The 288,358-nt window shown below is 38.0% G+C and overlaps 1 protein-coding gene and 1 long non-coding RNA gene across 14 annotated transcripts; both read left to right on the top strand.

Moving 5' to 3' along the window:
* The first annotated feature begins 48,552 nt into the window (after positions 1-48,552).
* Positions 48,553-151,504, top strand: STXBP5 (syntaxin binding protein 5). Of its 13 annotated transcripts, XM_039568501.1 has the most exons (30): positions 48,553-48,569; positions 48,935-49,317; positions 51,111-51,208; positions 76,891-76,972; positions 77,777-77,877; positions 90,081-90,215; positions 91,328-91,391; positions 93,742-93,825; positions 102,740-102,863; positions 103,918-103,996; positions 109,917-110,071; positions 111,101-111,173; positions 113,275-113,422; positions 113,636-113,703; positions 114,739-114,779; positions 115,654-115,874; positions 117,410-117,588; positions 119,376-119,501; positions 119,949-120,100; positions 121,580-121,663; positions 127,422-127,487; positions 130,825-130,884; positions 130,991-131,038; positions 137,920-137,970; positions 142,079-142,318; positions 143,754-144,123; positions 146,641-146,806; positions 147,555-147,666; positions 149,824-150,044; positions 150,737-151,504. In XM_039568501.1, the coding sequence occupies exons 2-30, from the start codon at positions 49,165-49,167 to the stop codon at positions 150,776-150,778; spliced, it is 3,543 nt and encodes a 1,180-aa protein (XP_039424435.1). In that variant the 5' UTR covers positions 48,553-48,569; positions 48,935-49,164; the 3' UTR covers positions 150,779-151,504. The 13 variants fall into 13 exon arrangements, with proteins under 13 accessions (XP_039424435.1, XP_039424436.1, XP_039424438.1 ...); XM_039568502.1 differs by lacking the exon at positions 48,553-48,569 and having other exon boundaries at positions 48,852-49,317; positions 127,425-127,487; XM_039568504.1 differs by lacking the exons at positions 48,553-48,569; positions 121,580-121,663 and having other exon boundaries at positions 48,852-49,317.
* A 6,674-nt stretch (positions 151,505-158,178) lies between these two features.
* LOC109145807 lies at positions 158,179-185,513 on the top strand. Its single transcript, XR_002047455.3, has 6 exons — positions 158,179-158,393; positions 161,140-161,210; positions 162,249-162,365; positions 166,524-166,614; positions 172,764-173,031; positions 174,662-185,513. It is a non-coding gene; the product is annotated as an uncharacterized LOC109145807 (long non-coding RNA).
* Positions 185,514-288,358: the final 102,845 nt, after the last annotated feature.

The raw sequence follows: 288,358 nt of genomic DNA, 5'->3' as shown, positions 1-288,358 counted from the left end.
TTGAGATTCCTGGCACCGTAAGTTGGCATTCAGAGGTCCAGCATCTAAAGACTGCAGGCTGCCTCTCTGCTTACGCACCACACCAAGCTCTGGCGCTGAACTCGCCTCAGCAAAGTGCTGTGTCCAGCTCAGGGAAATACGAGACTTCAGACATGCTGTTTCTTGCACTTTTCGTAACAGCAACCATTAAAAAAAAGTTTTAAAGCTCTCATTTAAAGAAACACAACCCAAACAGAGATTATGCAAACTCCAAGGTCATTGTTGATAGAAAGAAGATAAATTCCCTCCTCTTGAAGGTATATGCTTTTCTTATTAATATGTTGTACCAGGGTCATTTCTGAACCCTACTAGGAATAGGTCTGTGGGTGTCTTGCAAATACAGAAGGAAAGGATGCACCAGGGATGACTGGGGCCACCTGAATGCCAGCAACTCGTTCTAATTCATGCACACCTAGATGTACATCTAGACATTCTCATTACCCAGTGGCAAAAATTTCACCCTTTGAATCACTGAGGGGCTGTCATCACCTTCCACCAGCACTAGGAGGTGTTGAACACCTGACTGAAGGACACCATGTGAGCAAGGAAGAAATCGTGTAATCAAGGTGTTCCTTAAAAATAAAGTGTCCTAGTCCAATAGTTTCTGACTAAATATTTAAAGACAGTCTGTTTTTAAGGAAACATTAATACAATTTGTTGTTCTACTTCGCTGTCTTGGAAGTGAAATTAATAATCGAATATCCAAACGCTGTTCCATTAAGAAAAATGCATGTTTATACTCGACAAATTTGATTTGATAATTTACATTAATGTTGTAGCTTATTGACAGTTTAGTTAATGCCTCTTGCATCTTCTCTGCAATTATTTGACAACATTGCCTTATGACTTCCCCGAGCTGTCAAACACACTGAATCTAGATCTTCACATGAGCACGCATGAATGGTTCAGTAGCTTCTGTGCACATGAAAGCCAGAATGATGAAACACAGAAATAGAGTTAGAGGCATAAAAAACCAAACTCAATTACTCCACATAGTTTTCACTCTGTTGACTCTGGTAATTTTAATTGTTTTCAATCACAAACTAGACAAAGGTCAACATGAACGTGAATCATACTGTGTCATGTGGTTCTTGCAGACTTACAAACAGGTTTGTCAGCATTTCTGGCAAACAGCAGCTGCAGGATGATACCAAATGTTTTATGTCTAAAGCTCATTATTTTTTTCTTTGCTTTACAAAAATAGAAATCTGTGCATGCTTGTAAACAGGAAGCTCTGAACTTAAACTGTACATCACACTCAGATATCTTCTCTTGAAATGTCTCCTCAGGTAAGGCCACTAACATACTTGCGCTCATCCATTTAAATTACAGAACGAGGAAGTAGGTTAGTTACAAAGAAAATGGACCTATTCCTCATAACAGAATCAGTCTGCCTGGTGGTTTATTTGTAAATAAATGTATCGATAGGGAATGAGTGAAGACACACAGATGTATACAGGTTAGGAACAAAGATCTCTTTTGCTTTCTATGCCATTGCCCTCACTTTCAAAATACTCTGCCACTTCTAACTATAATGAAGATTTCATTTTCATAAATCCAATTTTCAGGACATAATCAAATGAATGAATGAATGAGATAGATTGAAAAAAGAGACATCAGATATGCTGTCTAAAATTAAAGTCCTGTTAGAAACTGCTTAGAAGGATAATCTCCCTGTGTCTTTAACTTTCTGTATTTGCTGATTACAGAAATTATTGTTTTAGTTGTTGACACATACAAGAGCTTGTCACACCTCACAATTTATAACCACTAGATTTTTTCCCTGTGGCATTGTTTGTACACAGTGTAGCCAGAATGACTAAAAGCTAATGTATGCTCTTCTAAAAGTTTTATTTGGGTTACAAATGTGTCTTAAGCCTGATGTGTTCAAAATCTATATGAACAAATAGATCAATGACACAGGATCCTAAATGATGAAATACCAGAAACTCTGCCAAGAGGCCAAGGGACTGTTCACTTTCTGGCTTGCTCAGGATAGAAGCAGGATGGTCTGGAGGCAGGGCAATGCAATAATTAAATGGGCATTGCCCAGCAGGAATGGACACAGCCATATTGGTTACTGTATGTCCTCCTAAGCTCCTGAAAAAATTTGCAAATAAAAAGATTGGCCAACTCTAAGCCGGTGATGACCCACTTCTGACTAGCAGACAGGAAACAGAATTCTTTCTTGTAGCCATGCCGACTTTCAAAGCTGGAAAAACAGGGGAAGATTGCCTCTTTCCCCCTGCCACTGCCAAAATGCCAAGAGTAATGACAATGTGCATCAGGGCCCAGGTTTTGCCAAGGTACCTTCTCTTCAGTGCTGTGGTGAAAATCTCAGCAAATCACAGAATACAGAAAATCACATGCAAAATAAAGGAATAACAATTCCTGTGCCGATCTTTGTGGACCCCAGGCGGAAATGTATTAATTTGCCTGTGCAGACTTTAGCAATGATTGATTTGGCACAATCTCAATGCTACATCTATGAAAGTCCCCTCAGGGTGTGGTGGGAAATGAGTGCAATATGCACTGTTGTCTTTTCAGTGTGTGACATCTGGGCAGTGTCCATCACCTCTGCCTCAGACTCTCATAGGCTTTAATGTAATTACTCTCTAGTGGTACTGTGAGGACATGTAGTGCTACTACTTTTATTTATTAGTGCAGGAAGTAATGTGTTGGAAGGCTAAGATCTACATATTTAAGTACTTATTTCCAATTAGCTCCTTTAAAAAAACCCCAAAACTATCAGAAGGATACAGGCATTTTTATAAACCCAAAGATTTTGTTGAAACAGTTTATCTTGGGGTACCACAAGTGCTAATGGGATCAGGGGAACTGAACCCTATTACATGCCCTATTTACAGATCTAGTCTAGTTGGTTATTTCCAGTATTCTCAGTATTTAATCTTGTAGGGAAATCTGTATTTAGTGTCAGAAGTAGAGATGCAAAGTTATTTACTGACTGTAAAGTCAGTACACCGCCTAGCCTGAGAGAATTTATACAAAGCTATTATTAACCTAGGTATGTAACTGCATTTTTTTATTAGTTTCTGTGCATGTGTGTCCTAGCATGTGCTTGTGTTACTTTACCTCTATCCACTTCAAAACATATGAACTGGAATAAAACTAACTTTGTGTTTGAATCAATCTTTAGTGCACAAGTGTAGCTCAATAGCAGAGAGGAAACTTTTTTTTTTTTAACATATGCAAAACCTGCTGTTAATCTGCTTGTCCTTGTGATACAAGGAACTCCACGAAGGTTTATTCATGGTTGACTGCTGTGCAAAAATGTTCATAAAGATGAATGGGAACATTTCACAGAAAACTGTAGTAGATTTTGGCTACTACAGTTTTTTTTCCCCTTCTAAGTTCCCTCTGATGTAGTTCATATTCTTACTTTTGCTTTCAGTGTTGCACATGAGACTGTTCAGGAAGGGTTACTTTATTATTGCTATAATTGTTTTTCATTTGGACTGCTCATGACTTGATCCAAATTCCTCAAAATCCACCAATAGTTTTCAATGAACCTTTACTGGCTAGAATTTGGAATGACAACTTCCCTTTTGTTCAGTGTGTTGTCCTGGGCACACCTGAATGGCTTTCTTCTGCTTTGCCAGACATCTTAATGTGTACTTTATTGTAAGAGCAATTGGCTACTAGGACAGCATCAGCCTTCAGTGTAATGAAAGACAATTTTTGTATAGGAAAGCAACACCATTTTCTTTCCTTGTCCATAAATTTTCAGATTAATTCAGTCTGCATCATGCTGCTCCAGACTACTCTGTAGTTCAGCCCAAGGCCTTTGCCAGATCATTGAAAAGATAGAAGCCATCTGTAAAATCTGTATCTCTACGCAAACTTCCTTAAGACTAAAGCCATTCAGATCTGAGGCTTTGATTTGCATGACACACTTCTGAGTATTGACATTTGGCTGTGTCAAAAAACACAAGTTAAGCCAGCCCAGATCTTTCCTCTCCACCTGTTTGTACAAAGCTGCCAAGCAGAAAAATTAAATGCTTATATTATTAAATAAAAAAGCCTGTTAAAACTCCTGGGCTGTTGAATTCTGCAGTTAGTTTTTATTTAATTGGTTCCATAAAAATGATTACTAGAATCTCTTATCAAAGCTGGGTCTCTGTTCAAGGATTTCGAGAAAACACCACCAAATCTGGCTTCTCTTTTGGGATACAGACTCACAGAACAGCAGAGGCTGGAGGACACGGCTGGAGCTCATCTAGTCCTGTCACTGCAGCTCTGTAATGGGGTCATGTCTAATGCAGATAAAGGTCTCCTGTACAGCCTTAAACAGTGGTTATGGTTATGGTTAGGGTTGGGTTAGAGTTAGGGTTATGTTTGTGTTAGGGTTGGGTTTGGGCTATGTTTGTGTTAGGTTTAGGGTTATGGTTAGGGTCAGGGTTAGGTTTGAGTTTGAGTTCAGGTGAGGGTTAGGGTTATGGTTAGGTTTAAGGCTGAGTTGGGGTTACGGTGAGGGTTAGTTTTAATGTTAGCTTTGCTTGGACCAAAAGCTTGGAAGCAGGGCTTATGTACCATCACTGCACAGCCCTTGAATTCTAGGTCAGAGCCCACTATTTTCTTCTATGTCTGAAACTGTGGGGCAGGCTGTGGCTCTACTTCTTTTCCTATTTTTATCCATTACATTGTTTTTTACACCTTCAGAAAGGGCAGAACACAAGAATAAATGGGCTGGCTGTTGGAAATGTAAGGAAGGAGAAGGAGGGAGGAGTGTAGTGACTCTGGCTTTGAATAGAGGAATCCAATTACACTCAGCAGATGGGGAAACTTCTCTGTTGATGTCTTGCAGCTTGAGGTGACACTGACCTCCCCTTCCCTCTTCTCTATCACACAGGGGAAGACAAATCTATCAGTTGATGGTTAAGTAGGCAACAGAACTGATCAAACACCTCCCAGTAGGTGCCAAACAGTAGGCACAGCTGTATGTGTATCGCTAGACTGCTTCCTCTGCAAAGGAAATCAAATGGCACTTGTGCCGTTCTGACTGGGCTGAAATTTCACATCTCGCTTTTGACTCTTTTTGATCTTCAATCTGTTGACTGCATTTCCCTCCAAAATAATGAGGAAACCTGCTGAGGAACCACAAAATACACAAGAGCTGGGGGGAGAGAACAGCACAGCCCCAGGCTCACTGTAATGGCTGTTTAATGGGACCTCGAGGGACATGTACTTTAAGTGGTTGGGGGACCCCTTAGAGTGTAAATTCTTGTTTCCCTTCGAGAAATGGCACTATATAACATTAAGAGAGTTATAGGAACTTACTGCTATGCTTCCTCAGTCATTACTTCACAGATGTTCATGCACCGAGCATCAAATCATGCTGCAAATCATGGGCATTGTGACAGAGAAGCAGATTTTGGCACAGTTTGTTGTTTGAAAAAGCCCTTTTCTGAAAGGCTGAAAGAAAATTCCTGCCACTGCTTTCTAAGAGGAGGTCCTTTTCCTTCAGCTGGCCTGGGTCTTTTTTTTAAATACTGCTTCTATTAAACCATCCCCATTCAAACCCCTTTTCTCCCTCCTTAGAGGTTAAGCTACATAGAACCTATAACACATTACAGTTTGTCTCAGAAATGTTAAACTCAATGTCTCGGTTCTCAAGATTTGGTGGCACAAAGCCAATGTAAATTCATTCCTGCAGTGGATTCCTCTTTGGCTTAAAAAGTAACAAATTCTGCTTAAAAACATAATACAAGGAGTGGTGTAACATTTGGAAGCAGGAGAGCCTGTGAAGAGGCAGCACTGCCCTCTGTATGACATTCATATACCTCAGTGGAAATGTGTTATATGCTGAAACTAATTTTCTTTGTGGGATTAGAAAGAAATGGATGGAGAAGCTGGAAGGAATTAGATTATTTTTTTGTGATAAGAAGAGGATCTTGGAAATAATAGTTGTCTCAGTGACTGAAAGGGAGAATGCGCAGGGACAAAGGTGGGGAGAAAGCTCTTGCAAGGGAACACATCTCAGGAATCACTGGTAGCATTTCACATAACAGCATAAGGGGGATGGAAACATTTTCTAAACCTGAAATAAAAAACTTAGCCCAGAAAAGAAACCAGCTGTTTGTGGTATACCCCCATTGTACTCCTCACTGGTACTGGTATCCTGAAAGCTGTCTAGTCCTGCCTTTTCTATGAGACATGCAAATCCTGGGGCCAAGCAGAATTTGGGTCTTACTTTTCCACTACAAGAACTTGACAGATATTTTGTTCTTCTCTTTCCATCCACTTTCTAGATATAATTTCAGAGCTATTTATCTATTCAGGATTAGCTCCTGTCTTCTGTTTGTAAATCAACATTGATCTTCATCTTCTCATTCTTTTAATTAATGCTTATTCACTGAGCAGTATATTCAGAGAAGTTTTACCAAAGACTGCTGCTGCATGGCAAATGAAGCTGGAGGGCAGTGGTGGGAAGGATTGGAAGCAAACTGGGGGACACATTTTATACATCTCCCCTATGCTATAAAAGACAGCACTGTAGACAATCTTAGAGAAAAGGAAAGAAAGAGTCAGAAATGGATAAATACTATCCCTAAGTATTCGAATGGCCAGAGCATATATAGGAGGGTACATTTATTTGCCCAGGACAGCTTAGCTACAGGCTATTTCCAGCAGTCCTTTTCCTTCTGGATGCACAGCTTTGATGCTGTCTACAAGGAGTGCCTGGAGAAAAAGTTGCTTATGTCAGGTTAGAAGAGGAAGGAAATAAGAGAGGAGGAGGGAGCGAAGGGAGCCTAGGCTCATCTGCACTCTGTAGCTGCCTCACTCTCTGCTCTCAACTCACAGTCACTGGTTCCTGATTTTCTGCCCCTTAAGAGATTTTTATTCATTTGGGTTGTCACCCATCCAGCAGTTGCCTTTCTATTCCTAGCAGTTGCCATCTACGGCCTCAGTAGCAGCATCCTACATCACCCTGTTGCCTGCATATCTTGCAAACCAGCAAACTCCTCCAGGGTGGCTCCTACCTTCCTGCTTTCACCATAAATCCCAAATATACAAGTCCCTAGTACCCTAGTCCCCCTCCCGGAGACTACTGACAGCCCCAACTGATGCCCCATCCTTGGCCTGGTGACAGGTAAGTGCTGAATATGGATGAAAAATCCAAGCTGCTTTATGTAGTCTGACACTGGATGTTGAAATACCTGAGAAATACTAAGTCTCAGCTTAATAAATTCAATTAAAGGAGACCTGTGCTTGTGAAACATGAACTCTGAGTGGGTCTCACCAGTGAGACATCTTTTGCTGGGCTGTGTCTCAGAAGACCTGGCCAGCCAGCTGCAAAAGCTCACTTTGAGATATAAAAGTGGATTTCCTGCTGAGGATCAGTAATAAATGCTGATCTATTAAGTTAATTTGGCCCAGGCTGAGATGTGACAGAGCAGTGCATTGAAAAATGGGTTTTGTGTTCTGGCAAAGGAGGAGGGAAACTCTGAGGGCAGAAAAGGGACTTTAGGCTGAGTCCCAGGATCTTGGGGCTTCCCACCAGAGTTTTGGGAGGCTGTTTGCTAATTTGCATATCAAGGGTCAAGGCAATGTACAGAAACTGAGTTCGTGTCCCAATCTGAGGTTAGTAAAGCACAAAGGGCATAGGTCAGCAGGACACAACGCTCCTGGGTAGGGGTAACAGCCTGCATTTTAGTACTGTCCCCCACAAACTTACTCACCAGAAATGAGACATAAAAGCCACAATTACAAGAAGGATGCAGTAACTCTGAAAAGGACTCAGGGCACTGATGAACTGAACATGTGGGCTTAGCATTCTTATATGGTCACTATAGTTCTGGGAGTAATAAAAGGGGAATGCTAAGGAGCACAGCTGACATTATGTATTCCTCATTTGCACAGGCACTGCTAGAATGCTTAGTCCAAATTTGGTGTTACGGATCAAACACTACACAGGTAAGTTGGAGAGATCAGAGCAATGAGGAACGTTCAGAAGCAGCTCCCGGAGACAGAGTGAAAGAACTCAATGTATTTAGCTTATAGAGATAAACAGTGACTTGGATACTGTCTATAAGTACAAGAATAAAGAACAGAAATGTGGTAATAAGGTCTCTGAAGTCTAGCAGACAAATGAATAACAAAGTCCTGAGTGGGTGATAAATCCAGATAAGTTCACGAACCTTCAAAAACAAAGTTGAAATTTTAGCACAAAAGATAATTAACAGTTAAACAAAATTTTGTATTTTGCAATGGATGCTCCATCACTGGAAAAAGTTTAGTCATTGTCAGGCATTTTTCTAATAATGGCTTCAGCGCAAGCAGAATTAATTCAGCCCCAGCTTCTGTTACAGATGAGGTCATGACGGGACGTTGATCAATTTTAACACCAGGATTAATGAACATGTATTCATCCATAGTCCCTGGGGTGCACAATTTTAACATCTGGGCTTAAAAGACCAAGATCCTCACCAATTCTACCCTAAAACTCCCAGACAACTCAGGGAGATGTTCTCTAGAGGAGCTTGAGCCATATTATCAGGTGATTTTAGGAAGGATAAAACATTACTCAGAAAACCAAATTTTCCTCAAAACCTCCGGAGGAGAAAAGATGGTGAGAGCTATTTAAGGCTCTTCTGCTGCCACATGTCACACGTTGTGACGCACTCTGTCAGTGTGGTTACACAACACCGCCACCTCCTCAGACACAGCCGCCTTCCCATGGAGGGCCTGTGCCCCCCTGCCACTCCCTGGCCCCCCACCATGCCAAAAGCAAAGGAATAAAACTCTGCTGTTATCTGTCAAACCCATCAATTGTGAAGCAATGATGCATTCCTCTCTTCCTACAGACTTCTCGCCTCTCTTTGGCATACAAACCCCTTGCTGTGATCAAAACGCAATTGCTATTTTATTTGTATTAATTATTTAGTGACATTTGATTTGGACTTCTATAGAAGTACCAGAGGATGCTGGCATTGCGTGTGAGAGAATCTATCCAGCAGTTGTTCCACCTGCTGGCACTGAAGTATGAAGCTATGGAGAGAAGGCAGATAAGCTGCACATCTAGTTTTGCATACAGCCGTTCTGCAGCCTCACACTCGTGAGCAGCCCAGGTGAATCACTGAGTCTGTTCATGCAAAAGCAAAGCTGGAGGGCCCTGAAGTGCTGTTTTGCGGTAGTATTTTGGTCAACATGAAAAACCATCAAAAATTGAATTACTACTATGATAGCTAGCAGAAACTAGATAGAAAAACATGTAAATAATTGAGCAGGAGTATTTTGGCTGGTTTTTGACTGAATGAAGAGCAATAAGCTTAAAATATGTACTGCTGTGGTTAGGATTTCTTTTTTAAAATGTTTCCAGGCTTTAGAGATAAGCATGTGTTTACATAATGAGCTATTGGCATGAATATGAATATATATATATATGTAACAAATAAGGCTACATAAGGTTACTAGGAATCTCAAGGGAAGGTTGCCCAATGCTTTCCAGAATAGGACTGTGCCTTGAAGCATTTATGGTTGTGCCACTTTTTTTTTTTTGCTTTAAACTATAATATTATAGTGTGGGTGTCTGATTTTGAATGAATTTTTAGTGGGAGGGCAAAATAAAGATCAACTATTTCTGACCTTGAGACTAAAGGAAAATACTGTGTTTTACCATTTTTAAAGTACATGTTCAACCATTTACTTAAGCAACTCAGAGAACCCTGTGGTTCTTTGATGAGGGTGCCAACTCAGGAGGAAAGGAGCTGTCCCTTGGGTAAACTCTGCCTAAATAGAAATTAAAAGCCTTTCAAAATGTGCATGTTCAACACACAATGAGGATTCCAGCTAAACACCCGCACCATTCTGTCGCACTGAGAATAATTCAGCTTGGGACTCTCAGGCAAAGGGATGTGCCTGCACTTGCTTTTTTTCTGGCATGCATGGCTCTGGCCTGAGCCATGAGAATACAGGAGCCATGGGAATACAAGGAACTGAAAGCAGCTGTCTCTGCTTTCATGTCCAGCCACTATGAAGATAAACAACGTGACCTGACCCATGTGCCTAGGAAGGGAGATCGAATGAATATTAAATCTAAATTTATAGGTGACCAGATCAAAGGCATCTTGAATTTAGGATGACTTTAACTGTAAGGACTAAGTTAAAGTTTCACAAGTGACATTAGTGGTAATGCTGAGTTTGCAAATTTAGCGTTCTTTGGAGGAAGGAAAAAACACTGAATTTGGAAAATTTATTTGCAACACAAGAGTCAAGCACTCTTTAAAATATCTTATCTTTATATTTTTACTTAAAATTTTTATCTTCTCTCTGCAAAACCAAAGGGAGAGGAATTCTCTAAAATTATTTTGATAATTCAAACCCATGAATGTCTTCCAAGGCAAGCTGTGTTTTCTTTCTAAAACAGCTTCACATAAAAATACCTCTTCCTTCTCCTTTACAAAATACAAGTACAGCAAGCTTTTCCAGAACCAAAGATCAAAAGTGGTACTCAGATCTGTGCCCTCTGGGATTAGTCATGTTTTCAGAAGCTGCTAAGAGCTTTCCACCCTTCCAAGCTGGCAGGAGCCCAAAACACACAGGAACCTGCTGCAAATTCCCAGTTTAAAACTGCCCAGGGCTGCTTCTGTTAGTATGTCTGAGAGCAGTACACCGATACTTTGCTTCAAATACAATTTTCTAATCTCTTAACTTCGCAGAGTCACAGAATGGTTGAGACTGGAATGGACTTCTGGAGGTCACCTGGTCCAACCCCTTCCTGCTCAAGCTTGTGTCACCTAGAGCCAGCTGCTCAGGACCGTGTCCAGATGGCTTTTTTGGTGTCTCTAGTGATGGAGACTTCACAACCTCACTGCTGACTGTGACAGTTCTCAGTCAACCTCACAGTGAAAAAGTGTTTCCTGATGTTCAGAGAACTGTATTTCAGTTCATATCCATTGTCCCTAGTACTATCACTGTTGAAAAGCACCTGGCTCCTCTTTGCATCCTTCCTTCAGGTATTTATGTGCTCCAGAAAGAACTTTCCAATCCTTCTCTTCTTTGGGCTAAACAGTCCCAGAGCTCTCAGCTTTTCCTCACATGTGAGATGCTTGAATCTCTTCATCATCTGCGTGGCTGTACATTGGACTTTCTCCAGTACGTCCATGTTTGTCTTGTACTGAAGAGACCAGAACTGGAAAGAGTGCTCCAGGTGTGGCCTCACCAGTGCTAAGTAGATGGGAAGTTTATTATTGCCACTTGCTGGCAATAATTTCTCCAGTGGAGGATACTCTTAGACTTCTTTCCTACAAGGGTGCATTGCTTGCTCATGTTCGACCTGGTGTTCCCCAGAACCCCTAGGTTGTTTTCTTCTAAGTTGCTTTCCAGCTGGTTTTCTTCCAGCATGGCGTGGTTCCTCCCCAGGTGCAGGACTTTGCATTTTTCCCTGTTGAATTTCATGAAGTTTCTGTTGGCTCACTTCTCCAGCCTGTCAAGGTTCCTCTGGATGGCGGGACAACCTGCCCAGTTTTGTGTCATCGACGAACTTTCTGAGGGTAAGCTGTCCCATCATCTAGGCCTCTGATGAAGATGTTAAACGTGATTGAACTTGGTATTGACCCCTGGGGTACATAAATAGTTACTGACCCCCAGTTAGAATTTGCACTTCCCTCTAAGCCTGGTCATTCAGTCAGTTTTCAGCTCACTGTTGTTCATCCAGCCCATGCATCAGCAGCTTGTCTACGAGGATCTTACAGGAAACAGTGTTAAATGCCTTACTGATGTCCAGGTATACAATATGCATGTTTTTTTCCCTCATCCACCAGGCCAGCCACTTCTTGATAGAAGTTTATCAATTTGGTCAATAATTACTTACCCTTGGTGAAGCCATGCTGACTACTGCTGCTGATTTTTCTGTCCTTAATATGCTTGGAAATGCTTTCCAAAATTAGCTGCTCCATTCTCTGTCAAGGGACTGAGGTGAGGCTGGCTGGCCTGTGGTTCCTTGGTTTCTCCTTCTCTCCCTTTTTGAAGATGGGGCTGACATTTTCTTTCCTTTAGTCTTCAGAAACTTCTCCTGGTCACCATAATTGATTATAGATTATTGCCTTGCAATGAACTCTGGCAGCCTCCTCAGTGTTCATGGGTGAATCCTGTGGATTTATGTGTATACAGATTGCTTAAGTATTCCCAGAACTGATCCTTTTCCACCAAGGGTACAAATTTCTTCCACCAGCTTTTCTCCCTGGTCTGTGGGATCTGGGCTTCCTGAAGGCCAGTCTTGCTAGTAATGACTAAAGCAAAGAAAGCATTCAGTACTTCGGCCTTTTCCTGAATCTTGCATAATCAGGTCCTCCATCTCATTGAGTAATGGGCCCACATTTTCTCGGGTCTTCCTTTTGTCACCTGCTTATAGAAGCCCTTCTTGTTGCCTTTCACATCCCTGGCCAGTTTTAATTCCATTTAACCTTCCTAACTTCATCATAAATAACCTTAGAGAATGGTGGAAACACTGACTTTTTGGCATTCTGGTATGAGTTTTAGTAGCACCATGGCCTGGCAACAGACTTTGTGAAAACAATTCTAAATATGGATATCCTGTTCTCACGGAAGAAATGTGAGCTTTTAATAGAAAAGGTCATGTCCATCCATATTTCACTGCATTATTTGAGAACTTTCTATATGGAAATGGGTTTTCTAGTATTTCAAAGAATTTCAGACAATAGGTACCTCTCTCACTTTTAGCAATATATCGTATTTAATTTTGGAAAGAATAGTATCTCCAATAATCTTTACGTGGTGAAGTGGAGGTGATGAATGGCCTTACAAGGCAACTCAGCAAGTGGGGCTTTTGCCCTTGGTTTTTTTTTCAAGAGAAAGCAAAATCAAGCTACAAGGATATGCTGCGAGCATTGTGTCATTCACACCATTTTGGCCATGGTTAGCACACAGAGAGCAAGGAGGTCCGGTTGAATCGTATTTTCTGACTCACACATTAATTACTTTGGAGTTTGTTTTGGCATTGGTGATATTTGCAATACCAGTCCAATAGTTTCATATTTATTGATGGCTGAAAACACCCTTTACATATTATCAGCAGATAAATAGAAAACTAGGTTAATAGCCAAATACTTAAGGTAAGTTTGGTTTTGGAGAGCCAAGTCATTTGCCACTTAAAAATTCTACAACTTTGTCTGCTGGAGGCTGTACATCAGCCTGCAGACTAAAGTATTCATAGATACAGGTGTTTGACATAGGAGATATGTTCTGACATACTTTGAAAAGGATTCAGTTCAGTAAATAGGTCAGGTTCAACTCAGCTGAAAAAGAGTCAAATCAAGCAAGATTTCCAAAATATTCTCTGTGTGCTTCTGACCAGCTCTACGACTATTTGCTTTCCCAGAAAAACTTTTTTCTTTGCTCTTCTCTAAAGTATCGATTTTATTGATTTAGGGATTTGTTCAGCCAGCCCTGTACATGTTGTTAGAGTGAGCAAGCAGGCTGGGATCTCTGGGACCCCGGAACCAATAAAAAGAAAGGTTTAGTTGATAAAGGGAGAGAAGTGTGAGATTCTTGGAGAGCATGTATCAGTGACACACCCCTAGTAACATTTAGCTTTTCTCAGTCCATTTTCTTACGCTTTAAGTTCTGAAGTCACTTGAAGGAATTAGAGTAGGAAGGGAAAGAGGTGGGGTGTGTCTATCTTTGACTATATTAAAGTGTACACCTCCCTGATTTGATCCTCTTTTCAAGATTTTTACTTGATGGAAGTCTGTGGAAGTTCACTTCTGCAGTAAAGCCAGCTGCACTCAGGACAGAAAAATTACTGTGGGGGTAAATTAGAACCCACGGAGAAGATACCATACATTGCCCTTAAGAATGTAACATCTGGGAATGCTGAGGTCCTCATTGCAATACTGTGGCATAAGCTAAAAAAATAAAGCATCTAATCAGTTAAGAAGCAATTAAGAAACAATGTTTAAACTGCCTGTGGTTAGAAGCACAAGCCAGCAAGGGGAAACTCCTGTATTTTTAAATAGTTCCTAAATTTTGGTGCAGTCCTTCTGCTAACTAAAGCGGATAGAAGCATCCTGTCAGAGTAAGGCATGAATTGTCCACCTATTTTAGCACCATTGGGATCTAGGGAGGTCATGGCCACCCTTCCACTTCATGACCAGAAATGAAGGGAAAGGACTGATAACTGTGTTTGCCATGGAGAGTCAGAGAGGACTGGGATCTGGTACTCTATCTTCACAATGATGAAGTAAAAGGAGGGAGAAAGGAAAAGTTCGTGTCAGTGCGAGGGCAAGTAGAAGGGGGAAGAGGACTGCTAAATGCAGCAACACATCCTGGCTGAACATCTCAGCAGGGGAAAAGGCAGCCTTCAAACCCTCCCTTAGCATTGCAAAGGCAGAAGATTACTGCAAATAGCCAAAGGGTAACTTATCTAAGAAACGCAGTCTATTACCCTTCTTGGGAATTGACATATCCACGGTGTCAGCCACTGCAAACTACACGAATGCTTTGTGGATCTCTGCAGATATTGCACAAATGTACAAAACCTGGCAATACAAACACATACATACAAAAAAAAAGAAATACACTTAAAAAAGCAAACTCATCATATTTAAAAATAAAAGTCATGTGGCTACACAAACTCACTGAGTGGAAAGATCTCATTATGTTCATATAAGATTTGCACTTCATAAAACTTCCTAAGATTATGTAACTTGAGAAAAAGACAAGAGTTAAATTCCCTTTTTGCTGAGTGTTGACATTTCTAAATTTTTTCCAACAGTTTCAATTTTCCTTGAGTTTTCAAGTTGTATTGAGAGTCCAATTAAACTGCTTGAGTGTAGCCATTTTCTCAAGTGTAGCCATTTTATTAGCTGTCAATCCCACACACCTGGGTAAGCAAGAGGGCAGAAAGCCCTCTTCCAGAAGGCATCCTACCTGGACACAGCTCCTGCTGTAAATTGCTCCATGAAGGAGCTTTTCTCTCCATTAACTGTAAGGGAAGCTGAGAAAGATAGGCTGGCTGTTCAGGTGAGTGGTTTCTAATATAGTGGGTATGGAGAAGAATGCAAATTATAAGAGAATATGGGGGAAGAATAGGCTTTTTTTCTGAAGGACAGGTAAATGGAAGAGTTTATTTTGGTATTTTTTCCCCACTGTCCTACCAGCTGACAAGCAAAATAGGAAATCTTACTAACAGTGATCCAACAAAGTATAATCTTGACTTTAACTAAGGGACTGTCTACTTTAAAGGAGTGCTTGAATAATTAAGAACATATTTCAGGGTTTGCTGAGTCATGGCCTGTGTTAATCATGAACTATGAAGCCATCAGAGTGGTATATTTGGAGTTTAGCTCTTCCTGACCTTATTTCCTCCACAGCACTGCTTGATGCACCTATTTAATACCATGAGGTGTATTACATCTGCATAATCACCTACAGTGGGATATGTTTATCGAGCTGTCCAGATTCAACTGTTTTCCTACTCAGTGCACAAATCTCGCCTGCTTTTCATCAAACATATCCAAAGTTACAACTCTTAAGATTTCACTCTTAAGTAGCAAGGACAGGGGCTTTATTAGGGTACTCAGAAATAGTATTTGTTCTGTGGTATTAAATCTCCAACTTTGGGAGCTGGGTTTTTTTCCAACCCAGAAAAAAATTATTTACTTAAAACCTGAAGCACAGCTGGGTAGGGCTCTTCCTTCAAATTACAGTGATTTACACTCAGAGAATTTATGTAAATCTTTGGAATTAAATTTTAAAAGTCCTACTCTGGAGAATCCATGTTGCTCTCATAGAATACACAATTATATTAAAAAAAAAAATTAATAAAACCTCACCAAACCACTTCTAAAACACATAAACCAATCCACAATAAATGGGACAAGTTTATTCCTTTCTAAAGGCTAAATCCTTGGCTTTTGCAAATGAGTACAAGATCCAAGTTTTCAGAATGTACCAGTTTATCCTAGCCAGCCAACTGTTTTCAAAATCTGAATGTCCTGAGCCATACATTTAATTTTAATGTATTTTGAGTAAGTAGTTAATTACCATGTTTCAAGCCTCAGCTTAGAGGATTGCTGGAAAACCTGCAAAAAGCACTTGCCAATTGTTGGGCTAGGGTAGTTAACATTAAATTAATGTAATGTTTCATGCCACATTAAGTAAAGCATTCATAAAACCAATGGAGCAGGTTTTGTTTTATATAGGAGCAAGGGAAATCTGTTCTGGAAATAATGCCATTCAGGAAGTACAAATATCTTCACCATTCATCTGCAGTCAATGAATCATTTTCAAAGGTCATAAGCCTTCTATATGGTTTCAGTGTTCTCCTCAGCCTCATTTCTCTCATTATTTTTATTTTTCTCTTTACCATCCCTGTCTTTTTATTTCTAAATGGATCTCCCCGGAGTTCCTTTCACCTTTCATTGATCTATAAATATATCTTCCTAGAGAACTGTACTTCTTTCTTCCTTTTCTTGGTGTTAATACATTGTGTATGTACAAGTGGAGGTGAGGTTTTCATTCGGCCAAAGAATAACTGCTATTCCTAGATACAACTAATTAATCAATTGGTTTGATCTATTGGTTATGATTATTGGTATCATATTTAATCAAATATAAGCTGATTACTTTTAAGTCCCAATATTATTCCTTTCATTATTAGCTTGCCAGTCAAATCTAACATTTTATGGGCAAAAAATACTTTATTTCTAATCAGCCACATTTCCGCTGTGACCACCTGGAACATGTGAACAGAACAAATATGCCCCTAGAGAAAGGAAGCCTTGTAAAGTGCTCTGTAGTCAGCTTCAAGAGACTAGATCTTTATTTAATCAGCCTCTTTATCACTCTTCCCAGAGGAAAATTATCCTAACTGCCTTTTGAGAACCTTTTTTCCAAGTATCAGAGGTCATCTCTTCTAAAGTCACAACTTCACCTGGGGTTTGCAGGATTGTAAAATCACTAGGGACCCTTCCTCAGTTTAATGCTCTTTATGTGTTCTGTGGCTTGTGAGTTCATGAAGCAATTAGTCAATGAAAAGCTGTTATGATTGATGTGTTCATTAAAATCTCTGTCATTAGGTCCTATCATTTCAATTTTTTTTTTCTCTGACTTTGCTCAAAAGGGAATGTTTTATAAAATTTGGCAAAATTCCACTTGGTTTTTCTAGAGTGAGCTCAGAGTATTAAAAATCATTTTCATTCATCAAATTCTTTATGTGCTTCTTTTCCAGGCAAGCAAAAAAAAAACCCTCAAAGAAACACAAAATTCGCTAATCAAAAACAAGTCAATCCTTACAGATGACTGTTTTAACTTGTTTTAAAAATTCCAAACTGTAAATGGGAGTATATCTCTTATATAAAAAAAAAAGAAAGAAAATAGTTGCGAGGCAGTAAACATATAATACCATAATGAAAACAATGCATACCAACAATGTGGATCCATGGCAAGAGAGCTCTGCTCAATGACACAACTATTCACCTGTGCGTGGTGTGTGTTATATACATCCAAACATGAATCCTTGCCACGTTTGACAGGAAAGCACAATCAATTAATCATAATTTGTTAACTCATTGCAAAGCCTCTGTTCAGCAGTGTCCAATCCATTTTACAAGAATAAGAAGTGGCACAAGCCAGCCATAGTAAGGTGGTAAGAGAAACTACTTGGATTTAAGTGTTCTCTTATCAGAAAGGTTTTTATGAGAAGCTGCTGATGCCTTGGAAAAATCTTTGAGAGTGTAAGTAGTGTCATGTTACATATAGCTTCTAAATCATATTCCAGATCTTGTAGGTAGGTATCACCAGATCACACAAGCAGGAGTAATCGTGTCACCAGTTAATCTGCCAATTATCTAATCCCGAATTTTGATGGGACTAGCAGGCTTACATTAAACCCCATTTTAATTATAGCTTCAACTGACTGTATGTGGAGAGGGATGAATGAGAAGGATGGAGAAATGGCTGGCTTACCATGCCTGATCTCAGTTCTAGGCATTGTATGTTCAAAAGAGGGAATTCCACTTGTGCCAGCTGGTATTCGGAATAATAATGATATTTTATGTTTGTTTTCAAGGGGAAGATCAATTTCTGTTGTTCCTACTTAAGGCCAGACAATCATAGTAAAGGCTAGAGAGGCTTGTGGAACTCTCTGATCCCCATTATTTTGGGGCTCTGCATTTGGTAACTGACAAACCCCTCCCTCCTGATCTTGCCCAGTAACTTGCAGGTCACCTTGGCATACAGGTCCCTCAGTTACCTTCAGGCTTGTAGCTACCCAGCAATAATGCACCCAGCTTTTATTCACAGTGAGGATCCTACAGATATGCAGACATAAAGCATAAAGGTTCCCATGAGAATCAGGGACATGCATAAGGACATATTTTAATGAAGGACTGAGACCTAGTAATACACCTATAAGGGTTTGGAGTTTGCCTTTATTTTTTTTTTTCTTTTAATGATGTGGGGAATTTTGTGGTTTCCTTTCCTTTATGTCACTGCAGTAAACATGAACTGTATCATGTTGTGATGATACAGGTTTATCTGGAGAATCTCCCATTTCCAGAATGAACCAATTAAAGATAAGCTGAATACATTGCAGTAATCTGTTCCTGTTTGTATAGTATTTTGGCTAATGTCAGAGAGTAATAAAGCCTGAAATAAAAAGGAGCAAATTAAAATTTCATAAAGCAGCTGTGTATTTCTAAAGTAGATGCGGGGAATTTGGGAATTTCAATGAATGCTTGCATCCAGTTGTGATTTGGAACCTGATTTCATTTCATAACTGTAAATCTAATTATGTTAGTGACCCTCCAGCCATAGTTCCTTGAATGATGGTCATGTTCTGTATGTGATTGGGAATATTAATTTACAAGGAGTTTATACGCAATAAGGGGTAGTTAGAAGACCAGTACTCACAATACTCTGATGATCATACAGAACTGCCACCTGAAACACCAAGCCTGAAAAATCATAGCAGTTTGTTGTATCTGCATGCTGTGAAACTGGTTAATCTATAGCCTTTTGATTTTCTTAAGAATGCATGGTGAGGAATGGTATGTCCATCTTAAGGCTATGTTGATTACAGTAGACGTGAAAGAGTGGTTTTCAAAGCTGGTGCAACTATGTACATTAGGAAACTGGAATAAGCAGCCCAAAATATTGAAATGAAAATGCAATACTTTACAGATTGTCCTGAGATGACCCAACACACAAGTGGAGCCATTATGTTTTATCCTCTCATATGTAACATTTAGATAAAAAATTATGACCTTGATTTTTCTTCTCTTTTGTGTTTCCTCTTGCACTTGTAGATGAGAGTTGGAAGGTGCTCTTGTGTGAGACCTACAGTGCTGAATATTAAGTAGTTTTATCTAAAAATATTGGTGAAGTAAAGGTCTTTCAGACAAATTATTAATAGTCTACTTTGGTTTAAATGAAGGAAGTAATCTCACTATCTGTCACATAAAAATTCCTTTACTGAAGTAAGAGATACCATGATTCAGAGAGGCAAAATAGCTCCATTATTATTAGACAGTCATTTATATTTCAAAGTAAATAAGATATACATAGCGGTGACAGTACGTAATGCTTGCCTTCTTTGCAGACGCATGCTTGTGTCTGCAAAGAAAGCAATTATGTTGCAACAAGTGAATACATTATTACAGAAAGAAATATGAAAGTAAGAAGAGTGTATCTGTAAAAAACCAGAAATTTTCCAAAGTTCAATCATTAGACTTCTTCTGCTTCAGTGTATTTCCAACAATACATTACTAATCAATGGAAATCTTCATTAATTTAAGCCAAAACAAATGGTAAAACATACTAAAAATAAAATGGAAAACTATATAAAAGATATACTAACAACATCCTGTAATTAGACTCATTCCAGCTGCTGGACTTCTTGTTTGGTTGGTTTTTTTCACAGAAAAATGCAGGAAAAGGAGTTACTTTCCAAAATTTTGCAGAGGCCAGAAGCTAGGGGGGGGAAAGAAGTAATGTAATATGTAATAAATGTAATGAACCAAAATTTTAAAGCTTTTCAGGGTGAGGGTGGAGAGGCCTCTGAGCAGCCTGATCTAGCTGAATATGTCCCTGATCATTGCAGGGGAGTTGGACTAGAAGTCCTGTAAAGGTTCCTTCTAACCCAGACTATTCCATGATTGAACACTATGTTGCACTGAAATTCCTGGGAATCCTATTTTTGTCCTGTTAATCAGTCTCTGAGTATTTTTCAAACAGTTGCAAGTTTTCAGGTTTACTTCAGAGAGCTATTGCTAAGTTTAATGTTCTTTTATTGTGAATAACAACACTTACCTCCTGCCAAACTCTCCATAGCAATCTGTTGGCATTTTGCTTTATTCTTCTCCATGCAAAACCTCGTCCATTTATTTTATTTGAGAGTGCAGCCTAACTTCAATACACATCATGCTGCAGAAAGTTAACTCCTCCAAAAATTATTATTTCTCTTAGATAGGCTTTTTCTGTGTTCTTCCATCTGCTTCCCATATTTATGTCCTATATACATCTAAGCCATTTTGTATACTGCTAGCAATGTCTAAACCTTGGTTATACAAATTAGTGACTCCAAGTCACAGGAACTGAAGTCAGCACTGCTTGAAACATCATGTTTTCACATCATTAGCACACCTTTACTTTGCAGGTGACTCATTAAAATTTCAGGTAGCAAAATAATTCTGTTACCCAGTTCATATAGCTTGATCAAAATTTTCATACCTTTTGCTCTGTTCTCCTGATCAACTCTACCTTCTTTTGAATAAAATTTATTTACTTACGTGGAGCTACATCTTATACTGAGTTTTTCCCTGTGTGCTTTGTTGCAATGCAAACATCAAAAAATGCCATAGAAATAAGTATAATGCAATCTACATCTGATTTTAAAAGCATATCCTTGTTCATAACTTGTAGTTACCTGAGTCTGGAGTAATTTTATGGGAATGATGCACAATTGCCTACTCTGCTGGCTTTTATACCTTGGCTGTCAGACAGAAGTCTGTGTGCAGCGCACCTTGGATCTGCTCCCATATCACCATGTTCCTAAACAGTATCCAGCATTACTGAGCAATTGGACTGTGTACACCCTTGGTAAACAGAAAGAATCAATTGTAGGTAACAGTATTACTTCCTTGATTCCTGCAAAAAAACCTAAAACCAAACCACTTTCTCCTCTTTTTTTTAAGATTCAGAATTATTACACTTGGATTTGGTTTATTGCAATAAACATTTTCAGCAAAGGGCAAATAATTTTGTTGAGAGGTGTTTTTCCATCTTGCCAAGTTTTTTTGTCAGTTCTTATCTGAAAATGCACAGAAATGCTCCCCCAGCCCCTGGCTCTTTAGCATATTAACCATAAAGCATCACAGCATGCCATGCTAGTGAAGAAAAAATTACTTTTACCAAGTGCAGGGTTCTGTTTCTGAAAGTCTATAACTCAAGAAAATTGAAACTGCTTTTCACTCAATTTCAGCTTCTAACATCTTTCCATTACAGTTGTACAGATGTTCAAAATAACACCAGTGTTTTTGTTGTTTTTTTTATGAGAAATGTGTCTGTTTTCCCATGCTCACACTCTGAAGTAAATTTCTGACCAAACCTATTAAAAATTCCTTTTGAGTAGAAACCAAACGAGTAATACTCCAACCAAAAGTAGATTTTTTTTTCTGAGTTTGAGAATAATTGAACAAAAGGAAAATAATTCTGTTCTCTCAATCAAAGGTTTAGTTTGCAGTATGATCAAATAACAGGCTAGTGTGATAAAATGAGATTACCTGAGGTATGTGCTCACTGGAAAAAGAGGTAGAATTAAATGTAAGTTTTTATCAAAGTATGATTGTAACCCAGTGTTAAAAGTTGCTAAAACTCTTGTCAGGGAGTGTTACGCATCCTGCAGATATCTGCACAAAACATTCCAAAAGTTGCAGTACCTGCCTACTCAAAACCTATCTGCAAACACTGTGAAATTCATAAAAGCACAAAAATTTTCCTTTAGTTTTTGTGAAATGTTTAACAAGGCAAAATTAATTTGATAAGTACCGAGAAGTATTTTATTTTCAAACACATATTTGTGTTTGAAACTCCCTTTTGCGGGTTATAGAGGAGGTGAAAGTTGAGAAATGATAGCTGAAGAATGTACTGACTCTAGTGGTGCTAAATAGGAACTTTCGTGCTGGTCTTTCCTTTGGCAAATTCATAAATCACCTGAAACAAGGTCTACATCAAAGTCTAACAATTTTAAAAAGAATTCAAATTAAAATAATTCTACATGAACTTCCATCCAGAGAGCACAAATATATTTCTCAACACGCAGGTTGTACATATGTACACACATGCCTTTAGCAGACCCACACTTACTCTGAAGTGTTAGGAACTTTATGGCAAAGTAAAGTTGGTGTTCAAGATTTTAAGGAAACAGACACCAATGTTAAAAACAAAAAAACCCCCAAACTAAATATCCCAGACCCAAACCCCTCTAATCTTCGTAGATACGGCTTTTGTGCTTTCAGATGATGATGAAGGATTTTGAAAATTTCTAGTCCCACTCATACTACACTACCAGGTAGCAGAGACTGGATCGTGTCCAAATGGTGACTAATGGAATATTTCTGCTCCAAATTCAGACTGGGTTAGGGTTGGTACACTGTGAGCTTGCCAAATTTAGCTTTTTGTGGCATCAGAACCTGTGACTAGCTTCACCAGCCTTTGAGTACTTCCACACTGACTGTGCAGATTCATGTATAGAAGAATCAGTTAAGGCTGAGTAAGTATGATATCCATACAGAGAAAACTCTTGAAAGCAAGAAAATGTCAGGTTATGGAACTCCTCTTTAAGGCACCTCAGTGCCCACACAACACATTTCCACTGGCATGAGTAGACTTCACACCTCCCCACAGAACTTCCTTCTGCCTCCCAAATATAAGGGATCCCATCCAGCTCATTAATTTCACACTATAGAACCCCCACACTAAGCCTGGCTCAACACTGAGTATTTCATAAAGTTAGTAAGGTCAAAATGATGTGAATGTGTGAGATTTTGAAATAAAGAGGAGATGGGGGTGTTCAAATTTTATTTGTGCTTCAAATTTGTAGTTCAGAGCTGTCCAACTGACAACAACTTTTTCAATTTTTCTTTTTTAAATAGAATAACATGCAGGATCTATTTCTAATTCTATATTTCAGACTACCAGCTTGGAGTAAATGTTCTGCATTCATGTAACAGGTGACATAGCAGAACAGTTGGTCTAAAGTTTAAATGAGGATAGTAGTAACTGGGGAATTATTAGGCTAAGAATATGAATCGAAACATGATGGATAAACACAATGGAAGATTTTTAAATGGGATAAAGATGCTACTTGGTTTCTGCTGAGTTACTTTTGAAATTATGTGCTGCCTAATGAGAAAAAACTTTTAGCATCATTTGATAAGGCAGCCAATTCCTGTGTCTTTCATACACTATTCTGTAGTATTACTACCTTTTCTTATTGGTGCTACCTGATATCTACATATAAAGCAATACTTTATAAAAGCACATGCTCACATATATTCTGCCTAGAGTAGGTAGCTCACATTAATTTTGAATGAAAATGAGAAATAAAGCAAGCAGTAATGAAATTTTAATCACAGTCCCCTGAATATCTCTGTTGTTTTGGAGGCAAGCTGGTTCCTTAGACTCATATTAGCAAAGCTATTTAGGATCTTCTGCATACAGAGAGGCACCAGGAATGACTACAGGTTTACAGAATCACTCAGAGACACTTTTGCAAACCCCTCTCGCTTCAATAGCTTTGAAATTCTGGTTGCTTCTTTTTTCCTGAATTGTGGCAACATCTTTAGTTGATAAAGGTGGAAGGGTCAAAGCCAAAGTCCTAGTTAGGACTGTCTTTTAAAAGAATTTTTTTAAAGTATCTTTAATTTTTAATTGTTTGCTTGCCTGACCACTAACTGCTTGGGAAATAGTTTCCATATTATATATCTAATTTCAACATCAGCTGCCATTTGTTAGAGCTCAGGTATTCTGGGCCAATCCCTACCAAGCCAGATGTATCTGGTAAGACAGAAGAGTTGTGAAGGCATGATTCCAAAGGCATCTATAGCAGTTCCATGCCACTTCAGTAATCCTTAGTAGTAGGAAAGTCTTGAACTCCTGATAAAATGAGAGTGTTTATTTTTCCTTCAGTGATTGGAGCCATGCAAATGCTACTCAAAATTGAGTTTTCTTACCATATTTAATGTGATGTTTATAAGTCTAAGGAAGCAATAGCTAAGAAAATTAATGTTGACGTCTGGTATTAATTCCTCTTCCGAGGAAGTCCTATGCAACATCCATGCTGCTATTGACATAGTTTTTTAAGATTTGATAAATATGGTGAGTCAAGCCTGTTTGTTCACCACCGGTATGACTGGGACAATTTTAAGGAGTGCCTGTTTAAACAAGTATACCACACCCTCCATATCAAGGGGAAAGCTCAGCTCCATTGGGGTTAAGCCCTTGAATGTTTTAATGATAATGCTCTTTGTTCCAAAGTACTAAGACTTTCTGTTTTGCTCAAAACAATGTCTTGGTGTCATAGTAGCTGAAATATACGCTGGACTATTCCATCATCATAGAGGCACCCATTAACATCAATTCAAACATCTCTGTGTCATGTTTCATTGTCAGTTGTCTCATCTCTGAAATTCTCACCTAGCTAAAAACTACTTTTGTAGCTGCTGAGACTTCTACTAAAATAAGTGTACCAAAAATGGATAAACAATCATTATTACCACAAAATTAGTTTGGAGAAAGCCACAGTTGATTTTTGATATTACAGTGTTAGAGTGCTTAAATCTTCATATTCTACTGTTGGTGTTTACTGATGCTTCTTGCTTACAGTCTGTGATCTTTATAGCCTCAAATGCTAAAGGAGATGAAAATAGTTATTATTTGGAGAGTGCCAGAGACATACAAAGATATCAGGGAAGTTGTACCTTTTAGCATTTGTGTATCTGGTGTATTGTGCTTACCCTGTTTGCCCACAGATATGAGCATCAACAACAAATGACTTGTTCCCTTATCTGCAATACAGCAGTGACTTTCTGGAACTCTATAGCTTTATCATGATTCTCGTAGTGTCTGGTGTTTCTCTAAAATTTAATCCTCTGGTATTACTAAATAATATGTGCAACTCTTCTTATTTTACAAACAAAGGTATACCTGACCCTTGCATTTGAAAAAAAACCCCAAACCCAAACCAACCACTTCTCTAACAATGTCAAAAGCATACTTCAAGGTTCAGAACATGGCCTGTGAGTACAAGCAATCAAGTTTATCCTCATCCATTTACAAGGATGTAGGGAAAGCTGATGTGTTAGAACCCTGTTTATCAAAATACTAAAGCACAGGATTAGCATTAAGCACAGTGACACATACTCTTGAGTGCTTCAGTTTAGGCCCGTGTTTTTTTGATTTGATCAACATTAGTGCATTCATTTTGTGAATGGACGCTTACTTTAAAATACAAAAAAAATTAATGAAGCAAATATTACTACAGAATCCCACTTTGCCACTCACTTGAAAGAGAACAAGTTCATGGGGTTAGTATCTGTTTTGGAAAAAAGATAGAGTAACTAGCACACTGAACAGCTGCTTCTGACAACAGGGAAGCCACTTAGGCAATTTATATTTGCAATGCTGTTTACATGCGGGAATAATACTCCAGAGCACAGTATGTGAGCTAAGGAAAGCAAACATACACCCAATTTGTAAACTTTTAATATGCTTGTTTTACCATAAAAATAGACTTGTAATTAGTTCCCAGGAGTTTTGGTACAATGAGATCAAGTCTAATTTCATACAAGATGAACGGAAGTTTGTTGCTTCAGCTGAGACTTAGGCAAGCATGCCAAGACCAATAAAATGAATGGGAGTCTTCCTACATGTTTAAATGTCTTTACCTCAGAATAAATAGCATGAAATTGAGAGTGACTGACAACCCTGACACAGATATAGAGCTGACCAGAGGATTTTTTTGTCCTGTCCTCAGTATCTGAGGTTGCTGTATTCACATAAGCATACATTTTTTACCAGCTAAACAAGACAGGATGTTTAACTGTTCTGAGAGAGAGAAGCAAAGAAACAAGCCCTAAAATGTAACAAAGCTCTTGATCAAGAAAAGCGTTATGGTATAAAATGTCCTTTGATTTCAGTCTTACTGGATCTAGACTAAAGATCCAGTTTTGTAAAAATTTATTCATGACATAATGAATTACAGTCATCCCCACATGACTGCTAATATAAACAAAATACCAAAAAAAAGTGGGCTTGCAAAATAAGTTCCAAATCACAACACAGTGTGGTGAGGCTCTGCACACATAAATTACATTTAAATATTTTAAGCAATTTTAACAACTGAAAAATGACTGAAAAACAGAAACTTCAGTCTCCATGAGCATATTTGGTATAAGAAAATAAAATGTCTGTGTGCAAGAACTTGAAGCTTTTTCTGGCTTAGGCATTAAAGAGAGTTTTGGGTTTTTTTCCTTTAATGTTTAATTTAGATGATCAGCACAGATGTTTCAGAGCTAAATTGTCTTTTTTTGTTGGCAGTATAGGCATGGTCCCATTACATCCTTCTCCCTCTCATCAACAGCTTTAGAGATTCAGATGCAGTTTTGAGTAACATGAAGAAAAGCATGAAGGTTTTTTTAATTTTGTGATATTCTTAATGAACTCCTAGAAGATGCTGCATGCCCAAGACTGCTTCAGCAAATTCCCTTGGGAAAATATTCCAATGTGACCTTTGTATGTATCGATAACATATTCAAAATATGAGAGAAGTATATTTCAAAATACCTGATTCCTATTTCTGCAACGTCTGATACAAAATCTTTGATGACCTTTTCTACTCCCAAAAAATATCATACAAATTTTCTCTGTGAGTTGCTTTCAGTTTCTCTGTGCAAAGTAATTAAATTATTATCAGTTCTATAATGTGTCCCTCTCTTCCTATTGCTTTCCTTTTAATGAATTATTTTGGTGTATATTGCTATTCCTTAATCTGGCTTTCAAATTAATGGCATGGATGTAAGCTCTTGAACTAAGGAGTTCTGTTTGTTACTTTTCCTCCTCTGGTAATGGACCCCTCCTATAGAGGGGGCATAGAGGGAAAAGGATTTCCTAAACGTGACTAGAACATTTTTATAGCAAGGTCTCTAGCCCTATCATCTCTGTCTAGTTGGTGGTGTTTAATTTCAGAATGGATGGGTTCTTTCTTTCTTGTTATTTGGTTGGTGAGAAGAGAATGTCTTGTACTAGTTTAATCAAGAAAGATTATTATGTAACATCTGTCAGATTGACTTGTACCATATGGGCCCTGGGCCATCTTCTGTAAGAGAACTTACAGAGACATCTCAAAATGTCTGTGAAAATAGAACATATTTTTAGAATATCCTACTCTCCTATCCACTCTCCTACACTGCCAAATGAACCTGTCAAAAGCGCATCTTGATTTCTTCAGCTCCTACAACTCATGCTTGTTTGCAGTAATGATATTTATTGACGAAAAGTGGGTGGTAGAGGTTTTTTGTACCTGCTTTTGCAGATGTGAAATTAACAGTATGGAAGGATTTTCAGGGTTTTTTGTTGGTTTGTTGTTTTTGGGGTTTTTTTGGTGGGGGGAGGTTTTCTAAAAGTTCTGAAGCAAACTCTATTTCAATTTCACACATGAGGAGGAAAGATAAAAGGGACCAAGTAGTGAGAACAAAAGAGGAAAACAAAAAGCAACAAAATAAATGAAAACATTTACACAATCCAGTATTATTGTTAGGATCCAAACACAAAGATTACACATACTTGACCCTATTCCTGGTCCAAAATTAGATTTTCAGTAGCAATAAGAAATAAAATTTTGAAATAATAATGCTCCGTTCGGGGGTGGCAAAATGCTATCTTGGCATGGAGCTACTAGAGCTGGTTTGAGAAGAGTGAGGGAAGGAAATAAGCAGTAGGAGTGCAATTTCTCTGTCAGGGTTAAAGGGTCTTCAAGGGGGCAGAGGGGACTGGAAGAAGAGGATTTGAGAAATATGGGAGAACATCTAATGGCTCAGTATGTGGATTTCGGACTCTATATGTTTTATTTACCTGGCTAGTGGTCTTTGAAGGATAGTGCACTCGAATCTCCTGTTGCTGAACAGACAGGTGTTCTATCTAGTTCCTAAGAAGAAAGTAATCAAGCAGTCAGCTGCTAAAGTCATGGCTGCTAGGATATGGAAGATAATGAAGAAGCCCAGGCACAATTAAGAACAAGCATAAATGAGGTTATAAAGAAAAGGAAAGTAAAGGTCCAGAAATCATTCTAAAAGTGAACATTTTCATTAGACTAACAGTAACGTGGGTCTTTCATTAAGTGAGGTGTTGATGGAAGATTGCTTTGTCTGGATGTATGCACTCACACCTTTCTATTGTGAGGGCATCAGTGTGAGCTGGGAAAGCATCATTCACATCTTGTAAAGGAAGCTGTATCAGTGGTCCACAAAAATGTGTCTTGTGCTATTCCTGCTGTCATCTGGTCATCCTGCAGATACCTATCAACTCTGGAAACCTACATTCATCTAGGACTAGACTTTTAAAGACAGTAAGGGCAGGATTGTAGATACTTACCCAGCACCGTGCATGTCCTGGCGTAAAGAGCCGCTGCTCAGTCATTAGTTACCCTCCCAGCTACCTGGAGTGGAGCTGCAGTGCACAAAGAGAGGAGTGCATGCGTGTCTGAACTCTGCCAAATGAGCTGGCATGACAGTGTGGTGCAGCACATGTGCCAGCACACTGCAGGCTTCAGGAAGCAGCCTGCCAGTGAAAGGAAGCCAATGGGCATGAACTAATAAGCTTTACATGTCAGCAAGTCCAATGAGTTTGGGATGACACTGCGCTGATATGACTACAGTGTGGACCATGCTCCTTTTTGCACTATGGATGTATCATTTTTCTCCATCCACTGGCATCTGCTTCCACCTAACATCCCAGCTGTTTAGAGCCTGAGTTCATGTCACAGCCCTGAAGATGCTAAAGGATTTTAAACTGGTAGAGAGAGAATCTCATAGCATTTTTCAGGGCATACCTGATACCTGTGGTAATTCACATACCCTTTTATTTTGGCACAAAATCTCCTTCTGAGGCCTTACACTAGGCACAAACAAGACGGCTGTCCAGTGCCATGTAGCTCTGAGTAGGAATATGGAAAGTGCCATTAATAACAGATGTACCAACACTCACTCCAAGAATGCATGTCTTGATAGATGGACGCTGAAAGGGCGGGGGGAGGGAGGGAGGGAGGGAAGACTGTAGTCTTGGGAAGTGCAACTGGGAGTTGTTTAGGATTATGATGTTTACTGCCTCTTTGCTTACTGTTCCTCTCCATGTAGCTGCCCAGGTAATCCAGCCTGTTTAAGGCAAAGTCAGCTTTAGGGACTAGAAATACTTGCATTGTGTTTCATCAGTTCTTACCCAAGAACCAGTAACTAACAGTTGAGCAACTTTTTGAATTGTGTCCTAATGTGACAGACCATGTTTGTTTGAGAGCTATGCCCTCAAAGACTGGCCTTAAATCACTGGAACTTAGCACTGAAATGCAGTGAGGGAGAAACATTCACAATTCTGGCAGCACTCTCACCTGAGAGGCTGCGATAAAAAGTTGAAGGGTGCCCCCTGCAACTTCCAGGAAAGGTCTTTCCTTGCTTGTAGGAGCGCTTACTGCCATCTTCTAGAGCAAATACTGAGGAGCCATGTGATTAAGTGCTTGCCATCAGGAAGCAAATTCAAGTAAGAGTTTATGCAGCTGAGGCTACCAGAACACTCTGGGCAGAAGCAGCAGCAAAAGACCATTGACTCAGTGAAAGAATGGAGAGTTAGTTTAACATGCTACTGCATCAAAGCTGTAATTGCCTGAAAGCAAACCTTCACTTAGCCTATGCTAAATACATGTTTGGCTGCAAACAACACTGGCATGACCCCCAAATTACTGAGTAAGCTGATAATATTTTAAGATGCTTTTGGAAGTGGTCCTGCTGCAGCTGCCAGAGGGTAGAAGGGCAGCATGGCTCCCATCAAAACACAGCTGAGAGGCACAGTTAGGACAGTGAGACTGTGAGATGCTGCATGCAAGGCAAGAGGGATCCAACTGCTGGTCACAGGCTACTAAGGGCTCAGAGACACCACCCAAACTTACCCCAGCACAACAGCTTACCCTGCTATAACTCTTCCCACATTTGATCTTCACGCACGTACTTTTTGGTAAAAATTCTCTTCAACTTTTTTCTTTGGGGCTAAGGGACTACACTTTTGTTTGTCATTGTTCTGTCTTTGATGTATAACCTACCCTCTCTGAGGAAATGAGATTTATGCATTCTGCATGTGTCTTAGCTTTCAGGAAATGTACATAATGTAGATTTTTAGATTTGAGATCGATACGGAAGTGCAGATGGATTAATGTGTAATACATGTAATTCAACCATGGCTCCTGACTTGGCAAATTAGGCAAGTAATCCATCCTGTGCACAGCATGGAGCATGCTACTTGCTAAAATCTATCAAAAATCAGGCACCTTAGTGGACAGGTGTTATTTTATAGAAGACAAGCAGTCTTCTGTAAAATCACCAAAAAATCTGATCCCTGCTTCCTGTCATTCAAAAAACATGTGTGGTAGTGCAGGCAGTGATTTCTAAGGTGTGTTTTTTAAAAGCACTTAAGATATGCAGAGCTGGTGTAACAGGTTGCACACAGGCAAGAGCATAACATGCCCAAGCTTCCACTGTAGATGGTCTTGGCCATTACCCAGTGCAACAGTAGATAACAGGTACTGCTGATAGGAAATGTGCTGTCAGTAGGGAGCATTTCAGAGGGTCTAATGTCAATTTTGCATTGATCTTCAGAGAAAGAAAAGAGATTGGTAGGAGATCTACGCTGCTGAGATGCAGATAAGAAATGGTATCACAATGCTAACATGCAACATGTGCTCAGGATAACATATGCTGCTTCTTAGCAGAGATTTGTAGCTTGGATACAATGCCATCCTAATATGGCCATGTGATTGCCAGAGAACTTGGAGTACAGGCAAAAGTCATTCGAGTATGTCTATACCTGCTGTGTAGCCACACAGGCAAGAATGCATCTCAAGTTACTTTATAAATTTTTGTTGCAGTTAAATGGCATTTTGGTGCATCTGCATTGTTTCATTAAAGACAAAGACAGCATCTGCTTTGAACATAGCAGGAAGAATGTATTGTTGGCTACTCTGAAAACCTGATAGAAGCTTTTGAAGCCTGTTGTTGCCTTTGAGGTAGAATTCCAAAAAGCAGGTTATTGACTGTTAGGCAATTACAAGGCTTTGATTTACTTTCACAGGGAAGAAGATTTGAATACAAATATAAATATTGCCAAAGCAGATTGCATAAATGGCAGACTGCTTATATAACTCTGTATATGTGTCATAGGCAAGCGTTTACAGAAATTCAGCAAGTTTCCTTCATTAAGTACAGATTAATTCTTGCTGATCTCTGGCTTCAGCTGCTTCACATCCAACTGAAAATGAGTCTGCGAAAATGCATATTTTCTCATGTCAGTTTGAAAGCTTCTGAACCATTGATCAAACAAATTTGGAAGATCTTGAAACACCCAGCAAAGGGAAAACAATCACGTGTATTTCTTGAGCATAAATTGGCAGGAGGGAAAGGTCATTCTATTGACAGGCTGCAAACAAAGGGCACTTCTTTTCCTGGCAGCTGCAAACTAAAGTCATCGTTCCCTGAGAAGTATAATATTTGTGAGCTCAAAATGCATTACAACAGTGGGAAAAAGTCAAGAAATGGCTCAGCCTGTCCAGGACAAAGAAGATGTACCCTGTGTCTATTGTCCCTGCTTTTCCTGCTTCAACATCTCCCAAGAGAATGGTGCAGTGCCTGCTAAGTAAAATTAAGAGAAGAAAAACACCATTGAGCAGCCAAATACCTTTAATCTGTTGGCTACCAGTGTGTAACCTTCTTGGTAACCAACCACTTAGGATAAGAATAGGAGGCTACCAACAAAATGTTGGTATTCTGAAATAATGGTATTTGCAAATAAGACATAACTTTGAGAAATGGAGCTCATGACACATATTACAGCTATTGTTGTAGGCTAAAGCCCTGATGGATGCCAACACTCTATCCACTGGTATTTTGGCTATTTTCCATACAGACATGTGCGCAAAAAAAATTATGACCTCTTAAAATTTGTTTAAGGCAAACAACTTATTAGTTTTATCCTGACAATGGGTTTGGTGCCTAAAATGTGTCTATCAAAGGCATAAAATGCTGAATGATGTCTTTGGGATTTTTATTAGGCTTGGCAGTGGCCTGTGGTAAGATTGTGTCTATATTTACTGAGATCATCCTGGCTTTTATGTTACATAAGTTTAAAAAATATTTGCTATGCAGTAGCATTAAAAGATAATTATTGTGAAAGATTGGCTTTTGCTATTTTAGAGGTAAATATAAGCATGTTTGCATTCTTTCTCCTAAGTGGAACAGACATTGAAATTTCTTGTTTTTCAACAGCCTAGTATTAACACTTACTTGCTAGGTTCAGATTTTGGTATCTCTTTTCTACTGTATTATTTATTGTGGGCCACCACTTCAGCTGTGTTCTCTGCTTTTAGTCAGCTACATCACATCAATTTTTGTACAATATACATTTTATTTCTTACCTTTGTCACAGCTCCAATAACACAATGGGGAAATGAACCAGATTTTACACTGCCGATAATCAAAACACTTATTCCATTTTCCTTATGTACTGTGTGATTCAAACAGTGTAATTAGAGGCAAACCAACTATTTCTGTTATACTTAGGGTACCAAGGGGGTCGTCCATTATCATGATATGTGAGTCAATAAAACACGAGTCTTGGTTTTCACATTTCCAAAGTAGTATTGGTTTTGCAGCCAATTAGGAAAGTATTTTTTATCTAGAAATCTGGCAAATTTTTGTAAAAAAAAAAAAAGCACAGATGGTCAATAGACATGGAATTCTAATTTTCAGAACAGAATCAACAAAGATGAACACAAGCCTTGAAAATGCAATATTAAATAAAAACAAGTCATTTATTATATGAATATCAAGAGGCATTAGTTTTGTAAAGTTCACATTATCTTTTTTAAAAGTGCATTTTCCTAATATCTTATGTAAGGAAAGGAAGTTTTATTAGGCAAAAAAGTTTCTTTTTTGTATTATTCTCAACTGCAGATAAGTGAAGTACGATTTCTAGCACAGAGACTGCAACAATTACCACACCAGTCTCTTGGTATATTTAGGAAAGTAAAACACAGATTTGGGAGGCTGTTCACCCCTCAGAATTTACTCATTTCCTTACCACTTGCAAGATCAAACCGGGGAAACTCTAAAGACTAATGAGAAAGGCGGCTGTAAATTTGGTACTACCCATAAGACTTCTGAGATTCTTTCACTGGGCCGGATATTAAAGACTCAGTCCAAGTTAAAGTTAATACATCATTTGTCACACAGAGAATTTCTATTAAAAATTTCAGACCTACATCCTTATGCACCATCTCACCATCATTAAGTATGTTCTTCATGGCTGACTAAAGTTAGCAAAGACACACTAACAATCAGAGAGATATTACTGCTGAGAATTGTTAATGCCTCCTTTCATACTGACCATGCTCAAGCATGCAATAGTTCTATCTTCCTCCCAGCTCCCTTTGGATACCAACAGGTTCACAAATCATTGTCCTGACTGGTACCTGTTCCCTTCAGAGCAATATCTCAAGTGGTGTTAGGAGGCTACGTACAGACACATATAGAGACTTCTTTTCATTTTATCTTAATCAGACTGTACAGTCTAACAGAATATTAGGCTGGGTGAACATCTTCTCACAGCAAGCGTCAGAACTAATTGTCCTGACTTTTTGGGTCTTCGCACCATTGACTGTAATGCATGTCTTGCCTATACAGGTGTATTTCAGGGATTTCACTTTGATAGGGGATTCCAGGTGGCTAGACAATTGTTTTGTTCTTTGAACTCTCCCCAGGAGAACTGGCTGTACTCTCTTTTGACCCTTCTCATTTGATGTGTTGCACAAAAAACTGAAGGGGATTCCTACTTTCATAGTGAGTTTAAGCTCTTCAATGCTTTTTCTTTAAACACAAATTCTCACTTTTTCATTCCTTTGCCAGATCTGAGAGCAAGGGACTGTTCAGTCCACAGGAGAAGTTTGGTGGTAGAAAGACATTTGGGGGAGTAAATATTTTTTTCAGTCCTGTCCTTTGGCAGCACATTAGCTTTTATCTAAGCACTGAGTTTTACTTAGGGTAAGGAAGGAGTTGCTTTTAAGATGTTCATGTTGAGTGTGACTGAAGCCCTGGGCAACCCTGAACTGCTCCAGGGCAATTGTTCAGTGACAGCTGCAGACTTCAGTCAACACATCTATCAGAAAACAAGTTTTCTATCTCTCTGATTAGGGATTTTATAGTTTGTGCCACTCTAGTATCTGAAACATGATGGAGTAACTCCTGATTTTTATCTGTGTTGAATTCAGTCATATCCAGTGGCAGGAATTTCTTATGTGAGTTATCCTACCGTTGGAAGTGCTCACTCTCAAATCTCAACACAGTGGAAAAACTCACATGTGCTGTTAAAATTATGGACCTGAATGGTCATGTTAAGCCTATAATACAGTAAAGGATATTTAAAGAACTATATGTGCATTTAGTGGTCTGTAAACAGCTTTTTGAGTTAAAAGTGCACATCCCTCATAATTCCCTTCAATCCTGAAACACTGCAAATATTTCACAGAAGCAGCCATTTCTTTGTACACACTCAAAATTTCCTAAAGATGTCTAGGCATTAGTGCTGCTTGAATTTCAAGTGTCTTCCAGGATTCTTGTCCAAATATTCGTAAGTTTTTAAAGGTCAGATACTGTACTCAATAGATGTAAGTTCAACATGGTTTCTCAACCACATATAAACAATTCGGGAATTTTTCTAATTTATATGGCTTTGAAAGTGATTAATTGTCCCATTAATATTGTTTAGAGGATGGGAAATGCTTGTTGCAAAATACGAAGGGAAATTTCGTAAGTCAGGAAATTGCTAACAATAAAGAAATCTTGATAGTTACAAATATTGTAAACAGAAAGAAACTCAGACAAAAGTAAAAAAGCTATGACAAAAATAAATAAATGTGGTCCATATAATTGGTCGAAAATAATTAAATCAGTGGTCCATATAATCTTGTGTCTGGCAGCAGACAATACTGGGGACAGGAAGGTAGAAAAAACCTCCAAAATGAAGAAATGCAACTGATCCTTCTGTAGAAGCAATTCCTTCCTTACTCCAGCAAAATTATGATTAATTTGGTCATGAGTGACTATATGCAAAGTTTTTCAAAGCTGTCAGATAATTATCAGTGGATGTTCTTATAAATCATCCAAACATCTTCAAAAATCTTTCACAGCTCTTGACTGATCAATATTTTTTCCATTAAATTACACCGCTTCATTTGGTGTAGTACAAGAGATATAACCTGTTGGCAATTTTTAATTTATTAGCTCTTAATTCAATATTTTCCATTTTTTTATTTTTCCATTTTTATACCAAGTATATTGTAGGCACATCCCCTTCTCATAAGACCTCTTAACCTTCTCTTTTTCATTATTATTTGTGTGTAACTCATACCTCCTTTTTGTATTTGTCTCTTTCCTTAGTGATGTAGACTTACTCTAGGATTCTCCTGAACAAGTCAGACTCTCCTTAGCTATTTTCATTTCACAGTAATGTTTAGAATGATAAAGTTCACTCTCAATCCAGTCTGTATCAGTATTTTTTAGAAATTTAGAAATATATTCCATTGGTTTGCTATTACCAAGCATAGCTTCTCCCTGAGCTTTCTACAGGCATGATGCTGGTAATTTAAAACATGAAAATAAATCTACCTATTTTCATCTGAAATTTTCCCACTGTATATATTAATTTACAAGCATTTTATTTTGCTGGTCATATGGCTCTTTTTAGTTTTGTGAAGCCTTCTGAGTAGTCCTCTCACCTAGATGCCATAAACTCTCTTTTCAAGATCATGAATAAATATATGTAAATACATCTATTAATCATATGTTGGAATATTTTGTTAGCATTATTATTGGTTTGAAGTTACTACTTATATCTGAGTGGTTTTTTTAGCTTTCATTTTTTTGTCTTTTACACAGGTCCACTCAATTACTCTTTTTTACAAAATAGCTGATCAGATGGACATTATGAAAGCCTAAAAAAAACAAACCAAGTTTTCTTTTATTTTGACAATCTACATTGCACTAAATTATTCCAGACAGTAAAGCTGGGGAGGGTTATTCATTTTATTTTTAGAGGGGTTTTTCTCTGTTAAAGATAAATTCTTCACCTTGAGGCTGTTCTCAGCATAAGGTCAAGAAAGCAAATGTTTAACCTCAGACATGTAAAATAGTTCTTATGTGTACAAAGATACTTCAGAAAGAAACAGTGCTCTTTTTTTCTTTCAAAAATATCTCCTCTGGTGTTTAAGTTTTCCGTGTATAAGGTATATCAATTCAGATTCAGTATTTTAATTTCTATTAGTAGGGGGTTTTTTGTTGGTTTTTTTTTGTTGTTTTGTTTTGTTTGTTTTGGTTTTGTTTGGGGTTTTTTTTTTCTTGCTGCAGTGTGTACTCTATGTTGGGAAGGAAAAGAAGTTCATACGCTATGAGAAAAGTGATAATTATATATAACACAAACCACAATTCCCCTCATTTTTCCCCCTTTTTAAGCCTAGCTTAGGTCACATGAAATGAATAGGACTTCTAACCTAGAGCAATAAAAGGAAGAGTTGAAGGGGGTATAAGTGTTGAATAAAACAGGTCTAAGTGAAAAGCGCATTAAAATACAGGGCAGCAGAGGGTTACACAGTCCTTGGCATAGTTCTCTCTCATGTAGTACTGGGCAGCTGAGGTCTGCTGAAGTACTCACAATTCCACATTCAAACAGGAAGGAGCTGAAAGAAGGGACTACCAAAATATCTTCAGTTTTGGGATGTGCTTCTCTGGTGATCTGCTGGGTCTGGAAGTCACTGACCTCCAGATCCCACTATTTTTTACCCACTTGCATACTTTGTATTTTCCAAGAGAAATACCCATCTTGTTCTGACTGGAGAGAGTGGGGTATCCAAATCCTGTTTAAAGTTGTATGTTTATTACACAGACACTACACAATGCTCATAATTACTTTAGAAACTAAATATTAGGTAGTGGTAGATTACGATCATTTTCAAAATGTACAAAAAGCAAAGCAAAATCTTGCTTTCACTTATTCATACTCTTCTTTTAATTTGTTTAGTTTTGATATTTTTCAGCATGAAAATACATGAGCATAATTTGTTCCTATTAAATTATAGAATGTTTTACTTCTAACATAAATTTCACTGCTTGAACTTTCCTATGGTTTTTGGGTAGCAAGAGTTCTGTGGGGAAAATCTGTTTAAACAGCGTTGCTGTTTGCCTATTTACTTACTCTATTTATGTTCACAGAAGAAAAATTTCTCTCTGCTTTCACCCTAATGAAAGCTTTTTCTTTACTATTTAAACAAAGTTCTATTTCTTCACTAAATTAAATTTACAGTTTTCATGAAATATGTATCATCACAAATATTATCATTTTCTGCTTGAAGTGTAAGGCATATTTCTTTAATCATACCTTCTTGTGTACAAAAATACAGTAGTGCATATACTCTCCACCTCAAAGAAAACTACCAAAGGGAAGAATTACACTGCTCACATAATTATCTGTAGAGACTGAGAGAAACATATGAGAGTTACAGTGCTGAATGCAGAACTGGATAGCAGTAACAAGAACCTACGCAGATCATAATAGGGAGATAAACTTCTTAATCGCTTACTTAGCTCAAAGACACCATGCTTTCAAAAGTGTGAGGAACAAAGCATTATTCTTCAGCATTATGTGAACAGTTCCATATACAGGGGGCTTTAAGGCAATGTTTGTTAATGCTTGTATATTCCATTTCAGCAGAGCTGAAGTTATATTATGATAAAACCCTAATACGCTTTTTTTTTTTTTTTTGGGAAGACACCTTTTCAATACATCTGTCAACACCTGAAAGCTGCAAAGTCACAGGCATTAAGAATCCATCTGTTAGATATATACTTTACTAAATTTATGCTTACACAGGAATAATTCTTTGAAAATACTATTCAATGGCCTAAATTTTTGATTCTAAAAAACTGTGTTTACTGTGGGATCAGCAAGACAGACAAAAGTATTTCAAAGCACTTACTGAAAGATAGAGCAGCCTCATGAATCTTCTAAGTACGTGGTGGCCTCTGGTATGTGGTGGCTCTAGGGGATTCCTGAAACTCGGTGTATACAGGAGTGCCTCCAAACCTGAATGGCATATCCAGGAGGAAGGCAGAAGACATGAATATATAAACTGATATATGGAGAATATATCAGCAAAATGTAAATATACAGCAACAAAATAACTCACTGACATTTGATGTAATGGTTATTTATGGAATACATCTTCATCTAGAAGTCCAGCGAAAACAAATTTTTCTGAAGATAAAGATATTCATGACATAGAAAAACATTTCCATGGGATATTACTTAAGACTGCTCTTCAGATATGAATTGCTACTCTAGATGTAGGCATAAAAATGCCAGAGCCCTGGGGCCACTCCCAGCCCTGACTGTCCCTGCCAGCCCCCAGAGCTCCCCATGACACAGGACCCCATGTCAGCACCTGGAGTCATCAACTCCTGCCCCAGAAATGCTGCAGCAAGGCTGTGGGGTATACCCAGCCCCCGCCCTGGAGGGACATCTGCTGGGATAAGGAGAGTGCCTCACCTCCCAGCAGAACTCCCCTGGAAAGGGAGCCACTTTGCAGTTATGGCGAGAAGAAGACAGACCCAGAATCCTCTGGGAGACCCTGTGCAGATCCTTTGTAACGCATTGGCCTTTACCCTCTGGCACCCACCCCCTGTATCCCTATAAAGCTAGCCCTCTGCCCCTGCGAGGGCAGAGAGATGCTCGTCCCTGGCTCCCTTCGCCGGGCTAATAAAGCTGCCTCGTGTGGAACAGCTACAGGGGCCTTTCGTCTCTCTCCCTGGTCTGGCTTGGAGGCTGCCCTGCAGAGCTGAGCTGGAATCATGAGCTGACCATCACTAAAGAGCTGACAGCTTCTGCACGGGCCCTCCTGGCCAGCAGCTGAGGGAAGACACCAGGCCTCGGGAAGGCGATCTCTTTTGGGACCATCTCTCGGGACCGGTCACAGCTTCCTTGGTCAGAGCTACTGACCCCTCACCAGCTGCCATACAAGGCCATTCTCCAGCTTGCCATGGCCCTGCCCAGCCACGGGCCTGTGTCCCAGCCCAGCCTTGGCACATCCCCATGGAGGTTCCTGGTGCCAGGGTCTGGGGCTGCCCCAGGGCCTCATGGCTGCCTGCTCCTGGCTGGTGGGTGTCTCACACCCTGGCTTCCAGGCTCTATTCCAATGGACTCCCATAAGCAGCCACTAATGACCCACAGTGCCACCAGCCCTCACACAGTGCCCTGACTATATATTAAACCATCTTTACAATGAAATCTTCATGGCCCAGAGTTAGTGCAGTTCAGTATTTATTATCACAGAAAAACACTGAATGGCTTGGGTTGGAAGGGAATTCAAAGATCATGTAGTTCCAACCCATTTGTCATGGAAAGACACCTTCCACTAGACCAGGTTGCTCAAAGCCCTGACCAACCTGTCATTAGATACAGGGATGGAGAATGGATAGGGATATTAGTTAGGCTGGAGTGTTTTTCAAAAGCTTAGCTGCCATTTTTGCCTTAAAACCATCAGAATGTAAGTAAGGGCCATTCAGGCTCCACAAGGAGCTGTGTGCTGAGGAGAAGGACTGAGGGAGTGGGGCTGGCCATGGAGAGGGAAAACAGATCTACACTTCCTAGCTGGGAGGCAGAGCTGTGGGTAAGCTCAGGCTGTGCCAGCAGCCTCTGTGATTCCTCCAGACACACCTCAGCATTGTTCCAGGGAAGCTACTTGCTCTCTGTGTAAGGGCAGATGCAAATCTAATGCAAATTAAACAGCTCCTACTGCAGATTGTAATTTAGGCGTAGCTGCACGCAGCAGTAAAAACTGTACCACAGACTTGCACAACTAAAGCAGCACAGCTCGCCTTGCATGTGTATCTCAATTTCCAGTTGCTAAAATGAAGGCAATCTCTTTTTTCCCATTGACCTGTCTGTCTTGGCTAAGTAGGGGGGGCCTCTGTGCCAAGTTTTTCTCCCACTGTTACTCAGGAAACATCTTTTCAAACTGAGCATCTATATGGTAATGGTCTACAAAATACAGGTATAATTAATAAATGTTGGCTATTCCTAATTGATGCTGGAACCAGTCTTAACTGGAGAGCTACAGCAGAAGGGATGCTGACTCACAGGGAGATTTGAAGGAGCAGATATTAATGACTTCTTACACACCTTGCCTGAAGTAAAACTGAAAACCGTGATAATGCATCAAGTTGCTGAACCCAATCCCAGCAACAGGTCTGAATTTTGGTCACGACAATGCCATGCCCTATAGTGCTTGCTGAGCTGATCTAGTTAAAGCTCACAGTTTCCTCTAGACTTTAATTCAATCACCTTCTACATGTCAAAGTTCAATTGCCTCAATTAGGACTTCAAAAAGTCTTAGATTAAGTCACCAGTTGGACCTAAAGCCAACTCAAGACGCTCACTGACTAGTGTCTTGGGACAGACTCTAAAAAAATTTAAAGAATGGGAGAAATGAGAATTATCAGGATCATTAACTTTAATATATTGGAATCTGTCCTGCATACTCTATGCTTCTCCTACCCATTTGCCTTGTTACCCATTTACTTTCTCTGAAACAATTATTTGCCTTGTTAATTTCAGATTATTATGTTGTTCTTAAATTGGAGCACACCAGTGTTTTCTTTGAAATGTCTCATCTGTCCTTGCATTTCACCTCCTGTCTCACTAGTTGGGAGGGAGGGGGGAAGATGCACAAAGAGGTACTGTTTGCTGTGTTTAGAATGACGTTAAGAGCATGCTAGAATGCATGTTAGAATGCTCATACTTTTATGGTAAATATTTTAATTGTCTTGATATCTGAAATTTTCTCACAGGATGGAGCTAATAACAAAATTTAAATATATACGTGGTGGTGTTATACTGAAGAAGGGTCTGCGTTCACAGAAAAATGATAACATGGATGAAAGTAACTGTATTAAAAAAACAAAAGCCTAAAATTAAATGAAGTATCAATGCATTTCAGATCTTTTAGCTTCAACATCTTTAAAGGGATTGTCTGCTTGCTTGCATGCTTAGCCTTATGGTTTATGTAATTCACCACTTTTAATATAAAGCAAGAAGAAAAAACACCAGTGAAATAGCAGCCATGTTTAACAAAGGCCTAATGTTTTGGTAGTCTAAATGAGTACTTGTCTAAATTGTTAAACTACTGTACAACAGACCTTCCAACTAATGCATTGTAATGACACTAAAAAAAAATGTAATTTTTTTTTTCTTGTGGTGGACAACCACTTTAAATACTGATGACAGATCCTGTCTGAAATGCTACACTTCACACAAAATACCATATATAAACAGATCACTATATTTGAAAGACATTGCACCACTATAATTCTGTTTTCAGAATGGATAAATTGGTTCTTTCCATCATATTTTAGCTTTAATTCATTTAGTACAAAAAGAACCTTCCTCACTTGGCAGACACTCATACTTCATCTTTATTTGGCTATTTTATAAACCTTTTGTTGCTTTCACTTCTAATATTTTTCTGTCTTTTAATGGAGACAGATTGCATTTCATATTTACTTCACACAGGACATAAAGTAGCACTGTAATAAGCAGCATTTGTATTATACTTGACTGAAAACTATAAAATGTGTATGATAAATCCATATGAAACATTATTCAGTAAAGTATTGGCCCATATTTTTCCAGATGGATAATAACCTTAAGTTGTTAAAAACCTCTTCTGACTAGCATTGTATGTCTGAGGTTTCAATACCCTTAGGCCTGCTATTAATGTAAAACCAAGAAAATAGAAATGCAGCACATGGGTTGTGAAATTTTAATTTTATTTTAGAATAAAGCAAAAAAACAGAGGTTACAGAATCTCCATCTTGGGAGGTATGCAAAAATTAGACATGACTGTGAGCAACATGCTCTGACTTCGAAGTTGGATCTGATTTATGTTTTGAGTAGACCATTGATCCAGATGAGCACCAGAGATCCCTTCTTGCCTCTGTTATTCTGTGCTAATATGATTTTGCATTAGTATGTCTCAAATATCCATCAGAATAGATGGAATTACAGAAGCAATACAATAAAAGGCAAGTAATGATGCAAGTTATGTACCGGTAATGAGCATGTCATTCTGTCAGTGGAGCAAACACTGATGTAGCTCAATCTTATACATACTGTTAAGAAGGTGCCTGGATTGAAGGAAACATCAGGTTAATTACATGTTGAAGTCATGGCACAGATCATATTAAAATTAGAGATTCCTCAGTATCATTTTTTGTAATTTTGCTTTGGCATCTAAAGAACAATTACAACGCATTAAGCAAACTTAAATGTTGACTATATATATTTATCTTCCTGTAAATCTTTACCATCCACTAACAGTACCTGAGTAATGACTTTCCTAAAAACAGAGAGACTGAAGCCCCTTCAGTTTGAGATAAGTATTATGAAATCAACTCATATACAAAAAAAGTATCCATAAAAGCTATAATTAGTAAGAAATGGAATAAGTTGACAAAGGATCAGATCCAAAGTATGACAGATATGAATTTTTCGAGCCTAAGTACAACACTGAACTTCAAAACTACTCATTCTGTGGCTGCCATAGACCCGGTGGTGCTTATTTGTGACAAGAAAATGAGAAATTTAATTCAGATACCTCAGTTTCCACCTAATGAGTAGACACAACATAGAGAAAAATGTCCTGGAAGAAAATCTATCCTCTATTTTACATATCAGGGTTTTTTTCCACAAAGAAAGTAGGTGACAGAAGGAGAAGGTCTCTGCAGCTTACAGGATATCTGCTTGGAAGGTATCAAGAACCTGAACTGTGAACTCTGCTCCTAGGACTGTTTATGCACTATACCCTACAAAATCATGAAATCGTGAATAAAAAATAAGAAATACTGCCACCAAAACTGTTTTGATTGCACAAAAGAATAACTTGAAGGGTATAGGACAACTGAGGAAGCTGTTGTAAGCAAAAGCATGAGGCAGGAGAGCAGAGTAGATGTTTGGGTTGAAACACCTTTATTCTAAACACAAGTAAAATGTGACACGAAAAGAAGAAAAAAATCAACAGACTACATGAACCAAGTGAACTGTGCATTTTTAGTATAACATAAGAATAAAATTAATTAAGTGCCTGCACTGGCCAAACAAGATTTGGATAAGCAGAAAAATAAATTATTGCTTCCGATACTGATAAAAAGAAAGGATTGGCTGGAGCCAAATCAGTCAGTCTATGCTGCTAGAATGATCTAGCTTTACGAACTAAAAACATGGCTGAAAATAATGAAAGTAAATTTGAAGACAAAAAAAAAGTAGTGTTAGCATCCCTCTTAAATATTTCCTTCATTTCAAGAGCTTCTATTTCATGAAAAAGGATGGACGCTTAAGCACAACCTTTTTTGAATGGTCTGTGTGTCATTGACTGAGAATAATATCTAAATTGGTCAAAAGATAAGTAATACATATATTTTCATTAGATGCAGTAAATTTTAGTGTACAGTTTAATAGCTGGCACTGCCTTTGTCTGGTCCAGGATGACAGTGGTGGGACAAAGGTGCAAACAAGCATGTGAGATACTGAGGGGAATGCTGCACAACCTCTTTCTCAAGTCTCATGTCTCCACCGTGCAGTGCTGCTGTCATTCCTCCCTTTTGCCTTATGTACTCTCCCTTGCTCCTGCATTGCAGCTGTTCCCCTCTTGTCGCATAGCACTGGTAGTGGCCAGCAGTCAGAGACCCACAGTACTCAACTGGCAACAATTCCTTGAACTCTCCCAAGACAGCCATGCCTTTCTTCTGCCATGCTATAGCTCCACACAACAGCTACACGGGCACTTGTATATCATTTGCTATACTGGTTGTGTAGGTCAGTGCTGCAGAGCCCTGTCAATTCATACTTCCATAACCAATGTATGCACCTGACGTTATATTTGCCGACCCCAGCTGAACGCGCAGGGATGTTGGTGCAGCCTCTGCAGCAGCAGGATATGCCCTCTCTGTCATGTATGTCCATACAGCCTGATGACATCCATTTGTAACTTATCCATTTGTAACTTAGGAGTTCTAGTCATGCTGTTCCATAGGTCTCTTATTACAGATGCCCCATGATCTGAGTGCCTGCCAAAGACCACATAGGCTTCCAGATGCAGAAACTCATCATATCAGCGTAGGCATGGTCAATCAGGATGTTTCTGAAATGGGTGAATTTGCAAACAGTAGACAGTTCACCTCCAGTTGTGGTTATGGCAAGCACTAGCATAGCTTTTTTCCAGGAGCTGACCAGCTAATTGACACATGCTCTTAATTTCTGTCTTATTTATGGCTTATTCAAACCAAGCTGCAGAAATATCATAATACTCACCTGTAGCTGGAAGTCCTCCTCAGGATTTGTCACCAGTGCAGATTATTGTGGGGGAAAAAAAATCACAGATGTTTATTTGGCAACAGCTCTAAGTCGAGAAAGCTTGAGCAATTTCCCAGCAGGCAGGAAAGATTCCAAAACTTACTTGGAGCTGTGGTTACACTGCCCTCTCCAATACATTTCAGTAGAACAACCTGAATAAGATTAGTCCAGAAATGTTTCCAAGCTTCTTTCTATTTATGGCGAGGAAATGTTTGGCTAAGGCTCAGTCGATCCTGACTGCAGTGTGAGTGACTAAGCACCATTAAGAAGTTCTCAGGAAAGCTAAGCATGCTTCTTAGACTTCAAAGTCTGGATTGACTGACTTTCAAGGGCTTTAGTGCCGTTAGAGGCCAAGCAGGGATCTTGAGGTCACTTCTGATGGTCCATGTCTCACATACGCTGAGTATTGCAATAATTACTATGGTGGGCAAATCTCCTGCAGCCTTCTCTGGATACAACCAGTAAAACTTTTGGGGCTTATGTACAAACTAATGGCAAATACCATGTGTGGACCTTTCACTTCATTACCTACCCACTGCTCTTGATTATTCCAATAAATCTTAGAGTACATTATAACTGGGTGAGCTTTTACTCATTCTGGCTCATGTGAGACTACAATCATTCTCTTTCTTCTTCAAGGTAACACTGGTGATACATCACCCCACAAAAATAAATAAACAAACAAACAAACCCTTCAAAAACCAACCAAGAAGGCTTATAAGCACAGTGATAACTGCACCCTGCAGTTATCTGTGAAGTTATTGGGATTATCTTGAGGCAAAAGACCCAACAAGTCTGACCTACACCAGTTAATGGTCTGTGGAATTGCACTGGTATGTAGGACAACACTTCATGCCCCATTGTCTCAGATACCTACTAGGAACAGTGTCTTTATGTGGCGTCTGTGGAATACCAATCAAGAAATGAGCAGGTGGTCCTCTCTCTCCTTTTCTAGAAGCATTAGATGACAAGATCAGTACGAAAGGCAGGCAAAGAAAACCAAAGCCATGTGGATTCATTTCATGTTGGGGATTTCCACGGCACTGCTGGGGCCTAAGAAACTTGTGGATATTTAACACTGGCTCTGTCCCAGCTGCACTCTGTCATAGTTGAGTACAACAATGTTGCAAACTAGTTGTGTCTGATTGCCTCTTGCCCAGCTGTGCAAGATACTTAGACTTTGGACTGGGGTATAAAACACTGGGAAGTGATTTCTGACATCAGAGGCCAGAAGGTCTGAGTGGGCACCATGAAGGAGGTTAAGAAGAATGGTCTTGTTTGTAAAACAGGGTGTGGTTATTGTGTAAGAGCTGGAGGGCCCAAAGAAGCTCTCAAATACAGCAGCTAAATCCTGAGAGAAAACGTGGATATTCATTGAACTATAATATTAAAAGGCCTATTACTGTTCCCACCGATGTCCCAGTGAACCCAATGAATTTTTTCACTAATTTGCTGGATAAGATTATTTAAAACATTTTTACAGGAAGAGCTGAAGTCCCAGAGAGCACTGATTCTTTGAATGGCATCAACCTGAAAGTGTGAGGGAAAAGAACTACTGTCAGCTCGATCTAGTGTACATTGTATCACTCGCATCAATGGTTGCATGTATTGATACAATGTTGCAACAATGAATGAGGTCCTCCTCTTAGGTGCTAATGTAAACAGAAGATCAAATCCAATCTTTCCTCTAAAAATGTACAGTCAAATTAAAGAATGCATTCATAGGCTAAGTACATAGAAAGTAAGAAAAAGAGACTGTAGAATGCAAAAAGAGAGCTTTTAATGTCCTTTAATTCGTCACCCAGTTTTGAGGGGGTTGTTGCTGTGATTAATATTCCTATATATAGTCAGGTTAGTTGTGCTATCCAAGTTGTATCTAGGAGTGTTTGCAGAGCCTGGCCTAAAACATACTGAACAGGGGGACTCAAAGGGACTATAACTTACATTCTTTTAGTTATACATGTACTGTCTTTACCTTCAACAGTTTATATTTACCATTCAAACACGGCCAAGTTCTACAAGTTTTCTTCCTGGTTCAGTGTGTTATAATAAGCATGTGTGAATAGATGCAAAAAAACCCCATTACTTTTGCAACTTATACACAGTTAGCTAAAGTATGTTACAGATAATTAAAGACGTGCTGAAATTGCACATATTTATCTCTTAAAATTAAGTTGATTTTTACATCAGATATTTACTGAACCTTATTTAAGTCTACTGCTTTCTTTTTCCCAGGACTTTTGTCATCTCTGGAAGTATTCTTTCACATTTTACCAAGATGATTTCAGGAAATGTCCAACAGTAGTAGTAACACGAAGGAACAGCTCTGTAAGTTCACTTCGCAAGACTATGTGAACTGTCTTGGTTTCTTTCAAATGCCTGTACATCATATACCTGCTGGCAATAAAGCTGTAAATTAACAAGGGCTTACAGGTCTAAGAAGAGTTTTTGGACTTTTTACTTCTGAGGTTATGATGATGGCTGCACTCCACTGCATTCCAATTACACTCATCCCTCAGTGCAGTACGACACTGCACACTGTGCTAACACAGCATGCCTGGCCATCGGGCTGGAAATACTACCTGAAAGGACCATTTTTCAGTGTGCAGAGCCTTCTACTGCTAAGGCACTCATGCTGTGGCTAGGAGATGTGAGCCAGCATCGTGGTTTACATCTCTGCAAGTTTTCCCTCCAAAAGTGATGATTGAACAGTTAATTTTAGCTGAAAAAAAGTTCAATAAAGAGTCAAAAATAATTATGACCTTCATAAATAAAGCAGCGTGACTGAGATGAGTAATATCTACTGCCTGACTACTGACTAGATACTCCCAAACTACAAGCTAGCTAGTAAAAGAAAAATAAAAGCATATACAGAACACTGTACAAGAGGGGCTATCAGAACGAAACGTTTTAACTCTGTGCCACCTGTTTAAATTGGTTTTGCAACCATAAGAATGAATGGAAGCACCTCCGTAACCCCGGCGCTCGCCTTGCGACGCCAGGGCTGGCCGTGACTCCGCGGGGCGGTGCTGGGCAGCTCGGCCGCAGCCCTCAGTCCGGCCGCACCGCGAGCACTCCCAGGCCGGGGCCGCAGCGCCAGCACGGCGCTCGGGGTGAGTGGTACGGGGGGATCGCACCCCTTCGCACCCCTCCTCTGGCCTCTCCCACCGCCCCGCCGCGGAAGAACCGCCGGCGCTGCTCCGGCCGCGGCCCGCACCGGCCCCGCCGCCCGGGACGAGGCGCAGCCGCGGGGGGATCTCCCGCGGGAAACCACGCGGGAGCCCGGCTCCGCCGCAGCCATCGAGCGCCTCCAGCGCCGCGCCGGCGGCAGGGACAGCGCTGCCCGCGGCAGTCTCCGGCCGCCGCCACCTGTTACCTGCTGCCGCCTCCGCCCTGCCGGAGGCCAGCACTCGGCCCCGGCCGCCCCGCCCGCCGCCCCGGCCCCCGCACGGCGCGGCGGGGCGGGGGAGCCGGCTCCGCCACATCCGGGTGCCGCCGCTCTCAGCGCGCATGAGCGGCCGCTCCGCCGCTGCCGGGCCGGGCGCCGCGGTATCGCTGCCGCTCCTCCTCCTCCTCCCCGGGGCGCTGCGCTCCGCGTTGTCAGGCAAGGGGGAGCGACTGAGAGGCGGGGGAGGCGCCTTCCACGGCAGGAGGAGGAGGAGGAGGAGGAGGAGGAGGAGGATGGTTGTGGGGGCGGGCGGCGGCAGGCGCTGGCAGCAGCCGGGAGAAGCCCCGCTGGTGACTGGCTGGCGGCACACGCAGCTCTGGGGAGGAGGCGGAGGGTGCTGAGCCGAGCCGAGCCGCGGGGCGGGCGGCTGCTGCTGCCGCGGGGGGAGAGGCTGCGGCGGCGGCGGGAGGGCAGCGGCACACGCGCACACACACGCGCGCACGCACGCGGACACGGGTGACAGCGCGGTTGCCACGATGTGAGGGGGCTGTGCGGGGGCTCGGAGGCTCCGCGGAGAGGAGAGGCGAGGCAGCCCGCACAACCCCGGCGGCGGGAGGGGCGGCCGGGGCGGGGCCGGCTGGGCTCGGGGCGAACCGCGTTCCCCGGCGGGCAGGGCGCGGGGCGGCCGCGGGCGGCGAGCGTGGGACCGGCGGTGGCGGCGCTTGGTGTGTTGACCGGCTCCTGTTTGCTTGGCTCCAGTCTCCGTCTCTGAGCCCGCGGGCCCCGATGAGAAGAGCCCCTGCGCTGCCGGACTGACGCCTCGCCGCCCTCCCCGCGGACGAGGAGGAGCGCGGCGCCCCCGACCGCGGGCCGCCCCTGCACCGCCCTCCCCGGCGGGGGCTCGTCTGCCGCCTGCGGGGCGGGCGGCGCGGCGGTGACAGCGCGGTGGCGGCGAGGCCGGGAGAGCGGGAGCGCCGCCGCCGAGGACCATGAGGAAATTTAACATCAGGAAGGTGCTGGACGGCCTGACGGCGGTCTCTGCCGTTGCCTCGGCGTCGTCCGCCGCGCAGCAGCAGGCGGCGGGGAACCGGGAGACCGAAATCCAGGAGACGCTCCAGTCCGAGCACTTCCAGCTCTGCAAGGTGAATGAATGCTGCAGCCCCGAGCCGCCGGGCGGCTGGGGAAGGGGGCGCGCCGTCGCGATGGGCGCTGCGGGCTTTGCTCCTCCGTACCGACCTCACCGAGCCTGCCCGCCGCTCCTGTTTACTTGTTTGGATTGATTATTTCGGGGGGCGAAGACGGGAAGGAAGTAGGTGTAGCTGTTCAGGTCTTGCTGGATTTCTCTAGTCATCTTTCGTGGAGAGTTTCAGGGTTTGTCGTTTTCTAGGCTCTTTCGTTCGAGTAATATTGACAGTGTTCACGAAGGCTTCGTAGAAAGAGTTGGATGGATGGGAGAAGGAGTGATACTTAGCTGTAGCGCAGATCTGATTATCGCGGCGTTTGAGTAGAAGCCTCTGCCAGTGGGCCCGAAGGACAGGGAATCTGTCCCTCTGCATTATTTGGAAATCAGTTATCCTTTTTCTTTACAACTGGAGAAGGCTGTCGATGTTTGTGGTGGTTTCACTGCAGTGTGTTGCCAAGTTGCTGATGCTGCTATTGCAAATCCTATCTAGAAACAAAGTTCCCGTTTATTTATTTGCCTGTGTGTGATACGATAACTGCAGTTTGTGTCTGCACGCTTCAGAAAATGATGCAGCGAATTAACCACCAGCTGTATCAAGAGGAATAAAAGCTGATTGGAATATCAATACTCATTTTTATCTATGCAGTGCACCCATGGCCTAGCTTGACATGGATGAGCTTGTTTGTGGTTTCTCCTCGTTTTTTTTTCTGGTATTGCAGGTATTCCTGCTGCTTTCATGAGTTGGTCACGAATGTTGTGGAGAAGAGCGGAGCTGTTCCCTGTTAGACTTTATTCACTTGTGAAATACAGAGAGTTGTGGGGTATGCCTGTAACTTCAGTGAAGTACAAGGAGTATATCAGAAGTTTGCTGTGCCTTTATGAGGTTCTGAAATACCTCTGCCTTAAACTAAAGGCTTAGAAATAGAAAAGCTGGCATTTGTATGGCTTATGATGTGTGTGTTTATAGTGGAAGTAAGAGTAAGTGACACTTGTATTACATTCTCAGTTCTGATTAATTGCAGCCTGAGAAGTTTAATGGAGTCATTGCTTGGTCAATTACCAAATTAGTCTTTGCCAACCAAAAAAGCTGAATGTGCCAATAGCTCCATATTAAGAAAGAATCTCGTGGCTGAGGGGTTTTGTTTTTGTTCAATGGGGTATTTTTTGGTTTTGTCAATTCTGGGGCTGCATGTTCTCTTTGAGGGAAGCAGAGGGTGAGAGATTGGTTCTGTCAAGCTCAACTTGCTATTTTTTTTTTCCTTTACTGAGCTGAGAGAGGTTGGGTCTGTTGAATTGAAATTGTAGTGATTCTCACAGAGGCAAGTCTAGTAGCTTGTAATAGTTCTGCTGACAAGTCTGGCTTTGTTGCCAAACTTGGTAGGAACATCTCAGATTTTAATAGTGTCTTTGTTAGAGCTGAAAAAAAGATTACTCGGAATGCGGTAGATGAAAAAATGAAATGCTGAGTTGATACAGTCTTTATACAGAAGAAATGTAAGATTCAAATTAAGTTTCAGTAAGTCTGACTGTCACTTGATGCTCGAAGATGAATGAGTAATTATGACTAAAAAAGTCTTTTGTAATTGGTTCGTGTGAGGCAGGTGGTTTTCTCAGTCTGTGATTAAATTGCTTTGTAGTTCCTTTTTAAATTGTGATTAACATTGAATCCTGTTCTCTAACACACAGTCTTGATTCTGTTTATTTTTGGTATCCTGCTTGACCCATTGTTACTGCGCTGCTCTGACTTGTTAGACTGTACGCCATGGTTTCCCCTATCAGCCTTCAGCCTTGGCATTTGATCCGGTTCAGAAAATACTGGCCATTGGGACTCAGACTGGAGCACTAAGGCTGTATCCTTTTGTATTCTGAAGTGGATTTAGTGCACCTCACACAAGTGTTGTCTTGATTCAGCTGCTGGAGCCATTGAGAAGTCTTGGTGGGAACCAGGTATGCTGGAGGGGAGAAAAAAAGTAAGGTGTCTTTGGTGTTGGTGGGTGTCTTGGCTGTTCTGGTACTTTGTGTCAGTTCAAGTTCTGTTAATGATGTGAGGCGTGGCTGCTCAGTCCCCATTATCTCAAGTTAATAGATAAATTTTGTAGAGGTTTATTAGTGTGCTGACAATTTACAGCAGCTGACTGCAAATCTAAAAAGAGATGTGGGCTGAGCTCTGTTTTGTTGTTCTCCTCTATCCACTGGGATTGAAAGATTTTGTGCTGCTTGGTGAGGTGTTGGGTTTTTTTTGGTGGGGTTTTTGGTTGGGTTTTTTTTTGGGTGGTGGGCTTATTTTTGTTGGGCTTGTTCTTAAGATAAACTTTGTAATGCTTTAGTGACCTGCTACTAATTGTGTGTTGCCAAATGATGGTTTCAAGTGAGGGAAGTAAAAGCTACAGGAATTGTATCTTGATAAAAGCTTCCAAGTGACTGAGATAAGCAGAATGAATTTGTGAAGTAAAGCACTAGTAACCCTGCTTCTTTTTGTTCACTAGAAAGTGAACTACCCATATGTTCATAGCCATATGGTATCACAGCCATATGGTATATCCAAGTCATGTAATAACATGTGTTTAAACTTTTATTTTTAAAAGATGTCCTGTAGATTCTTTAATCCACTCTGCTGTTGCCTGAACCTTTACTTGTCACCGTAAGAGAATGAATTGAATTCTTTGTTGTCCTGAAATTGACTGAATTCTAAACATTATGGGGAAGGCTTAGGCCATCTTGTTAGAAATATTGACTTAATCCTCTTTAAACTGTAGGTGAATCTAATAATTTCCTTTGGTGTTTATATCAGTCTTCAAATAGACCTTTTTTGTTTCTTTCTGGTATATCACTACCTGTCTATAAGGTTAATTGCCATAAGAGGGTTGACTTTTAAAAGTTGAAAAACTAGAACTGAAAAACTGGATTGCATTATCACCCCTATTCCTCATGCTCTAAGTTAAGAAATCTTGAAAGTTCATAATAGCAGTGTTCTTAATGCCATATTTGAAACTATACTTTAATGTCATAAATTTTCTTTTTGAAGAGGTCATAGAGTTGACTTAAATGAAGAGTGAACTGTGTGTGGGTGGTGTTAATTGCTCTCATACTGGTGGAATGGATGACAAAGCAAAAAGAGACACAGAAGTAAGAACTTGGTTTGGAGGAAAAGGAAAGATCAAAATGTAACTGTTTAGAGCTTACCTGTAATTTTGGGCAACATGATGTTGCAGTTTGGATAATGATGACTCCACAAAACCTGTTTGTGGGCGCTTATCCATGGCTACACACACCTGTGAAATCTTGGAGGGTGAATTGCCTTCTAAATAATTGAAAGAAGTATTGCAAGATTGTTTGGGAGGAAAGTGTTACTGTGAGAAAATTAGAGAAAATGTGTTTTCTAACGGAAGGGAAGAAGTTTCATGCAGGGGCTGAAATGTTAGTGCTCCTCCAATTTGATGAAGATCAATATGCTTCTTAGTACTTTGATACAGCTCTTGATTCTTGGAAGAACTGGTTAAAAGCCCTCAGCCTCAGCTGATGGGGCACCCTTGTAAGCAGACAACACTGCGGAATTTACATTTCCTGTGATTACCTACTTCTTGTAGGAGGAATCCTCTTTGTGATGGAGGAATGCAGGCAGAGGGAATAGACTCAGACCTATTCCCAATGTAAAAGCAGCCTCTTTCTTTCTGCTGGTTTGAAAAGCCCTCATTGGATAAGAGTGGGGCTTGCAAGAAGTGCTTATTTCATTCTATTGCTTAAAGATAGACCCAACCCTCAGGACGCTTTCTTTGCTCGCTAAGGTTTTTATGAGTAATAAATGATGTGCATGGGTTCATTAAAGTGGGAGCCACGTACTCTTTAAAGCTGCAAAAGTGTTTTTATTGAAATGAGGTATGGACTAGAAAGACTGAGTGTCAGTAAAGTGTTACTCATTGAGAAATCATAAAAGTGCGATAGAAGTCAATCCTTATTTTCTGCTGTGTTCATGTTGTGAGAGTATAGAAGTAAAGGAATGATAATGTTTCTTTCGTTGCTTTCCAGCAAATGGGAGCTGGGTATTAGTGTTTTCTTTGTGTCTTCAAGTATAGGTACATCTTTTTAAGCTTTCTATTGCAAGTAAGTAATCTGAGGAACTGGGAAACAAGTTTGGGGCTTTTTTGGAAAGAGTATTAAAGATAAAATATTCTTAAAACAAGGAGTGAGAACCTCTTTGAGATTTCATTAATATGAGGAAAATAATGTTACAGTCCTGTTTTGGCTTTGGGCTATTTATCAGCTAACCTCTTTACAGAGGTTCTCTGTATTTGGTCAGTCTTCAAATTGGGTATTTTAAATTCAGAGCTAGTATTGATCAGAACAGGTTAATGTGAGGAGGAGTTTTCTAAATCACACTGTTATCTCATTCTTCTTTATGAGGACTCTGTAACCACTACTGGAAGAACAGAGAGAGTTCTCTGTACACAAGTAGTAAATGTTTGTAGTAGTGTTAAAGTGATGTGTAAAAATAGAACTTAAGCTTTTTCTGAAGAACCAAAATCTGTGGATACAAATATACTGCCAGTTCACTGACTTTGTCTTTCTTTGTCTCTAATAGATAAAGATACTAAATATCAACATTGTGTTGAATTCTCTAAATCCACAAAGTAGTTGTAAAAATGGAAGTACCTGAATTATAGGTGTCATGTTGTGCTGATTAGATTAGAAGTAGAATTGCTACTCTGTTAATATTTTTTGCCTCTAGGCTTGATGGGTGTAGTTGGTAAGATAGTGTGCCAGAGGGACAACTTTGCCATTCTATTCCCACAAGCAGCAGTTGGTTCTAGATCCTGCAGTTTTAAGAGGGAGAGAAGTCCATAAAAATACTAGGAAGAGACTGCTTTTAGTGTAAAATTTGCACCTTATGAGTAATGAAAGTTAGTTTGGGATTATTCACTGGCTTAACTTGAGCAGTATATCCCTTGTATTAATTTTAAAAAGCTTGATTAGTTACTAAGAAACATTTCTAACTCTTATTTAGCTAGGAGATTTAAAACCTAGTATTTTTGAGGCAGACAGATCCTTAATTAGAGAAGTATCCCCCCTCCGCCCCCCTCCCCCCCCCCCCCCCCCCCTTCCAGAAAGGAATATTTTTAGCAGTTAATAACAAAGCCTTGTTCTGTTCTCAGCTATGAACAACAGCTTGGTTACTTTACGGTGTATGAGGAAAAGTAACAAAGTGAGTAGCTTAGTAGAAACCTTGAGCAGCCTGCTGATGTGACACTAGGATCTGTTGAAAACAGTTAAGCTGTTGGATTCTGTTTTCTTTGTTACAAGGGAAATTGAGGGATGAGGTACACACAAGGGCAGAATCACTCTGCTGAGTGACATAAAATCTCAGATGATTTCTTACAAGTAGTGGCACTCACCTGGAGATGCTGGTCCAGTTGTTCGTCTGATTTTGTGGTTCTGATTGGAGGATAATTGTTCCAGCAGTTTGAGGTGTGTGAGTCTTGGCTGGTGGCCTGCCTCTTGTCTGGCAATTCTGCCTCAGGCTCCCCCTCCTCTGTGCTGGACTTTTGTGGATGTGATCCCCCCCCAGGGAGCAATTGTGCTCACTATTGATTTCCAACTACAATGGTCAGCGTTAGCTGCTGGTGGCCTCATTTGTCACTGCAGGTCAGTATCTTTAGTTTTCTCCATACTTGAAGAGATTTAGCTGCTCTTACCAGTGTGGCTTTCACTTCTTGATCTGCTGTTGCAACGTGTGAGATACCAAGTAGTTAAAAATCCATCTATGCTTTGCTTCTTTTCTGCACATACCTGAACCATTACGGTAGGACATGTAGTCCTTGGTCTTTAGCGAGTTTTGTGCATAGTTGGCCGTACTTTGTTTACCCAGCAGATATTAAAACCTTCTAAGGAGTTAGAGTGTAGTTTATCTGCTCAAGGTTTAACTTGGTGTAATCAGTTAGACTTTACCCCATGATGTCCTGACAGTGCTCACTGTCATAAGTAATAGCCCTGCTTCTGTGCTCTTCATTCCTTTTGCTCTTCTTCCTAGAAGTCCCTCTGGAAGCCTAATGTGATCTGAACAGGGTGGTGTGTAAACTCAGAAGAGGCTAGAGAAAGATGAAATGGACTCTTTCAGGATTTTTTTTTTTGCCTTTAGGATGGTGTTTCCTCAGAAGTTTTAAGTTCAGGGCCCTGTACAATTAATAGTAATAGTCTGCTGAGCTTTTTTGTTTGCTTTTATAAGGTAGAATAAACTTCGAAGCTAAAGCAGAAATATTGAAGGAATTCTTCTGCTCCCTGCTATTTAACTGTTCCATCTTAAACAAGTTTCTTCATTTTTCTGCACTTTAATTTCTCTGTAGCAGGACTAGGACAATACATCAAATTAGATGTTTTGTGATTGTCTCCCAACACGAATACAATATCTACTGGTGCTTCAAGCCTTAAAAATACACATTTGCAGCATGAAGTTCAGCCTCTCTCTTGATAAAGGGAGTTCTATAAAGGAAGACCATTTTCTGTAGAAATTCTTGAGAATGAAAGGGATACCTGTAGAGTTGAAGTGTTGTACCTTCCACACAGACCAAATTGTGCTTCTGACTCTTTATTCCCAAGCAGAATAGGTTATTTAATTAAAGTTTGGCTTTTTTTGTTTCCCACTTGCAAACCAAGTTCACAGAAGGAGAAAAATTAGATTGTTCATCATTCTGTCATTAAAAATCTGAAGATTCCAATCATTCTGAATGTCAGTATCTGTTAATTTCCCCACAGCCTTTTCAGCACTAAAAGATGAGTTATGCAAACAAACGGCTGAAGTTCTTATGTCTTTGGGGTGTATAAAGCTTGTTTTCTGTGATTTCCATTCTCCAGCCTTTTTGAGAACTCCCTTTTTTTGAAATCGGAATAGCTCAAAAGCCTGGGTGTGTGGTTCCATGCAGTCAGTTTCTGATAAAGTGCTTGTTGCAGCATCCGGATAGCTTTGCCGTTGATGCATACTACAAAATTCAGGCAATTTGGTAAATTCTCTGAAGCTCTAACAAAATACCATTTCCAAGTTGTGATGTGATTATATCCATTAAAGTTACTTCTCCTTTGGGTTGTTCAGACTTTGCAAGGTGGTCTGACTGATTTTTTTCCTTATAGAAATATCAGCTTGAGATATTTGTATTTTGGGTTTTTTGCTTTGTGGGTATTTTTTTATTGAAGTAGTTCTATACTTGCTCTTTCTTCTCTGTAGTAGCTCTACATTGGCAGTAGGACAGTGGCTGGAGTTGTTTATAGTATGCAAAGATTTCAGTTTTCCAAATAGAGCATCCAACTGAAGTTGGCACATCTTCAAGTGGGATGCTGGACCAGATGAACTTGGGTGATCTTTTGTGACCTAAATTACTCTGTAATTCTGTTGATTCTCTGAATACACCAAATTTGAACTGAACTACTCTTTTGTGGGTGGTGAGGGTCTTTTGGCATTTGTACGCTGAAGAAAGTGGTCTCAACCTTTGTCAGTAGTGTTCTAGTCTTTGAACAAATATGTCTGTTTTGGGAAGAGTACTTTGGTAAAGCTATTAGAAGTATTGCAGTAGTGTCATGTCAGAGAGACACTGTGATTATTTATTAATAATAAATATTTATTGTCTACCTTGCCACCCAATTCACATAGAGTAGCTTAAACAAAAAAAACTTCTTTGCTTAAAGCACATGTTAATCTTGTCACATTTCTGTTTCTTTTAACACTACTGCATTTCTTGTCATATCATCCAGCACTTTGTTCACATGGCTGTCGTTATCTCAGTGAAGAATTCCCATCCTCTCAATGAAGAAAATCAGCTAGTTTTGGGTATTGTGAAATGAAACGGGGCCAGAATGGCATGGTGAGGCATCTCTTAAAAGTGCATGGAATTAAAACAACTAACTCCTACACAGAGAAAGCTTTGACTCAATTCTTCATAATAAATAAGATGGTGTTCTTTTTAAATCTGTGGTTTTACTTGTTGGGAAACTTAGTGTGCTGATTTTGGCCGGAGTAAAGTTAGTTTTCTTTACAGTAGCTGGTGTGAGGCTGTGTTTTGGATTTGTGCTGGAAACAGTCTTGATAATACAGGGGTGTTTTCCTTATTGCTGAGCAGGGTTTATACAGAGCCAAGGTCTTTTCTGCCTCTCACTCCACCGCACCAATGAGCAGGCTGGGTGTGCACAAGGAGTTGGGAGGGGACACAACCCAAGACAGCTGATCCAAGGGATATTCTATACCATATGGTGTCATGCTCAGGATCTAAAGCTGGAAGAAAAAGGAGGAAAGGGAGGGTGTTTGAAGTGGTGGCGTTAGTCTTTCCAAGTCACTGTTACATGTGATGGAGCCCTGCTTTCCTGGAGGTGGCTCCTGCTCACCCACGGGAAACAGTGAATGAGTTCCTTGTTTTGCCTTGCTTGTGTATGTGGTGGCTTTTGCTTTACCCATTAAATATTCTTCATCTCAAACCATTATTTTTTCTCTCTTTCCCAATTTTTCTCCCCTTTCTCTCATGAGAGGGAGTGAGCAAGTGTCTGTGTGGAGCCTGGTTGCCAGATGGGGTTAAACACAATCCTTTATGAAACCCAGTGTGCAGCTCAAAGGATTTGAGATAATGACAGGTTTGCCTGGAATGTGCTAGATTGAATTTATAGCTGTAATTGCTGATTAGCTATTAATTGGCAGGTGCTTGTCAGGAGCCTTGCTTGCCTGACTGTACATTAGTCTAGTGCTCGTTAGTGGCTGGTTTTTGCTCTCGCTGCTGCTGTGCTGCTTTATCACCTCACTGTGCTGTGCCTGGGAACATTGTGATAACAGCAGTGGCGATGTGCCGGGGCTGGCAGGTGGCCAGGGACTCATTGCGTGTCTGTGCTGCTGCCTGGGCTGGCTGGGACTCTGCTGTGAGCTTCAGTCAAAGGGACCCGACCTGTGGGTGAGTCCACGTGGGAGTAGGCAGATCTCGAAGCGGCTGTGGCTGTGGTTACGTCAGTGCAGCAGCAGGAACACCTCTGGAGGGACTGAGGCCCAGGGATAAGTCTGTTGCAGCAGGTAGATACTGAAGCATCAGTGGCTGTGGATAAATCCATGCTGGAGCACCTGATAGCGTGTGGCCATGGATAATCTCACAACAGAGCAGGTATTCCCCATGAAGGACTGCAACCATGGGTAAGGCTATGATGGAGCAGGTTTATCTCTGAAGGGGCTGTGGCTAAGGCCACACTGGAGCAACTGTGACTGTGGGGAAACAGCAGGTCTGTCATTGGAAGTGTTACTGAATATACTTTAATTCTACTAATGCAACTTTTAGTAGTAATTACTTTTGTTCAGAAATATCTGAAGTATAATGGTATTGAAACTCATACTGTAATTTACAAAAATGAACTTTACAATGAAAACTTCCCTCTAGGTATTTTACTGACAGAGCAGAAACTTAATGGATACAGCCTTGCAGCTTCAAACTTGCTGGGTCTTGGTGAGACTGGGGAAGGAAATATTTGGAAAGCGTGCAAAGTTTGTAAGGCTGCAGCACTAGCATAGTTTGTTTCCTTGTACCACTTTGCTATTTGTGAAACACTGAGGTGGTATGTGGATTGTGTGATCTGATGAGGTTAGGCTAAACTGTAACAGGAAGTTGGATAGCTGGGGCCCAGTTTAGGCTTTCTGACTTGTGGCACACTGCTCAATTCACTAGGACCTTAATTTGACATTTTAGTAGATTTGTTCTTTCTTGATAGCTTTGGAAGGGCTTTTAGAACTGAAGTAGCATTATTGCTGCAGGAGATGACATGAGCAGTTTTAGTAAAGTCACATCTGGAAAAGTAGAAGCAGCTTAAGATTTGAGATGTGATAAAGAAAGCTTGAAGGCACAAATCAGGGTTGCAAACTCTTCCTAACAAAACTCTGACAGAAATTTTGTAACTGCATTAGATTTCTAAGTGTCCAGGTCCCTTTGTTGTACAAAGGTTTCAAAAGGCAAAGGTAAGTGTTCTTACACAATAACTTTAGGGTGACTAGAAGTTGGCTTATCTATTCAGTGAAAAACAGAATAAAACTTGCAAATTATTACATTCGATATGAAGATAAACAGAACTGCAGGACATGGATTTTGGGAACAGTTCACTTTGTCCTTGATCTTAGCTATCTGGTAGTGGTTTTACAGTTTGAAAAATATTGGAGTTCTTAATAGTTTTGAGAGAGTTTATACTGCTTGGGCCTTCCCTTTTCCTCTTGCTGCTCTCAATGTGCCTATCTTGAAGTGTACCATCAAATTGATCATAGTTTTTCTGAAAAATGTGGATTCTTAATCCTGCAAAGTACATCTCATTAAGTAGACAAGACTTTGCTTTCCCAGCAGTCTAATTCTTTGACCCGTAGTGATGTATTTGTTTGCCAGCCTCAGGAATAGGTTTGTGTTACTTTTGAGGCAAAACCACATTGCTTACCCACTGGCAGTGTGCTGTCTGCCAGCAGCTTTTGGAGTTACGTTATTTTGCTGACCCACAAGTTTCAATTGTGGTATTGTAATTGGTACTTGAATGCCAGTCAAGTGTAGCCTTGTAGTATTCGTGATAACTTAGTGACTCTGTTCATGTCAACGCTTCCATCATAGGCACTTGATCATTGTACAGCTTACATGTTTATCAAAGGAAGCACTAAGTTACTACCACTGTTGACTTTCAGTGCAAATACAGATGAAGGTCTAATGACAGAATTTAAATCGCTGTCAGTGATATTTGTATCACTGAATTTAGACATATTAAAATAATGAAGGTCTTGGAAACAGCTGAAATAGAAATGTTTCAGAAGAGAGGACTGGTAGAGTGGTATAATGCCTTATTTAGTAAATTTCTAAAATATTTAACAGTTCTGTCAGCCTCTGAGGACTCATACTGGATCCTGATTCCTTGTGATTTTTGCAATGAGTTTATGAAATTGCATTTTCTATAGCTATTTAGTTCTGGCACATTGATATTCAGTTTAAGACTGACACAAATGAGAACCATTTTGTCTTCCACTTAAAAATCTCTCCTTTTAAGAAATTCTGAAACTGGTGTTGTGTTGAGATATGCACAACTTGATGACATCCTTGGTCTGTGTATTACTTATTTTAACTTAATCACTTTGTGCAATGATTCAGTGTATTTTGAATCCCTGAGCTTTGCTTAAACAAAAAATGTAGTTATTGATAGTACTTGTATTGAGGCAACTGTATCAATTGCTGGATTAAGATTGATTTTAATACTGTATTAGTAAAAATTCTGTATTGAATATCAGGAGTAGGTCCTGCATAGTCTTCTGTCCACAGTAGTTCTAATCTTATAGATTTTTACTTGACAGATTTGAGATTTTTATTTGCTTTCAATTACTTAGAGATTTTTCTTTGCCTTGAATTCTATTTTGAGTGTCAAGAACAGTGAAAGTAGGTGAAACTTGAAATGTGTGTCTGCTATATTTCTGTAGTATAGAAAACAAAGTGCATTTAAGGAATGCTATGTTCACAGAATCAGAGAATGGGTAAAGCTGGATGTGACCACTGGAGGTCATCTAGTGCATCCCCCCCCCGCTCAAACAGGCCCTGCTAGAGCACATGGCTCAGGATTGTGTCCAGATGGCTTTGTTAAAACATAAAACCAGAAGTTTTTGTAGTAACAATGATGAGGATCTTGTAATACTTGAAAAAGGGCAGTCTGAATAGTTGCAGCTTGCCAAATCAATTATTTGATTGTGGTTGTACAGAGAGAAGTTTATAGCTTGATAGAAATAATTCAAGGCTACTTTATTTGCCCACTTTGCTAAATGTCTGGGATTTTGTTTCATAAACACCTTAAAAGGTAGTAACAAAACCTGATTTATATTTGGGAAACCTGAAGCTTAATTTTCTTCTAGGATTGACATAATTTAGTAGCAGTGGCCACTGCTTCCATGTTCTCAGTAAGTCTTAGCCTGTCCCACCCAAACCACAGTGTTCTTACAAGCAGTCCTGATGGAGAGAAGAGCTTAGGTTCTCCACCAAGAGGGCTATAGATCAAACTCATCCTTTTATGAGGTGTATCTCACAGATTCTCCAAGAATTAATTGTCATCTCCTGCTTCTGTATTCTTGCGTAAACTCCACAGGAGTTTAACTTTGAAACTTTGTAAGCCAGGGAACTAAAGAAAGGATGCGGATCTGAAGGAAACAAGACCTTTGTACTTTTGCTTAGAGAGCTATTATTTTATTTTGTGTGATTTGTATTATTTCAAGCAGAGGTTTGTATTGTGTAGCCTCTTGAAGCTGGTGCCTGGCTTGTACTCTGTATGTGTACAATTAACATTATTAGATTTTTGGTTCACATAATGATGATAAATTTAACACTTCAAGAGTAGCCAACTAAAGAGGTAATCCAGCTGGTGTCCAGGGTTTTTGATAACAGTTTCTTCTAATAGGCCCTCCCTTGTTCCCAACTAGTAATAATAATTTGTAGTCAGTAGCAGCAGATGGACAAAACCTATTTGCATTTTCCAACTTGCTCATTAGGGAAAAAGAATACTAATTTTTTCATGATCACTTGATGTTCAATTGATAGTATTAGCATGCCTTAGTTTTTTAGCATATGCCCTATCCAGTCATACTAACTTGTTAAGCAGAGCAGATGTTCATCTTCACAGTTGAAAAACATTCTTAACTGGACTTCATAATGTTGATGTTAGAGGTACAGTTACTAAGCTTTAGTGATGCTTATTAATGTGGAGAATGGGCTGCAAAACAATAACTTGCCTGGCATTCCCTTTTATATGTGTTCCAAACCTGTATAGTAAACTGATACAGTAAGATTACCTCCACAGCCACCCCTAAATGTCAGATAAAAAGGAAGCTCACAAAAGGAAAAATAGCTGGCATGGTGAATATCACCCTCCTTCTTTAAAAGAACAAGATGGGAAATATAACATTTTAGAAAGAAGTCCTGGTAAATTACTAACCTGGAAAGAGAGATGTCAGGTAGCCTGCCTCTTAAAAGCACATATTTTAGAGGAGATGCAGCAGCAGTTAACTTTTATAATACTGTTTCTTTTCTTCCCTGAGTAGCAAAGGAGAAAAACTACTTTGGAACTCTGGCAGTTTAAAAAAATTTTTTTCCCCATATGAATACTCTGCCAATAATTTCCAGATCAAATAAATGCTGTTCTGGTTTTTTTTTAAAAAAAAAAAAAAGGTAGGGAGGAAGTGGCATTTTCCAAATGAACTTTATTGACTTTGATGATCTGTTCTTTCTGCTGGCAATTCCCAGTGAGAGAAGCAGCACATCAGATAATGCTAACAGTGATGCTTGGTTTAAAATATTTAGAAACTGCAGTTTTATATCACAGCATATAACCAGAAGCGCTTCTTCATTTCAACTCAGTACTTCATATTGTTATCATTTTTGGACACAACTTACAATTTTCTTAGTTTTTCTGGTTTGTTAGCAAGGAAACATCTTTGCTACTAAAGCAAAAATTGAGATGCCTGGACAGTTGATGAAAATGTATTTACGGTATGGTAAAAAGTAAAATGCCAAGACTGCTGAAGTGGTGTAGTGGTGAGTTTATCAAGGAAGCTGTTGTGCAAACAGGAGTGTGATGATCACACTGCCATCTGATAATATTCTCTGCCTTCTCTCTTTTGACTGCAGCGGAAGTTACTCTTGCAATGCAAACAGAGTGCTGGGCAAGTTCAGAAAGCAATGCCCTTGAGTAAGTTTTGAAGGAGAAATGCTACTCTGTGCCATTCTGCAGTGGTGACAGTGTGCTACCAGAGTAATTGTAACCAATTTGATGAAGAAGGTACTACTAATGCTAGCTGTTTTAATCTGTGACAGACTGGCATTTCTCGGAGTACAATCTCACTTGTAGAAAAGCTCATACAAAAAGACTACCCTTGCAAAATATTTCTGAAATTATATGTCAAACTTGAATTAAGCAGACTTTGATTACAATACAGGTAAAATATTTAAAAGCATAGTTTGAAAGCTTTATCCACATAGTTCATTCTACAAAAATGCCAACCTTAAAGTTTCAGAATACCTGTCTTTATTTGCTATAGTACAGACAACACCTGTAAATTATACAACTGTAGTTAATTTGGGGGAAGTTCACCCCTGATGAAATTAAACTCAGTTGTGGATACTTGTTGTTAGTGTTGTGTTCATGTTTTAATGGAGAATCTGTGAAGATGATCAGTCTAAGTGCATTCTGTAGAAGTGATACTGAACTGCTATATAATTTTCAGCTCCTAACAAGAACTTCTAAACATATTTTGTAGTCTGAAGTATCTTAGTAGCCCAGTGTTGCTCACAGCTATTATTTGGTATATTAGATCTCTGGCTGTCTTATTATTTTAATGACTACTAATAAATGCCATTCAATGTACTAATTTTCTCAAAGTTTGACTGGAATACATGTATCAGTCTATCACAGTGGTTTTTAGTACAATAGGTTTCATCCTGCATTTTTGCAACAGGCCACTAATTAATGCTCCTTTTTTCAGTTTTATTCGAGGAAATTATATAAAGATATTGTTTCTTTTATAGTTGCTGTTTTGTCTTATTAGAAATTGTTGTGTAATAAAAGTAATTTCTACTTTTCTTTTGAAATCTCATCTTTAAATTTTTCAGCATCTCTTTGTGACTGGTTTCTCAGAAAATAATTCTTAAAAAATACTATCTTAGTTTTTCAGGTGTGATTTATAGTATAGTGCTTTTTCTAGCAGAGTTCATTGTAGCTCTTGTCCGTTAATAGTTTCCAGGAACGTAACTCTCTGAGGTCTCTGGTGATCTGGGATGAATGACTTAACTCTTTCCTCTTTCTTCTCTGCTTCAAGAGGATCATTCCTACAAGTTTGTGCATGTATGTGGTTTGTGAGGAGGGGTAAGGCTTGATTGTGTTGAAATGTTTTTGTCCTGGCTGAGGTTTTATTACCAGTTCTCTGCAGACTCACCAAGTTTAGAGTTGAGCAGACTGAATATGTGAGGGAAAAATAAATAGTAATTAGACTTCAGGTGCAATGCTTAGTGTATTGATCAGGAACTTTTATCGTCCTTTGTTGCAAAAGAAGTAAGGATGCTTTGCAGGCAAAACACTTTCAGATTTGTAATGCTTTGAAGAACTAAAGTGAATCTCCATGCAGTTAGCCAGAAAAGGTTCCTTAGCTTTTTCTCTTAATACATATGTTACTTGAATTTTGTTCTGGTGGAATTCTTTACCATCAAGAAGTCTAATGCTTTTCTTGATTTTTACTTTTTTTTCAAATTCACACAGAGCTATTGGCCACTGTAAATATACAATGAGGTTATTTGTTCCTGTTTCAGTGCCATTCTGCTATGCTAACATTTGAAAGAAGAAATAAACTTTGAACAGTACCTTTTAAAGGTGATATTTATTTTCTTCAAACTTTTCTAGTGAAATCTTAGAAACAGTAGTTTTCCCCCATGGTTTTTTTTTTCCCCTTTCAAATGTTTGAGGAGCACCACTGGTGACTTGTCTGACACATATCAGCTCAGATGTTTACTATTCCAGCTTGTATTTGAGCCTCGTGTGGTTTTTATGCCTCACCATGCAGAGCATACATAAAACTTCTACAGGTTACAGCTTCTAGTGAGTTGTCGTAGCTGACTGACAATTACATCTGTTTTCCTCTTGGATTTTTGATGGAAGATGTTACAGAAGTGAACTTCCAAAACTAATTAATTCCATTTTCTCTATTGCTGAGTAGAAAAAGCTATCTGACACTCAAAACATTAAAGCAAATATTTAATCAAAAACATTAAACACTGGATTGCACTGCATAAATGCAGCTTCTGACTCAAAGCAGGTCTGAATTGATGGGACTACAATGCCACATTAATTTTAATGATCTGGATTTGGTGCTTAGAAACTGTCTTGAGGTTGGATGAAGAGTCCTGTTCCAGACAATGCTTTTCTTTTGTCTGAGCCCTTGGTATTTTCATGTTATGCCATTTCTGAAGTGCACTTTTTCACAGCTGGAAACTTCCATAGAGAAGGTAGGAAACCCTGTCTATTTGACATCTGTAGCTTCAAGCTTTAACATTAAAACCTCAGTAAAGCTTTGGACTATGGTGATAGTCTGCCTCAAACAGCAAGTGATTTTTTTTTTTTTCCTTTAAATTTTCTCTTTGGGGTAGTACTGTGACCAGTGGCGGTGATCAAGGTTACTTTTTTGTAATATACATAATTGCTAGGTTTTATCTTTTAACTAAACAGCAGCCATTTCACTTTCTTCTAAGCAGTTCTTGTGTAAATAAGTTGCTGAAGATTCCAGTGCGAACCAAACCACTTAAAAAAAGTTCCAACTTCCTTAGTTTTGTAATTTAACAACAGTCACTTTGAAGGTAATAGTTTTGGGGAATCTGGCTGTATTTTTCTTCAAGCATATCTTTGTGCAGACTTGCTCTTTACATTGCCTTCTCTTTACCATGGTGAAAAAAGTGAGAAGAGCAGTGGAAATGGGAATGTGTTCTCTTGGCATTTGGGGAACAGGGTGGTAGTGAAGGAGATGGAAGTGCTATGTGGGAAGGAAAACTTCTACTGTTTCTTCAGCCTTTCCTTTACTCTGCAGGAAGCGTACATAAACGCTCAAGTTTCTTTACAAACCCAACCCCCTGAACCTTTCCTTGCTCCTAATAAATCAGAGATCTAACTATTAACTTTCAGTGCTTGTATTTTTCTTAAGACTGTCTTACTCATGCAGAAATGTTGGTAGATATTTCTGTTAAGGTACATGATTGTGGAAGAAACTTGAGAGTTCTGAGCAACATAAACAGCCCTCTGGGGGTTTGAAGGTCCTTGAAACAACAATTTGCTGTGTATGGCACTTCTTCATGTTCCCTTGGAACTGGAACAGTTTCAGTTATGTGAAGTGAGTTGTAATATATGGATATCTGTTATTTTGGATACTTTTGTCTAGAGGAAAGACAGATGTTTTCACTGTGATACTTGCTACTGTATGACTCAATCTTGTAGTACTATTACATGTGTTGTAACTCTTGAAATGCTTCCTGTGACTAAACAGAGCCTGTATTTTAGGATGTTGAGGTAATGCTTTGGATGGGATATGGGCCTAATCTGGATTTTCCCCCCTCTTTCCAGCTTCCTTTATCCCCTCTTTTCAGCTTCATATTTTCATAAAATTTATGGCAAAGTATTATCTGAAGACTTCTTGTCTTCAGTCAAAGTTGATTGAAATAGCTCTTCAGAGTCAGATTATTTGTTTGTTCTGCTAGTAAACCAAACATTCTTGTAACAGCAGGGCAGATGAGCACTGCCTGAATTACCAAACATCACTTGGAATCTGACAGGCACTGAAAGTAAGGAGAATAAGAGATGGGGAAATTCTCTAAAGTATCAGGAAAAAAAAATTGCTGAGACTACAGTTGCAAGGTAATACTTCCTTCCGTCTCATAAAGTACGTGCTAGGGAAAACTGCAAGGAAGATGTACAGAAGTACCTTGGACTGTGCTTTTTCTGTTGATGATCTGTTTTCCATCTTGTTGTAGTCTTAAACTGGGCTGTGGGTACTTGGAAATTTCATAACACTGAATTATTCCCTTCCCAGTGCTAAGAAAAACCCTTGGGTTTCTGACACCCACAGCTTGTACAAAACAGTAGCTTAGTATTTATACCCCTGTGGGAACTCTTTAGCACTGTGCATTTCTTGGGGCTAAGGAAAGGACCCATCTGAAGTCCTCAAGTACACTGAGAAAGAGAGCAAACTACAGGATCTAATGTGGCACCTGCAACAAATTTTAAGAGAAGAGTTAAGATGGAATGGGTAGTGTTATTTTTAAGGCTATGCTTTACAACTTAATAATATTGAAGACACATGTTTTAATGCAAATTTTTAAAATCCACCAATTTAGTTTTTGTTAGTAGCCACTATTCTTTTTACACTTAAAAAATTAAGCTGAATAATGGAAAACATTTACAATTGAGGTTGAGGTAGTGCATTAACTTTTACAAATAAATTACCATCATGCATTTGAGGAGATGTGAATTAAGGTTGAATAAGCAACTTCTAGGGACAATGTCAACCTTTTAATAGTCCATGTCAAGTTGGATTTCTGGTAAACACAAACCATAAAAATACTACTTTATGCAATGCTGGTATGCAACCATTTTTGCGGTGTGAAGTGGAGCTCTATGTAATAGCAGAAATGCCTGGACAAAATAACTAAAATTGCAGGCATTTCCACAAAACAGTAATTTCTTTTAATGTTTTGGCATGTATTTTTCCATGTCCTGTGAAAAGCACCAAAAAATGCAGAGCACTCTAATGAGTGGGCATTGGTTTTGCATATTTAAAATAAAGAGTTCTAGCTCCATGGTACCCCTTGTTTATGCGAGGACCTAGTTTCCTCTCTTGATTTTTGTGGAATAGTGCCATCTACTGAATTGTTGGTATTGTACCTTGGTTTTTCATTTGTGGTGGTAATTTTGAGCAAACCTATAAAATGGTCACTACTGTTTTGATAGTAGTGAAATAGTAAGTTTCTCAGTCCTTTGGTGATATGCAAAACTAAAAATTATGCTGTAGTGGAACATTGAGGAGGCTTAAGAAAGTGAAAAACACTGTCTTAGTGTTACAAAATACTTAAAGTAGCAATTAAAGTATAGCTGTTGATTGCTTACACTTGAGGCTAATTTTAACAATTTTTTAGTGTCATTTTGAATGAGAATATTTAAGAAGTCTCTCCTTCTGTTTTGAGCAGACAAGGGAAACTTTTTCCCAAGACCCATTTATTCCATTATGTTTGAATTACTAGGGTTTAGACACTGCTAAAAAGCAATAGCAGCTTTTTGTGATGCTGTGCCTTTGAACATCACGTGGGGTATTTAGAAGATCTTTCAGCTTGCAACTGCTATGGATCTGGGGACAGATTGTCATACCAAGTTGATATAGACAGAAGAGGTAAACTTGTACCTGCCACCTGGATCTGGGATCTAAGTTTCTCCTTCTTGCCTGATACCATGGAAGTGTTGGTACTTCTAATCCGTGACCTGCTTAGCACTCCGACAAGTGACTTTGCTGGTAACTACTTCAAAAAGCTGTGTAAGCAGAAACATGGTATACCTGCATCACTGTATTGATAAAACTTCCAATGATTAAACTTCCTTCAGAAGGATGTTTGGAAGAGGAAGTTATTTCTGTTGTTAGCACGATGCAAAATGGTGTGAGAAACAGAAGGGTAGATTTAAGCCTCATCCACAAGTCAAGTGTTAAAAGACTGGGTCCAAAGGAAGGAGCTGATACCGGTACTGAGAGAGAAACTACAGCAAAGTCTGGGGGAGAAGTTCATACACATGACCAACTTTTATTTTAATTTGAGATCTTCTTTAAGACCTCTTCCTATGCCTAAGTCACCTGCTTTTTCTGCTGCCTTTATCAAACCAAGTGAGTAAGTTGAGTGGTAAGTTGAATAGCAAAGGATGGGGCAACACCTGGCTTGAGGTAGAAAAGGATTTAAATGGGATTAGTAATTAATTTGAGAAATCAGGCATTGGTGCCAAAAGGAAAGTTGTGACAATAACCATAAATGTCTGCTGAGTGATAACAGAAGGGGGACACACAAGATGAGGTAGCTTACATAAGTTAGAACAGTACCTGTGGTCTTATTCTATATAACCCCATAATGGTGTAAAGGGTTAATGAGGTACAAGTAAAATTGGCTCAGGAGACTACACTCACTGCTATGAAGTTTGTGAGGAGGGGATTGGAGAATAGGCTTGTGTGTGAACAAAGCTGAGACGGAATGACTGGTGATTATAGTTAGTCTTATGTCACTTCTATCCAGTGGTTGGTGACTTGGTAATAACTGAAGAGAACTTGCTTGTCAGACAAGAGTTAAGGAGAAGTATTTTAGATTATGCTGTGAATGAAGAGTGATTTCTGGACCTAGCAAAACACTTTACAGTCAGAAATAGGTGTTGACAGACAATAATTGATTGGGTAAGGATTGGCCATGTTCTTAGTAAATGTTAAATTGTCCTTTTATTAGATAATATCCATGGTTATTTATGCTTTCATAAGCTGAATTAAATAAGTATATAAATTCACTTAGCATCTAGTTCTAGAACATTACACTCGTTAATGCTGCTCTTGGCAATGTCTGTACATCTGGACTCTGGGAAGAGACATCATTCTTATTCCAAGTGTACATCAGTTCTAGGAGCATAGAATGCCTCTGCCTTTATTCTTGGCCAAGAAGCTATGCATGTAAAGAGGAAAAGCCTGGTTAATTATTAATATTGTGATCTAGTATGTTGAAGTTTGACTTGGAAACTAAACTGGATTAAATGGATAACAGGTGAGTAGGATTTGGAAGCATGCAACAGACAGCTAAGGTTTTTACCTCTGTATTTTGATGAAGTTCTTCAAAAATACATAATTATCTCCTGAATTTACTCTTATGTATGCAGTCTTTGGAAAAACTTTACTGAATTAGGAGCTGCCACCCATTTCACTGCATCTTGTGTAGTCATAGGAACCAGTATTTGTAAGTTTCTTACCCTTGTGTTCTACTCTTCTCCTTCTCTTCCATCCTGCCCAGAAAAAGTAGTGGGTTAGTCACCTTCTTTGCATTGTTAGTGCTGAAATACAGGTCTAAGACTAAAGGAGTACAACCTGTATCAGAATGCAAAGTCAGTAAAATCAAGGAAAGCCTGTAGCCTTTTTAGGTTTTTTTCTTGTTTGGTCTAAATTGATGTTTTTACCTCTTCATTTAATGGCATGCTTTGCCATCTGTAAATTGTGCATATAGAAACTTATCATTAAAACCAATTTTGCTTCTTGTTTAATTTTAAGTCATTGGGGTTTTTTAATCTTGTGTGCATTTGTACTGCTCAATTACATCTTGTTCCAATGAACGATTGCCTCTCACTGACAGCTCTGAGAAAATCTACCAAATACAGCCTTTACAGAAAAGTTGCTGGCACTTTCCATAGCTATTTGGGAAATGCTGTATTTGTGCATATTTATGTAAGCAAGATTGAAGCTTAAGAAGTGCTTTGATCCCTATCTGTTGTTGTTAAAAATGGATTGTATTTAAGTTACTGCTCCCTACCTGTTCACTATCAGCTTACATGCAAACTAGTTCAGGCATTGTTTAATTTTAAAATATAAAACTCATGCAAATTGAGGCAAAAAAAGGTGGTTTTGTGCTTTAAAATAGCTACAACTACCTTTATACAAAAACCAGTGAACAAACTTTAGCTGAGATCTATAGACTTTGGTATTTTTCAAAACAGAGCTCCTTTTTACTCTATCAGTCTGAGATTTTTTTTTTTTTTTGCAAGTTGACATTGAATCATTTGGCTTCTGGTGTTTAAAGGAGCTGAGCATTTTTCTATAAACAGAGTAAATACTTAAGGAAGCTGCTCTGCACTAATTTAGAAATGAACATTACTGGTAGCTCATTTGGAATTTGAGAAATTGAGCTTCCAGCCAGTTGTTTAATCACCACTTGACTGGAAGTTCTAAAGCTGCAATAGCAAACAGCAGTAGTAGTTTGCTATACCCTGTTAAACTACTGTGATATTTGTAATAGGATCTAACATCACTTTTTAAAATGTTGTGCCTGTTACCGGCCTCCCTCCTTACACTCCCCTGTCACCAAAAGGACAAATTATATTTTATCTTGTTTGGTAGTACATGGATGTGAAAGGTCAAAGTGTATTTTCTAGACAGTATTTGACTGTAGTATTTTCTGAATTTTTGAATAACTGTCTCTTGCTAAATAACTGTGTCTTGACAGATTGTTCTTTGAGATGGTTGCTGTAGATTATGTATGCGAAAGTAATAGTACTCATTAGATTTGATGAGATACAGTGGTGCATTTTTTTTTTTTTTAATGATTTGGGGTCTGATTAAGTGGAAAACTGCTACACATACATGACTATAGTAAAATATGCAGGTATATTATGCAGTCCTGGAGAACTGTATGCTATGGACTGGTATACATAAGCATACATCGAGTCATCTACTGGTTTTAGGGTTTTGTATGCAATTCAAATCAGTGGTTTGTGTCTTTCTCTAGCCAATAATCCTCTTTTTTGGTCAAAACTGTCAAATGTTTAAGTACTGTTAGGTGTTACAGCTACAGTTTTGAGAAGTATCTAGGAATGAATATTAAAAGCTGCTACAGTTTCAGATTTGTCTTAAAACTCTTGAGCTATTGTAACAGTGGCAATTCTGATACCTGGTCTGTCTTTGCTGTACTATCAAGACTTTTTATAACAGTGTAATAAAAAAAAGATGCCAATACCTGTGTGGTGATAGTTTGGAAAATAATTTAAATTATAAATGTCTTTGTATACCTCAGGGTATACAGCCTGCTGAGCTGAAAGACAGGGACAGGAGCAGAATTAGACCCCCTGTAATCCAGGAAGAAGCAGTTAGTGACCTGCTGAGCCATTTAGGCACTCATAAATCTGTGGGACCAGATGGGATTCATCCACGTGTACTGAGGGAGCTGGTGGAAGAGCTCACAAAGCTGCTCTCCATCATTTATCATTAGTCCTGGCTACCCAGGGAGGTTGACTGGAGGTTGGCCAACATGGCATCCATCCACAAGAAGGGCAGGAAGCAGGATCTGGGAAACTACAGGCCTGTCAGCCTGACCTTGGTGTCCAGGAAGGTTATGGAACAAGTTGTCTTGAGTGTGATCGCATGGCGCTTACAGGAGAGCCAAGGGTTCAGGCCCAGCCAGCATGGGTTTAGGAAACCAGGTGACCTACCTTGTGCACGAGGGGCAAGGCTGGGGATGTTGTCTACCTGGACTTTAGTAAAGCCTTTGACTCTGTTTCCCACAGCATTCTTCTGGAGAAACTGACTGCTCATGGGTTGGACAAGTATACTCTTTGCTGGGTTAAAATGGCCAGATCAGAGGGTGGTGGTGAATGGTGTTGTATCCAGTTGGTGTTTGGTCACAGGTGGTGTTCCCCAGGGCTCAGTGTTGGGGCCAGTTCTGTTTAATATCTTTACTGATGATCTGGATGAGGGGATCAAGTGCACCCTGAGTAAGTTCACAGATGACACGAAGCTGGATGGGAATGTTGATTTGGTGGAGGGTAGAAAGGCTCTGCAGACAGATCTGGACAGGTTAGATCAATGTGGTGAGGCCAGTGCTATGAGGTTCAATGAGGCCGAGTGCCAGGGCCTGCACTTCAATCACAGCAGCCCTGTGCAACACTGAAGTCTTGGGGAAAAGTGTCTGGAAAGCTGCCCAATAGAAAATGACCTGGGGGTGCTTTTTGACAGCTGACTGAACTTGAACTAGCTGTGCCCAGGTGGCCAGGAAGGCCAGTGGCATCCTGGCCTGTATCAGCAATAGTGTGGCCAGCAGGACCAGGGCAGTGATTGTCCCCCTGTACCCAGCACTGGTGAGGTCACACCTCGAGTGCTGTGTCCAGTTCTGGGCCCCTCACTACAAGGGCATTGATGTGCTGGAGCATGTCCAGAAAAGGGCAAGAGAGCTGGTGAAGGGTCTGGAGCACAAGTCTTGTTAGGAATGGCTGAGGTAGCTGGTAGTGGTTAGCCTGGAGAAATGGAGGCTCGGGGGAGACCTTACCACTCTCTACAACTGCCTGAAAGGAGGGTGTTGCCAGGTGGGGATTGGCCTCTTCTCCTGACAGGACAAGTGAACGTAGTCTCAAGCTGTGCCAGGGGAGGTTTAGGTTGGATATCAGGAAAAATTTCATCGTGGGAAAGGTTGTTAAACATTGGAATGGACTGCCCAGAGAGGTGGTCGAGTCACCATCCCTGGAGGTGTTCAGGAAAAGACTGGAAGTGGCACTTAGTGCCGTAGTCTAGTTGATAAGGTGGTGATTGGTGAAAGGCTGGACTTGATGAACTTAGAGGTCTTTTTCAATCTAAATGATTCTGTGATTTTGGACAACTGCCTTATGCTGAGGGTTGAACTGATAACTATAGATTTTGCAACTGTTTTCTATGTCAGAGGCATCAAGGTGAAGAATGCCCCAGTACTCCATAGGTCTACTCAGAGTAACTAAAGAATTAAAAAAAAAAAAAAGACTGGTCTTCTCTGACTTTCATAAATATTCTGGAATTAATTTTTCAGACATGATTTCTAAGGGCAGATGCGAACTGAGTTGCTGCTATGTAGCTAAGCTATAAATAATAGTAATAACTTTAAAAAAGAGTATTTTGCAGAGACAACTTGCATATTGCTAACTGAAATGCCTAAAGTGTAAGCTTAAGTCTGAAGCTTGTTTGAAAAAATATCTTTTGGGAATGTTGCCTTTCTCATAAATTAAAGTGAAATCAGTGTTATGGGATATGAATTCATGTGTTATGTGATACTAAATTAAGGTCATACTGTGATTTTCTTGTGTATTACCTGCACTTCTAGCAGTTATGAAAATGAACACTGATGTTAGGACATGAGCATGTTATCTCTTTCTTCTCTCAGGCACAGCTGTTGTCTCTTGTTTTCTTAAAAAATATCCTTGAAGACAATGAAATACTAGTGTTTTCCAGGGTTAATTTCCAAAAGGCAGTGGGGAACATGGAAGCAATATTCAAAGGTACAGCTGAGAAGCTATTAATTTATCCAATTTGTTAATAATTGGAATAGGGAATGAAGCAGGGATAGTAGAATGAACTGCTTGGAATTGAAGGAGCAGGGATGGGTCTTTGATTAGAAAACTGCTCAGAGCAGACTATTTCCTCTAAAGCTGCCCTAGGTCTTTGGCAGAGTTTTTCCTGTCTACCAAATTAAAATGCTTTGCTCATCTTGTCATTATTCATTATAATTTTTGCCTGTTTTGGGAACAACTATGTAGTAGATGATCACTGCTTAGTACAGGGAGCTCTCTTGCCTAAAGCACACATACACAAGTATAGCAGATTTGGGCAAACTGCATTTCCTGGGCTGCTGCCTGTTTTGTGTGGTTGAGAAATGCTTCACATGTACTGAAATGGGCATGTATTATCCTTCCACAGTCAGGCTTTGTGACGTGCTTTTTCAATTCAGCATACCCTGCAAAACTGGGAGGCTTTGCATGGCTTTAGAAAAGAAGATTAATGCTGGTTAGGAGGATGATATTAATTTGAGATGAGAAGAATAATTTTAGCTACTAGGTGAAAAAGTGAAGATGCCATAATCCTTGAGTAAAGAAACTAAATAAGACTAACTGCAAGGACAATTTTTTTTTTTTTTTAAATGACAGCAAGCACTACAGAAGAGGCCAAACTATTTTCACATCTGGATGGGAGTTTCCACTAATTTGTTAAAGAGGGATTTGCTTTGAATATGTAAAACTTGTGTGATCTTACTCCTAGTGCTGGAAAATGTGGAAGAATTTTTTGTTTAAGGAAACATTGAAATATTCTTAATAATGAAATTTTTACTGACTAGTTATAACAGTGCTTCCAGAAATATTAGCATCAGAAGTGCTTGCAGAAAGCATCTGAGGAATATAATTTGAAGGCAGAAGTAACTCGAGCAGTCTATGGACTTATGTTTTTCTGGGTCATATTCCTCTTATTTTGAGGCAAGGTAGCTGTAGAGTCTCAATTCCAAATCAACTCTGGATTTATGAGCAAGGTTTGCATTTAATTATGTTGGAAAATGATGTTCAGGGGAGGGCCTGGGAAAATCTTTTATTAGAACACTACCTGTGTCAGTGCAGATAAACAAGTTTTATTCCTATATTTTGTTAATTCAATTCCTGTAAGCATCTGAATCTCACATTTGGAAATTGTTTTTGTCTACTTCTGCAAATAATTATTAATTCAAGTGAATGCAGATGCATGAGGAAGGCCGAAGGCCATCGGCTCTGAAACTTGTTATTCCTTGTGGGTTTTTTCAATCTGGCAATTTGTGTAATCAATCCATAGTTAATATAAGAGCAATGATTTTACATTAAAAGTATTCTGAGTTGGTGTAGGAAGGTATCATTTATGGGGACAACACCCCCTCTACTCTTTTTTTTTTTTTTTTTTTTTTTTTTTTTAAGATATAAACTGTGACTGGAATACAGATGAGTTCTTTGTAAAAAAACATATTGATAAGAATGTAAGAATGTAAAATAAAAGCAAAAAAACAGGTGAGGCTATCTGACTCTTTAAGTCCTTACATGGCAGAACAAAATTAAATTACTTACTCTGTTGGGGGAAGAAAGCTGGTATTAAGTTTGGGGGAATATTCAACATCTGTTTAGTGTATATCTCACCACTTAGCTGGATGTTATGCAGATTCATTAGTCTAGAAGAATGTGATTCAAGTTCTAAAGTTAAAATATTGCAGTGTGTTGAAGCAGACTTCTCCCTGCTGTTTTTCTACTTACATTTTATTTCACCAGCTTAGAGGCTGAGCAGGAGATGTGTCTGGGTTTTGATTTGCATGCAGCCTAGTAGTCTTTTCGGCCTTCCAACTGCCTGTAGCATGAATGCACATGTTTTTTAAGAATGCACATTTTATCCACTTTGGTTTTTTTCAGCAATTTCTCAGTAAATGGAAAGCTTGCAGAATGGGTGAGAATTACACTGTTTTATTAATTTTTAGCATATACTGAGAGGAAAAAGTTGTACATACATTCCCTGTTTTGTATACAGCTTTGGAATCATTTCCTTTCTTCCAAAAACTAAGGTGCTTCTTTAAAACAAGAAGTGTTCAGCCCTGACAAATTATAGTCCAGAAACTCTGGGCATACAGTGATGATGAAATATTGACCAGTTTGCTTAATTCCTCTGTTGTTTCTGCTCGATCTCCTAGATGTTGGAGAACTTAATTTTGTATCAGAAGCAGGTGCATAACCACATATAAAATACAGAATGTTTGCAACTAATAAATGAGTTATGTATGGAGAACTGAAAGAATCTGTTTTGCTGCTGCTTCTATCAATATTCATTATGGAAGGATAGGACTAATTTACATATGAGAGTGAAAATGAGCAAGCTTTTGTTATCTCATAGCTGGTGTGAATCCAGGAAGTCTTCATACAGAGATCCTGGAAATTTACATTATACATAATTTTCCATTGACTCCTCCATATTTTGACTACTGATCTTCTCATCTCTGTCACAGCAGATTTTTTTTAATATGCCTTATATTATTCAGCTCTTTTTACCTTAAGTAATGTTTAAATGGTGAGAAAGATCCTTTGGCATTTGAAAAATGCAATAATTTTTTTATGATGTTTATTTAGATTAACTTCCTTTTATTGTAGTTCTTATATTTAATATTGTTAAAATAACTTCTTCAACATTCTTCAAGTTGTCCATGATGAAGAATCCCTTAAATCACTGTAAGTTAAGCAGTTATACATAATTTTTATATTTCATAGTAGGTCTTTCAAATTTTGTGTTACTTTGTGGCATTTATAAACTACTGTTTTGGTAACAGCTCTGTGTGATTAGATATGTTGAGTGCACTAGCTAGAAGCAGGATCTTAGCCTGTGTGAATGTGGTATTAGTGAAAGTGAAAATGTTGGTTATGCTGTGTGTTTTGTTTGTTACATGCAACAATTATTCCTTAATGGTGCCAATTCCAGCTTTGGTCGGCCAGGAGTTGAATGCTACTGTCAACATGACAGTGGAGCTGCAGTAATCCAACTTCAGTTCCTGATTAATGAGGTTAGTAAAATAATTTATGTGTAATTCAGAGAAGGTATGGAGCATATTTTCTTTAATTTTTCATTAAGCAAGCATTAAAATTAGCTAATATAAGTGATGTAGCATGAATAGCAAACAGTAATAATAATTATAAATAAATTAACTTTTTTAGTTTTGGAAAATGCTTGACTAACTGCTGAGAATGTCTTTGTCTCTAGAGTACTCTTTTGTTATAAGCAAGAACTAGGAATATCATTTTGTGTCCTTGAACATTGCAAGTTATCTTTGCAAGTGGTGAAGTACTTTTCCAATAGTACTACCAGTTTCAGTAGGTACTTAGTTTTATTTTGATAGAGTTACAGTCTTAGACATGAACTGAATAATGCTGCCTCAGTTTCAGATGTGTTTTGCTAGGGATGTAGCAGCTGAGATCTGACAGCAGTGCTGTTCTTGAGCTAGCTAGAGACAGGTTTTTAGAGGGACCTCACTAGCTTTCTCAGCACATAGATATTAGTAGCTCAGTTCATTGCTTGATTTGTCTACAGGGATGGACATGAGGAAACTGATGAGCACACACTGGAAAAAGCTTCTTCCCCACCACCTCTCAGTATAGCACTGAAACAAATATGAGTGAGCTGAACAACGTGTGATCACATCAGTTGTCTCATTCCTGCTACTTAGAACTTACCTGTGCTATGGTGTTGATGCACATGCTTACTCATTTTTTTCCTCCTGGTAATAAAGATGTAGTATATTTCCACTGTGATGATACACTGTTCCTAGGGTTATGAAAACAAGTTGACTAAAACATTTTCTTTCTCATAGGGAGCTCTTGTGAGTGCCTTGGCTGATGACACCTTACACCTGTGGAACTTGCGCCAGAAGAGACCTGCTATACTTCATTCACTCAAATTTAACCGGGAACGGTAGGGACTGGGTTATTATTGCACTGCCCCTTAGCATCGCAGTACGTGCTATTGTAAGATCAGATTTTATTAATGAAGTCCAGGTTGTAACTTGGTACATAATTGAAACTGGGCTTACACTGGGTTTGAATTTCAATCTGTTAGGGCCTTAAATAGTTGTGAATAGACACACTACTGACCTAAACTGAGATGTGTTTTCTATCACTTTATGTATTGCATTGCTGAACATCAATTTTCATCTTAAAAAAGTGGCGGGATAAAATACTTTGAATATATGTCTTCAGAGGAATTTTGGAACAAAAGGAAGTGTATGCACCAACAAGACAGGAGAACTAATTCAGTTTTTTTTACCTGGAATTTTTTCTCCATTAATGGCAAAGCAGAATTCTGTAGTGTTAGAGCTCTTGTTCATATCAGAGTAGCTGAAAACAGCTTGGGTTTTGACTAAAAATTTTTATACTCAAGTAATAGAATTGTAAGCAAGCTAAAGAGGTATTTCAAATTAAATTTCTGAAAGTCAGTTGACTAAATTTCTGAAAAAGATGGACTTTTTTTTTAAAAGCAAGTATTTCTTCTTTTCCAGTATATGTAAAGTCTCAGCTGGAATTCTGTGTTTGCTTTTGAACAGTATGCATTAGCGATGGACTGCTTGAGGAGCTCAAAGAATGCTAGCAAGAGCACAGAAAAATCTGTGACTTTTATCCCTTTTGAATAGGGCAGGAGGTAATAAATTTTAAGTAATGGGTAGCAACAGACGAAGTTAAATACTTATGTAATACCTTCTAATGTAGTGTCATGTAAAGTGCTAAACAAACTGTTGGGTGGGTTAAATGGTAACCTTGTAGTTTTAAAGAGCAGGTTATGAACAAATTCATTAGGACCAACATGAATGCAGACTACCGGGTTTTTGTGTATAGAGGATTCTAAGTACCTTTTGAAATTATTTCTATAATCACCATGCATAAAATCTGACCAGGGCCTGTAGAAATAGGACAAGGGGTAATGACTTTAAAGTGAAAGAGAGTAGATTTAGATTGGGTATTGAAAGAAATTCTTCGCTGTGAGGGTGGTGAGACACTGTAACTGCTTGCCCAGAGAGGCAGTGGATGCCTCATCCCTGGAAGTGTTCAAGAATAGGTTGGATGGGGCTTTGATCAACTATCTACTGAAAGATATCCCTGCCCACAGCAGGTGAGTTGGACTAGGTGATCTTTAAAGACCCCCTTCAGGCCCAGAAAGTTCTGTGATTCTGAACTGTTTTATGGAAAACAGAAAGCTTTGTTAGCTGAGGCAAATTCTCAACCCCAGAGGACTGATAGTGTTCCTTTATACAGCATAAAAGTCAAATGGAGAGAAATGCAGTTTATAACCCCTAGTTTAATGAGGGTTATCAAAGTGTAGGAGATACAGTAGTATGTCCAAACTGAATTTCCTACCTCTCCCTTCCTTTTTTTTAGTGACTTTTCTCTTGTAGTGTCTACTTAAGTGTCAGTGTAAAATTAGGGTTTGTATCCTGAAATCACACTTAAACGTGGGCTTCTAACTAATGCTTTAAAACAGGTATCTGAGGAGGTGATTCTGATTGTGTGCAAATCTGTTGTAAGCTGGCTTAGAGTTTTAGATGTATGGGTATCTTTGGTTAAGCAAAGTGAAAGTTTTAAACTGTCCTTTTTCTGTCAATGTGATGATGTCAGTAGCAAAACCTGTCACAGGGAGTTGAGTGTGGGTAGAAAGGGGCTCGGTCACTGATGTTGCTTTAGTGGCTGAATTAGTTACTAATCCTGTCTTGCTAAGGTAGGTAATGAGAGCACCATAGTTACCATGAGTGGCGTAAGCACAGCTTGGGACAAGGGCTTATTCTTCCAGCAATTTTAATTTTAAAATATCTATTGTGAGAACATATAAAAGTAGCCAGAATGCTTAAGATTCCCAGATATGTACATTGTCATAGCCACTTATGTTGTGCTGGATGACTGTTAACTGTTTTCAAATATTCTGTTTTCTTTTGACTAGTTTATAAAATAACATGTAATTTAATTATCAGGTAAATATTTTGATTTGAACTCAAACCGCAAAAAATTCACTGTTGAATAATTCTAAGTAGGGGCCTTTATACACTCAGTTCTTAGTAATTCATTATGCCTAGTATGTTCAATATGCTGTATGAATCTGAAGTAAATGGGCTTTTCTTAGGTCGATTTTATGGTGTATATTAACAACTAAGTTTATTGAGGAGAGTGTTTATGAATAAAATTGGGTCTTCTCTGTGACAACTCACCCTTAAGGGAAAGGAAGTACCTAAGATTCAGAAGTGCTCATTGGTGGAAAGGAATGTCAAAAGTCAGAGGGTCCACAAACAATCAAAGTTTTATTGATAAATTACACACTTGGTATGGAAATGGGCATATTAGTCCCTGGCCTACTATGTAACCACATGGCAGTGGATTTTGGATAAAGGGGTAGGGTGAAAGGGAAGAGGGGAAATAAAGGGGGAGAGATGAGATAAAAAAAGAGTGAAAGAAAAAAAGAAAAGAGAAATTAAAGAGGGGGATGAATTAAAGGAAAAGAGAAAAAGAGGGGGAAAAGAGAAGTAAAGAAAGGAGAAAAGAAGGATGCTGAAATGACAACTACTGATCTTTTTTTATCTAGCTGATGGAATGTCAGTCCTGGTTTCAGCATTGATCCAGCTGCCTTGGTCTGGCTGATGAGATGTCCAGGATCCTGGGGACATTGCCCAGGCTTGGGGGAGTACCTTTGTATGGGCAGGTTTCTCCACCTCACAGATAGGTTTCTTGCTTTCTATGTAAATTAGTTATGTACAGTCCATTCTTTCAGGCCTTTCTGGAAATGAGTCAGAGGGCTTTGGGGGTCTTTGGTGGTTCTAATCCCATCTTATTGCCGCGTCCACTTCCTACCACTCATTCCTGCACTTGCATTATACTGTGTTGTGTTTTTTCTAAAGGAAAAGTGCTTCTCTTATCTCCACCTGACCCCCCTTCTCCAGCCGAAACTTGCTCTTTCTCATAGTGTGTTAATACCAATAGTCCTTGGTTTTACCAACAATTCTTCTGTGTTAGTAATAACAGTCCTTGGCTGGCTCCACAGCCATCTGGTTATCTGTGTTTGAGACGTACACATTAGCCCCTTCTGGGAATCGAGAGTTCAAAAGGATCTCACTGTGGACTGCTGCTTATAGGCTTGTTAGACAGTGGACTTTAATAGACGTTAGCCTCTTATAATCAGGAGCTCAAAAGGGTCTCACTTTGGACCACTGTTTAGAGGATATGAAGAGAGTGGGCTTTAGTTGTAGTAATTTTCCATCCTGGCCAATTTGAATTGGTAACTTTCTTGGAGTGTTCAACAACAAAAATATTATTCCACTTGGGTTGCTGTTCAGACAAGAAAAATAAATTTCCAAGGCTGTTTTTTAAAAATAAAGTGTTCATTAGACACCTGTTAGTTCCTGGGGACAGACAGTGTTCCTGATAAGCTCAAGGGGAGCTTAGTCCAAATGCAGTTCATCAAGGCCAGGGCATAATGAGCATTTCTCAGATCAGAGAAGTGAGTGTCCTGGGTGGCAGAGGGGTACAGCACCACAACCCATACCATAACTAAAGTCAGCTTCTCTCAGCCTCTACGTTCTCAAGTCACAAGCATGAAGATGTTATAAACCTAATTAATAAAAATTTTAAAGTACTTTTTATTGTGGGATTAAGATCTGTTCATAAGGATAACTAACTTACCAAACTGGATTTATTTAAAGTATTTTGTATACTACAACACAGCCTTATAACTGCCTTCTCTAATGATAATTTGTCAGTTTGTGAAGGGAGATTAGATATCTTGGAATTCTTACTATATGACTGAAGCCATGAATCTAGTGGCTTCAGTATTTGCTCTAGGATTTTGTTGAGGCTAATGTTTAAAATTATATAACTGATTGGATTTACCTGGAAGTGTGTTGGGATGGAAGAAAAGCAGTATTTGTGTCCTGTTTAACAGGAGTTGAACTTTAATATGTCACAGGCAAATTTTTATTCAGATTTTGTTTCTAAATAACAATGTCCTATGTAAGGTTTAGATTTGAACTAAAAAGTTTTCTTTAGCATAGAAAGCTGACTGTAGCAGTTAGCTACCCAGATGAAAGGATTTTCTTAGTCTCGAAAACTATTCTTTAACCGTGTTTAAAAAAATTAATTAAAAAAGCAAGTGATAAGGCTATGACTTCATTAATGAATTCTGTAGTCTTCTGGCACAGCCTTTTAACAGCTCTGGCTAATTCCCTTCTTTTAGTCATGTGGAAGAATGACTGCCCCATGTCTAACAACTCGATTTCTAGATTTCGTATTTGTTTATCCTGTTGGTAATTGAATTTGGCTACCTCACTTTCAGGTGTTTTAAACATCTTAAGATACAAACCACAGAGCTAGCTTGTCTATAAATGCTTGTGTCGTGTGTTTAAGTATTTTGTAAACTTACCTGAAAATTTGAGTTTTAAATCTGTAAAGAATTTCAGAAAGCACTCTTTAGTATATGACAGGAAAGTGATGTGAATTCTTGCTTTTCTACTCATGACTTTTAAGAACAGGGAGTGGTGAGAAAGAGCTGATTCCTTTTAATGTAATTCTATGCCATTACGGGCTATGTTCTGCTTCGTGGAAAATGTCTTTGGGTAACTTGCATCATCTTAGATTTGAGCAACACATTTCTTTAAAAGCAGTGGCCAAGAGTCCTGAAATATGCTGCTTTCTGTTGAATCATTAAATTAGTTGAGAATCTGTAGATAACAACCTGACCTTTAATGGATTTATAGCTCCTGACTGCCTTTTGTAACAGTGATGGTTAGTAATTTGAAGCAAGTCTTCTGAAGTGTGAGGTTTTAGATACATAACAAATCAGTTAGCTGAAGTTACTGACAGATGTCAAAAGCTCAGTGCAAAACAAGCTAGTTCAAGTTTTCTAGCCTTTTGTTTGCTGCATTCATGGGGGTTTTGCAGCTGCTTTATGTTCTAGTTACCAAAGCAGAGTTAGGAGATAGTAAACCAATGTCATGCTTGGCCACTGTTACTTGACTGTGAGAAGCGGTGTGTAGGGGCCGGGACAAAAATACGTAATGATGGTGAGCAATTGCTTGTGTGACTTGTCATGCAAATTAAAAGTGTCTAAATACTACCTCTTTTCAGAATGCACAATTCAGTGTGTGAACTTAGTATCTCATACTTCTCTAAGGTGTCTTCAGTGGATCACTATCTAGTTCCTTTGTCATCTACATATCTATGTAAAAGTATCTTAAACACAAGATTGTTGTGTGTTAACAAGTAATGCAAGATTCATGTCAAGTTTGCTTTAACTCAGTAATAAATATAAATGTCACACGAGGCTAGCTCTGAAATATGTGTAGTTAACACATCTTATTAGAGTAAATATTGAAAGCATGTTGTGAGATACATAGATAGATAGATACCTAATCTGGCTTTAGTTTCCTGCTATGCAGGAACTGTTAAACTTGGTGCTGATCTAAGGTGTGAAAGGTCAAACGTATCACTAACCACAGACTTTCACAGATCCTGTTTGAGAGGGTGGAGGGACAAAGTAACTTGATTTAAAAAAAAAAAAAGAAAAAGGAACATAGGATTACAAATTTGAGACCCCTTTGCCAGCCAAAGCAAACCAACTTTGTATACAAGTATGAAAAGTTTCTTTCATTATCCAAGACTTACATCCTTCCTGAGCTGACATTCCCTGTTCTAATGCCAAAAGAAAGTTTGTCTTTATGGTAAGTCACAAAGCAAGAATGGTATAAAACCAGAACTGAGTGTTTCGTGTGAGTGCTCTGCATATCGATCTCTGAATGCCTTGATAGCAGTTCAATTTTTAATATGTCAACTATATCAGCTTCTGTGCTGTGGGATTTAAATAGTTTTCTACAACATGAAATTGCATAATTCAGAGTTACAAAATTATGCAAAAAATATCTTTGGCTTTGTATCCTGCTGTAAACAGCAACTTTAGCATTGTGTTTGGAACACTGTCTACAGAGAGTGGAAGATCCCACTTGTGTTTACTTATTAATAAGAATTTAAACTTGTCTTGGCATGTATGTTGCCCTGTTAGTTACTGTAACTTTGTACTCAGCCTGTGCCTTAGCCAAAGTGGGAGTTTTCTTTCACCTTGAATTTATAAACTGACCAATTCTGCCACTTTGTGGATGGCAGAAGGACATACAGGTTGTCTTGCCTGTGAGAGCAGGTGATGATAGACATTGTTTATGTGGTTTTGGTTCATTTTTCACACATAACTTAAGTTTTTGGTTTGGGGTTTGTTCTTGTTTGGGTTTTGGGTTTTTTTTTTCTCCCACTTTTTAAAGTGACTTTCTTCAGAGTGAGAGGAAATAATCACTGGGTCTGCTTGCCATGATGGTGTCATGTAAAACCTTTTACCTAGTGAGCTTAAAATTTTAACTCAGTGGTGATTCACTGGGGGATGTAATTAGAAGGAGTTTGATCCTGTTTCAAGAAATTAGCAGAAGAAAATTAACTTACTGACTGTCTGGATTTGCCATATATGTGAATGTTTCTTTCACAAGGGTAAAATTCCTTTGAAAAATGTTTCCTTGAGGCCATGCACGCATGCAGAGTTCCACATGTCAGTGTGGTTGATGGAACTGCAGTTGCATCAGTTGCCTTCTGCTGCCTTTAGCACTGAGGCAGAACCAAAATGCTGAGTCCTGTCACTCAGAAATTTCAAATTTCTGAGAAATGGGTTTTGAATTGCCTCAGTTGCTCTGTTAGCTGGTTCTTTCACACTGACTTTCACAGTGATATGAGGCATAGAATGGCCAACTGCCACTTTCTTGGGCAGAATTTGACCTCTGGTCTTTAAGTTCTGCCTCGATGACAGACTTCTCCCTCAGTGATAGGAATAATTTTTCTGTCTCCTGTGGGAGAGCTACGTCTCTGATATGGCCTTTTTTTTTTTTCCTTCAGTTAGAATTTGTGGCTTCCCATGTACCTTTTGAGGCAACTGATTTGAAAACCAAGAGAATTTTTCAGTATTGAAAGAATTTACACAGAACACCCAGGAAATCTGAAGCTTTCTTACCACTGGTGAAATACCCCGCACTATGTATTTGTGAACTCCTCTGGGGGTGTCTGACATGCCAATGGTCTGGTTACTTTTTGTGTCATCCCAAGGTACTTGAGTATCTTGCTCTGACACATGCTTACTCCGTTGTGACACCACTGGTGGCTACCACTACTCAGATACTGAACGTCGGTGCTTCTCAGCTGCCTTAAGAGGCAGCCATTCAAGTCAATATATTTGGGGAAGCACCATTTGGAGTGCTGTTATGGGATATAAATGGAATTGAAGTACCTGGTTCTGTTCCTGTGATGTACTGCATTTACCTACATGTTCTTTTGGTGGGACATTTTTGGGATGCATTGAAGAGGATTTCTTCCTCTGCATATGGCTTCTGGTCTTTGAGGCCTTTTTTGTACATGTAGATGTTTTAAGCCTATTGAAGTTATCAGATGTGGAAAAAGACCCTTTTGCAACAGTCAGGCAGTATCCAAGCCACCGCTTGTTTCCATCAGTATGTCATTTTGACACTGGCTTTTGACTTTTTAAGCCTGTGGAAGACTTTGACAAGAGTGCATGGATGTGGAGTCTACACTAACATCAGAATTAAACTTCTCAGCTTCTGAATTTTACATGATGCTATCTCATACGTGAAAGGTTGAGGATAAAGGTGTGCAGAATTCAGCTTTGATAGCTTAATCTTTTGCTTTTATTTTTTTGATGCAATAATGATCTGAGCGGCTTGTGTACTTACAGTAACTGCAGACCTATAATGATAGCCTGAAGCACGAGAAATATTTTAGTGATTTAACAATAAAACCTGTTATCAGTGTTTGTCATGCTTCAAAGCATTTGTCATTGTGCTTTGTTAAAGCAGTGAAAAATTCTGAAGAATATATAATGCTTCATAATGCAGTAGACTAGGAAAAGGTAAAGATTAATTTGGAAGGATTTCTGCTGTCATAATAATACAGTCAAGTTAACAGCCTGCCAGTTTTCCTTAATATTTTCTCTTAAAAAACTAATTCTTTTACTTACGTATTAATTTAATAAGTTGTCTTCTTAAATATTACTGTAATTAAATTCCTGTAGGGAGTATTATCACTTGCTATATTAATAGTTTTGATATATGTGTTGAAACAGCAGCAATTAAGATTTTTTTGATAGCTTTGATAGATTATAAGAAAAGATACATGCTCTGCAGTTAAGAAAGGGAATCCTTTCAGCAGGTTTACAAACCACTTACTGAAGATTCACTTGTCATTGCTAAGACTCTCCCATAAGCAATATCCTAAATTATATTTTAGTTAGTGTAAGAACAGTAAATATTTTATCATTGTTTTCCCTTGCGGGTGTGTCACTTGCTTTTCTGTATATAATTTTTTTTTCTTGAACTATTGGTGGTTCAACTCTTACAAATTCATTTTGCAAGAAAGAAAAATCTGGGGTTTTTTTGGTTTTTTTTGGGGGGTGGGAAAGGAGTAACTTTGCAAATATGTATGCGATGAAGAGGAAGATTTTGTGCTTACAGTAAATTACAGATGCAGGAGAATTTAAAACTACCCTAACTGCTTTGGGGTTGTGTAACAGTACCTCATTTTAGTGATGATGTTAGTTTGTACTGTAGATTCCACATTGAAAAAATAAATCTCCTTAAAGCATTTTTTTTTTTTTTCTATAAAGGGATCTTTCTCTTTGTGAAGATACGGGAAAGTGAAATATTTGAAATGACATGCTGTGCCCAGTATTGGTTTATGCTAAAAGTTTGGTCTGTTTCACAAAATGTACTACACTTAGTGAGGGAGCTGAAATTGCCTTGGAGACAACATGAGGAATCTGTTGTGCCATGAAAGAACTGCCTGCAAAAGCCTGCTTTCTGTGACTGCTGGCTCAGACAATCCCAGGCTGTCTCTTTAGACTCACAAAACGGGACTACTTTAAATCATAGATGCTTCTATTTTAATATTTTTTGGGCAGAATGGCTTGCTACAGGAGAAAAGTGTGGTAGTCTGCTTTTGACTGCTACATTGTTTTCAGGCAGTTGGGGTTTATGTGCAAGAAATACTAGTACAAAATTTTTTCATCTGTAGTTGGGAACAAATTCTGTGTTCCCAACAATTGATTACATTTTCCACTTTATTGATTATATTTCCCAACAATGGATTATATATCCATTTGTGGGTAGGGAGAGAGGGGGAAGAGTGCTCGAGTGTTAGGAATGGCTAGAGCATTATATGGCCAATTCTGCTTCTGTTGATCCTAAAATACATTATGGATGAAGTATATTCTAATCTCGTGGCATAAAGATAGGTTTCTGAAAGAAAAATCTGCATTTTTCAGAAAAAAAAAACAAAGCTGTCTGTGGCCAAGTGTCAAATAAGCAAGTATTGCATCACTACCAAGACTCTAACCCTTTGTTTCCATCCTCCAAAAGGAGTTTGAATCCCTTCAATCATCAGTCCAATTCTTAGCAGAGCAAACAAGGCAACTGACCATTTGGATGGTCATAGCTTCACTGATTTTTAGTTTTTAAGAGGGCTGTAACACTTCTAAAGTTGTTTAAAATATACATAGTTTAAGGTGAAACCTTAATGGGGGAGGAGAGAAGCTCCTCATGAAGTGCATGAACTTTAATGTTGGAAATATTATTCTGTAAATTGTTAAAATAAATACAGTTATGTGAAATGAGTCATCCAGTCAAAATATAGTTGAGTTTCTGAAAATTGGAAGATGTAGTTTTTGTATTAAGAAAACAAAAAAATAGTAAACATATTTTTTATTTGCAAATGGAGTAACATTTACTACATTCAGGGAGAAATGCTGGTTCTTACAGCAGGATCAGCATGCCATTCCTTTTGGATTTAACTAGTTCTGTGAAATAAAAGATCTAGAATATTTTTTAGTGTATAGAACAATCATACAAGACATTGTAGAAGAATGGTAAAATACTTCAAAGAATAAGGTTAAGAACTCTGTTATGTGCCTATACTTTGCAAGTTTGAAGTCTTTTCAACCTCCTGCCTTCAAGAGTTTGTAAATATTTTGTGAAGCTACTTGTTCTGTTCTTTTACTATTGTCATGGAATCACTTCACTGTTTGCTAACTCTTGACAAAATTAATCTCAGTTGCACAAAAGAGACAGTAAATTGAATATACCTGCATATTCAAGAAGAGTATCAAGAATATTGAGGAGCTGGGCACTTCTTTAAGTGTCACCCTTGTGCTAAAGTAGTCAAAGCTGAAGTCCCAACTTTTATTTTTGCCCACTTTAAATAATGTGAAATAGATTGGTTTTCATAACAAATGTGTTGGACAATTGTAATTAACAATATTAACTTGCTAATCAAGACAAGCCTACAACCCTGCTACTGATTATTTTTTCTGGCTGCTAGGCCATGATTTTGGATCCAACTGATCTGGTTGCCAGCTGCTTTTGGCATGTGGAGTGCTGGCACAAAAAGCTGCTGTGGAGTTGCAGAGTGCTGAAGGTTTATGTTTATGCTGTATCTTTATACACAGTAACTGCCTGCCTAGGAGGAATGTGTACCAATGTACGTGATTTAGCTTCCATTAAAATATTTTTTTTCAAGGATGTTGGGAAAACACAAGTCTTCAACCTGTGGTGTTTGCAGATTAGTGTGCTTAGAGTTAAATGTGTTACAACCTCTGTAAGTTCAATGAGTTGGAAGAGCATTTTAAGTCATGTGTATAGTATTTTTCTCCTGTCAAACATCAATGAAAAAAGTTAGTTCAGCCTTTTGGCATAAATATTCAAGGACAAGAAATTGAGTTGGAAAAAAGATAGATGAAATATTTGCTTGAGCAAAGTGCGTTTCCTAATTAGGAAGAAATAAGTGAAAAAGACCCCAAAATAGTACACTTCTGAATCCAGGTAGTATCACTACAGAGGCCTTAACTTTTGAAACCAGCAGTGCAAATTAACATCTCTTCAGCCACAGCAATTTCTCCCTTGGGTGCTTTTTCCTTTCAGCTCAAGTTGGTGTGCATATAGAGCATATAATGCAAAGGATCTAAAGCTGTTCTTTGCATAAATACTTAACAGGCTTGTGAAGTGATGCATGGATTTGGCAATAAGCAACCCAACTGGGAGAAAACAAGAACAAAAAAATTTGTAAAGCTAAGGATTAGAGCTGGCAGAACAAATTCTTGTTGTACAATTGTTTTACCTTATCGCTGAAGCATTTCTGAAACCCCAAGTTTGATAGCTAAGTAATTTGGCAATTTCTTTCGATGTTAGACCCTGTCAGATTAAAATGGTGTAGAGTTTCCAGAAAGTTTCTAGACTCCAATTTTGAGTTAGCATTCTGTCAGTTTGCACAGACGTTACTTCCTTATCTTGAAGAAATAGTCAACAATAATCAGGACCCAAGGGGGGCAGAAATAATCAGGTTTTCAAACGCTACTATTTGTGCTGGAGCTACCATCAAAGAGGAGTCCTCTGCTGGTACATACAGGTGTTAGCTGTTGAGTCTTCTAGCAGAAGAAAAAACTATAAGGCAGAATATTAAAACATGACAGAAGTAAAGTAACAGCCTGAAATTTAAACTACTTTTAAAATGACTTTTATAATTCTTTAGGATTGTTCTAAGGTTTGCTCTTTAGGGGTTAATTTGGATTACATGTAAACTTACTTTTCTTGAGTTTTATCTTTTGTCTTTGTCTTCTTACCTGAAACCAGCTTTATCTGCATATGGTAACTTCTAAAATCCTTTGCTTTTTAAACTGGAAGGTAGAATGATTCCAAAGGGAGATTTATAGACTACAGGAGTATTGTATTTTAAGTTTGACGTGACAGGAACCTTGATCAAATACATTCAATATGGTAATTTTTAAAGGTGACTGTAATTTTTTTTTTTTTAATTGGATGATTTATGAGTTTTAGAATACCTTGCTTTCTATTTTTTTGTTTAGGCTGAGGTTCTACATTATGTTTTCATATCTTACTTTGGTCATGTACTGGCTTTTCTACTTTACCTCAAACTTGTCATATATCTTCTTGTTTGACTATTGCCTTATTTCTACCTTTTGGCAGCATAGACCTTGCAGTGCAGGATATCAAAAAGACATTTCTTTAATTTCTTTTTGGTGGCTTTCTCTTTCAGGATAACATTTTGTCATCTGCCTTTCCAAAGCAAATGGCTATATGTGGGCACCGAAAGAGGAAACATTCACATTGTCAATGTGGAATCATTTACTCTCTCAGGCTATGTCATCATGTGGAATAAAGCCATTGAACTGTGAGTTTAACCAAGTGTTGTCTTGGGAGGGGAGGGAACAGGAGTGTCCCAGATGTTGTTAACATCAGTTGCAGGAATATCGTTGTCTAGAGTGGCCTCCATATTTATCTTACTGCACTGCATACACTGTCAAAGTACATGGTGATGTAAATACTTTTTATTTTCATGAATGTGAAGTGCTGATGTTAATATGTTTCTGCCTATTAGCAGTATTTTGTCATAGTTCTTGGGATAGACATGGAAATAGACAAAATAGACAATATAGAAATAGATGTAAAAGTCACTGTGTGTGGGGAAAAAATAGAAGAAAAAATAATATACATTAAAATATGGTGTGGCTGGTACTTGGACAGACATGTCACTTCTACAGTTTGGGATTAAAGACCAAAGTGTAAAGATAGGTATTTTTTAAGAGGGCTGATGTATTCTAAATTGAAAATGACTTTCTGAAATGCAAATTTAAATAAGTCTATTCCAAGAGCAAAATACATTTTATAGCTATTGTAATTTCTTCTCCTTTTTTTAATGTTAAAATTGGATGTACAAATATAACGGTTTGTAGGGGAAAAGATGTAGTTGTGTGCTTCTCTTCCTGTGCTGGTGTTTTGTTCCCAGTACATCTACTTTCAAAAATACACGGAGTCCATCACTTGCCAAAGGGTGCTGCAGCAAACACAGCTCTTTAACAGAAGATTCTTCCATCTTCTTCAATATCAAGAAGTCAACATAAAATGTTAATTCTGTGTTATTGTAACAATGGCTGTCTTGAGCAGTTTATTAATAATGGCAAAGCCTGTTTTCCAGTGTAAAAGTCAACATTTTATCCAACAGTGTCAATTTTGTAACAACAGGTGTTAAGATAAAATTTTTAAAGCTAATGGTAATTTTTTTGTTGATAGGCAGTAAATAAGTCGTTCCTTAAGACAGAAACTAAGTGTCTACATAGACACAGCATTTATGGGCTTGAAGATAAAAGTAACTCCATTTTGAAATGTCACAACTTGCTTGCATGGAGTCTGTATCTGCAGAATCTGTATTACTTCCAATCATTTTGTGATGCCGTTTAGGGCAGGGAAACATTTTTTTTTTTAATTGAAGTATTTCTGTTTTAGGTCATCCAAATCTCACCCAGGACCTGTTGTCCACATTAGTGACAATCCAATGGATGAAGGAAAGGTAGGATATGTTTAAAGACTCTTCAATACGTTATTTTCAAAGCAAGGCTTTTTAAAAGTATAGATACCACTCCTATTTAAGGAAGGATTAAGTATATGAGGGCAACAAAGGTTTTAGGCCCTGAAAGTAATACAAGGCAAGGTACAGACATGACTGTAGGGCACATTACTGGAATAATTCATCTTGTAATCGGAAACATTTGAAAACACAGATGAAAATCCTTAGCTGCAAAACTTCTGGAAATAAAAGCAAAGAATTTTACTTACAGTGATAAAAATTAAGATGTTACAAAAAAAACGCCTGTCATAACTAGAGTGCTGAAAGTGTGATGGAAATTAATTATCATGCTCTTTTTCATGCTCTTGGATGTTATACAAATAAACATTTTAAAGTTGTGAAACAGCATATTTTTATAGAATACCATGTACTTTGTCTTTAGATTAACTAATCTGAGACAGGAGTTTTGTGGAATTTGACATCTAACTCATATTCACATTTTAGGCAATTTATTATAATCACTAGGTGCTGTGTGCTAATGAAACTGGCCTACATAACAACAAGATATTTCAGAAAAGTGAACCAAAATATGTGAGAAAGATCTATGTATTAGACTTGCCTTTTCATTCTTATGAGATAGTATTAACAATCATAATACATCTGTTCATCTTGACAGAAGGTTTTACAGTACATGTTCTTGAAGCCCTTGCAAGACAAGAGTCTTTGTCCTGTGACATACCATTTTGCTTACTTTGCTTACTAGTGTTCTGCATATGCAAGAGAAATATTTTTTGTCTACTTTTTGCTTTTCATGTCAGTAGTAGATTAAATTGTAGAGGGAATGATCCTGTTGTCTTAGCAGTGGTTTGAAAGTTTTAGCTAGTTATCAGCTTGTATCCTGAACACCTGAGGTTTCAGTCCAGCAGAAAATTTAATGAGTAGAGGTTTTTTCATTAGTGTGAAGCTCACTGCAGTAAGTGCATAGCTAGTGTGTTTCTCTGTAGAATTAGGTTTGAATCACATTGCAGGCTTATGGACTCTAGAATATGAAGTTGTTGATTTTCATAAAACACAAATGATCAATTTATTTCGATGTATTCCACCCCACATCTAATTATTGTCAATAAAGTTTAAAAATTACTGGTTTTATTGATCAGGCTATTAATCATTGTTTTGAAATCCGACCTTACATTTTCTTATTTCTCATAAGAAAAACATTGCTGGAAAAAACCAGTTGCAAAAACTCCCTGTGTACTCACTTTTAAAATTTGTTCATGCTTTTAGCTTTCTAATCATAGTGGTTTTTCTAAGGTTTTAAGTAAACCTAGAAAAATTATAATATATGGCATATGATAGGCAAGATAATTTAAAATAATAGTATACATAATGTTAATGGGAAAAATTGAATATTTATTTTTACTAGATCAAACATATCTAATATTTATGGTATTTTAGTGCTGTATAGCACTGAAAGAGATTAAATATTTTCTTTGTAAGCTTGTAGGAGATCTGTTGTTTTTGTACTGGAAACAACTGGACATGCTGGAAAGACTGTCCAGGCAAAACCTCTAGGTGTGGCAATAGATTGTTACTACTGCCTTATGTTGGCCTTGGGGTTTGGTTTTTTTCCATTACGAGAAGTAGCACTTAAGATAGGAGAGCAAAACACTTGGATACTCAACAGTGTGTTAGACCAAGTACTAAGAGCAATTTGAGTCTTCATTCCCTGCAGAAAAGGTTTCATCTTGCTTCTTGCAAAAAGATTATTTGGGAAATTACCTAGTTTAATTTATCTAGCTTTCCTCCTATGAACAAATAATGTTTCTGGTGTTCCTTCAGCCAGTTATCTCAATTGTGATTAACATCTGGAGAAAGCTCATAGTACATAATTTCTTTATAGACGATGAGCTCTTACTGAGAACTTCAGGTGGGATATTCTGTTCTTCCAGCAAATTTAAGAAGAATTAATTCCAGTGAGGATAATGCCCAATAAAGTTTTCTTTTTCAACATCCCTCATTTTCACTCAGGATGGAATATACATAGCAAGGTTTAATGTTGGTCTTTCTGGAACTCAAAACAATTTCCAAGGAATCTTCAGAAGGATGCTTTCATTTTTTTCTGATTTTGCATGAATGTCCATTATATTTTCTGGAACGTAAGGAGAATAAGTACGAAGTAAACTTTTCTAACACTGAGGCCTTCACCTCTTTAATTTTTGTTTTTTGTAACTACTTGCAGTTACTACATATAGTATTATGCTGCATATCTTTTGGGACAAGAACTTCAGGCGTTGCAAATGATACCATTTTGCTTTTCCTTATAAAGAATTAATGCATCTTCTTATTAATGCAGCTTCTGATTGGCTTTGAATCTGGAACGGTGGTATTATGGGACCTGAAGTCAAAGAAGGCAGATTACAGATATACACATGATGAGGTAATATTTTTCATCTGCATTGCTTTGAGGATATAATTCACTACTGTAATAGTGATTTTTATTATTTTTTAATCTCCTGCTTCTGTGACCAGTGGATCAATAAGTAGGTCTCTTTGAAATTGCTAGTACTGGAAATCGTCTCTAAAAGAGCAGTAAGGCTTGGATAATAAACTTCAGATCAAATAACTTCACTGAGTTTAAGTTTGTAAAGTAATGAATGGTGGCATGGATTGGATTTCTTTACTAAGGTTTTAGATCTTTGTTAAGGGCTTACATTGAAACAAGATGGTTTAGCAATTTCTGTAATTTGGAATCTCCCACATATTCTCAGAACTGTGAGAGGAAAGGGCAGGGGAAGAAACCACTAAATACAAAGTCTCACTACCACATTTCTGTAAACACTTTTTCTCTGTAGAATAAGATCAAGATCAATTCTTTGGAATAAGACTGGGGGAGGTTTAAAAAAACAATAGCATTAAGTGGCATTCATTTCTTTAAAACTTGATTCTCGAGAGAAAAGACTTTTTGAAAGACTGAGATTTAAGAAAAATCATTTGGCATAATATGCAAGTTGATGTATTTCATTTAAAATAATATAAAATTGGTCTTGATTACATTTTGTTGGTTGTAAAATGACTTTTCATTGTTTGGTACCAGCTTTAGGGGTTTTTTTTGGGGGGGAGGGGGGCGTGGTTGTTGGGTTTTTTTGGTGGCAGTTCTGCCTCAGTACTTGTACTTGTGTGTATACTACCAATCAAGAGTTTGCTTGGTGGGGGAGTTTCTGAAGTAGTCTAAGCCTTAGATCATCAGAAATGTCCATATAACTCCCAAAGTATGTTATCCAAAGAACAATTTTTCTCACTTCCATTTTCATTGCATGAACTTAATTAATTCCCTTTGTAATTTTTTTTCGTAAATTTACTTGTGTCTTCCTCATGTTTTTCTTCCTATACCTCTTACTCGTCGTGCTCTTCTCTTAACTTTTTTAACCATTCTATTTTATCTTTGTTTTATAAAACAGAAGCACAGAAGCATAGTATGTATGAAGATGTGGGCACACTGGATTTATCATGTGGAATAATTATCTTTGGACTTGTTTTCTTTTTCCCTTGATCTTGATATTGGATTAGCCTTTTGATGCTCCAAGCATAAAGCAGATGCTTCCTTGGAACAACCCACTATAAAACTAGAGACTCATTCTTCAGGTGTTACTTGTCTGGTCAAAGTCCTGACATTTAGGCATCATTTTACATTGACATAGTTGGACAGTAAAAATTTAAGTCTTTCTGCAGTTTTTCACTGAAATCATGATTTTTACTTCGAATGTAGTTTGGTACTGTCAGTAGACTCTACCACCTTAATGTTGTTGTTCTAGTTTTCCAAGTTGCTTATGGGCAAACTCAGCAGTATAGATCCCTGAGGGTTTCTACCTTAGCTTCATCCATGAACTAATCAATTGGTGCCATCCTGTCTTTATTCCACATTGTGTTACTTCATTAACCAGTTATTTATTTGTTCAAAAGTATTTAGTCTGTTTAGTTTTAGCTTCCTTTGAGATACGCTGTTGAAGGACTTTGAAAATTGTGTAGACAGCTTAAGTGGCATTTCCGTGAGCCACATGCCTGGTACCATTCTTGGAGGTTTGTTGGCTACTTCTCTCTGGTATGTTATACTCATCCATATGTCAGTTAACTCTGTTCTTTATTAAAATTTTATTGCAGTTTCTAGAAACTCAGCTAAGGCAGACACCGTGCTGCTTATTCTGTTTTGGTTTTTTTTTTTATTTGGTTGGTTTTTTTGGTTTTTTTTTTGTGGTCCATTTATTTAAAAATTGACTAAATATCTGTCTCAATACTTTTTGGAACCAATTCTGACTTGAGAGGCTACAGAGATCAGTGAATAGTTCAGATGTTATATCTTTGATTTTTTTTAGGATTTAGAAATGAATGCATCTAGGCATTCAGTTTGGGTTTTTTGGTTGCAGAAGAGATAATGAAATACCTCAGGTCAGACCCTTGGCAAAGAAATGTGCTTATCATAACTTGGGAATGGTTAGGAAGGAAAGAGAAAAAAAATTATCATCTGGTAATGTCGTGGTTTCCTTGCTCACGAGGGTGTGCACACAGAAGACTCAGAGAGGAACAGTGGAACAGTGCCTTATCTCAGGAGATCTCCTCTGTCTCTGGTTAGTGTGATGGAGGGCAAATAAAGTTCTTTGCCATTTTGTTTCCTGCTGACTGCATAAATTTGGATATTTCTGTGCACAGAATCTTTCTAGCTAGTTTCTTGTTGACTTCCTGGTTTCCTGGCATTGTCAGAGAGCTTTTTATGCACTGAGTGTAAGGGCTGTATTCCATCATGAACATGTGTGCCAACCTACCTTTAAGGGACAGGAAGCATCTAATGTCACAGTATGCTTCACCTCTTCCCTCACGGAGAGTAATGCATGCAGCATTCTGCCCGGTAGCAGGAGCAGGATTTTAAGCCTCAGGATTTATACCATTGGTTCTCTGCTTGTTCTTGATGAGAGCTCTTCTGAGTGTGGAGTTGACAACCAGTAAAAAGAGAGCTACTTAGTCCAATCTTGTCACACTTGCCATCTTAGAGGGTGGCTAGGCTTCCTCAGGCATCATGAGCAGGGTGGCCAGGACACTGATACCATAAAGAATGTTTACTAGAAACTTTGCCATTGGATTGGTTTCCTCCTCTCTCATCACTTTGCAGCTGATGTTCTTCTTAAAGCATGTAACTTGAAGGTCTGTGCAATCTATCACCATCATTTGATGCAACTTTCTTAACTCAAAACTTCGGATGTGTGCAGGGATCCAAATGTCATCCTTTGCTCCTTAGCAGAGGAAGATCATAATGAGGGTTAAAATCCCTGTGTGTCCAGAGGTTTGTAGAAAGGTACCTGTATTTCCTGAGGGAAGAAGTTGAATCCAATTATATGGTTTTGTAGCTTCCTGCTTGGTTTCATTTCAAACGGCCTGACCTTTAGGAGGCTTTCTTGAAGCAAATTCCCATGTTGTGGTAGGGCAGTCTCATTTGTTGCCTGAAAGCCAGGTTAATGGAACACTGTCCACACTTTCTTCTGTCTGAACATGTGTGCCTTCCCAGCATCCTGGTCTAATAGCTGCAGCACTAGGACACTCATTCCAAGGACAGGAGCAGGTATGCAACATTAGCCGTGGCTGGGGGCGCAGCTCTAGGTCATGATTAGGGTTACTGCTGATTGCTGGCATGTTCTTCCCTCCATAACATCCTAGTTACAGGAAAATTCAGAGAATTTAGTTCTAATTTGTACTTGATCTTTCTATATTATGAATTAAATCCTGAACTTAAAGTAGTGTATATTTTTTATTATAACAGTAATACTTTGAATATTTAGAATTAGTTAGAATAATGCACAAATGTAACATTCTTTTTCAGAGAATTTGGAGGAAATTATTTGTACATAGTGAAACTGCAGCTATGAATTAACTTTTGTTTAGAATATTTCTTTAAAATCCTTTACTCAAAACATCCTTTTTGTCTTAGGCAGGCTCAATGAAAAAGTAAGACTAAATTCCTTTTTCACCATTCTTAAGCCTTTTATATGCAGACACAGGGGATTTAAGGAAAGTAAGCTGTGCATTTGTTATGTGAAATACAGTTTATATTGCAGTCGTTTCCCAACTCATATGTTCATGAAAGAAATAAAACAAATTTCTCAACTATTAGTTTTTTCCTAAAAAACCCCCCAAATCCCTCAACCGTAACTTCTGAAAACTAAAGCTTATTTTATAATCAAGTCTCTTCTTCAAGTAATATTTTGTTTGTTCTGATGTCAAGTAAGCTTTTCTATAATGCATTATAGATCACTATTTTTAGACTCAGTGTTCTGGTACATGGTTGACTGTAAGAGATTATTTTAGAGCATTAAAAACATGTCAAAGTAGCTTGTGGAATTAGGAGGACAGGGGAAAGAGAAACAACCCTGGTATGTGACTCGCCAGAAACCAAAGTGTGTCAGCATATTTCATTTCGTTGAAACAATTTTCATGATGTATTGTCATTTAAGTCTCAGTAGCTACATTTTTTTTTGTTTGTTTTCTTTCTTTTGCAGCATTCTTTCCCCTTCCTTAGGTTGTTGACAAGTACCTTAGCATAGGTACTTGCAAGTTTTAAAATACTTTCTTTTTATATTTTGGTGAACCTGTAGAAAAGGAGTCGGTGTCATCATCCATTCACGTTTAAGTGAAATGCTGCCCATGTCCATGGAAACTAAGGGACTGTCATAATAAGACTGTGAAATCTGGATAGGATGTGGTAAATAACCAATCTGGTTTGCAGAATAACTAATCATGGACTTTGCCAGTCATGCACAGTGTATTTCAAGCTCAATTAATGTCACAAGAGAGTAAAGGATCTTTGAGAAATCCAAAGAATTGTGAAAGGACTTATCAATGTCTCTGGTGCATTCCATATTTGCAGTGGTCTAAATTTGGTGTTAGAAAACAGGATTAGAAAAATTCTCTTGAAAACAGGGTGGAGTGCTTAAATTAATAACTTTTGTATTTTCATTATGTGAAATTCGTCATGTACTGTTCTGGTTTTCGCTGGAATAGGTTTAATTTTCTTTCTAGTAGCTGGCACAGTGCTGTGTGTTTAGATTCACTATGAATAACTTTGATAACACACTGATGTTTTAGTTGAGCTGAGTAGTTCTTTTTATTCGGTTATTAAACTGTTCTTATCTCAACCCATGAGCTATACATTTTTTTCTGATTCTCCCCCACATCCTGCTGGTGAGTGAGCAGCTGTGTGGTGCCTGGCTGCTGGCTGGGGTTAAACCATGACAGATGAGAAGAGTGGTCTCAAACTGTTCCGAATATCATATGCGTGTAATCAGCTGTAGGGCTAAAATGAGCCCATAGGAATTTAAAAGAATGGGATTTTTTGTATCCGTATTTAATAAATTGAAAGAGCTAAATTCTCTTGGTGGAAAAATACCATCAAAACTTGAGTCTTTATTGGTGAACTTGTCTCTTAAATTGTAAGGCTGCATTTAAATTATTAATTTTTGTACCTCTTAAAGGAACCAAGAGCTAATAGTAATTTCTAGGGATATTGACAACTTACAGCAGCAGTAAAATAAAATTTCATACAATATTTTTAAATATGCATTAATATCTTGAAAATCTAGTGATCTACTTAAGGTATTTCTGTAGGAGACTTGCATATAAATGCTTTTAATTTTGTTCCTCAGACTTTTTTTATTTGTGATTACATTTTACAGTCCTAAGTAAGTCTCCCTCAGTTAACTGCTGCAGTTGCTGCAAGAATGTTTCCTTCTTAAAATAAGATATATTCACCTTTTTTGCAGGCAGCACAGCAGTAATTTTTCCACATGGGATAATCTTCCTGGAACAGATGGTGAATTGATTTTGCGTTTGTGTACAGCCTGTCTCCACATAAAACTCAGGGATAGTTTCTACAGTTTCTGATAAAGTTTTGGCATATGTGCCAGAACAGAACTATTGTGCTGTTATTCAAAAAAGTAAGATTCAATTCCCCACCCCCTCAGAAAATACATAACTATCTCAAAGTTTTGAAACAAACTTCCTTAGAATCCAGAACAGGTACCTTAAATTTGAATTAAAGTGAAGGTGGTAGTAGGAATACATCCAATAAGAAACCTTTAGTTGTAATTAATTGAATATAAAAATTTATCTAGACAAAGTTGGTTGCTTTCTTATTTGTTCTCTCTGTGTAAGTTCCTGTGAAGTTTCCCTGTATTTGGTTTGTGTTTGTAGATGGAAGGACTCAGAATGGTAGTGAGGTCAGGACTTGGTTTACCTGTGCAGACGACTCTACTTAAGGATACAAATGCCCTGTGCCTTAAATATAGCAACAATCCTCTGTGACACTTGGGTATGATTTTGTTATAAGGGGTTACTTTCTGGTCCCATATGACCAGCAAATATTTGAGAGACAGTTAAATCTGCACCAGCTGATATAAGCATTCTGCTGTATTATGGTACCAAAAAGAAAACAGGAAGTTGTAATCATGGTGAGAATTAAGATTAAAACTGAGAGTTTTATTCTGCATCAGTAAGTTTTGTGTAAAATATTGGAATAAAAATGTATTACTCCTAGGGGCTCTTTAGTGTCTTACAAGATTTGCACAGATTTGCAGTCTTAGTGGATTCTGCTTGATTTTTCTCTTTTATGCTGTCCTTCAAATTCCAGCACTAATATTAACCCTGGAAAAAATGTCAACATTTTCTGCTGTTGTGTATTGAGATGATTTTTCAGATATCAGGGGTTTTTTTGGTGACTGAGACTGTTTCTAGTAAACTAGTGCTATCAGCTAACTAGTACTACTTAAGGTTATTGTACTTTTTCCATTATAATTGTCTTGTCATTAGGTCATCTTGTTGTGTACCTCGAGATAGTGCTGGAGCTGCTTACAGAGTTGGTTTTATTTTTTAAGCTCACAAGAATTTCTGAATAGTGTGATAGCAAAGGATAAAAGTTTACCATACCCAGCTCACAGGTTTGCTGGATTATTTAAAAAAACATAAATCATGTATTTTAGTTACATTTTAAGAAATACTTAGCTGCACTACTAAATATAACAAGACAGTCTAGAGAGGCTAAAACTAGACAGTAAATACCACAAAGCCAAAAGGCTCATTGTTCTCTTTCAGAGTTTTTTTTTCATCCCTCCATGTTCCCTCCAGAAAGTGAGAGCAGTCATCCTTTTCCTTTGTGCTCAGATCTTTTTAAGGGTTAGTGCTGTTTCAACAGTAATAGGTTGTTGCATTTCCCTCCTCTTGACTTTTTTTTTAAGAAAAGGAAGTGATCATTTCTCGTATTTATTCTTCCTTCCTTCTATAAAACTTGCTTTCTTATTGGTTCTTAAGGTCTATTGCTACATAAATATGGATCAAACTATTCTATTTACATTATTCGCTGCCTACTCTTGTCAGGGTTAGACTTCTTATGGGAGATTATGTAAAATGTACTGATTATATTGTATTGCTAAGCATGCTGTAGACATTTATTTTCTTAGTGACAAGAGCTTATTAAAATGCATCTTTCTCTTTACTAGTAGAGTCTGCACTCTCAAGCTTGTTGATTCCTTGCTTTATTTGGTATAATGTTGGTATATAAAAACAAATTTTCAGTATTTATGCAAAATTTCTTTTACAATATCATTTGTTACTAAATAGAAATTTATTTGACAGAATGAGCAGGACTATTTCACTTGGACACTAGGAGACATCACGTGAGGCATGTAGGTTTCTGGGCTACATGTGTAGATGTGATATTGGTACACAGAATCTAACAAATTCTGTAGTGATTCCACAATACCTGGGGAACAATATTAAATTGAAATTAATAGAAGACTGGATATATGTAAACTACAGATTAATTTTGGCATAAATGCCAAAATTAATCTGTAGTTTACATATATCCAGTCTTCTATTAATTTAAATTGGATACATTATTATCAGAGACTCTAGGCTGATGTAGTATAGCCGTTTTCGTCTGTTGTTTAAGCTCTGGATTCTCCCAATCAGTTTGCTGGAACTTGTCTTGTCTCTTTGTATAACTTCATGAAATGTGAAAACCTGATCTGTGTATAGTCAGTTTGAGCAAAGCTTGCTTGGATCTGTCTTGAGATGTGCTCTTCACCCAGTGGTTACTGCTTAAGCTTTCAGTGCTGGTTACAATTCTCTACTGCTCACACCACCAGGTTTCCTCACAGAGGAAATCCCTAGGTCCCTGAAGAGCTGGAGTGAGTGTAAGCCCTGCTTACAGACAGAATCACTGCTGAGGGTATCCACTCAAAAGATGATATTGTGGAGCCCATTAGCTTTCACTTATACAGCACCTGCTTTTCTAGTTTACCCAGAGTAATGCCTTTATAACAAAATCTACCTTTTCAGTAATACCGAAGTTCCATGTTTCTTGCAGTTAATAGTTCCTTTTGCACGTTCTGGGTAGTAGAGAAATACTTTGAGGTTTCATTGTTTACTGATATTTTCATGCTATAACTAAAATGCCCTTGAATATCACCTAATGGTTTTGAAATGTCTCCAAGTACTAATAGAGATGCTGGAAACAGAAATGGCACCAATCTTTTCCTGCTAGTTCATATTTTTGCCTTATTTTTATTCTTTGTATCATTTACTTTCCTCTTGCCTTAAGGCAGCAACTAGATTTTATTTATTTAGCTGTTTTCTGCAGATTTCATGTTGCATGGTATAATCGTTCCATTCCTAATTTTGAGAGTATAGAGATGATTTTGTATTTATGGAAAGATTTACTAGTAGATTCCTACGCTTTCCTGAACTTCAAAGCTGCCATTGCAATATTAGAGCATCCAGGCCAATACTTTCCTTTCATCATCATCATTTCAAAAAAGGCTTATTACTTCAATTCTTGTTTTATGGAAGTTTTGAGCCAATGCTTGCCTCTTGTGCACATCCACATAGACATCTCAAAATGATATGCAATACTTGAACTTAATAATCTCATCCCATGTTTTTTTGTATGGACAGTATGTTTTTTCCCAATAGTGAAAAGTTTTGGTTAGAAAAGCTTAAATAAGTGCTTGCAGTTATTATCTTCATGCTACCTTTCATGGAAAAACACATCAATACTATGCTGAAGAGGATGGATTCCCCCCCTTCCCCCTAAACATGTCATTACAGTGAAGTACTTTTGATGGATAAGGTGTATCTGGAAGTACTACTTACATACAGAAAACTTGCCATGGGTAAATTTGGACATAATAAGATAGGTATTATTGAATTAGTAACTTCTCTAATTGGCTTCTGCTGTTTAATGTCACTGAGGAAGGTATAAGAATAAAATGATAAGAAGATGCATGACTTGAGCTGTTCTGCTTTTTCTTGCATAGGCTATCCACTCCGTGGCTTGGCATCATGAAGGAAAACAATTCATTTGTAGTCACTCAGATGGTACCTTGACCATATGGAATGTAAAATCTCCTACCAAACCATTCCAGACAATCACTCCACATGGTAAGATGAAAATGGATACTCACTGCACTTGACAGCTCTTAAAACATAGAGAACTTGTTTTTAATAGAAATGTGGTTTGCAAAAAAAACCAAGTATTAAAAGTGCACTTTCAGTGCAGTAAAAAACTTTGTCATACCAGTTTCTCATAGATTTCACTTGAAAAAGAAAAATCTTTATGAAGTAAGAAGCCAAATTAGCGCAGCTTTCTCTAAATCTGTAAACTTTAAGCTTGCCTTTCACACAATGGCACTGATCTCAAAGTTAACTAATGCATATTTTGTAGGGCTTGCTTTTCTCTTGACATTACAATCCCATGTATTGTTTAAAATGCATATAAGCAAGCACTTGTTTATGTATAAATGTGTAGGTTACCACATAAATTCTCAGAAAGGTTTGTAGCAGAGGAAGACAAGCATCTGATAAGATGCTCCCACTTCTGAGAGGTCTTGCATTAATGTTAATCTAGGAAATTAACATTACATGTTGTTCTTCTGTGAAATATGCTGCTGCTCTTCGAATAAGTTCTGCACAAATGCCAGGCTTACATGGTGTTCATGTCTCTATGTCATGTCTTAGCAACTTACTTTAGGTCCTTAAGTGAGGATGTATCAGTGAGGATAATTGAACAGTTGAGGGAGAGCGGGCTTTTCATGCTCAATTGAAGTCTTAGCCCTGAAGGGTAATAGTCAGGATAAACCTCACTTTATTTGTAAGCTGACCAATTTTAATTGCAAAAGGGTAGACACAACATAAATTTTAAATCTCCTAGTGCTGCTTAAAACAGCACTTTAGGGGAGGATTATATGTTTGAAAACAAATATTCTATAGCAGTTGGGTTTAGAGTTGTTTTTTTCCTAAACATTCTAAGCTGGTGTGTTGAGAGCTTTAACAAATTTTTAATTATATTATTCCAAGGCATACTCTATAACTGTCAAAGTTGTTGAATATATGTTTGCGTGAATGTTGTACTTCACAAGGTGCACACAGTGAATTTCATTACTTGCCATAATGTTATGGAACTGCAAGATTAACACAGGAAAATCATTTACTTTAGGAAAGCAGCTGAAGGATGGAAAGAAGCCAGAACCCTGCAAACCTATCCTTAAGGTGGAATATAAAACAACTAGAGCTGGGTAAGACTTGTTTTGGATGCAACATGAACTTATGTAATAGTGCAACATTCTGGGAATAGACTTTGTTTCCCAGTTGTTGGGACACATATTGTGATGGTACAGCTTTGTTTTAGTTTTGATAAATCAGAGGTTGATGAATAAACTACAAAAACTTGTATGAATGAATTACTGTATACAAACCAAAGATGCTGCTAATGCATTATCTACATGCTTCTTTCATGCTACTAAAAGTTGTGTGCATTTTTGCTCAATTTTTTGAGAGTTCTAAAGAAAAAAAAGGCTGATGAAGCATAGAAGACACCAAAACACAGACGTGATAAATTGAACTTCGACAAATAGTAGCCCAAATCGAATATTCTAAATTTTGAATACGTTCCTCCCCCCTAAAATGTTATTAACAGAAGTTTTTCTAGTAGAGCACAGTCATTTATGCAGTGAAATGTGCCTAATTATGCACATTGAGAATGTAACAAAGCAGTAATTGCAACAAGAGGCTCAGATGGAATTACAGTATCTAGAGTATCATGTTTTGTTACCAAGACTGCAATTAGGACTGATGGATTTCATGAACTGTGTGGAATTTCTTTTATTTGAGGTTCTAAAGTGATTTAAAGTGTTTGAGTAAAAAGTGCAATATAAAGATAAAATAGTCATGGAAATCTGTTCAGCTATTTGCAAAAGCTGATATTTTTTTCTTTTTTTTTTAATTTTTTGTTTTGTTTGTTTTCTTTTTTATTTGGGGGGGTTTGTGTACCATTTTCATTTGCTTTCCAGGCATTCAAATCTGTAGAAGATGGTTACTTAAATGATGCAATATAGTATGTGTTGATATACTCATAATATCACTGTTTTTAGGTATTTTTATTTTTTTGCTAAAAGTGAGGTAAGTAGAAACTTAAAACTGTGGCTAGTTCCCAGTTTCATAAAAAGCTATCATCATCTGAAAAGCCATGTTTTACTTGCAGAAGTGTACATCTGTCTGCATAATCCTTTCTCTGAAAGGATTACTGAAATATCAAAAGCTGATCTAAAGAGCGATAATCAAAAAATCTCAGCTTCAGCAAGTTACAATTTCTGCAATCAAAAGCCTTCAATTCTGAAGGAGAAGATTAGTTTGGAGCTTGTTCTGTGGCATTATAGTATTACAATGTGAAAACTAGTTGATTTTTCACACAGTTTAAAGAGGAGCTTCTTTTAGTGTAATTTCTAAGAATTCTTGGGGGTTCGGGAAGGCTACTTTTTCCTAGTGTTGGGCTTTTTTTGTTTTTTCTGTTGCACCTCTCATTTTCTGCTGTTTATCGAAACTGAGTATTTTGATACATTTCAATTTACTGCTCTCTCTAATGTTTTCTATCTTCAGTGCACCATTAAATCTACAATTATTGATAACTCTTCCTGAATCTTGAAATTAAGAGAGGTGAAAAAACTCCACGACAAATAAAGCCCCACCAGTCTGCACTGTGGTGGTGAAGCAGTGCACTGGAAATCTCCATTCATTTACTGCCATGGGTACTTGAGTTTACACTTCAATTTTCAGTTTCATTTGTAATCTTAAAAGAATTTCAAGGCAAGACAGAGCTACCTTTCAATACCTAAAATGTTGTTAGATTTTCTATTTACCATTTGGAATTGGCTAAGTAAGAACAAGATAAGATTTTAACTTTTATCTAAAGTGCTGTCATTTCTTATTCACGGTTTAATTTCTATAGCACAGAGAGTAATTTCTGGACAGGACAAAATTTTTCAGGCTACTGAAGCAATGTAAGAAATAAATAAACTTTTTTCTATAGCGGTTCACTATAGCGGTTCTTCAAAAACAGATTTAAAAAAACCCAGAGGAAAATAAAGCAAAAAAGCTGATATTGGAGAGATACTATTTAATGCATATTTAAGTTATATTTCAAGTCTTTATTATGAAAAAATGTTCACTATTTCCATACTTTATTTTGAACATCTCTCTATCATCTTTTTTTTGTTTCTCCGTTATCTATGTAGCGTGCACAAAAATCTAGGTTTGTTTCAGTATCTCCTCCAGTGGAAAACATTTCATTCATATGATCTTAACTGTTTTTTTCACTGCTTCTAATTCTAATAATCTGTTTTTGGAGAAAAGGGGTTCAGAACCACCCAAAAGGAAGGAACATAACTGATGGCAACCTATATTAAGGGCTACAGACACTATTATTTTTACTGTTAAAGCTCTTATTAATTCTTTCTCACTTTTTTTTCTGCATTATGTTTTCCATATTGTAAAACTGGGGTCAGGACAACAGGAGGACATGAGGCCTTTTCTGGGTTTTATGGGCTACCTATTTATTTTTCTAACTTTGTGGGGGTTTCTGTTGTTTATTGGTTTGGTTTTTAAGTTTACCGCAAATAGTGCAAAAAGTGAAGTATCCAGAGCCCAAGTAATTTACCCTACAACAAGGGTATGTCTGTAGCTTTATTTCTGGGAGAATATATATGGAAAGGTTACTATTGATTAATAAGTGGTGAAAAAGGTACATTCTTGGTATATTCCTTGTGCAAACTGGCATGATTTTGCAATCCCAGAGCATAATGTCATTGTACTGCAGCCATTTTTCATCTAAAATACTCTTTTTGTGAAGCACTGCATTTCAAAGGTAGCTTACTTTTTGATCTTTCTGAAATAGTTCCCATGTTGCCTGTTATGCATACTTTTTCTGCCTAAAGTGAATCCAGAAAAGCTCTTGAGCTTCCTAATGCCACTCCCTTCCCCTCCAGATTCAGTCCGTCCTGACGCCACTTTCCACCCCTGCAGGTTCAGTACCTTACAGTGTTTACTCTGGTTGATATTAGGATTATGGTAAAATTGCTCTTGTCTAATAGAAATTAGAGCTCAAAAGTCTCCATGTAAAACAAAATCCAGAAGGGTTTTGTCTTGGTAGCTGATGCAGGTGTCATTGACTGACTGAGCAGTGCCTCTTACCGAGATGGTTGTGTGTAATTGGGACCCAGAGGTTACATTAGTGATGGTGTCTCCCACTAAGTAAAAGTTTTTGATCTGTTCATTTAGTTTGAATAGTACTATTTTCTTGTGTGAGCTTGTTGGTTTAAAACCACACTTCTCAAAATGAATTTGTAGTTTTATCTTCACTACGACTTCAAGACTTCCAGAATTAAGGTAAACTACTTCTTGATGTCTTTTCCATCTTTATACTAGGATTAACTTCTCAACAGATTTACTCATGGTTTGAAAAATAAGCCAGATGGTACCAATGACCTGATTTCTGTATATACCATTCTCTCACACATCTGGATTGCCAGAAGCTAGCTCACATTTGACAGTTTACTTCTAAAATTGAACATCCTCCTGGGTTGTGAGCTACTCAACTCTCAATTGTATTATGTTTTCATATGTTGCAAGACCTAATCCTGTGTTTTCTGAATATTTTTTCAATGACCCTTTGCCCCCTTTTATAGTGAATTTCCCATAGTATTGTCCAAGTGATTTTACATATTTAACTGATGAGGAAATTCATGTAAGGGGCTTACTTGCAAACCTGCTGAAGCAGAACTGTTTCAAAGAATCTCTGTGTGAGCAGCTGCTAAAAATGCTACATAGCAATTCTCTAAGATCTGAACCCTGGTTTTTTTAAATGTCTTCCATTGTTTCAGGTAGGTAAAATGTAATTCCCAAAGTTGAATCAGTCTCATCTATTATGTAAAGTATAAATCTTTTAAATTACTTATTTCTAATAACGTTGATGTCCACTAACCTTTTAATATGTATCACAGTGGAAAGATAACACTTCAATTAGAAAATGCACAGCCTCATTCATGGTAAATCCATGGTTTCATGAAAATATGAAAAATTCATACACAAACTTGTAGTGGTCTTTCTGTCAGACTCAAGTCAGCTTTAATCTTTGATTCATTTGTGGAAAATCTGTGTGACAGATCAGTGTGCTCTATTCTTAGCTCTTCCATTCCTTGCTTCTAAAGGATACAGCCTCCAGCAAGTCTGCCCAAAGCAGTTTGATTACCTTGAGAAATAAAACCAGGAGAAACCGACATACAATTGTCACTGTGACATATGAAAATTAAAAACTGAAATGTGTTACTTTGTTATTGTCAGTTGATCTCAGTGAATCTGCAAATCTGGTAATTACTGCAAATTGTCCTGGCAGCATTATTGTTTAAAAAAACCTGATGATTTCTGTGGACAAAAAAATACTGCAATAAATCATTCCTATGCAATGAAACCACACCAGTATTTTTCTCTTCACCGACATCCTGAAAAATGTCAGACTAAATTTAAGTGTGTAACTTTCTGGAAATTACTTCATGAACCTGACCATAAAAGATTGTGTGAAGTTTCAATACGAAGAGCTAAGATTAAATGAAGGCTCGGAGAAAACTTAATCCTTTTCTAGAAATACACTCTGGGCTGCTGTGGGATGCAGGATATTGAATTTGATGGAGCCATGGCTTGATTTATGGCCATTTCTTTGAGGTCTCTTCCTCAGCCAGCCGTACTCTTTGAGCCTATCAAATCTTCAGTCACAGGTCTTCCTGGAAGATCAAGCAGGTTGTGAAATAATTGTAGAAGCTGGAAGCTTATCTCAGTCTGTTTTGTCTTCAATGCTACAAACATGGAGTACATTTCAGCCAAGTCTTAAACTCAGGAATTGCAGCATGTGCAGAAACCAAACCCTTAATATACAGTTTTCAAGAATTAAGGTATATCTAGTCTCACATTTGTGTTTCAAGTGCCAACTAGTGAAAGCCATTTAGACAGTGTGGAAAAGATGGTATTATAGGAAAGGATAAAAAAAAGGTTTCTTCAGCCTCCCTTTTTACAATATATCAGGGTGGGGTTTTTTTCCACAGGAAACTTTCTCCAGATACTGATATACTAGCTTCTTCAAAGGAAGATGCAAACGAAGGTTCGGATTTCCACTGAAAGTGAGCATAAAAGTAGATCAGAGGCAACTGATAGATGTGTCAAGTGCCTATTTTTCCTTCAGAAATATAATGTGAAATTTCAGGCAATAGTCAGTAATGAGTAACATTTATTTTTTGAGCTGTATACTTACAGTCAGTCTACTCTTTAAAAAGGATTATATCCTATTTCAAACATAAGCAATATTAAAATGAGTGACTCTTGAAAATCAGGAAATAAGAAAATACCTAGTAAAATGCATGCATTTACTTCATCTTGTTTTTCAATAAATGAAATGGTAAACTGTACATGATGTGCATATTGGAAATATATGGATGTATTTAAAAGTATGTTTCTGCAAAGGCTTTTTAAAAAAAATTCAAGGGAAGCCTCTAATCTCTTCTCACGACTAGAAGAAATATCTTTGCTTTGCTCTACTCAGCTATTTGATTTTGCACTGGGAGCAGTGTATGACAAAGTAGTTTCTTGACTTTTGTGCATGGTGGTAGGGGGGAAAATTAATAAAATGTCTAGAGTAAATGTGTGATGCTACTTAAAAGGTTTTATGTCTCTGAAGCTTATCAAACAATTGGTTGCATCTCCAAGGCAGTCATATTACTGTACAGCAAGTAAATGGGACTATTTCTTCCGGATTCTGCTGGACTGTTTTATGTTATGGATAAATGGAACTGTTGGCAAATCTGAATCTGCAGTTCCATAGAAAAGAAACAACTCTAAAGTTGTACAAATTTTTTTTAAAAAATCCCATCTTGCCAAGCAGTTACAAAGATTGGTTAAATAAACAAAAAGTTTGGAGGCGATGTCTGACTTAAACAAGAGTTAGAATAAGATTTGAAATACATACCCAAGCTGTATATTTCATGGAGAGCTGGTTTACATTTTTTTTTACTCCCTCTCTGCTTAATGATATCTCATTGAACTTTATCAAAAGGTTGCAAAACCTGCCCAGTCTTTTATCCTGACTTGATCCTAAATGCCTCTGCTTTATTCCAGGGAGCCTTTCATCATTCTCTCAGGAGGCTTGTCATATGACACTGTAGGAAGAAGACCCTGTTTAACAGTCATGCATGGGAAAAGTACTGCTGTGCTAGAAATGGATTATTCTATTGTTGACTTTCTAACCCTGTGTGAAACACCATATCCTAATGGTAGGCTCTGTAAAGATTTTTCTCAGTACCTTGTCTTATCATCTCTGGATTTTTATCCCATCAGAATATTCTTTACTATTGTCTTTCTGTTTTATCTCTGGGGATCAGACTGCAGCGGCAACATCTGTTATCCCTATTGTATGAAGTGTGGTTCACTTGCCAAAACCATAATAGAATAGTTTATAATAAGCCTATTTTGCTTCTAGAAAAAAGCCAATTACTCATAGCATGTTTTTTCTTTTTAATCCCAAAAGCATGTGCAGACAAAAAGCATTACAACTTTAAGCTGTAGTTACTGGAGCAGATGTGTTCATCTATGTATATTTGAGCACATAAGGCCTTTCCAGTCAATGCTAAACCATGAGGAGCAGTTCTGTATTATTTTTAACTTTTAGTGGCTTTATTCATTCCAATATTTACATGGATTTCATCAATAACCTATACTCTCCCCTCTGCAGCAGGGGATTTCTTATCATAGTTCAGGTAGTTATCTCACATGAATAGTATTATGTTGCTGATGATTCCAATGGTTTTGGCTGTCAACTTGCATCAGAGTATATAAAACTGCTTAGCTTGGAATTTGAGGTCTGGCTGAAAGAGGGCAATATAAGATTTGGAAACTTTTTCAGGTTTCTTATTTTACTGTCAAGTCAGCTCTCTTTTGAGCCATTTTGTAAGCAATTAAAACTTAAACCCTACTGAGTATGAGGAAAAGCAGTTTAGGGGTGGGAGGATGTTATGATTCAGAAATTGGCTCTGTCTCTCATATAACCTGCTTATACAAGTTACTCTGCATGTTCCTTTTTCTGCTATTTGAGCTGTTGAGAATTTTGAATAAAAGAACATGATTTTTCCCAACTTAACTTGGAGTATTCAGGAGTCTGCGTGTATATAATATCTTCAAAAACTGTAGCCCATCTGAGTGGCTTTCTAATCTCAACTGCCAGAGTGCAAGGACTGATTCCATTCTTGAGGCATACATGCCTGAGCTCCATTTACCAACAGGTAACTTTTTGTTGTTGTTTTCAGACTTTCAGGAACCATATGCTGTAGTTGTTCTCCTAGAAAAGGACTTAGTACTGATTGACCTTGCACAAAATGGGTAAGAATCTTCTGTAGTCCTTTTTAATCATTGGCTGCAGTGATCAGCCTATTGTTCTACTTTATAGTGTTTTAGTCTAACATAATATCTCAGAGCATAAAATTTTGAATATTAAATTTAAAATTTCTTCAGCTGAACTGACAATCTTGTTATATCAACTTTTTTCAAGTTAATGTGTAGTAGATGAGTAGAATATCATTGACTTTTTCCAGGTTTTATTGACTGACCAAAATGATTCATAGATCACTTCTGCTTTTTAAGTATCCCAGTTTATTTTGAAGTTGATTCCTTAATGTTATGAGGGGAGTTTGAAGTTTTGGGGAGCTTGCAGTTTTGAGGAAGGCAGCAGGGAGAAGAACTGATCAGATAAGCCAGGTAATTTGGCTGTTGTCATCACTTAAATATTTGCTGATATTACTGCCAGATAAATTGCTACCTTTAAGCATAAAGTGACTCCATACTGATGCAATAATATCATATATATAAAATTTGAATGATAACATCTGCTGTCTGGTTTATATCTGTGGGAAGAGGCTGCTCAAGAGGAGTATCCTATTGCAGTATTCACTAATAATATCTGACGAAAACATTGAGTCTCTTGTTTCTTTCTCCGTGGAACAGTCCATACACTGTTACTTGTGGTGATTAAAATTCTAGATGCTACGTATTTTTTTGTGAAGAGTTTTAACATTTGTATAGGCAGTATCAACTAACTGTTAAGGGATAAGGAGCAGAGGAACTAGGTAAGACCTTGGTACTGTTCCTGATTAAAAATCTCCAATGGTCAATGAAGAAAAATCCGTGTGAAAAACATCCTTCTAGGGCAAAATGAAAGCCTGGAATTATTTGTCCTCAAAGTCAGTGGTAACACCTTAGACAATGAAGATTCTATGGGATTTCAAAAAAGATCAAGTTTTGTCCAAATATCTCTGCAGCTACTGAGCAATTTCATTTAGCTTTTCCCAATGTTATATGGCCATATGCTGTATCCAAAACTGGTTTCTGATATACCAATAGCGTTAAGCTTCCAACCTTCATATTTAGTTTGCAGTGCCTGAAACTTTAAGTTATGTTAAAGCTTATTCTATTTCATACTAAAAAATCTTCAGCAGTTACGTTTTTAGTAGACTTACAATGGTCTTTGTTATGATTGACTTGCAAACTATTAATTGTTTCACACCTGAAAAAGAAACAAAATTAATACCAAAAAAGTCTACAGGCTTTCTTTTACCTTGTGTTCTCACAGGGATTTGTCATATTTTGTCAAAGTTAAGCCTCTTCTGCATGTAATTTTTAAAATATCTTTGTAGCTTTCCATATAACCCTGTATAAAGTTCCTGATATGCAGAATATTTTAAGCTGTTGTTGCTAATTTTTCCTTTAGATGGGTTGAGAAGCTGTGTCTTTTCACCTCTCAAAAAAGGGGAGGTAAAAAGTGCAAAACAACATATAGCACGCATTTCTCTGGAGATACATGTTCTTTGAACACAGATACATTTCCCTCTGTTAGTATTATTGACCTTTTCCTCGTTAAGCCTCTGTCACTTTTCTGATGGAGGTAGTGGTGGGGACCATATGTGTGTATGTTCTTCTAATTGGTGACTGAGTGTTGCTGTCTGTAATTTTCAGAAAGTGATCTTAGAGTTGCAAGTAGATTATGCAAAGTGCTGGATGATTTTCTGTTTTAGTACAGTGTGCTAATACAAAGTAAGATGGGAGTCTTCCTGTCTTTATCCCTGGAAGAATAGGCTGAAGAGTTAGAAATAAATTCATAGCTCCATGTTACTACAACTGGGTCTTCCACAGGCCACTAAATTAGTATGCTCTTAAAAATACGAAATCCAGGGAATAGTAGTGTTCTAGAAGTACTCTAAAAACTGTACAAACTTCAGATTCCGTCTAGAGTACTGCACTATCTTTATAGTGCACTAGATGAGCAGTAAAGTTGTGTAGTATATTTGTTCGTAGTCTATTTTGATATGCATTTATTTTTCTCTGTCCAAAAAGAATGCCAGTTTAGTCCTTAGTATTTTACTTGTGTTCTGCACTTCCAAAAAAAGTTTTCCCTGGATTAACAGTTATTATCTTTCTTCCTTTAAAGGTATCCTATATTTGAGAATCCCTATCCTTTGACTATACATGAGTCTCCGGTTACCTGCTGTGAATATTTTGCTGATTGTCCTGTGGATCTCATACCTGCCCTCTATTCAGTTGGTGCTCGACAGAAACGTCAGGGTTACAGTAAGAAGGTACAACATCTACTACACGTTTTTATTTTCAAATACTGAGAATCAGAAGCTCTAAATAACATGAGTGGCCGTACTAAGACCAAAGCTTCACCTGACTCATCCTGCCTTTGACAGTGGCTAATAGCAGGGGAGGATCTGCAGTAACTGTAGTAATTTGCCTTACCTTTGCACTGTATGATATTTTCTTCCTCAGTATATTTGTTAATCTTCCAGGAATGGCCTATTAGTGGAGGCAACTGGGGTTTGATCACTCAGAGCTATCCAGAGATAATTATTACAGGGTAAGTGATACCATAGTCTACTAATAACTTTCTTAGCTGATTAAGCAGAAGTGAGAATTGTTTGTTTCTCTTTTGGAACATTGTTTTGCATGAGTGGTTTGAGTGATTCATGAAATTATGATCACCAGACATGTCCTTGGCATAATCTCCTTGAAGTGCTACTGAGAAAGTAAAGCAGAATGTGGAAGGGAAGGTAGAAACAAAATGATAGCAGATGTTTTACAGGTATTATTATTATGATGTGATATTGTGATTACCTGTGCTTGCTATCAAAATATCTTGGATCAAAGTTACCTTTTATTCTTTAATTTTTGCAAAATAGCTGAGTACTGTTTTAAATAAGCATGGTAAGTCCATTGAGTAGTTACTGGGTTCAGTTCTCAAAGGGAAGCCAACTTTTTATCTCGAAAAGGACAAGCAAATACTTAAATCCGATCATTTTGAGACTGATCTTTCTAATACAACTGTAAGGAACATAAGTGAAATTTAATTTATAACTGTGCAGTGCATCACTGAAAGTGAGAGCCCTTTTAAAGTGTTTTTAGAACAGCCCATTAGCCATAATCAGGATTACTGTCACCTTGTACTACACATTGCAGAGACTTTGAGACAGTCCTGAAAAAATATAGTCATCTGATTCTCAAAATCAAGGCTAAATAAACAAGTTAGGTGACTCATTAACAGTGGGATACTGTATATTTAGGCATCTTCTTTATAAGTGTTGCTCCTAATATAGGACATCTTTTAAGAAACAGTGCACAGTAAGGTATGCTTCAGTATTTAAAATGGCAAATTAACTTAGTACAGTGGGATCATCAGGGAGTTAGGCTCCAAATGTTTTTCTAGTCTCTTCTGTCCAAAGTATTTGGAGCACATATTGGTAAAATACTGGCTTTTAATAAATTGTGAAAATCAAGTGTCACTAAGAATACTAATAAAAATAGAATGTTAACTGTATACTTTCCCATCAGTAACAGAGGTCTAGCACTCCAACTAATCATTTTATCATCTCGGGTTTTTTTTAATGTTTCATAGGCATGCTGATGGATCAATCAAGTTTTGGGATGCGTCAGCAAGTAAGTGTTTTCAGTTGAGATTTTTCCTGTGCTGTTTTAGATTTTTCATCTTTAGTTAAAGGGTCAGTTACATCTGATGGTCTACACAGCTCACAGTGAAAAATGCAGCAAGAATTCAAAGTAGAAATCATTGCACTAAGTTAGATGTTTGGTCTAGTTTGAACTAACCCTACTCTTGGTACTTAAAAGCTGTTTAAAGTAATCTTGGAATCATCATCAGTTGTCTTGAAAACTTGCAGAAAACTGGTGAGTTTCCAAAAGGCTGAGGCGTGTATGGTTGTGGGAGGGAACAGATGTAATGTATATGTTTAAAAACTGGGAGGAGGACTATTTGGAGTGTTAGAGATCTTTAATTTCGGTTTGGAGTGGGAGTGGAACCTGGGAGAGAGGAGGGGGGAAGCCAAACCTGATTGAATGTGTGCTTAAAAATTCTATTCAGTATAGAGCTGTCAAAAGGAGATTCTGTTAAAGACATTAAGTTTCTTTCTAAAACAGATGAATAAACCTATTAAGGGAGAAATTGGAAGTATCGTCTATATTGATTTAAAAACTTTTGAGTCTTTCTAATAGGACAGTCTTACAGATGAACTAGGGAAATGTGATTCAGGTAAAACTACTGAAATGTGGAAGTGGAGAAAGGATGCTGTAATTTAAGTTTTCCTGATGTTGTGATTAGTATTTATAGCAGTGATTTGGGTCATTGTCTAGAAAATATGCCTGTGAAGTTTGAAATCAACATGAAGACAGTTGAAAGAAAATGTATCACAGAATTAAAATTACAGTTAAGAAAGATACAATTCAAGAATTAGCTATGTCAATATATTAGCTATATGTTTAGATCAAAACTAATTTTTCTCTTTTGCTTTGTTCCTAGTAACATTGCAAGTACTCTATAAACTAAAAACAGCCAAAGTATTTGAAAAATCACGGAATAAAGATGACAGGCCAAACACAGATATAGTAGATGAAGATCCATATGCTATTCAGATCATCTCATGGTGTCCAGAAAGTAGAATGCTGTGCATAGCTGGAGTTTCTGCACATGTCATTATTTACAGGTTCAGCAAGCAGGAAGTGACAACAGAAGTCATTCCGGTAAAGAGTTATGACCATTTTTTAACTTCATAGAATTTAGCTATGAGACTGTTCTAGCAATTTACTATTTTTTTGTCTTTGATTATATTAGTGAAATGGTCAAAAATAATTGACTCACAACAAAGAGATGTGGGTTTTTGGAGAAAAAGTAATTAATTATGAAATCCGACAAAAGTAAATATTGCACACTGAGACAGAGGTTTCAGTGACTTTTTGAGGTTTTGCAGCCAATAATCATTCTTTGGTCTGTTTATCAAAACAAATAGTAGATCAAAACTTGGCTGTATCAAAGGTAAAATTATAACAGAAGTGAATGAGGTATGGAGTTGAAGAATTTCAAAACTTTTAGGGTGTTGATTCCTTGAGTCCTCATAATTACCATCTGTCCTGTCAAAACTTCTGCAGTATGCAGAGCTAGAATAGTACAAATGTGCCAAACATGCCCTGAAATCTGTTAAGGACTTTGCTGTGTCACTGTTTTATTCTGTATAAGATACAACAATTCTCTTACAAGAGTTTGAGAAGTCTTCTGTTAAATCAGACACACACATGCAAATTTATGTATTTGAATGTATGAAGTAAAACCTAACTTGAAGCCATTTAATTATAAAGTATTGCATGTTCTAAGTAAAGTGTTAATTGCAATGTAGTTGGGTTTTTTTCTCTCACCTCCTTCCTCCAACACACACACACACACATACCCCCCCATCCCCTCCCTATTCTGCTACCTTATGATAAGTCTTTGTTTAAGGATGTGAGGTGTAAGTCTTTTTCTTCTGTTTTTTTTTATGTACAAGTACATTCCCTTCTGAGGGAATAGTTTTTCCTGTCCATTTTTTATGAATCAGCCCCAATCAAGCTAGTCTTCAGAACTCTGCAATATTTTAAAAAAATACTATATAGTCCTTTGTTACATAGTTCTATAGTCCGTGAGTTAAGTTCTATTTTGCAAATGATAATAAAACAGTGGAAAAATTCATTTACTCTGCACTGCAGTTAATTCTGTTACAAATAATGGAGAAGGAAATCAAAAGTAATGATTAACTTACAGTTCTTTACAATGTATGATCTAGTTCAACACAACATCAAACATTGAGCTAAGTGCCATGTGCACAGTATTGCATCAGTAAAAGTGTAGCTGTCTGTGTGGCTTTAGCTCTGTTTTACCATTCCTGAATTGCATAAACGTAGTCATCTTCCTAATTGTGAATGTGTCTCAGCAGAATGATAATTAAAAGGGTCCAGTACTTAATTTCTTTCAATATTAAGAAGCAAGCTTTTAACAACTGGGAAATATGTCAGACATTCAAGTTCTGGCAATCTTCAGATATTCAGGCTGTGATAGTATGACTGTATTTCTGAAAACTACATGTGTCTTTAAGTTACACCATTTATTAAATGGTTATCTTTTATAAGACAGAAAAGTCCTGGATGTCACTTTTATCACTACTGTCTTAATTTGCACTTCATTTATTTCATATTCAGTGTTTTGAAAGGCAGACTTTACTGATAATTTTTTTACATTAATTAACCAGATGCTGGAAGTACGTCTTCTGTATGAAATAAATGATGTTGAAACTCCAGATGGTGAGCAGGTGCCACCTGTACCAACTCCAGGCACAGGTTCCAATCCTCAATCCATTGTTCCCCAGTCTCATCCATCTACTAGTAGCAGTTCGTCTGATGGACTTCGTGATAATGTCCCATGTTTAAAGTAAGTATATTCTGTTATGCTTTCATTGAGTATGAAAAGTTGCAAGAATATGTGATTAGAATATATGTACTTTGGTATCGTTACAGATGTGTCATTGCTGGTGAAAATGTTTTATATTGTGCAGCAAAGTTTTCCAAGTATCTGAAAGCTGAGCTCTGCTTTAAGAAATAAATATTTCAGTCTTAATTTTTTAAACTTCTTAAGCTGATTTTTTAAAAATTTTAAAATCCTTGCCTTGTGATTTACCTGGTTTTAGGAAAATTTGGCATAGATGTTAGTATAGCTATAGATGATTGTGCTTTAGAGCAAACAGTTTTCCATAGCAGCAATTCAGTCGCTTTGATATCTTATTGTCCTTGAAATGAATAGGAAAATTGATGTTTTGTGCTCTCTCTTACTTTAGTCCAAGTATGTCTGAATATGTTTCGTCTGTTAGTTTTGAAGAGCCTTAGTTGTAGAACCAAATCAAAAGTGAAAATTCTTACAAATAGCTAGCTGAGTGCTAACTCTTTGGGCTTATAAATATATTTATTTTTTGAAAACTCTCCAAGGGAACAACTTCATCTTTTGGAAACAGAATTAATTAAATGTCCCTTTGTCATGGATATTCACTGTACATGATGCCTAATAGTGCTTGCAGTATATGTCTTTGAAAAGTTTTTTGATCTCTTTAAATTGGGAGGTTTTTCTGCAGCTTCTTTGTGTGAGCTTTTATCCGTTTAAAGAAATTAAAGTTAAAAGAGGTCTATCTTTTTTTACTCTCCTACAAGAGTGTGTTATGTGACTTCTGAGCCATCACTTTTTCTAACAGCATGTAAGAAATATGTAATAGATATCCCAGAGATATAAAGTTAAGTATATACTTTGTTTTCTGAAGTTTAAGGTCCCAACTTGAATTTTAATTCTTTGAGTGTATCCATCCAGAAAATAACTAATCCTGTTAGGGTTGCTTTATTTGGGTTAGAGTTCCCAAACTGTATTGATTGTAATGAGTTGGAGAGGTGTATTTTTGAAAGAAACTCATCTTAATAGAAAAATTGGAAAATTCTGAACTTACGTAAAATATTGTCAAACCAAAATATCCATTAGTGAGAATAAATGGGTAAAATAAGAGGAATTCAGGAAACAGGAACTTGTTCTACATAACTTTTTTTGCGTAAAAAAATGCAGGACCTAATCCTTCCTGCAGGACGTGCGTAAATTTGTTTGTCAGCATGCAAACAAAATCTTTACAGGAGTTTCAATTCCCCCAGTCCCAGGTTCATTGCATACAACTGGTCTACCATTACAATAATTTACTGGTTTTTGTTTTGGTTTTGCCATATTACCATCTTTTTATTTGCCTTTTTCTCAATACATTGTGCTTCTGTTTCCCTTTTTATTGTACTTATTCCACATACGCCTCTCACTCCCATTCTCTAAATCAGAGGTCTTTTGGAAACTCTGAAAAAAATGGGAAACACCTTCTTTTTAGACACTGACTGAGCACCTGTATCTATTCAAGGAAGTACAGCATGATAGCACCGTTATGCATTGTTCTGAAGTTGGGAAAAATGAAACATTTGTGATCATTGTTCAATTAATTTTCAATTAGGTAGTGAATCAAAAGAAGTAAATTCCTAGTTTCAATGTGGTTTTTTCTTCTGGTTGCTTTTATTTGGTTTTGATCATAGTTTTTACAATTTTCCAACATTTTGAAGTCCAGCATGGTGTAGAATTTAATGAACTCTGATCCCACAAGGAGAAAATGGAGACAATGGAGAGGCCATGTTTTGTTTACTTTGCAGAGTTAAAAATTCTCCTCTCAAGCAGTCTCCAGGCTACCAAATCGAGCTCGTTATCCAGCTGGTGTGGGTGAGTGGAGAGCCTCCTCAACAGATAACCAGCTTAGCCGTCAACTCAGCGTATGGCCTGTAAGTATATTCTACACAGTTTTTTCATTATTCTGTCAAAGTGGTTTAAAATTGAGTCTGTGTGTGTGTTCACAGCAACATAGAGGTAATCAGTTTCTTGTGCTTATGAGAGAATTCCTTTTGGTCATGGCAGATACCGATGATGCTAAGAGCAGAAGCAAATCAGCATCATTCTTCCTCACCTGGCACTGTACAGCCAAGAATGTCATTTAAAGCTCTGTCAGATAGGGTGGCAAGTACAATGACAGTGGTCTGTTCTACTCAGTGCCATGTTTTTACAAGAGAACAATTAAACAATATTGCACTCTAAAATAGTAATTTATAAACACGTGCAATCTAGGATAATTCATAAAAATTAGGAAGTATTAAATGCTGAACTGCAAAAAATACTTATATGAAACATTACCAACATTTAATTAGCATTGTCTTTCACTTCTCTTTTTCCAGAGTAGTTTTTGGAAACTGTAATGGTATTGCCATGGTCGATTACCTCCAGAAGACAGTGCTCTTGAATCTAGGCACTATTGAACTGTATGGCTCCAATGATCCGTATCGCAGGGAGCCACGATCTCCCCGAAAAACTCGGCAACCCTCTGGAGGTGAGTAACCCAAAGCATATTTTATGCTCAGGAGAAAGGCACAATTGGTCATCTATTCTGGTGTATATTCTTTGAATACAAACATGCTTTTCTTCACTGTGGTTTTCTCCTTTCTTCTTGATCTATCGCTAATGTCACTAATGCAGCTTTGTTAACTCATCTTTCCTTAAAAATTGTTGCTTAGAGGAATCTACTGATGCTTGATATCATTACTTATTTTTCTGTGTAATGTATGTTTTAAGAAAAAATATAAATTTACAATGGTTTTATGCAGTTTACAGCAATTTAACACAGCATGAAGAAGTATCCTGATATTTCTTATAAAGCTAGTACCCATATGACATGTTTGTATAAATCCATTAATGTTTCCAGATAGCCTGAGTGTTTGCTGAGATCTTTTGGCTTCCTGTTTTAAAATTTTACTAGAAATTTCCCTGATGAGCTAAATCATATTATGTTGTTAATACTGTTATGTTATGCTTTAGAGGAAACCTTTGATTTAAATGAACAAAATAAATTTCTACATACAAACTAGTAAAATAAATCTCTCTTTGAAAAAGAAAAAAAGGACTTAGATTTAAAACTATGCTGAAGAGTGTTCTTTTTCAGCTGAAAAGGAAAGTAGCTTTTCAATCAAAATGCAAAGCTTTTTGTTACCGAAAGGAAAATTTAGTATTCTAAAATTTTCTTCTCCCAAATGTGTCATGGATACTCCTAAGTTATTTCAGAAAACAGCTTCAGACATAATAATAATAATTATTATTATTATAATGTGTCATTGCTACCCTAGATGATTGTTTTTCAATAGGAAATAAACTGTTCAAAATACTCCTTCCTCGTGATTGAGTGTTAATTCCTTTAAGAGATCCAGAATAAAGTCCTTATAAGTTCTTCGGGTAATATTTTATACAAATTGAAATGGATGTTCTAGGAGGTATTTTAGTAAATGGTTTGAAAAAGGTCCAGTTAATACCAGTCAGCTTATTTCAACTGATGAAATGGATCTAAAAATCATTAATAGAGAACAGAGCATACACAGTTGGTATCCTGTCAGATAAAGTACTTTCTTGTATGAAATAAACTTTGAGAGAAAGAAATAGCTTTACTGTTTGGCTGTGTTAATTTGTCCTGGGAGTAAAGGGCTTAGATTGTGCCTCATGTGTTTAGATTACAAACTGCCTTTTGGAGCTTTAAACATCACTTGCCTTTGTTTTCCTAACTTTTGTTATTTTAATCCAATAAATTGGATCCACATAACTGTGTTTCAGCTGTGTCTCTAAGATGTTCATGATGAAAGTCCTTTTTGCTCATGAATAGAGCTTTTATACGAAGTCATACTTTTTTCATAACTTCTAACACTAACAATCTGCATGGCAAAAGCATTTTAATAACCTGGTTGTACAAGTTACTTGGCTGGCTTTTCTGTCTCAAATGTACTGTTAGTGTCTCCGTCTTTCCTTTTCTCATTGCTTCATGAAGGTATGCTGACTGTGGCTTCTTGCATGTGCGGCCTTTCTAACTTATATTCAGAGTCTGTGAAAAAGCTTCGCACCTCTTATATAAGTAAGTCATCTCATGGCATTCAAATATTTTTTCAACATCTGAAGTTGATTTTTTTGTTTTGTTCACTCAGCGCAATTATTTTTCTTAGTCCTTTTTAAGTAATTATTGTATTTGTAGAAACCGATTTCAATCCGTCATGCATCCATTGTATTTCTTGTTTGTGATAACTTTAAAAGAAATTTAAAGGAAAAAAGCGACCATAATAGTCTCTGTATTTTGTGGTTTTAAATAAGTAAATCTCAAAATCAAAAGGAGATTCTGTCTCAGAATTTACTGATGTTTATAGAGCTAAGATCTTACTTACAAATTTAGTGTTGTTTTACTAGTAACTTTCCTTGCTTGGTTCCCATTCTGACAGAAAAAGCATCAGAACTCCACAGTTAGATTATTAGTAGCAATGATAAGAATAAACATTGTGATTACACAGAGATTTTTCTTCTAAAAGTGAAAAGTTCTACAAAAATGTTGTTTATAGGGTTTAACAGTGGAGGTGTTTGTGTACTGTACTGCTCTGTAAGCAGTTTTGAAGTTCAGGTATCTGTGTGAGGAAGGTAACCCATCACAATCATGAATTACTTGAGAGAGTCTGACTTACTACGTCATTCACAGCATCCAAGAACCTGGAGAATGTAAAGCTTATTTTTTAAAAGCTTTGTTCCTTTTCTTAGGATGTCACTTTTCTCCAGCCCTCAGGCAGAGGTAGGTAATCTCACCCCTTTTTTAAATGAAGTAGAGTAGATTAAGCTACTGAAAAAATGGAGTTTAAAAAAGAAACCAAACAAACTTGAAATTGTGGTCCAAGTCTTAGTTCTGCCGTTTCTTTTTCCCCAACAAGAAAAAGGAAATGCATCTCAGAGGACAGTCTCAACTGCCAAATACTGCTTTCTCTATAGTCTTTTCTCCTCTAGTGTCAAGGCAGAAAGGGAGCTAGGCATAAAAGAAATGCCCCCACCTTAACATGATACAGAACCGAAAAACAGGATCTGGCACTGATTGGTTATTGTTTTGAAGAAAAGAAAAAGATGGGTAGAAATCCCAAAACTAGTTTCAGAAACCAAATAAAGCTAAATTTACCTGGACTATTTTATTTAGGTATAAGTTTAAACAAGTTTTGTAGCCAAGAGTTAATTTCTTAATGGTGTAATTCTTTTTCTGTTTACCATCCTGACAGTATCTTGGTTAACTTGGAGCTACAGTCGTTTTAAAAACTGAAAATAATTTCTTTAGTTATGATTTAACATTTCTCATTATTTGTAGTTATTTCAGTATATGTGTTGCCCAGACTTCAATAATTACTTCATTAATTTTCCACAAATGATAAGTCTGTTACATTTAAGCACTACCCTTTGATTTATTTATAGGATTGGAACTATATGAGAATCAGAAAACTTGGATTTTGCATTCTCACTTTCTTGGACATTCCCTGTCTGCATTTAGGGTTCTCAAAAATGCAAGGAGCTTATGCTTCCTTGATTTTACTTTGAAATATGTGACTTCATTGAATCTTTATCTTGAAAACATTTCTATTTTAATACTTCAAAATTATTTTTTATATGAATAAGATATTTTCAATGGCTATACAACTAATAATCTTTAGGAAGTACTGGTACTTAATATCGAAATCTTCCTAGAAAAAGTGCTTTTCTATCTAATGTGGTTGGTTTAGAAAATTCCTATTCTTTGAGACAACAGCAGTGTATGTAAGGGAAAAAAAAAAATCATACTAGCTTATACGTGCATTCAGGCAGCATGCAACAGAGCAGCATATTGCTATTGTACATTCAACCACTTCCAAAAAAGGCAGGAAGGATTGGTCCTTCCTTGTTAAAAACCCTGATATTCTGTACGTTTCAGCATAAAATGTCAATTCAATCAATCATGAGTATCTGCTAACATACTTAGGATTTAGTAAATGGTATGTCCTTAGTCAAACAATTGAAAATTTGCAAAGGCATCTTTTAAAAAATTTCATAGAGTAAGAGTTACGTATCTCCTAAAATATGAATGGAAATGCAAGATTTTTTTCCCTTCTCTTGTGTTGCAAGAATATGATGTATTTCTCTGTCATCTTATTTTTTCTACTCAGAAAAGAAATTCAGATTCCCGTCTTAAAGCAGCATCTATTTAGAGACAAGGCTCTCTACACTAGCTAGACTGTAAACTGTCATTTCAGGCTAGCTCTACAGATACAAGCTCCCAGTTGGGATCGTGTTTTGGAATTTATCAGTGATTCGTACCAGGTATACTACTCACATGTTTTGGGTGGCAATTTATAGTTTGTGAAGCATGCAGTATATGTGTTTTGTTAAGGCCTGCTAGACAGTGTCATCAGGTGCTTGTCAAGGTTAAAAACAAAATCAACTTTTGCCTTCAGACTCTAATAGTGAGGGGGAGGGTGTAGAAAATCAATTTGGCCATGTGCCCAAAGACATGAAATGTGTAAGTAAAAGCTTTATAGTGTGATGAAAACTATACACGGTGGAGGCTTACACTGTTAGGAGACCTTTGCTTGATATACTCTTTGCCAAATAAGACAGGAGCCATTAAATCAGTACTGATAAAAAATTGAGACAGGTTATCACTTCATGATGAAACACCAAAACTTATATAGCTGATATTTTTTTTCCTGCTTAGTTCCACAAGTTCTCAGAGGACATGAATTGTAACTCATTTTTTGCAAATTACTCTTGGTGAGAGTTACAAGATTTTATGTGACTTTTTGATTAGTGCAAATAGTACAACTCTTTAAAAGTCATTATTTCTTAGTTCTGCCAGAGGCAGTTTAGGTTTCTGACAAAACTGAAGCAGTTCTGACATGCATGTGACTTTTAAAAATTTTTATTTTACATCAAAAAGCTTTTTGACAGTAATTTATGAGTCATTCAAAAAGTGGGATTGAGTCAAACTGGAAGAAAATACTTGGAACTCTTCTGGAGTTGCTTGGTCATGTTCTTTTCTCCATCCCCTTTCATGAACTATTTAAATTTTTAACTTAAATGTCATGAGACTGACATCAGCCAAGGCTGAAACTGTATCAGAAAGTTTGATTGTTAGGTTTGGGTTGGTTTTGGGTTGTTTTTTTTTTTTTGACTCTGTTTTTCAGGTTAATTGTTTTTAATTCTAACTTTTACATCTTCATGTCAAGTTAGTTTTAGTTGTAATTTTTAATTGGGCTGTTTTCCAGTCAAGTTGTAGGTTCTTCTGAGATACGTCTGCTTGTGCAAAAAAACTGACAAAAGTCTCGTGAAACTTTATACATCAGTTAATTTCAGCTTTAATTTTAGGGAGTTTTTAATGCAGCATGGTAATGATGTCTTCAATGACATTATTTGATTTTTGGTAATTTGGAGGGTTTTCAGATTTCTTGCTTCTGGAGTTCACAGAGATAAACTAAAAGCTTATTAGGTCACTTGTACTTATATTGGTGTTATAGAAGGTTATAGTTTCTGTAGTTCTGAAACAGAAACTCCTGGATCAGTTTGCTTTCGTAGTTCATAGCAATTTGCATGGATGCCTGAAACAAGCCTGAAACAAGCCTGAAACTAGAGAATTTTTCCAGGACAGCTGTCTTGCTGTCTATCAGTGCTTCTATCAGGGTACTTGGGGTTTTCAGATGAAGAGCAATAGAGATTGTCTTGCGAGTTTCTTCAGCTTGGTCATGGGCAGACACTCCTAGTTCACAGACTTAAATCATTCTTGTTATACTCTGCTTGGTTTAATTACTAATATAATCATAGCTAAAATTACTTTTCAATTATTCCTGTTCCTTTTCTCTCCTAAGTAATAGCAGTAATGGCTATGAATAGATTTCCAAGGTTTACATGCCCTAATGATTACCATAATGCACACATATTATTAATTAAGATGTATATTAATCAAATTATAGCCTTGAGAGTTCCTACAAAGCATTCAAGTATGCAGGTGTAGGACTTCATTCTTGGCTAAAGACTATTCCTGTCAATTCATGAATTTTCATAGGAGAACTAGTACAAGAAGTTAAACTCACCCCTTGAAGGTAAAGAATTAATCTTTATGGAAAAGAGGAAATTGTGATCCTGAGCTGCATGTTTGGATTTGGTTGGTTTGGCCCCTGAAGGGAAAACTTCTAAGAGCACAGTATGGGTTTATCCTCCCAGCACTGCTACTATCTAAAACTTGTATTGCTTGTTGTCAAAGCAACATCAGGATTTTTAAAAAATCTTTTTACACAATCCAGTCTAGTTCAAAACATTTAGTCTCCCATGCCTGTTTAAAACTCCAGTTTAAAACTATGATTATCCCATTGTGTTCATTGATTCCTGGCAGATGACTAAATAAATTGCTTTTTTCTTTCTCCTGTGTAGTGGAAAGATACAGCTTCCACCTGGAGTTTCGTTTGACATTTTAGGACTTAAATTTGTTCCAGTACTGTTAAATGTAGGGTTAACAAAGCCTTAAGGTCATTGGACAATTCTAGTCATTGAGTTTTGGGGTTTAAGCTATATATGCTCTTAGTAACCTTAAAAAAGACTATTTTGGATAAATGAAACTGTTAAAACCACATACTTTCAATGCGTTCCATATTGATATTGTAGTTCAGGAGAACCTTTTTCCCTTTAAACAATTAACTTCTGGTTTAGTGTTTGGAAATTTTAAAGCTTTGATGGAGTAGAGCTGTTCTTTGATTTTTGTTTGTTGACAGATATGTACAGATGCACTTGTGAGTGTGTAGTGTACAGTTGTATAGGCAGGCTTTCCATGTTATACCTTTCTTGTCTTAGCCATTACCCTTACACATCTCAAACATTTTCAGTATTGGAAATATTTGTGTGCATGCAAACCCCTTTAATTTTAACAAATATTTCTTAGCTATTACTGTATTGTTCAGTATTACATGCTTGTTTGCCTTAGTATCACATCATAGAATTTCTGAAGGAAAGCTTCATGATAGGAACCTGAAGATGCATTACTAACTTTAAAATATCAACAAAATGCACTTCTCTTAATTGTGGGCAGTCTTGACAGAAATTCCTTGTATACTTTTAGTTTGTGCAATGGAATAATATTTAGGGCCATTTTGAGGCAGCTTCCATCTTTTGCATCTGATTGTGTATGACTAGGTTTTACTTCCTTTACTGGAATGAAAGGAATTAGCTTTGAGGTGTTACCATACTGCGCTTATTCAAATTGATCAGATTTGATGATGTAAGAAATTTTGTGTGATTCCTCCATGGAAGGAAGAACACATATGTAAACACCCTAAGACCTGAATTCTCTTAGTGAGTTTTTCTGGAAAATCACCTTGGCAATACAAACTGGTAAATAGAAAGCATATCACTGTAGCAGTGGGAAGGTAGTTTGAAAAATGGCACTGTAGTTTCACACATCATAGGTTTGTAATCGTCAATACCCTCTTTTATCTGATTTTCTTTTGCAATTACAATTTTAATATAACTCGTAATTTTTTTCCAAAACAAATTATGTTTGTGCTATATATATATGTAGCATGTAAATAATTAACTGTTCTGATAAGTCTGTCTAGCTTAAAATGTAGTGGTTCACACTGAAATGTATTGAGAGAGTGTATTTTGCAATGAAAACTTTAGTAGGAAGAAGTGATTCTACAGTTACTGTGGGTAATGTCAAAAAAAGTAATATGTAACAGCAATTCTATCACAACTGGCTTGTTGGTCTTTAATAAGAAATTGCATTCCTGACTGCATTGGAAGTAAAAATAAAACAGCAACTGTATTTATAATACACTGGTTTTGTGTTTCAGCAGGTCTTTGTGATATTAATGAAGGTACAGTGGTGCCGGAAGACCGTTGCAAGTCGCCCACGTCAGGTAATCATAACTTTCTCTGGTCTTCAGCTTCTTATTTTCGCAGAAGATGGCATGCATTAAGTTAACACTTACTAGTTAAGTAATTATATAAAACCTGTTGTCCTCTCACAAACTGTTTGAGCTTGTCATAAATTTTGCTGTGTTGCACAACTGCATTTTTAAAACAAGGCTGACTTAAGAGATGCAATAGGAATATTTCATAAAGATGATTGAAGAGAGATATAAGCTGAAATATTTATGCCTCAGGGGACATACTGCACAGTGGAATTTTGAAGCATTGACAAGAGATGCACAGATTCCTGTAATAGTTCATGTAATTGTGTTTTGTGTTCTTCAAAAGTGGTAGAGATTATTTCTGAGCAAGTTTACTTCTGCTTCCTTGTAAGTGGCAACTTAAAATTTTTCTGTGGAATCAGAGGTCTTCAGAAACTGGCATCCTCAAAGAGTAGGAGTTCCCTACTTAATACTCCTCCTACTGCACCTGGGTTTTTTGTTTCTTTTTTTTTTTCTGTTGCCACTGCTGTATGTGAATATTTTAAATGAAACCTTCAAGATTTATTATTTTAATATTGGCTAGTTGAAGCTATAACCATGTAAATACTTAATAATGCATGTCAGTGCATAGTATTAGAGTTTATTAGTATTAGAGAATAGTTTTTGTAGTAGCTAAAAATTGTCACTTATCTTTATTTATTGCTCTGAAAACTTCTAAAGATGTCACTTTGTTTCATTCAAAACTACTCAAGGTTAAAGGACTCAACTGCAGATTTAAATGAAGCATGTGAAATAGTATGTAGTTTAAAATGCTAATCAAGATGGGTGTCTAAAGATAGATTCCTTTTCTATTGTAGCCTGTATCTTTCAAAGCCAAGTTGAAAGCCTAACCAAAACATTGTGTTTGGAGCTCTAGTAGAAATTTTAACATAAATTTTAATTTTTGATCTGAAAATTGTCTTCTGATGTTCATTTTAAATTGTGCAAAACACTCCTCTAGATGAATCAATGTCATTTTCATTTTCATTAGCTCTTTCTTTGGGTAAATTTGATTTATTTATAATTAAAGCAAAACCTGGCTGTGAATTTTAATTAAAAGTCTTACCTGAAGATGTGATTTCATGACGAACCTTTTTTGCTAAGCACTGGCATGCTGAAGCCGTCAACTTCAGTATAGTTCATAATGAAAGCATTTTTTATGGTGTTGAGAATAAAGTGCATGTTTCCTATTTCATTTTTACATATTGAGACCAGTGCCTGCAAACAATTTGCCATGCATTGCTGCAGTTGCAGTAAATCCTTTCTCTGTCAAGGTTCAGCAGAGTTATCAATCTCACTAAGGTATTTGAATTTGACCCACTTAGAAAGTCTGGGCTACATCTAGTTTCTGGTACATTGCTATAAAATGTGTTCAATGAACAGATAATGAATCATAACCTTTAATGTGTATCCTTTTTTCCCCTTGCTCCAGCATCACCCAAATGTCAGCCCAAACAACTTTTGTATCGCTTAAACTTAAAACATTGCATAGTTTAAATAAGAGGGTTTCATAATTGGGTGTTGAAGTAGAGTAAAACTCAATTCATCACTTCCCCAACAGTGCAATGAAGGCAAGTCCAAAGATGAAAATTAATGTTTATGGAAAACTCCTAAGTTTAACAGTTGGCTTCCCCTACCTTCCTCCTGCTTGTTTGAGTTGTGTGAGCTGAAGCAGGTTGAAAAATAATGTCTAAAGTACCAAAAACAGTGAATGAACAAAAGATGGAGGAAGGATTTAACTGTAAGATAGAAACTTCTAGTAGTGAGATTGGACTGTGCCTTGCTTCCCTCGATTTTGTCCTCTGCTCTCAGTGAATGAGATGAAGTTTATGGTAGGCTTCTCAATTTTTCCTTTGAAAAAGATCTTGAGGCACCACCCTGGTATGGAAATCATTTGTTGATGTTTGTGAAGAGAGAACTGCAATTTCTTAGGTTTGGTTTTAAGTTTATATCTTTTCTGGGCAAAAGCACAAGACTGGAAAGAAGCTTGAAAGTGGCATTTAGCTTTCAGAGGTAAGAAAGGACCTTTTTGAGAGATTTGCTGCAGAGTATTGGCAAGCTTGAGAAGCAGGATGGAGGCTAAATTTAAGGAAACATTTTGCAGTCTAGAGGCTTTCTAGTTAAGAGGAAAATACACAAACAGAAAATGTTCGCATGTTACTAGCTCTAAGATTAGAGGATGGGATTGGCAGTTGAATGCCTTATTGGCTTTCATTGTTACAATATGATCTGTAAAAGAGACCAGTCATCATTTGGACTGAAGTCTGCATTTGCTCAAATCCACCTTTCCATGTCCAGGTAAGGAGAAGTGGAAGGTAACTTAGACTTCCTCCAGTGGGTGGTTACATAGATGAAAGGACTGTGAAAGGGACTACTTGTCTATGCAAGTTGGGAGAGTATTCTACAGTTTCAGTAACACAGAACTATAGAAATACTGTGAAAATGCAGGAGGAATAATCTTATCTCCTGCTTTTTCTGTAGAAGTCAAGTGGTAATAGGCTTAGACTCTGGGAGCGTTTATCTGACCTAAAACATTGTACAGCATTTAAACTGCCAAGTTTTTGTCTTCAGGAGTGCCAAAATGCTTGTGTTCTATTCTGGTTTTACACTTCCACAACATAAAATCTAATTAAATTTGAAAATTTTTAGATTAGTTCTGTTTTAATTTCCTGACAATGTTTTAATTTCATGACAATGATAAGCCTGAAGCTGTGGTCTGTTACCACCATCAGTTTTTCAGGGTTGGCATACAGAAAAATCCAGGTGGCAGCATTGACTCAGAGTTGTCTGCAGAGTAGTTGAAGTCCAACAGTGATTTACTGCATTGGAAAAAAAAAACCGAAACAGATTTATAGAACTTGTGTTTATTGTTACAGCTGTGTTTTGTGAATCATAGCTTAGGCTAATCTTTGTGTCTGGAGCAATGATCAGTAGAGCCATTTAGTTATTCAGTGTAAACATTTGTTCAATGAGGGAATTATTTCTAGCAATAAACTCACTGCAATGTGCAGCGCTGTACTTTGCTTTATAATTTCTGTGGCTAATCCCAATATGGTAGAATTCTGTCATGCCAAAGTAATTTGTATTTTATAATATCTAGTACAGCTACAGAGAATACCAATATCAGTATTTGATATTTTCTTTGTGTCTTTGTTAAACTCAGAGCTTGTATATTATATTGTATAATATATGTATACATATATTGTATAATATATGGATTAATATACATTGATTTTTGTGTCAAAGATACATCCCCTTCATTCATATCAAGTGTATATCCATTTCATTCTGTCTCTACTTGTAGGTTCTGGTTCACCAAACAATTCTGATGATGAACAAAAAATGAATAATTTTATAGAAAAGGGTACAGTATTTTTCTTTTCTTTAGTCTTAATTTTTCTTTAGTTCATCTTTTGATACACCTAGATTGATTGATTTTTTTTTTTTTTTTATTAAAATATTATTTACAGTGAAGACCAAAAGCAGAAAGTTTTCCAAGATGGTAACCAATGACATAGGTAGGAACTAGCAAAATTCTACTCTTTCTAATCCAGTGCCTTACTCTATGCAGCACTAACCCAGCAGCAAAAATAAAGGCAAAATAACAGTCAAATTTCAATGCATTAAATTATTAATTTTTTAATTCTTTATGCTAATTGGTAATTCAGTGGGCTGCTTCTGTACTAAATACACTGGGCACAATAATTTAAAAAAATCAAGGATATTGGTGATTTAAATTCTCTGATTTTACAATTGCACTTCTCTGTTTTTTTGGATGGATGAAATTCTAATACACAGTAAGAGTTCAGTCTATGCAAGTCACAACATGATTCCACTACTTTTGCAAAGGCGTGCTGGTTTTGGGAACATATGGCTGATACCATTTCTTTTTTATACATTGTATTCATAGCCATATGGTCAGATTTTTATAAGACTGTGGTCAAGAAAGAGGTACTATGGTGCTTTCATTTATTCATCTGAAACAGTACTGGCTTGTATATATCAGTATATTCCACTGCTGTTTCAGAACTCTACTTTTGTGCATCCAACAGTGACACAATACCCTACCAGCTCTAGACTTGTGTCTTAACAATTTGGCAACAAAATTGCCTTGGGATATGTTGTATGCAGGTAGATTGAACCCTTTCATGACTGGAATGGAAAAAAACTCTGCTTCTGATGACTGGGTCATTAAATAAATGAAGGCAAGAGGCTGTATGATTTAGCTTTGGGAAAGGAGCTCTTCTTCCTTAACTGGGATATGGTTACTTTCATTTCAGAATCACTTTGTTAATGGTTCATTTTGTTTTTATTTAGGAAATTAGTATATCATTGTAGGATGATTTCATTTTATCTCTTCAGTCAGTTTAGGTTGAAATTATATAGTAAAGCTATTTGCTAAGCTACTATTTCATAGGTTGTGTGGAACCATAGGTTAAGACTAGGGAGGAAGAGATTTCTTTTCCTGAAGTCTCCCTTTGGTTTTTCTGTTTGGCAGTTTAAGTTTTATCCTAAAATATTAATCCCTTTCATCACAATTCAGTATTTGAGACAAAGAATCATTCAAAATTCAGTGAGACAAATAGGAGTATGACAAAGTTATCCTTGAAATTTGATGTACAGAATGAGAAAGTACTGTACAAAGGGCATATTCTTGCTCTGTGCTGAGACCTTGCAGTGGTATCAGAAATGGCAGGGAAAATGAATTTTGAGGCAGCAAAATCTGAATATCAGTCAAGAAAGCAAATGACTGTTAATAATATGTGAATTCATCTGTAATTAAAAAGAAATTGCTGTCTTTTACATAAGCATTAATATGTTCCCCTAAAGGAAATTCAGGGTAACTAGAACCAGGTCTATGTTCAGGTCTTCTAATGAGAAAAACAACACCTAGTCTTGTACATGTTATATCAGTGTCCATTGAGGTAATGTTTCCCTTTTGTATATTTTGAACATAAGACACACTCTCTTGTGCAAAACACATGGAAAATTTGATTGACTGTGACCGCCTTTTTTTTTTCCCACTTCTTTTCGAAGAGTTAGTGTTAGAGCATTAATAAAGTATGCTAATGAGGATTCTATAGAGCCATTCACATCTGTTTCAGCTTGAAGCCTTTCAACTAGAAGTATTAGGAATGTTTTTCACAGCTAAAAAAAGCAAAACATTTATTTATAAGCAATGCGTTCTTCTGGGTGTAAGTTATACTGTGATTTGTGTAATTTGCACCGTTTATTGGAAGCTTAAAGATAATTATTTATTTTGCATTTTCCTAGTTTTGAGTGGTTTGCTGTGCACTGAATGTGGTTGTTTCACTGCCATGTTTTCTATACCTTATCTGGCATGCTTATTCTAGCTCTTTCTGAACTTACATGCTAAGCTCATTCACATAAATAAAACACCTCTTCTGTCTTAATAGTTGCATGTTTTTGCTTTTCATTGTTTTAAACTGAATTGACAACCAAATGTGAATGGACAATGAGTTTTGTAAAATATGTCACTGTCATTAACATTGCCATGTTGTGTGAAACAAATTTTTTGCCATCAGCTGTGTTCTCAAGGATGAATTTGATGTATATGGCATGGTAATAGCTCTCTTCACTGACACATAGGGCAGTCAGTTCAGGTTCTTTCCATATTTTTTTTCAATGTGTGAAATACAACCTGCTAAATGTGGTGCGAAACAGAATTAGAATAATTTACATTGTTAACTTGAGTTGCTGTTAATATCATTCCTGTGTTTGTCACATGGGAACAGGGAGCAAGGGAATACTGCTAGCAAAGTGTGAAGTAATTTCATTTCAGTTATAGGGCTGCAAGGTGTTAACATCACACACACAATCATAAATATTGTCAATTTAATCACTGTATTGAAACTCGTGTAGAGCATTGTTATTTCTACAGATTTATGTAATTAGTGACAATAACAAACAAGGTTTCTCTGATTGGTGAGAGGATCAAAAAAACATGTAAAACTGAAACAATAGCCCTAGTAAAACAATATGCAAATGCTTCATGCACCAGCATTTCGATCAGTTGGTCTGGTTTGTTGTTTTCTTCTAAATACTCAACTGCAAATGCTCTGTCCTAAGGAATGGATAGTAAATCAAGTTAAAGCCCTGTTGTGAATGTGTTGCTTTTGGGTCATCTTTCCCTTTTATTTGCATCAAAGATGAACCTTGAAAAAATTATAGTTAATTGTTACCTTGGAAATACTGAGATACTTAATTTAACTAACCATTTCTAGAGATTTGAGAAATTTCTAGGTGGCCATTATTGAATCCAGCCCATTCTCTTATGAATTTCACATATTTGAAAGTATAAACAATATTCTGTGAAGCAATATGCAGAAGTATAGTAAACGTAGATGAATTTACAGAAGAAAGAATTGGCAGGAAGTACTTAATTTCTAAGGCTGTGTCATTTTTGTAGAAAGACATTGGGATCCAACTTCAGTGGAAGCAAAATCTCCAGTTGTTTTACTCATAATTTGGTTAGTTAAGTATTTGGCATGAAGAGATACAGATGATTAAATATTATAGGTACAAATTGTGTTGGAAGTTAAGATGCAACAACCATTTCTGGAAAAATCTTTAGTAAAGGTGCCTGCAAAATATGATCGATTTTAAGACTTTTATAACTGTTCTAGAAGCACACACGTCAAATACTTCTCAGGAAAATTGGTCTTATTTTTTTTCTGCACTTTATAAATTTAAAAATAATTGCAAACAGTATTAGTAGACAGACTTAAGCAGAGTAGATTTAATTCCAAACTTTTATAATCCCTGCTCTTAGTACTGACAGAGGTTTCTCACATTTGTTACATTCTAAGTGTATACCTAAATTTTTCAAACACTGCTAAAATAATTGACCGTTAATACCTTTTTCATGGAATCAAATTTTATGATGTTCATAGTAAGTTCTCATTTGCCCTAATGTCAAAGAGAGTTTCTTTCAATGTGTTTTTAATACTTTGATCTAATTTTGGACGTATCCAAGTACGTACTTTCTCACAGTATTTTGTGAAATGGTTTTATTATTCTCATGTGAATTTTAGAGATTTCAACATTTGTTAATGGGTAATGTAAATATTTCACTTTGTGTAGTTGTCAAATATATAATATTTTGGGAGCTTTGGTATCTCTAAAAAATTCTAAATTGCTTAGTTATTTCTCATGTGATATTATATGAAATAGACTTCATAAGTTGTTCTCTTGGTTGTCAAAGCTCCAAGACACATCTCCTTTATAATCTTTAGAATTTTATTTTAAAATAAAAGGAATGGAGGAGAAATTACTGTACAGCTTTCAAACCAATTTGCTATACATTTTAAGGTATATACCAGCTCAGGATAACCCACTGCAAATGAAATGTTACTTCTAAGTCACAGCTTCCTACTGAGAGTTCAGTCGTGTCTCAGCCTTCAGGTTTTGTTTATTGAATTGAAGGTTGTTCCTGCTATACTGACACATAACATGTTACAGAAAGGCAGTCTTTCATATTTTAACACCTGCCTTCCCAAGCCTGACCTGTGAGAAATCTCCAAGAATCCTTGGGTTTGGACAGTTCTTCGATATGATTCTTAATTATATATATTGACAGAATGTGTGTGACCACCTGTGTATTACTCTAGGTTTTCTAATTTAGAGAAATATTAAATGTAGGTCTAAACCCAGGCAAAACAGTCAGTGTTGCCTCAAGCAGCAGTGTGCCAGGAGGAGCACAGCAGCTCCCTGATCTCTTTGTCCTTGTCTCGCACCAGTCTTGGCTGTAAATGCTGCAGCAACCACCACCCCCAAGAGAGATATTGAACTCTGATATGACAGCTACTACTTGAAGTCAGCCACGTGCAGCAGGAGCAGTCAGCATCACCTCTGCCCTGTTGTGCAGCTGGAGTGAAAAGCCTGACATTGAATGCTCTCTCTGTAGATCTCCATCCTGTATCTTCCATTTTTCTGATTTGTATCTTTTGCTTTGTACAAGGTGTCCAGCATGTTGCTGGTTTTCATCTGAGGCATAAAAAAACTGAATTTATAAAAAATTGTAAAACTTAAGCAAATGTGAATACAAGGAGGGGTTTTTTTATGCAGAGTAATGTTAGTTAAAAAGGGCTTAGCTGATGAAATATTCCTGTTTTCTTACTGAATGTTTAGGCTGTTTTTTCTTTAAACACAAGATGGCACCATTGCTGTTGGAATAGGTTCTTTCTTCTCATTCACAGTTGAATTATTGCGGTTTCTGACACATTAACATGTGTTTTGAAATGTTGGGGGTTTTTTGCATAGCACAGTAATTCACAATTTCCAGTAATGATATCCTTTTTAACAATTCATGTATCCTCTTGTCCTATTAATGAGGCATATATGTTGAAAATTGCCTGACAAATTTGTTTTATCTTACCAGCCTTGTTCACACAGCTGGCCTGCCACTAAGGAACAAAAAGCTAAAACTGGATCAGCTCTCAGAATCCAACACACTTGCCTGTACTTGCTATTACCTGTTATATTATCTGTTACCTAGGGGTTTTTTTTTTTTTTGGTCAGTTTTCTTCCAGTTGTTAAGATTGTGCTGAATGTTTCTATTTGAAAAGCCAAGAGTGACTGTACTGGTTTTCAATTAGTTAAATAGGTTAAGGTATTTACACATGGTGAAAGCTGTTAAAAGCCAAAAATAGCTGCAGTTATTTTCTGTGTATATAATCAAGGTTTTCTTCAGTATCTCAGCTCTTATTATGTATATGTCTAACAGAGGAAACAAGTGTTATGAGGAATGCCCATCTTGTAATTCACTATTCCAGATGAGATTTCATGATGTCTCTGGAAGCTGATTTAAGTTCAAGCTGGCAGCAAAAAGATGGGCTCCTCGTCACTAGTGCTGTTGTGTACCCTGGTTTTCTGTTTGTGTATCTGAGCTCTGGCCTGCAATAGGAGTTGATCTTGTTTGGCAGCAACCCTTGGCAGAAACCTCATTTAGACGAGTTTTGGCCTCACCTTTACGCTAGGTATTTGCCAGTGCTAATACAAGGATGAGGGGTAGAAAACATGTAGTCAGGGTGGCCTTTTCAGTTTCAGCCTGTACTAAAGTAAGTGATTAGCATTTCTGCCTGAGAGTAAGTAATTTCAATTTAATTCAAACATACTTTTAACATTGACACATGAAGGAAATGAGAAGATTATTTCTGGAGTCTTGTTCTCAAATTTTTATGATGTATGACAGGAATAAAACTGTTCAACTATTCAGATAACTAGCATTTGCAATATTGATGAGCATAATTGATGATACAGTGAAGTATTTTACTTTTTGAAGGAGTGGAAGTAACTTTAAATCACCTGCTGTTCTTCAGGATATGTAGAAATTGGAATGATTTCTTTTAAAGTGATAATTAGAATGAGGTAATGCCAATTTTAACAGAGAAAAGCAGCAAGATTCAGGCTGCTTTGAGTGGTATCCATAAAAGGTACTCCTAGAATTATAAGCTTGTGCTCAGTATCTACTTTAGGAAAAGAAGTATCAGCCGTGCAAGATGATAAAGAATTCAATGATACATCAAAACTGAAGCATGTGGCTGGGAAATAAATTTAGACTGTAGTCCTGGTCTAGCAGAAAAGCTATGTCAAAATAATTCCTTCTCCAGTAATTATTGAAAGAAAGATGGAAGGGTGATGTATGCCTACTAGTTTATTTGTGATGGCTTTTGCAGCAGCATTTGTTTGTATTGTACTGCAGTTTAAATGGACTGCAAGATTTCCATTCCTATAAAAAGGATTTCTAAGTCAGGGATGAGTTAAAGTGCTATTTTTCACTTGGGCAGCATTATCAAAATCTTTCTGGTTTTTTTGAATGTGTTGCAAGTGTTTGTACACTGCTTATTTTATGATTATTCTCTGTAATTCTTTCTTCTAAGGTTGTGGATTGCATCTCAGAAGATTAGCTTTTTACACATGTGCATTAATTTTAGTGTGATTTCAATTTTTTTTTATTTCTATTTTAAATGTCTCAGGTTTGATCAGAAAGTAGGACATAAGAAAGGGGGATGGGATCTGAACTTTTTTGTAAGAATCAGTGCACATCCTTGCAATTCTGACCTCTCACCTGAGGAGTTAAAACTTGAGGTTGAGCCAAAGCCAAGTTTGTCCAATCCATTAAGTCCTGCCTGAAGCCTGAAGAGAAATCAAGCTCAGCAAAAGTGATAAGATGCTGTATTTAGGGATTTTGCTGTCTTCCATTATTTAGTTTGTAGCCCTCACTTGAAGAAGCGAGGCTCTGCTTTAAAGGAAATCCTGTAAAGTACCTCAATGAATGTAATAAACAATTATATATTAAATATTGCGAAAGAAGCAAATAAGGACCAGAAAAATTATGTTTATTCTTTTTAAAAAAAAGATATACTTCACTTTTCAGCAAAGATGTCCAGGAAGCTAAGTTTGCCAACTGAGTTAAAGCCTGATTTAGGTAAGTTTATATAGTTGATTTTATTTTTACTAAATCTGAATGTGAGTATGTTAAAGTAATAGGCCTAAATTATGTAAGTTATCATGACTTTGTTGCATTTGTCTGAAGTCTAGAAATAAAATTTTAATTCCACTCTTTTTGGGGACTCTCAGGCACAAAATGTCATTGCTGTCATCATAAGGTAAGCCTGCAATTCCTGTATATGGCTTATCACACTTTCATCATAATTTTTAGGCATCTGTCACTCACATCAGTACTGCTGTGATAGCAAAAGCGTGAATAAGCAGGCAGCATTTGGAAAACTGCTGCCTGTTTAGGACCATCTGATGCATTTTAAATTGAAAAATGAAATATCTTAACAGGATATGTTGAGGTGCTCTCAACAAATAGTTGGGCATAGTTTTATAAATGTTAATTGTCTTGTGACCACTGTCTCTAAAGTAAAGCAATATACAGCTGTTTGGATGGATGACCAGTCTGAGAATTTATTTTTCTTGAAAATGCACAGTAACTTTTAAAATAAGGATCAGCTCAGTTATGAGATCTGTAGTACTAAAAGTCATTGTGTTGCCTAACTAAAACAGCATACAATGAGTAGGTTGGAATTTTTTAATACTTTGACTGCCAGCTATTAGCAGATCCAGCTCTTCTGATTTGTTCTCTAAAGATGATGGGGGACAACTGTAGACCTACAGCAGTAAATGCAGCTGCCTTCTGCCTGCCACAGCATGCTCCTCTTTCTGCAACAGAATTGTTACCACAAGCCCAGCAGAAGACAGACGGGATCAGACTGGCAGCTGTAGCACTGTTTGCCAGGTGCTGCTGCTGTCGACAAGGGAGAAGTCCGTGGCACTAGGATATTCTGAAACTGAGCTGGACCATCCTGGTTTACAATTACAGCTTGCCCCTCTCAGAGAAATGCAAAGTTGGAAGCACCCCTCGGAGAGTCTTTAATCCAAGGATTGGCAAGGATCCTTTGGCAGGGATACAGATGTTTTGACAATTTAACCTCCTGATCTATTCATGAGCCTCCAATAAATAAGTTTTTAGAAATATACCAGATAAAGTTTCACTGTTGTGTAGTCCAGTTAGACAGATTTCCTGTTATTTAATCAAACTTCCTTGCTTCCATGTTAACTTTTTCTTGTCCTTTCCACGATAAACAGGGATAACATGTACTTCCTATCTTTGTTAATCATTATTTATGCTGTTGAAATCTGTCATCGTATCTCTAATTTCATTTTTGCAGATTTTTTTCTTTACAGAATTCAGTTCCTTCTTCTTTAGGTTATGGTATCTAAACTTAGAGTGGCTTCTGTTAATCTCCTCTGGAATTGGAATTTTTCCTCATCTTTGTAAACTTAGTATCTGGAACTAGAGCGATTTAAGTGTGTCTATGTTGGCACAAAAGAGCAGAAGAATTTGACAACTCTTTTCAATATCTTTCTGGTGTTCCACACTACATTTACTAATGGTTTAGGAATAATTTTGGTATAGGGTGAATTTCATACTTGGCAAACTGGAACACATTTATACTTAAATATTAACTGATTGTAATTCTGCTGTTTTACTCACAGTTCTTTGGTGGCAGTAAGTTCTAGGAAGTGTTACTTTTTTCTAATGAAGACTGGTGAAAAGTGAATGCTGAATTTTTTTCAGCACTTTCCAATCTTGAAGGAGTTACAGTGTTTTCTACATCACTTAATATTTGCTGTTCCGTCTACTGAAATAGTGGAAGGGTTTTTTGTCACATTGTTTCTGATATACTCATAAAATAGTCTGTACTTTGTGAATTGTAGTAGCCTTTGACTGGTTTTGACTTTGCGTGTGTGTTAATATCTGTGCTTAGAAACATCATTTCTGTGTAAAATTATTCTAGGTTTTCAGGTCTGTAAATAACTTTCTTAAGCAATTATATTTTTTTTTAAATTTTGCTTCTGTCTTTTCTTGTAGCGGTATAGCTTTTGCATAGTGTTCTTCAGTGTTGGCTTGCTTGTATTTTTGTCACTTTAGTGGCCATATTTACTCTGGCTGTAGGAGACAACTGAAATGCCTTTCTCCATAAATTCATTATCATTTTCTCGCATTTCTTTCCATGGCTTCTTGAAACCTACTCTTCCATGATCTTGCTCTTTCAAATTAGTTTACTGTCTTTAGATCTTTAACCTGCTCCTTTTCCTTTCTGAACAGATAAAATCTAAAGTATGTGTTTCTGTATTTATTCTCCACTTTCTAAAACAGAAGTTATCTTGAACATACCCTTGTCTGCATTATACCATTGCTTTTCAATGTTCTAATCCAGTGATTGATACTACTGCCACTAGGTGCTATTCCTTGCTTTACTTACTCAAAAGAGCCTCATCTTTCCATCCTTCTGATGGTGTGTAGTGATTCATCACGCTGCTGTTCCTTCCTCTTCATCTGAATCTAATCCATTTACAAACTTCTTCCTTGACTTCAGGATAAATAGGATGCACTAAAGCAGTTAAACTTTTAACCCTTCATTCTCTCTTCTGAATGGATTCTCCACTCTCAAAAATGCCTATATTGTTTGACAAGTTAGTTTTTATTGGTTTTTTTCCTGTCCATCCCAGTGCTTCTGGAATTTGTACACATGCTCTTCAAATCAACCAGCTAGAACTCACAAATGCACATTTAAAACTATGCCTATTGCAGTTACTGTACGATTGATTATATTCAGACTGATTAATCCATGTTAAAGTTGGAAAAAAACATTAAATTAGTAATGGTTTCTCAAGCCTGAAAAAAACAAGCATCATAAGAGGTGGTGGTCATTAGAAGACTTATAAAAACAAATTATTGTTTTCATTGTTTTACACTGGATTTATTTTTTTTAATGTGAAAACTTAGTATGTCAACATCTGAGTGATTGAGTTAGTTTCTATAATCCATGTTTTATATTTGACAGCTAAAATTCAACAGGACAATGTTTTTTTCTATCCTTGTTGGAATGAGGCAATTACCTCCTGAGAAGATGCACTGTTTGTGTTAAGTAGATGTGTGTATTTAGTCAGTTGAAATCTAGTATGTACGCTTTCCAAATGCATGTTAGATATTCTTTGTAGAAAGTTTTTCAACAATTTAATGAAACTAACATGGTAATACTTCCAAATAGTACATGGTTAAATGTTGTTCTTTAGGTCTTAATCCTGCTTTAAATATGTCAGTTGCATCTATATCCTACTCAAAAGATTTTTTGAGTTATTTTTTTAAAAAGCATAGTATAAATTGCACAAACCTTTGCTGGTGAGGGCTGTCTTGTGCTAAAACTTTGCAATTATGAATTAAGAAAGTATAGCATTAATTTTTTGTGAATGCACAGATAAATTCAGGGTGTGCTGAATTAGGTATTGCCATACCTAGAGATTGCATACAGCAAGAGTGGAACAGCACATTTACTTTTGTTAACATTAGAATTCACTTGTTTGCTAAGCAGTGAGCAAGACGTCCTGAAAGGCTTTAATGCTATTACTGACACTGTGCTGCAGCATTCAAAGTGGAGATCTTCAGCTTTGTATAGCAGCACCAGGTGGCATTTGATAGCATTTGTTGTTTCTCTTACTGAAAGTTTGGAGGGGTGTGTAAATAGGCTGTTAGATCTCCTGCACACAGTTTCCTAAAGTGGAATCATATTGTGAGTCATTACAGGTTCCATGCTATCATGCTGTGTGGATGTCACTGCAGTTCTAACGTAAAATAGTTTTATCTTCCTAAGATTAGTTAACTGTGTCCCATGGGAGCTAATATTTTTTCATCTGATCAATGAACTAATTGGCAGAGAGGTTTGTAATTCAACTGTTTTAAAGGAGTGCCACTATTATTCTCTGGCTCTAGAACACAGAAGTATGCCTAAAAATTGTTCATGGTAATTACCTAATGGCACCCTCTGCAACAAAGATTGGGTGCTTTGCTCAAGAAACAGCTGGAAATTCAGGCATAAGGAAATATGACTAAGGAAGGATAGGGATGGAAAAATCAATAGCATTATAGTTAGTATACAGTTGATGCTAAAGAACAAAAAATTAATTAAATTCTCTTAATCCCTGCAATTTGTCATTCTTTTAAATTAATACTGGTTTATTTTCAGATGTCAAAGACAACTCTTTCAGTCGATCCCGGAGTTCTAGTGTAACTAGCATTGATAAAGAGTCACGCGAGGCAATTTCAGCTCTTCATTTTTGTGAGACTTTCACAAGAAAGGCTGATACATCGCCTTCCCCGTGCCTGTGGGTTGGGACCACGCTGGGTACAGTGCTTGTCATTGTACTGAACTTACCCCCAGGAGGAGAGCAAAGACTTCTTCAGCCAGTAATTGTTTCTCCTAGTGGTATGTACAAAGCAGATGGCTAAAGTATGCTTTGATAAAGTATTGTTGTAGTTCTTCACGTTTTTTGAGAAACTGTTACAGGTTTTCTTTTTAATTATTGATTAATTAAAAATATATATACCATTGATTTAGCTGCTAAGTTTAACAATCTAGAGTAATTACTTTATTACCAGCGTTTCTCAAGTTGGAAAAGTGAAAAGTACAATCTCCTAAAATATAAAAATACAACTTTAGTGTATACTTGCTGAGAAAACAATGTTTGCAGTTGTTAAACAGAGATAGCAGAAGAGATGAATAATATCAAATGCTCAGTTTATTACTGTGTTTTAGTCATGGGGTAAGAATCAATCAGTTTTCCTGCAGCAAGAAAAGGGAGTGCAAACTAAGGCTGTAAATTGAACAACTAGTGTGAAATATTAGTGATAAAATATTCCTTTGGATTGCTATGAAAGGTCTTGTATCTTGTTTTTCTGATGCACAGCAACTGATTTTGTTGTAATTATGTATTAATGGCTTATTGGCTATACTGTTGCACATAGATTTAGCTTTCCTGCTACCACTGTCTCATGCAGAACATGCTGCTCTAGTCCATTTTGCTACACAGATGTATCAAACATACAAATTGCAATGCTAATTGTTTGTAGGAATGATTAGGAGCAGACATCTAGACCATATATGTGATTTGTGCCCATCGAGTAAGGTACTGATAGCAGTGTTCAGATTTGGTAACATTTGGTCATAAAGGCAATGCTTCAGGCTAGGCAGTGGGTTTCATCACTGCATCTGCAGCATAATCCTTAAAAGATATTGCTTTATATTTTGTACTTAGCAAATGTTCATGTTGTTACTTATGTGTGAATAAAGTAAAATAAAATCTATTAGCTTAAATTCTGGCCTACAGAGACAGTGATATCAGCAGTAAGGAGGGAAAACTTTTCTCTTTCATTTCAAGCTAGAGAAGTGGATTCAAGTGTGAACTGCAGGGGAGAAATAAAAACACCACACGTGCTTGTTTCTGAACCAATTAAAGGAAAAAGTGGGGCTCACCTTAGACTAATAACATTTTTTGTTGATATCAAGCATACTGTGTACTCATCAGGAGAGAATGAAGTGAGTTGCATTTGTGACACTGAACTTAAATACAGATGTGTATGCCAGCCTGGCTCTCTTAATAAATGTATTCATTTCCCTTGAAGTTAATGGAAGAGTATTCACTAAACTCTTGGAAACTGGTCTAACATTTTCTTGATTACATTTGTGCTTCATTGGTTTTTAGATAAATGCCCAAAGATTTTCGTACACCCATTTTGCTACAGAGGCAAACTGAAATTCTTGTTTTCTTTTCATTCTGCTAGCTTCTTAAAGGAATAATTTGTAGCTTGAAAAGCAATTTAGGAGAACTGTTTTAGAAATGTGCTCAACTACTCTTTCCTAGGAACCATCCTGAGGCTAAAAGGGGCAATCTTGAGAATGGCTTTTTTGGACGCCACAGGATCTTTGGTCCCACCAGCACATGAGCCCTGGAGAGAACACAATGTTCCTGAAGATAAAGATGAAAAAGAAAAAGCGAAAAAACGACGACCTGTCTCAGTGTCCCCTTCTTCCTCTCAGGAAATCAGTGAAAACCAATATGCAGTGATATGTTCAGAAAAGCAAGCAAAAGTTATCTCACTGCCATCCCAGAACTGTATTTATAAGCAAAATATAACAGAGACTTCTTTTGTTCTTCGTGGAGACATAGTGTCATTGAGTAACAGTATCTGCCTTGCATGTTTCTGTGCCAATGGACATATTATGACTTTTAGGTAAGACCTGTTTGATGGTAACTTAAATATAAAAAGAAGAAATAGTCTTCTGCTACATAGAAAGGTTCCTTTTCCATAGGATGATGAATTAAAAAAAAAATTGCATTCAATCAGGGTTGATAATTCTCCAGCACTTGAGCCTGAATAATTTTGATAGCACATTCCTATTAGTTATGCCTTTAACACATGAAAAAGTTTACCACTTTAGCTTAAGCTACACTGATTCAACACATAGTTCCAAATAGCTGATACAGGTCCATGAGTTGAAGGTTTTCTAAAAGTTGTATTTACTTCCTGATGGAGAAAACTGCCTTAAGTCAGACCTTTAGCTTGTACCTGACCAGACTCTATCTATTTTTTGTGCAGCTGTTTGCATCACACTCATGGCTCAATCTTAATATTTTGTTGTGTATCTTGCTTGTTTGTTAAAGGCCTTAAACTCAGGCTATGAAGGCAAGATTAACTGCTAGCAGTTGCATAGTAATAAGTCATCTAAAGTAAGAGGTTTAAGTTATGAGTTTAAACATGTGTTGTAGTAGTAGTAGAGTAGTAGTAGTGTTTAAATATACTTACAGGTCACCTATGTAATTTTCATGTCCTTTATCTTAAATGTTTCTAAGTGCTATTTTATTCTGAACAGCAGTGTGTGTATACTTACACCCTTGCACCTGCAGTTTAGATGTGGCCTAATGATAAGATGAATGTGGAACATGGCCCTATAACATTATGCCAGTAAAGTTCCTACAAGATTATTTTTAAGGTTGCCAAAAGAAGCTTTCAGCTTGGAAAATTCTGTAAAAAATATTTCTTTAGGAAGTTGTTAGGAGTAAAACTAAAACTGATACTATCAAATCTTGTTTTTTAATTGTAGTCTGTAAGCCTGTAACTCCATTGATGTCTATCCCATGCTTTATGTATTCTAAACATGTCTATAAAATGCTGCTCACCTTGCAGGGCAAACAGTATCGTTTTTCCTAATTAAAACTAAACTTAGTAATGTTCGGATACCATATATTGAAACAAATCCTGTCTTCAGGATTCATGTTGTTTTCTAATGAACTCTGCATATGAGCTAAATTACAAATGCTGAATTGTTAACTTGTGTGGGGAACTTGGACTCCAGTGATGAGCTCCATTTCGTAAGCATGAATTGCTGCTGGGGAGTGGACCTTATGTGCAGTTTGTGTAAAGTTTTCAGAGCACTGTATCATACCCAAGATGGCCAAAACTTAGCTACTGATAAAAACTCAGATAGGATTTAGTAACAAACAAATCTGTAACAGAAATTATGAAAATGCTCTCATGGATGTCACGGTTGTCCTATCTGATCTAATATTTTTGTGTTTTGAAGCTGTAAAAATGTTTTATGCTTCCATTGATCTGAAGCAAAACACTTCCCTGTTACTGACTCTATCTTAGGAATATTCTTATTTTAGATACATGCGTGGCAGAGGTGTCATATCTGGGTGATACGCTTAGAAGAGAATATTGCTTTTTATTTCTCACTTTTAAAACTTGCCTCCAAAGGCAATCTCAGCATCCTTCAAAAAAAGAAAAAGAAAAAACAAAACAAGGCAACCTGACACTGTTGTGGTTACTACATCTTTCTTTGGTTTTAACTTCACTTTGCCCCTTTACTGCTTTTTCAGTGTCTAGAAATAATAACCTTATGCAGATGGTGTCTGCAGGAGAAGCTGTTTATTGTATTATTGGGACATTTGCAGCTAACAACTTTTGTAGATTTTTTTACGAGAACTTCACAGGGGATGGTTGAGACAGTGGTTTATTTTGGGTACTATTTGTCGAGAAATTAGGTGTTTTGTCTCTTCTTACTTGTATTTATTATTACATTGAGGGAGAGGAATGTTTGGTAGAGGAACATTGTTATAGCCCAGGTGTGCTGTCTGTTCTTCAGTAGATTGATGCAGTAAGTTCTGCAGTTACATGTACAGAATCAGAAAATACAAGGTAAGCAAACTTTGCTCTAAGAGGACTTCCTCTTAAATATCTTGTCAGAAAAAAAAGGGGGACTTAATTAATAAGATTGTTTGAGGCTACTGAATTCTGCTTTGCTTTGACAGTACACCCGTGTTATATTTCTAAATGTTCTTGAGGAGAAATCTTGTAGACTTGTATTTTTAGTCAAGGAGAAATTATTGACCTGAGGGAAGAGAGAGGGTGTTTAATTGTAAACTCTTCGTAGATACTTATCAAAATACCTTGGTAATTATTAAGTAATGCCTAATTCATTATAGCGAATTTTTGATTAGCATGCTCAGACTGTCATTTAAAAAAATGCTTTTAAATGTGTCTGCGATGCAGATGTTTAATTTTTGAGGTGCTACCTTGAAAAATCTCATGTTTTGAGGTTCTGTAATGTCATTAAATTACACCTGTTTGTGGTACTCGTCAAATGGTGAAGAGAAAAAACATGTATTGCAGTTTAAAAATGAGCCATTTGATCAATAATAGACATTTCTGCTCTATTTAATGCGTTTTTAAATTCTTTTCCTTAAGTTTGCCAAGTTTAAGGCCACTGTTGGATGTGTATTACCTGCCACTCACCAATATGCGGATAGCCAGAACATTCTGCTTCACCAATAATGGACAAGCACTCTATCTTGTCTCACCAACTGAAATACAGAGGCTCACCTACAGCCAAGAAACATGTGAAAATCTTCAGGTAATTCGCTCTTTTTAAAAAAGTCACTTTTTTCTTAGATACATTCTGAGCTGAGTACTTTGACTTTTGCGCTTTGATTTTTTTTTTTTTCCCTTTTGTTTTCCTTCACTGTAGAATCTGATTCCAGATGAATCACTTCATCCATGCTATTGTAGCTGAATCAGTTTCTTACTTAATTTCATTTTGATCAACAGGAATTTTCCTCCTTTAACATGCAGTTAAAATTCACTTGATCAATTGACGCTGGGGGAGGTGTGTGCTGACACAAGTAGGGAATGCTAATTCAGGATATTTGAAGGAAGCTATTACATTTCAGGGATATTAACAGCTTGAAAAAATCTCAGTCATGCTTCAGTTTGGTGGTTGCATAGAATAATGAAATAGCAGAGTTGCAGGCTCTACTTTCGTATTGCTACGTGGATATAAGTATTTGTAGATACAGTTTCAATAGGACAAAGTCAGGAGTCTTGCCCAGGTTATTGAGGGGCAAATAAGCTTTACTTGAATGCATTTCTTTGCTTCTGAATTCCATGAGCCCTAAGCTTGCAACCATCTGCTTCAGATGGTTTGGACAAATTTCTTAATACGTTTTTATTTTTCTATTTCCTACATCACCTTGCAAAGACAGATGCCCATTAAAGCATATTTATTTTGAAATTCAAATCCATTAAATAAATCCTGAAAGTGAAAGAACGTTCCATTCTTATTAATAATTTATGCCTTGTTATGTCTCTCTTTCATTGCAAAGGAAATGTTGGGTGAGCTCTTCACTCCTGTAGAAACACCAGAAGCACCAAACAGGGGGTTTTTTAAAGGCCTGTTCGGAGGTGGGGCACAGTCACTTGACAGAGAAGAGCTCTGTAAGTTATTATTAATTGTTATTTTTCTGGTATTTCTACCCAAGGAAGCCAGTGATCCTTGATAAATGTATTACCTGTATTAATAGAACATTACCTTTGTGAAGAGGAAAATAAAATAGGGAATGACGAATACTTTTTCATAGATTTTGTGTTGTGCACCTCACCAACAAGATCAGAAAAGCTTGGTGTGTTTTTTTTCATAGGTTCTTTTATCCCATTTATTCAGCAGTAGATTAGTTGTCCCATTTCTTGTTTTGTAATCTTATTTGAATTAATCTTTATGAAGCATGTAGTACTGACCATGATTCTATTTATGCTGATAAAGGGACTGAAAGGGACTGCTTTTGGAGAATGCTATTCTAGACAGTGAGAAAATTAAAACTTCACTCTACTTCAGTTATTTGCCAGACTTTCCTTGTTTTACTTGTGCAGAGCTGCCTCAGGAATGACAGCAAGGACAGAACTCTATGATATTTCAATTCAGTCCTGTTTATAGGACAGTAAAATTCAGATTTGGCAAAATTTTCATTGCTTTATCTTTCATTTTTTTTTTGATTGCAACTTTTTTCTTTCCTGTGGTGGCATTCAGCACTTTAATATATTTAAGGAAAATAGCTTCCATTTATTTATTCAGATATTTGCTAGATGCAACACCATATTATGCAAGCTTATTTTTAAGAACCATTTTCTTATTAACATGAAATGTATCTGTCAAAATTGACAAGGTGCCCTGCCAGTCTTTTCTTTTAAGTTGGTTCTTTTGATCTCTACACAATGAAAATTAAATTAGACTCTATTACTTGAGCCTGTACATTTTGAGCAAATATCAGATATTTAGAGGTCACTTTCGATGTTAAAGATTTCTTTTGTGGGTGTTTATATGTGTGTGTATATATATGTATATGTAATACTGTGGAAGGTTGGTCAAGTATTCCAGTAGAGAAATTTATGTGCACAAATTATAGTTTAATATGACTGGGACAAGGGAAAAATACCTTGTAACTTTAGAAGCTATCCCTTTATATTATTTCAAGTTTCCACCATTAAGTTTTGGCTTGGATCTTTAGAAGGAAAATAGTACTGAATGGAAGAAAAAATGCCTAATGAATTGTAGCCTGAAAGTGAGTTCAGTGACAATTCAAAAGACATCTGAGCATGTCTTTAAAGTAGCCATATTTACCATGAAGGTCACAGCAGAATCTCTAATAAATGAAAGGATTTCTCTTTCTTATTGTGGGAATTCACAGAAAGATATTTACAATACTTAATTTAAATGTAAATCATTCTTAATAGAAGCATAAAATTGAACCAGATGTCTTTAAATACTGCATCAAACATATTTAACAAGTTCATAATTTTTTTCCTAGAGGTAGAAAAAAGAAAATATTTAAACCATAGTTTATTGTTTAAAACAAATAATCAAATTTCTGTAGTGTATACAGTTCTGCATGAGATTGGCACATCAAGTGTCTAGATTGAAATGGGTGGCTGATGTCCCATTATGAGCAAAGTTGGTGTAGCCAATGCCATCACTGAGGTCTGGAGCTGTTCAGCTGACCATTTGTACTGATTTATTCTTACATCCGTACTGTCTTTCTACATTACTTTTTCTTTTTTTTTTTTTGCAAGGTTTTTACAATAATGATAGCATAGACATCTAACCTACAGGTGTCTGCATGTAAAATTGAACTTCCATCAAAGGGAACTTGTGCTGGTGGAATCATGCTGGCTGGCCTATGTACCAGCAAAGCACTTCCAGAACTAACCACAGCTTGTATTATCAAAATTATTCTGCTTTGTCTGTTGAAGTCAAAACGCATTCCATGTGAAATAAGCTATATTGTGCTGGTGAAGTGGTTTTTTAACAATTCTGTTGATGAACATGAGAATTTTAGTTTCATACTTGAGCTGTGAAGAGGTTACAGTTTTATAACCTGCCTGGAAACTTGAAAATAGGTTTGAATATCTCAGTTTTAACGTAGTAATATCTACTAATGTAGAGTAGTGAGTGTTGCTCATAGTCATACCTACAATTAGGTGTTTAGTCTCCAATCAAACAAGTTACACCTCTCTATAAACTACTTTCAGTGATACTTATGTAATAGAGATAGAAAAACTTACTATTCTGTATTTGCTACTTTTTGCAAATGCCTCCAGTTGGAGAATCAGCATCTGGGAAGGCATCAAGGAGTCTTGCCCAGCATATTCCAGGACCTGGGGGTATTGAAGGTGTCAAAGGAGCAGCATCCGGTGTAGTTGGTGAACTGGCACGAGCCCGGTTGGCACTGGATGAAAGAGGACAGAAACTGGGAGAACTGGAAGAAAAAACTGCAGCTATGCTTTACAGTGCTGATTCTTTCTCAAAACATGCTCATGAGGTGAGTATGTCAAACTGAACATTAAACTGATTGTCAAATGCAAGTTTTGCAAGTGACTGAGTTCTGCAAAGGCATGTTAGAGGTGCATCTAAAGGGCGTGCACTATGATTGATAATGGATACTTCCCTTTCACATATCACTTGTTACTCTCAACAATTAAGTACTAACCTTTGTCTCATGGCACATTGGTCTAGAGCATGCAGTCTGCTGGAGTGGCATGTAAGCTTCTAAATGTGCAACTCAGTTCTCATAACTGAAAAAATTACCTATTGTCACTGAATTAATAAGAAGAGTAATGCTTTATGTCAGATTCCTGCTGTCCTTAAGAAAGATCCTGGTGTATGCAAACCCCGTGAATGCGAGTTGGTTTCTTTCCTTGGTAACTACCATAGAATGGCTGTTCTCATCCATTTTCATGCCGATTTCTTTCCACACCCTAAACTCCTGTGAAACCTCCCCATTCTCCCAAAAATGTCATTTTCTGAGGCTAGATCACTGGCAATGATACTAACATCAGAAAATTCATCATGCTAAACCCTCAGTGTTCAGCAATGTTGTTGTTGCAACTTTGAGAAGCCTTGCTAAAATCCTTCTTTCTCATGCTGCTTTGTAAGCATATAATTTGTTTGCGTCATTGTACATTTTGGTACATTACAGGAACAGTAATTAGAAATTGCTTTTTGTTTTTCTAGATGATGTTGAAGTACAAAGACAAGAAGTGGTACCAATTCTGATGACTCTCATCAATTACATCTGTTTAATTTTGTCCTGATGAAAAAAATCTTGTTTTTTCATTAATTTTGGCAGGACCACTGAAATTTAAAGAAGTATTCACCATCGGATACTGTTGTTTCCTAGCACAAATGACACACTGTTTTACCTCAGTCATGGCTTTAACTGAGGAGCTTTATATCTAAGAAACACACACGCAAAAAAGAACCAAACTTGAGTGTTTCTTAGCTGTTGGTTAGCATAAAGTTGGAACAGAGAAGGTAACTGGAACATGTGGAAAAGAGAGTAAAGGGAAATCGTGGTGAGATGGGCAGGGGCAATGCAGGGTCAATCCTGTGTTAATGTTTCATATGCCAAAAGTTTTTGTGCTATTGTAATTGCTGGCAGTGTTATACCCTCCTGTAAGGAGAGGCAATAAATCAGAGGTCCAAGAGCTGGAATCAAGTTGGTTTGTCTTGCTGGACAGTAGCTGACTTACAATTACCCTCTCTAGGACTCGCTATATTTACCATTATTGTTGAAGAAGAGTTGAAGTTTACTGTCACTTCTTTCATTTGAAAAGCTGGAAGCTTGGAAGATTTCTTATTTGAAAATTGTATACATAGTTGACCTGTGCATAGTCTTTTCTTGGACCCCTGATCTAGTATTCTTGTATTCACATCATATTCTGTGACGTGCAAAACAAAATGCGTAATTTTTGCATTAAAAAAGTCAAGTGAATAATATGACTGGAATGTGTCATGCTGGGAGTTTTCATTTGTGTTATGGCCGTGCAATGTGAAATGTGGTAACATCTTCCTTGTGGTAAGAATTCTTCAACTTCTGTTCAGTTAAATATTATTTTTGGATAAAAATAGTTATTGATTCAGGTTGTATAACATTTAGAATTGGCTGTGGGTTCCATTCATGCTGTGAGTTTTTATAAATGTTTAACAGAATGTATCTTTACAGCCATTAATTAAAATAGCTGAGATAGTTTTGCTCAAAACTTAAGTTCTAGATGCCCCTTTAGTCCTTTACTATGAAATCAGATAACCTTGGACTCAGGTTTTCAAAGTTTTACACACCATGGAGGTGCTGATGCATGAATAATGACAAGCAAGCATCTAATACTTAATAATTGTCAGTATGTTGTTTAGCAAATCTCTAAGTTCTGCTAGTAGAGAGCTATTTTACAAGTACCTGTCTCAGCCCCACCCAGCACTAAAGACAGTTGTCCTAAAGTTTGGATTTAGTCTCTAAAGCAGTGCTTTCAGTGTAAGCAGTGGCAAAGTGTGCACAAAACCTTTAGGAATTGCTGAAATAATGTTCAGTTTGAGTGAGGTAAATAATACAGCTGAGCTAACTTGTTAATGGCTACTGCACAAAAGCTATATCAGTGCGAATGACCAGGGCTCTTTTTAGAAGAGAGTATTCCTTAAAATAAATGCTTGCATTTCAGAAATTCCTTTAGACCTTTTTCCTCAAACTAGGAATAGTTACTGACTGGTTTTGTTTTATAAAAGGGAGTACTTAGAAGCTGATAGGTCTACATTGTCTGAAATTATTCACTTAGGTTTGCTTCTCCAAGCATTGCTTTTTCTGTACTTTTTTCACAAACTTTCTGAATGTTCCCAAAGCAAAACCTTGGTTTTATTTTTATTGTGAAGTGATGTTGCAGGTACACAGACAAGGCAACCTTACAAAACACCTCAAGGATGCAAAATATTGAAGTTACTTAATGGTTCTTAAATCACTTTTCAAATGAGAGGCAAATATGCTTGGACTTTGTAGCACAAACTGATAAATTTTCTCACTTTATGTATAGCAACATTTAATTAAAAAAGACAATTGAATTGTGTTGTCAGTACGATGGCATGCCCTACTATGCCCACTGTTCAAAGTCCTTAACGAATGAGAATGTGACAATTCGAACAGCAGTATTATGATTTCTTCATGGCTCTGTCCTGTAACTACTGAGACAATGTCTATTTGAGTTACTTAACTCAGTTTGTCATGCAATATTTGCCTCTGCATGTTAATTTATTTTTACTGTCTAATTAATGCATATTTAACACCATTTTGTTAGACATCCAGGTAGAAGAAAACTAGATAAACCATTACGCATACCTCATCCAAAAAAACCCGCCCTAGCTGACACTTGTCCCCTTCCTTATCTCACATTTATAAATTGAGATGACTCATGATTTGACCTGGTGAAGATAAAACTACATTCCAGGGCAACAGAATCCTGGGAAATTAATCTGGTCAGGTTCTGGGGGAGAGGATTGTAAAAGTATTCTTCAACAAATTATGGTATCATTCAGTGAAAGATGACCTTGGCTCGAAAAGAAAGCGTACTTAACTTTCTCATCAAGACACATTTGACAACCACCAGCAAGCAAAATAATAAGAGGCAATGAGAGACCATCTGCCAGTACCAGACGAGTAGTGGCTTATTTGGTGTTGCAGAATCTATCGTAGTTGAATCTCTTCTGTTGCTTATGTTCAGGGCATGCTTCTAGATATGAAGGCTAATGATTTGATTGCTCATGAGATAAACACACAAATGGTTCTTGGTCAATAAAAGGGGCTATGTACAATTTTAGTCTAAAATGTTACTTTTTCCTTCCCAGTGGAAGGAAGGTGATCACACACACATCATTGCATCTTATTGTGCTATTGGTGGTGCACCTTTTGTACAACAAAGTATATGGAAATCCTTGCGGGGAAGCACCCCTGGTTTTTTCACTAGCATTTTAGTTGTGTGAAATTTTTTAGAGTGTCTGGAAAACTATAAAATACAATTGAGCTATTACTTTTTTTTTTAATGAAAGTAAGAAACTACCTGCTGCTACCTATCTGTTTATATGTAGTGTGTCTCATTAGGAACTGTAAACTGAAGAAGCTTTTCTTCACCTTAGTCCTGCCAAATCGTAACTTTTGAATCCTGGTATGTGTAAATATGTGTGTATTCCCAATCAGTCTGAAAGTGTTACACCACAGGCATCTCCAGTGATTTGTTCTTCAGCAAACAGTCAGTTATAAAGTATAGTAATATATAGCTGTGTTCCTTGTCTGTCTTTATGCAAAGTTTTTGTGCCTGAGGTGGTACTTGCATGGCAGGTGATATTGGAAAGCTAAATCCAAAGGAGGATTTTTGGAAGCAAGTTCATTTTCTTTTTTTTCCTTTTAGTTTTCCTTTTATTTTCCTTTCTATGTTTTTTTGTTTGGTTGGGTTTTTTTTGGTGGCGTTTTGGTTTGGGCTTTGGTTTTTTTTTTGAGGGGAATTTTTGTTTGGTTTTTTTTTGTTGGTTTTTTGTTTCCTTTTTTTTTTTTTCCTTTTTTCCTTTTTTGCTTAATTAATGGCACTGATCTTACCTGAACTTTTAAACTTGAATTTTTCCTGCACTTTAATTCAATCATGGTATTTTATTCCTTAATTTCGTTTCTGCATTTGTGCAGTTCAGGTTCATTATTTGTATATATAAACACACATGTTCAATAAAGACTTTAGAACAGATTACTTTCAGGCACCTTTGCTAATTATGTGATTGATTTAGAATGTGTGTTTTCTTAGCAAAATATGTATATACAATATAGAATCTAATGAAAGGCACGTATTCTGTGTCAGCATTCAGTTTATAAATTACTGCAACACTTTCACATTTGTTACTAGATAATACAAAAGAAATCTGTTATATTTATACATACTGCTTAAGAATATACTTTTAGTTTTAAATAATTTTTATATGTACACTTCTACCTTTAATTTTAAAAAGACTTACGTTCAAGTTTTAAGTCAAAGTACTTAAAGTATGTATATTATCCATAGAAGTTGTTTTAAGCTTATGAATACATTCATATCTCATATCGAGATGATACAATTACTAAGCAATGAAAACAAATACCCCATTTTGCTTTGCAGAAAATAGTCAGTTATTTTTACCTCCCTTTATGAACATTCTTAAACAATTCTCCAAGTATGGAGCAAGTAGATAGGGAACTAGCCTAATATAAAAGTTTTCTCAATAGCTGCAGTCCATGGCTGACTGGTTTTCTATGGTTTGGTTTTTTTTCTGGTACACACGAGAGACTTTTTTCAGCTATTTCTTGGACTTTTAAAATTCTCCAAAACTGAAGTGAGGTTTGTCCAATAAACATTTTCTTTGAGTAATATGTGTATTTTGATTATACATCAGATCTTTACATGTAAATCAGGGTTGGGTTTTATGTGGGTTTGTTTTGTTGCTTTTTTGTATCCGAAACATGTGTTGGAAAACTTAAGATTCCTTGGCCGAAGTGCCCTCTGCTTTCTTCTCGTGGTTTAACATGTCTGGGTGGGCACTGACCACAGACAGAGCCTGGTGTGGGAGTGAAGGGCTGCAGTGCCTTGCTTCCCTGTCCAAGTAGAAGGGCAACTTGTCAGTTAAATCTTCCCTCATGCCAGCCAATTTCCTGGATAATTCATGTGAATCTTTTTGGGGGGATGTTGATAACTTTGCTACTACCACAAAGTCTTCAAATACTCTCTAGACTGAAATTAATGATGTTTGAGGGGTGGAAGTGAACAGAAATGGGGCGGGGGGGGAAAGGTGTAGTGTAGGTGAATCAGTTAAATCAATTTTACTTCAGTTTTCATTGAAAAGCTAACCTGGGCCAATTTCTTCTTCTTAAGCCCATTATGAAGATGTGCTATATATCCTTATTACTGGTACCTTATTACTGTTTCAAGTCTGATGAGTGTACTGTTTCTGGGTTCTTTTACACCTTACAAAGTTTAGACTTAAAGATGTGGGCATTCATTTTTAAAAAGTGGAAAATAAAGGAAGAAGGGGAATGAGGCAGAAACACCAAACAATCAAATGAAAGATGTCAATCAGTATTTCTTTTAGTATTTCCATGTGCTAATGTTTAACCTACCGCTGTAGGTTACTTTGACACTTGTGTTTCCTTTTGTTAGTACCTAAGTTCCATATTACAAGGCAAAGAACTAGAAGTTAAACTGTTTCAGTTGAAAACATGTAAGGAGTTGTATGTGGATTACCACTACCATTCAGTAATAGGTGATGGAAAGGGAGAGGGGTGGGAACATGTTTTAAATATTCCCTTTTAAAACAGAATTGTAAATAAGCAGTACTGTGTTATTTTAGACCTGAGCTCTGCTATCTGTAGTGGTTAGAACTAGGAAAACATGCTGCTTTCTAGTTACGCTGCTGTTTCATTGTACCAGCACCATGGGGGGAAAAAAAAATACATCCGTAAATTTTTCTAACATTGCCCACTCCTGGGTAAGCATGCTTGATGTGTAGCAGTTCTCGTTTCTGTATATGTTAGTGTGTACATGTGTGTTTTCTTTTTCCCTTCTGTTCATTGCAACTTATTCTTCAGTTAAGTCTTGCTGAGCCCCACTAGCTCTTCTGAGGATGATTACTGGAATATGCATTTTTAGGTAGGGTTGCAAATCCATCTGTCTACAAATATAGTTTCATATGAACTGCAAACTGTACTGTTACGAACTCAACTATGTTAGATTGCATAGAGTTATTTTATTTACATGTAGTTGGACTGAATTATGTCATCATAATGAAGTTAAAAAATTAAGTATGGAATATTTTTGTAAATAAAAATACCTGTGCAGCTGGTATTTTAAATTTAAAATGTATTATACATTAATGTTTCAGAAAAAAATGTTCATATATGTGTATATGAATGTGTCATTATGCTGAAGGGCTCTTGATTGGGCAAAATAAACTATTCAAATCTCTCCTGAAATGAGTGTAGCTTACTCCTTTTCTTCCTGACCAGTTGTTTTCCTGCTGGCTGGAGCAGCAGGAAGGTGTGAGTTGTGCTTTGTAACGAGCAGAGCAGTTTGTGCTGGAAGCATTGGCAGCCAGGCTGATGGGGAGTAGCCCTGAAGGACCCCAAGAGGTATGAAATTGTTCATCAGCAGTGATGCCCCCAGGCATGTCTAAAAACATTCTGAAATGTGTGTACTGATGGTGACAATGTGAAGTCGTGTTATCTTTTTAAGCTACCAGAAGAGTTAAGGTCATTCATTATACAGACTCAGTAAAGCAAAGTATTTTCTGTAGCTGCATTTTGTCAGGGTTTATTAAATTAAGAATCCAGTGTGTATGGGGAGAAGAGATGAAACTGGTATTTTTTTTCTTTGCCATGTTTACAGTACAACAGATGTATTATTTTCTTGGGTTGAGGCTCAGCTTTGCCACAGACCAGTTTCTAGCTTGCAGTCTTATTAAATTTGCTGTCTTTTGCTGTTGGGGAGAGAGGGACACACAAACAACCCGCCTTTGTAAACATATTCTCAATGATTTGGAAATAATGAATCCGAAGAGAGGCTTGGGCAGTAAATCTGAGATGTGAAATTGCTGTACATAGGGGAAATCTTTGGAATCTCATGATGTCAAATAGCAAAATATTTCACTGCTGCTTGTTTTAGTATGTGAGAATGCAGTTTCATCTGTGGGAAAGGTCTGCTAGTTCCAGACTTCTTGTTTTTTCTTTAATATCTGATGGTTACACATAATGAACTGGAAGCTGTGCAGTGCATGGAGTTATAAAAAGGATAATGCATTGGAAAGAAAAAATTGTTTTATCTTCAGTTTAATTGGATTCAAGATATTTGGAGCTGTCACACTGCCTCCAGCTACTTGCTAGCTCTGGTAGTCTGCAATAAAAGTAAAAAAGCTACAGTAAAAGTAGCTCCCTCCCTCAGGGTACTGTGGGACTGCCCAGATCAATGGACTGACAAGAGGGGAGTGCCAGACTGAGGTTGCAAAGTGAAGCATTTTCATTTAGTGAAACTCAGGATTTGATCAGACCTATATTAAAACTTGTTTCCTTTTCACATCATGTGTTTCCACAGTTTTGGTGCCAATGTACTGGAAATTAAATGCATTTAAGACTTACAGACATATGATTTTATGCCCACCAGCACTTTTCTTACCCAGATTTTTTAATTGGGAGTTTTCATCCAGGCAGGGTCACTGAACCAGCCCCTCCTTGTTGCCCACTGGCCTATGGGTGCTCAGTGGTATCCCTGATCTTGCCTTCTCCCTCCTCCTGCCTTGATGCAGCTGGACTGCTCCCTTGGCCTCGGGTCAGCCAAGCAAGAGGCACTGTCTGTTTTCTCCCTCAGGAGAAAAGGTTGCAGGAGGCATCCCAGCCTGGCCTAAGGAAATGGGATGTTTTCCCCCACAGTCCTGCACTGAGGTAAACCCACGAGCAGGATGTCAGCAAGAACCAGTTTCTCACCTCCTACTTTGCTGGCTGATTTTTCACAATGTGTAATTAATGCTCTCTCAGTAAGGGCTTGGGGGCTTGCATATGCAACTCAATATAGTAGCGGTGTTCTGCTCACTTGCTGTAGCTAACAGTTTTCTGTATTTTTCAGCCACAGGAGACAATCTGGGCTAAGGCTTGTGCACAGGCTGCTCAGAAGGAGGAAGCTGTACCCATCCCCACTGCCCCAGCTGAGACCTGGGGATCACTCCTTTAGCCTCAAACACTCATTTAGAGCTGTTTGATTCCAACACTACTCAGAAGGGCTGATGGAGGCCTGTACCAAAGCCACAGTCAAGATAAAAATGGAAAGGTTGATGTGTTTTGGAGCAGGTAATTGCATTTTTGTATCTTCCTGCAGTCGCAGTGTGAGCAGGACTTGATAGACAGTTGAGTGTTTGAAGGGGTTTGTAATCAAAATGTCAGACTGTGCTTATGTTTTGATAAGTTTATGAACTCCTCTGCCTAATTAAGCAGACATAATGAGAAATTTTCTATAATTCTGGTTTCTGTGGTGCAAGACACTCCTGGAAAGAATAATGTGGAATGCAGTCTCCCGTGGCAGAGTGAACAGAAAACAATTTCAAGCTGGTATCCCCTAATTCTCTTGTGCACCTGCAACTCTCTTAGCACCACTTGAGTTAAGTACTTTTTATCGGAGTGTTAGTGTCGCCTACTGACTGTGGTGCTTTTCTTCCAGGATCTCCAAGGACACAGCACAGTGGTCCAAGGTCTCATGAGAATTCTCTTCCTTAGAGTTACAGTCTTCAGACTGAGTATGCACATCTATTGTTCAAGATGCGTGTCAGAACTTAATATTAATTTATATAAGGAAGAACCACTGTGTTTTTCTTTTTTAAATATATCCCCTATGAAAGGGTTAGAAAAAGGACCAATCAAGGTCATTGTATCACTTTTTCTTTTTAATATGCTTGAACTCAAAGTCCATTCTAGCTGTAAACTTAGAGGCCATTTACCTCCCATTTTGTCTTTAACAGAGCACTTTCTGATTGGGCTTTAGAGTTCCCAAGCACTTCACAGATTTTTTTCAAGACATTCTGGAAATTAATTCTTTATTCTACTGTTTTAGTTAGACCCCTATAGAAAACTCTTTTTTTGCACATTTTTTGTTATAATTTGTGGTCAGAGCAGGAGCCACGGAAGTTGCATTGACTTCTAGAGCTTTCCCTCATTTTTAAAAGACCAGTAGTTAAGTTTGGCTCTATGTCTGTCATGTAACTGCTTGCTCTTTTTAGGATTCTTCTGTAAGCAGCTTCTTTCTCTCCAGTAGTCTAGTTATGCTGCATGAACCAGATTTGGCAAGTAGTCTGTGGGCTGTAGTCACCAATGCAACCTTTCTCTAGGTAAAGAAAACTGAAGAATACCTGAATATGGCTGGGGCTATGAGGCTCTGACACCAGTATCACAACTACTTGAAAGTGTTTAGCAGATTGTGCCCTAAGGGACAATAGAAAAACTCTTCATGTGTCTTCTGCAGGGAACAGTGCAACCTCTTGGGGTTTGCATCATGTTGGACCTAGGGAGCATTGCATCTGAGGCCTTTCACTATTTCAGTGTATTTCAGTAGTAGGAATGGGGATGGCTGAAGGGGATGCAGAGTTCAGTGAGGGTTTTAACTCAGAACAAGATGTCTTTCAAAATATAAAGTGATAGGGATTGGCCATGTACCACATCCTGGAGGGCAAATTTCAAGCCTGAAAACCCCACTCTTTTGATTTAACCTGGGGAAAAAGCAAAGCGTATGTGAATAATGGTGACTTGCTGTATTCCCCCACTGGACTGATGGGAAGCAATAACCTAAAATTTCTGCTATAGCTGTTAAAAGAAATTTCTTTATATTTGCACTGTAAGCAATAATGTTGTCATTTGCTCTGACTTAGAGTGTGAGTAGCATGTATTGCTTTATCACTGAGCTACTGTTGTTGGTCTACTACATGATTGTTACAGGCAATGTAAAAACATGGAAAAAATGTGGATCTGAGCCTGTGGTCCTATAGGCTACAGCCTTGTAAAAGAATTTGCAGCATAACTCAGGCAAGGAGGCAGAAACAAGAGGCTTGAGCTGGTTGGCACAGCACTGATTCTCTTCTTGATGCAGCTTTTGTTCTGAAGAAAAGCTTTTAAGAATGCAGTTAAAATGAGAAAAAGTGATGGTTTGTGCATTTACAAGGAGCTGCTCCCTAACATAAACAGCAAGGTAAAAGGGAAAGTTGGACTGTTTGAAAAATCCAACTGGAAGTGATAGTGTTTGGCATAATTCACCGATCATGAGAGACCTGGCATCCCACGGAAAGAGCAGTGATAGCTCTGGAGGGGACAGGGTGCTGAGAAGGCAATGGACATGGAGACAAGGTGCTTGCATTTGCTGCTCTCAAGAAGAGGAAAGGTAGCACAGGGGGAGATGACAAACCTGACAGCCGGCTCGTAAATCACCTCTGTGGCTGTGTTGTGTAGGATGGCATTTGTCAGAACTCGAGGAAATTATCTACGTGAGCGCTGGCATGAAGCTTTGTCCTGGGGATACATACATTTGCTTTAGAAGAGGGGCACAAAAAAGGGCCCATGAGGCAGCAGGCAGCCCCATTGACAGCACCTGGAGAGAGCAGCTAGAAATGATGCCTGAGGAGACACCTGCTTGACCAGGGGACCCACGTTATCCCAGGCATCACTTCACATATGGACACTACCAGACATGGGCCATGTGTTTCCAGTCACACCTGGAGCAGACCTGTGGCTTGTGACAGCCCAGGAGTGACTGGCCTCAAATTTGTCTGGCAGCCAGTGCGAGGAGAGCACTGACCCCAAGGCTCTTCTGTTGGTGGTGAGAAACTGAGAGCCAGAGTCTGACATTGCTGCACTGGGCCCTGACTGCAGACCAGAATCTCTCTCCTCCTCAAAGTGATGCCAGTGGGGTTCTTGTCCTTTGCAGTTGGTGGGAGGTGACTCAGGTACCCTTTGTGGTCCTGCTGGCTTCTCTGACTCTGACTGGGGTCTGACCCCTGAGATTTTCCAAGGTGCTATGAACTGAATGTGAAGATATATCTTTTGATTTTTACAGGTTTTTTTCTTTAAGAAAAGACCACTACCCTCCACTGCTCTAGGCCAAATTAACTGGCAGTGTTTCTTCAGGTAAGATCTGCACCTTCCTTCAGTGCACTGATATGTGGCCACATCTGTCCAAAGAGCACTGCAGATGCAAACACCCTCTGGTGCAAAGAAATTGATTTGCAGAGCACTCTTCGTTTTGGCCTCACAGTGGCTGCTCTGCAGGTCTGCCGTGCCTCAGGACACTTGCTCCCTGCAGGCAATGCACGTGACACAGGAACAGATCTTTTCATTCATTCATTCTCAGAGTTTTCAGTGAAGTGTCACATTCTGGCTGAAGACTCATGAGACAGGGCTTTCGTGGGCATGCCAGATTACTGAGCTTCACTGCCGGGTCTCTGTGAGTGGGATCTGCAGCAGGCTCAGGCTCAGCAGTGAACGTGCCCTGTAATAATAAGTCCCGTGGTTCTCAGGCACCAGATGGCTGTTCATGGGAGGAGTACTGGTAATATTGCAAATTAATAAGCAAAGAGTCATCCCCTTCTCATCGTTGCCACCCGTCCTGCTCTGGAGTGAAATAAAAGCCCTTCCTGCTCCATAGTTTTAATTAAAATCTGTGCTGGTACATTATAAGGCATCAAGAATGACTGAAATTGCAGACTCCTCCTACATGGGATGATTTACTGCATAGACAATGGGAAGTTGTATGTCTTCCCAACAGCATTATCCTTTAGTCCTCTGCACACGGGAGTAATGCAGTAACTAGTATATGCTGTAGTAAAACTTCCCATAAAAAGTTCCTGTATAACTAAAATATGGGTCTCTAGAAACTTCTGCTTTGAACGAGTCACTTAAAAGATTCACACACTCAGCTACTTTTTATATTAACTCTTCCTACTGCCCTATAAGGTACAGGAAAACCCTTCCCCAAACCTGTGCTCCATATATTTTTTTTGTGCATCAGCACGGCAGCTCACTTGGGAGGGTTTTCCTTGCTTGCTGTGCTAGGGAATTAAAAGCCACTGGGCCACAGGAGTGAAGGCACTGCAGGTGTACCTTGTGGAAGAGGAAAGTTTCCCCAAGACTTTGTCTTTTCACAAACAGCCATCTTTTTCCCATCAGGTGCATGAAGAAGATGCTGTTACAGCATGAGGAGAAGAAATAAGAGGCAGCAGGACACAGTGTGTAGAGTTTGGGATTTTGCAGGGCTGTTGCCCCTGCTCTGTGTCCTCCCCCCAGGTAAGGTGACCACTGGGGCTAGGCAGGATCCACATATGGGGACAAGGGACTGGGGTATGCAGGAAGGGAGCATTGGAGGGACCTGGGCTCAGGAATAGCATTTCCAGTGCAGGAGGGGCTGGGCAGGGTCCCAGCCAGATCTGCTGGAGCCCAGGCAGGGCGCAGCTGTATTTTGAACAAGTGAGGGACGGGAAGAAGAAAAGCCTGTGGACTGCCACCACAGTGGTGTTGTGGGCAGCTGATGAGTTCAAAGGTGGAGAGGATGGGGCAAGGATGGCTGGAAGAAAATGGTCTGTGTAGGGAGAGTTGCTGCTCCGACTGCACAGCAGAGACTGGCTTTGCTCGCTGGGATCCAGTGTCATGTCTTGCAAACACTGGGCATCCCTGGATACCTGTGAGATGTGGTCTGGCTTCTCTGACTCTTCCAGCTCATGTTATTACTCTTTAATTTAAAGTTGTTCTCTAACCCACAGAGTACAACAGATACAACAGCTATGCACACAGCCTTTCACCTCTCCTTAGTTCTGAGAAAATCTCCCAGGGACAGGAACAGCAGCACCAGTGTGTGGGTCACCCAAAATCTGACTGAATCGAACATTTGGGAATGCTGCACTCTGTATAATCCTACTCACCTCTAACTTGCATTTGCCGTGAAAATCTTGTTTCTCAGAAGATGCTTTACACAGACCTGTGATTGATTACTGCCTGCCTGGGGGGACCAAGAGCCAGAGCAAGAGGAAAAATTTGCCCCAAAGTACATAATGAAAGCAACAGTGTGGATTTTTTACGTAGGTCTGACTGCAATGAAGTGAGCCTTGGGTCCTTTAGCAATTATTATAGTTGATCAATAATAAGCACTTCACAAATTGTGGTACTGAGCTCCTGTGCGAGATAAAGTTGTATCAGATAGCAACGTTTGCCATATTGCAAAAACACTGATACAACCATCCCAGTCTTTTCTGGAACTGAACAAATCAGCTTTTGTCAAAAGCACAGTGGGGTGCTAGGCTCCTGGTCTGGATTCAGAGACATTGGCCCTGTGGTTTCTGAGGGGTTTTTTTAATAAAAATAAAATGCCTTTACTTAGCTTAGGCTGCTATTATAAAATGTCATTGTGTGTAGATTACAGATTTTGCCAGAGTCTAACAGTCAATCTTTTCCATATGAGTGCATGCTTTTGGCTGGGAAAACTATTATCTGAATATAATGGCTTTCTTTTCAAGCCAAAAACTAAGTATGGAAGGCACAGCCAACTGAAACGAGAAACGCTGCATTATTTCAGTTTTTGTAAAACTGCTCTTATTTCTGACAGTGGTTTTGCTGAAGACAGTGGTTTTGCAGAAGAGATGCAATCTTTTTAAAATAGACCATAAATAATGGCTAAAAACTGAATTGGAAGCAGAATAAATAGAGACAATTAATTCAACTGAAAAAGGCTAATTTCCATTCTGATTACCCATGCTAGCACACAATCATCACTTAATGCCATTACAAGACTGCAGGATAAGGAACAAATCATAGAATTCAATTGATAAAATAAATGGTACAATACGTGTGCTATTCACTTCAATCTGTCAGTCATTATTCTCCACTGTGCTACACAAAAATATTCCCTTCCAGTTTGAACACAGTTTCAAACGTCTCATTAGGAATTTAGAAACATATATGTGGGTGATGTTCCATCCTCTGTGTGTGTGTTTGTGTCTTTCTACCTTCATCTTCCAAATACATATTTGGAAACTCTTCTTGGTTGGCAAGTATGTTTATGCGTCCCCTCTATATTCTGAAATATTTCACTCTGGCTATTCCTCAAACTTCAGACAAATCTTGCTGCTTCCCCTCATCCAGCTAATTTCCCAAGCTAAACCAGAGTTAATTAATTTTTTGTCATCCTACTGTTCTGGACACGTTTCATTCCTACCACCAGCTGCCAAATGAAGTTCCCTGTAAGTGGCAGCTGTCATGCAAAATTGGGTCTGGAGGAAAGTCCATGCTGTGCTCTGCTGGGAGGACCCAGGGGTACACGTGCAATATGTGATGCTGTGCTGGTTTCACACTGTAATGCTGATGTCCCCTGCAAACCCATTGCAAGAATGTCTTTTAAACAAAAGTCCTCAATTGTATTGGTAGAGTCTTCATTTTCTGTTTTAAAGCATCACTGTCTAAAAGCTTTATTTCACTGTAACACTGACCTTCCCCACCCTGACTCATTTCTGCCAGACCAAACACTATCCAGGCTTCAGCATTTCTGCCATGAGGTGTGGGCGTGATGGTACAAGTGGGACTGCTTTTCTCATTCTAACTGTTGATGACCAGAGAATGAATCGGAATTTGGAGGGGATTGCTTCTAGTGTGATGTGAAATTTAAGAGAAATTGTAAATTGAAGTTCGAGTTCAAAAATAATTTGCTCAGTATAGGCAGCTAGACAGTATATGCGCATAAAATTTGTTTTTCTGAGAAACTGGCATAAAGACCCAGTTTGAAACCCTCAGTACATTTGGATCAAATAGTATTGAGAAATCAATTCAAGAAATTATATAAACAACTATACCTTAAAATAAAAAAAAAAAATTAAGTAGTGATTTCTAACTGGTACAGCAGTTTGCTCCTAAAAAAATTCTGTTAGATGGCTGAAAACTTTTTCAAGCCTGCCTTTCAGCTTATCTCTCATCTTTATAGACTCTGGAAAGGCATGTTAGTCTCTAGGCGATGAATATGATTTGTTTACTCAAAAAGCTTCCTGAAAGCTCAAAGCAGCATTACGGTATGTTATTAAAAGATAAAAAATGTATTACTGTCAGGTGAAGGGTCAATGTCAAATCCTTGTTATATCTGGCAAATTCAGATTTAAAGCTGAAGCAGTCTTGAAGATGCTCAATTGAAAGTGTCATATTCAGCAAAAATATCTCATGATACCACATTGTTTCCTATGTCTGGGTCCATCTAGTGTTGTCAAGAGAGAAATATCACCCTAACATGCAGCTGCCTGTCAATTTACCTCTCTGGATACTTGCAGTAAATTACAAATTGTACAACAGCAACAAAAAATGTTAGGCCATCCTTACAATGTGTGAGTCCAGGCAGGGACTGGAGAGCTGAAAGGCCTTGCTGGAGCCTTTGTCTCTTTTTGTCTGTAAGAGGTGATTCTCTACTGAAAGGAGACTTTAAAAATGGCATTGGTACGTACTGTATCTCAAGGGGAAGAGGCAATAAAAGTAATTTCAGTCAAACAACTAAGCAGATATGACTGGATATTGTAAGAAGCCATTCAGTCGGAAATCAGAAGTCATTTTTACATAACTGCATTCCAGAAGAAATACTCTCTAAGTTTTTACTGCAGGACTCGATTGAGTCCTGTGTATGTCTTTTCATTCAGTTTTACATGGCACCTTCTTAATAAGGGTTGCTATAAAGTATTTTGTGGAAACCATGATTAGAATCTGCATAATAATTCTTGCCCTGGGAAATTTTTTAAAATATATAGGAAGTTTGCTTGAAGAAGTTATAGTCACAGTGATGTAATGAAGGTGAAGTAGCACAACCGTAACTCTTTACTCAAGAACTAAACCAAAATGTCTGTTGCACTGGGGGGGGACAGCTCTCAGAGCAGTGTGTTAGGACCCAAAGGCAACTTGTCCTTTCAGCTAAATTGTTGGAATCTATCACTTTGCAATGAGGTTCTCGGAGGCAATTTAGGTAACTTTGTTTGATATACATCTCAAAACCGTAATGGTAACAATAAACGGCAGAGAAAACAATTTATCCTGTTCCTGACAATTATTCTTTCAATACTGCAGTGACCCCATTAACCAGCCCTGTGCATTAGCAAAATCCAGCATTTCAGCTAAGAACAAGGGGAAGAATAACAATGTTTAAATGGGTTCATTCTAAATCTAATAGCCAGTTGAAAATCCTATAAAGTTTTTATCAAGCATATAGATTCACCTAAATAGACAAGGTTCTTACTTATTTTTCCACTACAGAAAAAGATGAGATCCTTAAATCCAATGCCCTTTCCACAAAGGGCTTGAAATTCTATTACAAATCTTAGCTACTGGAAACTGCCTTTGTATTGACATTTTTCTGACAGCAGAGGATCAACTATTTAAAGTGCCTAATTTATTATTGCTCACATGTAAACAATTTCTCTCTTCCAGAATGGACAAGTGCAAATAATTACTTATGCATTCCTGACAAAAGAGGCCCATGAATTTTTCTCCCCACGTAGCAAGGCCATTGACCTATCAGGTATGTCTCTGGCAGTTGTTCTAAAGAAAAAAATTGATGTCTTTCAGTGCCTTGATATGATACTGTGTAGCATCAGCAGCTTATGACAAACCCTGTTCTCAAATGATTTTGCTGAAACAGGCGTTCTGCTGCCTTTCTGTTGCAGTGGGGATACTGCAACATGCATATATCAAACCAGGAGTCCCGTGGAAAGGAAATATATATGGACAGACAGATTCTTGATAGCTGTTTCAGAGATGTTTATTCCTCCAGCCGCATGGCCGGAGCTCTGCCCAGGAACTGTTCCAGTCACCGGACCAAGGGTCCTTCTGCCCGCGCAGGGAACACAAACCAACCAATGGGAACGAGGCTGAGCAGGGGCAGGGAAGCCCCGTGTCTGTGCCCTCAGGGCCCCTCTCCCAGGGCTACACGGCAGGGGAGGGACCCCAACACCTTTCCATACAAGCAATACTCATTGACATATTTCTGCCATGAGCAGCCCCTGTGGGTGTTAACAAATCACATTTTATGCCCTGGGACAAAAGTGGAGTTTGTATGATGTTTCACTCTTGCTTCAGCCTACTCAGATATTTTATTTGGGTTGCAGATCCCATTTACTAACACAGTATCCATAGAACAGACCATGTTCTCACAGAGCTGCTTGTGCTTTTATTTTAGTGTCCCTATGCAACCCCAGCCTCATTTCCATGGTTTTGTGAGTTATGGGAGAGCTCCTTGGCTGGTAGAAGACACGCAGGGTGTAGATTCATTAATGCCAGCTGCGAAGTAGCAACTTGTTAGTTTCAAGTCTTTTGGAACATAAAGAAAAGTTTTAGATATTTCCCTTCAAGTGCAGATGTGACAGAGTGTGATTATTTCAAACTCTTCAAATTCTACGACAAAAAAATTGTGAGGACAAGAGCAGTGTGCCAGTCAATCCAAGTGGGGTCTTTGTAACATTTGGGCATATGGAAATCATTCCAGAGTTTGCCTGCTAGCGCTCCTCTGTACACCAGTAAAGCAACTGCTCATTGCTAAAGAAAACACAGAGCAGTGCAAACTTAGGGTCTGGCTCCATCTTATGCTGGAATCTGGAGTGATAAAGCAGTTCGAAGCAGATCCTCAAAGATATTTAGCTCTTTGAAATAAGTGGAAATCAGGTCATGCTTACCTGTAAAGCTTTGCTTCTTGGGGAATTTCCAGAAGCAGTTAAGCACCAATTTTTTCCTGAGAAAGCTGTGAACCTGGGGGGTTGAGCACTGCTTTTGGGTCCCTATCCACGTGCTTGGGTATCTATGTATCACCAAGATTCCTGCCTATGGAGGTATCATCTCATTGAATCAAAACAGGTAAATGGTATCACAGCTGATAACTACTTGAACTATTTCCCTGACACACCAAAAGGCAGCAGCAGCCCTCTGGTGCTAGAGATGTCCTGTTTTATTTGATTGCTTGGGATCATTCATAATCTCATGGCAATTTTCATGACAGACCTCAGCCTGCAATTTAACTGCAAGCCTAAGCTGCAGCACCAGCACAGCTGCTATTTGAAATGGTAGATGAAGATGGTTTAGTGAGGCTGAGGGAGAAGGGCAGGCATGGAGGAGGGGAGTGGGAAAGGAGGGCTGGACCCCACTCAGGTGGGGATGGCAGGGCTGCTGCCAGCTCAGCCCACTTCCTCCCCTACCAGTCAAGGACAACACAGCCCATGCCACACCTGTCTGTATTTCCTCCTTGATGTGGTAAAATTACTGTCATTATTAGAAAAGAAAAAAAAAATTAAAACTGTAATGAATTAATCAAAAGCCATTGCTGAAAAGCAAAAACAGGATCATGAACTTTTTTCAGAGACAGATTCCAACACTAATGCTTTGTAGCCTCCAATTCTTTTGTTTCTCTGGATTTGAGTCATTACATTGTCTTCATGTCAAGCAAAGCAATTGTCTGTGACCCTGAGAAAATGACTGTACAGGCACTTTATGTTTTAATTAATGCTTTCCCTGCATTTCAGAGCAAGATCTCTGTGTTGTGGTGGTACAAATGCTGTACTCTGTGCTGGAGCTTACACCCCTGGTAGGACCAACCCTGAAAAATGTAGTTTCCCCCAGGGTAAGCAAAATTTGTCAACCCATAGTGGTAGGTGGGATCTCATTCAGCTGCTTTGCACTTTGTATTTATAAGCCAAGAGCTGAATGTGCTGGTTGTATGAGGAGAGGTTTTTCCCTTAGAGTTGTCTTTTAAGTAGTGTAGTGGTCATACTGTTTCCTCATGCTTTCCATCTGACAAGCTACTTCACATTTCTGCAAAACAGAGACAGGCAGCCTGGATCCAACTTACTGCACCCATGACCCTTCTTGTCACACTCATCAGAGAAGTCTTCTTTGTGCCAGGCTGAAGGGTTTGCAGTCCTTCTTATCCATTTCCTATGACCTGGTTGCCATTTCCAAGCTTGTGTACTATTTATTTGGCTTAGAATTACTCATTCAGCTGTTAGGAGTATAGATCTGTAGTTTGAACAAATTTAACAAAGTTTGCACAGAATTGAAAACCATGTTGATAGAACAACTGTGTCTGCTGTCCATTTTCCATCAAACTTTAACCAATATCTGTTAATCCAGAAAAAGAGCTTGGAGGTTTTCTATTTACCATTTCCCTTTTCTCTGCTTTTAAAAATTTCTGGTAAACTTAGTAAATGATGGCATAATGACAGGTAGAAAACTGATCTATTTCAGACTACAGAGATCCGTGGGCAGGTGGGTCAGAATGGCTTATTCTGAAGGAAATCCTTAGAGGGTAAACAAAGCAGCTTAAAACAAAGAAGTGATTTTTTTTTTCCTTTTAAATCTTGAAAGCTGCATTTTAGGTGTTAAATTATGCTAGTCCTTTATCTTTTATGCATATAAGATTTGTACACTTTATGCTAACCTGAAACATGCCGAACAGGTCGGAATAGATTGGATTCCTAGTTTGAAAAGTGAAAATGTAAGCTCCTTAGACCAAATAGCTGTGCTTTATATGAGTGTTGTGGGAGCAACTCTGGTTGCAAGGCAGAGCTCTCTGCCCCTGTTCCCACACACCAGGTTTTCAGCCAGTGTCCATTCCCATCACTGCTCCCCAGCTCACCCCAGTGTCCTGGGCTGGCCTCTGGGGACTGCTGGGGATTGCAGACCCTGGCCAGAGCAGTGATCTGTCCCCATCACACCTGTCCTGCTGCTCCTTCTGCCCTGCAGCACCTCACGCCTCTCAGCCATGCTCTCATCCCTTTATGCTAGGAGAAGCCTGGAAGGTCCAGATAGGATCCTATTAGCCCTGCTTTTCTGATTGTCCCCAATTTTCCAACATCTGTATCCTTGCCAGGCTTTGCCCTCTCCTCTAGGGCAATCTGCTCCCTCTCTACTCTCTTACCCTGTCAATCTTTTATCGTTTCTGCCAATCTGACTTTCTTCAGATCCTGTTTTATTCAGGTTTTGTCTCCAGTTCCATAGTCTGGCATTGACTTCCCAGTCCCAGGTAATCCTCCTGAATCAATAATTTTCTGCCTGAAAATAAACAATCCTTGATAAGCATTTGCTGAATTGAATAGACAAGGTTTAGCAAATTATTTGATTTTCACTAATTCCCTCAGCATTCCCTAACTTTAAAGACCATGAAGAGGGGTTACAGCTCGCTCTGAAGATCAGGAGCCCTTCTTTTACCAGAACCTTCTGCCAGGTATAAAGTGTTCTGTCCCCTCCTCCACCCACAACTTTGCACAGCCCCAGTGATGGGTGTAGGCTGACCCCCATGGGAAAATCTGCTTTTTGTCTGCTTTAATAATTGCTCCATACAGCTCTGTCACTTCAGTCACCAAGCTGTAAAATTGCTTTTGTTATTTATGTTGTAAAAGCACTTTGAGTGCAGCCTCAGCAGGGCTTTCTGTGCTATATGGTTGTTTGTTTTTTTCTCCCTTTTTTCCTTTGTCTTGCAATGTATTGATTGAGGTCCTTACAGAGGTGATTAAAATCCCAGCACCTCCCAGAACTACACAGAGTGCAGAAAAGTTTCATTTACCTCTTTCTCCAGACAAGAGGTCAAAAAATTGGCCTGTGTATTTATTTCTGAATATGTCAAATGTTTTGGTCATCTCATCATCATTCTGTAGTGAGCTACAAACCTCAAAGTCCTGGACCAACCGAGAGGAAACAAAGCATGGGTGCTCCCCCAGTGCCACTGAGCAGAGCTGAGCACCCACTATTCTTATCCAGCTACAAATGCCAATTCCAAAATCCATTGGAGTCTACAGACACATATTACAACTTGTTCACAAAATAAGATGAATCAAACCTTTCCTTTGATTTGTAGTTACGTATAGAATTGCTAAAGACAGAAGGACTGGGGTGATATTGTTTTGATAACCTGTGCTGCTGAGCACATGTCCTTTGGTCAGCAGTGCTTTTCTTGTTGTGAACAATTTACATTCATATATCAAGGTTTCAATTTAAAATAGTGTTTATCATACAGCAGCCTGAATTCAGCAGGAAAATTGCTGCTGACTTGCCAGCTGTCATTTGGATCACAAAAGCATCATCCTCCTTTCTACCAAACTCTCCCGTGAGACTCTTTCAAAGCCTGAAGGGTGTCGTAAGGATTTTGACAGACAAGTAAAGCACTAATGTAATTTCTTTCCATATCGCATATTTACCAAATATCAGAGTCATATCTTATTAGGATTAAGCATTTTAGTGTTTCTATCACAAATGATGAGTTTTTTCAGAAAAGAGCCCCCAAAACATTTACTTTCTACTATTGAATTTCATCTTCCTGAGAGCAGGATATCCACAGAAATGAATTTTTTTCATTCATTGTTTAAAAGTCTTTTGACAGTTCAGGCTTCTCCATTGTCTTCCATCAGGGATGAAACATATCTGGAGGCCAGACTTGGAGGCTAGGATTTTTTTTAAAACCCAATGAGGAGGGTTTTTTTTTTTGTCTTTAAAACACAAAAATATTTGACTGCAAGGGTACTTATTGGTTTGTACTGCATGGGTAGCATCCATTACTGTCTTCTGGTTTTGGGGTTTGGTTTTTCTTTCATATGACACACAGAACTTCTCAGATCTCTCTAAGTCTATGCACTTCACCTTCCAATAAGGATTCAGATTTTTTTTTGGTCTAGGTCATGAATAAAATGGTCTTAGGAATTTAAAGCAGGCTCTGGCCATCCTCTGAGTATTGTCTTTTCTTTCAGACCTTAGGGTTGAGGTCAGTAAATTACCTGAATATTACCTGCTCTTTCAAAAGTCCAGCAAAGCTTAATGCAGGGAATTTTAGAGTCCTTGGATTAAAGGAAAGACCTGAGCTAGAAGAAAGTTGGTGTTGGGCTGTTAGGGTGAAGAGGAAAACTGCTGATGGTGACAATGGCACAAAGTCAGGCCACACCTGCCTTTAAGGTATTAAGGTAGATGATTTGATCTCTGAATTCAAGAAGCCACTAGGTTGAGAAATGCAAGGAGAGAGGGAAAAAAAATGCACTGAAAACTATAGTCAATTATGGGTATAATGACGATTTGTTTTGATATTTTGTCTGCACTTTTGTTTAACCATGAAACCCTCCTGAAGCTGTGTGTCACGTGCCCTTCAATTTTTCAGGATTAGGAGGTGGCTTGTTCTTGTGAATGCCCTTGGTGCAAACATTTCATTCCCAAACCTCAGTGCTTTCTCTCTTGTAAGCATTTAATGGGCTTTTTATATGCTTTTTGAAGTTGTGTGACCTTGTGGCGCTCAGTCTTCCAAGGAATGAGAACTGATGGACAGTGAAAAGGCCATACTTTGGGGCTGTGATTTCATTTTGGGGATCTGGTATTGCTGCAGCAGGTTAAGTACAAACGGCAACGATGAAGTCTCCTTCCCCTTGCCTTTCTCATAAAGAAACAGCTGGGACTTCAGAAACACCCAACATCAGGTATTACTTCATGTTTGAGGAGTTTCATTTCAAATAATTCCATGAGCAGTGTTCCAGGGCACTTTCTACCTTTCTCCATCCATTTAATTTCTTTATTCTCAGCACTAATCCGTGTGAGTAGCAGAAGACATGCAGGCCTTCCCATAGTCATGTTGCTCCAGTTGTTTCTACTTAATCAGTCATAAAAACCAGCCTTGAGGTAAAGCTTTCCACATTTCTCACCTTCTAGCTTGGACCAGCTCTTTGTCATTTCACCTCCAGCATTAACAAAGTTTCTACAAAGAAAGAAATTGAAACCAAAACGAAACAGAAAAACAAAGGACTGCACTAGCCTACCTTGGAAAACAAAGAATAGTTGATGGACAAGGACAAGCCACCAGTGGCGTGATTTTCCTCTGCTCCCAAAAAAAGATTTCGGATGCTGATCTCCAGAGACTTTGTTTGCACTGGAGGAAAAGAAAACCTCTATATTCTATTAAAATACACCTGGAAACCTAGTAAGTACTCCTTATTCTATTTTTTTCTGTGCAAATAGTTCTGGTTGCCAGCATACATTGCAGTAGAAATAGTCTGACAGGTTGTAGGTGGTGGGGTGGGATTTCACAGGAGTCAATGGCTCTGTGAACTCATAGCCGGAGTTATGAAAGCTACTTTTCCATGGCTTTAGGCACTCTGGCCCTGCTTCTTCTTGCTGCCTTTCAAAATATAGACCTGCCTTTAAATCTGTGTTGGGTTTGATTCTTTTTGTTGGTTTTGGTGGGGTTTTTTTGTTTGGGTGGGTTTTGGGTTTTGGTTTTGTTTTGTTTTGTTGTTTTTGTTTTTTGTTTCTTTTTTCTTATGAGATGCACAGATTGAAGATTATGTCACTGCTGCTGATATTCTAATCCTCTGGCCTGGAATATTTGAAAGAACTTGGGTGCACAAACTCTTAAAGCTGAACTTACAGCGTTTCAATCCACTGCTAGGGCTCACTTAAACAGAGCCCCTACCTGTAACTTCCACTCCCTTGTTGGCAGTAGAGTCCTGTCATCAAGTAACAGTACTTAAAAGACTTCTAAGAAAAGAGCAGGTTTTTTTAGTAGATATAACAAATATCCCATTAAAAAAAAAAAAAGATATATCTCTGCCTTGTCACTATCTATGGAATAAGAGCTCTTAAGCCTCCTCTTCCTTGTCACCATGCAAGCTTCCCAGACACAGAGAATAAATGCCTTATGAGAAGACTGCAGTAAATTCAAGTAAAATGTATTGTATATAACTAGGGGTAGATCCCTGAAAATAATTGAAATTACATAAATTTGTACTTTTGAAGAAATGATTGTTTGTTATTCTTAGTTATGGATAAGCAGGACCAAGGTGCTCTGTGACATTCTCAAAACTCCAAGGTGAAGGTATCTTTCTTTTCGCTCAGTATTTTCTTCCTCTCAGCCAGTCACACAAGAGCCTGTTCTTCATTGTACCCAATATGAGCTTCTAAGCCTGTTTTCCAAATCTCCCCTGACCAAGCTAACTCTGGTTTAGCATTTCATGGGGATTGGGACAGGGGGCTGACTGCTATTACAGCTTTTTAAATGCAAATATGCAAATAACCTTCAGTTTGTCCTCCTTCAAGTGCCTCTAAGCATAGCATGAATTTCCCCCAATATTTAGACTGCTAATACCACCACTTTCTCCAAATCTCTAATTAGTATTTGCTTCTGTGTTGGTGCCTGCTGGAATTAATTGATATTTGTTAGATGCTGAAGGGCAGGAACATATGGTGCCACCTTGTGTGCTGTGCTGATCTATATGAAACCCTGCTGCTGTGACTGCTGAGTCAGTTCTTTCCTTTTCTCAGCAATAGCAGTAGCTTCAGGACTGACAAGTAGAGAAGGTGAAAGCATTTAACCTGTCATCTGAGTAATGCGGCTACAGCTGCATTAGAAAATAGTAATAGAAAGATAGATATTGGTAGTGAGAAACATTCAGTGTTAAATATCTGATTTTCAGGCTATACCCGTCAGGAAGGTTGCTTTGGACCAGGTTGATTCTGGTCCCCTGGGATGAACTCTAGTATGCAGATGAAGGACATTGATGTATATCTGTAACACATACTTTTTTATTTATTTAATGTTTCTTTTTGACCAGAAGGAAAACAGCTCCTGTGCTCCAAGGCTGCGCTGTGATGCCCATCAAGCATTTGCTAATCTCTTCCAAGTTTATCAAACCTGGGGACCGTGAGCAAGCCCTGCCCAACAGCCTTGGCCATGAGTTACTGGGGCCTCTCCCAGGACACATGCCCCACTGCTGCACAGGAGCCCAGCTCGGGAATCCATTGTCCTGGTTTCTATGTTTTGAAGAGAAGGAAGAGGGTACAGTGGCTTCTTGTAGAAGGCAAACATTGTCTGACACTGTATGTGGGCAGTGAGGTGTGAGGAGAAAAGCCACAGAGTTCAGAGGCAGAAGGGGCTTCCAGAACCACTGAGCCATTTTTATTCCTGCCCCATGACAGCTAAACAGTAGTCTGAAGCTACTGTTCTTCGTGTCTGACAGGGGCCAGGTGCCACTTCTGCATTGCACTGACCCATAGCACAGCTCTGCTCCCCAGCCACAGCCACAGGGCACACATCCCTCCTCAGGAAGTTATGCCCTTGGAAGGATCTTTGCCCTACTGCATCCACCAGGCAGGGATGCTGTACATCATTAGGCAAATGTTATTTCTTAGAAAGCAAGGGCTGGATTATAAATTTACTGACATGCTGCTGCAGGATTAAGGCATCTGGTTTTGTACTGAAATTGCTGTCGGTGTTTGTTTTCGATTGTTTGTTTGTGTTTTTGTGGGGTTTTTCCATTTGGTTTGGTTTTTTTTTAATCATCCTATTCAGGAACTAGTGTTAGTAGTATAAGTACAGTGTATTACTGGCTTCCTGACTCCATTGTTCACTTTCTTTCCTTCAGAATAAATAAACTACAAATACACTGAAAAGCCCTAAAGGAAAAGAGAAGAAAACCATGCGTGCCACCAAACCTAAAACTAAAACTAACTCCCCTTTGCAAAACAAGGTGGTTTCTGGGAATGAGAGGCGCTGAAAAACTTAATGGGACATAGCTCCTGGCATTGATTTGGTACAGCTTGCTCCCAGCTCTTCAGCAGATGATAGTACCAGGGAATTAGTGCAGAGCTGGGGGTGCAATCTAGCTTTGTTATTCCTAAACCATTCAGCTTAATCCCTTCTTAGAGAGAACATATGCATTGAATAAAAGTTTACTGGTTTAAAGCTGACCAATCTATTGAGGCTTTTTTTTTATTTATGGACTTAACTACATACTAATCGAAAGTTGCCTCCACATTTTTCTCACCTGAGGAAAACCACAAATTGGCTACATTTACAGACAGAAGAAGGTGCTGCTAAGGCAAACATTCAATTTCCTGCTGAGAGGCTGTGAATCATAGCTCACAAAGCAATACACACAGAGTTTTTATTTTGTTGTGAAAATACGGGGGTGAATTTGTTGCCTGGAAGAAATGAAATGCAGTGAGTTAGTGTGGAATGCCTTAATTTGTTGCTTGCTGACATAATGTGTTTTGGATAGCTTTCCATTATATTACCCTAAACAGCTGGACACTGGAGTTGATTGGATTTTTTCAAATTTTCATTATTAATATAGGTTTTCTTTTTCTGAGGGAATGGTATTTCTAGCACAGCAAAGGGTTATTTTTTTTTTCTTATTTCATTCTCATTTATCTTCACATCTCTCTCACTGACTTTTTATTTCAGCACCTTTTGCTTTTCATGGGTCTTTAGTTCCATTAAACATCCAGCGCTAATTAGACTCTGTTGTCTAGACTGTACCAAACACTTCACTCAAAATCAAAGAGCATTTAATTAGTTAGTCTACAGGTTACACCCTATCTTGCAACATTAACACAAATGAACAGTTGAAATGCTTGTTACAGACTAGCAAAAATGCAAAAAAAAAGCTTCTATAATGGCAATCAAGATTTTAATTTCGTTATTGATGAAGGCAGTCATGACAAGTCCCTGCTACTCAGATGACTGCCAGGCTGTTTGTGGTGGAGGGAAGGCAGGGAAGCAGTAATACTTATTTCTATCCTTTCCCAGGAACAGCTACACAGACAGAACCCCTTGTCTGTGTTGAGCACCCATGGGGTCAATCCAAAAGTGGGGTGAACCCACATGGTGGCCTTGGCTTAGCACAGCCTGCCACAACCATGGGCAGGATCCATCAGTTTCACTCTTGCAGTTATTTGGGATTGCTGGGTATTTATTCTGACATTCAAATTGGGAGCAGTGAAGTCAGAAGCAATTGCTAATATAGTAATATCTTACTGTAGTCACAGATATGCTAACCAATCCTGGGCTGCATCAAGAGGTTGAGGGAGGTATTCTGCCCCTCTACTCTGCTGTGCTGAGATGCCACCTGCACTGCTGGCAGTGCAAAGCTTACTAAAATTTACTAAAACTCAAAATCACCACAGCAAGTGATTTTGTGAAAATCTTCTCTTTCGTTATTAAAAAAAATAAAAAGGAAAGAAAAGTAACTCCTCCACACTCTAAGCTGGCCCCACAAAAATGCCAGCTGTCATGAAAATCAAATTAATGTCATCAAACAGTAGACATAGTTCACGATTGCTGAATATTCTGGATTGAAAACACAATGGTTGCTACAGAGGCAAAGAATAGTAGGCAGTTCACTTAAGGAATTAAATCTCAAGTAATTATTCTTCAACTGCTCAAAACTATGAATAATTATTTGTGGTCTCTGTAGTGGTCTGAGTTTTACACTGAAAAAATGGAGATGGCTAAACAGAGCCAAAAACTTGATCTGAATGTGCTTTAAATCTGTATGATCTCTGGAATACTTGGAGAAAAATATCTGCTCAAGTGAATGAACAATTCTTCTCAAAGCAGTGCAGGCTAGTGACCAGCAATAATGTTTTCCAGGCATGCTTTACCTACCCCTCCTTCCTTCTCTCCTCAATAACAATAATCTAGCAGCATTCAAAAAGGAAATTATTACAGGTTCAGAGTCTGCCTCTATTTTGCAAGACATTTAAGTGTCTGTTGAAGCCAAACTCACCAAATTAGTTTCTTCTTGCAGATGGATCTACATAAGTCATCTTTTCAAAGAAAACTTCTGCTGAAATATGCAGAACTGCTCAAAATGTGCTTGAGATAATTTGCTAATGACATTGGGTTAGGCAGCACAGTCTGCAAGAGCTAGTTCTGCAACTAAAAAGGAAAATAAAATTAACTAAACTGCTGTGTTACCCCTTTAAAAACTTGAAAAAATATTTTTGATAGAGAAAATAACAGAAGCAAAACAGAATTGAATTTATAATGCTTAACTCACTTTAGTGATCTCCAGAATGCTACACTTCAGTCACTTGCTTTGGTTGACTAGCATTGCTATTAATAGAGGCAGATGTATTCGTGGTGTTCCCATTGTAAAGTATAAAAATGATATTGGCATTACCAATTTCTAAATATTATTATAATTTTTACAGTGCACTGCTGTCAATGATTGCTGCAAGACCTCTCTCTTTCTTGTTTATTCTAGCAGTAAAAATCTGATGAAATAAGGAAGCTTTAACATTCTTCCTCATGAAATTAAAATCTTCAAAATAAGTTGAGCTGTGCACTGACAAAAAATAGCACATATTCCTGCTCAATGTGTTCCTTTTGTTATTTGTTTGTTTTTGCTGTAATAAGATCTTGCTAGAGCAAACTTTTGATACAATTACATTAAATACAAACAGGGAGGGACTGCGTATACCGCTGCCATCTCTGTGTGACGATTTCCAATGGATGTACAATGCCATGAGTGTAAGGCATTTGTCACTCCTTGAGGGGAAGGTGAGTCAATAAAGCAAAATGTCCTTCTTTATACTTACTTTAGCATATAAACCAGCATGTGTGACAAGCAGTCATGATATATTAATGGAGTAATATGTCTTTAAACAGCTATTAGAATTAGCACTTGAGAGGCCACATCTTTGAATGATGACTGCAGCAATGTTTTAGGGGTGTTAGATCTCAGGGGAGTTGAGGAGACTTTTGGAATATAGGTCAGATTTGAAAATATTAAAAGAGCAGCATTGAATGTTTTCAGTTTGCAGTAGAAAAACCCACATTTTTCTATTTGTACTTCAGGCAGGAGCAAAATGAAGATAATATGGTGTTCTCTCTTTACTTTTTGGAGCTCTGAAAGCCCCCAACATCATTATTCTGGCATTTATAAACACTATTAATTGCTGTATACCTCACTGAGGAGTAAGCCAGTGCTCACAGTTTATTCTGGAAGTTCAGTGCAGTCTTCTAGCATAGCAAAAGTTTAGCTACGTGCTTTGTATAAAGTGCCCTCAAAATTTTATTTACATTTTTAAATTAAATTAATTATTTATTAAAATTTAATTTATATTCATGTATGTTAAGGTTGAATTACTAGGCAGAACACAGACACATATATGTTCCACTTCTACAGTTTTCTTTGATCTCATTGATAGGATCTCCCATTTTGTATTCCTTATCTAATTCACAAAAATCTTTAGCATCTCTCTTGCTCTTAGTTCAAAAATGTGCCACTTCCAATGATCCCTCCCACAATCACAGTAGACAGGTGGTGGGTAGCTCAGTATAGCAGTGACTAAGGGAGAAAATATCCATTAAATAGGGACTTTAAAGTTTAAAAGCTCTGATTGAAACCATCCAGAGAGGACTATCTTTTTCTGAAAGTAAAAGAGCTCATTTGTGTGAGATGGGATTTTGTTAAAAGTTTCTAACACAAAACCCACGAACCCTTCATTGAAGGCAGGGCATTTTGCCTGGGCTGGAGCAGGTGAAGCTTCCCTTGGTTTGATTTTTGCTGCTGTAAGAGAGGTGAGTTTTTATTGTAAATAGCCAGGGAATGTCCACAACGGTATCTAACATGCCTGCTAATGGAAAGGTAAACTACAGATTGCCTCATAAACTTATTGACTGGCATTGCTAGAAAGAGTTAGCTTTTTATATTTTCTGGAAAAAGGAAAAATTATTCATTACAGCACATCTCCTCATGATACTTCTGACACTTCAGCTGACCAGCCTGAACCAATGATGGTTTTTTAAGGCTAAGACTGGTCAGAGACAAAGATGCATTAATCTTCTATCTGGTCTTCAACTGTGCTTGAATGAAAGATGAATTGCCCTAATATTTGATTAATCCAAAATCAGCTAATTCATCATTATGTTAGCTTTAGAACAAACCTTGACTCTTAATTCCAAATCAGAGTCTTGAACTTTGAGGACATGATTTGGCCTGTCTCAAATCATTAGCAGGATTGCAGAAGCTTGTTAGATGGAAAGGTGGGTGAGCTTCATTACATACCTTGTATTCCTGTTCTCTCAAACATCTGAATTGAGGTTTTGGTTGACATCGGCAGTAGCTGTCTTCCACGCTGTGTGACTGCTGTTCTTACCGCAAGAGTAAATGCAAAGATAACTAACTGGACCCCCCAAATTCTACTCTGGTAAGAGGTTGTGACACAGCTGGAGAGTTTACCTGCACATTTGGGAGCTCAGAAATGTCCTTGGTCCACCAAGCTGAGATACAGCCTTTCTCAGAAACTAGAGCTATAGACTTAAAGCTGTGTCTTCTGAATGTGACAACCTGAAACGACGACAAGAATCAGAATGTTGACAAATGCCAAGGTGTTGTCAATGAGGCTATTTCTGGGCCAGGTTTGATCCATGTCTAGATCAGAGTTGGTGTCACGTCTTGGATCTTCTCACTTGGGCAGCCGCTTTTCAGTTCTACAACACTCCTATATTGCATATTCAGCTGAAGTGGGTGAGATATGAAAGTCTACAGATGCCTGTAAGGAAAGAAAACATTCTCCATCCCCTTACCAACACTTCCAGGGTTAAAAAGCATCAGTGATTTGCACATCTGGTAGTTTTTAAATTTGGAAGATACTGGCTTTAGAACTCATTTTTCTCTTGTCTTTTCCCACCAGAGGTGCAGAAGCTAACTCTCAGATCTGTCTTTCTTTCTGCAGCCAAGGTCTCTATCTCTCAGCAGTCTTCCCAGATTCACTTCAAATATAAACTGGTAATTAAAGATAGATGATGGTTCACTCTAGTGAAAGTGTTTGTAAATTAATGGAAACTGCATGCCTTCTATAGAGAAATGAAGACACAGTAATACAAACGAAAAAAAAAAAACTTCTGTTGAGCTATTGGCTGTTGAAAAAGGAATTAAAATCTAAGACATCAAAAATATAAAATGGATGTGTTCCCTGGAGATAAAACCCATCATCCCAATTTTGTATCTACAGAAAAACTCCAGGTTCTTTTAGCTGTCATGACTCAGAGGAACAGAAACCCAAGTTACTTCTTCCTTTTTCTTACTCACATTTCTAATTATACTGTTATATCAACTTTAGCAGAAATATGTGTGGTGTAAATTAACTCATACAACTGTGAGAACCCTTGTTTGTTAATTCCCTGGCCTTATTATATTCTGCTAGCCTTGTATTTATCCATCTAAACAGTTAAAACCCCATAGATGCACCAGCTGTGTCTGCTTGTATCAGGAAGATCCTGGGTATCAGCTGCAGGAAGGCTGGAATCGACACAGAGTTAATGAAGGGCTGGTGCTGGGTAGTGCTGTGGCAGTCAGTGGAGGCAAGGAGGGTGTGATGGGTCGGGCTCCTGTGATGCGTGATTGACTCCTGACATATCAAGGAATGTCAGAATTAGTCCCAGACAGAAAAAAAAAGACCATACAAAAGGCAGGAGCTGAGATGCAGTGCTGTCTTCTGGGACACCTAGTTGAATGACTGACAAAAATCTATTATGGAGAGAGGGGTGAGCATGACTAAAAGGTCTCACAGCATTTATTTTGACAGGATGATTAATTTCTCATTACTCATCCAGAATGGGGATGTCTGGGGGGAATTAAGGAAATATTTGATTCTTTCAAACATTGATTATTTGGAGAAAAGCTTTTGCATAAATCCAAACACTTTATCCTGCCTTTGTTTTGAAATGCCACAGTGGGAGCTTTTTAATTTTTTGGTGGAGGTTCTTCACAGTCTTAGCAGTATTAGGACTCTTTATTTCAAAGCCAGGAGACAAATCCTTAGCTGTTTCAGATGGTCTAACATATTTGGCCCATGTTTTCATGCCAGCAGGTTCCTTCTCTTCCTCTAGGACTTATGGTCCTGCTGATGTGATGGAAAGAGGACAAATCATGACTGCTAACCTGCAGTACTGCTTCACTCCAGTAATTTTTACCTGATAGCCACCTGGATAATAATCTTGCCTTCTTTCTGTGAGGAAGCACTTTATGTTCGATGACCCTCAAGAAATAGAATAAGTATTTGCTTCTTTGCTTTTGCTGATTTCTACCTTCCACGGCTCCTGCTTTAACACCTTGTGTTTGAAGTGCCACTCAGGAAGCTCTCTGTGTTTATAACATCTACAGTAGCTGAGCTCAAGAGAGAAAGGCAAAGCTAGGATGGTGCTTTCACCCTTCAAGAAAACCACACCTAGCAATGGCCACGCTGAATCAGACAAGAAGTCCCTCTAGCTTGATACTCTGTCTAGGTAGCAGGTGCCTAAGTAAAAAGTAAGTATATGAACAGGAAAAATAATTACAAGGAAATTTTCCAACTTAACTATTTTTGTTGGAGGTGTAGGGGGAAAGAATTAGATCTGGATATAGCAAGAGAAGGAGAAAATAAATGAAAGTGAGAAGTGTGAACAAAAAAGCCATTCAGAAGGGATGTTGTAAAGGAAAAGGGGAGGAATTGTGGAAATAGGAGATGGTGAAATAATGCAGTCCTTGAGGCAGAGAGAACTGCAGAAAATTTATTGAGATAATAGACATGGAGGAAGGATGGAAGAATGAAGCAGTTGGAGAAAGAGCCCATGGAATAAGGTAATCCTGAACATATGTCAGCAGGTAATAGGAACAGTCAGTCTCTACCATCAGCTACGTTCATAACAGAAAGAAGTTTAAGGACTTATTGTTATAATGCATATTTACTTAAGAGAGTCTGGGTTTTGAGTAATTTTCTAGTATTACAGTATATAATTATACATATTATTATTACATATATATTATATATGTTATATATTATATTATTATATAGTATTATCTATCTTCCCCTAAATACTTCATAAATCTGGGCCTTTGCGTGTATGTTGCTGAAGAGAGACAGAGTAAAAACAAACATGGGAGAAACTAGGAGATATCTGTAAGAGAGCAGCTCTGATGAAGCTCTGTAGGACGAATGGGGGACACTGCTCTGGGAGCACACAGAAGGCTCAGCTGGTCTGAACTGAATGGCAGGGGCTTTTCCCTAGTATCCCCAGGGGTCAGAACACTACCTTGAGGTTCTAGGACACCTCAGGACCCTTTTGGAAGGCAGAGGATAATTTCTGGAGGGTTGAAGGGTTTTCCCCTTTCCTGACATATGCTTTCTCTTCCACAATAATTACAGCAGGTAATTACAGCTAGTACCAGAAGTATTAGGGGAAGTTGCACAGGCTAGCTAGAAATGATGGATTCATTTTTGCCCATTTTATTAAATCCTTTTCTTCCCTTTGGTTTCCTGGAAACCTGGTGCTTGATGTTTGTGTATTTTTCACAACATATTTGTTTAAGGCATCTGACTATACTGACTGTGAGTTCAGTTCTGTTAGGCATTAGCTAATGATTTAAATTAAATTTCTCACTGGAAAAAAAAATCCAACTTGAAAGCTTCATAAAGATTGTTGTTTCATGAGTTGTGCATGTGTCTGATGAACAATCTCTTCTTGATGAAGAAGAGTAAGTGGAACTTCATAGAAAAAAGGAAACAGAAATAAATGGCCAAGAGAGCAAAGCTGTAAGCTTTTTCTTCGTTATGATTTCCAGACAGTATCATATGGAAGCACTAGATTGTAAATTGTGGGGGTATAAATATTTATTAGTTTTCCATCCACTGTGCTGATATTCAGCTCGTATTTTTAGGGACTTTCACAAGTTATGGAGTAGTAAGAATGCAACTATTAGTAATAATTTAGGGTTTCTACTTATATTTACCTACAATAAGCAGTTCTCTTAAAGAGCATTCAGTGTGAAGCAAAAAGTTTTGAGTTTGGGTAAAATTCAACCATGTACACACCATATCAGCGCTACCTTCTGGCTCAAAGCTAGTAGCAATGAGAGTTGGTCAGTGGTTTATGTTTGTAAAGACAAACCCACCCTGAATTATTATAGGGAACCATTGCTTTATGGAAATAGATGTCTGTCGGCAGCTGGTAAAATACCAGTTACAATATATTTCTAGGAATAAAGTATATTTTTGTTTTGGTTTAGGACAATTCTGTTTTCTTTCAGGATGGAGTCTTTGTTAAAATAGGCTAAGAAGGTAAGACCTTCTTAGGTCAAAATCAAATGAGAATTTACCTTCTCATTGACTGCAACATCAAAAATAAAGTGTTCAAAGTTGACTGTTAATGGAGAATTAGTCTGTGGGAGAAGATGGGCTCTTATACTTTTTCTTTCTGTTACTAAGGAAAAAGAGGATAAGTTTTGGACTGAATTCTTGTTACAGAACTTGGTCTGATGAAAACAGTAGCCTTGATTTGGATATTTATTCCCAATAAAATTCAGTTTCTTTATCTATTTCATTAAAAAGTGAACCAAAATTAATGCCTGTAAATTTTTATGGAAAAGGAGAATCACAGTAAATAAAGTAGCTGTTCTGTTTCAAATGCACTCTCAAATCCAAATTAATTTTATATTCACAACAAAGAAAAATGGCTATTTCCTCAGCTAGATCCTTTCACATTCCCTGTTGTATAGTCTCAGTCAGCATTAAGCTATTACAAACAGAGTGAGTAAATTTAGAGCAGGGTCATGTTTTTGTATATTTTAAAGTTTCCTTTATAATTAAAACATTGCTTTGTTTATATAAAATTCTAAGTGATAAATCTGTTTTGTAAACAGTTCTATTTTTACATTTAAATTTCATATAAATTCCTGATCACAATGTTCTCATTAGTCTCCTTTTTTTGTTTGTCTTTTCTGTGATAAAACATCTACTTACATACCTCACAAGCATCATGTTTTCAAATTTTTGTCTGCTGACAAAATCTGAGAAGAGGCTAGAAGAACTTGGTTTGTTTATCTTACAGATGAAAAGGCAAAGGGAATCAAGCTGCAGTCTTTCATTGCCTGTGGGGAAAGCCATGGAGAAGACAGAGCCAAACCTTTCTTAGAAGTGCTCAGCAAAAGCTCATGAGACAAAGGTCACAATTGCTTTGACCAGACAAGAGGAAGAAATTCTTCATGGTGAGAGTAGCTCAGTGCTGGAAGAGACCACCCAGAAAGACTGGGGAACCTCCATCCCTGCAGATTTTCAGAAGTCAATGGGGCAAACCTGTCTGCAACCTGATCGGAGTTTGCAATTAGGTCTGCTCTGAGTGGGGTATGGGACTGGGTGACTCCCAGGGGTCCTTTCCAATCGAAATGCTCCTAATCTTTTATGGAAGAGTACTTTAAATAATGGTCATCTGATTTTTTAATGAGGAAAAGTCAATCTCCAGAACACTTAACAGATAGTACTTTCCATTAGAGTTAGTACAGCTGTGGGAATCCACATGAGGTATACCAGTTTTTGAAGCTTTAAGTTTATTTCTCTGCAGAGTTTACGTCGGCAAATCTTCCTTTAGATGCTAAGTTATGCTGCTATATGTTTTTTAGGATTAACAGTTTGTATAAGACATTAGATATATTCAAACCTTTTCTCACAGTCATTGTTATTTCCCTCTGGACTCTTTGCCAATGTATACCACGTACAGTCAAATAATCACAACATTTTACACACAAGAATAAATAGCTCTATTTACCTAAACTAATAGCCTGGTTCTGCAAACATTTGCCATTGTGTATGAGCAGTTCTAGTGAATTATTCACCTTGTGCCCTAGTGGAAAAATATTTGAGAGTCTGGTTCTGTTCTTTTAATAAAGCATAGAAATATTAGCTTCCACTCGTTCATTGCACATTATTCTTTGCAACATAATCATGGGGTACTCATTCTATGTGTGAATCTGAGTTTCCTGTTCTACCTGAACACCTTCACAAATATCTTGATGGAATTGTATTCATTTCAGAGTCTTCCTCACATTCATCCACTATGTGAGTACTCTTCTAAGTGTTCGTGTTCTTGTCTAGTTTTTTTTCAGCCATCAACTATATGAGTGTATGATTCAAAACACTGAACAGTAGTCAGGTATCCAGAGAAGATGCCCATGCTCCTTCCTTAATGTGTCAAAAATCAAATAAGTCTTGAAGGGAGAAAAAATAAACAACTTTAAGGGTTCCAGAATAATATCACTGCACTTAATAAAAAGCACATAAAGGATTTCTTCACACTGAGTTTGCCGTTACCAATCAAAACATGCCTCCATTTTCTGTTCTGCCATTCTTTGATTTTCTTCCTTCTTTACTCTTGAATTACCTTCCCAACATATTGACTACCCTCCCCCCACCCCCAACTTGGTGTTGTCTGAGAACTTCCCGAGTATATATTCCACCTTGTCACTGGGAGCATCAGTGAAGGTGTTGTACAGAGCTGGCACCAATTTCAGCCCCTGAGGAACATTCCTAACTACCCACCAAAATTTCATGTAAGTCTTCACAAAGACTTGCCCCAGATTTTCCCTGGGGGGTTGAGGTGAGGTAGACCAGTCTTTTGTTCCCTGGACTTCTGATTGTCTTTCTTAAAGGTGGACATAATATTTTATTTTTATTGTTGTTTATTTTTGTATTTCAAAGTCACATAAAACTTTACTATATTTGCTGACAGGTGAATTAATTTTGTGAAACTAAAATCAGTGCCAAAAAATCAGAGAGTTTCACAATGTTGTAACCTGGCAAGACTCCACAGTCCCATGGGGGTGCAACACTTCCCCTGCTGTCCCATCAGAAGGGTCTTACCCTTTTACCAAGCAGATTTGAATCATAACGTTTGCAATACCTTAAAAGCCTTTCAAGACCCTTCCAAAATGCACATAAAAATTATATAATTCTGTATGTATTGTCAATAAGACCAATGAATAGGGCCTGCATCAGTCAATTTTTCCTGCCTCTCATACTATCAGTTCCAGCTCTAGATCACAGAACCTCCTTGCTAATTTTGCAGGTGCTGTCAGTCTTTCACCAGGTCTGTGAAGAGAAGATAATTGCTGCTTCAATCTGTCTCTGGGCTGAGAAGAGGGTTTGACGTATTATGTGGTCTGAAAAGAAAATAAGATTAAGGAAAAAAAAAAAAAAAGACGGAAGGAGATTTTAAAAGGAGTAAAATGCTCTTCCTCCTTTTCTCCCTCTCTAGCAGACGAACCTGTGATCCCTAGGCTTTATACCCAGAGGCTGCATTTTAACCACTGGTAAGAAGCTAACCTTTCCAAAACACCTTGCAGTGCAATGCTTTCTGTGAGAATGCCACTGTGCTGCGCAATCCTGTGGCCAACTATCTGAAGCCTGAGGATAAAAGTGCGCCTAACTCTGCTCAAAAAAGACCCGCTACGAATAAACCACTCGCCAAATTACAAAAGGGAGCGCGTCCCTCCTCCGGCAGCCCGGTGCTGCAGGAGGCTGGTGGGTGCCCCCCCGCCTCTCCCCAGCTCCCCCCAGCCCGCATGGGGAGGGATCTTCGCAAGAAATGAAGTTTGAAGCAAGTTTTAAATTACAATGGCAGGGGGTCCACGCCTCAGCCCTCTGGGGGTCGGCGAGTGGGGCCGGGGGCGGCGGCAGGGCCGGGCCGGGGCCGGCGGCGCTTCCCGCGGCGGCCCGGCGGGGGCGCTGCGAGCCCGGCGTTCGCGGCAGCGCGCGGCGCCTCAGCGGCCCCGGGCGGCCCCGGCGGCGCGGGGGGAGCGGGACCGGCGCCTCCCGCCTGCCCTCGCCGCTTCCCGGGGCAGCGCCGCTCCGCGCCCCTCCGACCCACGGAGGGTCCCTCTTCCACCGCGAAAAGCTCGGTGCCCCCGCGGGGCAGCCGGCGCTGCCGTCGGTCCGGCTGTCCCAAGGGCGCTGGGGGGCAGCTCCCCGGGCCGTGCCCCCTTGGCGTTCCCTTGCCGCGGGGAACGGGGACGGGCAAGCCCGCCGGAGAGCCCGCGGGGCGGTGGCAGCCCCGAGCTGCTGCCTGGCCAGGCTGCCTTGCCCCCCGGCCGGCTGCACGCCGCCTCCCCGCGCGCCCGGAGGGTCGGGCAGGGAAGGCGAGCGGCCGGCGGCAGAGACCGCGGGCTGCCGGCGGGGAAAGTTGGAAAGGCCTCGGGGAGAGCCGGGGCAGGGGGCTGGCAGCGGGGTGGCGGGCGCGGAGGAGGAGCGGGGAGAAGCCGCACCGGGAGGAGCCGGAGGAGACCTGCGGGCGGCGCGTCAGGCGCCTCCGGGGTAGAGGGGAAGGAGGATCCGGGCGGGGAGCACCGCTCCGGGTACCGGTGGCTGGGAAGGGAGAGCTCTGGCGGCATCCGGGGAAGGCGGGGGCAGCGCCGGTGACCTGCTGCAGATCGGCTCATCCGCCGCTCCCGGAGGATGCACGAAGCGCCGACCGCCCGCACAGCCCCGCCGCCGTCGCCTCCTCCCCAGGGCGGCTGCGGGCAGCGGCGGGAGCGCCAGCGGAGATAGGGGAACGCGGGGAAAGTTGTGCGGGCCGGGCGTAGGGCTGCGTGCCCCGCTGGGCAGGAGGGCACCGCCGGCATCAGCGCGGAGAAAGTGGGGTTGGAAAGCTGTTTCTGGTCTCGCTGCCAGCGAAGCGCATTTAACCAGCATTACGGGGATGAAGGAAAACTGGGAAAGTAACTCGGAAAAGTGAGTGGGATTTTTTTTTTTTTTCTTCCCTCTGTTTTGCTCCTAATCCGAAAAGAGCCGTTTAAAAGGAAAGCAAAAGCCTCCGTGTGCGCCCGCTGCTGGGAGAGGCACGGGAGAGGAGGGCACTGCACACCGGCACCCTTACCCGCGCTGGGCGAGGGTGCGGGATCCTGCGCTTGGCTCTCCCCCGACACCATCGTGTACCAAAGCAGCTACTTATAGTAAACAGATTCATCATGCGACAGAGCGCAGGAAGGTGAGACACAAGCAGAAACAGAAACTAACACTAAAAGGAAGAAAGGAAAAAAAAAAGACAGTGACTGCGAATTACTTCCAGAGAAAAGTGGGTGGATGTTGTGCAGCAGCGACCTGGGATTTTAGGGGATGCACCCTTATAGCTTGCTTCTCTCTTGTCCGAGCCCCTCTTCTCCGGCGGCAGAAAGCGGCTGTACTTGGTAGTAAGAAAACAGGAGGAGGGATAAGCAGGAGGGGTTCGCTCAGCAGTGCTTGCGGTGCCCTACTGATCTGCTTTAAGGATTTTTTTTCTTTTCCTGGTGGATGTTTTCTTGACCTTGATTTTGAGACCTCCTACTTGCATCGCAGTTTTTGTGGCTTTATTTCCTTTGGCGAAAAGTGGAAAGGGGGAGGCTGGCTTCGGTGCTGAAAGTTGCAGTCGTTATTATTTTGGAGCCAGCATGTGCACCAACATAGTCTACGAGTGGCTGAAGACCCTGCAGCTCCCCCAGTACGCGGAGTCCTTCGTCGATAATGGCTACGATGACCTGGAGGTCTGCAAGCAGATCGGCGACCCGGACCTGGATGCCATCGGCGTGGCCGTGCCCCACCACCGGCGCCGAATCCACGAAGCCGTGCGGCGGCTGAAGGAGGCGGACGAGAGGGCGGCGGGGCTCTACTTCACCCTGGAGCCGCCGCCGCCGCCGCCCCCCGCCCCCGCCGGGCGCTGCCCCCGCCGGGCGGGTGGGCCGGAGGAGCCCCGGCGGGGGGCGGCCCCCAGGGCCCGGCCCGGCGGGCGGCGGGGGCGGCCGGGGGCGGGGGGCTGGTCGCGTACCCCAGGCTGAAGCTGAAGATCATGATCCGGGACAAGCTCATCCGCGACGGCATCAACCTGAGTAAACCCCCTACTCCAACAAGGTAAGAGGGTCCATGCCGGCCGCCAGCCCAGGAGGAGCCGTGGATGTCGGGTGTGCAGGAGCAGCGGGGCTGCTGGGCTGGAGATGAGGGGTCCGGCAGGGCCTGGTCCCACCTGGTCCCACCTGGTCCCACCAGTACAGCACGTGTACTGGTGCTGTCTCCAGTTGCGCCAGTGGCTTTTTCGGAGGAGATTACGATAGGGACTGAGCACCAGCAAAGTGTGAAGAGTAATGGGGCCAACAAAGGTCAGATCCACCAGCACTTCTTGGCATTGGTGGTGTGGCATGGTGCTGTGTTTTGGGTTTGCCTCCCTTTTTTTTTTTTTTTAACCGGTTCTTTCAGTCTGGTTTAGTTTGAGGTGGTAAAGCGGAAATTGACAGGATGGTCTTAATGGTTTGGGCGTTTGTTTTTTCTGTGAAACTTTTCCATTTTGTTGAAGAGAGATGGCTTATCTTTTGCTAGTGATCCTGTTTTAGGGTCAATTTCTGTTGGTGAAATGCCTCCTGAAGCAAGTGGTCATCTGGCTGGAGGAAGAACTCCAGCAGCTGAATCCAACTGTTGCCTGGATTTATTTGCTGGAAGATGGCAGTGACTGGTGAATGTCAAAACTATTCATCAGCTGCTCCAGCACAGGTCAGTCAATCTCCAGGATGCACAGTCTGCTCGGAGACCAGAAAAGGGTACATCTCAGAAGAGTCTGTTCGAGTTTGATGAAACCTGAGTTTTACCTAATTCTTATCTTTTGAAAAGGTTGCAATGTAAGATTCATCAGTTTTGGAAGTTAGAAATTGTTTTGTCTGAAACTTTTGTTAGGTTTCCTGCTGGAAACATTATACACAGAATAAGTAAAATGATAGAATAAAATGAATAATATCATGGAGGAAAAAATTATTTGTGAAAGAAACTAAGGTATTATAATGCCTGGGGACTTCAGAGTTCGGAATGGAGTGCTTCAGAGTAGTTTGATGACCCAAGTTGCCTGTATTTTCTTCAATGATTTGAAGTCTCATTTTTCAGAAAGACTGAGCAGTTGAAATTGACCTTCAACTTGCGGGTACTTTTTCTCTCTGAAATGCTTATGAATGTATGGAAGCAAGGTGATGGGGAGGGCTGCAAGTCTGGGTTTACAGAAATGTGAGGAATTAAAATTGAGAATGTATTATCTGCTGTCAGGGACCTGGGTGTGAGGATAATGGATAAAATTCGACTTGTATAACATTGTGAAGGTACAGATAATAAAACTGTAAATTTCACTACACCAATTTTTTAATGTCTCAGTGACAGAGGCCCAGTCACTTCTCAAGTAGAGCACAGTTGTCTGGTTTGAGATATTTATTTGTTCCCTTTTTCTGAAACTTCTGGCTGATAATGTCAGAGACATTATCTCAAATTTAACATTCATGAACATGTAGTCTAAGTACAGCATCTTCCAAAAGTTACTGCATCATTTTGGGGAGATTTTTTTCCCCCACCTTTTGGAGTAACACATCATTAGACTGAAATTACCATTACATGTCTGATATAAAAGAAATTCCATGGAAGTTCTGTCTTGTCAGTGTAGCTGCACCACCTTACCCACCTCCACAGCTATGTTTCACTCCTTCCTTTTGACTTCGTGTGTGTTCTCAGTTACCAGTTCAGTCTTACCAAGTGGTTCCTCTGCCTTCTCTCTGTGGTATTTTAAAGTTGTGTAGAAGTGGCACTTTGGGACATGGTTTAGTGATGGACTTCGCAGTGCTGGGTAACAGATGGACTCAATGGTGTGAAAGGGCTATTCCAACTTAAATGATTCTATGATACTCTTCCACAGGAATTATAAAATTTATAAGATGCCAGCATATGACATCAAGGCAGTTCAACTCCTTGGCGTTGATTTCTTCTTTAGCTCACTTTATTTTAATTTGATGGGTCTGATAATAATGTGGATTAACTGTCAGGACAAGCTTGCCTTACACAGAAAGCATCACTCAGCTTTAATTGTTTTAAATCTAAATGTAATATGTTGAAATACAAAGAGAAACAAAGTTTAGTTTCCTAGTTTTATTTCAGGCTGTGGTGTCAATGTATTTATTTTGGATAATAAATGCATGTAACACCATTTTTTACAGTAACAGAAAAAACTTTCTTCTCAGCGTGAATCACTTCACATTGTAGCATGTTGTAAGGAGCCATAAAGCTGGCAAGATTTGAGTGTGTTGCTCAACATGCATTATTCTGAATGCCACCCACCATAGCAATCCATCTCCAAAATGGCTTAAAGTGAATAGCAAAAGATCACGTCACTGTACATTATTCATTGGATGTTGTTTAGAGCAAGAAAGATGAAATAGTGTATTTTTTCATATGGGAAAGAGCCATATTATAACAGAGTCTCTTAAAAAAAAACCGCAACAAAACCTAAAAAAACAACAAAGCGAAACTTCAGAAAATTGTGGGTATAATTTAAGCATTAGATTTTTAATATAGGCCATACAACATACAGGCTTCTGCATGTCAAAAGAAACTGAATGTATTCTCTGCAGCACACAGGATAAAAGAATCAACCTGAAGTTTGTGTCAAGTTTTTTTGTATATATTTACCACTTTTTTTTTCTATACATTGACCATTTACCTTGTCATGTGGACATTCTGGAGTGGGGCACTAGACCACTGGCCTATTTGATATCTATTTGCATTTCTGGTTATGCTGAGCTGCATCCTAGTCTTCCACTTCCCTTCATGGCTAACATGGAGAATGCCATCTTCTTTTCTTCTTAATATCTATGTATGGAAATTAGTATGTATGAAAGGAGGAGCCTGCTGGTGTATATATGTGTGTATGTATACCTATGTATGCATTTCACTTGTTTCCTGAAGTATACTTCTTGGGTTCAGTTATGTAGTTCTCAAGCAATTCTGGTGTTTTAAAACAATCCTGAGAACTGGAAATGTTGCTCCTCTGGCTTCTTCAGAGCCTTTTGCTAGCTGGCTGAGCTGTAAATGTGTCAAAAAATCAAAGATGAATACTGGATGTGGCTGTGGAGATGTTAAAAACATCCTTTTGCTATCCTTCCTTTTTGCTCTAGTTTCAGATGAAAGGTGGAACAACAGAGTGAGCAGAATAGAAATGTACTGCTGTGGTAAATTTTAGTTTAACTTAGTTTGATTACAGTCAGCAGAAATGGCTAACAGCTACTTAGCAGAGCTTAATATAAATCCCTTAAAGGATGTGCAGACTTGGAATTGAAGCTGTGTGTGCAGGTGACTTCAGACACAGAGAATTATCATAAGCCATCTTGATTATTTCCATGGAGAGTTCGAATGAGGCCTCACCTCCTCATATTGCATTCTGTGTGTATTTCAGGTATAAACCAAGGAATGTAACTGTAACTGAGGAGAACTCTACAGAAGTCAGATTTTGTTCCATGTTGGAAATGCTCCATAGTACTCAAAGCCTTATGTTTCAGTTTGTCTACCAAGTTTGCTATTGCTGGCTAGTAGCCTTAGGAGTCTCACATGTCTTACAAGCTTCTTGTGGAGGTGATGGGATTTAATGCCCTTCAAACAAGAGCCCATGGTCAAGTAAAACATCTCGCAATCTTGAAACATCTAGCTGCTCAAAAAATTTGTCTTTATGGGTTATAATTCTGTCTTTAATTAGGAAGTGAATTATGCCCCATGTAGAAAGACTATTAAAAGTCTTTTGCCCTGTAAAAGTTTTGGGGAATGAATTGATGGCAGAAGGAAACCAAAATGAGCAGCCCCTCTGTGTTATGGTGAAGATGAATGGAGGAAAATGCAGCACCAACCTGAACCAACTGGATCTGAGAAGTATAGCCATTACCTCCACACAAAAACACTTCTTGCCTTTGTGGGGTTATTCCAAAATTGATTATGTCCATGCTGGGTTTGAGCAGGAGTAAAGTTACTAAATGTCGCTGTGGAAGAGAAAGCAGAGGAGCATCAATTTTGTCAATATAAAGAGAAGTAAGGTACCTTGTTGTGGAACATGCCAAGAGAAATTTAGTACTCTATTTATCTTGAATATAGATTAAGTGACATTTAATAGTTTACTGGAATTTCATTACTATTTCTAATTGAAATAAATGGCTTGACCTGTTTCTTGAAGAACTTTATTCAATTTTTCATCTGCAGAAAATTGCAAGTACATTACAAACATACATGCATTAAATATCCCACACCAAGTAAGATGATTTGCTGAGCCTCAGTAAAGTTATAGTCATGTATATTTCAATATTTATTAGAGAGAATAAAACTGTACTGTGACATATGTACATGTATGTGACCTCATTGTCACTCACTGTGCTCTTCATGATTATCAGCATGCTGGGAAAACAAACACTAAAAATTCAGATGCATGAGATCATAATCTCAAGAGTTCAAGCAGATGTAGAAAAGTAAAATGTCAGATCCAAGTTAGTATCTGCTTAAACGCCCAAACACATTCTTTTTAAGTTACACGCTGATAATATAGCACAGATTTGTAGTTCTGGTTAAGTCTTGGTTTAATCCTTTGCACTACAAAATGAGGAATATTTGACATAAGTTGAGTGTTAAGAGGTAAAGATGCCAGCAATACTGCTTTGAAATACACTGGTTCAAGCTGGGGCTGGATAATGTAATCAGCACTTTAGATATCTGCAGAAGTGAATTCAGCAAATTAAAAACACTGTGCTTTGAAGAAACGGCAACACTCACCTATACTGGAATTAAACATGAACCTTTTTCTAAAGACCTGGCTGCTTCAGAATAACTGCATCAACTCTGATTAGCAGAGCGTTCTCAAATATGCCTTGGGGAAAGCTGCCTATTGACAGAAGTACTAGTGCATTAAGTAGTAACAATATTTTCATGGCAATAAATTAGCAAAGCTACAGGCAATGTTCAGGAAGTGAAAAGGTATTTTATAGAAGATACCACTGAATTTGCCTTTGACTTCACAACTCTGTTTTCTTTTAAAGAAAATGTAGCACCTCATATATTTACCAGCTGTTTCAAAGTCCTGGTTTATTAAACTCAGAGAAAACGAACTGGAAGAGGTCTTCTTCCAATCAGCCCATTAAAGCAAAATGATGCAGAATATGAACAACACAGTACTATACTGTATTTGCATTTGAATTGTTCCTGAATATTTTAAGGTGTATTGAATCTCCTCTGAAAATGTTGAATGCAAATTTTCATGGGTTTCATTATTTTTCAGTTTTGAGGGGAGGGAAATCTCCTTAGGGTACATTACAGGTGGAGTCCTGAGAGAGGATAGTATCAACTCCACAACTTTCTTGCCCCCTTTCCACAATCGTGTCAAGAGTAATTTCTGAGCTCTGGTCGTGGTGTGGGCTGGCAGAGGAGCTGTGCGGGACTGAGCAGCTGGCCTGCAAGGGGAATCCTTCCTGCATCCTCCACAAGGCTCTAAGTTTGAAGGAAACGCTAAACTTACAGGTTCCTGGCAAGAGAGAAATGCCTAGTCTCTGGTAGTTCCTGGAGGGCTTTTTTCTTCCCCCAAAGGACTTGATTCAGTCAGAGCTCTGTAGTGCAAAGCTGAACTGGTTTTTCCCACCTAATGTGGGGTTTTGTGTAAGTACTGCATCTCAACAGGGACACCACCAACGGTGTAAGAAAAGTCTGTCTACCAGTTTTACTCCCACACACTAATAACCTGTCTTATTTTAAGTAACTTTGTTGATCATAAGTCTTTCTGAAAAGTAAATGCATTTTAAGGAAAATATTTGTGTTGATAACCCCACCCCCAGAGCTTCTGTCTCTGCCATATGTAGGATGATGAGGCCCATACACACAGCTATGCATGTGGAATACAAAAAAAACCAAGATAATTTCTCTCCAAAGAAGTAATCTTGTGAACCATGTTTCTAGTTTTGCTTATGACCAATATCACTATCTCACTTATTCCATAATATGTAGGGCAGCCGTGTGCATGATTTTTGATGTGGAATTGAAGAATTAGTTTAAAGTCATGACAAAATTTAGAGAGATGAGGCACTGGGACCCACTGCTGCAGTGTCTTTGTCTATTGCCTTAGGATTAAGAGTAAACTTCCTTATGTGTAAGTAAAAGAAAAGTGATCAAGGAATAACTGGTGACCTGGCTGCATGGCAATTAGTTACGCCTGTTCTGTGTGTTAGTTATACCCTGCATGCATATGTCATCATGGAGGGTCCCTATCCACTAGTTGTATAGATCCATATGAATAACCTGAAACACACTAACAGCCATTACAGAGTTTTTGAAAAATGCAGCAGAGAGGTTTGAATTGACAGGAATACTATTATTATAGATTAGGAATAAATGTATTATATCACTTACAGGAACTCGCTTACTGGTTGCAGACTCTTCCAAAGCAGAAGAGGAATGGAATGTGTTAATACTAGATTGTAGGTTCAACGTTTAAATTTCTTGCTTTGTCAGTTTGAATGAGCCCCTCTGCTTGGTGTTTGACAAAGCTATCTGTTCAATCTCTTTGTCTAGGCTAATACGACATCTCATATTGATGTGCTTATCTTGACAAATGTGGTGGCTTGTGCACCACAGGAATCGTCTTTTATTAAAAGAGCCCGGCATGGCTATGTTTAGCACTGCCATGTTATTTTAGGAATGGCTGTGCAGCAGGAAGGGGAGAATCGGGTGAACCTTCCCTGACACCGGCAGTCTGCAAGCCAAGCCGGCCCAAAACTGTCTCCAGTGACTCATCCAGCCTCTTCAGTTTGTTACTTGCAGATAGTAAAGAAACTTTTCTTATGATCTTGCAAAACAAAAAAGAAGTGGCGTGTCACGTGAAACACAAGTAGAAGGGCCTTCAAATAGTATCTCATCTTCATTCTCACAAACTCAGCAGGATGGGAATGACAGTGATTCATGCCTCTCGCGGGAGCCCTGTTCTTCCAGTTGGTCTCATTCCCAGTGAAGTCAGTGGGGGTTTTGCCAGGGATTTCATTTGATGCTGCTTTTTCAGTGAGGTGTTCGAATTTAAATCAGCTAACAAGCATACCCTTACAGGCTGTAATTGTGGTGGTGGGCAAGAACAGGATTACATGAGTTGAGAACAGCAAGTACAACAGAAACATGAAAAAAAAAGAAATCAGAACTTTTCAGAGCTTTAAGTATCACCATTAACAGCTCAAACAGCAGTGAGGCAGACTTTTGAACACAGATCTTACGGGTCTATGCCAGAATAGGTGTTTGGTAAATATTCTCTGAAATCTCCACTAATGTGTATTGCATTAACGTAGTTGTTTACAGCTGTCCTCTCAGTAACTTAAAATCAGGGAGAAATAGCAATAATATACGGCAAACAAAGCTTACAGCCAGGTACAAATATATGTCTTCTACACGTTTGCGGTTTTTCCCAGAACAATTGCACTGGTTTTGAGGAAACATGCCCTGATGCAGGCATGTGGTGTCATGACATCACTGCATATGATCTCAGTCAAAACTTTTTGGGGAAATTAAGTCCAGCTCTGATGTCTGTGCCTCAAAAAACACTTGGCCTGGTTAAGAGAAGAGCTAAAAGGCTGGGAAAAAACCCTTGCCTTTCAGTCAAGGACTAAGGGCAGTTTGTACTGCTTTTTTTTCCCAGAGTTAGTTAAGTGGCCACTTGGCCATGCTTTCACATGCACAGAAGGAAATATTTTTATTAGGAGAAAAAGGCTTTGCGAACTTCAGTGACTGAGATCAGGAACTAGGCTATTCATGCTGTGAAGAAGGCCAAAAGCCAGTATAAACCAAAAACTTAATAAGTTAATATTCCATAGAGGGAAAAAAAGAAAACAATCTCCAGACAAAACTAGGAGTGCGTGCCATTTTTTGCATCAGTGCCCTTAGTTTGTGGATAGAGAAGCTGGCTGGAAGTGATACGTCTACACTAGCGAGCTCCTGTCCCTTGGGCTCCACATTTCCCAGCCCTGCTGTCCCAGAGCCTTCTGTGTACCCCAGAGCTACCCGTTCCCTGACTTCTCCTAAATCATCTCCCCAAAGTCTGCCTCAGGACACACTATCTTCTTCCCTAAGAGCAATCTCATTCCCACCCAAGAAAGTACATCTTTTGCCTTTGGTCTCCCTAACCTTTTTTTCTCCTAACTGACATTCTGTGTGAGTTTCATTCCATCTCCCTCTCCTGCTGCCCAGTGCCTCAGGCTGCTATTTGGATCCTTCTCTCTCCTCCCTCATGTTCTAATGAGAAGAGAAACTTTCTCTCCCACTCAGGAGAGTGGGACAATCACTTCTCTCCCCGTTGTGCTCAGTGTCCCCAGCTGCCTTCCCACCAACTAACACAGGTGGCTGAACCCATATTGTTTTCATAAAACTAAAGCTCTAAACTTTGATATTAAAAATTTCAATCCTAAAACTGCCATAAGCAGCAGTTATCCAAAGTCCCTCCAGCTCCAGTTCTGAGGCAGAAAGAAGGGATCGATCTAGGGAAGGAGGATGTATAATAGCTCTTGAACCTCTGTATGGGATTAATTTGGTCTTTTTGAAGCAGGACTCAATGTATTCTTAAAAAAGTAAGTTGTAACCTCAATGCAAAATGCATTCAATGCAAAATTTTCGAAAGGCTTTTCTTTTTTTTGCAAAATTTTTTAGTTCTAACAATGTGATCATAATAATTTTTTTGAATTGCAGCATCTCTGAATTCTTGTCCAGTTGGTTTTTGTTTGCCAAAATGTTTTTCTTCAGACTTTATTTAAACTTGTTCTACTTATAACTGCTTGTATTGTACTGCATTGAGAATTTTTATACAAATGCATCTCTGACCTTTTGTTTACCTTGTAGTTAAGGTTTCCCCCTAAATATCCAACTATTAGTTTAGCAGAGGTTTTTCTGCAGTTACAGAATGAAAAGTACCAGAATAAAGAATCATCGAGACTATCATAGATATTCATGTGCTAGTTCTTAAGCTAAAAAGTTCAACCTAAATATAAGGGCAAGTGACTATTTCAGCCTCTGAGTCTACATTCTCTCTCACGTCAAACCAAACATCAGAAGGGAATCGCATTTTAAAACACTAACCTGTAGAAACTAATGGTGGAAATTGAAATTACTAACCAAGAAGGTTTGTTCCTTTTAAAGTATTAACAATTAAAAGAGGAGAAAACAGAAAATATGGAAATGGGACTGAAACGGGACTGAAACGAGTAATTTTTATTTAACCTGCTGTTTTCATGTGAAGAAAACTTACTGGACTTTCCTGTGATAACTTCTAAAGAAGATTTTGCCAAGAGTGTGTTTCAGAGAGAGCATTTTCACATGCACTTAGTATTTGCACAGTGTTAAAAATAATGCTCTGTAGTTTGTGGACTAGGACGGAGCAAGAGGAAGTTTGACAAGAATACCACTAGTTGGTTTCTGTCCAGCTCTAAAAATTACATACAGTAGGGACATACTGTTAGATTAGGACTCATAAAATGTGTATGTGTCATTGCCAGTAATGTCAAAACCAAACAAAACCCCCAGTCACTCATTTTATATCTCTTCAAGAAGTAACATTTGTATCCCTAGCAAAGGTTAAGGCAGAAATCTTCAATATTTCTCAGGCATGTGGTCTAAAAACTCCTAGTTTGAAGGAATTTTGAAAAATTCTCCCTCACTAGTGTTTTGGGTCCTGATGCAGTAGTTCCCCAGGAAATGTTTTTGTTCTCTTTGACAGAAAGGCATGCATGTGCCCTCAAGTGAAAGGAAGGGAGCTTATTTGCCATCAGGCAGCAATGGAAATCAGCTGAGCCAGGCTTGCTCCTGAGTGCTCCCAGGCTGGTGGCCTCAGTGCTCATTTACCTCTATAAATATGAGTAGCACTGCAAAGGCTTAAGTCTTGTGGGGATATTTTACCAAGGGAGTTCTGCCTGCAGTGACCCTTGCCATGGGTAGGTTTTATGCATGTCAATGAAAGCAGATATTATCATAGTAAGAGGTGGTCTGAATCTCTTGTGGAGGTTGGCTTATACTGATACTACTGCAAGTATGTGCTAGTTTGGGTGTTGTGCTTCTTATAAAATATTGCATCGCTTATGAAATTGGGTGGCTTTCCTATGAGCCTTCAGTAGTGGGTATTAATGCACTTCTTTAAGGAGTTGTGAAGGATTGAGGTATTTCCCTAAGGAATTATTTCATCATAGAGCTGGAAACATATTTAAAAGAGAATTTATACTTAACTTATGTATATTAAAAATAACTGCTTATGCAACCACTGGATTCATTAAGTCAATTCCTATGGCATCTATCAGGAAATAAGCTATTGCAGTATATCCTCTATGTGTGTGTGATGGGTTTGGGTTTGGAAGAGGCATGGTTTTGTCTAGGTTTTTATAGAACTTGTTTTATAGACCTCTCAGTGGCTGAAATTGATGTAATAGTTAATATTATTGATCTCATTTTGGAAAATAAGGCAGAAATTCCTTTGTGCTAAGCATATTTCTTCCTACAGGGACAAGGAAATGAGTATCATCTTCTCAATAATAAATAGCAGCTTTATACTTACAATGAATATGAATTTAATTCAAGGTGAAGGTATCAAAGGAATTTCAAGAGCTTATTTTTCTCTTCCTCTCCTTGCATCTCGCCATATTTACAATAGAAAAATGTCTTTCTCTAATTCGAATTTGCCACACAACTAGACAAAAACAGTGTGATCCTTTTACTTAGCACATTCTAAAATCTTCCTTTTTTTGTTGTTTTTCCTGAAAGTTTGTGCAGTATGAATATATGCTTCCTGTTCTTGATAGTTTTTAATTCGTAGATGTCTAATCGAATGTTTTCAAGGTGTGTTAGTTTTAATTGAAATGCTAGCATTGGTTTGCTTTCAAATCAATCATGGTATCTAAATTTTGCTCTAAACTTTTAGAGTTGGTATCCTAAAAATGACTTTCAGAGTGACTTGGGTGTTTTTACTAATACCTTGCTACTTTATACAGCCCCTCCCAGAATTTACCTCTGCTCTTTGATAGTTTTGTTTCTTCTGCTGCCTTTTCTTTTTCTCCAGTTCTTCCTTCTCCTTTTGCTCTGTCTTCCTTTATTTTAGTGTGCGCTTGTCTTGCAAAGTGTTCCATTTACCAAAACAAAATTTTCTCTAGACTCTTTCAGATAATTACCTGATTAGTAATTATCTATTGGTGGTTGTGTTTCTGTCATGGATAATAATAAGCTAAACGAGAAATATTTATGGCTTTAATATTACATAGGTTTGGGGGCATATATGAATATTTAAAAGCATTACAAAAACACCTAAAACCTAAACAGACTACAGAACTGAATTTTTGTCTTGCTGTACTTTCTTGTGGTCCACTCATTAGCGGCTTGAAAGTGAAATATATGGAATATGCAATTGTATGTTGCTGGGTAAATAGCTCTTTTGATAGAAGAGGAAACTTCTGCAGTTTAAGTGTTATCAGTTATCTTTTCTATAGTAGGGTTTTCAAATTAAAAACATATTTACAGTAGATTCTGTCAGGTTTGTAGGTCATGCCCATTACTCCCATCGTGTGAGTTGGTGGAAATTTTGCTATTGATTTTGTTGGAAATGGACTGAGGGTTTTGCCAAGGAGCTAAGACTATGCTTTCAAAGTAGTAAGTAAAAAAAAGTAACCAGTATGGTTTCTGGTTGAAATCTTGCCTAGATTGAAATGGTTTTTAAAACATATTTTTATTAGCTGCTATTTTCATGAGCTGGTGAAGTCCTTTCTCCTTGGAATGAGCTGCTGGGATTTTGGGTGCCCCTCCCCCCACCCCCCCTTAATGTTGTCAGCCATATGCTGTTAAATAAATCTCTACCTCTTTTCTTTCTCATTTTTTTTTTCTTGCTTGCTTCTATCTTTCTCCCGCTCACCCCCTTCAAGCCCTCCCCCCCCCCCCCCTTTTCATTTTTGAATTTGGAGGTTTGTAAGTTGTAGCCTGTCAAACAGTCTGGTGAAATTCTGAATGGTTTTCCATTTTTCACCTAGAATTTAGGGAATAGAAAGTGTAGTCAGTAAGAATGAGGTGCTTTTTTTGGTACATGAAAAATATTTAGAAGGCAAGAAATGGAATAAATTAATAATTGTGTTATAATTATCTACTGATCTTGTATATCTCTTTCAAAAGGATTTTTAACCTATTAAGGAAAAGTAATCCTATATTTTAATTATTAGTGCCTTACTAGACTTAAACTGCCTGGGAGGAGCAAGACTTGGAAAGGAGGTATGAGCTTTAGTAAAGAAATTGCAAGAAAGCCTGACTGAGAAAAAAAGGATTTTGCTTTGTGAGTTCTCATGCAGTTTTGGAACTGTATGGCCCAAGGACAAGATCATTCTGACTTTGGTGAAGGAGTGGGATTTGTTTGGAGATGGGTAGATAGGTTTTCTATTGTGTCTGGTCAGTCCTGAAGGTGGAAATTTTACAGCCATTGTACTAATTTTCTGTTCCTTTTTAATTTAAAGTCATTTGTTCAGAGGAGTTGTTGGCTCTCTGCCCATATGCTTCTTTGCTTTTTCTTCAGAATCTATGGTTTCTGCTCCCTTTTCTGATAAATACACACACTTTTAGACCTGTTATCCCATTGCTTGTGCTCATGTAGACCACTTTCTCAGCCTGGAAAAAAAAACAAGCCTGAAAGGATATGCTAAGAACACCCTAAGGATGTTTTCTTTCTGTATTCTCAAAACTATGTATAAAGAATAGTTAAACCCTGGCTTTCCAAATACTGTCAGTTTCTTTTAAATACAAGAAAAAATTGCAAAAGAAAAGCATTTTTTTTTTCCAGAGGTTCATGTTTAAATCCCAGCTCTGGATGTTGTTTAGACAGCTTGCAGCTGAAGAATGTTTCTTGCAGTTTTATATAAGCTTCTTTTTGATCCTGCACAAATAAGTGGTAGTGCTGCATGGAAATGAGTATTTTTAAATACCAGAAGAAGGAGGGAAAATGGTTCAGCCGTTTTCCATGTGTTCCCTTTCAATGTATCTAAGATTTGACCAAACGGATGTTGCCAAAGTTGTAAAAATAATTCTGTTTATGTGACATCAGATCCACACAGGGAGTTAAATGTCCTTCTGCTGTTTAGCTAATTGGTAGCACTAACCCTCGGTAGTTTTTGTGGCTGAAATACTTGTCCAATACCTTTGAGGAGAGGTGACATACTGGTAAGTATTTTTTCCTCGAGTGTGAGCTGGATTTTGAAACTAGTGATTGACAAGTAGTTTTTTAACTTTGGAAAAGTCACGTTACTGGTGGTCTTAATCTTGGCTATTAATCATTTGAGAACAATAAGCTATCTTTACTATTAGAATTTTTTCCTAAATCTTCCATGCAACAGTTTTAGCATGTTACTTCTTGCCACATCTGCCATGGTCATGGAGAATAAAGGTTTTTGTCTTGTCCTCTGGTGACAAGCTTTAGCTGCCCAAGGACGTTACGAAGTTCTACCTAAAGGTCTCTGCTTAACTAATAAACATGGTTCATTAATCCTTTTAGGTTATACTTGCTAGGCCAGTTCTTGTCCTTTGAAGTTGGTCTCTTCCCTTGTTGGACTGAAGGGCTCTGGGCAGTGAATCCTGTTGGGGCCTTGCTGGTGTTGGGCATAAGTTACTTTCTCTTTGCAGTTGATAATTTGGTTTGTTTACCCCCATATGGCTGTTATCCTTTTGTAATGGTGTGATACTGCTGATTCATGCCTTGGAGCCACAAGTGGCCCTGAGACCTTGGGTAGCAGAGCCAGCTATTTATTTTGCATTATTGGTGTATGTAAGGCTTCGTGGTCAGTTGTACTTTCTTGCTGTTGTCCCTGATGAATAACATTTACCGGGCTCTCCCTCCAGTTTAAGACTGTTTGGAAGGCTACGCCTGTTGCTCTGTGCACTACTGCTCCATCCAGTTGAATGTGGCCTGCTGATAAAAAAAATCATTCTGTTTCTCTACCCAAATCACTACTAAAACCAGTGATTATTGCTGTACTGAGGACAGCCCTCTGCAAAACTTGTCTTGTTCCCTCTTTAAATTTTTGTTCGTAAAAATATTTTTTCCTCATATTTTGTACTCATTTGTTATTTTGATTTATACTGTGCTTCTCTAGTTTACTAATCCAAATGTCTTGTGAAACAACATCAAAAGATGTAATGAAGTAAAGATTTTTGGCATCCACTTTTTTTTTTTTTTTTTTTTTTCCTGGCAACTTGTCTGGTATACAAAAAGATTAGGTTGATTTGGCATAATTAATTCTAGACAAGTCTAGGTTGACTGTTAAGCATTGTGTCACTTTTTGATTAATGAAACGGAAGCATTTTTATGTGGGAGGATCAATAAATACTGCCTGTACAGTATAAAATATTTTTCCAACAAATACACATTTGTTTCATCCTTCTGTTGTCTTCCTTTACCCAAAAAGTCACTGCTCTTGGTCACTTACACCACCAGTTTTGGGTGAGGGTAGCATGTTTTCTTGCTGAGCAGCAGCCCATCTCCTTGCATGCAGTCTAGATTTCCCTCCCATGCTGTGATCATAAACCCAGCCTTGTAGGTGAGCACCTCTGCACAACTGTTGACCCCTGCATAGATGACAGTGTCTGTCAGACAAAGACACCTGTGTGTCCTCTCCATCTCAGCTTCTGCTAGTTTTCTAGTGGGTAGGGGGAGCTGTGAGGGTAACTTTGTTCTCCACTTCAAACACTTTGTGCCTTAGCAGGATTTGTCTGTAGGTGCCACAGGAACGTGCATGTGCAAAAGCAGAGTCTGTGAAGGACATGCACAGTATCATGAAACATTGCACAGTAATTTAACCAGGGGAAGGGATGTGCTGCTGAAAGAAATCAAGTTCATGGAAAAGCCCTGGACAGTTCAAATGCACAGGCAAGAGAAAAGAAAGCCAACTGACTCATGTGTAGCAATGGAATGGATAAATGAGAAAAAGCCCCATGTTTGCTTCTCTCTGCTGTATATCTTACTGTACTTGTATAATCAGTAGATCTGGTTAATGCAGTGGGGCCCATGCAGTGTCTTTGAATGTTGTCTGCATTATCATCCTAATGGACTGAATATGTTTTGATTCACAAATGCTGATCTTAATGAGAAGGCGGCAAGCTGCAGCATACTGGAGTTTTTTTATGCTTAATTGCTGAACCACACATTCATCTACTTATGTGAAGTTTGGTGTTTTCAACAGTTTAAGTAGTAAAAAACATTCTTAAATAATACTGTTGTTACCCACTTTCACCACACAAGTCCTGGAAACAGTTCAATATATTGCTTTTAGGGGAAACATTTTACAGTTGCTCCTAGCCTGGAGCTTTGGGAAAATTAGGAAATCACTTACAGGAAGCTATAAATCTGTGTAAAGGGTCTTTTAGATTAAAGAATACTTCTTCAACCGTGACTGTGGCTCATAATAGAATGTTATACAATAGAATGTATAATCTGATCATGTAGAAATTACTGTGTTGAAGTTGGGGGATGGAGGGGTGGGTGGGGAGGGAAGGGGAAGAAAGGGTAAGGAGAGGAAAGGAAAAGAAAGGGCCAAGTGTAGTTTTTACCTTGTTCTCTTCAAATTCTATCCTTGGAGGTTCTTCAGGAAGGATCTGCAAATTGTATCTTGCTGATTTTTTTTTTTTTTTTTTTTTTTTTTTTTTTTTTTTTTGCAGTGTGAATAATTTAGGAAAACCCCCACCAGAATAAAAAGCAATTTTTCTTGCACACTAGAATCAACTTCAGTGACCAGTGAAAGCAGGCAATGACATCAGTATGTAGGTGTGGAAGAATCTGACTTAACAAACTGGTTTATTCCTATCAGTCATCTTAATAGAAGCACTGCAAGATCCTCAATACTGTGCTTTTCATTTTTTTTAAAACTTTTAGTTTTAAATAGAAGCTGTCTTCTCATTTTCAACCTACATTTATCATGGATTTGGTTTTCATATTTTAAAAAACATAAATAATGACTTTTAGTTTAATGATTTTCAGTTATAATGCAAAAAGAACCCCAACACAGCACCTTGTGCATAGTTTCTAGCATGGGTGTATCTCCTTTCATGAAGATATGAATTGCAGCGATAGTCCCCATTCAAGGGGTAGCCCAGACTCACAGCACTATGGGAGCAGGCATATCTCTTCAATGTCTTTGTTCTGATAGCTGAAACAAGGAAAGATCTTCTGGTCTCTCCTTGTAAACTGGGCTGTTCAAATGCCTGAATCCACGAGCATCCTGATATCCCTTTCCTGCACCCATCTAAGTCTGAATGTGGGTTTGTTTCAGATGAATTTTTAATCTGGTATTCTATGGGATGTTTAGCTAGTGTACACTTTCATATCTCTAGAAACATTCAAGTCTTTCCCTGTTACGAGGTATTTAATGTTCCTGATTTCCTTTCTACCTCTCCTAAAAAGCATACATTTCTAGAAGCCAATTTTCTTTTTATTACTGAGGAAATGCAGTAGGTTGCTCAAGTAATGTGTGGGCATTTTCTTTTTTGTTTCCTGGGTTGGGTTTGGTTTTGTTTTCTCTTTTTAAAGTGATGTACAGTGTTTTACTGCTTTGTGGAATATTCTTGGACAGTGCTGTACATGGTAAGTTATCCCAGGTGTTACAAGTTGTGTCTTGGAAGTTTTTAGTTACAAGTCCAAACTGTGTGTATACCACTGCTGACCTTTTCAGTTTTCGCTTGTAGCACTTAGATAATTTTTTTTTTAATTGGCAAGTTTGGTGGCCACATGTATTACATAAACAAGCAGGAGTGCCAAATCTGGTCCTTGATGCTTTTAATTTTTTATTTACATATCTCAAAGCAACTGCTACTATCCCTGCCCCTACTGCTTTCTTAGATAAAGTAAATGTTTGTAAAGTCAATTTTTCAGGGCTGCAATTCTTGGCAAAAAATAATTTTGAACACTGGTAAGGAAATTTATGGATTTCAATTACAGTTTGTAGTATATCATAATTCTAGTTTTATACCCTGTGCAGTTCAGTGTTTTGGATTTTTAATGGGTATAGAGCAGTAATCATAAAAGTGATTCAAAATGCACCCAGTAATTACGGAGATTTGCTGTTGCTTTTGCATTAAAATGATGATGATTTACAATCAACAAAATTGCAGTCTGTGGTTTTACTTCTGATACTCATGCTATTACACTGCTTATTAGTTATGGTCAGTGATTTAGAGCTTAAGAGCTACATGTTAGAAAGCTGTAAAATTAGTTATTCTTTAATAGATAATAATAGTAAATTTAAAAAGACTTTATATTAGTTATAATCTTGTATATTAAAGAATACACATGTAGCCCTTTGTATCTCCTTTGTTGCTGGAAATTAACTAAAGCTAAAATGACTTAGTTGGACTGCAACAGCCAGAGTCGCATACATATACGTATGGGTTTTTTCCTCTTTATTCCTATTACGGTCTAAGAATTTTAAGGTTAGCTGCCAGCCTCCTTTCTGTATGGCACATAATGTACTTCCTTTTCTTCACTCCTTTCCATACCCCAAATGCATATGTAGGTATATATGAGTTTTTTGAAAGGTAGCTTATACTGAAGTTCTGAGCACGTAAAATCATATAGAAAGAAGGAAGATTGATTTTACTTGCAAATTATTTTTAAATGCCTTTTGAATAGAGTAAGTACATGGAGGAGTTTTGCTTGCATTTTCCTCTTTCTGTACATTTTCTGACTTTTCTGACTTTTTTTTTTTTTTTTGACCTTCATGCATCAAAACTCAAGGAGAACAGACAAGTACCATTAAGTATTATTTGAATGGACCTTACAAGAAAAATGGAGAGAGACTATTTACAAGAGCATGTAGCGACAGGACAAGGGGGGAATGGCTTTGAAGTGAAAGGGGGTAGGTTGAGATATTAGGAATAAGCTCTTCACTGTGAGGGTGGTGAGGCACTGCAACACATTGCCCAGAGAGGCTGTGAATGCCTAATGCCTGGAAGTGTTCCAGGCAGGTTAGGTGGGGAGCTCTGAGCAACCTGGTTTAGTAGAAACCTGTTTTAGAAAGGTGTCCCTGTCTATGTGAGTGAGGTTGGAATGAGATGGTCTGTAAGATCCTTTCCAACCTAAACCAGTGATTCTGGTGATTCTGAGTTGGGCTTTGGGTACTCTGAATTAAAGCTGTTTTAGTAATAACATGTTTCTTGCGAACATTCTTGAACATTAGCATAGAGAGCACTTTTCCAAATTCTGTTGGATTTTAACTAAGATAAGATAGCGATCAGTTACATTAGCAGTCAAGTCACGATGTAAAATGTACTGGTATAGTTACTGATTATATACCTGTTAGTTAGGAATACAGAATGAAAAACTCAAAACTAGAGAAGTTTCTGAACAGTTGGATGACAGTGGTTTGTTTCTACATGCTCATTCAGGGCCTTTATTATTTTTGACCAATAATGTTACAAGAATAAACTTAATATTTTATTTTAGCTTGTGTTTTATGTGGAATTCCTAGCTGACTAAGGTTTCAGTCACTGTCTTGCATTAACAGTTGTATTCATATCACTGATGCAAAATATTCTTAAGAATGGTCTTTAGAAATTTTCTCTATTAAGATACTTCATCAAAAAATGGGTTTTGAAATGCAACAGAGATCACCTCAGTACTGGTTGCTTTGCAGTTTGCACACTCTGTCAGATTCTCTCCAGCTTTGCACCTTGTTTAGTGGTTATGATAGTGTGAGACATGGTGCTTGGGAAATTGAAAATAGCAAGATTTTATTCTTTCCTTAAGGACTTCAGTACTTTTAAAATCAAGCAAGAGAGATGCTAACCAAACTTGAACCTGAAAAGAGATTTTTTTTTTTTTTCACCATAGTCTATTTGGGTCTAGAGATTGTTGGATATTTTTTAGTTAAAATTAAGCATATGAAGTGTTCCATTTATATTCTTCCATTTTGAGTTAACTTTTGATTTCTAATGAGACTTGGCCCAGGCTCCCTGCAGAATATCTCTGATTTGTAAAGCGTCATCTGTTCATTTCTCCTTCTCAGCTTTCTCACTGGAGGATCTGAGAATCCCTAGCTGGTATCTGTCCCCAGTTTCTGCAGCTGATCTCTGATATATTTGTGAAGCTCAGGTGGGTGTCTAGCGTATAGCAAAAACTCCAGTGTTTGAAGCCCAGGAATTGACAGGATGAAGAGGAGTTTGCCTAGGAGCCATATATCCTGCCACCACTCATAGCTTCTCAGTAAGATTGCATTCTTGCGTGACTAGAGATGCCTTTTGCCAAATTAGATTTTAACTACGGTGCTTTCACTGAATTAGCTGAAGTAGTCTGTATTAGAATTAGGCCCTCATTTTATAAGCAGTTTTAAACTGGTTGTGTTTAAACAAACAAACAAAACCCCAAACCCAACCTTTTTATTAGGCAGTTAATTTTAAATTTCTGTTACCTTTGTCTTGTCTGAGCATGCACACACACAAAACTCCTCTCTGTATCCTTTGAGAAGGGTTAGCTTTGATTTGAATTAATCCTGTGATGTAAGCAAGTCCATGGCCATGTGAAGATGGGTAGCGTAAGGAGATGGGGTAGAGGCAGAGATGAGGATGTAAGTGATGGGGGAGTTCACAAATGCTTCTTTACAGTCAGGGTTTGACTCTTCCTCATTAAAATGTGACCCTCTATCCTCTGCACTGTAGATTCATGTCTTGTGAGCAGGATTATTTTAGCCAAGTATTAACTGGGAGGTATGGTGAGTGATGGATGAGTAGCCAATGACCCTGACAGAGTCCTTTGCCCAAACAAGCTTTTCTGCCATTTGTCAAGAGAGTTCAAGCTTGCCTATTTCATATTAGCTCTGTTGTGGAAATAAAACTGCTGGGCAGTTTATTTTTTGTTGATTTGTATAGTAGATTGTGTTGGATGGGTTAATACTTGCTACTAGTAATTCAGGGGCTTCTCTGTTTAGAGTCTCCATCCGTGTAATACAGGAAGGACAGAAAAACTAAGACCTTAAGTTCCCAATAAGCCTGTAAAGCACGAACATCTGCTGGAGTCATGAACTGTGTATTGACTGTGTTTGGTAACAGGGCAAAGGCAGCTGATCATGACCATTCTTCTCTTAATTACTTTGTCAAATGTCACTACAGTTCCATGTAGGGAAAAGAGGCATTTCCTTAATGAAAAGGAAGTAAGATAAACAGCATGCAAAAATGAGATAGACTGCCAGTATGTACACTACAGCTCTTAGTTTTATTTAATCATAATTGTCAATTGCCACATTAAATTCTTTCTTGCTAAGATTTCAGTACCTTTTTTCTACCAAAATAAAGGGTCTCTAGTTCTAGTTTTACAGGCTGTTGGCCTTCTACCCTGCTAGTTACCCAAAGTGAATGTAGGTCAGAGTTTGTTTGGCTGTTTCTTTTGGCATTTATTTTCTGTCACCTTATGCTTATCCACCAAATATTGGTACTATTTTTTAATAGTCAGTGTTTTCATGCATCAAGATGAGGAAGAGGTATACTTTGCAAATGTGAGTGTCCATTTTACATTTTAGTAAGCCAGATTTCAGATGACTCTATCGCCTTAAGCTCAGCCTAGCAATAGAAATTTCATTTGAGGCCTTTGCACCTTCATGGGGCAGTAGTAATCTGTAGCTAATCTTTGTGCTAGCAAAATCAAAGAGATGTTAATACATTTTTAACCCTGAAGTACTTTTACATATTCAATTCTTCTTGGAGTAGAATATTATGTAAAAAGTGTATTATATCCTGCTAATTCTATTTTGATGGCTTAGCTTGTGAAGCTTGAGTAGGGTATTTGTGGTCTGTAACGCAAAATAGGCCCACAACTTTTTTTACAATCATGACCTCTGCCTGCACAAAGGCAAAGAGAGATTGTTTTGGGTTAAAGCTAACTAGATGATAGCAGCATTAGCACAGTTTAGACTTCAGTTTTGGCTGTGAAATTCTGCTGGGAATTTTCTGGACAGCAAGGCACATATGTTAGGTAGATGTACAAGTTACACTTTCACTGTCCTGGAGCTGAGCTTAGTCTTTTCGATTTGTTAAGTAATGTTGAGTCCCCTGAGCATTTCTCTCTGTGGGAGTATGACAGCAATAGTTTCCTGTGCAAAACAACCCACTGCAGCTGTTTGCTAACACTTACTGTAAAAGTGTCTGTTTGCCTTAAGTCATGCTGAATTATGTTAGCCTTTTAAAATGAAATATTCTGAAACCAGCTGCATTTACATACATTAGCTGAAGCTGCCTAATTAGCTTAATTAATTAGCATAATTAGCCAAGTCTTCATTGTTCTGTAGAGTTAGACTGCTGGGTAAGCCTTTGGGCTCAAAAATAGTATTTGAAGTACCTGGGCTAAACTAGGGTAGAGAGGGATGAACTACTTCCAAAATTAATCTTGGAAGTAGTAAAAGATGATATGGAAATTACTGAAGATACAGGTGAGTTTAGCCTGTATATATGAAGGAGATCTTTGAGTCTGCTAGGATGTAGAGTTGTCTTGTATGAATACTTAAATGAACTTTATATGAGCAGTTTTTCTTGTGGCAAATACAAAACGTGAGTTTTAACTGTTGCAGTGACTGCATATGAGATTGGAGTGTAACTTCTTGGGATAGATTAATACAATTTACCAACAAAAGATCTAGTCACTTCTATCTTCTTTTTGCATTATCAGTTCCATATAGGTTGCGTGGGAAAGTTTTAGGTGCCTGCACGTGGCACTCAGGATACTGAGGATTACCGGCAGTGAAAGCTACCATGTTCATCACTGTTTCGGATGTCTGGGCACCTCAGTTGGCTGATGGTGGAGCAGCATCTTCTCTCTGATGTCTGAGAGCTGCATACCTGAGGCAGTTGGAGTGCTTGCATGTGCAGCCTGATGCTGTCCTGGGCTTCCAGGCCCTTTCACAGCACATCCATGTGTGATACAGGTAGACAGTGTGCTGCCATGACCACATGGAAGTGTGTGCTGATCTTGTCCAGCTGTCTGAGGGACTGGTGCTTTCTTCTAGGTCGGGTTGCTTCTATAGGGATGTAGATGTATTCTGTCTGTGGGCCTGTATGGCAACAGTGTATAGGGTTGGGAGTTTTGCTTGACTGCTCACAAAATTTGAGGGGCAGGGTCTGCCCCCAATGTCACATACAGAACTTTAGTGGAGTCAGTGCAGAGTTGGATTTGGTATGTTTTGTCTTGTGTGGTTTTTTTTCATATTAAAACAGTAGTATCAGATGAACAATATTCAGTAAAACTAATGTAGATTTATGTTGTAGATACTGTAAATTTTAAGGCATGATGTGTGGTAAATAATACTGTCACAAAATAGATTTATGGAGACTAGGAAAACTGAACCACTTCATTATTTGCTTTTGGAATAATTATTCTGGATATAATAACAGAACATCACAGTCGTACCTTCTGTTTCTTACTGAATCAGAATTTTCATTTCTTTGTCCCAGAATGACTTTTGTAATAGACTTTTATATTCAATTTATGTAATGATGCGATGAAGCGTGAGAGAGAGCATAGCTTACACTATTCTTTCCCTCTTACTGGCTTCCCTCATGATATATTGCAAATGATCTGTTTGAAAATTTTTGATGCTTTATTGTATGTTTCACAGCATGCAATACCAAAGCGTGCAATGCCCTATACCAGCAACCAAAATATTGAGACTTGTATGGTGAGGATGGGAAAGGGAGGCAAGGCATAGTGTTATACTTTTGATTACTTAAAAGTTCTAAAATATTATTAAATTAGGGAAATTGAGCAATAAAGAGAATGCATGAAATGGCAGCAGATGGCATGAACTTACATAATTTCAAGTGTGATCTTGTGATCATAGTAATTGTCTGCATTATTAATGCCTTGTGTATTGGTTCCTACAGCAATAGTGCTGTCACTCATCTGTGAAGCAATATGTAGCAGACTCTTTATTTCAGTGATTGGCCTAAATATAATTGTAAAAGGTGCAGTTTTAGGGGCTTAGTTGGATCCAGACACTTGTGACTGATCAGTCCTAGGACTAAGCTAAGCTTCAGTACTGAATATATTCATTCTAAATTGTGCCTATTTTAAATAAATGAGAATATTGTTTTACTGTGTAAGCGTTTCCTTCACCAGCACCACTTGTTTCAGAAAACACTGTAGATAAATGATGAGTGTATACTAGGGGCCATATGGATGGAGAAGTAGTGTTGAAAGCCAGATTAATTTATTACAATCAGCTTGTTTCTGGAACAGGTGAGGTAAATCATTAGTTGCCAAGGACATCTCATGAGCGTGAATAGAAGCAATACATTAGCTGAGGGGAGGGAAGGGCAGGCCGGAACTTTATTATTCTCTTGTTCCAAGTGTAAATGAGGAGAGTGGTACAAACAGGATATTCTGCCTTACAGACAAGAGAAGGTGTCGTGTGGTTTGTTGTTGTAGTAAATGTATATTGCTGTGAGCAGCTACATTTTATTTGTTTTGCTAGTTGTTGCTGATACACAAATGAGCTCTTTTGAGTTTGCATCTTCTATTCTTTACGCAGTTTTTTCTTCTGACTATAATCCCAGAACTTCAGAATCCTCTGGCTTCCCTTTCCAAATTTTAAAACCAGTTGTTACACTTACTTGGATAGTAGAACTGGTTGTGGTTTTTTTTATGACAATATTTTAGTGAAGCAGTATTTTTATTAAGTATGCGAGAGTTGATTTTTTTTTTTTCCTAATGTTTTGGTTTTTCACAATAAACAGCAGCAGTCATAGTTTTTAAACAAGGGTTTAAATGGTCAATCTAGAAAAGAGTACTTTAATTTGATGCATGGACTTATTTAAATAAAATTGTGTTGTGTTTTAGGGTCTGTTTTTGTCTTCACCCCCTAGGGAAATGGTGATATTCTTTTTTGGAAAATGGAAGTGGTAGTTTGACTTCAGGAAAAAAAAGTAAGTGTTGATATAAGGCTTTCAAGATAAGGAATGTGGGAGGTGGAAGCAAGGGATATGATGGGGTGGAGGCCATGCAAGAGAGTCAGTACAAGTTTATTCTTTGACTTTTGGAAACTAGGAAGGAAATATAGCAGAGTAAAGGCAACACATAGAAGGCTGAGATGGAAGTATTGGTTAGTATAGCCATCCTATGCCAAAGTACAAAACCTTGTGTGTGAGTATAGTGGCTTTTGGGGAGAGTTGGTTTCGTATTATGTGGAATAAATAACATGGTGGCCTGTCATATAAACTGATAGTTATTTTTGTTGAATGTTTGAATAGTAGCTAAATGCTGTTGGATAAGAAAGTAACTATTTGACTTGCTGTAGATAACTGGGATTTTCTAAAGCCCATCTACATTTTGCATGTTTGTTTATACTCTTAAGGTTGGCATATCAGTATTTCAAAATAAGCTTGGGTCTTGGCATTGCATGATAGGTTGTCTATCTGCTGACAACCTATACATGTGGGGTTGTTCCTCTGCTGACAACCTCACCCCCTTTTAATCAGGATTTGTTGCAATTGATTGCTTCCAGAGCCTCTCTTATTCTGTGATGAATAAGAACAACTTTTTTCCCCATTGTCTTTCTTCCTTTGTAACACAAAAAACTACGACTCTACTGCAGCAGTATGCACAATGCATCACACAAAGTTTGCACAGAAGTGTTCTTGTTACATTTGTATGACTCAGAGCAGACCCTGACTGCTGCATGGGAGCTGAAATGTTGAGATCAGATACTGTAGTTATAGCAGCATTATGTTGCTCTTGCTTAACTTGATAATTTCAGGAAGGAGACTTTCCCATTTCATAATACCAGTTTTGATACTTCATTGCAGATGCTTCTTCTTGTTCATTTGCTAGGAAGGATTGCAGCCCAGCCTAGGAATGGTGCCTCTCTCAGGAGTTCCATTTGTCCAGAGAAGATGACAACGTTTTCTTGTTCAGGAGGCTGTTTGGCTGAGGGTCTCAGGCCCTCATGTTTCCAGCCTTCACCCTTTCTATGTAGGTTGGTGTGCCTGGGAAGGGAGCTATGTTTTGGGTCCTTTTGGCCTTCAAAGAAATCTGTGTGGAGGTAAGGCAGCAGAAGAGTTGCATCAATTGTCTAAGAGCACTGAAATTTGAATAAATGGGTTTATCAAATTAGTTGTTGTCATAGAAGAGGGAGATTTTTTCCTAACGTAATTTTTGTCATTTTCTGTCTCTTTTTCATCTTCTCTAGTAGTTTATTAAGGCACCCAGATGACCGAGTTATTTATTGTCTTGACTCTTTCTCCTGCTTTGCATACTAATCCAGTTCTCTGCAACCACTATGTCCAGTAGGCAGCTGTGATTGGCTCTGAGGGTTTTTTCTAAACTACTTAGATCTCCTCTGAACTGCTCAGCTGGTGCTTTCCTGCTGCAGTGGAAGGCAGGAAATGTAACCCCTGATTGGTGTCGAGGAGCTGCAGTGTCCTGCTGAGGACTCTGTCATGAATCTCCCTCTGCTTCTTGAAATCCAAGGATTCCTTTCCTAGAGGTAAAATATCAGTGATTGAAATGCATGTACAGCAGCATAAAGGGGTAACATATGAAACAAGTTATCTCCTGATGATGAATTCAAGAAATATGATCTGTCACAGATGGCAGAAGCGCTGTAACAGAGATAAATATATGTGGTTTAATTCTATACTAAAACCAGCAAAAATTCACAGTAGCAGATGTGGTTGAACTCTTCATTGCCATATAAGTGAAAAAGCAAAGATTTGAAAGTGAAAATTCTTTCATGAGTGTTAAAAACTAATACTAGAAAGGTTTACTGAAGTGGACATGGCTTTTTTTTTTTTTTTTTCCCCCAAGTTAACAGGCACTCAGGTGTTCCATCTTTAAACAATTGATTGAAAATGGTTGAAGTCCTGGAGCTGGAGTCAGGAAAATAGATACACAACTGCAATTGAATGGGATGCTTCATATATATTTGTTTGTATAATGTGGGTTTATATGCACTTTTAATTAGCTTTACACTACTTCAGTCCCAGGACTTCAGGGAGTTAATCGCTGCACAGAATTTGTGCTATAATCTGCACAACACTATTATGTACATCATGTGTTTTCCAACTGGAAGCAGTGGGTCTCAAAAGATAAGAACTTTTGAGGGATAGTAGAAGGAGCAATTGGAGGTTACAGTGGACCAAGCTGTTTGTGAAAAAAATTTTGGGGGGTATCTTGAACTAAGTGATCAGTGTGAGAAGGAGTCAAGTGTCATTTAAAAAAATCCAACCAAACAGAAACAAATCCCAAAACTCCAGGGTTAGTCAATGTATAATTATTGTAGGCAAATTTTTTATTACCGTAAATATTATATAGTTATCCCCTATAATTTAGATATACCAAGTTCAGCCAACAGTGAGTGGTTTGGGAGACTACTGGTAAAAAAACTGACCTGCAAACTAATGGAGATCATCTGAATTTATTATTTAATACTTCTGTATAGCCCAGGTTCCCACTTAGCCTACAGGATCTGAGACCTGTGGTGTCAGGCTGAAGAGTTTCTAGTCTGTTACAGTGTTGTGATATTTGTTACTGAGAATTAGCTTTATGCCAGGCTATCTTGTGCTGCCATGTTGAAGAGCTCTTGGACTTGCCATCTGAGTAGACAAGATGAACTGTGAAACAGAAAAATATGTGAAAGGTAGAGCTGAACTGGGACTGGGTTTTCCAGTTTGATTGCCTGTCTTCAAAGCTCTGCTGATAAAGGGAAACAGAGACCTTTGTCTTAGCCACTCCTGTCTTTGGTTCAGCAGCCCTGTAGACATGTTGGGGGAATCTTCTTTTTGGCTGATTGCAAATGTATGAATGGCTTCATACATTAGGGGGATGTTGTCTGCACTTAATGTTCTGGTGCTGCCATTGTACCAAGTGACATAATTTTGTATTTTGCTTTAAACAACACAAGAATTTTCCTGTTTTCCCCTTTTGGGTAGGAAGGAGTAGAATTGACAGCTGGATGAGCTGGCTGGCAGCCTCCCAGTTCCTGTCATCTTTCAGTGACAAAGGAAATGTAAAGTTTGGAGTGTTATATACATTATTTTCAGTGATAGAGTAACCTGAGCATAAATAAAATAGTATAATTGATAAAAATGCTTTTTTTGTATTTATATTAAGCAAGGACTTGGTAATATCTTCTCAAAGATAAGAGCACAGTAGTTCTGCAAATCATAATTACAGACTACTTTGCTCTCTGCTACTGTTGGCTTTTGTTTCTGTTTGTTATTTTAAGTAACATTGTTGCTCAGTGTCAGTTATTTCAGTTAGTGTTTAATATTCCAGGAATTTTATTTTAATAGGAGCTGAGAAAGGGCCAGTTCATAGTTAATAAGGTTTTTTTGTTTTCTAGCTGGTGCAATTGTATTTCTGTAGGAGAAGATGTACAAATCTAAATTAATATGTACTTAAACTGAAGTATGAGAGATTTTTTTTAAAGAAAGATATAGGTGATTTTTGGAATAAATTAATCACTTTCCATCAAAATGCTTTTATTACTAATGGGGAACAATTATTTTAGTAGGGTTTGGTGTTGAATCTGTATTATCTCAGCAGTGATACTCTCAAGGCTGTGGGAATACTTTTTAATATTGCATGTGATAATTTTTTTGTTCCTTAAATCTTAGATTCTGTAATCTCTTGACCTAGATGCCTACTTAGTGAACTAAAAAATAAAAGTACTTGATTATGTAGAGATCTTCATCAGTACATTTCAAGTGTTTTACAATGGAAATAAGTACCGTTTTACAGGTGATGAAACTTATGGATAATAGCAAATTAAGTCACCTGAATGTGCTCATTAGATCAGTTGAAGATCTGGAAATAAACCACAGTATTCCTGTGCTGCTCTCCTGTTTTCTTTTCAGTAAAAAAAAAAAAAAAAAAAAAATTCTTGTGCAGACAGGCTTTTTTCCTGAATCCCCCCCCAAAATAGATGGCAGTTACTGATAATAGTAACAGGTAGCATATATGTATGCAGGTAGTACTATATATAGAACATGCCTACTCATGGCTCCTTGCAAACACTAATTATCCTAACTATCTGCAAGGTTATATTTTATTATACATTGACACTATCATTAATATTCCTAATTATCTACAATGCTAATATCATTTTAAAATTCAGTCAGACAAAGCTGTCTTTTCTCTAATGACAGCATCAATCTCCGTGGTTTAAAAGAATCAGAGAAAAAAGGGGAGATTTGGTTTATGGCATAAAGTGAGATTTCTTTCTTCTATGAAGCTTTGTTGTTTGGGTTTTTTTTTTTTTTTTTTTTTAAATATTGGTTATTCTTGGCTTCCAGCATAGATCAAAGGAAGTAATTCTGAAATGGGATTAAAACTTGCTCTGTCTTTATCTTAAATGGCTGTATACATATATTGTGTTTAGTGTATATACTTTGCTGATCCATCACTGTATTACATCGGCTTTTCCTGTGGATGGGGTTGTCCTGCTGACACTCGTGGTTAATTACAGTTTGATATAAATACAGGTCTCTAGTGTTTTGATATAAACAGATCTTTCACTCTCAAGTGTTAAACTTGTCTGTTTTCCATACAGTAATCCTTGAGTTAGTTGTGAGACTGGCCCTCCTGTGTGTTGGTGAACCTTCTCTGCTTTGTAACATTCAGACACTTGCTTCTTTTTTCATATTAAATCCCTAATGATATGGATGATGTTGAGCTGTGTCTTTTTGGGTTTTTTCTTCTATTTTGGAGAGGGTGGGGGGAGTTTGTTGATGGGTTTATTTTGGTTTTTGGTTTCTTTGAGTGCTCAAATGCTGTGGCGGTGTTGGGAAAGAGCTTCACAATACCAAGTGGGAAAAGGCATCAGATATATATTGTTCTGCACTAAAGCTAAGTAATACGTTGAGAGGAAGAATAATCCAAATCAGGCCTACCTGTTTCTGACCTTGGAAATGCCAGATTACAACTTGGGAACATCACAACTTGACAGAGTGGATTTGCTATTCATCAAATCTTGCAATGTGAAAACTACAGTGGACTCAAAACTTTTACGTCATAGATGTAAAATGGATAAAGAGACTGTTCCTGGCACAGCAAGTTGGGAACTTCTAAAACTGCAGAAATTGTCTGTTCTCGTGCCTGCTTAATACCCCTTTCCCACCCCTGCTGCTAGGGACAGAATATGAAACTGAGTGGTCTAGACCCCTTAAACATTTTTCCTCTGCAACAGATGATCTGTTTGCTTTGTGCAAAAATCTTCTCATTGACCTGATGACTTTTATTCTTGCTCATGCTTATGGAGTACTGTTCATCTAGTTCTCCAAATCCAAGTGTAAGCCCCTACCTTGATGAGTTTAAGAGCTTAGACCTCTCTTGTTCATCTCTTGCATTTGTGTTCTCTATCCTCTGCTATTGAAAACTGAGTCAAATTAGTTTTTGGTCCATACCTCCCAAAACATTTTTTAATAACTGCTGAAAGTAATCTACTTTAAACCATTATCTTCAAGAGTGACCATCAGGTCTTTATTTTTTTTTTTTGATATTTCACTTAAATATTTTTAAAAAGTTAAATAATGCTATGTGTGCAGTAAACAACCAGTATTTGCTGAAAGGTTTTACTTGTCATCATTTGACTTCTGTCTCTCAGTATCAACTTTGTATAAAATACTGGTGTTTTATATGCACTTTAAAGTTTATTCTTCATCAAAAAATTTTGCTACTAAAGGTTGAGTAGTGGTTTTTTTTGGTATGGAACAGCACAACATCTTTTTAAAATTTATATTTAAAACGTTGATCTATTTTTCCACTGTATTTCTTATTTTTCTTAGGTCAGTATTTTGATATCCATTTTTCTTTTCTGAAAATGCCATAAGCAGTATGCATTAGTGATGCATGAGTGAAATTCTGTGTAATCTGTCTAGCATTTTGTGGTTGCATTACACAATTTGGTTGGACACAAAATCAATTAATAACAGCCTCATGGTTAGCATACTGGCACCATCAGGCAATTACTTGAATCATGACTTCTTTTTTAGCATAATGAAAATAATATAGGATAAAAATATGCTTTTAATGTATTTGAGTATGCTTGCTTTGAAATAAAATGATGTGGTTTGTAGACAAAACTTATGTTCCTTTTGGAAAGGGGAAAGTTAAAGTCTAGAATAGGAATACTTCAGAATATGCTGATTGCTTTTAATAGTAAAATCAGGAGAAGGTGTTCCTGGGTTTTGGAACATAAAAAGAGATTGTCTAAACATCTTCATATCACTGACAAAAGAATCTCTCCTAACTTCACCTGTGTCTCTGTACTCTTTGTGGAATCCTAGGATGGTTTGGATTGGAAGGAACCTTAAAGATCATCCACTTCCAACCCTCCCTGCCATGGGCAGGGACACCTTCCACTAGGCCAGGTTCCTTGTTGCCATGTATAACCTGGCCTTGAGCACTTCAGGGATGGGGCATCCACAGCTTCTCTGGGCAACCTGTTCCAGAGCCTCACAGTAAAGAATTTTTTCCTAACATCCACTCTAAACCTACTCTCAGTTTGAAGCCATTCCCCCTTGTCTTATCACTACATGCCCTTGTGAAAAGTCCGTTTTTGGCTCTTTTGTAGGCCCCCTTTAGGAACTGAAGGGCTGCAAAAATGTATCCCTGGAGCCGTCTCTTCTTCAGGCTGAATAATCCCAACTCTTTTAGCTTTTCCCCCCAGGAAACATGCTTCAGCCCTCCATTTCATCTTTGAGGTCCTCCTCTGGACCTAGAAGTCTTTATCAAATTACAAATTCATGCTGACTCCTCCAGAATAGCAGGTTGAGGCACAAACTTATGTGCCATTTAAACTATGTATAAACCTCTCAGATTTTTATTGGTGACTGGGATGTTGGGTGAAGTTGAAGCTTACAGGGACTGCTGAGGGTCCTCTCACCAGCCCCCCTCCTGGTTCTGGCACTGACTCCCCCTTCTAACCTTCCCCAGAAGTGTGGGGGGAGATGTGCCTGCTGTGACATGCACTTCTGAAGGGCTCACTCTCAGTCTTGGCAGATGGGCGGTGAATCATAAATTCTGCGTGCATTCAGTTTTGCAGGGCCTGTTGTTCCAGTGAAGGCAGTTAGAACTGTCAACACCTAACAGTGCTTGAGGATAATGAATGTAATAGAAACCTGAGAAGCCCATGAACAGTGCTGGCTTCCCACATAGCGGATGAAATCCACTTGGTCTCTGTATTTCAAGAAAGCCTCTTAATCCGCTTCAGACATTCATAATAACCCAGTGCTTTGGAAAAAGAATTCTTCTTGTTCAAAGAAGCACGTTAACAAAAGAAGTTAAAAATATTTAAGCATCCTATGTTTAATGTGTTTAGAAAACCACTCCAGGATGCTGACAGCTGATTATTAATTACAATGTCAGGGATACATATGCCATGATTATGCAGCACATAATTTTTATGTAACTTAAATACGTATTTTCCAGCACTTGCTCAATGTTCTCCTGATGGATCTCAGTAATAAAATATGATATGGTGGAAATCTTTTTGTATTCTTCACTAACTTAGTTGCTTTTAGTTGAGTGCAGCATAGAAGCAAATATCATTATCAGTTAGTAATATTTGTGATACTTGTTTTTTCCTCTAGAAGAAGAGGCTTTATATTTAAGTAATTTTTCTTCTTTGGAGGAGAAAGGTAGAAGGAATGAGTCCTTGGAAAGGCTCTTTCTGAAAGACTAAAGCAGGAAACCAAATCATGGAAGAGGTCTGACTTTCAAAATCCTTTGAAATGAAATAGAATGCGAAGTATTGTAGCTTAAAGTAGTCACCAAGGAAAGTAATCATCAAGGAAGTGGTCATGAAATGTGTTAAGTAATTGCTGAGATTCATGCATGAGGCTTTTTTCTTCCGGTTTGTGTGGCTTCAATTAGAATAGAATATTGTTTGAAGACACAGCTGCCACTAGCCATGGACTATTGTTTGTATTTGACTATTTCAGTTTAAGTGGCTTGAGCTTTTTAGTTAGTTATGTGACCCTGTGTGATTGGAGAGATTTATAGTGAGAATATATAGCTTTTAATGTACAAATCACACGGATGCTTTAGAAGTGTTCAGTAATTATTTATTACAAAAACTGGTCCATACACTTATCCACACACATACATTATATTTATAGAACTATAAGATGATAGTCTCTGACAAGAATCAGTTTTACTGTAATAAATAACTTATCTGTGTTAGCCTCAAAACTCTTCCTTTGCTTCAGAGGGGTGTGTGTGTTGTCCATCCTCAAGCAGTAGAGTACTTAGTTCTGTTGTTTTAACTAATAATATACTGAGTTTGACAATGAAATGCAAAGTGAAGTTCAGCAGCAGCACATTTGAACGCACTTGCTGAGCTTGCAATGTGCTTGGTAAATCGTGCTGTTGTGGGAACATCTGAAAAAGAACAAATGAAGCTATGGAGAATTTACACTGGCTATGAAGGCAGTACTATTTTTTTATAGTAATTTGATATACTTAATTGAAGGTGCAATTCAGAAAGGGCATTTACTTTTAACTTTCTGACATAGTAAGATTGTCCAAATTAATCTACATAGGGGAAAAAGAACTTCCTTCTCCCCAGATTATTTTGAGGCAGAGAAGGTGATAGTTGCTTTGCCCTTGGTATTACATGCCATACAATGACCTGACTGATATTTTCTCATAGGCTCTCTGTGGAAGGTCATCATTACTAAATCTATTTTCACTACTGTTTCTACAGAAGGAAAAGACGCCTTGTACAATCTCCAAGCATTTAATTCCAAGTCAACAAGTGACAACTTTGTATGATGAAACTGTACAGTAGAGCTCTTGCTTAATTTTTAATTAATACAAAATATATGCTTACACTTGGAGATCCCTGTGTTGAATGATCTCAAGAAAAGCTTCAGAACCTCCATGTGAAACTGCAAAATCTTGCCTTCATTTCAGCTGTTATTGCCTATAAAATGGATTTTTTTGCATTTTATATTATTTGCTCCTTTGTAATGTAGAAAAAACCAGTTGCTTAGGAGAAGAGATGCATTGACTTTTGGAAATTTGTAAACAACAGTGAAATACAGCACTGTGGGAATGACTACAGCTAGCGGAGGATATAGATAAAGCTGAAGTAATAAAACTGATACACTGAGCAATTAACTGGCTTTGTAGAATAAGGGTCTGTAAACTCTAATGATGTTAATTTACTTTTATTCAAGTGGGTTGTTCCACTAGAAGAAAAAGTGTAATTCACTGATGTCTAAAGTTCAGATGTTTCAAGTGTTAGTCCCATGGAAGGTGTTTTCTGGAATGGGAGTTAGTATAAAAACTGTTGCTACTGTAGTTTTTGCATATTCCACAAGACAGACAGTGCTTTTTCAGAAGAAAAGGAAGTTTTCACCATGATTTGGGGGAGTTTTTTTTTTTTGGTGGGTTGAGTCAGGTTTTTTTTGTTGTTGGTTTTGGGGTTTTTTTGTTTGTTTTTCTTTTTCTTTTATATTGTTTGGTTTGGTTTTCTTTTTTATACTCGTGAGTGTTTCTTGGCTTATTGTGTTGCATGTGCTTTATTCATATTTTTTATTCAAGGCTTGGGCATCTTCCCTTTTCTTATGGAGTATGATTAGTTAATTTCCACACCCCACCCCCCTGCCCCTTGGTCTTGGGCCAAAATCTGCATGCCTTAGTGGCCAGCTTGTTCTGGAATAGAGTGTTTTACATGGGTGTTTAATAAATGTACGTGTTTAATTCTAATCCTTGTTTCTGTAGTACTTAAGACAAAACACTGCAGGGCTGCAGTGAATAGCTCACTGCAGAGTCAGGCTAGGAAGAATTTCTCCCAATGGAAAGGGCTGTTGAGAGTCATGAAGAAATAAGTTAAACAGTTGGAGAAAAAGGGAAAGTTTGACTTTTCAGTTAGTTTCCCAAGTAATCTCTCTATAATTTCTCAGGAGAATAAATATCAAAAGGCAAATAAGGTGAAGTGAATAAAACGATTATTTGTGTAACTTAAAGCTTGGGGGAGACTTCAAAATTTTACAAATATTAGTATTCATTTCAGATCAGAAATAAATGGGTTAAGCTCTGCATTTAAATCTGCTTTCTACTTTCCAGCTGGTTCTGCCAAAAAGTCATTCCACTGGAACATTAGGAAGGAAATAAACTTTTAAACATAATTTAAGACCGGAAAAATCTTTTATGGTTGTATTTTGTATCATGACTTTTATAAAAATGACAACATTTATTATTTCAAAAATGAAGTAGTCTTTCAAATATGTACAGGATAAAATAAGGAACCATCCAGGGGACTGAATGTTATGCGTATCACTGATTTCTATATTCATTTTAATGGTGTAAAGTGTTTAAAAGTCTTAGGAACTAGTGCTAATGGCTTAATTCAGTGAAATCCTCTAGGAGTAAGGAAATCTGCCCAGTCCCTGAAAAATCATTCTGGGGCTTGTTTAACAATGCAAGTGCTTATATAAGAGCGGTGTGAGGTCTTTCATTTTATTTAGATATTATTCTAAAAGTATTTCCCTGTTGATTTGTGTTTTTGGAGGGACCTGTATCTCTGAAGGATTTTTTTTTATTCTTTTCAGACAGCATAAATGCTCCTTTCTTCCTATTTACTTAAAACCATTGTTGCAGTAGAACTGTACATGATGCCATTATCTCCATTGAGTAACACCTTGGCTTTGAAGTATTTTGAAATGTTTATTGGACCACCACTGAAAGTAAAATGTGCTTGTGACCAAGTGTGAGCAAAGCAGGTGTAGGCTGGTGGCAGTGGTCTGCAGCCATGTGCAAGCTCCAGCCATCAGTGATGTGGGAGGCCTTGTGTTTATGAATAAAATGGGACAGTTTGAGATTTTAGAATTACTGCTTTAAAGATTGGCTGGACAAGGTAAACCAGAGGCATGTAGTTGAGGCCTGTTGTTCTAGAGTCAGAAACATGATTGCAGCCCCTAAGTCCATTGTGAAACTGAAAGAATACTTCAATGTGCACACTTTTTAAACTAACTGATTCAATGTTCAGTGAGGGGATCATCTGGGACACATGAAGAGGGTAAAGAACAGTTCTCAGTCTTTCAACTGAAATGATCTTCCAACAATTCTGCTGAGCCTATCATAAACAAAGTATTCATCTAATTGACAGTGTACCAGAGTGTTTTCAACCAAAATGGTAATTTTCAAAAAAGAGTGAATAAAACTCTTGCTTGAGCTATAGCTGCAGTCAGTCTCAATAACTCTTGAATGTTACAGACATCCTTAATTTTTATAATTAGAAAGGGGGAGATTAGCAAAATATCCTGCTTTGTAAGCACCTGCCTTGATAGTGGTTTATTCACTTTATTTTATTCAATGTGGTGCAGTTTTACCTAGTTTGACAGGGTCCTATAGAGTTCCAATTTTGTTGAAAAATCCATTGTGAAATGATACATTTCCAGGCTTTTTTTTCCATAGCTCCACACTATGGTCTAGCAAAACATATATGCATCTGTGGTTCCTTCACTTCCAGTCTGGTTCCAGAAGACTCAGTAGGTCAAAAATTAGAAAATACCAAAATCTAAGACCAAACACCCTCACAGAGTTTAAGAAAATAAAGTCTAAATATTTTTAATAATCTGAAGAGTCTGTGCTCCTCTGGAAGAATGGAAGGCAAATCTATTCTTTCAGCCTTGCAAGCAGAAGGGGTAGAGATTGATGCGAGAAGAGCTTGCAGAGTTGCATCTGAAATTCCCAGAAATAGGAATTATGGAAGGTAATAAGGAAAATAACAAAACTTTAAAGTATTCTCCATAAGGAGTGTGTTAAGTAAGGGGAGAAAATAGCTCTATGTTCAATAGGCTTTATCATGTGTATTTTGCTATCTAGTCAAATTGCTTGTTGTTGAAGTAGAAAATTAAAGTAACTTAGAAATAATTTATCTCATTCAAATATCTGTTTCACATGCCATGTTCTTTCCCATTACCAGACAGAGTACAAAACAGAGATGAAAAAATCCGTCTGTAGAAACAAGTTGAAGCGTTCCCTGACAAATTGTAAAGACTCTGTATTACTTACTGAGATGAGAATTTAATCAAAAAGATCTGAAACTTAGCACAGGGAGTTTTGCCTGTGTTTATCTAGGCAGTATCCTTGAAATGCATGTGTAAGGATGCAAATGATTTTTAATTTAGAAGCCTTGAGTTTACATCTTCACACCCTTCTGCTCCCCTCCTGAAAATATTTTTACTATATTTGATGGTCTTATTTTAAATAACCTCAATTAATCTTGCTTGTTCTGTATTAATGATCCAGTATGTCCTTTACTACCTAGATGAAATTGAAGTTTTTCAATTAAATTCATGAATTCAGTTTCTAAAAAAACTAACTTCTATAAATACCAATTTCTAATCACTTGGTCATATTAGTTGAGCAGAATTTGTTCTATGAACTGTAAGAATAAAATAAAAACAGCTTTTAAAATGTTTAGGTCTTCTGGAACTAGTAGTTATCTTCATAATTGTTAAGAGATTTACAATTTGTGTTACTCACAGAATTTTTTTAATATTTCAAAGAAGAATAATGTTTTTCAGAATGCACTGGTTTACACAATCATATGCCACTGGGATAATTCAAGATCTAGCCTCATACAACTCAAAAAGCAGTTAAATAGCATGCTGTTATGTGTCTAATATGTATTCTGCTTGCTGTAAGAAGGTTAATTATAAAGGAGAAGCCTTGAACAAATTGTAAATGTGACTATCAATCATTTTTTAGCCTTGCTTGGGGGCAGTGTGCATTTCTGTAATTAAAGGTGTGTGTTTAACCAGTAAAAACATCAGGCAAAAAAGTACCAATGTCTTAATACTGACTTTGTGAATTTGTGCTCATTAGTGTTTCTGAATCAGATTACGCACATGAAGTTACGTTAAAATCAAATAACTGCATTATTGTCTGTGGTTTTAATGAAAAAAAATAATCAAAACAAAACAAACTTCCAGGGTAATAAAAATGTTTTGATTTTGCAGTGTAATGCTGCCTGTAAATATTAGGTAAAAGATGATAGTCATGAAAGAACAATCTCAGGGGGTGTTGAGGATCTGGGTTTTTGTTTTCTGGAGAAGAAAATATTACTTTTGTTCAGATGTTAGTTTGCTAAAAGAAAAGTTCAAACACTAAATATTGACTGTTCTTGAAAGTCTTCCTGTATTTCACACACCTCCTCCTCCCCCCACTGCCCCCTCCAATCCTTGCATCTTTCTACCCAGGTTTTGTATGAAATAAAATGGTGCTTGTAGGCCTTGATTTTCTAAGGTCTGTTTTTTATTAACCCAGGGCAGATTATCCAGTTTTGTGATTAACTCGACCACAGAGTAGACAGACTTGTGGGCAGTAGGCTGGGGGGGCTCTGCCACCCCAGACTACCCTTGGGGACAGTTATGCACAGGAGTTGCAGATGCTGCTTTGCTTTGCCATTTGCTCCATCCTCTGTTTTGTCATCTCCCTTATGAAGTAGCTTGATAGAAAAATGGAGTAACTTACAAGTGTAGGAAAAACAAAATGGGGAAAAAAAAAAGTGCATGATGCTGACTTAAAAGCACTGTTTGTAAAAAAAGAAATAAATTCTGTAGTGTTATTCCTTCCTGAAGGTATTTGTCCTTTCACTTTGAAAGGAAACTTTTGTGTGTTGGAGGTTCAGCCATCCTAACATCCAGTGTTTATCATGAAAGACAGCAGCTCATGTAAACCAATTGTGTAGCAGAATTGACATAACTAGATCTTTTCTCAGGCTCCTGGTGTATATTAAGAACAGTTAAATTGGATTGTCTTGTGTTACGGTAGGTCGTACCTGTGTCTCCTTGATCAGTTTATATGGATACGGTGTGCTTCTCTCTCCCATCATTTTACCTCCACTTATTATTATGTCCTTAATTGTATCTTTTCTCTCATTTCATCCAGAAGTCATTTCTTATTTTCTGTCCGAAGATTTTATTCGGGTTCATAAGTTTTCATACCAAGTTATGTCTGCTTCAGTGGGTACAACCATTTTGTTCATTGTTTCCACTGAGCTGTAATATTGCAAATATATTGAAAAACACTCTTGTGGGTGTCTCTTGACACTCCAACCCCCTGAATAAACTCACTGGAGTTCTTGTTTTCTTTAAGTTTAAAAACAAGAACAAACTTAATAGAAAATAGAATACAAAATTGTGTTGTTGAATTTAATTCCATCTCAAAAAGCAGGATATGAACATGACAACTGTGGTTGCCTACAATGTCATTCTGAATGATGTCAAACGCAGTGGCTGAATGTTCTCTACTTAAACTGATAAAAATAAGGAAGTCTTTTCTACTTCAAGCTTCTCCCTTGTGTGCCCATACAAAATATGTCAAGTGAAGAAAATCTAGTTGTACAGTGACTTGGATTCTTTGCAAAACCTGTATTTTACTGCTTTTTGAACTGCACACTTCATTAAAAATCAAGGCAACAACTTTGATAAAAAGGGCCTTTTATACAATAAAAAAGAAAGCAAATGGAATGTTACGTCAATCTGCAGCACTAAACAAATATCACATATGTAGATGCATTTGTATCAAAACGACATGTTTAAAACAAGTTTAATTTAAAATTCTTTTGGGCTGCATACAAATAGCCTAGAACAGAGACCCTTGAGATCTGTACAGCAACATTAAGTAAATGACTGCAAAAAAAATCAAATGCATTAAACTAGTAGAACTATTAAATAAATTGTATTTTAAGAGAGAAACTGCATTTGACAGCTCTTTACTGTATTAAGCATTCTGAAATACAGCTATTTACACAACAGTCTGTATGTTCTCTTATTTCTCACAGTATTTCAAAATGCTTATCTTCAATCTACCACTTGTCAAAATGTATTAGTTGGCATCTGCCTTTAAAGGCTTCAGAAATCTTGCTAAGTTGGTTTAAAGATTTATTTACAGTAACTACTAGGGAGGCTTGCAGTATAATTAATATTTTGTGTATTGTCACAGAATCATGGAATATCCTGAGCTGGAAGGGACCCACAAGGGTCATCAGGTCGAACTCCTGGCCCTGCACAGCACCATCCCTGAGAGTCACACCATGGGCCTGAGACCATTTGTCTGAATGCTTATTGAACTCTGTTAGGCTGGTGCTGTGACCACTTCCCTGGGGTGCCTTTTCCAGTGCCCAGCCACCCTCTGGGTGAAATTATGATGCTTTGCACATTGTATTGTGTAATAGTTCTGAATTTTTCTTTATGAAGAAAAAATCTCCAGGTTATTTAAGTGAAGTTAGTAGAGGGTTGATTTAGAAAATGGAAAGCTGTGCTAAATGATTTAGTATGATAATCCCATAATATTCTTAGGGTTAACATCTGCATTTATTTAATAAGGATAGATACATTAGAAGCAAGGTATGGCTCATCAGGTTTTATTCTTCAAAATTATTCTAGCAGAACTTGAAAAATACCAAAATTGATTCTCCCTTCATTTTCTTTTAGGTTGAAAATCTATATGCTATATAGAAGGAAATACTATTTTGTAGGAGAAAGCTAGCACTTGCAAATAAATCTCATTGGGAATTTTGGTGGGGAAAAGCCATTTGTGTACACTTACAAGGATACAATAGTGCACAGTTATACACTTATGAGTAATTTTCTTATGCTGACTGTAACTTGCCCTTCTTGAAGCTGTCTCAAAATATCCTGTTTTCAAAATCAGGAGAAAGGGTGTTGGGAGAAGAGTGTCTTAAGTTTTTAAATTAGAAGCATTTGGGCTGTTTTTAAAGGGCCCAGTTTTTCCAGGAGACTATCTTTCTTTTCTTGTTAGTTAATTTTTTTATATAAACACAGTGCTGATCAGCATGGAGTCTACCTTGCATCGCTTGCTTTGAATCATATGTTCCTCACAGTGTTATGGCAGGATTTAAAGTGTTGTCTAGAGAAGTAACATGAACCAAATGAGGTAGTGCAAATGTATAGACTTTCTGGATCTGTGTGGACTCATATTCAGGGAGCATCAGGCTTGTGCTGCAGGGTGTGCGCTGGGAAGCCTGACAGGACCTGTATATCAAAGTTGTTCTGTTCAGTGTCTAGAAATTTTTGTTTTGAATGGCAATCCTTCAGATAGCTAGAGTCTTTGGAGCATATCTCCTGGTGTGATGGTCCTAAAAGAAGCTGTGTTCAGGTGACGCAGGTGCTGCGTATGTGGGTTTTTAACAGATCATGCTTACTTTGGTAGTTGTCAGATTTAGAAAGGTTAAGTGTAATTTGGAGAACAGCATAAGAACATGTGTAGCTGCAGGTGACATTTTCTTCAGTGCTAAACTTCATTCAAACAGTGCTTTTTTAAGAGTCGTTTCTAATATTTCCATCTTTAAAACATTTCTTTGTTTTACTGAGTAGCTGTTTCTTCATTTAACCTTCTTATGCCATGTTACACTGTTCCCCTGTACCTGCACAGGTGGAGCAAGGGATTGTCAGCAATATGACCAAGTCTTTTAACCTCTAGGTTGAAAGTTCAGTTTAGTCCTCTGTCAGAATTAGTAGATCGGGTTACAGTTGTTTTAGAACTGCAAACACAGTATCTTTGATAAGTACTAAATTCAGAATTATAAAAGATTTTTTTAAAGGACAATGGGCCTTTGGTTGTGAAAATTAACTTATGACTCTTAGACTAAACTATATCAGTAGATATGATTTCTCAACAGTACATTTCTTCTAAAATATCACGAAGAGAAATCACTTCTGGAGTGATTTGGAAGTGTGTAGTAAGCATGCTGATTGGTTTGACTTTATTTTTAGGGATGAAGCAGAGCATAGAAAACCAAAGACCTTGCCTGAAAAATCCTTGAGTTCTTGTCCTCGTATGCTAAAGGAATAAGGACACGTGAGGGAAGAAAGCTGGGTTATGATGAAAGAAGTAGTATTCGGTTACCCTTGATTATGTTTAGTTTGGCAGTGTTGCAAATGTGGATTCATGATGAGATACGTTTTTTTCCACTTTCTGTTGTGCAGTGTATACGTACATGTTTTCTTTGGAACTGGTAGAGAAAAGTAAATGTCATAAGATACACTGGGCATACTGGTGTTTAAGTGTACTCTCCTCTCCCTTTAAAGCTTGTTACTATACTACTCAAGATGAGAACAAGTTGTTAAAAGTTCTCCAAGTGATGTGTGCTTTTATTATGTGTTCGCTGTAAAAAATGTAAGCACTTTTTTTGTGGGTTGTGGGTTTTTTTGAGTGTTTTCTTATGGATATTTTTCGGAATAGGAAATGAAGCAGATGTTTCAACAGATGTTACAGGGGGCCTCTGGAGGGAATGGATATTCCATGCACCAGAGGAAAGAAAACTACTGAAAGAGGGGAAATCTAGAATTGTGTGGCCTGAGGTCCAGTGAGCTCAGTCACTCATAGATTTTTGAGGTTGCAGCTGTTAAGAGTGGAAGGTTTTTATTTATTATTCTAGTGACAGGACACAGATTCAGAAACCTTTATCACAAACAGAATTTCTTCTCATTTAGCAGTTATAAAACAATCTGTAAGGATTTCAGGGGCCCATTGCAAGCTCTTGTGTAAAGTGCTCCATCTTCAATAGGAGTGTCAGAAGGAGATTCCTCTTCCCTGAGAGGAAAAACCTCTGGCCACTGCAGAGATGTGCTTCTTGCAGAAGCTGCCAGGAGGAAATCAGGCAGACTAATCTGGAAATGTTTTCTGGACTGGAGAAAACTGCTGAAGTCAAGGAAGGATGAAGAAGAAAAATTAAAAACAACTTTACAAAAAGGTAGAATAGGATATGAAGTTTAGACTCTTGCTGCACAGTTACGTGGTACCAGTGGCAGTGGTTAGTCAGCTCTAGATTGAGACTAATTTAGTTTCACAGCAAGGAAGACTTGTAGCAACCTCCACGTCCTGTCTAGCACTGCTTTGCTAAGGAAACAGCTTTCCTATCACCCTCCTGTCTTTTTTTAAAAATCAAAATGCCTTTCTTAGTTCTAATAACCATAACAAGAAAAAAAACCAACTTGGAGTTAACTAAGTTGTCCACCACCTAATTTTATCTTTATTCCATAATGTCTTTTACACAGTATGGGGATACTGGCTCCAGCAGTCCTGAGTCAGCACAGTTCTTTGGAAGGCGTTAGTGCTGTGAATGTGATCTGCTACATTTTGTAGATGCAGTTTTGTGGAAAAATGTCATCTTGCTAATGAATACAAACATATATTAAAGAGAAAAAGGAAGACCCCATTTCATTTGGGAATAAAAGCTTTTGTCATGGAGGCCTTGTACCTTCCAAACATCTGAATCTTCTGTCTGAATGACACAAAACAACAGGGAAGATAAAGTGATATGTCATGAGAGTCAAGAAAACCTTTCGAAATGTACAAGCCTTTGTCTTTTTAATTACTCAAAGTGGACTGTTGAAAAGGGTGGGATGGTGGAGAGGGCAAAGAGCAGCTCATGATTTCTCAGAGCTGAACTTGCCCAAGTCTGCAGAGGCAGAAAACACATTTTTCTGGTTCATTAAAGGCAGCAAGCTGTCAGTCAGATGTTTGAGCCAGCTCAGTTGAGAGAGGGCACATGCTTTGGTTGTTTACACAGAAATCCTAAGACTGGTGGAGGAACACTTTGACAGGCACCATTGGCAGCACTTAACACAGTGGCACATGGCTTTGATTTCAGTCATCCTTCCTGGTTTGGACCTACTTTGCCATGTCATCATAAATTGGCTCAGAGGGATAAAGAGCACCCTTGGGTTTTCAGTGTTTCAGAACTAAGATTTACATCTTGTGTTCTACCTGGTATTGCATGTGTGTATCTACCCCTTTAACCTGTGAGTTACTGCTCCTAACAATAAATTACGTAATGGGAATCTGTAGTACTGAAATAGAATGGTTTCCTATAAATCCATTCTTTTCCCTGCTGCATGCTCCAATATGAGGTACAGCCATCATCCTACTTTAGGGGGAAAGAACTGCCAGGGCAAGAGGAGGAAAGATTAAAATTTTAAGAGGATTTAAGAATTCCTGACAAAATAGTTTTTGTCTTACGCTTTTCCAAAACATGATAAGCACAAAATGAAGGCGAGAGAAAAGAACGGAGCAAAACAAAACCCAGAAACATGGAGCTGTAAAAATGTATGAGGTGTTGGGGTTCTTTTGGTCTAGGTTTATTTGCATGTGGGATTTGAGAAGCATCTTTGTGCAGTACAGAGCTGCATGAACAGCACTGCATGTAAGAGTGTAGAAAACATTAAAGAGCTCTAATGAGAGAACCTGGGATCAGCCTGGGCTACTGTTCCCAAAACAGTGTTATGTCCTACAGAGAGATGACATCAAATGGAAAAGGACAATTTGCTGAGAGGGAGAAAAATACCCTAAGGTGGCAACACTCACTAATCCCTTATGATAAGGCATAATAATATGCTGTGTTACAGCATTGGAGTAATATAATATTTTGGTGCAAGTATTGTGAAAGATCTACATGTACTATCTGGTACCTGAATGAAAAGAAATGTTCTGCCAAATTAATAGTTATGAAAATGTTAATGGCTGAAATTATACTCAGAAAGATATCTTCTATTACTTTTTGCTTTATCATATAGTAGCTCCTGAAAAAAAGAATAGCTTTACTGATTCAAGGGTTTTGGAGGTGTTTGTTGCGATTTTCCACATGAACTATGAATCGTATTACTTGTACTTTCAGCAGCAAGCAAGCTGATTTGCAGATACAGACACTGAAGCTTATAGTAAGAAGTACAGAACTCCAGTGGCTTTAATACTGTCAACAATCGAATAGAAGTAAATCCAGAGCAATTAAATTTAAAGGCAATAGTTTCTTCAGAACTTGTTTTAATTGCAATACCTTTTCTCTTCAGTGGGTTTCCTTTTTTTATTGCTACTTATTTATCAAAAGTCATGTAACTTGAGACCATTAAAAAGGGAATCAAGAATTAAATGTTGTACATTTGTGAGTCTTACTGGAGTAACTGCTGCCTGAAAGTCAGCCTGTTGTGGTAGCAGGTTTTTTGGTGGTGCTTTTGGGGATTTTTAGATTGCTTGGGTTTTTTTGAATAATTCACAGTGAAAGTATGCAAAGATAGTCTCTTACATGGTGGAGATTTATCCAAAACAAGTAGTATCTATATTACACTAATATATATATGTTTTCTTGATTTGATTTATAAGATCCAGTATAAGATACTCCATAATACAGTGCACTGAAGAGCCATGAAAAAAGCTGCTCTTTCAGGGAAGTGCCAGTGCACCTTGAAAATGAGAAACTAATCATTAAAGAATCATAATTTTTACTTTTTATCATAGCTTTTAACATTTTCATGCATTTGTGATATGAATGTGGAGCAGGTGGTGAAAGTGCAGTTATACTTGATGTGCACATTAAATAGACCCTGTGCACGGTGGAGCATATTTGTTGTGGTGCAGTTTTACTTATTTTCCATTGAAGTACCTTGACAGAAAGTCCCATGAAAAGATATGGGACTTTTGAGACAAGAATCTGTTGCAGAGCAGTGGCATTCTTTCTAAAACCGTATTTATCAAAAACCATGAGGTCAATGTTAAGTATCTCGGATGCAGTGTGTATAAAGAAGTGAAAAGAGGGGAATGTGTATTACTCTCTAGAAGGGCCAGACTTGTTGCCCAGAACACAGTCAGAGAATTCATGCCATGAAGAGGATGAGGTGAATGAGGGAGGAAGGATGCTGTCCTTACAACTTCTTGATAGTGTTTCAGTTTCATTTTCTGTGCTCACTTTGGGAGCCAGGGACAGTTTCATGCCCATGAGTACGAATATGTTCCTTTAATAAAAGGAAGGAAGGAAAAAAAAAAGTACCACATCTGTAGGTGTGTCTAATAGATGGCTCTTAATGGTTGTGAACAACGATACTGTGAAATCATTACATGCTCATTCCAGAAGATCTCAGTTGCATTCTCAGGAATAGGAGTGCTGGTCCAGCAGTGGGCATAATTTATCCCAGTTCTGGGCAGTACTTGCTGCAGAGGCCTGCACAAAACTAACTGCGTTCATCACCCTCGTTCTTCCCAATGTAAAGGATTCTGCAGCAAGTCTCTCTTGTGCTGGTGGGTGAGGAGCTGCCATGATTTTTTCATCACATGAGGAGCACATACTCGAGACCTTGGTGGTACTTGTGCTCTTGCTGGTGATTCTTCATTACTCCACCTCCTTCCTAATTAGTTTTAGGGCACTGCCATCCACAGATCTTACTGAGTGCAGTAGCCCTTTATTAGCTCTTCCAGGCCACCACAGCTGTGTTGTCACTGCATTATCATCAATTAATTTTTTGTCTGTTATTTTTGCTTTTATGCTTTTTAAGCTTTTCACCCAGCTACAAATAACACATTGTTAAAAAATGGAAGCTCATTGGGTTGTTACTGAACCATATGCCTTGAGGAAAAAAAAGTGCTGTTAATACTTTTGACAGTGTTGTAGAAGTTGGCAACATGCTCATATTCTGTGTGTTCTTGACAAAGACAGGCTGACTTTGACATTTATATTTTGACACTCTAAATTATTTGGCTGACGTGCATATTAGAAACAAAACAAGAAAAAATCCCCAACAACCACCAAAGAAACCCCAAAACTCTGTTCTTTCCACTGCTAGTGTCTAAACAAAGAAATAAGAATCACATTTAAATATACTGGTGTCACAAGGCTTCTGTTATGGTAAAGCACAGGTATAAAAATCCATTGTCCCGGATTTCTCTCTTCCCATTCCAGTCTTCAAGTTTGTTTCCATGTGGGTTTGTCTCTTAATTTTTTAATTTTATGTGACCTTTGTTTTCCCATGTTAACTTCCTTTCCTTTTTTTGCATCATCTACCATAAAAATTAGTCTCTCTTAAAACAAATACACATTTGTTGGATTGGTGAATTGGGTTTTATTGCACTTAGCTGCTCTTAATACAGCATAATAATGCAAACAATTTAAGGAAATAGTGTTTTAATAATAATTAGTTCAGCTGCAAGAGGTATTCCAGAAGCTGGAACTGTAGCAGTAATAATATTTTCTGTATATGCTTAAGGTCATTATAGAAATCTTTTGCAATAGTAGCAAGGACCTCTGGCATTACCTTTAATCTACTGACTGACAGATCACTTGTCATTTGCTAATGCTGACCAGTTACTAAAGGCTGAGTGCAGTTGTGCTTCAACACAGCTAGAAGTTGTCTTCTCTCTTTAATACCTCAGTTGAAGGGGGTGAAAAAAGACTCTTAATTGTCTTAATCTATACCACCCTAAATGATCATGTAGTTTGAATAATTTCTTTTTCAAATGTCAAAATGCCAAAAAAAAAGGAAAAAGGGAAGGCTAAAGGACCTTAGAGGTGCTGCTTAAGCCATCAACAGCAGTCCTGTGCTCTTTGCTTAATTTTAGAAGTTTGGTTCAATAAATTTTCCTTTAAATTAATTTTCTGTTCAATAACTCTCTTCCATGCTCTGAAAATAATCTCCTTTTAGTTGATGCTTGCAATTTAAATGTATGTCTTGGTAACTCTTATGTTAGGGAACTTTTTGTGGTTTTCAGGTAAACAGAATCATTGACTATATGTGATACTTTCTTAAATAGGCATCAGGAGGAAAGTGTCAAATGCAGAAGAAAAAGTAATATGAAAAAGTCACTTTATAAGTTATGGATAAAGGTTATTTCTAGAAATGCAATGTCAATGATTTATTTTTAACCAGTTGATCCCACTTGGTTCATCTTCCTTCAGACACTTCAGTTATTAATGTAATGCAAATAATAAATCATTCAGGTTCTCTTTACACTTGTCAGACACATTTCTATACTGTCTGTTTTGGCAGCCAGCAGTGATGAAATACACTTATTGACTGCAGTCACCACAACCTAAATAGGTATCTGTCTTTCCCTAACACCACATAATAGGAATTTGTGGATTTTATCCCTGAAATACATCTACTTGAAAAAATTTTTCTACCATAGGCTTTAATGTTCGCTTTTTTCTAGAATGGTTTTGTTAACTTTTGGTATACTTGGAGAGGGCAGGAAGGTGATTTCCCACACACAACATTCCTCTGAATACATTTTGCTGTATTTGCTACTGGTTTCTTAAAATTCGCATTTGTTCTTCTTCTGTCAGTTGAAAAAAATCATTTGCTCTTTTTATAAATGTGGTATAAAAGGATCATGAAATAATTTGGTGGTTTTTCCCTTCATCTCAGTGCATGATCCGTCTCATTTTTTTGAATCATTTATCTTCTTTCCAGGTTATTCAGAGGACTTCTTCACTTAGTTGTAGTTGTTCTTTGAACTGTAAAAGTTGCTAAGTCAAATAGACAATTTTAATGGGGAATTTCTCAGTATTGTGGTCTCTATTCTGCTACCTTTGTCTTTATCCTGTATGAAATAGAAAAAATAATTGCATAAAACAAATAATTCTGTTAGGAAAAGGTATTGGTTAGTAAAAAAGTGGATGGATGTCTTTGTCCTAGACTGTGGAATTATTTACTTTCTTTTTCCCTCTCCCTTTTTTATTTTTAACCCTGATTGTGTCATTGTACAGACTTTGCAGATACAGTTCAAAAGGGAACAAAAAGTGCTCCAATGTGTTCTAGCTTATAATTTGGTTATTAGTGTGCACTGGGGAGATGTGATGGTGGAGAGCAGGGGGATGCCTGAAGAATGCTGTGAGAGTGTGGCAAGTCTGCACTAGGGCAGGCTCCTGGAGCCCAGACTTGAGCAGGTTTGCTGGCACGACGTGTGACTCTGTGAGGGACCTCACACTGGAGCGCTCAATTCCTGAAGGACTGCACCCCATGGAAAGGACCCACACGGGAGCAGTTTGTGAAGAACTGCAGCCTGTGGGATGGACTCACATGGGAGAAGTTTCATGGAGGACTGTCTTCTGTGGGAGTGACCTCACACTGGAGCAGGGGAAGTGTGAGGAATCCTCCTTGTGAGGAAGGAGGAGTGACAGAGTGTGATGAACTGACCACAATCCCAATTCACTGTCCCACTGCACTTCTCATGGGAAGGAGGTGGAGAAATCAGGAGCGAAGTTAACCCTGGGAAGAAGAGAGAGGTGGGAGGGGAAGGTGCTTTCAGGATTGGATTTTATTTCTCATTGTCCTTCTCTGATTTGGTTGGTAATAAACTAAACTAATTTCCTCAAGTCAAGTCTGTTCTGCCTGTGATAGTAACTGATGAGTGACTTCTCCCTGTCCTTACCTTCACCCATGAGCAGCTTTGGGCACCTGGTGCCCAGACATGGTCAACCACAACATCTTTCTACCCCGTCTTTACCCAAGCAGTCTCTGAAGGTTTCTGTAAGTGTGTCTCCCACTCTCTCCTCCAATCTTGCTCTGCAGATTGCATTTTGGATGAGTTGTAGGGCGTTTTGGAAGCCCTGGGCTTGTGGTAGACACAAGTGTGCAGGTACTTGGTAGGACAGAAGTTAATGGCTAAATTTACATGATCAATATTCTGTTAAGAAACTTCTGACTTAACATACAACTGCAGAATTTGTAGGCGTTTGTGAGAAGAAATACTGGTTTTGATATTAATATCCAAGCATTACAGTGCAGGTAAAATAAGCCCTGACCAGAGCTAACAATGACAAGATTTCTATGTATTTAAGTTGTAGTTTCACTTGAGCTATAGGTTTCTTTCCTGATGTCATGTAGTCTATTATAATAATCTGACACATATTCACGAAGAGATTTATTTTACTCAGAGGAAACTGTGCATAAAGTGATGCATAAAATATCCTTGGTATGTCTTTCCCATTAAGATTCTACAAGGCACTCTTGAATTTTTATTTAACTAAGTAGCTTTTATAATTTGATGTGGTGTGGTTTCTTTCAGTCTTTGACTTAGCTGATACCCTTCATTTTCCAAAAATAAACAGCATGCAAAGATCTAAAAAGCTAAAGAATTCATGATTGCAGGAAGAGAATATTATGTCTGCAGAAGCAAGTACTCATAACAGAAAGAAAAAGTCAAGTTGTGGCTTCCTGGGCAATTTTAACTCCTTTACCCTATCTCTTCTCCTTTCATGTGTAATTATTTTATAGTTAATTTTTTTCCAACTGATTGTAAACTTTTTTTACATCCACCATGTGGGATGTTTGATGTGCAAAATGTTGCTTTTTCCTCTCTATATCCCTGCTACATTTTTGCATGCTAATTAAATGATATTCCATGCAAAATGACCCATTTATCTGTGGAGTTTTGAGGTGAATGACAGTGAAGCATCTTTGTGCTTCACAAAATTCACTAATTTATTTTAATGATACTCCTTGCTGTACTACCTGCATTATACATTTGGTAACTCAGACATAAAGGAGGAAAACCAGCATCAGAATTTTTAGCATATTTAACATCAAACAGACATACTGTCAGATTCAACTGTTGACAGGAACATTCTGCAGTGAGGTCTTTAGCTCATTATTAAACAGAACTCTAAGCTGGCTGTCACACATTGTAGATGATTATGGCTCATATGAAATACCTCATATAATTTCAGTATTTCTTTTCTAGAAAGGGATGTGTCTATTTTGGTGAGATAAGACAAATAAGATTATTCACCAACCCTGCATCCCTCTCATGGTTTTGCATAGGCTCCTCTTTGCTGTTGTGTGTCACTTGCATACCTTGAAGATTTTAAATTAAGTAATATTCATAGGCTGCCTCAGTTTTTATGTAGCCCCACACAGGCTTAGTGTTTATAATTGTTTTTCTCAGATTTCCATGTCAGGGCCATACTTCAGAATCAAGAAATAGGTATGCTATTGTTGGTAGCATTTGTCTTTAGTGGTGTGTATATATGCTGTATACCAGAAAAATCACAGCTTTTAGATTTGCTCTGGATGTTCCTGTGGCACATACAGTCTTGTAAGTCTGCCAGTACTTAGTTAACATATTCTGGAAATGTGAAGTTAATCATGCAGATGGGCATTTAGGAAGTCAGTGTTTTCTCATCTCTATGGGTTGATGATGATTTTCTTTAGGACTAATTAGTAGGGTTATTAATCCAAACAATTAAATTCTCTTTTAACACTACAGCTGTCTAATTAATGAATCTATTAATTAATCAGTGGGTTCTCCAGATGTCTACTGAGATACTGTCCCTTGAGCAGCAATATTAGCTGTTGAATTTTTGTAATCCAAGAACTAGAATCTTTCATTTGTTTGGTTGTATATGAAAAAAGGGCCTGATTTATTAAAGTTGTATCTTTTCCTCTGAGTAAAAAGCTATTTTTATTGGTTATTTTTCACCTGCTATACTTGTGACTAGATAATGTGTCATTAAAATCTAAGGAAATGGTATTCAAATGCTTCCTTTCCAATGACCCAGAAGAAGCTCTTGCAGAAATGAATGTTACCATACAAACAGGCAAATAGCTTAATTGCTTTCAATTTCAAAAACCTCCTTACCTTGTGCTGGTAAGTCATGATCTTACCACAGTATTCCTATCTGTGGCATGCTGCCTTGCAGCGTAGCTTGAAAATGCACTGTCATTTGGGTCTGGCAAAGTCAGCCTGTCTGATTCAATCTGACAGATACCATTTATCAGACAGGAATGAGAAGTGTTTTGACCACTCGCTATATGCACAAGTTTGAGCAATAAAGAAAAAGCTTCTCTGCATACTGCAATATGTAAGATATACTGTGTGTGCTGTGCTGGTCTGCTTGGTTTGTAACTTCTTTTGGAAAAGTGGATTTTTCAAAGATAACTGTTAGAACTTGATATTTGGCATCTTTTCTTTCATGACTAAAGCAGTTGTCATTATTCAGTAATGAAATCTTAGTCATCTAAAAGTACTGAAACTGATATTCATGCTTCCCTTTCTGTTCTGTAGAAGCCAAGGTATAAGTGACCTCGTCAGTTCTAGTTATTGTACAACAGGCTGGGATGTAATTGCTAAGTTACCATGGCTGCAGTTTTGCTAGCACATTGTCTTCCTCAGCGACAAGGACCTATTTTATTCCTCTTCTCCCTCCTTCCCCTTAAAATCTCCTGCCTTTTAATTTATCAGGTACAAAAGGAGGTAAGGAGGAGGAACTTAAGCCTCAAGAAAATTGTATTCATTTTAATTAAATCCTAGAATGCAAACCACACCTCCTCTATTCCTGTGTTGGTGTGCACAGCACTCCAAAAACTTGCCAGCCCACAGCTGCCAGTGTTGTTGTATTATTGGAACATATGCAGAGTTGGCTGCTTTTCCCAGTGCCATTCATCCATGCTGAGGAAGGTGCTATACTGTGAAAGGACAGTGTCAGAGGAGCCAAGGGCATATGTTCTCAATTGGAGTTTGTCCGTAGCGACGTTTTGCTGGGGGTTTGTGCTGTTTGGTAAGGTGGTTTTACTGAGGTGACAGGCTGGGTTTTGCCAGCTGGCATCAAATTTATGCAAACTACTGGCAACAAGAAACAAGTGCTTTGAATTAAACATTATAGGAGTTCAGATCTGAGCGAAACTGACTATGTAGGAAACACTTTGTTCAGGTTCCTTCAGCTTCTGTCCATTTTATTTACTGTTCACATAGATATATTAGGGAGCTTTGAGATTACATTGGCTTGCTTTCCAGCTGAGTTCTGGGAACTGAAGACTAAGCCAGGATATAATTCTGTTTCTAGCTATAGACTGAGCTAAAGATAACTGTTAAGTGTTCATTGTCTGGACCATGTTGTGCAGAAAACTACAGTTGCACTATATCAATAGCTGTATGCATGTGACTAACCAAGCAAACAGGACTATGTGGAAAATAGAATGCTGGACAACCAAGGAATAAATCCTGAATCTATTAAAGGGAGAAAATAGAAAACCTGTCTCTATAAAAGTCTTTTGAATTAGGAAGACCCTCAGTCTTCTTCAAGGGCAAAAGCTTTATTTAGCTCATCTTTAAGAATTCTCAGTGTTCCTGTTCCTCTAAATTCTTGTGCTGGGATTTAAAAGACAAATCAGACCAATTGAAAAGCTTTCAGTGGCAGTTGAACAGGTAGTATTTTGGTGCTTAGTATTTTTCTTTCTTCTAACTTACATAATATGTTTCTATTCCTATAACTGAAAAGAAATAGTTTGAAAACACCAATAACTTCTTCCCCTTCTACCCCTCCACCAAAAAAAAGCCTCAAGGAAAACCTTAACTGTATAAGCATTTACTAGAAAAGAGTAACCAGCAACACTATCATTTGTTTTAGGAGTGGAGAGCTTTGTGTAGTTGCATCTTAAATATTTTCTTTGACTAAAGAATCTTTAGAATCTGCCTAATCAGGAAGTGGAAAAACATTTGCCTTTCTCACACATACCCTCTCTCCTCCTTGATTTCCTCTTCTCCCCATAAATCCTCCCCCACACATTCTAAGCTCAATTCATTACCTAGTTTTAAAATGCTACTAAATATCACTTGCTATTATATTAGCCCTTGTATATCTGTAGATTTAAGGCAACAGTGCTAAGATGTGTTTGAGTAGTAAAGTCAAATGAGCAAAACTCACTGTTCACCTACATTTATCTTGACTTTTCAGTGTGTCATAAAGGTTTTCACTCCATGGTTCACAAGTTATTGATGGTCTGGAAAGTATGTGGCAAGTATTTGATCCATAGAGAGATAACTAATTGTACGTGTCCTCTTCAATTTTAAAATTGCATTAAAAGGAAAAACAAAACCACATTGAAGATATTGCTCTCATACATAAGCAACTTATATAGTCATTGAAAAGATGCTATATGACTTGTGAAAGGAAAAGGGAAGTTGTTAGTTCCTGTGAAAGGAAAGATCTTTGCATGTAAGACTATGTTAAGACTATAGTATAAAAGCATTTGAGAAATCCTGCTATCCCACCTAGACCTCAGTGTGTACATGGATTCAAATGCATGGACCAGTGCAGTCCAAAACCTGCATCTAGAAGTTTTCAGAGGCAGAATTAAAATCTGCTGGTCTGCAAGACGGTTTCATGTGGTTGTATTTTGTTCTTTTGAAATTGTTTTCTGGCAGTGGAAGCAAAGGTCTGTTTTTTAGTCTTGGCTCTATTAATATCTTGATTTTTACCCTTTTTATGTCCTAACTGAAGCTGTATTTATAATATTTAATTCAATTTCTTTTGTCTTGTTTAAAAAAAAGCGCAACATAACTATCAGTTCTGTATTACTCTGCACCTTACACTAGTACTAATAAGATTACTTTAATAAGACAAAACCTTTTCCCTATCTTGTTTAAATTTGTTCTATGTTCTAGATTTCCACATTAAATGCTGAAGAAACAGTTTTGTTATCATCACTACTTAATGAGAAACTTCCTTTTAGAATGGACAAAGTAGATAATTTGTTGCATTGAGCTCCATTTTTGGCTTGGGTGAGAGCTCCCTGAAGGGCATAGACTAAAAGCATATCTCATAGGTGAGAGTATTTCAAGAAATAGTCGTCTTTATCTCCCTGACAAACTTTTGTATGTGCTTGAATTTTTCACTTCCTTACTCTGTTTCATTCCTTTGACATTAGCTGTTTGTATTGTTTAGGTGCACTTTTACTCCATCAGGATGTCTCCAGTAGAGTAGATTCTTGCTACATGAATAATAGGCTGGGCAATGGGGATGACCAGCCAGATTTCCAAGCAGGCATAAATTAATTCTGAAGTAGGTCTCACAGAAATGGATATGTGTCTTTTGGGCCTATTTCTTCAAAGAGTAGACCAGCATGGAGGCTATGCTATGTTTGGCAAAGACAGGATTTTAAAGACAATTCAGTTTGAACCTTCTGATTTTTGATGTATGTGCTAAGGATCTTTGAAATATGAACCTGTTTTTGTTCTTCCAGCCTACCTAAACACAGCTGCTAGAATGTCAAGTCTGTGCTGAATGAAAGTGGAAGGACCCCTTAGTCTCCTATTCAGACAGACTCGCTCAGTATACAGTGCATGATACTTCAGCACTTTAAATAAACATGCTGTGTCAGGCATACTTGATCAAAGGTAGCCGCCTTCTTCTGATTAGGGCAGGTATGCTTAGTGTCTGCTTTTTCAGAAGTGCTGAGCATCTACAAAGCTCTGAGTCCTTTGGATTTGCAAAGACTCAGCATCTTTGGAAGTCACACCACTAGCAATGACAAAATTGGAGTATCCAATTAGGTGATGTCATTATAGGTGCAGTTAAATTATAGATGTTAGCGTACTTACAGACTCAGGTAATCACGTGAATGCATACTTCCATTGAAATCAATAAATGTTAAATTACTCAGTGCTTTAAAAAATCCAATTAGGCACTGAGACAGCTGAATAACTGGAGAAATTTGATGTATGGGGACATGAATTTATATGTATGGCATCCATTATGGTAGGAGAAGACTGTAAAGGAAAGCTGAGGAATGAAATGCCCAGTCAATGGGGCATTCAGTGGCTAACTTTCATAAGCTGCTTTAAAGCCTAGGATCGCTGCCTCTGCTTTGAGAAGTTTATGGCCCATATGTGGGAAGAGAATAACTTGGCATACAGCAACCCTGCAGCCCAGCAGGATGTTTAGAATGTTCAACACTATTGCCCTTGGCAGAGAAATCTAAATATTGACCCACTGCCATACTTTGTAACCACTTTTAGCCAAATTCTCTTCTCAGATATGTTCATGCAATGCCATTAAATTCAGTGGACGGAACCTAATAAACACAAAAAGGAGCAGTATCTGGAAAAGAGGAACTCTTTAGAGGCTTTTTTTTCATTATCAGCATATTTCGCTCGATTTTCTTTTTCTCCTGATCTTTGTGAAATATCAAAACATAAAATATTCTATTTCTTGTTTGTAAGAAAGAGTTACAGTCTCTTTGGAAGGAAGAGGTAATCATGGACGGTAATCAGAAAGCTTGAGTGTGAGAAGTCCTGCTGTAGTGTTAGTGAGGAGATGCTTAGCCAACATGAGTTAGATGAGACAATGCAAAGATAGGCAATTTCATTTGTCTGGCAGATGTTCAAAATCTTGTTTCAAGGGCATGCCTAGAACCCTTCAGTGAATATGGATGTGTTAACATAGCTACTCTTTCAATTGTTTTTAAAAAATCTCAAAGCATTAAGACTACCACTTGGCTGTGTGCTCCCCCTGAACTTTTCCAAAACCCAGCCACAGATAATAGCAAGGAAGTTTTTTGTCACGTTATCAGAAAAGTATTTTGTCCTAGTTTCACTTTATTGAAATGAGTGGCATATAGGAAGGGATTCAGAAATGTGTTTGAAATTTCCTTCAGTTGTGTGGTAGTTGTCTTGCTTTGCCTTGACTAGACAGGATAGCTTTTTAAAAATGTAAGATCTTAAGATGTTACAAGACTTTTATAATAAACTATAGTGTGGTCAGTTAATACAACAGTAAAAGGTGTGAGATGCATTGCTTTAATGTTCGAATACAGAAACTCCTAAAATGAAGGATTGAGTTACAGTTTTGTATGGTCTGAATATATTTATTGTCTCATTTTGTACTAATAGCAAGGCTATAAATTTCTACCTAAAAAGCATGTGGTGAAATGCAGCTAAATTAGTGTATGTTGCTGCAAGGCTATTCCTTTTTCTTAGGGCAAGAAGAGGAGTGAGGGAGGGGTAGGCCTGAGGGCTTTGTGGTGGTACTCTCTTGATGGGGAGGTATGTGGTTTTTAGGGCATTTAGCAGAGCTTTCAGCCTTCACATTATTTTAGTTTTCCTTTTAAAGATAAGGTTCTGGGTTAAGAAACATTGTTTGTGATTAGTGGTGATAATGTTTAATAGCACTGCAAACTGACCCCTGAGAATGGATTGTTCTGTAAGACTCTTCCCTGTTGTGGGGCTTTTTCCTCAATGTTGCAGGTATTTCGAGGTATGGAAATTTGCCATTGCTTGACTTGAGGCAATTTTGCACCTCAATGGAATGACTTACAGCAGTCAAGATATAATATTTTTGATGGGCCTGAGCACTACGTTTATACATGTGTGTGTTAGACTTTGTTATAATTGAATTTTTATTTTTTGTACTTTTAGATTTTTGGACTAAACTATTGTACAGTTTCTGGAAATAAGATAAGAAAAAATGTTTCACATTCAAAATAATTCCAGCCACTAATAATAATGATTAGCTTTATCTACTGAGATTGATAATTGGAGCACTGCCTTGAAATTCAGGAGCAGGTGGCCTTTTTGTCAGGGTATCTCTTTTATAATTAATTTGCCAAATTGCAAACTTTTAAAGTCTGCCTGCATGGGCTGAATAGGGACAAAAGGGAGATTTTTAAAAAAGCTAATCTTCTCTGTAGTTAATGGGAGACAAAGTTTTCCTGGGCTGATTCAAAGGATCAAAGTTAGGTTCCTGCTGAGTTGCTCTCTTCCTTCATTATTCCTGGAGGAAGTCAATGGAGAGAACTCACTTGACTGAAGTTAGTACTGGTGAATTCTTGTTTCGAAGTTTCCTGAATTCTCTGAATTTGTGTGTGAGCGTTTTTCTGCATGTTTTAGTTCTGCTAGTGCTGACCAGTTTGTGCACATATCACCCCCTGCCCCGAGGTACTTAACATGCTTTAGCCTGGAGCTGTGTCATTAAAGCTGGATTCATTTTGCTGCAATTGCTGCTCCTGGCTGAAGAACTAGCATTGAAACTGAAATCATAGCCCCTGTTTTGCTGTGCCCTTGGTGAACCCTGTGCTGGCCCTGAGGCAATGCTGTGTAAAAAACTGTCAGACAGGAGCAAAGCAAGAGGTAAAGAACAGGGCTGAAGCATTTTGGTGGCAGCAGAACAGGGCTGGGAGGAAAAAGAAATAGTAGTCCTGAGAGTTCATATCTTTTTGTGATACAGGGGAGGACAGGGATTGGAGAAAAAAATCAAAGCCCAGCAAACTTAAACCACAATAACCCAAAGCAAAAAACCCCCTTTGGTACTTCAACATATATGCTCTTATGTATTCCCTTTTACTTTTTCCTATGTTTTTGCCCACTGCTTTTTAACTTCAGATTTCCATAATAATCCTATTTATACTGAAATGTATGAGAGAATGATGCTTTTGTGTGTTGAATGTGCTTTGACATAATTTATCTAGAGCTTGACAGGGATTCCATCCTTGATTAAAAAGGCATTAATGAGATGGGTACTTGTCAAGACTGGATTATGGCCATCTTCATGTTAGTGAAAGGGCAATGGAACGACTACTGAAAACAAATGTGAAGCCCACATTTTTGCAATGAGTTATGGATTGTTCTTGATAGAGGAAATAAGAAATTGGAATGTCTGGGAAACAAAATATAAACAGTCCTCGATATTTTAATCAGGCATGTTTTGACGTTAATGTAAGATAAAAAGCTGTACGTGATACAAAGTAATTTTTTTTAAGAAGTATGATTCAGTTTAGGAAGGAAAAAATTATGTATGTGGGTTTTATATTTATTAAGCCATAACGCAGTATGGCTTATGTAACATGCAAATAGATTTCTTCAATATGTACATGAGAATTTGTAATTACCATCAGATAAAGTGATGATCATTCAGCTAGATACCAAGCATATGGTTGACATTACATCTATAAAAATTCTCAGAGCTTAAAAATTTAAGCATACTCTAATGCTGATTTAATTTCTTAGCTATTTAGCTATTTTTATTTGACAAATTGAAATAGGTGGTGTCTTGGGGAACGAGACTAAAATGTGATCTGTAAAGGCTTATTATCTTTACATAATGCTTTATAGACACTGCTTTTCTGTGACAGTCTCTTCACAGATTTTTATCTTGTAATGTCAAAACAATTAATGGGAAAATAATAATTTAAGGATGCTTCATCTTACTTGTGTTCAGTTTGTTAATGAGCTTCTGTCTCTATCTCTGGAAGTTTTTAATGTGCATGTGTGAGGAAAGATGGAGTGCAGTGTTGCTGCTGCTTTAGTAAGGCTTCAAGAAAATTGTAGCCATGAACAGTCATTTCTACACACACTCACACATCTCTAATGTCAGAAGTATGCAATGTGAGATGCAGTAAACATTTCCTGCTCACCATAATTTGTATCTCTTCCAGCAGGAGATAAAGTATTAGGGTTTGGTATTTGCAGAATTTTGCCTAAATATGTGGAAATACTTTTAGGGTACAGGGATCTCTAAAACTGGAGAAAAAAAAATTCTTTCTTTCTTTTGCTGTTCATGTCATGCAGTTGGAGAAAAATGCAGAAAACCAATTTTAATCACTTTTAATTCTGCAACACATATTTTACGTTTTCTTGTTTGCATAAAACAGGCAGTGTTTAACTATTTTCTTGTTCATTTCTGTACCAACGTGTTTTCCTGTTTGAATCTTCATGAAAAAAATGGTAGCTTTGATTCTGAGATGATGAATGAGTGTTCTGGGTTTTTAACACCTGATGTGAGAATTCTAAAAAGCCTTTATTTTCATTTTTTTTCAAACATTATTATTTTAAACTACAGCAAAGTAGTAGTTAGGAAGATCCAGCACTGATATTAATATTGTCTGGTCTTGTGGAATGATAAGCAGTCCTCCATTCCGAGTTAGACACATACTTTTGTTGGCACGTTGGTTTTTGTGTTGCAGCACAGGGATTACAGGATTGTCCACTAGGTTTGTAAACGATTCTTGTCTGGCTGCAAGGCAAGTATGTTGCAAGGGGTACCTAAATTTTAGCTCTTCTTTTTAACCTTTTTGCTTATTAAAGGCAGTAACTTGAAAAACTGCGCCCCATCTCCTCTATTTTTTCTAGCTGAATAGTTTTTTGCATAGCAGTTTATTTCTCTTATAAATATCTAAGCATAGATGTCTTCTAAGACATTTATGGGTGTTATGTGCCAAAATACCCTAATTAGCTTACTAGAAAGTGTGATCATCATGTGTACAAACATTATCAAGCACATGATCTCTTCTTGTGACTTCGGCTTCCCCCATTTGGTGATAATACGGGGTAATCTGCTTCCATTCATGCAGTGTAAAGGGAGCTAACTTGTTTCCTGCTCCTTGGCCAAGCAGTAACATTTGAGGTGAGAGTGTGTTTGTGGTGGTGGGGTGAGTGAAGACCGCTTTCCTAGGAGAAGAGTTTGGTCTCCTGACTTTTTCAGCTAAATTAGTGCTCAAAATAAGGGGAAGCAAGCTGCTCAAGCTACAAGGTAACTGTTGGCAGGACAGCAAACAGCCTCCTGTCTGGTTGGATTGTGCCAGAATGTGAACGGCTATGTTTTAAAAATAATGTGTAGAGTAAAATCATGAAGTTTCAGATACACATTAGCTTTTTCATTGCAAGATGGTAATTTACAGAGTCTTGGTTTTTCTTTTTTTCTAGTTGTTTCTGTTAGAATAAGGTTCCTGTGTTTAGAGAGAAAGACCTTTTTCTCTGGTTTTAGATGCTTGTTTGTTTTATCTTTACATGAAGAATTTTTAAAATAATGAGAATATTTGGGGATTAAAATTCTTCTCTTGCTAAAATCAGCCAGCAAAAATCATGAGCTTGGCTGGGAAGAGTATCAGGCCAATAATGGGTGGAAAAAGCTGGTTCCACTTGTGCACAAGCCCACAGCATTTTCTCATACAACTACTGCTGGGAGGTTGTGTGTGGTCAGCACCACACTGGTAGCCTTGGGCTGACTGGAACTGCTTCAAATAGACCTAAATATCACCAGATACAGAGGAATCTGTTGCATGTTCCCATTGTTCCTGCTCATAAGAAGCAATTCATGCGTAGGCATAGGCAAGCATAAAAAGTCTGGTTATCTTTAGGTTGGGTTGCAATGATAGTTTTAGCAGGTCTGCCACTAACTTAAAATTCAAAATAATGGTACGTTATACCCAAACCTGTTACACCTCTGTGATTTATTCCTTGCTGAGACTAACACCAATATAACAAGTTGTAAGGCCTCATGTCAGCATTTTGCAGCTTAATAATCACAAAACATTAGACTCACAAGAAATGTTCTTAATACAAGTCCAAGCATATAGTGAAAATTGTTTCCTGTAGAAACTCTCTGGAAATATTAACTGTGATTATTCCACTATTATAAGTAGTTAGATCCTACTTAGTTGAAGAATATTTTGGGCATGTAAGTAACTATTGAGTGGAGAGAACTGAGAGAAAATAGGCTCTTTCCTCATCTGGTAGGTTTAAAAGAAAAATTACACTAAATGAGAGGTTTATGTTATCATTTATTGATGATATTTTTATGCCTCCGTAACATCTTAAATTTGAAAATATCAGTGCCTCAGGAAGCTAACTCATTTCTGTGTAGGTGCTAAAATTTCCATAAACATGTAGTATGAAATCTGGTGGATTTGTTTTTACTGAATTGAGATGTAACTGAGGCTGTATTAACTTGTTATAATCCCTCTGCTAAATTGGGTTCTGAATATTTTCTCACTATTGTTTCACTATGCATTGTACTTACTTTAAATATGTAACTCTGCAATTGACTGGGAATAGTTGTGAAGAGGTTGTTATGGTCTCTCTTGCATGAGTAATACATCTTTAGAAAACAGAATTAGGTCATTGGCACATGCATTTAACAGTGATTTAGCTCAAACAGAAGAACTAGAACTGAGGAAAGAGCAGTTTTGTGTCCTGAGGTTCTCCTGTCTTTTCATCTTAAGGCTACACGTTATGGCTACCACCCTTCCTCTGGAGGACAATTTGATCCTTTTGGTTGGTGTTTAACTTTTTCTCCTGGGAAGTGACCCACCAATCAGCTCTGGGGTATTGCTATGGCTGTACACTAAGTCAGTAATACAAGAGGTAAGAAGTTCAGGAGTCCAGACTGTTAAATGTTACTATTGAACTTCTACTTCCTCTGGTACACCTGAGTAACATCTAAAGGTCAACTATACATCCAAAACTGGTAAGGAATTTTAACAGTTTCTATGAGAACCGGCCTTACATTTTTGAAGGGTTTCAGTGGTGTGAAATTATTTACCAAAATGCATTACTAATGCAGGATGTTGGCTGGTTGGAGTGGCACTTGTCCACGAGTGCCTCAACTGAGGTGTGATTTGCTTAGTCTGTGTGTGGTTGCCCCTCACTCCGCAGGAAGCACTGCATCAGCACATTGGGGAAAGCCATGCGCACAGATCTCAGTGTTCCTCCTCCTTACCCCCTGCTCTGGCTTGAGTGTGAAATGGCTGTACAGAGTATTACATTTAAGTCTCCTTTCTTTTGGCAGCAAGAGACCCTGTTCATGCGTGGTCTTTGTTACTCAGGAACAGTTCTATGATGCTTTCAAATTTTAAAAAAAGACTTCACATGGCCTCAGGTTACATTCCCACTGATGGGGGTGTGCCTCACTAGTGAGCTGAAAACATCCTGTCTGTAAGCTGGAATGCAAAACATGAGCAGGTAAACTTTGTCAGACCTGCTCCAGTTTTTTCATGGTCAGTTTGTTATTTCAGTCCCTAAATCTTGGTGAAGGAATTTCGTAGCAGTGAGTTTCCTAAGAACTGTGTCTATGAAAAACTTCAGAGCAGTGCCCCAAAGTATGAAAGAATGGATAGGAGAATTTGTTTCCAGAAGTTAAAATCTCTTCATGGTTATGCTGGTTAAAACAGAATAAGTTCATTAAATTCAGTATCTATATTCTGGACTGACAAAAAAAGCAGAATGGTCACTTGCTCCTTGAATATTTTATTCCATGCTTAATGCCATGTCCCTTACAGAAGAGAAATTTCTACGTATTAAGAAAACCCCAGCAACCTGGACTGTAGTAGTGGATTGCATAAGAATCTCAGCATGCTTTAAAAATAAATACATGAAGTAATGCTATATGTAGCAACTGTCATATGGTTTAATCATAGTTTAATACAACTGAGTTCAGTCTGAGTCCAAGAGATAGTTACCCTATTAAAATCCAGTGTGATTACAGAGCTGTGTTCAGGAAAGAGGAGAAAAAAGGCTTGTCAGCTTTTGGCAGTGTTGAGGTGTTGGACTTTGATCAGAAACTCTGATTCCTGTGGCTTCTATTACACAGGAAAGGAACTTGTCTTGGCACATCTTCTAACGGGTTGCGAAAGATCTGTTGCTCTTGCCCATTGGAAGAACTTTCTTGACTATCGGACATCTTGGTTTGATTAAATCACTTCAGTGAAGTCATGAATTAGAACCTGAGCACTCACAAGGATGGTTTTAATAATCAGTTTCCAGGCACCATATTTATGAAGCATGGGAGAATAGCACTTCTCTGCCTAGCAGACATCTGGAAGGAAAAGCTTATTGAAGGCTATAAGATGTTGTACTTAACTGGAGATTAAAACATGGTAAAGGAATGGAAGGTTGAAAGTCATTTGTAAATACTGGTATGCAAACTCGAAGCTACTGTGTGTGATTTATTTTAATAAGCGTATTAACACAAATGGTTGAGATTTTATATATTAGATTTTATTTTTCTATTTACAGTTGATATTTACAGTTGTCATCCCTCTCTTAAAATCAGTGTAGTGCTGCAAATGGTCAGTTTTTTCTGGGTTTACCCTTCAAGAGCCACTGGCAGACTTGAAATAGAAACACATACAATTGCAAGCAGTGTCAGTAAAAAGAAAGTAGAGAGCTAAAAGATACTGAGTAAATACTCCTTATTTCTATTTTTTTTCAATAAAGTTGAACATGACAGACACTTCCCAGAGCTTCCCAGATAAAGAATGCACCTTAATGGAAATGTAAATGCCAAGTTTTTGAAGCCTCTAGGCAGGCATGGGAGTTTTCTAGAAATGGACAAGTGTTGTTGCTTCTGCAGCACTGCTTCAGCTTCCCTCATCTTGCCCGTGTGAGTTTGGAAAGGCTGTGTGTGATCCCCACTTACAGAGCAGCCAGCCCATTTCCATGGCTGCAGGTACACATGGGCATCTACCACAGTTTTCAGAGCTGTGGGGCCCCTGTGGCTGATCTCAGTCACATCCCCATTGCCAGCCACCTGAGGCCTCAATGTGTCTGAAAGTTGATTCTTTGGTGGCCTTCCCAATGTTTCTTGTGGCAGACTAATAGCTGTATCTGATCAGCTCCACATCCTGCCCCTATCATACAAAGTGATGGAGACCAGGAAGCACAGATTTCAGGTACTTTAACTTCATGCTTGTAACCTGAACGTTCAGTTTATCTCTTTCTTTAAATGTAGCTATTGTACTGGTTGATGAACAGTGTGGACTCTTGTGTCTGTAACTATGTTTCAAAGGGCTGAGATGCCCTAAGGTTATCCCAGCCAGATGTGGAAAACTAGGCTTTCTTATGGGGAAGCCTTTCTAAAACTAGCCTTTCTTACAAGTTGCAGGAGGGGCACCAGAGGATTCTCAGTGTTTTTATTTGTATTCTTGCTACAAAATGTGCGCAAGTGCTAACTGAGTTTAAACTAGACCCTGGGCTCTAAGCCATGCTGCCATCTGTGCTAGCTTGTCAGGATTCAAGACATTCAGACTCAAGTTAACCTTCTGTCTCTGTGGAGGTAGGGAGGTTTCAGCCAAGATTCAGTAAAAATTTTAAACTATTGATAACACAAAGAGACAGGGTTTCTATTTTTCATAAGTTTTCTGTATTGAAATTTTTTCTTCTATCTGGAATTTTAGGTAAAATACAAACAGATTGCAATGTTGTAAAAAAGCTTGAGGTAACTATTAGTTTCTATGCAAAATAGTAATAAAAATAAAATAAAACCTCAGGACCTGTCGGAGATCAGTAAGTTTTGGGTTATTTTCTTACCATTCCAAGGGAGAGTTCTTCAGTTCAGCTCTGGGCTTGATTTTTCACTTCGGATGATACAGCTCTTGTTTTAACAGAATAGCTAAACCTGTCCTGATGTTGTAGTAGTTCTTTAAGCCAAAGATGTTATATGCATTTTTTTTAAATGTTCCCTGGTTTGGGGAAAAAAGAAAAAAAAAGGATAAATTAAAAACATAAGGGTTTTTTTTTTCCAAAGTAAGTCCTTTTCTATGTTTTGTATGCCATAATTTCTTGTTTAAACTTTTAACCAAAATCCAGCATACTTAATGAATACAGCATACAGATCAGCAGTTTCCAACTTTCTGTTGTGTGTGAATCCAGTTCCATCAGCACAATATTTTTTTTCAGTTGTTCTTTTGGTTTGTTAACCCTGATTTATTTAAGAATCACTGACTTTGCAGAACGATGGCTATGGGAAACCTCAATGACGAGGAATGAGCCCTTTGTTTGTGGGAATACCAGTTCCCAGTGCTGCCTTGGCTGGTGTCCTGGCTCTGACAGTGTATTTGACAGCATCAGATAACTGAAGCTGTAAAAATGGCACAGTAGGCATATAATTTCTTCTTCCAACTGTTTTCACTCTGATTACAGATATTTAAAGACAGGTTTAAACCCATAAAACATGAGATTTTAATAACCTTTCAAGATGTTATGTTGGTTTCACAAAATCTGAGTATCTGTGACAGCTGTGCAAGTTATGGCTGTCAAAACTTTAGGTATATCCTTGCTCTTATTTTGATTTTTTTTTTTTCCTTCTGTAAAACAATACTGATGACTTTTTTTCTCTGTATTTCCCTGCCTTCAGTATCATTGCACAACTCCTTATGTTGCAAGATAAGGCACTCTGATTCTAACTTCTCTATGCAATTGCTAATTTTTATGTCCTAGCCGTTCTAGTTCTTTTGTTTGAACAAAGCAAAAAGTGTTAAAATTGTAGTCTCTTCAGTTTAGTGCTTCCAAGTTTTTCCCATCTTCCTTTTTCAGAATGTACAGATCAGGTTGTCTGATGGACTATGACAGATCATGGCACATTTCCCTGTGTGTATGGTCTCTCCCTTTTTCCCTTCACAATACTCCCAGTGCCACATTGTTCTTATTTGCCTCTGCATTGTCCCCCTGGTTCTATGACGTCCTCTTTATTTTAATGTATCTCAAACATTTGGCCTTCTCTGGGTGGATGAACACGCACTCAGGCTGGATGAGTAATGGAGGTGGCTGGGAACTGCTGGACCACCTGGCTTCTGCCTCTTGCTTGTCAAGCACTTGTGGCAATGAACTCTTCCATGGTGTACTTGTTTCCAGAGCACAGATGTGATACAGAGGTGATGATTTAAACTGAGCCTGAGTTGGGCAGCTCAGTATGTCGCTGGATTGTTGACGTGTTTTCTGTCTGAATATGCAGCCTCAGTTTAGAAGGGAGCTGTTGGAGGAAGAGTAAGTAGTAATGAAAAGGAGTATCAGATGGTAAACTTCTTCTGGACATTTCACACAGAAATGCATTTTTTTCCAGAGGCACTGGGAATGCTATGTGTCTCAAGATGGCTGTGCAGTCACTGGTCAGAAGCAGCTGGAGGCACAGTCTGAGAGGACCCCACTGTGCCAAGGCCTGGGGGTGCAGTGGGGTCTGTGATGTAGTGGGCTCTGCCATAGGACCTGCAAAGGCTGCAGGACTCCAGGTCTGCTGGATCCATCCTGCCAAGCAAAACAGTACTTCCCCTCTCTGAAGGTGAGAGGCAGAGAGACAGACAAGGGAGCTGAGGCAGACTGGCTGCCCATGAGGGTGGGTCTGGCTCTTTTTCCCCCAGGCAGGAGGCACTGCTGTGCCTCATGCTCTTCCTCAGCATCACTGTCACCCATTTCACTCCCTAGACATCTGGAATGGGGAAGCAGGTAGCAGGGACACAGGACTGTTTTCCTGCCCCCAGCAATTTGCTGCTGTAGGCAATCATTAGCTTCAGCTGCATGCCTTTAGAGGATCCTGCATTGGGAAGCCAGCCTCCTCTGAACAGAGGCTGGCTCACACTGTGGCAGCAGGTGAGCTGCCAAATGCCAGCATATTGGAAAATTGGATTTGAAGCAGGAGGATATTTTATTGTATATTGATTCAGGATGTTAGTACTGGTTCTTTTATATTTTTATATCGATACAGATGTATTGGGCTGTGTGTGTATATACATGTATGTAAAATATTAATAAATCCAAAGGGGAAAGTTGCTGGGACTATCAGTTCACAGACCAAAGCAGGCTGAGGGTCTCTACCCTGGATTGGGATAGAATGTTGTTTTCCAAGGTTGTAGTTTACTGTCATTCTGGGTGTGGCCTTTCTTTAGTAAACAGAGGAAAACCAAGAGAGATACTTCCTGAGGTTGCTAGCAACTAGAGTCTTTAACATCTGTCTGTTGAGGGGATGTAAAGTTATTTTACAGGGTATTTACAAATCCTTTCTGTTCAGTTTTGGTGTTTGCACCTTGCCCCATAATTTTTGATGAGAGCTGTGTTATACTGTATCTACATTTGCAATGGATCCCAGAAATCATTAGATGGAATTTTTTGGCTTGGTTGCATTGTACGTTTCAGTAAGTGTTCTTTATAGTAAGACTATGATAAAAGATCTGCTCTCATAGAATATGCATGGCCTTTCAAATGCTTTGCTCAGATTAATTTTTTTATTCCCAGCAATTCCAATAGCAAGTTATTACTGGAGTTTTTTCATTAAGTTGTTGGAAACAACTGTACTGCAGCAAATGATAAATACGCTATACTATTCTTAAAATTCTGCACTGTAAAGCATGAACATAATTTTCTTACTTATAAGATACTTTCCATGCTGTGCACAGATCTCTTGTTATGTGTCCTGTGTTGTGGTTGTCCTTATTTTCATTTAAATTTATTGCAGTGCTTTGTCTGAAGAAAATATTTTGATTGGTTAGTAAACATGCCACAGGGGGTAGGTAATTTACATGAACAGCAATTCTGTTGAAATTGCTATTCAGCAATTGAAACTACCCGTTTCATCCTTGCTGTAGTTAAAGGAGGGGAAAGATCTTCTCAAAACATGGCCTAGGAGGAGAAAACAAACAGATAAAGTGACCCACCAAAAAAACAACTTCCAATTCCAGAAATATAAAATAGGTGGCTTATTTCTAATACAGGAATAACATTTTGGGAAAATAGTAGGAGCAGGGCTTGTTAGTCTCTGTGAAAACCCCAGCAATGTGTTTCTATTGCAATAAATTCCTGTAGCCTTCAGTGCTGCTCCTCTTCTTATATAAAACTAGATGGGACTGAAGTTCTTTACTAGTCGCTTGAGACAACTAAAGCTAATTTCTCAACTAGTCCAATTAGCCCTAAAATATGCTTACAAAATAGCAACTTCATTGACAAAATGAAGGAAATGAAAGCTGGTGTCAGAGATCAGTCAAATATGAAGATCGCTGTTTTCTCCAGAACATGAATTTTCTTTAAAAGCTGTTGTTCTTGATGAAGTTGTAGTAAATCCATTATTTATTTAGTAACTGAGACATTATGAATTCTGTAAAAGCATCTAATACGTTAGTGATCACCTGAGGCCTTTAAAGAAAGGTTTAAGTTGTGAATGGCCTCCCAATTCTGCTACAGTGCTTTTGAAAGTTGTGCATTCCTGGACCTCTTTTTCCCAGTCTTTCAGGACTGTGTCAGGCTGCAAGTCAAAGCACTTCTGTTTGGGGAGCCACTGAAGCATACATAACTATGAACACTTTAAATATGTAAAAGATTCTGCTCTGGGACATGGTGTGATAGAAGATGCCCTTTGTCCTTGGACATTGTAGAGCATCTTTCACTCTGTACACACTTGCAGAGTGTTCACAGACAAACTGCTTTCTGCTGCCTCACTCCTGTTTCCATTTTCGTGTGTTTCAGTGACATACTGAGACCCAAGTCCTGGTGGGCCCAAAACTACGTAGAAAAAGAAATTTAGAAGTCTAAACATGTTCTTGAGGTATGTCCAACTATGTGTCTCAAGTCAACTAGTACTCAGATTTTCATGATTAAAATTTTCTGAGAGCTGAGAGCTCTGATTCTAGGCATTAAAGTGTCTGCCATACCCACATGATTATTTCCATCGTCTTGCTACACTGAGGAATTACAATGGGAATGAAAGATGGGGTGAAAATAACGCCCCAAAACATGAGGAAGGGGGGAAGCCTTCCCATCTCTGTTTTAAAGGCATCAGCAAGGATGTGAAATATTGACGATTTCTCTCTTGCATCTGGGAATATGTTAGCCCAGATTCAGGAAATGGTCCTGCCTTGCAGATGACATTCATCTGGGCTTACGGACAGTCCTCAGTTGAAACTGCTTTTTTGCACACAAAAAGACACCAGACTTACCTAAAAACATTAAGCAACAGTTTAGATCTGTAAAGTTTATGTATCTAACTTTGATTACATGAAAGGCACCTTTAATGGGGATATTGCTGCTTGTGCTCCCCTGACAGGGGAGTGCATTGAAGATACACCAGTATGCTCTCCTGTTGGCATTTTTGGTTCCTGTTGGCTGACTTCGACATCTGCCTGCCAGGTTGCTGGTCTCTGAAGCTGAGGCACCTCTTTTTCTTGTGATTTCAGAGCACACTGCACAGGCACTCAGGTCTGTAAGGACAGTGCCTCAAAATTTGGCAATGGTATCTAGGCAGCAGGTTGTTCAGCTGTGCAGGGACTGATAAATACCAGGTAATGTGTATATCAAGTTGTATTCTGTTGCCCAAGGGAAAATAATCCATAAGATTCCTTTGTAAGAGTAAGTATTTTCAGCTTACCTAAACACTCGAACTTCATGCTTAATATTAACCCAGGCGATTTCCTCATCTGAAAACTGCAAAAAGTTTGTATCAGGACATGTGCTAAGCACGTCCACATATAACGTGGTAGTTGAGAAGGCAAAGATTTTACTTTTTCCAGATAGTCTTCTCTAAAACATAGAAACACTCTTAAGTCCTTTACATCTAAAGAATTATTAGTAAATCTTGAAACCAGCTGTAATGCATCTGAAGATTAAATGTGGTTGATCCAGGGACAAAATAATTCATTCAATGCTGAGACCCAGATCTACAGCATCCCTTTTTGTATTTCATGATCCCTGTGGATAATTTAGAGTGTGAGATTGATTCACTACCCAGAACATACAACAGAAGCTTGTTAGCTTTCTACTCATTTTTCAAATACTTTTTGTTCCAATAAAAGCAATGAATTAAAAATCAAAGCATAAGTTGCTGAAATATTACTTCTCATAGTTACATGCAGGCAGTTTCTTCTTTTTCTTTTATTCCTTATTTAAGTTATTCTGATTCAGTGACAATTCATTTATGTAAATACAGTTTTAAAAATGTACTCACACTTCATTCTAATTTCTAAAATGGTTGACTTTGGAATGCTATCTCTTCACTGCAGTTCCGTAATAGAAACGCTTCATGTCATGCACACAAAGAACAGCCCAAGCAGAAAGCTACACCAGAATTTTCCTGGCTTCAACCTTAATAGGAAGTGGTTGGGAATTTCCTGGTCTGAAATGGTTTCGATGCAGTTTTGAAATTATTGTGACATTCTAATTTAACACTATTTAAATGAAATAGTTCTCTTTGGTGTTCATTTCAACAGCTATAATAATTAACAGTAAAACAAAAAAAAAAATTGCTGCCATCTAAATAAAATATTTTGATTGATTTGGGCTTACTTTTGGCTTTAGGCCATGTTTGGATTTTTGACATTTTATTCATAGTTAGAAAAAAAATGAAATTTTGTGTGACAAAAAATCCCTCCTTTTGTCTCAGTCTAGTGTTAATATTGTGTTAAGCAAGCTTTCCATATTAGAAATTATGAAGGGAGGAAAAATGCAGTAAGACTATATCTATTAGATATCAGAATAAATCATTATGAATGACATGAAAAACTTCTAACCTTCAATTGACAAAGTCACTGTCATAAATATATGGATATATTTGTATATGCTCAAGCCTTAATATATTTTAAGAGCAACAGCTACTGCTCCACTTGGGCATTTTCTCATAGTTTAAAAATGTCCCTGTTTTCTCTTTTGCTCCTCTTGTGTCTCCTTATTAATGGAAATAGATTTTGGTATTTGTGACATTGTAGCTATACTTGTGTTCCTGAAGTTTGTAAAAGCTCAGTTGCTGATGAATATACAGCATAATAACAATCATGATAATTTATTACTCTGTCCAAAGCCTAATCCGATGCAGTTGTCAATGTCAGATGCCTGTGAAGTTGCTCTTCTTTCCTCCTTACCAAGTTAGGAGAAAATGGAGGGTTGGCAAAAAACAGCAGGAACATTTGCGCTTATTTGCATTGCACTTATTTTCAATGTTTATAAGTGTTTATAAAATTCAGTCTTTTGCTGTTAGGGTGATTTCTGTGAAGATATGTTAGTATTAAAGTAGAGAAGAGTAGCAACTGTCTACCTCAGAAACTATACTATTGTTTTGAAATTCTAGATAGATTTTGAATGTGATTTTAGTGGAGTATAGAAAGCTATCAACCACCTTCCTTTTCAGGTATTTGCTAATATATTTGGAAGCATCTATTTTTGCAAACATCCCATTCCAATGAGTAACTAATTTGCTGATTTCTGGGTAGTTAAACTTCAATTATGGAAGCACAATTAATTTTTGTTGTTGTTGTTGTCTGCACACGGAGGGTTTCAAAGCCCAGGTTAGAAGCAGGCAACATCAAATCTCATAAAAATAGCAGCTTGGGAAAAGTGTGATGTAGTTATCACAAAGAACTAATGCCACTGATTATTTTACAGGCAGAAAACTAGTTAAAGGCCACAGCTGTGGATAGGGATGGAGAGAGAAGGAAGCATGCCAAGACTGCAAAAAAGAAATTAATTTTTGTCAAGCAAGCTTAAGATGTTCAAGGCAGCCTCCCAGGTGCATGGGCTCTTTGCCTACCTGAGAAGCAGAAATGCACCTACCAGGGAAATGCTGAAAATAATACCATGTTGTTAAATGCAGTTTAACATTTAAAATGCCTTAGACACAGTGGTCTTTTGAAAGGCAAGGTATTTCACAGTGGTTTATAATCAGTACTTTAAGCTGGGGGAGCGTCTGGAAACCTAAGTCCAGCCCTCCACTACAAGTAGGAGGAAGTAAAGCAAGTTGCCCAGGGCCCCATCCAACCTGGTTTTAAGTCTCTTTAAAGATGAGCATTCAACAACTGGACTGGACCCCTGTTCCAGTGCTTGACTATTTCATTTTAAAAAGTGATTTCCTAATACCTCATTGGAATTTCCTCTATTACAGCCTGTTGGTGTCACTCATCCTGTCCCTCTGTGCTTCTGAGAAAACTCCACACCTTCACACCCCTACCCCCAGTTTAGCTACCTTATTTTGCTGTATTATCATATTTATACTGTGTGTAGTGGAAACAAAGAACCAGCTACCTTGTTTCCAAGACAAGTTGCACGTTCCAACTCCTATAATTTTTTAGGAAACCAGAAGGAAAATTAAGAATACAAACCCAAGATCTAAACTGAAGCATCTTGCTTAAGTGTCATATTAAACACCAGTAGGAACAGAGCAATAATTTTCTATCTGATTTTTTTTCTGTTTTAAAAAATGCATATCTTAATGGTATTTAAGATATAACCCATATCCAGACAGGGTCAGAATGTTATTTTTGACAGTACTCTAGTGAACATTTTTCCTTCTTTTTTACAATTTCCAGTCTAACTCTGTGTTGATACTAGTTAATTCGATTTAATAATGATGTGTCTTCGGTTCAGACTTAACTTTTTCTTTAGATGTTCCTTGATACATGTCATAGCAGAAAGAAGTGCCCTGTCTTGGTTATCCTCTTAGGCAGTCCTTTGCCTGCCCCACTTCACTGCTGAGCAGGTGCTGATGTGTAGGATAGCTTCTGTGCCAGTTACACACCGTGTGAGGTGACAAGTTCATGACTGGTCAAGAATATGTACAGCTGATCACAGTAAAAATTGATTATTCTAAATCTGATGAAATACAGAACGGCACTGGTGCCAGTGTTGTGCTTTGATGAGCCAAGGACAAAATGCCTGGTGTGTTTTTGTCTATATAATTTAGCTTTATTTTGTTGCCTAGGGTGTGTTTCAGGTCACCTAAATGTAGCTGTCTGGGCAGGCACCAGTGTTGAGCAACTCCCTGCTGTGATTTTTCTTCTCTGTCTTCAAAGAAGCTCATACCTTGTCCCTTTTATTTTAATTTTTTTCAAGCTGGCCAAAACCAGCTAGAAAAACCATGCCCCTAAGCAGTGTCTATCTCTTGTGTGATATCCCAACTTCATTTTCATAATAGCGTAGTTCCTTTCATACTTTCTACTTCTCATTTGTAGATTTCAAAGCACAGTGAAGACCAGTAGCAATATACTAATATCTGGGTGGGAAACTGAAGCAGCATAATCTGAGAATGGAAGCAGATAAAGAGAAAGCCATAATTAGAATCTGTGTTTTGTATTGCCTAATGTACTACTCAAACCTCAAGGGAAAACTGGAACATGAGTCCTCTGGATTTTTTTTTCTGCAGAAACGCTGGAACTTGGAATTCAGTTATTATGTGATAATTTGCAGTTTCTTTTAACATTTTAATTACACTCCCAGCTTAAAGATATAAGACTCAAAACTCCAAATATGTGAAGAAAATAAAGGCTTTGGATACATTCTCTTAAAAAAGAGCCTATTTTAAAGCAATCTTCCGAGCTTTGAAGAGGACTTCAGTCATGTCTCTCCCCTCCTCAAATGCCTAAGATTTCATGGTTTCCCCCCCAACCTTTACTGTCTCTTCTGTGTGTATTCAGCCAGTACAGTATGCTCTGTTTATGGAGTGGTGGTAAATAGTGCAGCGTAGCAGGTCTCTACATAGAGAGCTGTAGTAGCACTCCAATCTGTCTAGTGCAGAGATGTTTCAGTTTTGGAAAGCTGGGTGGTCTTGGAGGGAAAGGAAACAATAGCCTGATTTAAGCAGCTATATTTTAAGAGACCACCTCCTTGCCTTTTTAGGGGTTGGGGGGCAGGGAGAAGTAAAAGCGACATAATTTGATCCATCATCAAAAGCCAAGCAAGTCTGTAAAGGACCCCTTTTCAAAATCTATTATTTTTTCTCCGTTTGAAAACAAAATGAGAATCTTGTTGGCATTCTTTATTGGATTTTGGGGTTTTGCATGGGTTTTTTGCATAACAATGATACTGAGATACAATGAAGGGAGTATCTCCTGGATCAATGGCAACTTACAGTAATGCTCTGCATCTGTTGGTGCGGAGTATTTAACAATACAGAGCAGTGCACATGCTTATGCTTGAGCTGCAGTCAATGAGACCTTTTGTGGGTTTAGAGCTAATTGCAGTAATTCTACATAGCAGGGCATTATACTGTAGAAAATACCTCTTAATGTTGTGGTTTGGTCCAATAAGAAAGAATTTAGCAGTAAGGCTGATTAGGATTAAAGACTTATGTGGATCAAAATTATTTCTCTGGACAATTATTTTAGACTAAAATTAATATAACTTTGCTAGTGATTTTCAGTCATCTGCAAAGAGATAGACACTGTCTTTTTGCTTAATATACTATGTGATAATGTTTCGTGTAGTGTTAAATAATGCTGGCTTCCTAAACTTAACAAATATAAGTACAATATATATGAAAAATGCATCATTCTGGCAGTCTGGAATGTTGTTAAAGAGTATAGAATGGAGTTCAGAGAGGTACTGAACTTACATACACACTGTGTGTGTTCTTTTGGAAAAAAAATCTAGTGAAGAATACATAACTGCTTCAATGTGTGTGGGACAATAAAATATATGTACTCTTGTTACCACCTCAGCGTATGTATATGCTTCATTTCAGTAAAGTGAACTTACTGCTCATAATGCAGGAAAAATCACCATTAAGTGATTTTAAGAGTGTTTTAAAATTCAATTTAAGCCTCTAAACAATTAATAAGTTTTGTTCTTTAGTGGCCTCTAGATAAAAGGGAAATTTTTGTTTTCTGTTGAAGAACAAATAGTTTCATACACAACAAGCTGCTTCAGGTATTTTCCTTTCTAAATCTTTAAAGGCTGATTTGGTCTTCACAGAAGAAAATTCAGTTGTGACTCCCACTTGTGTTGCCCTGCTGCCAACATACCTAGGGCATGATTAAGATGGTAGGGCATGTTACTGAACAGTTTGAAGCAAACAAAGTATTTTCATGACTAATCATTGCAAATGCAAATATTATATGGGTAAAAAGTAAAGAGCAAGATTTCTAGCCGAAGCTGTTTGTAAGCATTCCTTTATTAGCTACTCATTTTTTTTCTAAAATTATGGCTATATTGTTGTGTGTATTTGGAGTCATTTTAGATACTGTTATTTATTTATCTTCAGTAAATGTTGGCTGCCTGCCTTCATTTCTTTGTGTCTTTACCAGGATAAATTTCTGGACACATAATGCTAGACTTTGGAATCAAGCTGTTGTAGCTCAAACATTGTTTTATCAAAGACTTGAAGGGAGTGCATCTGCTGTTATTTTGACTAAGCTGTGGCCTTTTCTAATTGGCAATATAGTGTATGCTTTGCCACATTACATTTATGAAATGAATTTAAAAACACATTTTTCCCTACTTTTTTTTTAATTTGGTAGTCCCTGATAAATGTCTGAAACCATAAATATTAATGCTTATTCCTCATTTTTGTATTTATTTCTTACATTTCTTCTATTTTCTTTACACAAGGTTCACTTGCTCTTTTTTTGTAAGATCTTTAGATTCAGTGCTTTCTTTGGAATATAGTAACTAAATTTTATGGTATCATATTAAGCAAAGTGATGCACTACAGCCCTTGTTATACACTTAGTGCATGGCTCAGATTTGTTTTCTAAGACAATGCAAGCAACTGTGAGAAAAGGAGGATGGCTGCATGGAGATAGAGAAGTCCTTTTATAGCTGACAGTCACACGAGTTGCTGGTAGGGAAACAGGAATAGAAACTGGACGTGCAAAATAAAGTCGTCCACCCTAGGAATTGGAAATGGAGCACATATTTTCAGATGAGTTTTTGCTCTGCTTCACTCAATGAAATACATCAGAGGATGTATATTTCAACAACACAAACACTGTCCCTTTAGACTCTACTGGAGCACAAGGAACAGAATTCAAACTGAGTCAGTGTTCCTCTCAGCCTGTTTTTGAGGCTGTAAAACTGCATCCTATTTGCTTGTGACCTGAATTGAAAGCAAACTTAGAAAAAATGCCATTTTAGGCACTTAACAAGGTCCAGAGCAGATTATTTGCAGGACTGCCCTGCACAAGGCTATATTTTAATCCTAAGCAGTTAAGCTTGTGTGATTGAAACAGGTGACATAGTGCTACTTGCTACACCACCCAGCCCCTGGCATTTGCAGTGTTTGTCCTGAGTAAATCATAAGCACATTACCAAGGTTACTGCCACTGGCCTTCATTTTGAAGACTGGGAAATTGAGGCACAAGTTGACATGTCAGTGAGGTATTGTGAGGACAGTCTCTGGACTGTCGGGACATCAGCTCAATGCACAGTACAACACACCATCAACTTGGGTTTGGCCCATCTGTTGCCAAGGAAAGAGTGATTGATTCAAGTGCTCTTTGGATATGCAAGAGCACTGTGTGAATGGTCTGTTTGTTCCTATTATATTATGAAAGACTTTTTCTCTTTAAAGCTGTTAAATATACATCCATATTTTGGAATCAGTAATTGTTTGGTACTACATCTTTCACTTTTATATTGTACCTAACCCATCTGTTTTCTTCCTTATTTGTTAGTTTAAAACTTTTTTCCGGTTTGGCAAAGGTTGACAGACTTCCATAGTAGTCTTTATGCCTAAACATTCTTAATCTAAAATCAATTTTCAACAATAAGGATATAAAAGCTTAATTTTAAAAGCTGGAGTAGAAGTTTCTATCTATGGTGTGATTTTAAGCTGTGGATAGCAGTGGCAGGCACAGTTGCTGCAGCTCAGACAAGAGAAAGGTATTTGTCATATGACAGTGCTCAGAGATGGCAGTTCAGGGATGTAGAACTACGCACCGTGCTACAGCCCTATGAACACATATTAAATAATGTGAGTACCTGAAAAAGATTTTCAGAGATATTTCAAATGGGCATTTAGTTTTATATAATTCTGAGGTCAGGTGACATGCAGTTTTTCTGAAATGGTATTGAAACAGAAAGTGTGATCTACATGGGAATGGATTTTATTTCCATATGCTGCACAAGAGAACGTGTTAGCAGTGGAGGGGGGACTGGGAAATCATGTACTCTTCAATGAGGTAAGAAAAAACAAATGAGCCCCAAACTAGTCTGTTTGCTGCTCATCACAAGAACACACTTGGAAAAAATCTTTAAATAATTCCAAAATAAGTAAAAAAATTTTCATCTCTCATCATTTGTCTATGAGCATAACTTCTAATTCAGGCCTACCTACTTATCTTTTCTTTTTGCAACAGTTTTTGTACCCTCTATCTGTGCATTCCCATGAACTTTCGAGAGTCATTGACTTTAGTGGCAGCATGTATTTAGTGAGACTGTGTGCAGGAAAAAAAAATTGCAGAGCCACTAATGTACAATTTTTTTATGTGGCTCATTAATGAGGATCAAATAGATGGTAAACTTCAGATTTAAAATAATTTTACTTTTGAGATACTTAGTTGGGAAGAAAAAAAGCAGCTGTATAATCCTTTAATCCTTATATTGGTGATAGAGTATTTTTATGCTTAGGTGTTTGCTATGGGTTTTTTGTTTTGTTTGAGGGATTTTTGATTGTTTTGTTGTTGTTTTGGGGGTTTTGGTTGGGTTTTTTTTATATGCAATTTTACAAGGATGACAAATTACCCTCAGAAATCATGGGAACAAATCAAGCATAGAAATTTTGTCCCAAAGGATGACCTTCTTAAGAAAATGCATGAGAATATCTGACACAGGGACTTATGATACAAAATTACTTATTCACAGCTATGACATTGTTCCTCCTATCCTAAAGTCTGTGTTCTCAGTGAAGCATACAAGATGAGATTTTGTTTGGTTGTGGCAATACATTGCTGCTGTTACTACTAATCCTTCATGCAGCTTGTTAGAGCACTTACTCTGTTACTCTCCTGAAGCATTAACTTAGTTTTAAGTCTATGGTATGCCTCCTGCGTACCTGCAAATTTCCAGTTAGAATGGATGCAGCATACTCTGCTTTTAACAGAGAAGTTATCTTCATATTGTCAAGTAATTGGCAAACATGCTGGGATAGACTTCGGCATTGCTAAAAATTAAATTGACGCTGTGCCAGCTTCATTCATGCTTTAACATCGTTGACTTCAATGGCATTACGGCAGGTCTGAGTTTACTCTATTGTGCTTATGTTGCTTGGTTTTTCCAGGCACAGATACAGGAAGGAACAGGGTGGATATAGAATAGCTGATATCGTCTTTGTCTTTCCCATGATTCATTTTCCTTGTAAATTAGTTTCACTGAAGGAAATGATATAACTTAGTAGATACTTGGCCCAGTTCTTCATAGAAACAAAACACATTATGGAAAAAAAAATTCTTTGTCCGTTATAGTTTGACAGCATTGTGTTCAAAAAACATCTCTGACATTTGAGAACATAATGGGGATATTCCATCTGAAGCAAGGAACAAACTAAACATTTCAAATGAGATGGCAGTGACTAAGTAACTTTTCACAATATGTAGATTTGTGTGTGTTCTTTTGGATGTTTTATAACATTGTGGTAATCTTTACAGAGTCCAGTGAAACCAAAGAGCTTACATAATAGTTGTATTTGGAGAATTGTCAATGAAAGTAGGACAAAAAGTAGAAAAATAGGCAAATTTAGTTTATGTAACAAATTTGTCTAATCTGATGATTGTAACCATCATGTCTTACGGAAAGAAATTAAAGAAAAATAAAAGCAGCAGTTTTTTGCCTGTAGGCAAACACTAAAGTGTGAATTGTGTGAATTGAGAGTCTGAAAATTACATTTTGGGGAATCTCTCTTCATATTTTACTCATTTGTTTTCCAATTGTTACTTTAGCAGCAGCTCTTAGAGCTGGCAGAAAAAAAATGAGGACAAACTTAGTTTTATCCTGGCTCTTCTGTAGGCACTGATCGTTCTTTTTCCTCTGCACAGGAAGCTTGCTTCCCTTACCTCATTTTGAGTTGCTGTGTAGTATGTCCTTTTCATGACCTGCTGCATTGACTTTTCTGCTTTTTGAGTCTGTGCATTTGCCCCTTCTTTACTACACAGATACTTGCCTTTGCGTGTTGTCTGTGATCTGTTACTGTTTGGCAGCATCCTGCTTTCGCACTGGGTAGCTCTAGTGTGACTCTGCTCTTGGGGACAACCTCTTGCCTTGCATTGGACTGACCAGTGATGCAGTGACAGTCTTGCATGCAGCTTTCCATACTTGGCTGGAGTTTGGCATGAAGATCTACAGAACTACTTCATTGTTCTCCATCACGTTCCTACTTTAAACTGCCCATCACGAGGCCAGTGGAAAACAGACTTTACATAGAGGGCTGTTGGGCTGACCTGCACTGCCCTCAGTTTTTATTTTACTGGTTTTACAAAGCCATCGCCCTATGGATAATATTTTACTAAAAGGAAGAAAAGTGTCCTTTTGTTCTTCATTCTATTTTCTACAACAGTTAGATCTTGATCCATGGCTAAGGCAGAAAGTAAGTAACCTTACTCAAATTTTTAGTTTGTTGCATTATGTAGGGGACTCAATGAAAGGATAAGGAGAGCAACACTTTAACCACATGCTGAATTAGAAAAGTGGCTGAGATGTATTGGAACCAGTCCTTTTAAAAACCATGCCGCAATCAATAGGATTCATTTTGGGACTGTTGTCCTTAACTCTTCTTTCAGTGTCAATGCTCTGCATTATTTATCTGCAGTGCTTGTGAGAGAAAATTCTTCTGTGGTTTAGAGTTGGCATGCAAATCATAAATTAAAATAGACTGGTAGCTAAGCAGCTCTTTGAAAGCAGCATTACTTTGAAGTAAAATCTGTTCTTCCTGCAAACCATTTAAAATACAAGGACAGGTTTGTGTGCAGGAGAGCCCAGCCACGATATATAGAAATACAGATAAGCATTAGTGGGGTTTTCTTTGGGGTGGGAGAGGCCAGGGAAGAGCAGCAGTGGGAGAAATTTTGATTGTAGATTTGATTTATGTCCACTCTCCCACTTTGCTGAACTGGTTAACAGTGGAACCCCTTTAAAGACTGTATTTTGGGGAGGGGCACCCTGTGTACTTCTGAGCTTGCAAAAACCCCTTGTCTAAAACACTTTACTATTCTTTCTCTGCTGGTCTCTCTATAAGAGCTGTGCATTCTTGCTGAGTACTGTTGTACTCTGAAGTAACTGCGTGTATTATTTTTTGTGAGATTTATAACTCTAGGGGTTTTTTTTCCTTTTTCTCCCCCTCAGTGTTGTCATATATGTGTATACATAATTACAGTGGTATATTCTTCTATTAGAGGGTTTCAATATCTACTCTATTTGAACCTAACATTGCAATTGTATAAGAATATGTAGGTGCAGTAATTCATTTTTCTCAAAGTCCACTGGCAAACTTCACAACCCAGTGAAGTAGCATAAGTGTGTAGGAACTTTTTTAACAATTCTAACAAATGCCAAAAGCCAAGTCCTGTTCTATTTTATACCAGTGCAACACAGAAGTTAAAGATTTTCTCATCTAGAGTGGATTTACACTAATGTTGTACATGTATTTGGTTCTTTGGATGTTACAAAATTATGCTGCCATTAAATTGAGTAGTATAATAAAATAGAGCACAAAGCAGAAAAAAATATCGCTGTATTATATTTTTACATTTTTTTTCTAGTAAGTGCAAATAATGATGGGCCTGTTTTATGAAAAAGTAAAATAATTTGAAAACAATTAATGTATTTTCTTATATTTGAAATCAAAATGTCTTTTCATAAAGCTCCATTGTGCTGACACTGCTTTAAACAAGAAGGAGAAAAAGCCCTAAAAATTACCCAACTCATCCTCTAGATTATTCATTATTAACTGCCTATGAAAATCAGGAGCATTTATTTGGGGTGATAGAACTTACTGGTGCATATGACATTGGGGTCGACTGGAGTTTAATTATTAGAGGGATGGTCCTTTGCTCTTTTGTGCTGAGAAACAGGTCATTTGTTGTAGTAGCAGGGGAGAATCCAGGGTAGCATCAGCTATGCCTTCCCCTACAGGTGGGCAGTTGAGAGGGCTGCTGAGTTTGCTCTTGGACTGTGACAGGTGAAAAACGCTATTTAATGAGTTTCCTTCCCAGACAATTAGCAGAGGGAGGGAGCTTTCCCATCTGTGCCCGACACAATCAGGGTTTGCTGGCTGCCACATTTCCTTTGTGAGAGTGATGGGTAATTCATGGAGTGGGGTAATGACAATGACATTGCTGGCTGCAGTCGGTCTCTCTAACTGTTCTGATCTGTTTAATCTTGGGGGTTTTTATTAAATACTTCCCTCTAGTGTAAAAGGGCAATGTGAAAGAAGAGTTCCCACTAGGGCAGTGCTGTACAAGGACTGTGGAGGTCTTGCAGTAAAATGAACATAAATACAACCAACAACTCCCAGGCTGTACTTAACATTCTCATCTGCACGCGTGATATATAAATAAGACGTGCGTTTTGATTGCTTACTCTCTGCATGAGCTACTGAATGTTGCCTTATTTTTGGCTAGTACTGGCTTTCTTGAAGCACATTAGATCAGTAAAATACACATAAATTCTTCTGAAGTCTTTATTAATTTCTTCCAATCCTTTTCAAGGTACCCTAATAAAGAAAATATCAGTCTGAAAACACAAAAAATCAGTAGATTACATTCATGTGAGTGGCAATGTGCCCTGCTCTCTGCAAATTTTCTTCTTAATTTAAACAGTTTTCTAATTGTGTATTTTATTTATCCTAGACTCTGTTAATCTGTCTAATGCACAGACTTTCATTTCTTCACACATCAGTTCTGCTGAAGTAATCGAAATTAGAAGACATTAACATATCACATCCTACTGCTGTTACTTGGTATTTACTTGCAGTGATACATGGAATTTTCACAGAGGAAAGGGGCAAGATGGGTAGCTAAGCTTTCCGTAAAGCAGACCAAAATTTCTTTGCAGGCATTCCTGGAAAGTATACTATAAGTGCATATATATGTATATAAGTATATATATACTATAAGTATTTGCTAAGAATATGTATATTGGATGGCATTCAATTGCCTCGTGGCAGTGCTATTCTTGTTATGTATTCTCTTAATATTTATTTTTCACTTTCCAAAAAAAACATTTTTGTCTTGAAGTCTACTGGAGCAATTTTATTTCATATGTTTTATTGCCCATTTATAAACTAGAATAAATACAGTTTTGAGTAGAGGGAGTTGCTTTGGTTTTCTTTTCCTTTTCTTTTATTTTAAACCTTCAATTCTGTGAAATATAGCTGCCTTGGGGATTCCTTTGAAAAACCTGATAATGAATGTAAGATGTGAGTGACTGGTGTGTGATTGTGTTGATGTTTTCCCTTCTCTTGAGCCCAGTTTGAAATTCAGCTCTGCACAGCAGGGATTGTCCTCAGCCACATATGACTATTTTGAGGATTGTGTGCTTGAGTAGCTGTGCAGGCTTTGGGCAACTGGCAGCAGTTTGTCATGGCTGCCTTTAGGCTAGTAAACCTTGGGGATTTTAATCCCTGTCCCTCTCTGTCAATCAAGTCCGTTTCACTTTTTAATGTACGTTTTCAAACAAATGGTGTTCATTCTACAGTAGGTGCAAGAAAGCTAAAAGGCCAAGTGTTTAATGTAGGGGGTTTTACCTATTTTCCCCCAGCTGTGTCACTGAAAATTATTTGGTTTGTGATAGAATTGTTCATATTTAAATCATCAAGCATGCTTGCCTATTTTCTCATTGTTTTGTTTTGATTGAGTACTTTGATGCTGTGAATCCTGTCTGCATTTAATTCATTATAATCATGTGAAACTAAACCCTGAATAGCTTCCAAATGAATATTATTTAATTTTGTTTGGCATTCACACAAACAGTGGGTTTGCCAGCTGAGCAGTAAGTAGAGACGTATTTTTCACTTCTGTGTGACCGGGTCAGATTTTAGACCTGTTCTCTTTTGCATTTCCAAAGTTCTGAATATGATATTCTGAATATTATTATTACAAATTTTCCTTCCTTTTATTCACAAAATGTGAAAAGTAAAGAATAAATGGTGCAAGCTGTTTTTTTTTTCCAGTGCTGTACAAGTTGAAAAATTAGTTTCCACACTTAATAGCCAGATACTCTGCAAAGGTTATCAGGCATACTGATGTCCAGAAAGAATAATTCTAGGTTTTGACACATTAAAAATATTGTAAAATATGGAAAAAAAGGAAAAAATGTATTTGTATGGCTTTATGTATATAGCTATGCTATTAAATTTCAAAATGTCACATTGTAATGTTGACAGGACTTCCAACACCCCAAGTGAATTAGTTTTGAATTTAGGCTTCTCTTTGTCCCTTGTTCCTTCTTGGGCAAGTCAGTGAATGTGGTTCACAGTCTTTATAGGTAACTCATACTAAAATGTTAGAATTTTCATTTCAACAAGTTAGTCATAGAAAAACAACTTTGGAGTAAGTTGTGCTCAAAATATAAGTGATTTCAGGAGGAGACTGAGGCACTGTTTTGTTGCCTCATGCAATAGGGGAATCAGTCTGGTTTCAAAGGCTTTTTTGATTTTTGAAATAATACAATTCTTTTCATGTTTGGGAGGAGCAGGCAGCCAAGGAGTCACGTTTCTGACGCTGAGCCAATGGAGCTGCACTGCCAACTGTGGTGTGCTTGAAGTAAACCAACAAAACTCACCCTCTCAGGCTTCTCCCAGCAGAAATAGGCACAGAGTCTAAATGTTTTTGGGGATTGTCACCCTTATTGTACAAAGGTGAGTTTGGGGATAATTTTTGGTTTGGGTTTTTTTTGGTGTTTTGTTTATTTTGGGGGTGAGTGTTTGGGCTGGTTTTGGTTTTTTTTTAATGAAATGCAGGATGATCAGGATCATCAATCTTACACCAAGCACTATGATGACCAGCAACTTTAGTGATATGATGATAGGGCTAATGCCAGGTTGCCTGACTTCTGCCTTCCTGTTGAGTCTGAGAATGGGTAAGTCCCTAAAGCCATTGCTTAAGACAGATAAGGTAAAACTCCTTCATAATGGACTCCACATGGGACAAAATCCACAGACTTTGTTCAGAACATAAAGGTCATCCTTTAATGGTGATTAACAGGGGTTCTCTGGTCACCATAGTAGATCTGCTCCTGTGAGAGAATATCTTGCCTTCTGGTTTTCTAATTAGGGTTTGAATATGTAAGAGCTGCAGGCTATGTTGCATCTGTTTGAGTGGCCATGAGACCAGCCCAGAACAGGAATCAAATGGGAGTCCAAAGAATCAAGAAACAAAGTGGCAGTCAGTCCTGATAGATGAACAGGAGAAATCTCATGAGATGCTGGAGACAAGCCTTGTATCCATTTCAATATGATAGTAAGAAGGTATGTTAAATACAGCATACAGTGCTTGCCCTTCTTGTGTTCTGTGAGTCTGCCCTGACACTTGAGTTCTAGAACTCTGGGTTCTTTTTCCTGGCTGAGGGACATGTTTACACATGTCTACATTTCCTGTAAGGCTTTTCCTTAAGCCTTTTCTCCTTGTAATTTTCATGCCGTTATTACTATGTTACCTACTCAGTCACCTAAACACTATGTGTTCTGCAAAACTTTGACCCAGTATTCATCAGGCTATCAGACTCCCATAGCACAATTACAGGATGCATGAGGGAGGTTTAAAAATTACTTGGTTCCCTAGTTTTTAACAGTTTTACATATGATTAACTACTAACTGTCTCAAAATGCTGCTGTAAGCACCATCTTTATATTCCACCAGAGACATACTCTCAGAAGAACAATGGGACATTTATAGTGTTTGGGTGGGAGGGATATTAGAAAGTGTAAAATAATTTCTTACTCATAAACTCCCAGTAAATTATCTTTTCGTTTTGTAATAAAACACTTGGTTTCAATAAAGATCCACATCAGTGGTTTGCCAGAAACTAGCACTATATTTCCAGTCCTTACTGAAGAATATCAGTGAAACAATCAGGTATTTCTGTAAATTGTTTCTCAAATCCTTGGATCTTTATTTGTGGGAATTCTAGCGCTGACACCTTTCATTTATATTCCTGTCTCATCATCCCGTGTTCATTAATTTAGAACCTCAGGTTACTGAATTTCAAAGTCTGCTGTTGTTTTCATTTAAATTGCAGAATATTAAACAGAAGTGATACGTTATATTGAGATGGCAGTGCTTGTTTTTCTCCTGAAAATTGAAGATGTGCAGCCCAAACCTTCCTCTGCCACAAGAGGATAGGTGGTTCCTTAGAAAGACAGGGTTCTAACCTGCCTGCCTGCTTCCTTTACACTCCTAAGAGGCTCTACATGGAAGAGACAGTCACAGTCTGTGACAGTGTCACTTTTTGTAATATTCTTGATGATGACCCTTTGTAGCCTGCCTCGTGTTTTTCATGCTTTTCTAAAGAGCTCCCTAGTCTGGAGTAATTTTGTGTGGAAAAAATAATGAAAGAATGATAGATGTTATGAAGTATTGGAGATCTCTTCCTGTGTCTGAAATGTCACTTTTCATTTGTAAAGCTACATGGATGGAATATGCATAAGGATGTTAGAACAACTCACAAGTTTCTCCTGCAATTGAAGTTATTGCCTTTTTTACAGTTTTCTTTCTGGAGTAGAATAGCTCGCTTTGAGCTGGATTCTCCAGGTTGCAGCTCCGCATTTGCTCAAAACTTGCCTTGTGGGTTGGAGATTCTTCAGGCTTAACCCTGGGAATGGAGGTATAATGACCTTTACAAATGATATCAGACACAGGGTAAAGAGTCTGAACGCTGTGTTCTTGGGCATGGAGGTGATTTGAATTAAATCCCCATCTATACACCATGCTTATATTATGATTCTTAGTCTTACACTCTCACCTTTGGCAAAGCAGTCTGCAACACATGTAATTGCTTAGAGATCTTCAATGTCTATAAGGCACCATTTTGCATAAAAAGATACACAGCTGGATAATGTTTAATAGATGAACTGAGGTACAGGTGATATTCCCAGTAATGAGTATCCTTCTTTCATTATAGCCTTGTTTATTCTCTCTATTTTTAAAATAAGAAATAATTGCCATTTACTGATATTATCACTCTTGAATTCTACTTTAAAAGTTATACACAATCTGTTCTCTGCCTTCTAATTATCCACTAAACAAAGTGTTAGTAAATTAATTTTTCTAGATGGTGAGTCTTGGGCTTCAGGTCTTTTCTTCCTCTCTGTTGATTCAGGTTGCTGGTGTTTTCACTTAACATCCAGGATTCCATAGCCTAAACTAATGGGGCAGTGTGTGATTCTTCCAACAGCTCACGTCAGCTCAGTGCTGAACAGCTGGGGATTCTTTCACCAGTGACTCTGCCCAGTGTTTGAGGAGTGTGCTGCTTCTGGCTGATCTGTAGATATCTTCTTAAATTGGGAACATTTTAGATGGGAAGAATACATTTGAAAAACTACATATTTTTCTAAGGGAAGTTCAACCAACTAATTTTTTTTTTCTTGTATTTATGAATACAGCCAGACTTCAAACAGCTGATTAGCTTACTTGATAGGAAGAACTTGCATAAAATTACAGTCATGGTTCTACACTTTTCAGTGTAATAGAAAATGTGAGATACAATGTGTGGATGGCATACTCAAGGCAATATCTTCAGGAAGTGATCACAACTGAGCATTGTTGCATTTGCCAGCCTTAGAAAGAAAAATACTACAATAATCGAGGTGCAAGGTGCTACGACTTGCATGAGCTCTGTAGTCGTCTGGATGGATACAAAACTGCCCTATCTACTGTCCTTCTCCCAACAACCCAAGCAGCTCATTCTGCACTCCTTTTGCCTCAGCTTAAACTAAACAGAACTTTAAAAAAAAAATTAAAAAAAAAAAGCAAACCTAAATAAATAAATAGATAGGTGAAAGCCCAACCCAACAAAACAACCCAAAACCCACAATTGCTATGTTCAAGTATGACGAACTAGAAACTATTTTGCTGTACTATCTTTCCATACATTTAAAGTAATTCCTTGTGGAATTACATGGAGTTTTTTTCCTTTTTAAATAAGGGCCCTTACCAATTATGAGGTCTTCTATTCAGTTGTTTTTGTCATCTGTAACACAATTCATATTTATAGAGTAGTAATACATATTTATGGATTGCTTCTGCTACAACAAGTGTTCCACAGTTTGTAAAAGAAATAGTTCAGGGGGCTTTACTGTGTATTTTCAGAGCTTAAAAAAATGTAACTATCTGTAACCTTCTGAAGAGAATACAGCCTTAGCAGATTTTACTGTTAAATTAAAAAAAAAAAAAAAAAAAAAATTAGAGCTTGCCTGTATAGCTGAAGGTTTGTTTTTGAAACATGGAAGGAATTCAATTTCTACAAAGTATTTTTTGTCCCCCTTACTCCACAAAGCACAAGGGATGGAGGAGGAGAGAAGTGATGTATGTAATCTGTAGTCTTCCCTCTCACAACGTGATGTACAATGCATTGTGTTTGGGAGGAAGCCTGTGGACCAAACAAACATTGCTGTGGCTCCTTTGGGGGGTGAGACTGTCCTGGTAGCTAGGGGCAGGAGCTGATGTGAGTTATTAAGCATCCTTTAAACTGTTTAATACATCTTGGATACCTAAACATGACTTTTGTTTCTTCATTGTCCTAGACTGAGTGTGGACTGTTGTATTTTTTAGTTCACCCAACACGGGATATAGCTGTTAATGTTTGTGGTCCCAGTTAAACAGAATGAAGCTTGTGGATCAGAACCAATCACTTTTCATACATGTCTTTTTAAATGCTTTTTCAAAATTCAGATATTTTAGAGAGCAAAATATTCAAGTCTTTAGGAAGTTGTTACTGAAGGAGTTGTGCCTCCTTTTTAAAACCAGATAGCAATGGGAAGGGGTAATTTCCTAGGCTTAAAATGTTCTGCCTCCATAGTACAGTGTTACTGATCACTGGAACTTTTGTTTCACAAGGAGAAAAAATGGGGTTATCTGATTCCATGGTTGTTTCATCCTTGCAGTGTGTTACCACTTCTGCTTTAAGGCTCACAGGGGCCAACAGTATGTCTCCCACATACCCAGGAATCAAAGATTTGAATTTCTGTGGGTCTTAGTTGCTCAAAATACACATCTTCTGGCAGGTAAATTTGAGTTCACGTAACATTTTAGAAACAGATTGTTCTCTTGCACAGGGAGGAATATATTGTGTACTTAACATGAGGGAACTGGGCATTTTGTTTGTTTGTGCGGACGCTCACACTGAGTGAATGGAGAAAGTGAAAAAGATGAAAGCCTATTTCTTCACCTCTGCTAATCTTTAAATTATTAGTTTTGTAATGCCCCAGCTTCATGTTGGGACAAGTCTAGACTATACAGTAATTCCTTCTAATTGTGTTGTCCCTTCTTTATTTACTTATTTTTCCCTCTACCCATACATGCTCAGGTCAGGTACCCTGCTGTTCAGACAGTCTTTGTGACTAACAAACCTCAGTGCTGAGGGAATTTCCAGCTGCCTTATTACTGCAGTACCAAATATATATATTTATATTCTGAAACCCTGTATCTTGGCTGTATTTTCAACATTTTACCTTTTAAGCTTTATTTTTGTGATTTTTCTATATACTTTTTAAGTATTGCTTGAAAGATAAATTTTTTTGTTAGTTTTATGGAGGCTTTGCTACAGTACTGCAAAAATGTTTGAAATGCAAAGAGAAATGTTTTCAAAGAGATCTGAAATTTACAGGTGCTCAGCTCCTTTTGGAACAATAATTTATATTCAGCTTTATTAGAGTCAAAACTAGTGCGTTTGTGAGATCTTCCAGATTTGAACCTGATTAGCGGATTTTGGAGGCTGTTGGTCTCTTACCTTCTTTCAGTAAAAGTCCTATTTGGAGATCAATTTGCTTTGTAAATTTGGAAGAATAACTGAAAAAACAGTGGTAATTTTGCCTTTGTGATGCATCGTCCTTCACAATGAGCAAGGACCTTTGTGCCAAGGGGAAGAAGAAAGGGGCTTTCTAATAAAAATTCCAGAGAACCACTGTACTTTGTTTAGAGGATGTAAGTGGAGATATTTCTTCCCAAAATTTAAATCCTGTCTTACATGGCTGATTGTTGTAGAGAACAGTAAAAAACCACACAAGAAGCTAAAATTATATCATTTAATATCCTTGACTGCAGCAGTACCAATTTGATGCATTTGAAAATAGCATTTCCTGGTTCAGGGCTTGGCACAAAGTCTGGAAGCATAATGCCTGATATTAAAACCATGGCTACTAAACTGCCATGGTTAACTAAGCTGTGATTCTTAGCAGTGTTTCAGTTAGCAGCATCCAGACAGGCAGAGAGCTGGGGGCTATCTTGAAGGTAAGCAAGGGAATTCATAGCAAGGCTGAGCATTAAAGAGAACCATAGGTGGAAGATACTTTGTTTCCCATCACTCTAAGGGGATGAAAATATATTAGTATTTCAAATGGCTCTGTATGCAAACTTGGTAGGTGTCCAAGTTGTCTTTTTTCTTACAGGCTGTAATAAGGGATTTCTGCTCTTTGTATCATCACTTTCCTAACTGAATCTGTTACATGTAGCAGGAATGAAGAGTTTTACAGTACTAGAAAATGTACAATAAGTTCATGGTGCCAGTACACTCCAGGTAACCAGCCACTGTAATCCACTGTACAATTCCACCCAGTTTACAATCACTGGTGTTGCCATGTATATTTTTTCTTAGCGTGTTCTGTTTGTTTTTGGGTGGAGATCCTGTGAGCTAATTATCTGTGGTGTACACATCCACATGTGAATTCAGCTACTTTTGCAGTTCATAGAAGTGGTATTTGGGGAGTAGGATTCACACAGTAATCCTCAGACAGATGTCTAGAGCTGGTCAGGTGAATCACAGCTCAGAAATGCTCTTCTCTCATGGTGAGTCTAGGCAGCTAGCCAAGATGTGGATGTCTGCAGAAGTCTGAAGCTGTGTCCTTAAAATAAAATGCCATTGCTTTCATTTCCTGAATAGGGCAAGCTACTAACTATTCTAACACTGTTAGGCTATTTAGATAATTGTGCAAAAAAGTTTACTTGAAATTTAAGAAAATAATTTAAAATTATGGTTGAATAAGTTAAAGATAAGAAGGCACATTTATTGAAAGTGATGGTTCTGTAATATTGGTATTTCTTTTATTAGTTTTTCATTGGAAAGGTAGGACTTGTACTTTATACACAACATGCAAAATTATTTTTGCTCATAATATGGAATATGTTGTAAGGACATGGAAACATTTGTTTAGTGACTGTAAAGGCAGATGCTCCCTCTAGTGCCTAAGACTATTTTCGTGTAATGGCACTATTGTTGGGCTTTCTGCCATGTTTTATTATGCAGTTACTGAAGTCCCTCAGGTATCAATCTTAAAATGTGTAATGTGGAAGAGGGTAAACCCTTTAGTATTGCATACCTCCTTCATCTTTCCCCTTGTGTGTAGCAGAAAGTCAGATAATACATTACAATAAAGAAAGTTAATCTAAATATATTATTTTAATTAAAGATTTTTGTAGCCTATCAAGTCAATAAACCGTTACTTAAATTGAATATCACCTGAGAAAACTGTGGTACTTGTGAGCATTTCTGAACCAAATGAGGGTTCATTGAACCATGAGGGATTCAAAAAGTACCTGGACACTAATCGCGAATTCAGGTTATTGTTCTCCTCTTGATATTTTCGTTAGCTGCCGTTTTTAATACGGCCATTGAAGATACCAGACCAAAGTTGTAAGTGTTCTAAACCAGTCTGTGACATCACTGTGTAAAAAGAAGAAATGCCTGAACTGTCAAGACATCCAAACACATTGTTTAGTAGGAGACTGTAACTCTGAGCATCTATGCTGGCACCTGGGAGGAGGAGAGGGAAGAATGGAGTATATTTGTGACATGTGAGGTGCCTGAGGATGCATACTCTCCTTACTTGTTAGGCTGTAGCTGCCTTCATCCCAGAATAATCCTTTCTGAGGGCAGCTTTTCAACACTGTGGGTTCTAAAGTTTTCACATGTTCTCTTTAAAAATATGCATTCTACAGTTGTGTGTCTCTGTAAATCATGCTTAAAAATAAATGCTATTAGAAATAGTATGTGTAGAGTAGTATGCATGATACAATGTGTGGAAAAATATTTATGAATCAAGGTGTATTCCTAACATTTGACACTAAACTGTAAAATTCAAGGTTATGAATAGTTCTGCAATAATGCGTTGCCTACACTATTTTCAAGCTCTTGTAGATGTGACAGCAGAGGATTTTGAGGGAAGAGAATAGGTAGGATTTTTAAAGAAATATTTCACAAGTGTGATGATGAGTGAGTATTGTGCTTTGTATTTATCCTGACTAAAAGCTGCCTGAAATGGTGAGCTTTTAGTTTGAAGGGTTTTCTGTTATTTTTGTAGGTAGTCTGTGTATCCCTTCTCCCTCCTTTTCCTTCTTTCAATCTTTCTCTCCATGAGGAAAACAAATGGAAAATTTATTGTGAAGGCTCTGTGGAATCAGCATTCAAACCCAAGAAAAATGTACACAAGTAAATTGTGTGTTCTGCTTTGGTGCACGGGGAATATCAGTAATATTTTTCATTCTGTATCTTGCATTTATTCAGCAGAATGGGAGAGTGACACAGGACAATTTGAAACAGTAGCCAGCAGCAGCTTCTTTTCCTTCTCGGATCCTTGAATCTTCTTCGTCTTTCCCAGGGAGAGGAGTGAGAATGTGTTTTAGCAATCATTTTGTTCAACATGTGCCAACTATACACAGTGTAAGAAAAAGTAATTGACAGTAATTAACTATGCTTGATTACATTTTAAAGTAGTCTGATACTAGAGCTGAGTTAAAAAAAAAAGTATAATTCAGCAATTTGTTAAATAGTAACCAATGGACTATTAAAAGTTACTTTTTCAGTGTTGCCACTGGCAAAGCTGTTTGTCTGCTGTAGAGATTTCTTTTCCCCTTGTGGTGGCATTTTATCAGCAGGAGTGGGCATGGCAGTTAAACAGCAAAATCATGTTGTTTAAGAGTTAGACTCCACTCTGAATAACCCCTCCATGAAAAGGATCCATTTTAAATTACTTCTCTTAAATTGTGACAAGGTATGTTTACATCCTTTTTGATGCCTCTTTGTACCTTTAACCACTTGGAAGTCTAAAAGCTCTGTACTTACTCTTTTGTTTCCAGCTGTGCATTGTAGATTTTGTGTGGTAAAACATTCCACTTACCTGCTTCAAAATTACTAGGTAGGCTAAAACCTTAGCCAATTGCCCATGGCTTATTGTGATCTTTTGGATGGTCAATGACCTTGTCAAGAAGAACACATCTTTCTTAGGAGGGGAAATCAGCCCCTAACGTTTTATTATGTGCTACATGTTTATCTTTGCTGAAGTTCTCTTAAGAGAAATGCTGTTTCTTGGCAATTGGAGTATAATGTCAGTAGAGACAAATATGGTTCAAGACAGTCATATTCAGGAATTTTAAAGATCAGGTAACATGTCAACATCCTGAAATACACTATGGAAATGATCATTCATGAGGATGTCATTTGCATGCGAATATCACATTCCTTTTCTTTGAGGAAATGGGATGGAATTTATCCATTATGAGTAATTTGCCTTCCTGCTTCAAATACAGGGGCTTTTTTTCAAGCTGTGTTGAGTCAGCAGGATCTGACCCATTCCTACCATTCCCTCCTTGCTGCTTCTGCCCAATAAGACTATATCAATTAGCTGATAACCTGTTGGAATAGCAAATCATTACTCCCTCTCCTGCTGGCTCTGCTTTAGGAGGAAAAAAGGAGAATAAGATTTTGGTTATGAAATGCTGGATTATCTGCTTTTCTAATCTTGTGATCAGCCCATGTGTATTCAAACCAAAGATGTGGGTGCTATTTAAGAAATACTTAATGAAGTAGACATTGTAATATATCCTTAATGCTGTTTTAGATTGCAGAACCAAGATGCCTAGGCTTGTGATCTTAGGCCTGCTTCTGCTCTGCTGAATGTGATTAGCTTCTTGCTTCTTAGTTAAAATTGTGATGATTGTTTAGAAATGATGAAAAACAGCAGTGCACAGCATGATGTTGCATTGATGCAGTTATTCTTGATATTTCTGTCTAACTATCAACTTCTATGTGATTGAAACTTTAACAAGATTTTTAGGTTTATGGTTTTGGTTTTATTAGTAAAATGTAAAGTCTGTCCTGAAACTCTGGAAAAATGCACTGGCTTTTGGTTTTTATACTACATGGTAGTTTATCAGGTAAGAGTAGAATAATTTAATGTAGCTAAATACATATTTTTAAAATCACTGTTTCAGTAATTGTTCCTTGGAGCTATTATATTTTCACTTCCCCAGTCCCAGGGATGTCTGAGCAGTGGGGCACTGACCTGATCTGTAATTGTCATGAATTCAGGTCCCATCATAGCTATTCTGATTTATATCACTGCTGAAGTTCAATCAAGACTTTGACCATTTATGTGTCATATGGTGTTTTTCTTCACATAGTTTTTGTTTTGTTCAAAAATGGTACCGTTGTCTTTCTTTAGATTGTAGAATTCTAAATGTTTTCTGCCAGTCCTGTTATTCCACGATAGACTTCCCCTGAATACATTTGTACCATGCGTGAAAGCTGGTATTTCTATGATGGAACATGAGGGAAGAATTTAGGTTGATTTTTGTTTCATTCGATTTATGACCTATTTGACTCAGTTTGCCTTTTTATGGGTATAAATTCATACCTTGCATTTTATATCCTTGTATTTTGCCTGGATTTTCTCAGGCTAGACCCAGCAGGAAATGCTGTGTTTGACAAGAGCTTGAAGATGCTAAAGCTATGGGCTGTATCAGACCTGTGTTTTCTGCAAAAAAAGACAGACATAATAATGAAACAAAACCCCATAACCCCTTTAGTGTTACCCTACATTCCTAACTTAAAACTATAACATAAAGCCATTGCTTTTTCTCTCAGTTTTCTTTTGTAACAGTTTATCATATCAATAATCTCATTTACACCATTCATCTGACATGTGCTACCAGGGGTTATCATCTAAATGTAAATCAAGCTTTTGGAAATAGTCCAGAATATATCACAGTATGCTTTATGTCATTGTATAAACATTTTGGCCAAACTTACGTCAGTATAAATACAGCGAATTGAAAGTTTGAGCCACTGTTGTGTTCATCTGTTTCCAGTAGCTATTTTTCCTTTTCACACTTTTTATGATAGTTGACCTGCTTATCTTGTATTCTTTTTTCTGATTTGTATGCTCTTTCTCATTTTCCATCCAAGTGTTACAGTGCTGTATGCATTTCCTGACAGCCAATTAATTGGCTGTCTCCTCACTCAGCCAAGAATAGAGGTAGCAGTTCTACATGAACCCCTCATGTCCATTGATGTGCACAGCAGACATCCTAAGAATGGGGACACATTTCCCTGGTCTTGTGGCTGCATGCTGTTCACATCAATTTCCCATTAAAAGGTAATTTAAAGGTATAGCCCCAGGCAGACTCAGGAGAGAGCTATAAAAAGAGTTTAATTAACAGTTCAGAATAATATAATCTAAGGTTGAATAGTCTGTAACCAGTTCATTTTTTTGTTCACACTTGTCATTTCCTTTACTTGCAGATTAGAGGAGATTTCCTTGTTCGGTAAAGAATGCAATGAAATAAGTCTTCGAAGAAGCTTTATTGTACATGTTTTGGAGCTAGATCAGTGCATTATCATGAGCTTTAAACCTGCCACTGCTTATCTTCCCTCTGCATTAGCACCCCTCTTCTGGTCAACACATTTTAAGGAAAGAGATGCAACTCACCTCACAGATGCACCCCCATGCTTTTTGAAAGGTTTACCGCCATTCAAAAATGCATTTACCGCAACTTGTTCTAAAATAGTCTAAAGAAGTAGCTGTTTTTATGTGGAAAACCAGTAGAAAGTTGTGCTAGAATAGATATAGGAGGCTTTGTATTCAAAAACAAGTACCATTGTCTCTTTCCTTCCCTTGCTGGTTGTGGCTTTGGTAAAACTTTCTTTGCAGGGGTTTTGTTTCTTGCTTTTCTTTATTTTTATTTATTTTAATTATTATTTTTTTATTATTTGTTTGTCTTTGGTGTTTGGGGGGGGGGGGGATTTAATTGCTTTTTTTTCCAACTCACATCCCCCTGTGTTTTTGCATCGTGCAGGTTTCTGCACGAATCCAGCCTGGCTGAATATAGCAGGATATGTTACTTTCATTACTCTTAACAGCCTTCAGATCAGAGTGATTTTCTGTCACACTGGCCTGACCTTTTCCTGGAAAAATTTATTACCTAAAAGGAGGGAAAAAAAGACATGTTAAGGAGATCTGAAGTACTCTCTTCCTTGAGGGCTAAAGATATACAGTACTTGTTGTCATTTAACCATCCACCCACCTAATTCATTCTAAAAAGCCAGCTACAAGTGCAACAATTTGTGGACATGACGTATCATGCACGCTTGGTACGTAAGAGCTAGAAGCCTGACAATTTTATTCTCCTGCAGAAATCTGTCTTGCTTTCTTAGATCTGTTTCCTTTTCTCTAACAGTGAAAAATATTTAGATTTCTTAAAAACTTTTGGTTTTTTATCTGGATCACCTCTGAGGAATAGAGTGGAAGCAGTGACTGAACTTTTGCTTTGTCCTAGTATGTTACATCATTCACTAATTAAATATGGCTACACTGGGACACGCTCTGCACAAGACGTATAGGCCTGACTTTTCAAGTATTGTTTTGATTGCAGAGAAAATGAGAGGAGGCATAGTCTGATCTTCATTCTTTTGTGTGCCAAGTTTTTAAGTATGTTATGACAGTTCAGAGAAAAAAAAAAAGAAGCAAAACAGGAATCTTTTTGTATGACTGACAGAAAGACCCCTTTAAGAAGTGCTTGAAGTGACTACCTCAGTGAAAATTGTTGTGGAGCTAAATCAGTTTTTGCAGTATCTAATTAACACGCCACAACATCCAGATAGTTCCTTAATTACTGTTCTGCTTCTCCCTCCAGTTGCTGTGTCAGGCACAAAAGTTAACATGCACCTTCACAGTATACATCAAATCTGTTAATTTTCATCATGCTCTAACAATAGAAAGCTGTAGAGGTGATCAAAATAAATTTTAAGCATAGACATTCTGAATGCTTAGTAAGGTCATATGTATCTATTTCAGACTATCTATATCAGTATGGTGGGTTTATAATTCTAACTGTGGAATGGTGGGGGAGGCTTCTGTCTTGTGGAGCTGAGAAGAAAAGCAACTCTTTTCAAGCAAGCCTGAAAAATTCCCATGTGCTGACATCGGGGATTTTCCAAAGTGAGCATAGCCCAAGCAGGCTTGATCTTCAGTGCCAGGAAACTCTGACTTCAGGGGTCTCCAGCACTCATGACTTACAGGGAGTGGGTGAAGGAAATTAAAGTAATTTAAAATAGAGCTCTGTTTCTCTCCTATAGTGTAGACGTGCTGTCTCATGCAAGTAGTCACTGTGGAATTTGGGTTTTGGGGTTTTTTGCTCCTTTTTTTTTTTTTTTTTTTTTTACTCTACCCCAGCTCCCTCCAATCTCAGTGTAAAGTTTCTGATGTGTATCAGTCCTATACAACAGGCCCTGTATATTCAAAGGCATGGCATTTCCATATGGAGATGAGAGCACTACAGTAAAAATGGAATTTACTGTCCTAGATGCATAACATCTTTTCACTGCAGGACCGAGCACTGCTGTGGAAGAGGTCTAGTGCTCAACTTGTACCTGTGCTGAAGCACACTGGAGGTGGTGTGAGCAGGACTTGGCACATCAATACCTGTGGGTTTTCTGTAGCTTTGGGTTTGCTCACAGGTAGGTGCTGACCTGTACACACAGCTTATAAGCTACTCACGAAGCAGGTCTGGCTAGTGTATGCAGTCATGTGGAAACAAATGCCTGCTTATCTGTAGTAAATATCTGCTCCAAGAGGAAAAAGGAGAAATCAGGCCATGTTTCTCCTGTGATGTAGACTTGACAGGTGAAAATGAAAAGGAAGAGATGGGAAGCTTCTCACTGGGTTGCATAGCAGAAATCACTGTGTAGTTATATCTCATACAGGCCTGAAACTACCAATTTTCAAGGACCGACAGTAAGATACATCTCTGTCAAACTGTCACTGTCTTACTTCAGGATCTCCATCTCGTGTTACAGCGGGAACAAATCTAACCTTGCCCAGGACTGTACTGCAGATGTATTACCTGCTGAGAGGAGCATTTGACAGCTTGTCCCTGAGACCCATTGCAGGGTGATCCTGAATTTGGGCTGTATCTTGAAGTTGACCAAGTTGACAAGGACAGTGAATTTTCTGAGAAAGCATCACTGAGTGACTAATAATATTTGTTAGTTCTCAACCTTTCTACATGGCAGAGAGAGGCAGTGCATTCAAGGGCTTGTTAACCATCCCTGTGCAAAGACAACTGGAGGACAAGAAAACAGGACATTCTGCCTGCCCTAGAATACTGGAAATGTTCAGATTCTGGAAACTGAGATTAGACAAGAGTAGGAAATCCCAGTACCTTTATTATTATGGTTTGAATTAGAATTTCCAAACCCTGTAGAGTACAGAGGGGATTAAATATTTCCCCTCTTTAGCCAGAATTGGTAAAACTAGGAACAAGGGGAACCTGCAGTCAGAGTAAGGACTGAGGAAGAGTGAGTTCAAAGAGGTATCAAAATATTCAGAGAAGGTGTGCCCCAGACCTAGAGAGAATTGAATCTGTTAAGAGCTAGTGAGTCTGCAGTGGTGGAGAACTGTTCAGTGGTGGAGTGGGCCAAACTGCTTCACTGAACATCTTTTGATGGATATCCTTACTGCCACAACTGCAATCAGGAGAAAATCAGCACATCACAGTTTTCAAATCTATTTGCAGTGCTTTTTCATTTCTCCAGCTGTTCTGTCCTTATGTCATAATAGCTTCAAAAGTTTTAATCATTCTTGCCTGTAGTTAAAATTATGTTTGTGTGGGTAAATGCAAGTGTGTTGTATCTAATGTCAGAGATAATTGCTGGCTGCCTCAAGAGACTTGATAGATTCATTACCTCTATATATGGTAGGAAGAACACTGTCAGATTTTATTTAAGCTTTGAAGAGTCTTAAAAAGGGTTACAAATAGTCACAGAAAGAGCATCCGTTTTCTAAACAAGGTCCCACGCGTTGCTACATTAGTGTAGTGTATTTGACTTGATGTATCTCTTCTATCTGTCTTAGAAAAAATAGTCTGGAAGCAAAAAATAAAGAATTTGTATTTCTCTTCCTGATGCTCATAGATCTTCCAAAATGAAAGCACTTCATGCTGGACTCTGTTATTTTGAATATCTGTATTAGATCTGTTAAATATACTGAGGTATTTTCTAAGCCAAATCTGTGATGCATCTGATGCTATCACTTACTAGGAATGTGGCTAGTTCAGCAAATGTCATAAAGTGACATGTTCCATTTGACAACTAATTTTATCTGTTCTATTATTTTTCCAGTGTGATTGCACTTAATGGCCTTATTGAGTTTGAAGTTGTATCATAGGAATGCAGATGAGACAAGTTCCTGTCTCAGAAAAATAACTGAAGCTCTTGCAAACACCTAACAGGAATTTAAGTTGGTCTCACTGCTGTCTGTGTAGTCACACTCTGCCCCTTTCTTTACTGCACATATCCCACTCATGTTTGAGAGTTCTTGTATTCACCAAATCTGCATTTCACCACACCAAGCCAGTGAAACACAGGTCCAAGTAACCAGTGGCTGTTTCGCTTAGTGTGCTGTAGAGCTACAGCTGGAGGTGCAATTGTGTTACAGCTGAGCTCATTGAGAGGTGTAGAGATGAGTCCTCCCTTGCTCCTCCTGTCTGCTGCTAAACCACTAAGTTCTACCCTTTGCCACAGCTTTGGCTCCTACTAACTTTTCATTTAATTTTTTTAGGTTAGCTCCTCTGCTCAGGCTTTTTTTCTGAGGAACAAGTCTACCCCATGCAAAATTAGACAAGTACATGATGTGGTGCAAAGGAGGATGAGGGGTAGATGAAGTGACTGGGATCAAAGAAGGGGAATGGCAGTAGAGTTGGCAACATTGGGAGCTCCTTCTGCAGTAGCAGTGTACTTCAGATCTACTTCACTGATGTCCCAGAACCATAACCAGAGGAGTCAAGATCAGGAAAAAAAGGTGCACAGAAGACAGTAGTAGCAGAGAGCTGGGAATCAGATGCATCCACCAAATTTCTCTGTCATCACAGGGTTTTTTATAGTTTTTGTGAACTTGTGGCAGGATTGTGAAAATATAGTTCCTACAGGAAAAAAAAAAGCATAATGAATTTTATTGCATGTTTTCCTGTTTGAATCCACTGGCAAAATATTTGCATGAACTTAACAGATACTGATTTTTTTTTTTTTTAATGAACTATAAATATTGTAGGGTAATTTCAGTGTGTGAGTGAAATGGTTAAGTAACAAAAGGAGAGGAGGGAATAGTGGTAAGAGCAACAGGTACTTCTACTGTCACAGAGGATATATGAAAGCTGTAGGGCAGTGTGGGTGCCTAAGGAGGTTTCCCACTAGCACTTCCTGGAATTCTTAAAAGCTTGAGTCGTCCTTTTGTGCTGAGCTGTCATGGGTGTTTAAATCTGTCTCGAGCAAGCAGGGAATTGATCAAAATATAGCATGCATTTGATGTAAAGGCAGCTACAGGAAAAGGGATTAAATCTGCTACAGATGTTGACATATTGAAGTTAGCTCAAGTGGAAATTTAGCTTGTCTTAATTAACACACAGAAAGCTCAAATATACATAAAGAGGGATGTGCTTCAGAGCAGATATGGGACCTTTCAGCTAGTTAGCCCTTGTCTCAAATGCAGAATGACATACTGCTGGAGAAGAGTTGGATGATGATACACAATTGTCTCTTATTTTTTCAGCATTTAATGTCAAAGAATCTTGTTGTCCAGAGAAAGCCCTTTTATAAAATAGGGGCTTTGCCTAATATCTGTAGCAAGGTGTTGGGAAACTGGAAATGAAAAATGGTGAAGATGCAGCAACAAGGTTCA

Source organism: Corvus cornix, chromosome 3 (assembly GCF_000738735.6).
Source record: "Corvus cornix cornix isolate S_Up_H32 chromosome 3, ASM73873v5, whole genome shotgun sequence".
NCBI lineage: Eukaryota > Metazoa > Chordata > Aves > Passeriformes > Corvidae > Corvus > Corvus cornix.
This window is presented reverse-complemented; position numbering and strand designations above follow the sequence as displayed.

Excerpts from the sequence above, each read along its gene's own strand:
- STXBP5 (XM_039568501.1), top strand. The coding sequence starts at position 49,165 with ATGAGGAAATTTAACATCAGGAAGGTGCTGGACGGCCTGACGGCGGTC. Across the intron at positions 91,392-93,741 it reads ATCCAATGGATGAAGGAAAG|CTTCTGATTGGCTTTGAATC; the intron begins GTAGGATATGTT and ends TTATTAATGCAG. Across the intron at positions 144,124-146,640 it reads GGACATATTATGACTTTTAG|TTTGCCAAGTTTAAGGCCAC; the intron begins GTAAGACCTGTT and ends CTTTTCCTTAAG.